Raw genomic sequence first — 221,202 nt, 5'->3', positions numbered from 1 at the left:
CAAATCAGCAGCACATCTCATTAATGGAAGTATTTATTAGCATTTGATTACAGACAGATTCTAAATCATTTTGAGATCCTATCAAAAGTTTTTTTCTAAGTAGAAACTAGATGAAGAAACCAAAGTCATAAACTTCCCATGCATGAAGACTCAAACTACCCTTTAAGAACCTGGAACTCACACCAAGTGGCAGACTGGAGTTTTCAGAGTAGTTCACTAGAGTAGACACTAGGAATCATGTCTCAGAGTATTTTTTTCTTGGCAGTCATCCAGTTTATTTATAGAATGACATAAAATAAAATAAATATCCTCAAACCAAGCTGGGTGTCATAAAGAGATATCACTTATTTTCCTCTAAATTAAAACACATGCACACACATACACATACACACACAGTCTTGTTTTGAAGATGAACAATCACACCCTCCCTTCCATACCCTTTACCTTCAACCCCACTGCCCTATGACACCTTGTTTCCAGAATAGGAGAAACACAGAATCTGGCCGGTGAAACAGCTTATTTTGTGTGAAAATCCACATATTTTTAAGAATGGGGATGAAAATGACTTCATTTTTTAGAAGAGCTGGAAATTGGTAGAGCTTTCCTTGTTTAAGAAAAAGTAACATTTGTATGACCAAGTTACTCACTTTATCCAAATATTAATAAACACCTGCAACAGCACTAAGGTCAGAAATATTGCAAAAAGGGAAAAAAGCGGGTGAGGGCTAGCCCTCTTCTTATTTTGGGGAAGGTAAGTAGGCATGTGACTCTTTTTGGTCCCCTCTTTCCCCTGCCTCTGCCAGCCTCCACATGGGCACAGAGCCAGAAGCAAGACTGGTAAGAGCACATGTCCAGTCTCTCCATCACCAGCTCTCACTCCCATGCTCACCTGGAGAAATCGTTGTCTGAGTCGTTTACTATCATTTCTCAAATCCCTGAAGAAATCCCCAACAGGTGATGAGTTATTTGGCTGGAGTTCCAGAGATGAGAGGAAGAAAGAAAAAGGGAAAAGAAGAGGAAGAAGAATCAACATTATTGAGCTCCTAGGAAGTACTGGATATGTTATATATTCTATTTAGCTCTAGAAATCAAATATGAGATAGCGGATTCATCTGAGACCTACGTCTAAATCCCAGCTCAGCCTCTTACTAGCTATGCAACACTGTCCTCTCTGGAAGTCAGTGGTCTCATTTGTAAAGTGGGGTTGCTAGTAATAATAATAATCTTCTAGGTTTACAGAGAAGAATACATGATGTCCTGAATATAACTACTTAATGTAAAAAACAGTAGCCACAATTTATCAAAGATTAGCTCCATTTTATACACAAAGTATATGATTCAGAAGTATAGGTAACTCTCCCAATAAGGTGATGAAACCAGAACATGGCACATTTCCTCCTGGGATGATGACTGACTAATTCAAAACATTATGCATGAATCATATGGTTTTTCAATGCATTCTCTATACATTTAAGCATTTGTTATTATTAAACTCCCGTCATAATAATGTGAAACAATGATCCTTGAAGGTGGCTTTCAGATTCTGCATGTCAGTCCCTGCTCCAGGCCATTCTAGTGGTTAGGAATGAGAAGTCAGCTAGCTGTGGGCTCCCTGGAGCTCCTTTGTGCCAGGCCCAGGCTCTCCTGATTCCTTCCTCCACCCCTCTTTTGGACGGGTTCCTCTGGACTTGCTTCCCCAAACTCCTGGCCTGTATGTCAGCATCCCTGTTCCTCTCCTTCGGGTGGGATCCTTACCCACAGATCTTGTGGTAGGGGCAGTAATTCTCTCCCAATATTGTACTCCCTCTCCTACATTTAAACCCCTTAAAGTTACAGGATCATCTGACTAGTTCTAGCCAGTAAAATGTGGCCAGAAGTGTATCACCTTTGCACCGAGGCAATGAAAAGCCCATGCTGGACTCTCCAATCTTATTTCTCCTGTTGTGGAGTGTTAAGTGCACATGACTTACATGATACAAATCCTAAAATGCTAGCCTTGGTTAGCATGGGTCCCTGAGGGACACTGGAGCAGATTATCACCCCATACCACACTGGATACTTTGTATGTATAAGAAGTAAACTTTCATTTTGTTATAACACTGATTCGGGGGCTGTGTGTTATTATAGCAAAACCTAGCATGTCCTAAGTTATACAAAATTCAATCTCTGCATATAAATTAGGAATGGGTCTCTTGCTCTTGACCACCTCTCCATGGTCCTACATTGGCTCTCATTTTGCCTTTGTGAACCCAGCATGCTCTGAAGCAAGTGCAGAACTTGAAGTTCTAGTCACCTCCCAGGGGTTAATTATCTGAATCTCTCCTTCCCTTTTCTCCCCAAAATGCTACCTCAACCTCAAGGAAGTCAGAGACTGAGCCAGCTGGAGATTAACCAAGTCAACAGAATAAAGTTGGGAATTCTCAGCCTGAGCAGGAGGAGTCACTGGAGCAAGGGAGGTGAAAGAAGAGAAAGAGTTGACATCCTAGATATCAGGAGTAAGTGTGCTAGTCCTGAAGGGGTTGGTCAGAAGTAGAACCAGAGTCAGTAGTAGGGTCCTGGTCAAAGTCTTGGAGCCAAGGGCTTGAAGATGGAAAGATGAGGCCAAAGGGAAAGTAAATCATGATCAAAGGTCCTGGCCAATTTCATCTATCCCTGGTTGATATGCACCATTTATCTCTCCGGGGCCAGTAGGTAGGTATGCAGACATAACTCTAGCTGGCTTCAAGAGCCAGGTGTCTACCAACATGGAAGCACTAGCCAACTCTACTGCTCTGAGAGATCTGTTAAATCCTATCATGTTTGTAAGTATACTGGACAACTTGATTTACCCCATGTTCCCTGGTGTGGGGTTTCTCCTTTCTCAAAAATCCAGCAACTCACACATCTCTCACCAGTAGAAATCAACCCAGCATGCTTAACAACTTGCCTCTTATTCTAAATGCTTACAATCTTATTCACTTGTGTAGCAACTTCCCCAGAATAAGCACAGAGCTAATTGAGGAACATGATGGCTCTTTTCTCAAACCAAACAAGATGTTCGCATTACCTTTAACGTTCAACTTTGTGACCAGATTGTCTGATTTGGTTATGGAAGCACTAATCACATCTTACACCCCAAATAACATACAAAATCAGTGTGCATGGAAAAGTTAATTAAGATTATGAAATATTAATTATCCTTTTTGATCTTTTCATTTAAAAATTCATTCTTCCTTCATTTGCTCCATATTCAAAGCTGAACTTTAGATAACGTATCTTTGAATTTACAAGGCTATACCCAGTGATATTTACAAGATAAATCTTCATATCATGCACTGAATGTTCAATGAGAAACAACACATTGCCGGGTAGCTACTCTATTATTGATACTCTGCATAATCTGGAATGATTGTAAATCTTTGCATATAGACCAAATTAAGTTTGTAATTAAATGTAAGGCTAAAAATCCCTTCTATTTCAAGCCTCAAGAAGGAGAGGAGATACTGTCACCAAAGATCTTTCTAAAATACAAACTAAGCCAAATGCTCTTACCGTGAAAGAACACCAAATTCACCTACAGAGAGACTTCCACACCGCTAAAATCCACCTCACTGTATTTAAGAACAGATTCCATTGTTCACTTCCTTTACTTTAAAAACCTGTTTTCTCACTCTGTGCACGTATATTCTATTCATCTGTAACAACATAATACAGCTTATTTTTGCCGATACTGGGGGAAGCAAGAGTTTACGAAAACGTATGTATTTAAAATCTAAAATTTTAAGATGTCTTTATATCCCAAGCTGCCTTTTTTTATACTGAGAAGGTGCTACTGTTAGGATCTGTGGTGGAGGTGATTTCTATTTGATTTTATTGTGTTTTTCAGATCACATACAAGTTGTGTTTGATGTCTTTGGTACATTGGATGGCCAATATATGACTAAACAGACAAACCGAGTTGAATACACTCACCAAAAAGGACGCCCGTCCCAGATTTAATAACTGTAGGAGATTCTACTCATAAGAAACTTCCAAGGATGCTATCCCTAGAATGGGGAGGTGTGAGAATCCCAGAACCAATTAAGGCAGCCGATTTTATAAAAGGATATATGAGTGTCCAGGACCCTTGAGCAGGCATCGTCACTCCCTGGCTCACCTCTCTACTCCAGTGACTTCTTGCTGCAAATGCCTGTAACTCTGCCTACTGGCTTTCCTCTGCCAGTGAGGCATACTTGACTGCCCCCAGTGCAAGCTGAAAGTGCTAGAGACTTAACGCTTTCAGGAGATCAGGAGAAGCCCTCGGACCACGAGAGATGGGGATGTGGTAAATAGATCATATCTTATTTGCCTCTCAGGGTAATACTAAAGCATGTTCTATACTCCCTCCTAGAGTTCCCCAGGAGGGCTGAGCTTCAGCTGCACAGTAGTAACTCGTTTGACTCATTATCCTTTATTGGTTTCCTTCACTTTTCTATTTTACTTCTCAACTCCCATGCTGATGTTTCCTGGGATCACCTCCCAAATAAACTACTTACAGTTTAATTCTCGCCTAGGGGTCGATTTCTGGAGGAATTCAAACAAAGGCAGATCTTTCGTGTTTTGGGGGGTTCGGAAGGAAAACCCATCTGACTCCTATTGATGGATACCTAGACAGAATGGAGGCAGTGATTCTGGGCCCATGAGATGGTGGACAGTAGAATCAGTTCTGACCCCGACACTGAGTTGCTGCAGAAGTCTGGGGTGGTAATTGTGTGTGGGAAAAGATGAATAATAAGACTTCCAGCCTCAGAGCCCAGGCATAAGCAGCAAGGCCAAGATTAACCTAAGAGAGTAGGATCATACTCCCCAAGAGTTGCAGTAGGAAGAGCAGGATTCTATCACCTTCCCTTCCCAGCAGGGGACCAGCACTGCACTTCCACCAGAAACATCCTTTGGTGATAGGAAGCATCAGCTATTGTTGTCACTTACCCCACTGATGCCTCAGGAAGGGGTAAAGGTTGGAGCAAATTCTTTGTTGGACTGTGGGAGCTCCTAGGGCTGTGCTATCCAATATAGTAGCCATAGCCAAACACGCACACGTGGCTATTTAAGTCTCAATTAAATAAAATTAAAAGTCCAGTTCCTAGCCACTAACCACATTTAAGGCCACATGTGCCTATGATCATGGCAGAAAGTCCTTTTGGACAGTGCCTCCTTGGAGTTGTGGGGCAGTTCAGGAAGAGAGGATCTCAAGAAAGAAGGACATACTAAACTCCTGATAATAAAGGATAAGAGGTCCTAAGACAGTCATTTTTAAAATAAAAATATATGCCTTTATTTATAGTGTAAGTTTGTAAAATCAGTTCATATTAGGGTTAGAATTACAGAGTTAGTGCAAGGGAGTTTAGAAATTATATAGGCCAATCTCCTGACCTGATGTTTTACAAGCTAACATGAAAATAAAATCATATACCTGTGAGCACTGGGAGAAGTAGTGCATAAATTCTAAGGGAATTATAAAAACTCTATTTTAATGACAAGCACAAAGGTTAATTTTAGCTGGAGCCAATAAAGGTAGGCTTCAGGAAGGAAGTAGCATCTTCAATAAACCTTGAAGTAGATGTAGTATTTCGAAAGGTATTAAAGTGTGAGGAGGAGGGACACTGAGGTTGAAGACAGAGGCAAGAAAACAGAAGTCATGCCCAAGGAAGGTTTATTAGTCCTGTCTCTGTAGAGAACAGTAAAGATGAGCCAACGGGCTGGGGCCATTTGAAGGAGAACCAAGATAGTTAAATAGAGTCTCCTTCCCAGAACAAAGCCGGACCTAAGACACTTTCTGGGGAGATCAGATCATTTTTCCCATTTATCCCCCCTTGGCAGTCTATTGGTAGGGCTACAAAAAGTGATTTCTCATCATGACACCCGCCTCCTCCAGCGTTCTGATTATCTATGCCCTCAGGGGCAGCCCCTGTCTAAAATTCTGCAAGTCTTGAGACTAACTCTGAGGAACTGCATGAAGGTGATGCTTCTGCTCCTATGCTCATACAGAGCAAAAAAAAGCAAGCCACTGTTTCTGTGGTGTGATTTCAGAAGAAGAATAATCTGTTATGATGCTCTGTTGCCATTCCTATTCCACACCTTATAAAATGGCAAATAAAAGAACCCCAACTCTAAACTGGCTTAAGCAAAAGGAAGATTGGTTGGTGAGATTCTGGGGTAGCTCCATAAAATCAAAGAAAGAGTTTGTCACCCAAACCCCGAGCAGGACAGGGAGGGCAGCACTGAAGATTTTAGGAGAAATGGGGACTTGTGCCCTCTCTGGGTGCTCTCTGCCCCATCTGCATTCTGTTCTCCCTGGGGTGTTCCTCATTATATGTGGACATAGCACCACGACCACAAACTGAACTTAAAAACTCACAGGGAAGAGCTCGTGGGCCATCTCTGGACCAGGCCATCACGGTGTCCAGGAAACTGGAAATGTGTAAAAGGATTATAGTCCTCATTAAGACCATATAAATAGGGTTGGAGGGAGAATAGCAATTTCCCCCAAAAGAAGGGGCAAGAAGGAAAAGACAGAATTTGGCTCCGATATCACCAGTAGGGGAAATCACTGTGGTCGGCCACCTGAATTGGAATACAGGGTACAGTGAGCACCATGAACAGACTTTTGAAGAAAAGGGGGCAAGAGATTTCCAAAAGGATTCCCATGCTAGATCTCACTGTGCCAGACTACCATTCCAAGAGGCACAGGAAGCCTGATGTTAGCCAAACCATGTCTTTCTCCTACTCAACTCCAGACACATAACCCCAAGGCTGCAGTGAAGACTACAGGACAACTGCCCCTAATTCACCAAACCTACCCATAACATCCAAAGCACAGAACTCTTCTGCAAGAACCATGCTGCTATCCAAAGCAAAACTACGCTCCAATTTTCATCTTGCCCTATATTAGTTTCAGGATATTTTTCAGGCATTCTTTTCATCTTTCATTAAACTAGTAAATTTTTTAGAATGTGAATAATAAAAAAAATGCAAAATGTATCAGTGTGATGGATGGCAATATATTTTAAAACACACATGTGCTAAAACTAAGAGTGACCCAAAAATGAAAAATCCACTCCAGGAGACAGTCTTTATTGCTGGAGACAGGCATTCAAATCACATGTGCTATCTGGTGACGGTTGTTCACAGCAGAGAGCTGGAGGCGTTACTGACCTTTCTGTGACATCCACAAGGGTTTACCACATTTTCTCAAACACAAATGCATCTCTGCACAGAGAATGAAACTTTCAAAGTGTTTTGGAGAAAAGAGCCTTTCTTAGCTGAATCTGCAGCTTAGGAGGGTGCTCATTAAATGAGAAAGGAGCAGGCATCTTGGAGTCCTCTTTTGGGGCAGATCAAATGAATCACCCTGGCCTTCGAATAGAGACGAGGGATCCATGTCCAGATTTCTCACAGCCTATATGAGCTTTGAATGTTATTGCCAACTGCCAGCCTTATGGATGTTTCTACACTGGCCAAATTCAGCTGAAAATTTGGTATTAAAAGCAAATGCATTATTTGCCCCCAAAACCAGCTTCTCTTCCTAGCTTCTTTAAAGTTCTCAAAAATACACTGTTCTCCCTGTTACCTGGACTTCAAATCTTGTCCTGATGTCTTCTTTCTCAGGCCCTGCATGTAGTCCCAAAGCCTAGCAATTCTTCCCCCTAAGTCTTTCTTGGCCTCACCTTTTTTCACAAGCACGCGCACTGGCATGTCTTTAATACCCAGAATGGGGACTAGCAAACTACAGCCTGAGAGCCAAACATGACCCACCACCTGTTCTGGGTAAATAAAATGTTTCTGGAACACAACCATACTCATTCATTTCTGTATTGTTTATGGCTGTTTTCACACTACAACAGCAAAGTTGAGTGGTTAAGCCAGACTGTTTGGCACTCAAAGCCTAAAATATGTGCTATCCGGCCCCTCACGGAAAATGTTGCCAATACCTGTCTGAAACTGTTGCAATAAGTCTGCTCAGCCTTAACTTCTTTCCAGTTCTGTCTACTTTTTAAAATATTCCCTACTCAAAACTCTATTCTGAATTATCAGTGGAGCTTATCAGTCACACACAGGCACACCCTGTTTAAAATGTGTAAAAAGCTCCTCACTGCAGTTAGAATAAATTCCCAATACTCTGGCTTTAGGTGGTTGGATGGCTTCAACTTCTCTCACTGCGTCCCTCCAAACTCACTATACTCCAGCCTCACTGGTCTTTCTCATTTCCTTCAGGCATCAGACCCTTCCCCTTCCAGGGCCTTACAACTACTGTTCTCTTTTCATGCAATGTTCTTCCCTACCCACCTGCATCTGGTCACCACCTCTCATCCTTCAGATCTCCATTTCAATGTCACCTCCTTAGAGATGAGTCTACCCTTTCTCAAGAAGACTGCTATCACTCTGTTCTTTTCTAACACCCTGTTCTTTTTAATTAAACACTTATTTGTTTGCTTCCTGGATTATTGTCTGTCTCATTGATCATAATCTTGATCATAATCACTCTAGGAGGTCAAGGTTTGTGTGTCCATCTTATTTGCCACTCCACATCCAGCACCTGTCAAATAGTAAGCACTTAAAACATATTTTTATGAATGAGTGATCTTCCATTCACTCCCAAATAATATTTATTCTTTGGCCCGACAATCAGGTTCTATCCTATTATCCAGTCCTAATTGTATGCCTCATTCCATGTAAACTGAGATAACCATCGTTTTGCAAATATACACTGTGCTTTTTCACTTCTGAACTTTTCTTGTCCCACCCCAATCCCACATCCTCTACCATTTTTGCTTAGGAAGATCTTTCCTTCCAAGCTTAATTCAAACAATTATTCTAGGAAACTGTGTTTTAGTGAAAATAGTTTGAATAGTGTAAAACCAAAGACATATTTTATAAGGATGCTTCTTAGAACAGTCTTCAATACAATTTGATGCCCTCATGTCCAAGTATTCCAATAAAAGCAATTTTATGTGGGCTAGCCTATGATGCATTCCAAGTCTGATTCTATAATAGGATTAATTTAGGGACGCATTTTAGAGTGTGGATGGATAGATTATCAGGGGTGTCCAATCTTTTGGCTTCCCTGGGCCACACTGGAACAATTGTCTTGGGCGACACATAAAATACACTAACACTAACAATAGCTGATGAGCTTTCAAAAAATCACAAAAACGCTCATGTTTTACAAAGTTTATGAATTTGTGTTGGGCTACATTTAAAATCATACTGGGCCACATGTGGCCCATGGACCATGGGTCGGAAAAGCTTGGATTACATAGTCTTCTGGTTGTTTTTTGCTAATATTGTTTGTCTCAACTCCAGTTTTGAAAGTAACTGGGTACAAATGAGTACTGAAAGGTACTCATATTCTATGTCTCAGCTAAATGGAGCGAGGAACAGGATTGATAACCAGGTGTGAAATCTGAGGAGCCTGACTGATACTCATGCTTGTAAGGAAGGCCATTCACTCCCTTTCAGTGGTCAGAGAGTATATCTTTATGTCAGTCATCATGAGGCGCTGTACCTAGGATAAACCAACCTATCTACTGAGAGCATTTTTAGCTCATAATAATAAAACATTATTCACACAAAAGAGACTGTTTCAGTGTTTATTGCCTGTTATTTGAGGGTCTAGATCCAGTTTATAAAAAGTTAAAGCAACATATTCCAAAAAAAGCTAAAAAGAAGTGAAGCCACCACACATCCGTTGTGTGTGCCTGTCCCCTCCTTTGTTTTATACATAATGAACGTAGCTTCAGATTTTAATTGCTTCTAAACTACTTACTCAGAATGAGTTTATTGTTGGTTAGAACTCCTAGGAGTTTTTTTACATTGCTGCTAATCCACATATTTCTGTTACTTACTTATGCAGTTGTTATATTAGGATCCAAGTATAGGAAGGAATATAAAGACACTAATACACACATACCCACATTTTGTTCTCCCTCCTTAGTTTTAGGTCAAGTGTGAATTTTATAGGTGTAGGCTCCATGGCTTTATTCAAGCCATTTATGACCCTGTTAAACCCAACAAGGGCCAAAGTAGCTTCGGTACACCTCTAACTGTTCCATTTAACATTCATTATCACCCAGTATTCTGAAGAAGTTGTTTGTCTTCACATCTAGTTTTTGACATGAAAACATTAAACAAACAATTCTGGGCTCCTATTAAGTACCAGGACACTTGTTAGGTACTAAAGATTCAACCATTTTAAAGGTGAAAAAAGCCCATTTCTAACCTCATGAAGTTTATAGTAAGGCCACAAGGATACCTAATAAGAGGTAACATTTATTGAATTTGGTACTGTATGTGTATTATGTTATTTAATCCTCAAAAACAAAAAGAAAAACCCTGAAGAAGGTACTATGGCTTATATAGATGGAAACTGAAGTTTAAGGAGATTAAGTAACTTGACCAAGGACACACCTCTAGGTAGTGGGGAGGTAGGATTCAAACCCAGATGGTCTGGCTCCAAAATCGATACACTTAATAGTTCTATTTAAGACCACCATGCTTATCTGCATAGGTTGTGTACCTGTGCAGGTACACAGTTCAAATACACTCCAACTTGCACAATCTCATATAGCAGTCTGAAACCCAGACACACTACCAGATTTTCTTGACCTGTGATTTTTCTTCTCTTGTCCAAGAAAAATCAAACACGAAGATGGAGGAAGATGAAATGGAAAAATTCCTAGAAAGACACAAACTACTAAAATCAACTCAAAAAGAAATAGAAAATCTAAATAGACTTTTATAATAAATAAATAAGGAGATGGACTTAGTCATTTTGACACTGCCCACAAAGAAAAGCTCAAGACCAGATGTCTTCACTGGTGAATTCTATGAAACATTTGAAGCATTAATACCAACTGTTCCAAAGGATAGAAGAGAACACTTTCCAAATTATTCTACAAGACCAAAAGCAGAAGCAATAAAAAAATAAACTGGACATCTTTTGTGTTGCAGAGAATACCATTAAGAAAGTGAAAAGACAACACACAGAATGGGAGAAAATATTTACAAATTGTAATAAAAAGATAAGTAACCCAATTCAAAAATGAGCACAGAATTTGAATAGATATTTTCCCAAAGAAGACATACAAATGGACAACAGGCTTGTAAAAAGATGCTCAATATCATTATCAACCAGGAAAATCCAAGTGAAAATCACAAATAAGATATTACTTCATACCCACTAGGATGTCTATATCAAAAAGACAAACAATAACAAGCATTGGTGAAGATGTGGAGTATCTGGAATCCTCACACACTGCTGTTGGGAATATCAAATCTCACTTTGGAAAACAGTCTGGCAGTTCCTGAAAGATTAAATATAAAATTACCCAGCAGTTCCAGTCCTAGGTACATACTCATGAGAAATGAAAGTATATGTCTACACTCACACATGTACACAAATGTTTATAGCAACATTATTCATAATAGCCTAAAAGTAAAAGCAACCCAAATACCTATCAATGCATGAATAAATAATATGTCTAGATGGTGGAATATTATTTATTAATCAAAGAAATGGGGGACTCGGTGCAGTGGCTCATACCTGTAATCTCAGCACTTTCAAAGGCCAAGGCAGGAGGCTTGCTTAAGGCCAGGAGTTTGAGACCAGCCTGGGCAATACTGCAAAACCCCATCTCTATCAAAAAAAAAAAAAAAAACAAAACACAGCAGATGTCCTATGCCAGATATTCAGGAGGGTGAGGTGGGAGGATTGCTTGAGTCCAGGAGTTCAAAGTTACAGTGAGCTATGATTGTGCCACAGCATTCCAGCCTAGATGGCAGAGCTAAGCCCTATCTCTTAAAAAAAAGGAAAGAAATGAAATAGTGATACATGATACATCATTGATGAACCTTAAAAACTTTATGCTAAGTGAGAAAAGCCAGCCATAAAGGACCACGTATTATACAAACTATATGATTCCATTTATATAAGATGCCTAGATTAGGCAAGTCCACAGAGACAGAACATAGATTGGTGGTTGCCTAGGGCTGGAGAAAGTAGGGGGAAATGGGCAATGATGGCCATTGAATCAGGTTTCTTTTGGAGTTGACAAAAATTTTCTAAACTTGTGATGATGATTGCACAACTACGTGAATAAACAAAAAACAAATTGTACACTGTAAATGGGTGAATTGTATGATATATGAATTATATCTTAATAAAGTTCTTACTAAAAATGATAGAGAGAAGGCGAGAGAGAGATCATTCTCTTTAAATATGGAATATTAATTAAACCACTCATTTATGTCTCTTGAAAATCTCAATAAAATGGTGATTAAAAAATTTTAAAAGGCATAATCCAACATGTACAAGTAATAGAGAAGAAGAAACTACAAATACAGCAAAGGGAAGATGTCAACACCATTTTGGAAGCTGGAAAGAAGATATGTAAGTAACACAGTGACCTAACACCTAACAGACCTGGGAAAGCTAAAGCCTGTGGGGGATGACAAGAGGGAGGCCTAATGGCACTGCAAAAAGCTCCAGAAAGTTTCCAAAATTAGGAGCATTAGTTACTTCTGAAGGCCAGGGTGTGGGGTGAGGCTGAAAATAGAAGTGTGGGTTGAAAGTGTACATGAGATGGAGTTAAATACCCCTTCTAAACCCACGGAGCTGGATTATGCATTCCACCCTCACCCCACTGCCTCAGCCAGGGACGAGTAGTTTTTTTGTTTGTTTCTTTTTGTTTTTGCTTTTCTGCAGAAGCCAGGCCTCAGACTCTGGGCTCAGGACTTGGGCTCTGGATTCAGGGACCAAAGGTCAACTGAAAACAAGGAAATTGAATCAAATCGTATGCATCAAAAGGTAACGTATTGGAAATCCCATAGAAAGTAAAACAAAATGACAAAAAGGTGGGAAATAAGAGAGCAAAAAGATCAAGAAAATTGGAGGATTGACCCAAATGGTCAAACGTCAGGATGGCAAGGGTTCCAGGGAAGGAGGAGGTGGTGTGGAAAATGAGATCAGAGAACATGCAGGGAAACTATTATAAAAGAAATTATGCAAAAAATTTCTCAGAACTTAGAAGAATGTGTTTCTAAAATAGAAAGGACCTACCAGATGTCCTGCAAAATGCCCATCATTGTGAAATTTCATAACACTCACGGGGCTTCTGGAAAACAGTTCCTTCAAGGTTCTGAGGGAAATTCTGTTGAACACAGAATTCTATACTTAGCAAAATCATTAGTCAAGTGTGAGGGTAGAATATAGACAAGAAACAGGAAGTCATGTAATCCAAGAAGCCAGGGACAAAACATAGAAGTGAACCAAATTCCCAGGATGACGGTGAGGGTAACAGCCAGGCTTCAGGCCCAGAGAAGGGTCAGAACTGATTGAAAGCAATGTAGGAGGATTCCAAAAGGTTCATCTCAAAGGTGGCAGGTGGGGGAATTGGCGTTGGGGAGTGCAAGAGATTACTCAACCTTACAGAGGGGTGTTTTCAGCCTTCAGGAGTTTACAGATGGGCTATTCAAATAAACAGAAACAGTTTATAGCTCTAGAAAAAAACAAAGAACACTACAGGAAAAGAAGGGTAAATTTAAAAGTATGTAATTATAACTGTCAGGTCCTTCCAAGGAACCTGGTAAATCATTGTCTTATTTCTCACCCAAGTTTTAAACAAATTGGCTTGTATAAACCAGAAAATTTAGATGAAGGACAAAACCTCACCCTTATTTCCCTCTAGTGATAAAGGCTTCACTAGCTTCCACCATGTGAGGTTAGAGTGAGAAGATGGCTGTCTGTTAGGAAGTGGACCCTCACCAGAACTCCAAATCTGCCAGCGCCTTGATTTTGGACTTCCCAACCTCTAGACCTGTGAGAAATAAATTTCTGTTGTCTATTAAAAAGCAAAAGGCATATCTGGCTAATGTAGTTTAGGTATGAGAACCAAATGAGTCTTGAATCTCAGAATTAAGCAGATTCCCACTCCTCCCTAAACTCCCTGCCCAAGCCAAGGCAAGGCTGGACCTTCACAGCCCAGATGGAGCAGCAAGGAACACTCTCCCCTTGCTGTTAAACAGCTTCCAGAGGCAGAACGAAAAAGGCCTGATCCAAATTCACTGACCACATTAAGCCACTCTTCCTTCCCTAGAGAGAAGTAAATGAATTAACGAGGAAAGGTGCAGAGAGATCACAGAAATGTTTAGCAGAAACCCCACCTCATGGAAGAAAATATCAGGTGTTCCCTCCTGACATTAATGATGCAAATATGAAGCGTGATCTCACTAGAAATTATAATGTAGTAAAGTAAGATAGGGCAGAGAATGCAGGCATTTATGATAGTGGTAGCATAAGCGTTAAATCCTCATCCTCAGAGCAGAAATTCACTAGAGAGTTAAAATGGAAAATCAAGAAATGACAGTAACATATATTATTTGGCAATATGTAGCCAAGGAAGAAGAGTTGAGAGTGGCAGCCTTTGGGGAGGAGTCTGAGGTGGGAAGATGCGAAGCAGGGACGTCCTGCCCGTTTCATATTAAAACTTGTTTGTAGTGCTGTTGTGTTGTTGGACTTTGAAAACTTTGGATTAGATTGGATCATATAAAATTGCCAATATTTGCCCATTTGTGGCCTAAAAAATGGCAATTTCATATGGTTCATATAGTTCAGCCTAAAAATTTAACAAAGTGAATTTTAAAAAAACTTTTTTTTTTTTTTCTTGAGACGGAGTCTGTCTCTGTCGCCCAGGCTGGAGTGTAGTGGCCAGATCTCAGCTCACCGCAAGCTCCGCCTCCCGGGTTTACGCCATTCTCCTGCCTCAGCCTCCCGAGTAGCTGGGACTACAGGCGCCTACCACCTCACCCGGCTAGTTTTTTGTGGTTTTTTTAGTAGAGACGGGGTAAAAAACCTTTTTAATGAAAGGAAAAGGAGCCCAACCCTTGGGATACCTTCTCTGCTTCCTTTCTCGCTAGTCTAGTTTGTGTGCCTCCCTGGGGCACATTATCTCTACTAACGAACCCGTACCTATCTGATGTTTCCACAGCATTGCAATCATTAGTCACCTCGTCTTCCCTCCACTGGTTGAGATTACGTTGAGGGGAGGCCCTGTTTATTATCCCAGGATGCCCACCACAGCAGTAGGCACAGAGTAGGCCATCAGCATTTTCTGAATGAGTAAATGATGGCATAGTTACGAACCCTCACTGGGTGCTTGGATTGGTTGCTTCCTTTCCCAGGTGTTTATTATACAATAACCTTTTAAGTCTTAGGACTGTTACCCTATTATCTTAGGATTTCACCCAGCATCTACACCAAGCTCACTAACTTGCAGTGTGTAGAATTTGCTTTATTCTCTCTCGCTCGCTCTCGCTTTCTCTTTTAGGAAAACTTTCAAAAGAGAAACATATTTTCCCATTCCTGGATTTGCAGCCCCTTGCCATGGCTCACAGTGCAAGTTCTCGCACAGGCTGGGGTGTTCTGTATCTGCACAAGGAGGACCAACCTCCCATAGGAACTCTGGAGACCCAGTAATTGAGCAGCTTGGCTCTCAAGCTCCAGATCAGATGGCCTGAGAATAAATTGTGTGCCGCCTTGCTTTCCCCTCATTACAGGGAACGTAAACAAATACTTTCACCTCTCTCTGTCTGAGGTTCTTATTATCTAAATAAGATAGTGCCTAAAACCGTAAAGTTGCCGTATAGATTAAATGAGATAATATAGGTAAAATATTGAATGTAGGAAGCATTCTAATGTGTAGCTGTTACTAGCTGACATGGCTTTTTTTCAGTCTGAACTTCCATTCGCTTTTATCAACATATGTTCTATGCTTTCAATTCAAAAATCATTCTTTGTTGCAAAAAATGAAGATGAACAGAAGTAGAGGAGCTCATTTATATTATCGGTCAGCATGCAAGAATCGCTCCAAGGAAGCAGGCCCGTTCCCCACCCCCTCTTGTGAGGATTACTCTAAAAATAATTTTCTGAGTTTTGTTGCCCTGAGCATTTCTTACAAGCTCATGGAAATGAGAGGCTATATAATACTGTTCTCATAAGCCTTCCTCTTATCTCTGGCCAAGCACTCCTTCCTGTTTCTTTTCTAAGTATTCACTGGAAATCAAAGTTCATCAGAGAGAAACCTATGTAGCCACCCTGGCTTCCCTAAGCACCCATCTAATTACTCCTTGCGTTAGGCCATTCTTGCATTGCTATAAAGGAACACAGGAGACTGGGTAATTTACAAAGAAAAGAGGTTTCATTGGCTCACAGTTCTGCAGACTGAACAGGAAGCATGGCAGATGCTTGGCTGCTGGGGAGGCCTCGGGGAGCTTACATTTATGGTAGAAGGCAAAGGAGGAGCCGACATATCACAGGGTGAGAGCAGGGGCAAGAGAGACAGTGGAAGGTGCCACACACTTTTTATTTATTTTATTATTTATTGAGACAGAGTCTCACTCTGTCACCCAGGCTCACACTTTTAAACAACTAGATCTCGGTTGAATTCACTTATCACCAAGGGGATGGCACTAAGTTATTCATGAGGGATACAACCCCCTGATTCAAACTCCTCCCACCAAGCCCCACCTCCAACACTGGGATTACATTTCAACCTGAGGTTTGGCAGGGACACAGTTCCAAACCATATCACTCCTTATTGGTGTATTTGCAATTGTGGAGTCAGAGCACTGTGGTTTTGAGAGCTCCCCATGCTTCCTGCACACTCTTCCCTCTAAGTGCCCGCTTTGCTCTGAATGCTAGAACCCAGGTCTGTGCCCCACCAGTCCTCACCAGTCCCAGCTTTCTTCCCTGGATATTACTGCCTTGGGATGCCATGGTCAATTCTCATAATATTCTTCCCACTCATCACCTTCTCTTTGTTAGAATTAGATCTAGGCCAGGGCTGGTGGCTCATGCCTGTAATCCCAGCACTTTGGGAGGCCAAGGCGAGTAGCTCATGAGGTCAGGAGATCGAGACCTCCCTAGCTAACACAGTGAAACCCCGTCTCTACTAAAAAAATACAAAAAATTAACTGGATGTGGTGGCACACACCTGTAGTCCCAGCTACTCAGGAGGCTGAGGCTGGAGAATCGCTTCAACCTGGGAGGTGGAGGCTGCAGTGAGCCGAGATCACACCACTGCACCCCAGCCTGGGCGACAGAGGGAGGATCCATCTCAACAACAAAAAAAGGAATTAGATCTAAAGCAGCAGTTCTGCTGGTTACTTTCTAAATAAGCAGGTAAATAGCAACTAATCAGAGAAAATCCTATTGGTGTGAAGGTGTCTGTGGGGACTTACAGTACAAACGAATAAGCATCACTTCCCATGCAAAGGAGCAACACTAATTATGTGGCTTTGTAACTGTCTGTCTAGTCAGCCAGAGAGGTGTTGTGTTTGGCCCTGGATAACTTCTTGGTGACCTTATATCATAATGTTTTGCCAAATGGTTACTTCATCTGAGTGAGAACCATCTTGGTGAGGAGAGGACATAAATGTCCACATTACCTAACAGGAGAGAGTTGATGATCCCCTTCTCCTCTCTGAGCCCCTGTTTCTCATCCATAACATGAGGGTGTTGTACTGGATGATCTCAAAGGTCTCAGTCATTTGAAGGTTTTAGGATTTTAAGTACAAACGGAGGGTTTCTTTTGATATCTAGTGTCTGTGCTAGTGTTAAAGTAGTAAATCAAAGCAGCATATTTGTGTTCAAATAAAATTTTTCTAGTCTTATGCAAAATGTAAACTTCCCATCTTTTTTCATGTTTTCTTTTACATCATATTCATCACATTCTTTTTTGCAGTGGGAACGCCTATCAATTCTGTTTTTTAATCTATTGTTCTATTTCCCCAGTAGATGGCACCCCATTACAACTTTCAATTACTTTCTGACTACAAACTCAGTGCAACCAGCCCAGAAAATCAATGCAGACTGAAGAGAATGTGGGAATATTTATCAAAAACAGATAAATAAAAAAATTTATATTGGGCACCTAAAATATGCATCGTTTTTTAAAAATTTAAACCTTTAATTTAAAATTAAAATTAAAATTTAGAAAAATCTTAGTTTAAAAAATTTTTCTAGTTTAAATTTTAGAAAAATGGATGCAAATTTTTGGTGCGTGTCTAATACAAAGTTTAGAAAATTTAAATTTAAATTAGGTTCTAAAATAATATATAAAAAAGTAATTAGAATGTTTTTATACAAACATGTCAGACTACCATGTGTTAGCCTGAGTGCTACCCTTCAAAATAATGAATGTTTGAGATTATGGATGATCAAGTTGATTCATTTACACTGCTATTTTTTAAAACATGTAGAAAACCATTTTCTGGAAAAGGGACTCCCAGGATCACTGTCCGGCCTATATGACAAAACCTGTCTCGATGCCTTCTTTCTGACAATTCCTCCCCTGTAGCATCCACTTCCCTTGATAATCCTTACATTCAAGAAACTTTTTCCTTTCTTGGAAAGGCAATTTCCAATCATTCTATACTCAATGAATTTTGCCCATCTACTTTTAAGTATTTTGGACAGAATAGAACTCAGTGACCTATAACCATCGTTTCAGTCCACGTGCTGTGTCTCTGCTGGCTTCCTTTGCCATGATGAGCAGAACGTGGCCCATGTTACAGGTAAATTAATGCTGGTACACTGGTAAGCAAAGAAGCCAGTAACTGAGATGGGAAAGGACTCTAGCATTGGGATTATGAGCCCTAACAAATTTGCATTTACCTTCTGAGAAAAGTAAGAAGGTAAGCAAATATCTTGCCAGTCTCTCATGAAGAACTAGCCCCTACTTCAAGCCTGGCAGTGAGTTAGGAACTCCAGTCCTACCTATATAGGGTCCAGGACTGGTCTTGCTGCCCTTAGCCCAGGTGCAGCATTCCTGGGAAAGAAGTACCCACCTGATATCCTTGGAGCAAGAAAGAATCACCCTCCAATCTTTACCTGAATGTGTTCTTTTTCCCTACTGGAAGGAAAGCCCTGCCCTGAACTGTTTCTCAGGTGAATCCACCCTCGTTCTTTAAATATTACCGGCACACCCTCCATCTACAGTGCACTGAGGGAATGCACAAATATGCAGCACCCAGCCCAAACAGTAGTCCCCATCTCAAATCTCATAACTTGTCCTTGACTGCTCTCATCTCGCATGTTGAGTTCCATGACCTTTATACTCCCACTCCTGATATCTACCTCAAGCCCTGCTTACTATGGTGACCTTCCTTCCCCACTGATGCTAGATTCCATACACTTCTGAGTTTGGGTACCCTGGCTTCTCCAGCTAAGAGACAGGCCTCCACAGCCCCTATCCCCACCTTTCCTAGCTCCCTGATCTCTGCTGGGAGAAAGGATTAACATCTGGTTCTGATCCCCTCATTTCTCACAGCTGAGATCTTGAATGGTCGAGCACTTCAATGAGTTTGGGATTATACTCTGAAGCCACTGGGCTGAATTAACTCTGAAGATCAGTTGCATGATCTTCTAAACTTCCAGTTACATGAGAAATTTAATTTCCTAGTTGCTTAATCCAGTTTGAATTGGGTCTTCAACTCCCTCTGGTGGTAGAATCCTCACCCACAGGCCACTACCCAAAGCTGGAGCTCTGAAGTTTGGCTGGTTTACAGGCACAGCTTAGTGGCTTCCCAAGCATCTGAGAATGCATGTTTTAACTGTGGGGGAACTATGCCATCTGACTCCCAGGTTGGGTTTCCTTGGGGAAGTCTTCACTTACTCTGAATGACTTTAATTTTAACCTATGTTTTCTCCACAGACTGAAAATCCTCTATCATGAGAATTTGCCAAATACAATGATAATGACAATTCAGTCAACAGCCTATATTTCTATAGCACTATTTTTTTCTTTTTCCTAATATTTATTGAATATTGATTATGTGCTTGTCCCTTTTCTAAGCACCTTTCTTATCTTACCTTTTTTAATACTAAAAACAACTCTATGAAGTTGATAATTATTATCCCCATTCTTCAGAAGAAAAGATTGTCATACGACATCTCTTATGCTCCAAGCCAGAGTGAACAACAGATATTCATCTCTCAGATTCATCTACACAAGTTTGTGAATCAAATGAGCCTGTTGGGCCCATAGAGAGGCATCAGGGTGACTTCAGTGGCTGAGGCAGGGTTTTTTTTTTTCCCAGAGATAAAGCACCCAAGAGGATTGTCAGACCTGTTGGGTGAAAAATATAACCCAAATTCACTCAGAAATCTCAAATCTGAACTTTTAGGAGTTTAACTGGTAACACATGGGTAAGAGCCAGCTTCCAAACACACTTAAGATTACAGAAGAGAGGCTGGGCGGGGTCTCTCACACCTGTAATTCCAGCACTTTGGGAGGCCGAGACGGGTGGATCACAAGGTCAGGAGATCGGGACCACGGTGAAACACCTTCTCTACTAAAAATATATAAAAAAAAAATTAGCCGGCCGCAGTGGCGGGCACCTGTAGTCCCAGCTACTCAGGAGGCTGGGGCAGGAGAATGGCATGAACCCGGGAGGCGGAGCTTGCAGTGAGCTGAAATCGTGCCACTGCACTCCAGCCTGGGTGACAGAGCAAGACTCCATCTCAAAAAAAAAAAAAAAAAAAAAGATTACAGAAAAGAAAGGATCTAGAGATGTATGTGACATCTGAGATAGGCCAACTGCGATCTTGCAATAGGGTGACCCACTGTCCCAGTTTGCCTATGATTGAGGGGTTTCCCAGGTCGTAGCACTTTCAGTGCTAATGATAGGAAGGCATTCGGCCTTAGCCTTGACCCCACACCTAATCCACTCCCCAGGTATTTAGCTGGGCAATATTGGCCTCTCCTACAGAGAGTCAGGCCTGAGATTTAGGAGATCTAGAAGTTGGTACTAACTGTTCAGCCCCATGAGCCTCAGTTTTTGCAGATTAAAATAGGAGTAATCCCTGCCCTTAACCACCTCCTAGGATATTTGGACTCCTCAAAACATTTTCATAAATCTATGAGGAAGACCGCTGTGATCCTAAGAACCTCTTTCTATACAACATTGCCCTTGACTATGTTTAAAAATAGTCCCCATGGTTTCAAATTTAAAATTTACAATTTTTAATTTAAAATGTTTTAAATTTAATTTTAAAATTTAAAATTTAAAAACAAGGCTGGGCATGGTGGCTCACACCTGCAATCCCTGCACTTTGGGAGGCCAAGGTAGGTGGATCACCTGAGGTCAGGAGTTCGAGACCAGCCTGGCTAACATGATAAAACTAAAAATACAAAAAATACAAAAACATAGCTGGGCATGGTGGCGGGCACCTGTAATCCCAGCTACTCAGGAGGCTGAGGCAGGAGAATAGCTTGAACCTGAGAGGCAGAGGTTGCAGTGAGTCAAGATCACGCCACTGCATTCCAGCCTGGACAACAAGAACAAAACTCTGTCTCAAAAGGAAAAAAAAAAAAACAAAAAAAAAAAAACCAAGCATGGTGGCTCACGCCTGTAATCCCAGCACTTTGGGAGGCCAAGGTCGGCAGATCACCTGAGGTCAGAAATTCGAGACCAGCCTAAACATCATGCTGAAACTCTGTCTCTACCAAAAATACAAAAATTAGTTGGGCGTGGTGGTGCATGCCTGTGATCCCAGCTACTTGGGAGGCTAAGGCACAAGAATTGCTTGAACCTGAGAGATGGAGGTTGCAGGGAGCTGAAATCGCACCACTGCACTCCAGCCTGGGTGACTGAATGAGATTAAATCTCAAAAAAAAAAAAAAAAAAAAAGTCGACAATGCTAACACAGACAAGCACAGACAAGCAAAGCAATTAGAAAGATTTAGGTAAACAGTTTGAGCTGTTTAAAAAAAAAAAAAGAAAAAAGTGCTTTTTAAAACTGCTTCCCAGACTTGAATTGTATTCACAACTCTAGTCTAGACCCAACCAGCGGTACACCATTAAGAAACCACACACACACACACACACAAACCCCCATCATTTGGTATTTTTTTAAATGATGATCATTGGAACTCTAAGAGACACAGGTAGTGGAGACATCACTGTGTAGGAAATTGCTAAAGAAGTCCAGGCAATTCCAGTTTTCCAGTATCAGTCAAAACAATTCTTGTCTCTTGCTCAGCATTTTCCCCAAAAGCATCTGAGTCAGCCCTTTGGTCCTCTAGAAGTCTGGTTTTGTTCTGGTGCTCACATTCTGAAGTTCAGAGACAGCTATCCCAATGGGAAGGGTCTGCATCCAAGCAATGAGACAAGCTTTCTAATTAAACACTCTTTATACCCTTCTGAAGCCTCTTTCATTTCCTCTGCCTCCCAAATTTTATCTCTCTAGGGTAAAATGCATTCAATCTTTTTAAATAAAGAACATCTGCTTAACCCTGCCCAAAAGAAACTTCTACTGCCCTATTTATTTTAATAGCCATGTGATCTACCAATGAACACTGAACAGCAGAAATTAAACAGAGGAAATCTCTCCCCAGTCATGCTTTATCCATTAAGCATGTGTGAATCTGTGATGATCTCGGCTTTCCTTGTGCGCAGTGACTAATTGAGTTTGAGACAGTGGCTGTCAAAAGCTGAAAAAGGCATGATTTATGCTATGGATATTTTTAGTTTCTGACATCTTCAGCTTTATAGGAAATAAAAGAAGTCATTACTGTATCAGGATTGTGACAACAGGCAGTTTCTAACAATGGAATTACCCTCCTACAACTAGCCAGTCTACAACTAGCCAGTCTATTAATTGAAAGCATCGAGTTTCTATCTTTGCTTTCACCTGCTGCTCCTGGGCAGATGATCCCGCAGATTTTCCATTTGCATTTATTTCAGCTGCAACATTTATTACATTCCCATTTATCCTTCCCTGAGATCTTATTGACACTGCCACTGGGAACCATGGCAATAAGTGATAGCTTCAGTGAAGAACCAGCTGCCAGACCTGGCCCACTGTTCAGATGATGTATGCCCCAGCCTGGCCCCTCTCTGAAGCAGCAACTCAGGAACATCCTGGTTACCCACAGAGGAATCGCATTTCCAGCCCATAACTTGATTACCATCGCTTTCACTTGAGACTGCAAAATGGCGGTAGGCGAAGGAAAATTTCTGGCTGATGTGTGTGAACTGGGTTCATAATATTGCCCTCTTGAAAAAATAAAACAAACAAAAAGGATAGAAGGACAGAGTTGGGGAGACAAGACAGACTTCATTGTTTTAATAAATGCAGGGTGCACAAGTCAGAACTGAATCTACGTCAACCTGTAAGCCTTAGAAATAGCAATAACATTTAAATGCTGAATTCTGGTGACTACACATTTGCTTGACTGCTTTATCACAGGGATGATGTAATCAACTAGCAAGGTCTGAGACCCTGGCATGGATCACAATGCAGAGACATCTGCCTTTTTGTGACATTGCTTCCTTGGATCTTCTGCTTCCCCTGGAAATTGTCTCTGATGGATCCAAGAATATCATCACAGTGTTTGCATTTGCAGTTTCCTCTAAGCTTCAGTGCTCTCCTGCAATCAGTCCTGCCTCAGGTAACACAGACAGAGCACCCTCTTGTCAGCTTACCCTCCTGCCCCTCCAATCCATCTCGTGGGCCTGTCCTTCTCCACTCCCTGCATGAGTTGTTGCTCACAGTCCAGAACACTGACTGGTGCAAGGTTTTCTGATAACACGCTGTGAGAAGGGTCTTCAGTGATATGCATGGAAATGAAGGTAAAATGCTCCCAAGGGTTTAGATCCCCAGGAGTGAGGAATTCAAAGGACAGGTATTCACATCTCAGGGGAACCATAGGAAATACAGCCGTTTTGATCTCACCTCCCATCTCTTTCATGTTCTAACCTGCCTGGCCCTCACTGGGGGTCCAGTATCTTCCAACTGCCTACACAATTCTGCAGCCCCTCTCAATATTGTTTGCTTCCCCATGAAGGGCCTCATTCTTTTCTCTTTCCCCAACAGCCTGGCTTAGGACATCCACCAGCAAGAATCATGCAGAGAGCAGGCTGTGGCTCTCAGCTATAAGAGACAGAAACTCAACTCAAACACAAAATAGATTTGCATAAATGAGAAGCTGAAGGGGCAAACTAACTCCAGGAATAGCTGGATCCAGGGGCTTAACGGTGTCTTCAGAAATCCCTCAATTTCTCAGCCCTGCCTTTCTGGTCTCGGCTTCATTTTAAGGTACACTCTCCTTATGTGATGGCAAAGAACCACCAGCAGCTCTAGGTTTACCTAATCCTTACAGCTTGTGGTTCTAGTGAAATAAGACGATCCATTTTCCCAATAATTCCAATAAAAATCTGAGGGCAGGCTCTGGTTGACCTGACTTAATCATGTATCATCTCTGAAACCTTTACTATAGCCAGGTGGACTATGTATTCTAATTAGTTAGCCTTGGGTCATATATCTACCCTAAAACACATGGAATGGGCTCCTTGCTGAAATAGGGGTTGTATGACTAGGAGAAGGAAGATGAAGGGGCATGCTGGACAAACACAACTATAGTTATAACAACAGCCCACTACACAGATTAAAATGCCTCTGCCAAGATTAATAGGTCTGAGAAATTTCTGGCATTAGTAACAAGAAAGTAGGAATCAGGATCATTCTTACCATGTTTCTTACATATGGCTATTGAACTCCCTCAAAATATAATGTGTGTAATATTCATATCAGAATTATCCCTGCTAAGGCATCATTCCCTAAAGCAATGGTGTTCAAATTTGATTTTAAGCACCACGACTTTCCTCAAATAAATTGTATGTTAAATTCCAATACATAAAATGGATAAAAGTGAGTGGTTCTATTGACAGCTGAGAGCTGGAGGTTATGAAGATAGAGGGGCAGACACAGACATGGGAGCTCAGCTCTGTCTCACTTGGTGGCCCCTCAGGTAACATCCCTGAAACCCCTGGGGCTCCTGAAAGTTAAGTTTCCACATAAGAATTTTGGAGGGACACAAACATTTAGTCCATAACATTAATCATGTACTTAGAGTTTTAATTAATAAGCAGTATAAAGTCCAAATAGTTCATTGTATACTGTGTTTGTTCTCAACTATTCTTTTTAATGTTTAAATAAGTTTTTGAGTCAAATGAATCCCTACAGAAAAAAAAAAGTATCTATAATACACAAGTGGTCCTAATAAAATTACCTTTAAAAAGACAACCCAATAGAAGAATGAGCAAAGGCTATGAATTGACAATTCACAAAAAAAGTAGTCAAAATTGCCATTGCAATGAAGGTATGCTCAGCCTTACTAGCAGTGAAGGAAATGCCAATGAAAGTCACAGTGGAAAGCCGATGGTGCCCATCATAAAGATATCCATCATAAAGAACTATGTAAAGGGCTGGGCACTGTGTTTCAGGCCTGTAATCCCAGCACTTTGGGAGGCCGAAGAGGGAGGATCACGAAGTCAGGAGATTGAGACCATCCTGGCTAACATGGTGAAACTCTGTCTGTACTAAAAATACAAAAATTTAGCTGGGCATGGTGGCAGGCGCCTGTAGTCCCAGCTATTTGGGAGGTTCAGGCAGAAGAATGGTGTGAACCCAGGAGGCGGAGCTTGCAGTGAACCAAGATTGCGCCACTGCACTCCATCCTGGGCGACAGAGCCAGACTCCGTCTCAAAAAAAAAAAAAAACTATGTAAAATATAAACACTTACAATGACAATACCAGTGCTGACAGGCATATGGAGAAAAAAGCACTTTTAATCATTGCTTGAACAATGTGAATTAAGACTTTTTAATAAAGAAATTCAGTAATGTCAAAATTTTAAATGTACGTATCCTTTGACCTAGCCATCTTATATCAGGGAATAAAATCACCAGTAGCTAAGGATATAGGTACAAAAATGTTTGTTGCTATATTGTTTGTAATAGTAAAACAAAGCAAACCAAAAAAAATAAATAATGGAACTAATCTGAACACCTATTGGTAGGAAATGGTTGGATACATTTTGGCATATCCATAGTATGGATATTATGTAGCTATATTAAAGAATTAATTAGTTATATAGTAGTTCAGCAGAGGGGTGGAGTTCTAATTAGGGAAAGGAAGTCAGGCTGGTGGGAGCAGGAGAAAGCAAAAAGAAAAAGCAGATAAGCTGTGAGTCTGCCTTTCCTCATGGTCCAGAACACATAGCTCTCCTGCGCAAATAACTCACGATCTTCCTGCGCCCAGCTATCACCAGAGCCTTCACTGATAGAAAAATGCAAGTTAACTCACCGCAACCTTGACATTACCAGTACTTCGCAAAGCCCTCTTTGGCACACAGCACAAGCACCATTCTATAAAATCCCCAGCAAGCCTTTGTCTCTTTGCAGTTAGCTCCTCTCTTGCTAACTTGCCCGTTGCTTCCTTGCAATGTATTTTCATACTTTCTGTAATAAATTTGCCTTTATTTACAACTGCTTGGTAAATTCTTCTTACCACCTTCATGATACCAGCTTAAGATAGTCACTGCTCACCCACAACAGGGCCTTTGGAAAGTACTTATGTCATGAGGATGAGGCTCTCATGAATGAGATTAGAGACCCCAGAGAACTCCCTCAAACTCCGGTTCCTTGTGAGGACGCAGTGAGAAGATGGCTGTCTGCAACCTGGAAGAGGGTCCTCACTACAACCTGACCGTGTTGGCACCCTGATTCTGGATTCCCAGCCTCCAGAACTGTGAGAAATAAGTTTCTGTTGCTTATAAGCCACCAGTCTCTGGTTACTTAACAGCCTTAACTGACTAAGGCGATTGTGAACTAACAATAATATTTAGACATCTCTGCTATGTGGTTCAGGAGATAACTACCAACTCCTTGTGGGAAGAGTCCTGATAAATCCTTAGGTAGAAGCACCACTGGGTGGTGGGTAGGGCATTGTTCCAGCACCAATCCCTGGGTAGCTGTGTTCATACCATGTCTCTAACTGACGTACTTTGATCCTTCTCTCAGGAATCACAGAAAACGTGTGAGGAAAAAGCTCAGAGGAGGCCAGGCATGGTGGCTCATATCTGTAATCTCTACACTATGGGAGGCTGAGGCGGGTGGATCACCTGAGGTCAGGAGTTCGAGACCAGCCTGGCCAACAGGGTGAAACCCCATCTCTATTAAAAAATGCAAAAACTAGCTGGGCATGGTGGCATGCGCTGGTAATCCCAGCTACTCGGGAGGGTGAGGCACGAGAATCACTTGAACCCAGGAGGCAGAGGTTGCAGTGAGCCAAGAAAAAAAAAAAAAAAAAAGCTTAAAGAAACTTCATGACTCAAGGTCCAGTGATCTGTAAGTTTATTCGGCGGCAAGTTGGCCAAGAGCTAGGGCACAGTACAAGAGAACATTTAACATACTTGTCTGTCACGCATAAAATGAACACTCCAACATGGCACTGATCTACCCACGGAAATGTTAAGATTTTTCAGTCACTAGAGACATACAACAGACTCTAACTCTGGAAGCTCAGAAATATTACTATACTTTTCCTATGACAAGGGAACTAACAATTGTTCAGTACTTACATCTTGCCAGGTCTCGACCTAGATCTTTAACTTTCCTTCTTATTAATTCTCCTCACAACCTTGTAAGTAGCAATTATCACACCAACTCAGTTGAGAAACTGAGTCTCAGAAGGGTTAAGTAGCCTTTCCCAAAGCCACACACCTGGGTATGTAAGTGGTAAAGTTAAATTCTAACTGAGGTCTGCTTATTCCTAAACCAATGCTCTTACCTGTGCTCCATTAGAAACTCCACACATAGGATACAGTATTAATTGAAAAGAAGTAGGACACAAAATTGCATATACCTAATATGATACTGCCTATTTTAAAATATAAATGCACAATTGAAAGTTTAAAAGGGAATATATGAAAGCATTAATAGATCATCTAGGTTGATGAGATTATAATGGTTATGATAATAATAGCTAAAATCTAAGTGCTTACTACATTCAGGCACTAAGGACATTACATAACTTCTCTCATTAAATCCTCAGAACAACCACTTGGGGGTAGCTATGATTATTTTTCTCCATTTTACAGAAGAGGAAACAGTAAATGACTTGTGCAAAGTCACACAGTTTATGAGTTCTGGGCTCAGACTCAATCTCCAAATACCTTGCTCCTAACAATACACTCTAGTACTTTTCACAAATAAATGGACATGCACTTATTTTTTAATCAGACAACAAATTAATGATTAAAATAAAATCAAACCCAAAACCAAGTTTTCTTCCATGTATGGTTGTTCAGCAAGACATGGGAGCCTCTTTGGCTGGCTCATTGTCCACCATAAAGGTTAATCTGGACCGTGAGGCTGTTCATCCTCCCCCTAGCCAGTGCCTTCAAGGACACATTGCCCTGCAGTCATTGTCCCCAGCCAGAAGAAGCACCCTCTTTCATTTCATGGTAGTTCAGCTCATGCCCACCCTGGGTACACTTGCTGCATGTTCTGCCTCAGAACCAGGTCTGTAAGAAAGGGACCCAACCACTGTTGGTTTGACCTAACCTTCCTATTTTCCAAGACTCTGACTTTTCCCTGCCTTTTTTCCATCCCCATCTTGCTACCAAGTCTCTGGTTTACCTAGAAGCAGAACCTACAATGCTCACTTTTAAGCAGACTTCTAAGGAAGGGCTGTGAAGGTGCACAAATCACAGCCACAGTTTAAAAAATTAGCAGAAAACAAGGCAAAGTTGACCAGCTACTCAGATCCTGCTTGCCTTCTGAACTCAAGACTATACCCTGACAAAGGCCCCAGCACCTCCTGGCTCTGTCAAGTTCCCTGTAATGTGTCTGCTCCAATAGCAGGTGGCGGGTAAGTGATCCACAGTAACTGCCTCCTCCCTTGTTCCATCCTTGACAACAGCAATCCTCAGTGTCTTCAACTGAACACCAAGCTGATTGTGCCTCCCTGACACACTCAGTGGTGTCCCTTAAGCTAAGCAACCCTGAGAACAGAGCCTCTGCATCCAAGGTGGAGTGGGGCTGACACCGACTCTGCCAGCTTGCTCAGTGGGCCCACAATTGTTTCTGGCCTGCAACTTCCTTCTGGGGAACTGGTCAGTCCATCTAGATCCTAGGTGTGGCCATCTGGGTGTCTGGATGTCAGAGATGGCCAGTCCAGAGAAGCCTACGTAAATTCAAAACCTATGAATTCTCATCTTCGGTGACTGTGAACTCTCTCTGGCTTGTTTTGGGGAAGCAGAGTGTACAATCCTCAAATGGTTTTCCTTACAACAATAGTGTCTGTTGGGATGCTAATATGTTAAAAAGTGGGGAAAAGTGTCTGTTATTAAATGAGTTTGGAAATCTCTGCCTCCATGACTTTTACTGAAGAGTCACAGTTCACATTAAAATCTCCAAGGTCTGTGAAGTCCTGCAGTGAAGAAACCTGCTTACCTGGGTTTCATCTAGTGATACCCAAACTTTCTTGGTTATACAGCTCACCCCTTTCTCCCCTAGAACATCTATGGACCTCATGTTGGACATGCTGTTGACAGAATCTAGTTGGGAAAATCTTGACGGCCTGAGAATGAGGAGGCCAGGGTGATCGTCCAGGTACGCCTCTGCCCAGCTTCTCATCAGTCCCTTCTCCGAGCCTCAGTTTCTTCATCTGTAAAATGGGAGTCAGATCGAGTTAATTTTCAAACTACTCCTGAAGAAACCCAACAGTGTCCATGGATCTGCCTTAGAAACTTCCTCAAGGATAAAGGGGAAAAGAGGATCAGCTTGGAGCTCTCCAGACCCCCTCACCTCCAACCAGCATAGCAAAGTTCCTTGTAAGAGGTCCTTTGAAAAATTTCTTTTGGAAGAGGAGGAGGAGGGAAAGAGATGGAAGAAAGGAAGAGGAATGTGTTCTCGCTGAGACTGTTCCCACACCTGTGCCTGACTCTCCCAGTTTGGACATTGACGTAACCACCCACCCACCCCTGCCCATGACTCCTGCCGTCCAAAGGCTGGATGTGACACTGACACTCTCACACCACAACCAAATCACTAATTCTCAAAGTGAAACATATGGACTCCCCAGCTACTTGTTAGAATTTTCAATCCTGGGCTCTTAGACCTACTGAATCAGAATTAGGGGCCAGCAGGACCTGACAATCATCTGTATTTTAACAAAGGCCCCAGGTGATTCTTAGGTACTCTGGAATTTGAGATCCACCACTCAGATTTTAGGAGCTGGGAAATTTCTGTCACACTAGGCAATTGACTCCGTCCTCCTCTGGAAAGGGTTACTCCTCTGTCAGAGTGGTAGAGTGCAGGGACATCCCCTACTACAGATGGTGCGTGGGCGCAAAGCAGATCTCACAAGCATGCCCACGAAAACTAGGATCTGGAGACAAGGGTCCAAAACTGATTGTTAGAAAAGGGAAGTCTGGGCCGGGCGCGGTGGCTCACGCCTGTAATCCCGGTACTTTGGGAGGCCGAGGCGGGCAGATCACGAGGTCAGGAGATTGAGACCATCCTGGCTAACACGGTGACACCCCGTCTCTACTAACAACACAAAAAATTATCCGGGCCTGAGGCAGGAGAATGGCGTGAACCCGGGAGGCGGAGCTTGCAGTGAGCCCAGATCGCGCCACTGCACTCCAGCCTGGGCGGCAGAGCAACAACACTCCGTATTAAAAAAAAAAAAAAAAAAAGTCTGCAGTGAACATAGGAAGCTAACGTGCTGCAGCAAAGAGAGCTGGAGCTGGAGAATGAAACGCAAACTATGGAGGGCCCCAATGGCCAAAACTAGAGAAAGTCTGTGCATAGTCCCAAGATACAGGTCAATGCTGGGCTGGGTGTTGTTTTTTTGTAACTTGCTCTGGCTGGGTATTAATGTGTTACTAGCTTATGTTTGCAGAGGCAGAACAAATCTGTTAGATGTCAGGAAGGCGGCAGATGCAGGTAACCCGTAGTTTCTAGAATTATAAATAAATGTTTTCCTTCTTTACACCTCCCCGAGAAAGGCAAATTACACCTTGGAAAACACAAGCGGTTTTTTGGGATGATTCCTCTGTCATCCCCAAGCCTCACCACAACGTTATGAGGTGGGCAGCCCCCAGAACACCCCACAGGGACACTGGGACTTAAAATCTGATTTTCAAGTCAGCACAGGGCTGCTAATTCCTCTCCTGTCTCTATGAGTACTAAAAAGTCTCCTCCTTAGCACTTGAAACAGTGTAGCATCTTAAAAGAAAATCTTGTCTCTGTCCTTCTGAAAGCGAAACAGCAGCAGTCCATCGGAATCCAGTCCCATGGAACAGTTTAAGAGCCTTTCTGGGTTCTTGATCTTGTGCCAGAGCTGAAGGAAAATCAAGATGAAATAACCAAGGCGAGGCTCTAAATCCTAGCCTCCGGTTTCTCTCCAAAAACCCTAAGCAGCAGATTCTGCCTTCACCTCCTTAGTGATGTCAGTGGCCTCAGATTTCCATCACTCCTTCTTCCTCTGTCACATAAAGCACGTTACTGAGACAGCCGGCAGTGGCATCTGACATACCTGGTGTTGGATCCTGGCCCTGCAGCTCACTCAGCAGATTAGGTCACTTTCAAAATGGAGGGTTGGTGAGCATTAGTGGGGCTTGATAAGTATCCTCATTTGCACTGGGGCCAATAATAAGTTACCGCATAAGATCGTTACCAAGATTCAATGAAGCAGTGACTAAGCAGTCCTCAGACCTGGGCTTTGTCCACATTCATCTTTTTGTTGTAATTTTTATTACATGCCGCAGTCCTCTAACAAGGCACTTCAAAATTCATATAGCAGACAGAGTGCAAAACCCTCCTAGATGGTCAGAATGTGCCGAACTGAATTGAAGGGCTAGGAGAAGACAAAGAACCTGCATGAAGTGAAATACAGGAACTCAGGTTGCCATATAAATTAAGGACAGTGTGGATTTGAAAGGAGATTCGGTTGTTGCTTCTTGTTTATTCTACTGGAACGTGTAACACAAAGTAAAGGAAAAAAAAAAATCAACCAATTTTCCTCATTAACAGGAAAAAGTACATACAGAATTCCAGGACAGATACTAGAAGGAAATACAGAAAGGAAGCAGAAACTTCCTAAAAAAGGCACTCACTCATATGTCCTTCCCAGGGATAAGCCGTTTTCGAACATCCTCAGGTCACAATCTCACTCCTTGTACTTCTCTTTGTCCTGCCAATCTCGTTTGTCTGAAAGCTTCTGGTTTTGAAAGTTTAATGTACCTCAAAATCACCTGGAGAGCTTGTTAAAACACAGGATTTCTGGGCCCCACCCACAGTTCTGACTCAGAGGTCAGGAGAGGAGCCTGAAAATTTGCATTTTTCCTAAATTCCTGGTGCTGCTGCTGGCCCAGGACCTCATTTTGAGCAGCACTGGTCTAACTCCACCCCTTATGAGTTACTTAACCTTTTTTTGAGCTTCAGGCACCTCATATATAAACTGGAGATAAGAACGCCTACCTCTTAGAATTCTTGTGAAGATTAAATGGGTTACTCCTCATAAAGTGATTAAAATGATCTCTTGTATTCATGAAGCCCTCAATAAATGTAGCCTATAAAAGTCACAATCCCAGAGAAGGGGCTGCAACAAGGATGCACTTTGCGGTAAATTCCTCCTTGCTTGCTTGTAGAACTCATAAGGCCCCTCATAAGATTGTTGAGAAAGACAGAAATAATGCACTTAAATTGTTTAGGATTCCTGGCAATAAAAGACTCCAAAAAAATTCTAGTTGTTTTTCTTGGTACAGCTTGGAAGGATCTGGTAATGAGCTCAAGAAGGTACTCTTGCTCTATATCCCATAACTCATAAGGAGTAAGACTGGGATTTGAACCTTCTAAGCCATTTGACGGCAAAGCCCATCCTCTTTACCACCCCAAACATAGCAAATATATTTCATCTTCCAGTCATCCCATCCAGTAACAGCTGCCTAGAGCACAGGCTTCTGACACATAAATATTCTGGCTCAAAGGGAAGGATTGTTGGAATTGATTAGAAATGTCTAGCTGCTAGAGTCAGGAGTGTCAAAACATAAAACAGATATTTGCTGCCCCTGCACTTTGCTATAGCAACACAGACGGTGGTAAGGGTATCCTAATTTTACTGAAGATTATATGTAAATATACACAAATCAGGTGAACACTCCCAGGAGTTGCTAATAATTTCAGATCTGCGGTAAGGCTTTCCTCCCCTGCTGTAATTTAATTTTGCATGGTATTTCAGTGTACACAAGTGAAGGCAAACAGTTATATGACTAAGCCACATCTGTAGGTGATCCAAAATCATTTCTCTTTGGTTTTAGAGTTCCAGCAGGACTACAATGCTTTAAAACTGTCACTAGACTATCTGGCATGATTGATAGATATTCTAGCAAGTTTCTGGACAGTATAGATTTAAAAAGGTAAGAGATATTCCATCTTCAAGTAAAACCTGAAAAAACAAAGCTTCATCCATCTGGAGAGTACTCCTGATTGTGTGAAGGTATTTTCTAATTCCCTTAAGCCAATAGTTCTCAAACTTCAATGCACAAGAAAATTGACATGAGAAAATGTGTTTTAAAAAGCAGATTACTAGGTCCCCACCTGAGAGATTCTAATCCAAAGAGTCAGAGATGGAGTCGGGTAATCTGCATTTTAAAAAGAAAACACTAGGGTTTCAGACTATACCTGGGAAGCCCTGCTTTAGGCAAAGCTATAGAATAGCTGTTCCTCCTGCTTTTCAATAGGAGGAAACCTCTTCTACAAATTTTTTCTACAAAAAAATTTGGCCCAACAATCCCATGACTGAGTATATGCCCAAAGGAATATAAATCATTCTGCCATAAAGACACATGCCCATGATGTTCATTGCAGCAGTATTCACAATAGCAAACGCATGGAATCAACCTAAATGCCCATCAGTGACAGATTGGATAAAGAAAATGTGGTACATATACATCATGGAATACTATGCAGCCATAAAAAAGAACAAAATCATGTTTTTTGTGGGAATGTGAATGGAGCTGGAGACTGTTATCCTTGGCAAACTAACAAAGGAACAGAAAATTAAATATCACTTGTTCTCACTTATAAGTGGGAGCTAAGTGATGAGAACTCACAGACACAGAGAGAATAGCAGACAAGGGGGCCTAGTTGAGGGTGAGGGTAAAAGCGGGGAGAGGATAAAAAAAAAGTAAGTATTGAGTACTAGGCTTGGTAACTGGGTGACAAAATAATCTGTACAACAAACCCCAGCGACATGAGTTTACCTGTGTAACAAACCTGCACATGTAACCCTGAACCTAAAATAAAAGATAAAAAATTTCTCAGACAGTGGTTGAGAAAACATAAGATAGCAAAAAACTACAATGAATGTTGTAATGGTTATAGATAAATGTGTATTTTACTTACCACAATAGTATACTTTTATCTGGGAAACCCATAGTGGAAACTCCCTGTAAGAGACAGTGTTTAATCTGTCTATATATAAAGCTCAGTGCACAAATGGATTCGAAATCTTTTTCAGATAATTCTGAAACCTTTCCTTCACACCATCATTTACCTGAGGGGCAGAGGAAAAGGAAAGTCATATCCATCAAACATTTACTATGTGGGAGCAGTGGACCCATTTTGACTGCTCTACATAGGATTATTCACTTGAAACCAGGAATGCAATGCTTTTGAGCTAGGAGGTGGAAATTCAACTCCAGAGGTGGGGCTCAGACATCAGACCAAATTGAGGACTAGCTAAAACACACATGGGGCAGAAGCAACTTTCTGTAAGATAGGCCCACCAGTGTGCCATGTCAGGTTACCATTGCCATGCCAACTGGGAGTTCCTGCCCCTTTCCATGGCAATGACCTGAGACCCAGAAGTTACAACACTTTGCCTAGAAATCTGCGCATAAACTGCCCCTTAATCTGCATGTAATTAAAAGTAGGTATAAATATGATTGTAGAATGGCCCTGAGCGGCTACCCTCTGCCAGCTAGGTAGGCCTGCTCTACAGTAGCAGTCATGGAGCTATCACACTGCTAGAGCTGTAACACTGCTGCTTCAATAAAGCTATTTTCTTCTACCTCTGGCTTGCCCTTGAATTTGTTTCCTGGGAAATGCCAAGAACCCTCATGGGCTAAGCCCATTTTGGGGCTCACCTGCCCTGCATCACTTTCTTCCGTCATCTGAACCAACGAAGTACAAATTCAAATTTGATTAATTCTCATTTCACTACAAATGAGATGTCTTATATTGTCATTCCAGTTTTAATGCTTTTGGTGGCTAAAACTTACATTTGTAAGTAACATTGAATCAAAAAATGTGTTCAGTATCTACTGTGAGCAAAGCATTTTGCTAAATACCACAAAGACCTCATCAAAATTAGTTTGGGTTTGAATGCAGGGGATTCTTATTAAAGAGGTATTTGCTTGGACACTTTTGGTTGGTGCCTATTCTATTTTCTAAATCCAAAACTTGTCCACTTTAGAAACAGAAACTGTTCTTCCTCAATAAAGAGTTACTGGGTTCTTTGATTTTTTTTGAGACACATTTTTACTCTGTTGCCCAGGCTGAAGTACAGTAGCACAATCTCGGCTCACTCCCCCTGGGTTCAAGCGATTTTCCTGTCTCAGCCTCGGAGTAGCTAGGATGACAGGCACATGCCACCACACCTGGCTAATTTTTGTATTTTTAGTAGAGACAGGGTTTCTCCATTTTGGCCTGGCTGTTCTCGAACTCCTGACCTTAAGTGATCTGCCCACCTGGGCCTTCCAAAGTGCTAGGATTACAGGCGTGAACCACTGTGCCTAGGCAAGAGTTACTGGGTTCTAACAGATGTGGATTAAATAAGATTATAAACCCAACTGCTTTTTGTGTAAACTCACATTCAAATTAGCTTGAGTTCCCTGAGAAACCCCTGAGTAGATGATGGGAAATGCTGGCCTAGAATTCAACATTTGCACCAAAAATCTACAAAGCACATGTGGACAATAAGGGAAAAAATGAATGTATGGAAAAGACAAAGGAAAAGACACCAAAATTATCAATAAACAGGGAGTGTTTGTTCAGCAACTCAGTCTTGCCTGGCACTGAAGAACTGGCTTGACTTTACCATGGATTTGATATTTTCATAGATAGTAACAATAAGGACTTGGACTGACAAAAGCCCCAACTTACCAATACAAGGACCAAAGCAATCAGAAAGTGGCTTAACCCACTCAGTTCTGATCGTTTCTAGCTGGGTAATGCTCAGCTTTAAAACCATCAGGCTCATAGATGATGGACTTGCAGTTCATTAAGAAATATTTGGAGGGGGATGAGAAAGGAGAAAATGAGAGCTGCTTCATTGGGAGAATTTTTTTTAATGCTATTTGTCTTCATGACACCAAGGAGAAGCACAAGGAGATTCAGCAGCTGCATTTAGTTTGTAATGACCTTTCACCTCTGTTGATCTCTGACCTTGCTGTTTTCAATCACACAGACAGGGAAGCTCACAGCTCCACCAGGAGATGTTTCAGGAGGCAGTTTTCCTTTGTAGTGTGGTGGGAGGGAAAGAGGTTGAAAATATCTCCAGCAAGACAAATTACTCCTGCGCTTTAGCTGACAAAGGGTTAACAGAACTTCAGGTCCAGTTTCCTGCTCAGCTGTTTAATTGCTGCAGGCCAGGGAAATATTTGAGAGAGAGGGCTGTTACCAGGGGCCTCATTTTTCAAAGACTTGTCAGAAAGCTAGTCCACTGAATGAGTTTATACAGAAACCAGGAATTGAGTCTGTTTCCCAAATTCAAATGACTTGGACCCTATTGACTTATCCCTCAACAGGAATTATCTAGTTGTTGGCTACCACGGTCCTCTCATCTGTTAAAGATTGTTTCCCAAAATAAGCACACCATATACAAGGGGTGTGTGGTGTGGAGAATGTGAGTACATTATTTTAAAGCAGGGCTTCCCCAACTTGAGCATGCATCCAAATCACCTGGAGCGTTTGTTAAACCATAGATTGCTAAACCCGCTGTTATATTCTGTTTCAGTAGATCTGAGTGGGGTCTGGGAATTTGCATTTCTAACAATTTCCAGGTGATGCTGAGCCTACTAGTCTGAACACTACTTTGTGAGAACTACTGTCCTAAAATATACTTTCCACTGTCATCTTTCTGCTTTAATAATTACACTCAAGCACGCACCAACACAATAAATGTTTTTTATGTTTTAAAAATGTCAATATATTACTGTTATTAACATGTACTTTGGGTGCCTATTGAGCACCAGTGCTATCAACCCTTTAAGGCAGGCATTATGCCCAATTAAAAGCTGGTCCAGCCCAAATCTGACTCCTATGCCCATGCTCTTACTACTTTACTACATTCTTAACACCTAATAAAACAACTAGTCAAAATTAACCAACCTACAGGTATTTTTAATCAATGTCTCATCTCTATCCTAATAAAATATATACTTGTACTAACTGTCAGTGGAAGAGTATAATCTTTCTCCTTATGGTACTTAGAACCAGAAAAAAAAAAAAAAAAAGGAATATTTAAGGAATATAGCAAAATCATCTAACCAACAAATGTATTCTGAGTTATCCCTGAGGACCACAGGACAAGCCAGCTCCCTGAAACAATCAAAGAATAGTCTAAGATCATTGCAAATGTCAAATATGAGTGCCATAAGATATTTTGTATGGTCTTGACAAATAGGAATAGGTGGAAGAGATAACATGGCATCAAAACAACAATCTAGAGCATTGGTTCTCAAGCTTTAGCAAGCACCAGAGTTACCTGGAGGCTTGCTGAAGCACACACAGCTGCCTCCCAGTTTCTGATTTAGGTGGTCTGGGGTGAAGCCCAAGAATGTGCATTTCCAACAATGTCTCCGGCAATGCTAAAACTGCTGGTCCAAGGACCAGGCTTTAAGAACCACTGTTTTAGAACCAGACTTCCCCAATTAACTCAGCATCTCTGATCCATCTGTCATTCACTGATTCAACAGACATTGCTTGAGTGCCTACTATGTGGGAAGCATCTTTCTAGCTCTGAGAATAAAACAGTAGCCCAACAAGACAAAACGTCGGCCCTAACATAACTCACTATTCAGGAGGGGCGATAGGCCAAAAAATTATAAATGTGTAATATAACAAGTGATCTACAGAAAGATGGAATAAAAGTGAGCAGATGGAAGGATGCTGTTTTAGATAGTGTGATTACCTCTCTGAGGAGCAGAGACCTAAACAGGGTAATGGAGCAAGCCAATGCAGATATCTGGGTGAAGGGAGTTACAAAGAGGAATTAGCAAGTGCAAAGACCCTGGGGAGGAAAAGTGCTCATTGCGTTCCACAAAAAGCAAGGAGACTGGTAGCAGGAGAGTATGCAAGACACCTCCTGGGAGGTGAGATTGAGATTTAAGAGTAATCTAAATCTTTTGAGACAGAGTTTCGCTCTTGTTGCCCAGGCTGAAGTGCAATGGCATCATCTCAGCTCACTGCAACCTCCACCTCGTGGGTTCAAGCAATTCTCCTCCCTCAGCCTCCCCAGTAGCTGGGATTACAGGCACCCGCCACCACACCAGTCTAGTTTTTTGTATTTTTAGTAGAGATGGGATTTCACCATGTTGGCCAGGCTGGTCTCAAACTCCACTTCAGGTGATCCACCCACTTCAACCTCCCAAAGTGGTGGGATTACAGGTGTGAGCCACCACGCCTGGCTGTAATCTGCATTTTTAAAAAACTCCCCAGGAGATTCCATTTGAGATTTGGGGCTGGGAATAACATCTCAGATGCTCTTGTTTCTATAGCTCATCCAACTTTTCTCAATTCTTATCAACACTGTTTAGGTGTATGATCTGTGAGTGAGACACATCCCTATAGTATACAACAAAGACTGCATCCTCATAGGTTAAAGTGTATTGGACAGGCCCAAAGACTGGGCTTGTCATGGTTCTTATTCAAAGAAATTGTTTCTCTCTCTTAAACAAGAGACTAAGCCAAGCTTATATATTGAGTGAGGAAATGAACAAGAAAGGCTGAATCCAGAAAGGAAGGGGCAGCTCTTGGTGACAGATGAGATATGGAAGGCAGGCCGGGCGCGGTGGCTCACGCCTATGATCCCAGCACTTTGGGAGGCAGAGGCGGGCAGATCACCTGAGTTCAGGAATTCGAGACCAGCCTGGCCAACCTGGCAAAACCCCCATCTGTACTAAAAATACAAAAAATTAGCCGGGCATGGTGGCCTGTGCCTGTAGCCCCAGCTTCTTGGAGGATAAGGCAGGAGAATCACTTGAACCTGGGAGGTGGAGGTTACAGTGAGCGGAGATCACACCACTGCCCTCCAACCTGGGAACAGAGAGACACTCCATCTAAAACAACAGCAACAACAAAAAAAGATATGGAAGGCAAAGGAAAGAAGAATGGATATGCATGGCCATGAACAGGTTTTTAGAGAAGCAATGAAATATACATGAGGCAAAATGAGTTGAGTTTCATATATGTCTATATGAATCTAATTGAAGTGTGTGTGTGTGCGCGTGTGTGTGTGTGTGTGTGTGTGTGTGTGTTGGAGAGTGAGAGATGGCAAGACATGGGGGAAAAGTCATGGCTGGAGGCAAACAGGATGCAAATGAAGCCCCTAAATTAAATAAGTTCCCTGAAACATAAGTGTGCAGAGTGGAGAATGGAAGACCAGGACTAAGCCCTGGTAAGGAGAGATGTTGAGGGGCCAAAAAAAAAAAAGATATAGAATCAACAGCAAAGTACCAGAAAAATATGAGACCCTACCAGCCTATTACCCCAAATTACTGCTTCTAACAGAGATTCAGCAAACAAAATGGGCAAAGGTCAGTTCTCCTGTCTTTCAAACGTATGGGTATGTAACTTTATAAAAAAGAATCTCTTAGTATGGGGAACACTTTATCCCATAAATAAGTCAGACTCAATTATTTTGTATCAAAACAATATCTTAGCTTTTAACTAGCACAACTGCCAATACTCCGAGTCACATATTATGAATCACTATTTGCTCCTTCCTACACTTTCTAATTTCCTGCTAAGGAGACAGTGCTGAATGGGGTCATTAATCTGAATTAGAAATACTGTGACCTGCTCTGCACTTTACTTGCTAACACTGTGTGGCAGAGCGGCATCTGTGGGGGTTTTGCTTTCTATACTGCTCTGAGAAAGAGATGAGGCAAGGGAAGATGCTGAACTAGTTTTAATTTTTAAGCCCTTTTTAATTCCAGGTGCCATTTGTGCATCTCATACTGGGCTTTCAAATTCTTGTTATCATTTCACTGTTTGTACTGGAGCTGTTGTCAAATGACAAGCTTTGCTCAGCCTCTGTCTGGAAGTCCAGAGGCTCACCTTAGAAGGCTAAAATAATGTGGCCCCCTTATTATAAGAAAAGGAAGACGTGTACTTTTCTGGCCTGATTGACATAACTTAATGGATGTTCACTGGTCATGCCATGGAGGGAAGAATCTGAATTCACAGGAGCACCTGCAAAGCAGTTAGTTCAGTAAGTCTCCCTTTTACCATTGTGTGCTGACTTCAGAGGAAATACAATGCATGACCCTTGGAAAAACATAACTGCAAAGCCTCACTTTATAACTTTCAGGCATTTATTTTGTGTACATTAATTACTTACTATGTGGACTGGGAAAATAAACAGAAAACAGGTTTATTAATTTACCTCCTTGTTTAGGACCTGATAAAAATTTTGATGGAATTGTTGGGGCTAATGGGAGTTGAGGATTATCTTCAGAGGTACACCAGCCTTGTTCTACCTTTGACCAAAAGAGGGCCTCTCTTGACCTTCCCTCCCCCACTCTGATCTCTGATTGATCACTGCCCTTACTGCTAACAGTGCTACTAGTAGAAACTAACTAGAAATAAAAGCAGGTCCCATGAAGGTTGGATAAATCCCCATTTGGCAGGTCTGTTAGGGTCTGTCTGCAGGTGCAGCCCCAGCCTTCTGAGGTTGTCATTCAAGGAAAACAACTACATTTCCTTAAGTTCATTCTGGAAGTCTCTCCCAGATTCAGAATGCAGAGGTGAAGGAACTGTAGGTCTAAGCTGAGGGTCATTTATTTGTCTGTCCTATCGGCTGGGCTCTGCTACACCATTCTGGAGCCCTCAGAAGCTGGGAGGATTGGGCACTCAAATTTTCTCTATGACTTGTGCATGAAAATTCTTCTCTTTCTGACTGATCTCCTGTCTCTCCGCACCCGCTTTCACGGTCCTGGGTGGTGTCCTTGAAACAGCTCCACCTACCTGCAGCTTTGCCCAGAACCTCCTGAGCTGGCCAGCATCCCACTGCCCCTTCCACATGCCCCACATCCTCCTGAGTGACCTAGAATTGACTATATGTAGCCAATCACTTTGGAGCATTGGGCTTTGGGGGTTTTATTGCTGCTCTAGGGCTCCTTGAGTAATTTTCAGCAGTCACAAACCCCAGGATCCCTAGTCAGTATAATTGTAAGTCAATCATTTCCTTCTAACTCTGCTTCCACTTCCCTTTGGGCTGGCAAAATCATTATCATGGTTTCTTTCTCTCCTCAGTCAGGTATTTGTATAGGCCATTTACCTTGCTTCTCATGAATCTTCTCAACTGAATATTATTTGGGAGTGATTTTACTTATTTATTTAACTCAGAACTGCAGAAGGCCCGTCATTGATTGTCCTCTCTTCAACAGCCTAGGGCTGCCTTTTGTTTTTCTACCTGTAAGTACATGGACAGATGATCCCCAGGAGAAACCTTCGTGTGGCACAGCCTCAAGGGTCCCCTAACATGTAGCCGTTAGCCCACCAGTAGCCTGGCTTGGAGACCCCCCGATCCAACAAGGTCAGAGGAAGCAGCACTCTCTCTTCTAAGGTGGCACTGAGGGGAGGGCCAGGAGATAGGGGGATTTGTATGTATGGGGAAATGTGAAGAATCCCTTCCAAAAAGGTGCAAGCCTGCCTCACTACACTAACAAGAAAAAAGAAATGAAAGTGCCCCTGGAGTCAGATACAGAAGTTCCATATATAGGATGGTTATTTATATATTTATTTATTTTACTTTTTGTAGAGATTTGGGTCTTTCTATGTAGCCCAGGCTGGTCTTGAACTCATGGCCTCAAGCAATCCTCCTGCCTCAGGTTCCCAAAATGCTAGGATTACAGGTATGAGCCACTGTACCCAGCCAGGATGGTTATTTATGATAGTAAGTTTTGTTGAGTCAGAATCAAGGAGGCTACTAAATTCCCCTAGGACACTCCCTAATCTCCCATCTTCTCCCTATTCCATCAGTGATCCCACCATCCAGCACAGCAGAGAGTGTTTGCATTAAGGCTTTTCATGTGGTGGTGCAGGGTTTCTGCCTCTGCTTAAATCCAGGCCACAAAGCTCAGAAGGTCTATCCCTGGAATGCCCCCTCTATGTCTGATACTTTAAAATTCCCGTAGTGACATGCATTTCCAATGTTCCAGGATTGCAGACTCCCTTACATGCAGGCACGGGTTAATTTGGAGCCAGGTTTACTGTCCATTCCTGAGCCTATGCACATACTTCTGAAGCCGCCTGCATTTTTAATTATGTAATTTAGCTGCTGTCAGCATTTCCACAACCATTTCTCATCCTCCTTTCTTTAGCATTTTATAACATAGCAGCAATTCCCTAAAGAGGACATCAATATAGTAGCATCACGTGGTGGAAGAGTGTGGTCACCGAGTCGATGGGGCCTGGGTTCAAATCCCTAGGCAGCAACTTACTGGTTGCATGGCCTTGGGCAAGTTATTCAATCTCCCTAAATTCTAGTGTCTTCTACTTCATATCATAGTTATGAAAATTAAATAAGATAATGAAGGGAAATACTTATCCTGGATCTAGAATAGCACTGTTCAATAGATATAGAATGTAAGCCACATGTGTGATTTTAAATTTCTATTAGCTACACTTTTTTAAAAAGGAAAAGAAACAGATGACATTAATTTTATTTATATGTTTTATATAACCCAACGTATCAAAATATTATTTTAACATGTCACCAATATAAAAATATAAATGAGATATTTTAAATTCCTTTTGTCATACTAAATCTTTGAAATCATATGTATTTTATACTTACAGCACATCTCAATGCAGACTAGGCACATGCCAAGTGTTCAATAGCCTCATGCAGATAGTGGCTAAAATACGGGACAGTGAAGGCATAAAACATGGTAGGTGTGAAGTAAAGGCAAGTTCCCTTCACTAAGATGCTGTCTTTCCATGCTTTGGAGTTTAGGTATATTTGAAAATGAAACACTGAAGTCAGATTTAGCCCCAGTGCTAAAAGGCTGCTTTTGAGAGTTTCTATGATGTTCTCTTTCTGCAGGAAAACCAACCATTTGGTGCCCAGCTACCTATGCTTAGGTAGACAGTTCTACGGATGTTCATCTATCCTGCTCTTAGCCAAACAGACAGATGCTGCTACATTCCTGATTTCTTAGAACCCTATACCTCAGAGTTGCAGGGCCCCTCAGTAGTCTAACCCAATCTCTCATCAAATGCTTGAGCACTTTAATACTCACGTTAATCCCTCAGCCTCTTCTCGAACGTTCCTAGGGATGGACAGCTCATCATGCTCCTGGGAATGCCTGCTCCACTTCAGATGCCTCTGGTCATAACAAAACTCTTCTTTAGATGAGATTCATCTTCTTTCCATCTTCTTTCCATTGGTTCTAATACCAACCTCTGGGGAGATATAGAACAAGTCAGAGCCATCATCTGTGTGACAATCCCAGCGGTATTTGAAGTAGGCTCTCAAGTACCCTCTAAGTCCCTTTGTGTCTAGGATAAATAGCCCCAGTTACTTCCATGTTTGCTCATATGACAGTTATTGAGTGGTTTCCTGTGTCACTTACAAAGAGCAGCCCCAGAATTAAGCATGGGGTGTGCAGTGTGGACCCTGAAGACAAATATTCCTGCTTAAAGGTGGCTCTGCCACCACTGTCACTTTCACCATAACCACACCACACATTCAGCACTGGTTGGCAAGGAGCCTCTCCGCCCAGATGAGGCTCTGGACATAGCAGCCCAGCTCAGAAGACAACTCGAGGGCTGTGCTCCACACTGGATGCTGCGCCTCCTCCACCTGCTAGCCGGGGCAGTCACCCTGGCATTTCTCCTCTGCCAGCTGATATGGTTTGGATCTGTCTCCCTGCCCGAATCTCATGTCAAATTGTAATCCCCAGTGTTGGAGGTGAAGTCTGGTGGGAGGTGATTGGATCATGGGGGCAGATTTTCCCCTTGGTACTGTGTTGCGAGAGTGAGTGAGTTCTCGTGAGATCTAGCTATTTTTAAAGTGTGTAGCACCTCCCCTGCTCTCTCTCCTTCTCGCTCTGGCCATGTAAGACGTATGTGCTTCCCTTTCATCTTACTCCATGATTGAAAGCTTCCTGAGGCCTCCCCGGAAGCCAAACAGATGCATCCATGCTTCCTGTATTGCCTGCAGAACCATGAGCCAATTAAACCTCTTTTCTTTAGAGATTACCCAGTCTCAGATATTTCTTTACAGCAAAGCAAGAATGACTAATACACCAGCTTGGGATCAAAGAGGACCCAGAGGTCCAGTACCACCTCTCCTCTCACATGGCATGGTCTATGAGCCACTCCCAGCCTCTTCATGGCTTGGTACATAGAGGCAGGGCCCTAGAGATGCTTTGGCTTGTTCTTTCTCTGGGGGATTAGTGTTGTTCCTTCTGTGCCCCTCTGGCAGTGGGAAAGTCATTGGCTAGCTTTCCTTGTATGTGATATGGAAACTCCTGGAGCTACAGATTTGGGCCCCTCTTTAGGGTCTCTAGATGTTTCTCTGCCAGTGGTTAACTTCATATCAAACTCCCAGTAAGACTTGGTTCAAAGGAGTAGGATAGGCTACTACACATGGTGATGTTGGGCAGGGCCAAACACAAGTCTCCAGAGATGTGCAAGGAAAGGAACAGCTGCAAGGGAAGATTAAGCTCAGCTTTGCTCCCATAGATCAATAAATCAGTCAATCTTTATTGAACTCCTCTGCCTACACATGCTCATTAGTCAGCTTGGACCCAGGAGAAGCAGCCTGAGATTTGAGGGGGAGGTGAAGGCCTCCGGCCAAAATATTTCACCTCACAAAGGTCAGTGGTTTCCCTGTAGGGTCATTAACTAATTCATGCTAAAGCGTTAATGACTTATCAGCTTTCATTCTTTCTAAAGGGACTCCAACCAGGGGTGAGCTCTGAGAACTGATCACGGGGCCTGGGTAGAGACCACCTAACAGGGTAAAGGGTGGAGAAATAGAAGCTAAATGCAATTTTCTCTATCTCACCATTTTCTCTAGGGATCAGGATGCTGAATATTAAATAGGGTGGGAACAGAAGGTAGGAGCAGGGGCTCTGGTGACAGCACCACTTTCATTTCATTTCTCAGCTCTTGCTTCACCAAATGTGATATGCAGCTGGTCACTCAGCTTCTCAAGACTCTGTCTTCTCACTAGGAAAGCAGGAGTGTCCACCAAATAGAGTTGGGAGGATAAAGCACTTCATACAGCTCTCAGTTTAAAGATAAAATGTGCTGGTTGCTTTTGTGCACAATGAATGCAACACAGAGACCAACAAAAGCTACGACACTCAAAAAAAAGAAAATGAATGGTAGCTCTTCCTCAGGCCTTCATCCATTCCTCATTTGGTAGCCTTATATGATACCAGCATTCGTAAAGTTGTCCAAACCCTTTTGATATTCATTCCTACTCATTTCTATAGCCTACTAAATTACCTCCTAATTAATGAGTGTGAGTTTACTGTTCTGAAATCACTTCCCTGAAATGTCAAGGTGACCTCCCCAGCCAAGAGATTTGGGATTTGGTGACCAAGCTGCATTTTTCTTTTCCTTTTTGTTCTTAATTATAGATTCAGCATATGTCTTAGCTCCAGCTTTTCCCTCAGCAGAACATGAAGTGTGTCTTTATGCCACAGTCTTGCCTCCTTCACACTAGTCCTTCCGTCCTTCTTTTCTTCCCTTCCTTCCTTCATTTGACAAACATTTACTGGGTTTCCTCTATGTGCTGCTGATAAGGGCAGAATGACAAAGACAGTCTCTGGACTCATAGTCATTACTTACTGGTGGGCAAAGGAAGACAAGAAATAGGTAAGCAAGGAAATGAATAAAGTAATTCCAGTATAATGTGAAGTGTAAATAGGTGTAATGGAGAAAACAAACAAGAGGCTGAGGTGATGACTACTAGAGAGAAGGTCATCCACATCAAGCAAGAGCTCCTCAGATGAGAAAGAGCTTAGAATGAGATGCTGAGGCACTGAGACAACTGGGGTGACTACAGCTAGTAAGCTGGGTTAGGGAGGGGAAGCAAGGAGGCAGAGAGTGGGGATGAAAAGGAGGCTGGGGCCAGATCATGCAGAGCTTTGTAGCCCATCATATGAAGTTTGAATCTTACTTTAAACTCTATTTTGCTGAGAAGCTGTTGAAAGGTTTTGATCATGGCAGCAACATAATCTGATATGTCTTTTGAGAGATGACCTTTGCCATCAAGTGGATAATAGGTTGAGTTTGGGAAGACAGATTATAAATTCAGAGACTGCTACTTTAATCTAAACGAGAGATGGTGATGGTCTAGAACAGTGGAATGAAGTAGAGAGATTCCAGACACATTATTGACAGGACTTGCTGATAGATTGGATATATGGAATAGGATAAGGGAAAGAATTATCACCAATGATTCCTGGGCTTCTCTATGGAGTAACTGGATCAACATACAGAGGTATCATTATTAAGACAGGAAAGACGCAAAGCAGGCAGTAGCAGAGAAGCAAGTGTCCTATTTTCAAACACATTAGTTTTGTGATTCTGTGAGTTGTGAGGTGTCAAATAGATGGATGGATTTGTGAGCCTAGAACTCACAAACCTAACCAAAGATAAATTTGGAAGTCATAGCAAAAAAAAGACCTTTAATCCATGGGGATCAGTTTGATTACCTCCTTTCTGCCAAGCATTCTAGTTCCTCTCCTGTAGACATAATCTAGTGCCATTACAGTTGTTGTGTGGCCACTAAGACTAGACTCACAGATTTCCAGGTCTGACCAGGCAGTCCCAGAAAACAACTGCTTATCTAAGGACAACTGAGAGAAACAGTAGCCACTGCTATTTCCTGTGGAACCTCACCCTCTGACTCAATTCTAAGGAACCCTGTTCATTGCCCTGTATTATTCTGGAAGGAGTTGTTTTCACCCAAAGCTCATTCCAAGTATTGCATGTACCATTTGGCAAAATGGCCATCTCAGTAGATACTCAAGCAGATATTTGTTCTGTTTTTTAAAGTGAAGGTAAATGACCATTTCTATCTTAACCCTGGAACCATTTCCTTTTTTGTGAATAAATTCATTTTCTATCACTGCTAGCTTTTCACGACAAACGTATTTTAGGTATTACATGTGCCTGCAGCTAGGACATCAAGTGATAGTGTTACAGGACAGGTGAGTCACCAAACTGGGGCTTAGCCTGGGAGCATTCTTGACTTTACCCAGGAAGGAATTTAAGGATGAGCTAATGGTGTTAAGCGGCAATCTTTTAGTGAACAGTATTGTTGCTAGTGGAACATTGCTAACTCATAAGCAGTGCACACAGAATCAGCAATGAAGGGGCTCTTGGCAACTGTATTTATACTCAGGTAAACCCACTTTCAATTACAAGCAAATTTAGGGGTGGGCCAATGCAAATCGAGGGGCAGGTTATTTAGAACTTTCTAGGAAAAGGGCAGTAACTTTCAGGTCCTTGCCATGGAAAGGGGCAGTAACTTTCAGGTCCTTGCCATGGAAAGGAATGATAACTTCAGGATCTTTGCCATGGCATTTGTAAACTGTCATGGTGCTGGTGGGAGTGTCTAGTGCTAATGAGCAATGAGGGAAGCTAGGGATCACTTTTGTCACCATCTGCTGGTTCCTGCCAGTTTCTTCATTTTATCCTGTCTGGACCAGATCTTGTTTTGGTCAGCACGGTTGTGACCAGAAAACAACTCCTGCTGACTTCCTACCTCAAAAGACAATATAAAGTGTGATAAACGTAAGAAAAGACAAAAAAAAAGAAATTAAGGCATCCTTTACCCTGAGAATACATCCCTAGAGGACCCAGATTTTCACGATGATTCTAGTGAGTGAAGGGCTCCAAAAATCATAAGCTACCAGAAAAGAGAAACATTGCTCATAATATCTAGGTTTTTCTAGATTTTACATTCCTCCCATTTTAGAGACTAAACAAAAGTTGGATTTTTCCCCTTCCTGTGTGTCTAGAATTGACTTTTAAGCAAGGTTAAATAAAATTCGTGTTTATACTTCGTTAAATATTTCTAGAAAGTAGGAGATTTTGGCGAACATGTACTTTGAACAAAAATCACTACACTATTAAACATTTGCATGGTGCTATAATGTTTTCCATATACAATTACAAAAATTATTTGCTAACTCCTACTCTCAGTCTAAGGAGAATCAAACAAAACCATCAGCATATGCCATGCCAGCAAGTTTTCCTCTTTTGAACTACTCTAGGGAGCTTGAATTTGCATGCTAAAGTAAATGAAACAACTTGATTATATTTGCTGAAACAGCCCATTACTGAGCATCATTTGAAAGGATCACTAAATTTAGCACATGTAATAGAAATGGATTACCTCCATCTAAATGTGAGAGCATTGAGGAGAAACTATAAAAACATTGAGTATTATGATAAATTGAGATCTCATAAATGAAGCTGGTTAATTTTCTTACCAATTATCTTGCTATCACTTGAATACAGTTTAAATACCATATAAGTCTTAAGTCTTTGCATCTTCCTTATGAATATGTTGCTGTTTGTCTTAGAAAGATTTGACTCTGCATTTGTTTCTTTGCACCGAATCTTCTCAATCAGTTCGATGTTTTATTTTTATTTTTAGCGTCAAAAGAAGTACTGTTGGATGTGGTAAATTGTTTATAGAGAAAATTCCCAGCATGTGATGATTTAAATTTTAATTAAAAAGTTTCTCATGTATTTGTATTCTAGTTAACATAGAAGATATAGGCTAAAGGGGGCTTAAACCTGCAAAAATTAAAAACAGTGACTTCACAGAAAGCACACAAAGCCCACAAGCCCAGGAATTGAAACACAGTAGGAACAGAAAACTTACAAGTCATAGTAAAGAAACACTTGATGAAATGGTGTCAGCTTTCTGTGTAGATGCCAATGTCCACCTTGATTATCTACAAATCCCTTTTGCTGTCTTGGCTTCTGTCAGAAATGTCAGTTAGGAAATCATAATCAAAACATGCAGGTGTCTCAACATAATTCTGGGCTTTTTGTTTCAATCCAACTGGGAAGATCGATTTTTCATAATCATTGAAGAAGGAAGCATACTGTCTGAAAGGTTTTTTTAACTTTTTTTAAAACTTGAAAAAACTTTTCTCACAAGTTCTTCTTGATTTCTTGACACAAAACATCTTAACAAGAATATAAATTCAATATTGGGCCAAAAATAAAATGACAAAAAAAGAGTGTTATGAAAAGGAAAACTGAAGACTTATGGAAACATTTTGAAAAATCAAAGCAGTATCATGAAAGAAATAGCAAATAAATTAGAAGAGGAAGGAACAGAATAAGCACCACTGATAATGAAATTACACATAGAAATAGTTTCAGCTACTTAGGATACAGGCAGATTTAAGAAGATAAAGCAATGAGAAAAAAGATAATTGATATGAAAGATACAGAAACACTTGTATTCTTGAAATAGCCTAATAGATAATATATTCTAATTATTAATAATGGTTATATATTAATAATAGTTAATATATTCAAAAATATAATGCAAGAAAATTTAGCTGAATTAAAGGAAATGTTTTTAAATTATATATAGTGGAAAAGAATATGTGCAATGAGAAAATTTATACAGGACTCTCTGTACCAAGACAGATCCTAACCAAGCTCCTGCATTTCAGGGATAAAATTATTTCAGGCATTTGGACAGAAAAAGCAAATAGCCCAACAGGGATTAAAATCAGGCTGCCCTAGACTTCTCCACAGCATTAGCCAATGCTATAAGACAATGGAACAATTGTTTTGAGGTGAAAATAGCATGACCCAATAATGTCATACCCAAGATGGCAATCAAGTATAAAAGCATTAGGCATTATGAACCAGGAGAGGACTAAAGGAACATACTACCATAAGCTTGTCTGAAAAAAACAGATGATAAAAACTTGCCAATTCATTTTAATCAAAATTAAAACAGAGAATGCATGTGTCTTTTAAAAAACCAGTGGTTCAATCCACTTAAATATTGCCTATTTAGGACATGAAAACTGTAATTACAGAACAAAATTCAATGTTATGAACCGAAACAATGTAAAAAAGTAATAAAACTTACAAAAGTTGGAGATGATGATAGAGAAAATGTGAAGATGTAGGAAAAAAGGCCATGGCCTTTTTACTTCCATAGCAGGAAGTAAATTTAAAATGGTGAAAATTAAAATATAGCCCTTTAAAAGTCTTGATTCCAACACCAATATTTATCATGTTTTCTTAACTTTAAAAAGTACTTTTACAAAACAATATTTTTTGTTAAAAGGCAGTATGAATTTGAAGTTTAATAATACCTTTAGCCTTGCTTCTGTAAGTTCAAGTAAAATCAAATTTAATACACTTTATTTCTAAATGTAAAAAATTATAATTTTATAAACATAACAATAAGCTACTTTTATTTTTAAAAAGACTGGAAGAAAATATACCAGTATATTAATAATGGTTCATTTTGAGTAAAGGAAATCGAGATTATTACAGTTTCATCTTTATTCTCTTCTATAATTTTTTAAATTTCTTTTAAAAAAGCAAGAATTAAAACTGGACCAGGTGTATCTGATAAGAAGTTTTTCTCAGTCTTTCCTGATTTTAGGTAGTTCTTTATGAATTTTTGTAGTGAGCAGGTAGGGAGTGGGAAGGCTTGCATAGCTGTGTATCTACTACATCATGCATATATTATAATAGTAGGTATGTTTGTATAAATGTTTTTACTGCTAGAAAAGGAAGTAGTAGCCACTTCCACTTTTCATGTTTTTGTCTATGCCTCCAACTCTCCCCTCTTCTGACCCAGGCTCTTTTCCATTTTTCAGTGGAAGCACAGCACAGAGTAATGAAAAGGTCTACTTCCTACTCCCACACTTAAGAGCCTCAGGTTAGTCACCTGTCTTTGACAGGTCTTGCTGCCTCATCTATAACACATTGTCACCTGCCTGATGATAGGACTTCAGTAAACTACTCTGAGAAAACCCTTGGATTTAGATTGGGAAGCACGAGGAGAACCACGGCCTGAACAACCACAGAGGTGTTCCCTGTGGGGCTACATTTCCAATCAACCACAGCAGGAGGTTCCAAGAGAGCTGTGGGTAGAGAACGGTGGCTGGCCCATGGCTGGACCAAGATGCTCAACCTCGGTAGATAATGGCCAACAGCACAAATATGCTGATTTTTTTTTTCAATTCGCAAATGTTCCTATTCTTTTTTTTTTTTTTTTTTTTTTTTTTGAGACAGAGTCTCACTCTGTCGCCCAGGCTGGAGTAAAGTGGCGCCATCTCGGCTCACTGCAACCTCTGCCTCCCAGGTTCAGGCAATTCTCCTGTCTCAGCCTCCCCAGTAGCTGGGACTATAGGCACACACCACCATGCTTGGCTAATTTTTGTATTTTTAGTAGAGACAGGGTTTCACCATATTGGTCAGGCTGGTCTTGAATTCCTGACCTAAGGTGATCCACCTGCCTCGGCGTCCCAAAGTGCTGGGATTATAAGCATGAGCCACCACACCCGGCTCCTATTCTTTTTCACAGATATAGGTGGGGAGGTTTGGAGGAAACAGTACATGAAGCAAGACAGTACATTCTATGAGTTCATTAGAAGGCAAAAAAAAAAAAAAAAAAAAAGGATTTGGGGAGGGACAAGGGTGCAGAGCAGTGGTAGGACAGACAGCTCTTCAGGAAAATATTTGCATAGCTTAGTACTTTACACCTTTACCTTCTTGGTCCTCATAGCAATCCTTAAAATTAAGGAGAAGAGGTAATACATATGGATATGGTCTCCACTTTACAGATGGCAGTGGCTCAGCCCAGTCAGGGGTTTCTTCAGGGTCCTTAGGCTAATAAGGAGGGACAGTGAGGATGGCACGCCAGCCTGCTCACCCTGAGGCAGTACTCTTTCTGATACCCCAGCCTTTCAAATATAAAGCCATCACAGCCTTAAATGTATTTGGCAAAAAAAAAAAAAAAAAAGCAGAGAACCTGAAAAAACAGTAAAAGATTTTAAACAAGTATCTCCAATTTCCCAGTCCCATGCAGTGAAACCTCTGTCTCCTGACTTGGGGCCTGTACCTCCTTCACCACAGACAACATGCTGTCCAAATGCCTCAGGGTTCTCCACAGGCAGCACAGAGGGCTCTACTAGAGCCCCTTACAGATGACGTGAAATGGTGCATGGGTTGGGGGAGTGTCTCACATAACCTGCTCATGAGTCCTTCATTCCCAATCCTTTCATGTTCATATGTATACACCTTTATTGTCCTTGCAGCTTTGTGGGACTAACTGGTGGGTGTCATGCTATTTCCTTTATATCTAAAGAAAAGAATAAAGTGTTTAGAAAATATTGATATGCTATAGAGATCTCAGCCCCTATGGAGACTGCAGTTCTGTCAGTCTTTCCAAGTATTCCTTTTACACAGGACTCCACTGACTAATTTCCTCATTTACCTTCATTGATGTCATCTGCGGGAGTGTTAAGCTGGCATGTAATTGTCATAATGGCAGATCACATTTCTTGAACACTTACAGGTGCTGTGCTTAGTGTTTTGTCAGCATTATCTCATTTAACAGAATTATGATCCTAATATTTTTGATAACGGAACTGAAGATAAGAAGGGTTAAGAAACTTACTCCTAATCAGACAGAATTTGTATGAGGGGAATCAGATTTAAGCCCTGGTCCAGGGGATTCTCAACCTTTATACTAGCACCCTACACATTTCCTCTGGTTTTCATCACAGGTAAAGAGCACAAACACCTGCTGAATGCCTGAATAGCCCCCTTGAGAATATCTATGGAAAAGCTTTATGGCAAGGTGCCATTGTGGCTAAAAGTTTGGAGTTAAGAAGCCTCAAGCTCAAATCACAGCTCTGATACCTAAAACCTGTTAATATATTGGAGCCTCCACTTCTCTGGTGAAACAAGGGTAATGATAGCACCAATATTATAGTTGTGATTACTAAATGAGAAAATATCTACAACACACTTAGCTTGATGGCTGTGGTGCTGCAGAGACTTGGTAATGTTCATTATTGTTCTATTAAGCCAAAATAAAAAAGACTACTCCTTTCTGGCCACCCCCATTAGCAACTTCTGGAGACAGAAACTAATAAGAGTTTACACATTTTAAAACTATTGGCTGAAATAGAGTCATCACTTTTCAGAGCTCCCACCTTTGTCTAGCACACTTAAATGTCTACACTAAAATGACACTGCAAAGACTGCCCAGTAGGTAAACTGAGGAGCTGATATTTATGAAGCACCTAATATTGGCAAAGCTCTTTGCGACACACAAACAAGTATAAATCTAAGCCATTTCCCTCATAGAGTTTTCGGGCCTCGTTATGTAACAATAGGATGTTCTGCAACAATAATAATAACTGCAATGCAAAAAGACAATTCAATACAGGAGATCTTGCAAAGCAGTGTCTGATAGATCCCATTTGGTGAGGTACAAATATCACTCTTAGTTTAAGGTAAGATCTTGCAAGCTAGAAAATATGTAAAGATTAAGAGGGAAGAAAGGAATTTAAGAAAAGGGTAAAGACTGTGAAAAATAAACCCACAGTACCCAGTGGTGCAAAATCAAGGAAAGGAGGGGAGAGAGGCGGAAAGGCAGATTGTACGTAAGTGGCCATAATGGAGCATGTGTGGGGATGTGGTGGAACAGGAGGAAAGAAGATAATGAGCTTCTTACACTCCTTCTGCTCTTTACTCAGGGACCCAGCTAAAGAGCAGGGGGAAAAGAGATCCCTATCATAAAGGGAAATAATTAAAAATCACTTTCTTTGGGAAATCTCAGCAGCACTGTATCTTGAAACAGACTTAGGGTGACAACTGCTCACCACCTTAAATCTGCTCTGAATTTGGAATTAATTAAGAGAACACATGAGGCAAATAGAGAAAAGCACAGTATCAGTTCATAAGACTGGCTAGAAAATTGGGCTAGATCTATGACCATATTTTGAAACTAATATCCCCTTCCCACAAATTAAAGTTATTGGCCAATTAGGGGTAAAATTGTACAACCACAGGTTCCCATCCCACCTCACCCCATTCTCCATCCAGGTCAGGTCACTGCATGCTACAGAGAAGACCATACACATAGCTTGTGCAGGTGGTTCTGAAAATAAGACAGAGGAAGAAGGTCTCGGTGCTCCTCTCCTCCTCCCAATCTCACCAGTCAGTTATGGAGCCAGGAGAGAAGGACAGATGTTTCCCTCCCAATATTGGCCCCTGTTAGGGAGTGAAAAGTATATTTTATAGGCCTGGTAGAAATCCAAGGAGGTAGAAAAATAAGTCTCTGTCTCTCTGTGCGTCGCTCTCTCTGTTTCCATCTCAATAAAAGTTTGAGATTGCAATAAATAACAACTAAAAGAAATACTACTTTCTGTATTTTCCCTAGGTGTTTATTATTGAGGTTTTCTTTGTATCCGTTAACTAGTATGTTTTTTAAATGCGCTTCTGTGTTCTATGGGGGTTGCATTCATTTCTGCTATTTTTCTTTGAGTCAATGTCTCACTCTGTCACCCAGGCTGGAGTGCAGTGGAGCGATCACAGCTCACTGCAGCCTTGGCCTCCCAGGCTCAAGCAATCCTCACACCTCAGCCTCCCAAGTAGCTGGGACCACAGGCACATGCTACCATGTACTTATTTGTGCTATTTTGAATAAGCATCACAATTTCACTTTCTGGAAAAACCAGAGTTAGTGGAATTGCAAGTGCTGTATTTTATGCCTCAGACTTGGCAGGTTTTAACACGTTGAAATTGGGGATAACATACAATTTTTGGACTTTATAAAGAGAGACTGGGAAAGAAATCATGATATATTTGAATACCAATGGTACTTGAGGATTAGTGGCTAAATTTGAACCAAATTTCAATATCCCTCCCAAAGATCAAAAGGAAATGAAATCTATCAGTGGGAACAAGCACATTGTTTTTGGTTTGTTTAGAAAATGTAACTAATGTCAAAAACCTACACATTCATCTCTTCTTTTCCCTGTTTTCTCCTCCCTGCCCAATTTGAAACTTCATTGTCTCAATTACCTCAGCTAAGCATTGATCTGATTCAAGCTAACATTATTGAGACAACTGGTCAACAGCCCCAAATAGCCCAATGTGCATTTACATTCCCATGATGCACTTGTTCACTCAGGTGACAATGATGGATGGAATGCTGATCACTGGACTTAGCTAAGCTCTCTCCCAGTGTAGGCCACAGTGACTCTTCTAGTCGCAAATCTTCCAGAAGCAATAATTTCCTTTTGATATTCCAGTTGCTCAGGTCGGTGCCAGGGTCCCCTAAAGGAAAGAGCATGGTCATGCCATTTCAGGCACAGGGACTTCAGCCTGAGACCCAGGTGGTCTAATCACTTGAGTTGGGGAACTTCTTATGGTCTGGCCCTCATGAGCTTCAAGCCTCTGAACCGGGAAATTCAAACATTTCAGGTGCCTGAGGGGCCAACCATTAAATGACATAGTTTGGAAAGAGACCCTTGCCCATTTGGCTTAGATTTATGAGTATCCTGAATTATCAATCTCATTAGTATTAATATTCCAACGATATGATAATATGATAAATTAACTTATTCCACAAATATTTATTAAATGCCTACAACAGTACCTGTTACATAGTAAGTATTCTGAAACGATTTATTGATATGCAAAATATTTCTGGATAACTCACTATATGCAGACTGAATACTATGTTCCCTGGATGAAATGATTCCTAAGTAGAAATGGGAGCCCTTACTGTGACTATAAAATCATTTGCATATCAAGAGCCTCTAGCCTCTTCCTTCCTCTACCCCTAACCATTCCCACCACTTCTAAAGAGACAAGTGATCTAAAAGCTTGAACAGTGTGCCCATAAATCTATCTCTAAAGCTCTGTTCAACAGTATGTCCTCCCCTGGGCCCATTACAGGAAAATATGCACCATTTGAAACCTGAACCATCCACTGTCATAGAGAAATACATGAATCAAAAGCAGCTGGCCCTCAGCAAAATATGATGCTTGCTGGCTCAGCCTCCACATAAGGCCAATCACTGTTGCCATATTGGTTTGCTGAAGACTAGAGTCATCAAAAGCTACTGCCCAAATAGCTCTTGTACTGCTAGGGAGCTTCAAGATTAAAATATTCCTAGTACTTCCCTCAAAAATCTTTTCAGCTGGGAACCTTCCCTGACACTCTCTTCCCACTTTTTTTCACCAAGAACCCCTTTGTTCTTTGCACCTTCCCCCCATATTTGAAAAACTATCAGTAATACTACTTATCATGTTCTACTAACATTACTAGTTTGCATGCTTACTTGAGCTTCCTAAGAGCAGTTACTCTGGTTTCTTCATCACTGAAGCCTTAGCATCTCACGTAATAATAGCTTAGCACATAGAAGGTGGTGAATAAATGGTTTTCAAGTAGAATTTCTTTGTTCTTAATGAGTCAATAAACAAAATATCACTTAGCCAGAGCCAGTAAACTATATAAGCATTGGAAGTCTCTATTCAACCTGCCGTGTACTCCCCAGACAGTCCGAAAATCCTTATCATAGTTCATCATTATATGCAAAACCTAGAAAATATTTTGCCAAATTTTTCTATAAAATAAAACCACATAATTTAAAAATAGGTGTGTGACCTTGATGATCTTATACAAATCCCCTAATTTCACAGATAAGAAATCTGAAGTCCTAAGTAGGTAAGTCAAGATCATACAGCTAATAAATGGCAGAAAAAATGATGAAATCCAAGGCTCCTTGCTCCTTTGCCCATGCTTGGTTACTAGTCCATGATCCAGATTCAGCTTGTTGAAGTCCCATTTCTTCAGGGGTTCATGAAGGGACTTGGGGGAGGCAGACAGTGATCGATGAGCTAGATTCAGAAATATCCACCAATTGTCTAGTTCTTTTTTCTTTCCAGGGGCATTAACACTGGACAAAAGCTGTCTTAGTACAAGGAGCAAGAAAGGGAAAATGTGATGGAAATCCAGCTAATGAGATATAAGGAGGCCTTTTAGGACAGGTTCAGATTTGTAACCTGGATTCAAGATAGACTACCCTTGGGTCAGATCTTCGGTGGTGACTGAGTTTCAGAAGAGAATTTCTGAATTTATCCTGGCCTGAATCTGTGTCCCTGAAAGGATCCAGTATACCCCCACCTACACACACAGACACATGTGCACATGCACACACATACACACACACACACACACAATGTATTAGAAACACACAAGCATCCCTAGCACTCTTGCACTCAGGATCTGGCACTCAGTACTAGCATGATGCCACTCAGAACCCTAAACTGTCAGTTGCATGACTAATACTGCTTAGGCATCTCCAGATGTCTTGCCCTGTGTCCTCAAAACAAAAAGAAACCATGTCCAACTGCTATGAAGCTCCGCAAAGGTCAAGATAAACACTGCTACAGAGCAGAGGAGAAATTGAGCAGCAAAAGCACTTAGGCAAGAGAAGAGACAAATTAATTTCCTTACCAAACTTTCTCCTCTTAGATAGAATGAGTGCGATAGATTCTCACAGAATTAAGAGTTACTGCTTCTCTGCAGGTACCAATCTGTGATTCTGGACGTGCTCACAAATTAGTACTGTATTTACAACAGTTTCAGAAGTTGAATATTTCATAATGTTAAACAATGCATATTACTCTTAAATTTATCTTTATTTAGCTCTAGACATAAAATATGTGGAGAATACAAAAGTTTTTTACAATGGTAACCAGATGAACTTTCAGTGTCAGAACTGTGAATAATTTTATATTTATAAAAATAGAATTTCAAAATAACTGGTGAGTGTCAGTTTTATTTAGAAATTTTATGAGCATAACAATTACAATTTGTATTTTGCCTATTATTTTTAATAATTCTTTGATATTTTAGGAGAAATATAACTTTTAAGACATATAGTATATGATTTTTTCATATTTATATGTACTCTATTTTTGAACACAATATAATCAAATTGTATAGTTTGCATACAGATACATTTTATTTTTAATGCTTTAGCTCATTTCTTAAACAGCACTTAAATATAAAAAATATTAAGTATAACAACAAAACTAAAGAGAAAAAAGATCTTATGGAATAAATGCATAATAATTGATTATTATGTAATAATTTTTATTACTCATCCAAATAATAATGACTTATCAACAGAATACCAAGGCATACATAATAATAATTAAACTTAGTCATCTTTAGTGTTTTTCCAACTTTCTATTATATAAAAACCATAGCTTCACCCACATTATTTTTATTTCTTCATTAGGAATGTATATCTGTCAAAGAGGAAAGTCAGAACATGTTTTATTGAACAGTTCGTTAGCTTGATTTAGAACCTTTATGTGTATAGACATATGGTTTGTGGGCCTCTGTTTGTCCTCTCATCCCAGCTGCTGAAATGTTAGGAGCGGCCAGTGTATGAGTCACCAAAAGTTAACATAAAGTGATTGAAGTCCCAAAGTAAGCCACCAAGGAAAGTAGGAAAATAAGTCTCTTCCCTTCTCTTGAAGTCAAGACTCTGTTTTATTTTGTTTTGGTTTGGTTTTTGCTTGTTTGTTTGAAAGCTCCTAGTCTCAGGTGGAAGCATACAAGCACATAGGCCATGGTGAGTCAGTGTTACCACCTAGGAAGTCAGTATCCGAGAAAGACCTACTGAGCTTTGCCACATGTTCCTAGTAGCACTGCTCTGTTTGGATGGATGTTGTTTGCATCTCTGTTTAAGGGCTCCAGAAAGTACAGGGAATACAAAAGCAACAATGACACTTTTCATGTTTACAAGCCCTCCCAATGGCTTCCATGTCTTGATCGTCATGGGGACTTGAATGTGCTCTGCCCAGCAAACTCCCTGCCTGCATGTGACCGGATGGTCTCAACGGTGTGACTCTGCAGTGTGTTCATAAGGCTGTGGTGAAACATGACTGTTCTACTTTTGGTTTTCATTTCAGAGCCCTCAAAGAGAAATGCATTAATCTTTCATCTGTAGATTCATGTCTTACTTTTTATTTATATTTTATAAATATTTTGCCATATCTTTTTGCTTCTTCAATCTCCCAAAACAACCTTAATCATAGATTTTACCTTATTCCTCAAAAACGTAAATTATTAAAATCTGATAAATGTTCTCTCTTTGATAATTTTTACAATTATTTTAAACAATTGGGGCTGCCTGTGTCTGTCTTCAAACCTTACCATCTTGTATTATTAGAAGAGAGTCTTGTATTACTAGAAATCCATTTACCTTAAGAAAACTTAAACAACAACACATGAAGAGAATGACAGCATGAGCAAGAAAGGAATCCTGTTTAAATAGTGCAGGTGACTCCCCCAACCCAGCCCCAAACCACCTCAACTCTGTCCCATTCACAAAGCACATGCCTCAGTGAACTTGAGTTGGGAGCCATGAATCTGCCATGTCCTGGGAACCAAATATGATTCCAGTATTTAAAGACATACCTTAGGACCGGCGCGGTGGCTCAAGTCTGTAATCCCAGCACTCTGGGAGGCCGAGGAGGTGGGCGGATCACGAGGTCAGGAGATCGAGACCATCCTGGCTAACATGGTGAAACCCCATCTCTACTAAAAATACAAAAAATCAGCCGGGCTTGGTGGCGGGCGCCTGTAGTCCCAGCTACTCCAGAGGCTGAGGCAGGAGAATGGCATGAACCCGGGACGCGGAGCTTGCAGTGAGCCGAGATCGCGCTGCTGCACTCCAGCCTGGGCAACAGAGCGAGATTCCGTCTCAAAAAAAAAAAAAAAAAAAAAAAAAAAAAGACATACCTTCTTCAGGCATTACCCTTAAATGTAAGCCAGCCACATCTGAGACTCAAACAGAGAGTCAGGATTCAGTCCCAAAGTTAGAGGAAAACAGCCAGTGCTGGGTGTTTGGAAGCATGTTGCTCTCCAAAATGCTACCCTGCTCTGCCATTTTCCAAAGGTAATTTTAGCTAGTTATGATTTTTACCACATACACCAACTTCAGAAGTAAACCTTTATATATGGTACAAATTATAGTTTTACATTCAGTCCTATTCTTAATATCACGTTCATGTTTGATTCATCTATTATATCCCTTGCAGCCCCCAGTGCAGTGCCTCGAACAAGAGGTGTTTGAGAAACTGTGAATGAATAAATAGGTTTCTAAGGATTGAGAAACACCTCTCTCTGATGGCCCCTGTAATCCGTGTAACAAAGAAGTCACCAAATGGCTACTATCATATTGATACTAGCTGGTTGCTCCAAGTGTGGTGCCCAGATCATCTGCTTCAGAATTCATCAGGATTAGTTAAAAGTATTAAAAGTAAATTTATGGGTCCCACCCTATGTCTCTTGATTCAGTACCTCTGGGAATAAGGCCTCAGAGCCAGGCCATCAGTGTATCTCTAAAGCTCCTGAGATGATCCTACGTGCTTGCAGGGCTCAGAACCATTGTGTCAGACACTCTTTCTCCCACTTTAGCCCATTTACAATCTGCAGTATCAGCTACGTTCAGCTAACAGTAGACGCTAGGGAAGAAGGGGAGAAGATCAAGGAAAGCAAAACAACATACAAATGTCAGGTCTGTGGGAAAGCTAAACCCTGGGCAAAGTGCTGCACAGCATGTGCTTTCAAAAGCAGTCAGCATCAACGTCAAAATAACTGGCTCTCACCAGGCTGGTAAGAGAATGACATTTGATGGAGGTGTCGGAAACAGGCTCTTTGCTACCTCATGAGTATTGCCTATTAGTAATTTAAATTGAATCCATGTTGCTATTCCTAGGACTGGCTCATGGTGCACCTCATTAAAATTAGAAGAAGATAAATTAATTCCTTGTTTTAGAGAACAAAACGTTTGACTATTCCCTGGAAGAAATAATACCTATTTTGAAGAAGTTACTTATATAAAACTATATCTACTATCTGTTATATGCTTCCCAATAACTATGTTCCATAAGCAGGAGACCTACTACTGTCATCATGTTAGACAGGGTAGAGCTGGGTGGAAAAGGTAAAGTAGCCTCCTCAAGCCATATACCCAGTAAGTGCAAGATCCCAGGTCTTCTAACCCAAATCCATTTTTTTTCCTCACTCAACTTGGTTTACTTTGCTGTGCAGAAGCTCCTTAGTTTAATTAGATCCCATTTGTCAATTGTGGCTTTTGTTGCAATTGCTTTTGGCATTTTTGTCATGAAGTCTTTGCCCATGCCTACATTCTGAATAATATCGCCTAGGTTTTCTTACAGGGTTTTTATGGTTGGGGTTTTACATTTAAGTCTTTAATCCATCTTGAGTTAATTTTTGAATAAGGTGTAAGGAAGGGGCCCAGTTTCGGTTTTCTGCATATGGCTAGCCAGTTTTCCCAGCACCATTTACTGAATAGGAGATCCTTTCCCCATTGCTTGCTTTTGTCAGGTTTGTCGAAGATCAGATGGTTATAAATGTGTGGTGTTATTTCTGACGTTTCTGTTCTGCTCCATTGGTCTATATGTCTGTTTTGGTACCAGTACCATGCTGTTTTGGTTACTGTAAACTCATAGTATAGTTTGAAGTCGGGTAGCATGATGTCTCCAACTTTGTTCTTTTTGCTTAGTATTGTCCTGGCTATCCATGCTCTTTTTTGGTTCCACATGAAATCTAAAATACTTTTTTCTAATTCTGTGAAGAATGTCAATGGTAATTTGATGGGAATAGCATTGAATCTATAAATTACTTTGGGCAGTATGGCCATTTTCATGATATTGATTCTTCCTATCCATGAGTGTAGAATGTTTTTCCATTTGTTTGTGTCCTCTTATTTCATTGAGCAGTGGTTTGTAGTTCTCCTTGAAGAGGTCCTTCACATCCCTTGTTAGCTGTATTCCTAGGTATTTTATTTACTTTGTAGTGATTGTGAATGAAAATTCATTCAGGATTTGGCTCCCTGCTTGCCAATAGTTGGTGTAAAGGAATGCTTGTGGTTTTTGCACATTGATTTTGTATCCTGAGACTTTGCCGAAGTTGTTTATCTGTTCAAGAAGTTTTGGGACTGAGATGATCAGGTTTTCTGTATATACAGTCATGTCGTCTACAAACAGAGACAACTTGACTTCCTCTCTTCCTATTTGAATACTCTTTATTGCTTTCTCTTTCCTGATTGCCCTGGCCAGAACTTCCAATACTGCGTTGAATAGGAGTAGTGAGAGAGGACATCCTTGTCTTGTACCGGTTTTCAAAGGGAAGGCTTCCAGCTTTTGCCCTTTCAATATGATATTGGCTGTGGGTTTGTCATAAATAACTCTTATTATTTTGAGATATGTTCCGACAATACCTAGTTTAGTGAGTGTTTTTAACATGAAGGGATGTTGAATTTTATCAAAGGCCTTTTCTGCATCTATTGAGATCATCACATCACGTGGTTTTTGTCTTTGGTTCTGTTTATGTGATGAATTACATTTATTGATTTGTGTATGTTGAACTAGCCTTGCATCCCAGGGATGAAGCTGACTTGATCGCGGTGGATAAGTTTTTTGATGTGCTGCTGTATTCAGTTTGTCAGTATTTTATTGAGGGTTTTCACATCAATTCATCAGGGATATTAGCCTGAAGTTGTCTTTTTTTGTTATATCTCTTCCCGGTTTTGGTATCAGGGTGATACTGACTTCATAAAATGAGTTAGGGAGGAGTCCCCCCTTTTCAATTGCTTGGAATATTTTCAGAAGGCATGGTACCAGCTCCTCTTTGTACTTCTGGTAGAATTCAGCTGTGTATCCATCTAGTTCTAGGCTTTTTTTCGGTTGGTAGGCTATTAATTACTGCCTCAATTTCAGAGCTTGTTACTGGTTTAATCAGGGATTCAACTTCTTCCTGGTTTAGTCTTGGTAGGGTGTATTGTCCAGGAATTTATCCATGTCTTCTAGATTTTCTAGTTTATTTGCATAGAGGTATTCTGATAACAACTGGCATGCCCTTTTCTTTAAAAGTACCCCTCTCTGTTCTTCTTACAGTGCCACTATAACCAAAATCATTAATAACCTTGTTGCCAGTCCAAATTTTAAACACAAATGGGAATTTTATACCAGGAATCAACTATGGCTTAAGAAATCAATGTTTCAATTCCAGACCAAAGTGTTCTTTCTTTTAAAGTAAAGGAACAAATAGACCACAGCTCTACCCTTAACAAAGAAAAAGGTTTAAAAAATTATTTCAGCCAGGCGCGGTGGCTCATGCCTGTAATCCCAGCACTTTGAGATAGTGAGGTGGGAGGATCACGAGGTCAGGAGATCAAGACCATCCTAGCTAACACAGTGAAACCCTGTCTCTAACAAAAATACAAAAAATTAGCCGGGCATGGTGGTGGGTGCCTGTAGTCCCAGCTACTCAGGAGGTTGAGGCAGAAGAATGGTGTGAACCCAGGAAGCGGAGCTTGCAGAGAGCCGAAGCCACTCCACTACAGCCTGGGTGACAGAGTGAGACTCCATCTCAAAAAAAAAAAAAAAAAAAAAAAAAAATCAATATATATTTTTTTCATTGGGAGGAGTGATGAGTAGGGCTATAAGGGGGAGTTGGAAATGATTAGTTTCCAGATTTGAATGCCAAGTACAGAGTGTACTCGCTTTGTAAAAATTCACTGAGCACTTCATACTGAACTTAAAGTAAAAGTTCACTCCTAAAAAGAAGTGAGACTCTTGGCACCATTTAACAAGTAGTACATTGATTCAAACAAGCTTCTACTGGGTATGATGTGGGGGATCATTTCTCTACAAATGGGAGATTTTAACAGCCATGTTTCACATCTGGTCAGAATTCAGGTGCTTGTGAGATGTTCCTTTGATTTGGAATTTTTCTACATTCACGTCTCACTTTCCTCAGGGTTTTTACCTCTTATAAAGAGTCTCTTGATGCTATATCCATACTCAGTCCTCTTACTATCTCACTCACTCATGCACCAAACACTCTTGGTTTTGTGATCTCTTCACCCAGCTTGGGGTAAGTCCAAATTAAGTATTTAATAAACATTAAGATTCTGAGATATTCAAGGGCATGGACAACATCCCTTTGTGTAGAGAGACTTGTTCCTCTGTACCTGGCCAGTCACAAGAGAGGCAGATATCAGAAAGCCTCCTTTAGCCTCTGGTGCCATTATCCTCTAAAACCATCAATGCCCACAGTTCATAAATAATTCTTTATGTTTCTTTCCAGAACCACAAAGCATTTTCAGAATTCATAAATGGAAAAGTTCTTTCAAGAACAAAATGAAGAATATTCCTAATCCAGTGGCTGCCACATGCAGACTTTGCCTCCTGACCACCCAAGGCATCATTTTAGTCAACTACCTCTCCTTCTGGAGCCTAACTTTAGAAAATGCTTCCCACATTGTCTCTTTTAGGAGACAATTTTGATGCATGACGTTAGAGGAAACAACTACCTCAACAAGTTTGAAACTCCTATAAATTGCTCAGCCCCAACACATGCTGCTTTTCCAGTAAAAGCCCCATTTGACAAAAGCGAAACTCCTTGGCCCCACCTGGTGGTTGCTGAATCCAGTAAATTCACCTGTTGCATTTAAGACCCTGTCAGAAGCTGTACTTTGTCCTTTGACATCTATGGGGTTATAGACATTGAATGTCCTTGGATGATGAAGTGAGGTCTCATTCCAAGTGCTTAAGATAATGAAACCAGTATGAGGACAGACAATGCAACATCAGAAATTTTTGCAATGCTATTAATTTCAGGTGGTGTCTTAATTCGAAGTAGGTTGTAAGATCAAATATATGAAAAAGATACTCCAAATTTAAAACAGGACTTCCATGCAATAAGCATAAATGCTTCCTCTCTAAGTTAAGATCTGGGGCACAGTCTGTAAATTCTAGATGCACATTTTCGTCTTTTGATATCAATTTCTGACTATAGTAAACCAATAATTTTGAGGGCTCTGATTGAACATATTGAATGTAGCAAATATTTGTACTTCCCTCTCTTAAACCCATTAAAATGACAGTAAAGATATGCAAAAGGATAGGATATGAATAGGTGAAACAGTTAGGAAATTCTCTTTAAAATGCATGGTATATGGGATTACACTAACAGATAAAATACAACAGAGAAAAATAACTATTCAGAGTACAAGAGAAGCTGCAGTGAAGGTGGAATCTGTTACTCTATGAAGAGACCACTGGCATTGGGAACCTGAAAGAGAGCAGACACCAATAATGCATCAGGCTAAAGAATCTGTTGGCTGGCTTTTGGGTGGTGCACAATGAAGAAGGTTTATGTTTCTGACATCAGTGAGAAAAATTAAGGGAAACTAGAAATTCCAGGAAAAAGAAAATGCTGTACAAAAATTCATGATGAAAATATGAAGCATTACTATAGGAAATTTATGGAGTCTAAGAAAAAAAAATCTTGACTTAGGACTTGAAATATTCTACTTTAAGTAGATCTGATTTAAGAACATAAATTATATCTCCTCTACAGTTGCCCTGTGGTTCTGCAGTGAATAATATTGAGCAAAATCATAATATTATAAATGATGTTTATCTACTTTTGCTTCTCTGCATCAATATACAGACAAAGCGATGAATACTTAATTAAAGTTTCCATTCAGAATGTAAATGTTTTAAACCTTGGCAATATAAAAGTAGTGGTAGAAATGATGAACAGGAGGAGCTAGAGGTGGGAAAGAGAGATGGGAGAGCGTGTAGGAGTGATCAACTCTGTATCATACACTGTGATATGTCTGAAGTTGACAGAACAAGAAATAAAAGTCAAATATATTATTTAAAGTATAACCAATAGAAGAACAAAAAGAAAAAATGGGAGCAGATACAGGGAAAAAGGAAGCAGAGTGGTTGCTATGAGCTGAAATAGTAATCTTTTACAGCAAAGAGTTAAAAGACAAGCTTAAGTTGATAAGACAAGAAATAGATATTAATGTTGTATGAAATAGATACTTCAAGTTATAGTGATTACCCCTGTAAGAGCTAAAGACAAAAAACATCATGGGTGGTAGACTCTTGGGAACCAGGCTATGGACAGTGGAACTAGACACACTTTTCAACTGGCACCCTTATTTTTTATTGAAATTTTATTTCCATGAGCATGTACTTCTAAAACTCTGATTAGCATGCTGACATTATAATATCCCAAGTTTTGAACCTTTTCAATTTTCTAATCCTCAACCAATGAGGCAGTGACTGTATATAATGATCGAAGCTTGACAGCAGGTTAAATTTCCATGGTCTTCAACTCTTGCCCCTCACTAGAGCTCTCCAAGTCTGACATATATTGTCTTCAGAACTGTAGAAGCAAACATTTCTGAACTATTTCCAACTACCTACTTGTTTGTCCTGCCAGGATTACCAGTTTTCTATGGATGTCATCTTCTCTTACAACCAAGCATCATAAATCTCTTATAGGTCTCTTTCATGAGGTGTGCTGGTCAAGTCTGAGAATGCCTCACTTTTAATGATCAGAAAAGAAAAAGCTGCCAGAACTGAAATCTTGACAATAGGAACTTTCAACTTTCAGCTCTAGCAGAAGGTGTTAATTACACTTCTGGAGCACTCACAATCTAAGAAACTTCTGGATCCTAATGACAAGGATGGAAAAAACAGTTGTTAAATCCCATAAATACTCCCTCTGCCTAATTTAAATAGCAAAGCCAAATGCTGAGGAACCACGGGATAAAATATAATGCTGGAAGGGGGTGCCCAAGATAGCTGAATAGGAACAGCTCCAGCCTCCAGCTCCCAGCATGAGCGACACAGAAGATGGGTGATTTCTGCATTTTCAATAGAGGTACCAGGTTCATCTCACTGGGACATGTCGGACAGTCAGTGCTGGTCAGCGGGTGCAGCCCGACCAGCGAGAGCTGAAGCAGGGCAAGGCATCACCTCACCTGGGAATCAAGAGAGGGAAGGGAATTCCTTTCCCTAGCCAAGGGAAACTGAGACACACAACACCTGGAAAATCCGGTAGCTCCCACCCTAATACTGTGCTTTACCAAGGGTCTTAGCAAACAGCACACCAGGAGATTATATCACACACCTGGCCCAGAGGGTCCCACGCCCACGGAGCCTCCATCATTGCTAGCACAGCAGTCTGAGATCTAACTGCAAGGCAGCAGTGAGGCTGGGGGAGGGGTGCCCGCCATTGCTGAGGCTTAAGTAGGTAAACAAAGCCACTGGGAAGCTCAAATTGGATGGAGCCCACCGCAGCTCAAGGAGGCCTGCCTGCCTCTGTAGACTGCACCTCTGGGGACAGGGCATAGCTAAACAAAAAGCAGCAGAAACCTCTGCAGATATGAATGCCCCTGTCTGACAGCTTTGAAGAGAGCAGTGGTTCTACCAGCACAGAGGCTGAGATCTGAGAACTGACAGACTGCCTGCTCAAGTGGGTCCCTGACCCCTAGGTAGCCTAACTAGGAGACATCCCCACTAGGTGCAGACTGACACCTCATACCTCACACGGCTGGGTACACCTCTAAGATGAAGCTTCCAGAGCAAGAATCGGACAGCAACACTTGCTGTTCAGCAATATTCCATCTTCTGCAGCCTCCGCTGCTGATATCCAGGCAAACAGGGTCTGGAGTGGACCTCAAGCAAACTCCAACAGACCTGCAGCTGAGGGTCCTGACTGTTAGAAGGAAAACTAACAAACAGAAAGGACACCCACACCAAAACCCCATCAGTACGTCACCAGCATCAAAGACCAAAGGCAGATAAAACCACAAAGATGCGGAAAAAGCAGTGTAGAAAAGCCGCAAATTCAGAAAATCGAGCACATCTCCACCTCCAAAGGAACGCAGCTCGTCGCCAGCAATGGAACAAAGTTGGACGGAGAATGACTTTGACGAGCTGAGAGAAGACAACTTCAGTCAATCAAACTTCTCAGAGCTAAAAAAGGAACAATATACCCAGTGCAAAGAAACTAAAAACCTTGAAAAAAGAATGGATGAATGCATAACTAGAATAATCAATGCAGAGAAGACCATAAAAGAACTGATAGAGATGAAAACCATGACACGAGAACTACGTGACAAATGCACAAGCTTCAGTAACCATTTCGATCAACTGGAAGAAAGAGTATCAGTGATTGAAGATCAAATGAATGAAATGAAGTGAGAAGAGAAGTGTAGCGAAAAAAGAGTAAAAAGAAATGAACAAAGCCTCCAAGAAATATGGGATTATGTGAAAAGACCAAATCTATGTCTGACTGGTGTGCCTGAAAGTGACAGGGAAAATGGAACCAAGTTGAAAAACACTCTTCAGGATATCATCCAGGAGAACTTCCACAACCTAGTAAGGCAGGCCAACAATCAAATTCAGGGAATACAGAGAACGCCACAAAGATACTCCTTGAGAAGAGCAACTCCAAGACACATAATTGTCAGATTCACCAAAGTTGAAGGAAAAAATGTTAAGAGCAGCCAGAGAGAAAGGTCAGGTTACCCACAAAGGGAAGCCCATCAGACTAACAGCAGATCTCTCGGCAGAAATGCTACAACCCAGAAGAGAGTGGGGGCCGATATTCAACATTCTTAAAGAAAATAATTTTAAACCCAAAATTTCATACCCAGCCAAACTAAGTTTCATAAGTGAAGGAGAAATAAAATCCTTTACAGACAAGCAAATGCTTAGAGATTTTGTCACCACCAGGCCTGCCCTACAAGAGATCCTGAAGGAAGCACTAAACATGGAAAGGAATAACAGGTACTAGCCACTGCAAAAAAAAAAAAAAATGCCAAAATGTAAAGTCCATCGATGCTAGGAAGAAACTGCATCAACTAATGAGCAAAATAACCAGCTAATATCATAATGACAGGATCAAGTTCACACATAACAATATTAACCTTAAATGTAAATGGACTAAATGGTCCAATTAAAAGACACAGACTGACAAATTGGATAAAGAGTCAAGACCCATCAGTTTGCTGTATTCTAGAGACCCATCTCACATGCAGAAACACACATAGGCTCAAAATAAAGGGATGGAGGAAGATCTACCAAGCAAATGGAAAACAAAGAAAAGCAGGGGTTGCAATCCTAGTCTCTGATAAAACAGACTTTAAACCATCAAAGATTGAAAGAGACAAAGAAGGCCATTACATAATGGTAAAGGGATCAATTCATCACAAAGAGCTAACTATCCTAAATAAATATGCACCCAATACAGGAGCACCCAGATTCATAAAGCAAGTCCTTAGAGACTTACAAAGAGACTTAGACTCCCATACAATAATAATGGGTGACTTTAACACCCCACTGTCAACATTAGACACATCAATGAGACAGAAAGTTAACAAGGATATCCAGGAATTGAATTCAACTCTGCACCAAGAGGACCTAATAGACATCTACAGAACTCTCCACCCCAAATCAACAGAATATACATTCTTCTCAGCATCACATCATACTTATTCCAAAACTGACCTAATAGTTGGAAGTAAAGTACTCCTCAGCAAATGTACTAGAACAGAAATTATAACAAACTGTCTCTCAGACCACAGTGCAATCAAACTAGAACTCAGGACTAAGAAACTCAATCAAAACTGCTCAACTACATGGAAACTGAACAACCTAGGTACATAACGAAATGAAGGCAGAAATAAAGATGTTCTTTGAAACCAATGAGAACAAAGATACAACATACCAGAATCTCTGGGACACATTTAAAGCAGTGTGTAGAAGGAAATTTATAGCATTAATGCCCACAAGAGAAAGAAGGAAAGATGTAAAATTTACAAACTAACGTCACAACTAAAAGAACTAGAGAAGCAAGAGCAAATACATTCAAAAGCTAGCAGAAGACAAGAAATAACTAAGATCAGAGCAGAACTGAAGGAGATAGAGACACAAAAAACCCTCCAAAAAATCAATGAATCCAGGAGTTGGTTTTTTCAAAAGATCAACAAAATTGATAGACCGCTAGCAAGACTAATAAAGAAGAAAAGAGAGAAGAATCAAATAGATGCAATAAAAAATGATAAAGGGGATATCACCACCAACCCCACAGAAATACAAACTACCATCAGAGAATACTATAAACAACCCTACACAAATAAACTAGAAAACCTAGAAGAAATGGATAATTTCCTGGACACTTACACTCTCCCAAGACTAAACCAGGAAGAAGTGGAATCCCTGAATAGACCTATAGCAGGCTCTGAAATTGAGGAAATAATTAATAGCCTACCAACCAAAAATGTCCAAGACCAGATGGATTCACAGCCGAATTCTATCAGAGGTACAAGGAGGAGCTGGTACCATTCCTTCTGAAACTATTCCAATCAATAGAAAAAGAGGGAATCCTCCCTAACTCATAATTTATGAGGCCGACATCATCCTGATACCAAAGCCTGGCAGAGACACAACAAAAAAAGAGAATTTTAGATCAATATCCCTGATGAACATTGATGCAAATATCCTCAATAAAATAGTAGCAAACTGAATCCAGCAGCACATCAAAAAGCTTATCTACCATGATCAAGTGGGCTTCATCCCTGGGATGCAATGCTGGTTCAACATGCATAAATCAATAAACATAATCCAGCATATAAACAGAACCAAAGACAAAAACCACATGATTATCTCAATAGATGCTGAAAAGGCCTTCGACAAAATTCAACAGCCCTTCATGCTAAAAACGCTCAATAAATTTGGTATTGATAGAATGTATCTCAAAATAATAAGAGTTATTTATGACAAACCCACAGCCAATATCATACTGAATGGGCAAAAACTGGAAGCATTCCCTTTGAAAACTGGCACAAGACAGGGATGCCTTCTCTCACCACTCCTATTCAACTTAGTGTTGGAAGTTCTGGTTAGAGCAATCAGGCAAGAGATAGAAATCAAGGGTATTCAGTTAGGAAAAAAGAAGTCAAATTGTCCCTGTTTGCAGATGACATGATTGTATATTTAGAAAACCCCATTGTCTCAACCCAAAATCTCCTTAAGCTGATAAGCAACTTCAGCAAAGTCTCAGGATACAAAATCAATCTGCAAAAATCACAAGCATTCTTATACACCAGTAACAGACAAACAGATAGCCAAATCATGAATGAACCCCCATTCACAATAGCTTCAAAGAGAATAAAATACCTAGGAATCCAACTTACAAGGGATGTAAAGGACCTCTTCAAGGAGAACTACAAACCACTGCTCAGTGAAATAAAAGAGGACACAAACAAATGGAAGAACATACCATGCTCATGGATAGGAAGAATCAATATTGTGAAAATGGCCATACTGCCCAAGGTAATTTATAGATTCAATGCCATCCCCATTAAGCTACCAATGACTTCCTTCACAGAATTGGAAAAAACTGCTTTAAAGTTCATATAGAACCAAAAAAGAGCCCGCATTGCCAAGCCAAAAGAACAAAGCTGGAGGCATCACGCTACCTGACTTCAAACTATACTACAAGGCTACAGTAACCAAAACAGCATGGTACTGGTACCAAAACAGAGATATAGACCAATGGAACAGAACAGAGCCCTCAGAAATAATCCCACATATCTATAGCCATCCGATCTTTGACAAACCTGACAAAAACAAGAAATGGGGAAAGGATTCCCTATGTAATAAATGGTGCTGGGAAAATTGGCTAGCCATAAGTAGAAAGCTGAAACTGGATTAGAGACTTAAACGTTAGACCTAAAACCATAAAAAACCCAAGAAGAAAACCTAGGTAATACCATTCAGGACATAGGCATGGGCAAGGACTTCATGTCTGAAACACCAAAAGCAACAGCAACAAAAGTCAAAATTGACAAATGGGACCTAATTAAACTAAAGAGCTTCTGCACAGCAAAAGAAACTACCATCAGAGTGAACAGGCAATCTACAGAATGGGAGAAAATTTTTGGAATCTACTCATCTGACAGAGGGCTAATATCCAGAACCTACAAAAAACTCAAACAAATTTACAAGAAAAAAACAAACAACCCCATCAAAAAGTGGGTAAAGGATATGAGAAGACACTTCTCAAAAGAAGACATTCATACAGCCAACAGACACATGAAAAAATGCTCATCATCAGTCGTCATCAGAGAAATGCAAATCAAAACCACAATGAGATACCATCTCACACCAGTTAGAATGGCAATCATTAAAAATTCAGGAAACAACAGGTGCTGGAGAGGATGTGGAGACATAGGAACACTTTTACACTGTTGGTGGGACTGTAAACTAGTTCAACCATTGTGGAAAACAGTGTGGCGACTCCTCAAGGATCTAGAACTAGAAATACCATTTGACCCAGCCATCCCATTACTGGGGATATGCTCAAAGGATTATAAGTCATGCTGCTATAAAGACACATGCACACGTATGTTTATTGCGGCACTATTCACAATAGCAAAGACTTGGAATCAACCCAAATGTCCATCAGTGACAGACTGGATTAAGAAAATGTGGCCCATATACACCATGGAATACTATGCAGCCATAAAAAAGGATGAGTTCGTGTCCTTTATAGGGACATGGATGCCGCTGGACACCATCATTTTCAGCAAACTATCGCAAAAACAGAAAACCAAACACTGCATGTTCTCACTCATAGGTGGGAATTGAACAATGAGATCAGTTGGAAACAGGAAGGGGAACACCATACACCAGGGCCTATTGTGGGTAGGGTTGGGGGTAGGGGGGAGGGATAGCATTAGGAGATATACCTAATGTAAATGACAAGTCGATGGGTGCAACACATCAACATGGCACATGTATACATATGTAACAAACCTGCACGTTGTGCACATGTACCCTAGAACTTAAAGTATAATAATAAAAAAAAGAAAAATATATATAATGCTATACATTCCACTTCCAGAGTTAATGAAGCTGCCATTTTTTCTTCACTCTCTGTCTTCGTCCAGCCTCCAAGCATATCCATATCTTCACTTGACCTTACTTGGTTGAACATATCCCCAGGATCACTTCACTTTGCTTGCTTTAACATGTTTTCATACCACGTCACCTTACTTGCTTTACCACATAATACTGAGAGAAGAATAAAATGAAAACTGCAACTGAAATGATCAAAACTGCTTAAAGGAAAAAAATACTGAAGTTTGCCATAGTAAGAAAAAAAAGAGCATAAATTTTGAAGTAATACAAAGCTGTCATAGGGTTTCAAACTAGGAAGTTCAAATACCCTGGGTAAGGTCACACACACTGCAAATATTAGAGTCCAGGACAGAGTGGTTTTCTTAACTAAATAATTATTAGACATAAGGGAGATGATCATCCTCGAACCTATAAATCTACTACAAACTTAATGAATATTGTCTGGCCTGAAAATTGATGATGGCACAAACTTTTTTCTACATATCGGCAAATTTCTACTGAGGTTTATTCTAAGCCTTGATGGGGTACTTAAGTTCAGGAAAATAAAAATATGAATTTTTTCCTCATATAAACCACAAAGAGATTGGGACAAAAATCATTCCGTCTACACCAATCACTGAGAAGAGTAAATAAAAGAGTGTTTTGTTTCTGAATAATTAGAATTATATTAAATGTAACCTATTTTGATTCCAACATTACAGAATTAACATAAAGTATATATTCCCTAAAACACATCAAACTTGTATCCAGTTGTCCTCTTCTTTATATAGCTAAATGTGAACACGTAAGATGTATTAATTACTAAGTGGTGCAGTAAAAAATTTTAAAACAATGCCTTAAATCTATACTAGCCACTTCTATAATATAGCTACACTATTTTACCTCTAACCTTGGGATTTATATTGCTTGCTAGAATTAATCTGCAAATTGGTTACATCCTATCAGGCAATACCAACTAGTACTAAGCTGATACTAGAGCTTCACTAATAGAGCTTGTTGTTTGGAGCACTATGTTTAGAAGGAGTCTGAAGTTGTCCATGTTTAGTGGTAGGGAAGACCCTAATCAATTAACAATATTTACTATGGAAGCAAAAAGAGAGAATGACAGTATGTGCTTATTGTCCTTGTCAGGCGCTCAAATCTAGCACATTTTAAAACTCTCAGTAGTTCTGTATTTTTCAAATTAAAGCAGTTTAACAAGTTGAAATTCTATAATATAAAAACTATCCTTAGACTCAAGAAATTACCAAAATTAGCAAACTTGCCAGGACTACTCAAGCCGGCCCAGGAAGAAGACGGATATATTCCGATATAAATACCAATGTGTCATTTGGAGTTCTGGAGGGAAAAATCAAAGGAATCAAATGACTTGGTAACCTGTGTTCTCTAACTTAGCACCATCCTTCTCTAAATCCAGTCAATATCTCTAGGAGTCATAATTATATATAGACTAGAAATATTTTCTTTAACATTTTCTTTTTAAATAATTGAGTAAACAGAATAGACAGCTCATTAACAAACCCATGTGAAACATATGTATATAAAGTTAACATGTAATCAAGGAGAGATCACAAATCAGTTGGAAAATGAAGCGTGATTCTGGGCCAGCTAATTAGCTATTTACATTTTATTTAAAAAAAGTTCAATTAGATCCTCATCTCACACATATATCAAAATAATTTTTAGGTAGATTAGAATCCATGGGTTCTATGGATTAGAACACATCTATTATACATTTAAATGTGAAATGTTATATCTTTTTTTGAAACCTACAGAAAAGATATAAAATTGTAGTGCTCTCTGACTAGATATTTAAGTTTAAATGCAATGCAAGTAATGACAAAGAAAAGATCCGAGCCATAACTACCAAAAAAATTTTAAACATATGTATATTTTAAAAAACACCAAAGCAAAAATTGGAAGAAAAAACTAAAGGAAACAAAACCCATTTAAGTAAACTGCTCCAATAGGAAATGTTTTGATTACCAGGAGCAGGCATCTATTCAAATGACTTCCCCGTGAAAAACTTACGGAGAATCTGACTGAGACAAAGTATAGCAAGTATAGCTGGATCTCATGAGAATAGGAAAATGGTTAGGCAGCTACTGTCTCCATCTCCATTCTTCTTTGGTCCACATGGTCTCTTTTCTCTGGCCCTGTGCACACTTCCTTCTTTCTTTCTCCTGAGGAGAGAAAGAAAACCATGCCTGATCCTCCTCCACAACTTTAGTTTGCATGTGACTTTGACTGGCTTTAGTGCCAAATCTGGCTCCAGAACCCAGCACCATCTTATTGACCCAGTCCTTCAGGGCCTTAGTCCCAAACTTCTGGGAATACAATACAATAGGCCCAACTTGGGTCAGGTATCTACATATGGTTCAGTTGGGTGTGACCACTGGGGAAGGGGTTGTCCTATGGACATAGAACTGGTAAGGCCTACCTGCTTCTCAGCAGATCTGGGCGCAAGGCATCTTCAGTAAATGGATGTAGAAGAAGCAGACAGCAAAGACACTACACATTTCACGGAATATAATGAAGTTCACATGGAACTCCATCATAAGAAGTTAAGTAAGAAAAGCCTGCTGTAAAGTCTTATGGTCAAAATTGTCTCTGATCTGTGGAGCCAAAGAGGCATGGATATGCTAGCCAAACTAAGCAAGAATGACTTTTGTTAATCTGATGTATTGCGTTCATTTGTACTTTCCAAAGTTTTTACCACAAACATGCAGAGCTCTGATAATCAGGAGAGAAATAAAGTAAAAGACCAGAAGAAGAAAAGTCAAAAGTATGAAAACTAAGTGCCAAATATATAATTTAGGTTAAGTTCTCAGGTCATTTTTTGTGACATGTTGCAACTTTCAATCCCATTACTCCTCTCTACACTTAATGGCTATACTCCAGACTCAGTTAATGACAGACAATTCCTTGAAGACCCTACCAATACTCACTCCACCATTCTTGTAGCCATGTTGACTAGATGTCCTTCCAGGTTTTCTCTGTTCAGCGGCTGCTCCTCATCCCTCATGGCACGAATGAAACAGCCTTCCTCAATCGCCATTACCCCAACCCAACTCCTTCTCTGTGTCTCTCAGCCCAGTCTTCCTTGGCTATTTATGCCTCTGTCCTTCCAGACATAGTTGAAGCTGATTTTAGGGAGATAGTCATATGAATGTTGCTTCATAAAGCAGCTAGCATAGGACATGAGCAAGAGTAGGTTCTCAATGAATGTTTTGCTGAATAAATGTTGAAAGTTTAAGGAATTATTTCTGTATTTCAGATATTTCAAATTGTCCTCATACTAAAAAAGCATTTTACCAAAAAAAGAATAAGTCTGTGGCACAACTGAAAAAAAATATGGACTTCAGAGCCCAGCAGATCAGTTTTGAATCCCAGCCTCAACTCACTAGTTGGGCAAATTAAGCTCTTCTGAGCTCTGTTTCCTCGTCTTTAAAATGCAGGTGACAGAGTGGCATCAGAAACATGATAGAAAAGGAAGCTCCTGACTCTCCCTCCACCCATGGATACACTAAATAAACATCTACCACAGATCAATTCCCTTTAAGAGAAGGTCTGGCCAGGTGCAGTGGCTCACGCCTATAATCCTAGTACTTTGGGAGGTCGAGGCGGACGGATCACGAGGTTAGGAGTTCAAAACCAGCCTGGCCAACATGGTGAAACCCTGTCTCTACTAAAAATACAAAAATTAGCCGGGTATAGTGGCACACGCCTGTAATCCCAGCTACTTGGGAGACTGAGGCAGGAGAATTGCTTGACCCTCGGAGGAAGAGGTTGCAGTGAGCCAGGATCGCTCCACTGTACTCCAGCCTGGGCAACAGAGCGAGATTCCGTCTCAAAAAAGAAAAAAAAGAGAGAGAGAGATAGAGAAGATCCAAGACCAACAGAGAAGCTCCTACCCACTGACAGCTGAGAAAACATCTACATTGAATGGGTAGGAAAAGCTGAGGCACACTTAGGCATGGGCCCCATCCCCGGCATTACACCATAAAATTTGGAAAGGAATCCCCAACACCCAGTCTCTCCCTGTGGAAAGGAGGATCTGGACCCCCAGAAATAGGGCTCTAACAGTAAGTGTTCCCATGGTTTGACTCTTAATTTACTAACTATGAGAGCAGAGGGGATTATACACACACATCCCTCTAGACTTTTAAAAAAAAAAAAAAGAGGCAATTTTGTACAAGTGCACACCAATTCCAAGGACTTCAAATATCCCTCCAGCAGCCACCTGTTGGCCCTGTTTCTAACTAACTTATGTTGGGCAGTTAAACGGACAGTCAATTATTAAACCACCACCAGCCTAAGATAAGTCTGCATTCACACGAAGTATCCTAACCTTTTTATTTATTTATTTATTTGAGACAGGTTATCACCCAGGCTAGAGTGCAGTGGTGCAATCTCAGCTTGCTGCAACTTCTGCCTCCCAGATTCAAGAGATCTTCCTGCCTCAACCCCTCAAGTAGCTGGGACAACAGGCACCCACCATCACGCCTGGTTAATGTTTCTATATTTTGTAGAGATGCAGTTTTGCCTTGTTGCCCAGGCGGGTCTTGAACTCCTGGACTCAAGCAATCTGCCAGCCTCAGCCTCCCAAAGTGCTAGGATTATAGGCGTGAGCCACTGTGCCTGGCCTAGCCACCCTAACTCTTATAACATCTACCTAAGGGATTGCATCCTAAATCTCCTAGCACTGGGAGCAGAAGAGACTGGCATATACATGCATCTCTAAACTATGGGAAAAGAGTTGTGTTTTTAAATGGGTACGCAAGCATCTCCAAGGATTTCATCTCCTTGGAGCAGTGCAGAGAAGCGGCTTAAGACATAATAAAACTCCCTGTTTCTCCCCAGAAGGGGTTTGGGATACATATCGAAAGCCCTAGTTTTTAAAGCTATCTCCCAAAGGACTCCATCCTAAACCTAGTAGCTCTGCCAACAGAAGGGACTATGCATACGTGAGTCTCCCTTGATCATGGAACAAATAGGTGGTTTTAAACAGGCATTCAAACACTTCTAGGGGCTATCCCCTCTTGGAACAGTGCAGAAAAGGGGCAGGAATATACAGCTGTCACTTTCTCTTCAATAAGGGTTTATAGCACACACTTTCAGTGGCTCCTTGAGGGCTTAGTTTCTAATCAACTTGCACTGAGAGCTAATGGAGCAAACAAGCAATGGCCTTTAGGTAGCCAGAGTCAGAGCACGGCACTTCACAAGACCTTCCTCTGGCTCATTCCAGAGACAAATCCAGGCCTATTCTTTCCTTCTGGAAAGAATTGGCCATGTGGCCAGCCCACAGCCTCCATAACACCCACCCAAGGGACTGTCTCCTTAATGATCTAGCTATGGACTTTGCAATCCTGAGTGACCTAAGACCACAGAAAACAAACACGTGGATGTATAATTATCCCAATATTAGCAACTTTCCCTCTAGGATCAGAAGCTAACACCTGACTGTGAGAATAGACATTTGCTGCAGATCCTCTCCCCATCTTACTGTACCTGCATCCAGTCACACCATGAAGATAGAACTGGGATATACATCTAACACCCTAAACTTTCCAGCTACATCTTAATAACCTGGCTCCTATCATACCCATCTCAGGTTACTATCAAGATGTGGCACATCCTAAGCTCCAGGGAGCCACCAAAAACAGAGATAACAGTCTGGACAAACACAGAGATTTGAGAGGCACCTTAAAATCTCTGGCCAGACAGATTGGTGAAAACCTACATACAAAGTCAGTCTAACAACACGAAGAGAGAGGCAGTTATCTGATGCTCAGAAACAAAAACAGAGAATCAAGGAAGTGAAGAAACAGGAATATATTTCAAACAAAAGAACAAAGTGAATCTCCAGAAACCAACTTGAATGAAGTAAAGTTTTATGATTTGCCTAATATGGATTCAAAATAATGGTTATAAAGATGCTCACAAGGTCAAGGCAGCAATAAAAGAGCAAGCTGAAAACTTTGAGAAAAGACAGAAAGTATACTTAATTACCAAATGGAAATCATAGATCTAAAGAGTGCTATAACTGAACTGAAAATGTAAATAGAGGAGTTCGAGAGGAGACTAGATCAAGCAGAAGAAAGGATGAGTAAACTTGAAGACAGATCACTGGAAATCATCCAATCTGAGGACCAAAATGAAAAAAGGAATGAACACGAGGGAATATAGCTTAAGAGGCTTCTAAGACACCATCAAACAGAACAACTTATACAATATTGGCAAGCCAGAAGGAAAATAAACAGAGAAAGGGAACGAAAACATATTCAAAATAACAATTGCAGAAACTTTGCCAAGTTTGGGGAGGGAATTAGAAAGCCAGATGCAGAAAGCCCATAGCACACCAAATCAGATAAACTCAAAGAGACCCATACCAGGACCCATCATGAATAAATTGTCAAAACTTAAAGACGAAAAGGGAGTGTTGAAAGCAGTAAAGGTAAAAGCAAATTGTCACATACAGAGGAGTCTCTATACAAATTGTTACATACAGGGGAGTCTCTATCAGAATATCAGCAGACTTCTCAGCAGAAATTTTGCAAGCCAGAAGGAAGTGGGGGTGATATATTCAAAATCCTAAAAGAAAAGGACTGTCAACGAAAAATATATGCCCAGCAATCCTGTCTTTCAGAAAAAAAAAAAAAAAAAAAAGAGAGAGAGAGGTGATAAGGACTTTCTCAAACAAAAGCTGAGAGAGCAGGGAGTTCAAAACCAGGAGTTCAAAACCAGCCTTTTTTAGTAGTGATATTATCACTACTAAATCTGCATTACCAAAAAATGCTAAAGGAAGTTCTTCAAGCTGAAGGAAGGGATGTTAATTAGTATCATAAAAATATATGAAATTATACAACTCACTAGTAAAAGTAAATACATTGTCAAATCCAAAACACCCTAATACTGTAATGGTGATGGGCAAATCAATTATATCTCTAGTATAAGTGACAAAAGGCAAGACTATTAAAAACAATGGAAGCTTCAATAATTTGCTAAGGGATATATATTACAAAAAGATGTGAAGTGTGACATCAAAAACATAAAACATGGGAGGAGGGGGAGTAAAAATGGAGAGTTTGTGTATATAATAAAAATTAAGCTGCTATCAGTCTAAATAAACTAGTTATACATATAAGATGTATTACGTAAGCCTCAGGGTAACTACAAGCAAAAGCCTATGATAGATACACAAAAGAGAAAAGGAAAAAAACCAAAGCACACCACTATAGAAAGTCATCAAATCACAAAGAAAGCAAGCAAAAGAGGAGGCAGGGAACAAATGACCTACCAAACAATTAGAAAACAACAAAATTGCAGGAGCAAGTCCTTTATCTATCAATAATAACCTTGAACGTAAATGTATTAAATTCCTCAGTTAAAAGAGATAGAGTGACTAAATGAATTTTTAAGAAGACTCAACGATATGCTACCTACAAGGATACTTGTTTCACATTGTAAGGACACCTAGACTAAAAGTAAAGGAATGGAAAAAGATATTCCATGCAAACGAAAACCAAAGAGAGTAGGAATACCTATATTTATATCAGATAAAATAAACCTTAAGGCTAAGACTGTTAAATGAGACAAAGAAGGTCATCATACAATGATAAAGAGGTCAATTCAGCAAAAGTATACAATAATTATAAATATATATGCACCGAACACTGGAGCACCCAACTCTATAAAGCAAATATAAAGAGACGAAAGGAAGAGATAGACACAATACAATGATAGTAGGGAACTTTAACACTCAACTTTCAAAAACAGACAGATCATCTAGCAGAAAATCCACAAAGAAATATCAAAGTTAAACTACACTCTAGAATAAATGGACTAAGTGACGTTTAAGGAACATTTAATCCAACAAATGAAGAATACACATTCTTCTCATCAGCACACAGAACACTCTTCAGGATAGTGTTCCATGTGCTGATGAGAAGAATGTGTATGACCACATGATAGGCCATAGCAAAAGTCTCAATATGTTTTTAAAAATTAAAATTATATCAAGTATCTTTTCTGACCACAATGGAATAAAACTAGAAATCATAACAAGATAGACTTTGGAAACTGTACAAATATATGGAAACTAAACAACATGCTCTTGGAAAACAAATGAGTTGAGTCAATGAAGAAATTAAGAAGAAAAGATAAAATTTATTAAAACAAATTAACAAATGGAGACACAACATACCAAAACCTATGTAATACAGCAAAAGTAGCAGTAAGAGAAAAGTTTATAGCAATAAATGTCCTCAAGTAAAAAGTAGAAAAATTTCAAATAAACAACTTAATGATGCACCTTAAGAAACTAGAAAATCAAGACCAAATGAAACTCAAAATCAGAAGAAAAAATAATGAAGATCAGAACAGAAATAAATGAAATTAAGACTCAGAAAATATAAAAGATTAACAAACAAAAATTTGTTTTACTGAAATAAAATTAGAGATGGAAAAGGAGACATTAAAACTGATACCACAGAAATAAAAAGGATGATTAAAGACTACTATGAACAATTATATGCCAACAAATTGGAAAACTTAGAAGAAATGAATAAATTCATGAACACATACAATCTACCAAGGTTGAACCATGAAGAAATAGAAAGCCTAAACAGGCCAATAACGAGCAATGAGATTGAATCAGTAATAAAAATTCCCCCAAGAAAGAAAACTCCAGGACCAGATGTCTTCAGTGTCTAACTCTACAAACCTTTTACAGAAGAACTAATACCATTTTTTCTCAAACTATTCCAAAAAATTGAAGCGGGGGAGTCCTTCCAAACCCATTTTATGAAGCCAGTATTACCCTGATAACAAAACTAAACAAGAACACAAAGAAAAATGAACACTACAGGCCAATATCCCCGATGAACATAGATGCAAAAATCCTTAACAAAATACCAGCAAACCAAATTCAATAGCACATCGAAAAGATTATACACGAAGATCAAGCGGATTTATCCCAAGGATGCAAACATGGATCAACATGTACAAAATCAATAAATATGATACATCAACAGAAAGAAAGACAAAAACCATATGATCAGCTCAATAGATACAGAAAAAGCATTTGATAAAATTCAACATCCCTTCACAATAAAATCTCTCAACAAGTTAGGAATAGAAGAAACAAACCTTAAAACAATAAAGGCCATATATGACAAATCCATAGGTAGCATCATAATGAACAGGGAAAAGTTGAAAGCCTTTCTTCTAAGATCCCAAACAAGACAAAGATGTCTACTTTCGCCATGTTTATTCAACATCCTACTGGAAGTCCTAGACAGAGCTATTAGGCAAGGGAAAGAAATAAAGGACATTCAAATTGAGAAGGCAATAGTCAAACTGTTTCTGCTCACAGATGACATGATTTTATATATAGAAAACCTAAAGACTCTACAAAAAAAAAAAAAAAAAAAACTACTAAAAGTAAAAACTAAATTGCAGGATACAAAATCAATACACAAAAGCAGTCCACATTTCTATGTGCCAATAGTAGACAATCTGAAAAAGAAATTAAGAGAGAAATCTATTTCCGGACAAGATGGCCGAATAGGAAGAGCTCCGGTCTGCAACTCCCAGCAAGGAAAACACAGAAGGCGGGTGACTTCTGCATTTCCAACTGAAGTACCTGGTTCATCTCACTGGGAATGGTTAGACAGTGGGTGCAGCCCATAGAGGGAGAGCAGAAGCAGGGTGGGGTGTCACCTCACCTGGAAAGCAAAGGGGTAGGGGAATTCCCTCCCCTAGCCAAGGGAGGCCCTAAAAGGCCATGCCATGACGGATAGTGTTATCAGGCCCAGATACTATGCTTTTCCCATGGTCTTTGCAACCTGAAGACCAGGAGATTTTCTCGGGTGCCTACACCACCAGGGCCCTGGGTTTCAAGCACAAAACTGGGCAGCTGTTTGGGCAGACACTGAGCTAGCTGCAATAATTTTTTTTTTTTCATACCCCAGTGGCTCCTAGAATGCCAGTGAGACAGAACCATTCACTCCGCTGGAAAGGGGCCTGAAGCCAGGGAGCCAAGTGATCTAGTTCAGCAGATTCCACGCCTATGGAGCCCTGCAAGCTAAGATCTACTGGCTTGAAATCCTTGCTGCCAGCACAGCAGTCTGAAGTTGACCTGGGACACTAGAGCTTGGTGGAGGGAGGGGCATCCACAGTTACTGAGGCTTGAGTAGGTGATTTTCCACTCACAATGTAAAAACCTCCAGGAAGTTCGGACTGGGTGGAGCCCACCACAGCACCACAAAGCCTCTCTAGCCATACTGCCTCTCTAGATTCCTCCTCTCTGGGCAGGGCATCTCTGAGAGAAAGGCAGCAGCCCCAGTCAGATAAAACTCCCATCTACCTTGGACACAGCACTTGGGGGAAGGGGTGGCTGCAGGTGCAGCTTCAGCAGACTTAAACTTTCTGCCTGCTGGCTCTGAAGAGAGCAGATCTCCAGCACAGCGTTTGAGCACTGCTAAGGGACAGACTGCCTCCTCAAGTGGGTCTCTGGTCCCCATGCTTTCTGATGGGGAGACACCTCCCAGCAGGGGTCAATGGACACCTCATACATGAGAGCTACAGCTGGCATCTGGTAGATGCCCCTTTGGGATGAAGCTTTCAGAGGTAGGAGCAGGCAGCAATCTTTGCTGTTCTGTAGCCTCTGCTGGTGATACGCAGGCAAACAGGGTCTGGAATGGACCCCCAGAAAACTCCAGCAGACCTGCAGAAGAGGGTCCTGACTGTTAGAAGGAAAACTAACTAACAGAAAACAAGAGCATCAACATCAACAAGAAGGACAACCATGCAAAAACTCCATCCGAAGGTCACCAACAGCAAAGAGACCAAAGGTAGATAAATCCACAAAGATGAGGAAAAACCAGTGCAAAAAAGCTGAAAATTCCAAAAACCAGAATGCCTCCAAAGGATCACAACTCCTCTTCAGCAAGGGAAGAAAATTGGATGGAGAATGAGTTTGACAAATTTACAGAAGTAGGCTTCAGAAGATGGGAATAAAAAACTCCTCCAAGCTGAAAGAGCATGTTCTAACCCAATGCAAGGAAGTTAAACCTTGACAAAAGGTTACAGGAGTTGCTAACTAGAATAACCAGTTTAGAGAAGAACATTGATGATCTGATGGAGCTGAAAAACACAGCACGAGAACTTTGTGAAGCATACACAAGTATCAATAGCCAAATCAATCAACTGGAAGAAAGGACATCAGAGATTGAAGATCAACTTAATGAAATAAAGCATGAAGACAAGATTAGAGAAAAAAGATTGAAAAGGAATGAACAAAGCCTACAAGAAATATGGGACTATGTGAAAAGACCAAACCTACATTTGATTGGTATACCTGAAAGTGATGGGGAGAATGCAACCAAGTTGGAACAGTTCAGGATATTATCCAGAAGAACTTCCCCAACCTAGCAAGACAGGCCAACATTCAAATTCATGAAATACAGAGAACACCACAAAGATACTCCTCGAGAAGAGCAACCCCAAGACACATAACCATCAGATTCACCAAGGTTGAAATGAAGGAAAAAATTTTAAGGGCAGCTAGAGAGAAAGATCGGGTTACTCACAAACGGAAGCCCATCAGACTAACAGCAGATCTCTAGGCAGAAACGCTACAAGCCTGAAGAGAGTGGGGGCCAATATTCAACATTCTTAAAGAATTTTCTTTTGAGAAATGTCTGTTCATATCCTTTGCCCACTTTTTGATGGGGTTGGTTTTTCCTTGTAAATTTGTTTGAGTTCTTTGTAGGTTCTGGATAGTAGCCCTTTGTCAGATGAGTAGATTGCAAACATTTTCTCCCATTCTGTAGGTTGCCTGTTCACTCTAATGGTAGTTTCTTTTGCTGTGCAGAAGCTCTTTAGTTTTTGTCCTTTGTAGGGACATGGATGCAGCTGGAAACCATCACTCTTAGCAAACTATCACAAGAACAGAAAACCAAACACCGCATGTTCTCACTTATAGGTGGGAACTGAACAATGAGATCACTTGGACTCGGGAAGGGGAACATCACATACCAGGGCCTATCATGGGGAGGGGGGAGGGGGGAGGGATGGCATTGGGAGTTATACCTGATGTAAATGACGAGTTGATGGGTGCTGACGAGTTGATGGGTGCAGCACACCAACATGGCACAAGTATACATATGTAACAAACCTGCACATTATGCACATGTACCCTAGAACTTAAAGTATAATAATAATAATAATAATAAAGAAAAGAATTTTCAACCCAGAATTTAATATCTGGTCAAACTAAGCTTCATAAGTGAAGGAGAAATAAAATCCTTTACAGACAAGCAAATGCTGAGGGATTTTGTCACCACCAGGCCTGCCTTATAAGAGCTCCTGAAGGAAGTACTAAACATGGAAAGGAAAAACTGCTACTAGCCACTGCAAAAACAAACCCAAATGTAAAGGCCATCGATATTGTGAAAAAACTGCATCAACTAATGGGCAAAATAACCAGCCAGCACCATAATGATGACAGTATCAAATTCACACATAACAATATTAACCTTAAATGTAAATGGGCTAAATGCCCCAATTAAAAGGCACAGACTGGCTTATTGGATAAAGAGTCAAGACCCACTGGTGTGCTATATTCAGGAGACCCATCTCACATGCAAAGACACACATAGGCTCAAAATAAAGGGATGGAGGAAGATTTACCAAGCAAATGGAAACCAAAAAAAGGGGGGGTTGCAATCCTAGTCTCTTATAAAATAGACTTTAAACCAACAAAAATAAAAAAAGACAAAGAAGGGCATTACATAATGGTAAAAGGATCAATGCAACAAGAAGAGCTAACTATCCTAAATATATATGCACCCAATACAAGAGCACCCGGATTCATAAAGCAAGTTCTCAGAGACCTACAAAGAGACTTAGACTCCCACACAATAATAATGGGAGACTTTAACACCCCACTGTCAATATTAGACAGATCAACAAGACAGAAAATTAACAAGGATATTCAGGACTTGAACTCAGCTCTGGACCAAGTGGACTTAATAGACCTCTACAAAACTCTCCACCCCAAATCAACAGAATATACATTCTTCTCAGCACTTCATCACACTTATTCTAAAATTGACCACATAATTGGAAGTAAAACACTCGTCACTAAATGCAAAAGAATGGAAATCATAACAGTCTCTCAGACCACAGTGCAATCAAATTAAAACTCAGGATTAAAATACTTACCAAAAATTGCACAAATACATAAAAGAAATACAGATGAACAACCTCCTCCTGAATGACTACTGGGTAAATAACTAAATGAAGGCAGAAATAAAGATGTTCTTTGAAACCAATGAGAACAAAGACACAACGTACCAGAATCTTTGGGATACATTTAAAGCAGTGTGTAAAGGGAAATTTATAGCACTAAATGCCCACAAGAGAAAGCACGAAAGATCTAAAATCGATACCCTAACATCACAATTAAAAGAACTAGAGAAGCAACAGCAAACAAATTCAAAAGCTAGCAGAAGACATGAAAAAACTAAGATCAGAGCAAAACTGAAGGAGATAGAGACATGAAAAATCCTTTTAAAAATCAATGAATCCAGGAGCTGGTTTCCTGAAAAAATCAACAAAATAGACCACTAGTTAGACTAATAAATAAGAAAAGAGAGAAGAATCAAATAGACGCAATAAAAAATGATATAGGGGATATCACCACTGATCCCACTGATCCCACAGAAATACAAACTACCATCAGAGAACACTATAAACACCTCTATGCAAATTAACTAGAAAATCTAGAAGAAATGAATAAATTCCTGGACACATACACCCTCCCAAGTCTAAGCCAGGAAGAAGTCGAATCCCAGAATAGACCAATAACAAGTTCTGAAATTGATGCAGTAATTAATAGCCTACCAACCAAAAGAAGTCTGCGTCCAGAAGGATTCACAGCTACGTTCTACCAGAGGTACAAAGAGAAGCTGGTACCATTCCTTCTGAAACTATTCCAATCAATAGCAAAAGAGGGAATCCTCCTTAACTCATTTTATGAGGCCAACATCATCCTGATATCAAAACCTAGCAGAGGCATAACACACACAAAAAAATTTCAGGCTACTATCCCTGATTAACATTGATGAAAAAATACTCAATAAAATACTGGCAAACTGAACACAGCAGCACATCAAAAAGCTTATCCACCACAATCAAGTTGGTTTCATCCCTGGGATGCAAGGCTGGTTCAACATATGCAAATCAATAAATGTAATCCATCACATAAACAGAATCAATGACAAAAACTACATGATTATCTCAATAGATGCAGAAAAGGCCTTCAATACAATTCAAAACCTCTTCATGCTACAAACTCTCAATAAACTAGGTATCCATGGAACATATCTCAAATTAATAAGAGCTATTTATGACAAATCCACAACCGACATCATACTGAATAGGCAAAAACTGAAAGAATTCCTTTTGAAAACCAGCACAAGCAAAGGATGCCTTCTCTCATCACTGCTGTTCAACATAGTATTGGAAGTTCTGGCCAGGGCAATCAGGCAAGAGAAAGCAATAAAGCATTCAAATAGGAAGAGAGGAAGTCACACTGTCTCTGTTTGCAGACGACATGATTGTATATTTAGAAAACCCCATCATCTCAGCCCAAAACCTCCTTAAACTGATAAGCAACTTCAGCAAAGTCTCAGGATACAAAATCAATGTGCAAAAATCACAAGCATTCCTATACACCAATAACAGACAAACAGTGAGCCAAATCATAAGTAAACTCCCATTCACAACTGCTACAAAGAGAATAAAATATCTAGGAATACAACTTACAAGGGATGTGGAGAAACTCTTCAAGGAGAACTACAAACCACTGCTCAAAGAAATAAGAAAGGACACAAACAAATGGAAAAACATTACATGCTCATGGATAGGAAGAATCAATACCATGAAAATGGCCATACTGCCCAAAGTAATTTATAGATTCAATGTTACTCCCATCAAGCTACCACTGAGTTTCTTCACAGAATTTAAAAAAACTACTTTAAATTTCATATGGAACCAAAAAAGAGCCCATAGAGCCAAGACAATTCTAAGCAAAAAGACCAAAGCTGGAGGTATCATACGACCTTACTTCAGACTATACTACAAGGCTATGGTAACCAAAACAGCATGGTACTGTTACCAGAACAGATATTTAGACTAATGGAACAGAACCGAGGCCTCAGAAATAATACCACACATCTACAACCATCTGATCTTTGACAAATCTGACAAAAAGAAGCAATGGGGAAAGGATTCCCTATTTAATAAATGGCATCGGGAAAACTGGCCAGCCATATGTAGAAAACTGAAACTGGACCTTATACAAAAATTATAAAGTGTACATACCTTATACAAAAATTAAGTCAAGATGCATTAAAGATTTAAATGTAAGACCTAAAACCATAAAAACCCTAGAAGAAAACCTAGGCAATACCATTCAAGACATAGGCATGGGCAAAGATTTCATGACTAAAACACCAAAAGCAATTGCAACAAAAGCCAAAATTGACAAATGGGATGTAATTAAACTAAAGAGCTTCTGCACAGCAAAATAAACTATCATCAGAGTGAACAGGCAACCTAGAGAATGGGAGAAATTTTTTGCAATCTATCTATCTGACAAAGGGCTGATATCTAGAATCTACTAGAAACTTAAACAAATTTACAAGAAAAAAACAAACAACCCCATCAAAAAGCAGGTGAAGGATATGAACAGACACTCAAGCATATGAAAAAAAGTGCATCATCACTGGTCATTAGAGAAACGCAAATCAAAACCACAATGAGATACCGTCTCATGCCAGTTAGAAAGGCGATCATTAAAAAGCCAGGAAACAACAGATGCTGGCGAGGATGTGGAGAAATAGGAACACTTTTACATTGTTGATGGGAGTGTAAATTATTTCAACCATTGTGGAAGACACTGTGGCAATTCCTCAAGGATCTAGAACTAGAAATACCATTTGACCCAGCAATCCCATTACTGTGTATATATCCAAAGGATTATAAATCATTCTACTATATAGACACATGCACACGTATGTTTATTGCACCACTATTCACAATAGCAAAGACTTGGAATCAACCCAAATGCCCATCAGTGTTAGAATGGATAAAGAAAATGTGGCACATATACATCATGGAACACTATGCAGCCATAAAAAAGAATGAGTTCGGCCAGGCACAGTGGCTCACGCCTGTAATCCCAGAACTTTGGGAGGCTGAGGCAGGCAGATCGCGAGGTCAGGAGATCGAAACCATCCCGGCTAACACAGTGAAACCCCGTCTCTACTAAAAATACAAAAAAATTAGCTGGGCGTGGTGGTGGGTGCCTGTAGTCCCAGCTACTCGGGAGGCTGAGGCAGGAGGATGGCGTGAACCCAGGAGACAGAGCTTGCAGTGAGCCGAGATCACACCACTGAACTCCAGCCTGGGCGACAGAGTAAGACTCCATCTCAAAAAAAAAAAAGAATGAGTTCATGTCCCTTGCAGGGACATGGATGAAGCTGGAAACCATCATTCTCAGCAAACTAACACAGGAACAGAAAGCCAAACACTGCATGTTCTCACTCATAAGTAGAAGTTGAACAATGAGAACATATGGGCATAGGGAGGGGAACATCATACACTGGTGTCTGTTGGGGGTGGGGGGCATGGGGATGGATAATATTATGAGAAATACCTAGTGTAGATGACAAGTTAATGGGTGCAACAAACCATCATGGCACACGTATACCTATGTAACAAATCTGCACAATTTGCACATGTATCCCAGAACTTAAAGTGTAACTTTAAAAAAGAAAGAAAGAAATCTAATTTACAATGGCTACAAAAACAAGATAAAATATCTAGGAATAAATTTAACCAAAGAGACAAAATATCTCTACAATGAAAACTGTAAAACATTGATTTAAAAATAATAGAAGAGGACACACACAAAAAATAAAAAGATACTTCACGTTTATGGATTGGAAGAATTGATATTTTTTAAAAGTCCATAATACCCAAGGTGATCTACAGATTCAATGTAATCCATATAAAAACATCAATGATATTCTTCTCAGAAATAGAAAAAACAATCCCAAAATTTGGTATAGTACCACAAAAGACTCCAAATAGCCAAAGCAATCCTGGGCAAAAAGAAAAAAGCTGGAGACATCCTACTACCCGACTTTAAAATATAATACAAAAGCTATAGTAACCAAACAGCATGGTACTGACACTAATAGATACATAGACCAATGGAACAGAATAGAGAACCCAGAAATAAATCCATGTATTTACAGTCAACTGATTTTCAATGAAGGCATCAAGAACAAAATTGCGGAAAGAACAATCTCTTCAATAAACGGTTTTGAGAAAACTGAATATCTACATGCAAAAGAATGAAACTAGACCCTTACCTCCCACCATGTACAAAAATCAACTCAAAATGCATTAAAGATTTAAACATATGACCCAAAACTATAAAACTACTAGACAAAAACATAGGGGAAATACTTCAGGACATTAGTCCAGGTAAAGACTTCTTGGATTCATCTCAAAGCACATGCAACAAAAAGAAAAATAGACAAATAGGATTATATCAAACTAAAAAGATCCTCACAGCAAAGGAAACAATCAACAGAGTGAAGAGACAACCTAAAGATTGGAAGAAAATATTTACAAACTATCGATCCAACAAGGGATTAATATCTAGTGTATATGAAGACTCAGACAGCAGCAGCAAAGACAAAAAATCCAATTAAAAAATGAGCAAACACTCTAAATACACATTTTCTTAAAAGAAGCCATCAGGTGTATGAAAAAAAATGCTCAACATTACTAATCATCAGGGAAACACAAATCAGAAACACAATGAGATATCATCTTACCAGTTAAAATGGCTATTATCAAAAAGACAAAAAATTCAAATGTTGGCAAGAATGTGGAGAAAGGGGAATTATTATGGACTGTTTATGTGAATGTGATTTAATACAGCCATTACAGAAAACAGTATGGCTGTTAGCCAAAAAACTAAAAATAGAAATATCATATGATCCAATCATCCCATTACTGGGTGTATATCCAGAGGAAAGGAAATCAGTATGTCAGAGCTACCTGCACTCCCCTGCTTACTGCAGCACTATTTACAGCAGCCAAAATATGAAATAAACCAGTATCCATCAATGGATAAATGGACACAGAAAGTGTGGTATATATGCACAATGGAATATCATTCAGCCATGGGAAAGAATGGAATTCTGTCATTTGTGACAACACAGATGAGCCTGGAGGACACTGTGTTAGTGAAATAAGCCAGGCACAGAAAGACAAATATCACATATTCTCATTTATATGTGGTAGCTAAAAAAGTGGATTTTATGGAGGCAGAAAATAGAACAGTGGTTACGAGAGACAGAATGGAAAGAGGAGAGAGGGATAAGAAAAGATTGGTTAACAGGTACAAAATTACAATTAGGTAGGAGGAATAGGTTCTAATGTTCTGTAAAACAGCAGGGTGACTGTAGTTAACAATAATTTACTGTATATTTCAAATTAGCTAGATGAGAGAATTTTGAATATTCCCAACACAAGGAAATAATAAATGTTTGAGGTGATGGATATACCAATTACCTTGATTTGATCATTATACATTGTATATAGGTATCAAAATATCACATGTACTCTATAAATATGTACAATTATTATGTGTCACATATTCTTTTATGGGATCTAAAAATCAAAACAAATTTTTTAATGCAGGTGACAAAATTTTGCAGAACTGGTTTAAGAATTATAGGTGAAATATACACAGGCAAAACTCATTTTATTGCTCTTTGTTTTATTGCACTTTGCAGATACTGTGTTTTTACAAAGAGGTTATTTACAAAGAGGTTTGGGGCAACCTTGCATTGAGAAAGTGTATTGGCACCATTTTTCCAATAGCATTTGCTCATTTCATGTCTCTGTGTCACATGTTGGTAATGCCTGTGATATTTAAAATGTGTTATTACTATTAGTGTTGTAATAAGTCTGCTTTGGTGATGTGTGATCAGCAATCTTTGATTTTACTATTATAATTTTGGGGGTGCCACAAACAGTGCTCATATTAAGTGCATCATATTAAGATGGAAAACTTAATAAATAAATGTTGTGTGTGTTCTGATGGCTTCACCAACTGGCCATTCCCCTGTCTCTCTTTCTTTCTTTGGGCTCCCTATTCCCTGAGACACAACCATATTGACATTAGGCCAATGAATAACCCTCAATGACCTCTAATTGTTCAAGCAAAAGGAAAAGTCACATGCTCCTCACTTTAAATCAAAAGCTAGAAATTATTAAGTTTGGTGAGTAAAGCATGCTGAAAGCCAAGATAGAGCAAAGCTAGGCATCTTGCACGAACAGTTAGTTTGGAATGGAAAGAAAAAGTTCTTGAAGGAAATGAAAAGTGCTTCTTCAGTGAACACACTAATAATAGGAGAGCAGAACAGCCTTATTGCTGATAGGGAGAAAGCTTGAGCGGTCTGGATAGAAGATCAAACCAGGTACAATATTCCTTTAAGCCAAAGCTTAATCCAGAGCAAGGTACTAACTCTCCTCAATTCTGTAAAGGTTGAGAGAAGTAAGGAAGGTGCAGAAGAAAAGTATGAAGGTGGCAGAGGTTAGTTCATGAAAGTTAAGGAAAGAAGTATCTCCATAATATAAAATACAAGGCAAAGCAGCAAGTGCTGATATAGAAGCTGCAGCAAATTTTAAAGAAAATCTAACTAAGATAATTGATGATGATGGCTACACTAAACAACAGATTATCAACACAGGTAAAACAGCCTTCTCTAGGAAGAAGGTGACATGTAGGATGTTCATAGCTAGAGATGAGAAATCAATGCCTGGCTTCAAATCTTCAAAGAACAAGCTGACTCTCTTTTCAGAGGGTAATACAGCTGGTGACTTTAAGTTTAAGCCAATTATCATGTGCCATTCAGAAAACCCTACAGCCCTTAGAAATTATGTTAAACCTACTCTGCCCATGCTCTATAAATGGAATAAAAAAACCTGGATGACATCACGTGTTTACGGCATAGTTCACTGAACGTTTTAAGCCCACTGTTGAGACCTACTGCTAGGGAAAAAAAAGATTCCTTTCAAAACATTACTCCTCATTGACAATGCACCTGGTCATCCAAGAGCTGTGATGGAGGTATATGAAGAAATGAATGCTGCTTTCATGCCTGCTCACACAACATCCGTTCTGTAGCCCATGGATCTAGAAGTCATTCTTACTTTCAAGTTTTATTACTTAAGATATTCATTTTGTAAGGCTACAACTGCCACAGATAGCAATTCCTCTGATAGATCTGGGCAAGGTACACTGAAAACTTTATGGAAAGGATTCCCCATTTTAGATGCTATTAAGAACATTCATGATTCATGAAAGGGAGTCATATCAACATTAACAGGAGTTTGGAAGAAGCTGACTCCAATCCTTATGGATGAGTTGGAGAGGTTCCAGATTTTACTACAGGAAAAACTGCAGATGTGGTGGAAATAATAATAAAATTAGAGTTAGAAGTGGAGCCTGAAGATGTGACTGAATTGCTGCAAGCTCATAACATTTTCACAGATGAGGAGTTGCTCCTTATGGATGAACAAAGAAAGTGGTTTCTTCTGATAGAATCTTCTCCTGGTGAAGATGCTATAAAAATTGTTGAAATGACGAAGGATTTAGACTATTATATAACTTATTTTTTTACATAAAATTAGTTAATAAAGCAAGAGCAGGGTCAGAGATGATTGACTCCAACTTTGAAAGAATTCTACTGTGGGTAAAATGCTATCAAATAGCATTCCACGCTACAGAGAAATCTTTCATGAAAGGCAGAGTCAACTGATGTTTCAAACTTATTGTGGCCTTATCTTCAGCAACTATCACACTGATCAGTCAGCAGCCATCAACATTAAGGCCAGGCCCTCCACCAGCAAAAAGATTATGACTCACCGAAGGCTCAGATGATCATTAGCATTTTTCAGCAATATTTTTAACTGAAGGTATGGTCATTATTTTTTAAGATATAATGCTATTATGCACTTAACAGACTACAGTTTAGTATAAACATTACTTTTATATGCAATTGGAAACCAAGAAATTCATGTGGCTCACTTTTTTATGGTGATCTGGATCCAAACCCACAATATTTCTGAGGTATGCCTGTAAAGCAACTAGTGCACAGTAGGCACTTAATAAATGGCAGCTATTATTCATATTGGACATACTAACTTAATTGATGAAATAGCTAGGGAATACCCAGTGAGTCACGTACTTGTAGAAAATGTGTGGTATTTGAATTACTTCTCAATGATGATTTTTAAAAATTTCATCACCAAAAATAACCAGTATATTTATGGATGTATAGAAAAGCTAGCACCTCTACAATGTGCAGGGCTAAAAATATTATGTGAAATCCTAGAAACACTAGGATCTACAAGGGCTGTCTGACTACATTTTAGCATTCAACACATCATTTCAGATTATCTTCTAAAGCCGAAAGGCCATTAATCCATTAAAACACATTATTTTAAACAATCATCAAACTGCACTACTACTGTGCCATTCTGATAAGCTGGGTTAGATTTTTTTCCTTTTTTATTGGCCTTTTTTCTCAGTTGCTCCAAAATGAAACATGACTAAAAAGTAAGATAACGGGCTTCCTTATGTGATGGTAAACAAGTTCCAAAGAGTTCCTAAGATGTCTCACTCAATAGCAGCACAATTGAAATGGAAGCAAAGCTTCCTAGAATGACAACTCATGACTTAGTTGTGGAGGCTGGAGGCTCTGGGATGTTCATTTTTAAAGACCAATTTCATTCCATTTAGAGAAATAGAGTCTCTCAGATGCCCCCAACCGGTCTTATGGAGGCAGGTGGGGCAGGGGATTGTAGTGAGACCTCCTCTAAGTTATTCTGGACAGTACATCATGCAATAGATTGACCTTCACATTAGCCTGCAAGTAGACCTTTTGAGGGTTCACAGATACAGAGGAAAGTACTGTCCAATGTTAGGAATTAAAAATCCTCAAGATATGCACGTGATTAATACATGCAGACAAATATATCTTGGTTTGATGGTGTTTTCTCAGAGTCCCAGAAAAGAAATTACTTAGTATGAAATCCTGGCTTATAATGTGGTCTTTTAGAATAAGAATATCTGAATCTAACCCTCCTAAAGTCAAAGTTGTGCTAAGCACTGTCTATATCTAACAATATTGTAAGTCTCTAATCTGTTGTATATGATATTCTATTGCCAGGCCAACTCAGTATTTATCAATTAGAAATTGGGAAGAAGCAAATTTTATTTTGCCTTTAAATGACTCTTTGCATCCAGTTCTTCCTCCTCAACAAAACTTTGCACTTTGGTGTTAGTTACAAGAAGTATTTCCTCCCTAAAGCTCCACCAGGTTGCCTTCTGGTAGAAACTGTTTTTTCATGTGCCACAGACCCTGGGGGGCAGGACATCCAAGTTACAACAGTTCAAGCCAAGTGGCTGCAGGACCCATACAGCTGTGACTTCTGTCAGCTCTTAAATAAAACATTAGATGTGTGTCTATTGTTTGTGAACTGTCCATGGTCCCTTTTCAGCTGGCTGGGGTTAAAGGGCATGTAGATTAGTAGGCCAGCTGTTTGGTAATTGTCACAGCCAGTTACTCGGTAACCTATAAGACAGCATTCTCTGGAGGTAATATATTTGTTGCTAAGCAATGAATTCAGGTAAAATACCTTTCCCTGGTTCTTTTTGGTCCAGTTTTAGAACACAGGGTATTGGTTACACTGTCTTCTCCCACAGCCTATTCACACCTCTTTTGTTTTTCTACCCAGGCCATGAAATGAGTGCCGATGAGTTGGGACAGCCCTGTTTACTGGGACTTATCAACTGCTAATGCAGTCCAGCAGTAAGCAAATGGCTGGGCAGCAGTATTTCTTGGGATGTGCTCTGAGGTAGCCACTGTCATAAAGTCCCTTCAAGATCTTAGCTTGGGAATTGGCCAATATATCCGTCAGATGGGCACGAAGAAGAGCAAAAACAATGGCAAGAATGTGATGAGAAGAAAGGTAAATGGATGCCTGGTGATGTGTGCCCACATCAGTTACAAACTTCATTATTATTATTATTATTATTATTATTATTATTATTATTATTATGTTTACAGTTTGAAATACATACTTGCCCTCAATACTTAAGCATAAATGCTTTTTAAGTAAACCACTCTGTTACAGAGACCAAGAGCACTGGGTAAGAGGGGACTCTGGCAGAAAACCTCAGTTTAGTCCTCTCAGAATAGGTTTGAGCCATCTTCCTCCTCTAAGGAGTTTGCTGCAGATAACATAAACAACCAGTTTCTCAACTACATTTCTTTCTACCTTAAAATTTTGAAGCCCTTATGGCCTGTTGTTACAGGAGACCATCTAAGGTAAGCCCCACTCACTTTGTTGTTTCCCCTGGCAGTGTTTCAGTAGAAGAGATAAAAGAAAGAGTGGTGTTTGGGTTCTCAGAAAAACCTATTAATTCAACTGAGCATTCTTACCACTTTCTGAAGAAAATCACGGTTCCTCAGAGCAGGGTGTGGGTTCTATCTGGGACTCTCATGTGCTGGGGCCCTGCCACTGTCACTTCTTCCATGTGTGAGCCTCACATTAGCTATACCACACCAGTTAGCAGGTAGACATTTTCCTCCCCAAAATGATATTCATGTTCAAAAACGTTCACAGAGAAATTCCTTTCAATGGCAATCGCCACTAGGAAATGCTAAAGATTTCTTTTTTTTATGGTGAACCAACATATACCCACAGAATATGAAAATCATGGGATACAATGTGCTTCAAGCCCAGCACAGAAGCCATGCTCTTGCTGAAGTTCTTGCTCAAGACTCCCAGCTGGCAAAAAGGGGCTCTGCCAGGCAGCCACGGCCCCACCTCACTGGGTGATGGTAACAGCAACAGGGTCTGAAACACAACTCCACCTTTGATTCGCGAGGTGGCCTTCAGCAAATTACCCAGCCTCTCTCAGCCTCAATGCCCTCATTTTTAAAATGAGCATAAAAATAAAGTTGGTTAAAAACAGGGTTGCTATGGGAATTACATGAAGTAATACATGTAACCTCCTAAGTGCATAATAATTGCTAGCCGTGGTTATAGTTACCTCTCCTTTGGAGCCCACACTGTACCAAACTAAACAAACAAATGCCTGTTGAGTGTCCACTGTGGGCAAGGCTCTGCTTGTCAGTTAAAATCTTGTTAGAGTGAATGAAAATAAAACATTGAAAAGAAAAGCACTTTTGGTATTCATTACTTAAGGTTCTTATATGATTTTCCTAGAGAAACAGACCTATAGAGAGTACAAGAGTTACACAGCAGAAACCCGTACCACGTGTGGGACACACACCTCTGCTTGTGCAGAAGTTTGTATGCCTGTGTTCGCCCAGTGAGCCCACTGCATTTGAAGGGGGCATGGGCATTTCGCTCTGCAGCTTCCCCTCGGCCCAGCAAACCACTGGCAACAACCAATGGTCAAAAATCATGTTCAAGTTGTTGAGTTAGGAAAGGATGAGGCAGAGAAAAGAAAAAAGGTCAGGTTCAAAGCATTGCCTGTAGTTTTTGTCATTTTCTTGTCTGTTTCCTTTTAAATTCAAAGTGTTCAAAGCCCTTTAGGAACTCTTTTGCCACCTAGGTAAGTTGGCAGGCAATCTTACTCTCTCCAATACATGGATATGAGATGATTGAGAAAATAAGTAGTGGGCTGGAACCCTAAACTATAACAAACACACAAAACAACGAAACATTAATACCTACAAAATTCCATGCAGGTTTCCTAAGGCCTTCTCCCATATCTTAATTCATGGTTTCCCTTGAAATGGCAATGTAGATAAACCAGTACTTAAATGTAAAAAGCAAAGCTCTGAGTGCTTCAATAAAAGGGATTGATAAAGACAAGAGAGATGAGTAGTATTCCGTGCATTGAGAGGCTAAACACCCAAAGGGCTGGCCACAGCTCTACCTGGGTAGACCTCACAGCTCAACTCTACAGAATCCTCTGTTGGGCAGACCTTATCATAAACATGGATTAAGGACCAAGGGCCACACAGTAAACTGACAAACCAAAAAGACAAAAAGAATCCTCCAGCACAACTTTTGTGGGGGAAAAAAAAAAAAAGGAGAAATCATAGTCTGACTTCTGAGGCTGGTGACAGTTTAATGGACTCTATTTATGTAAGGAATAAAGGCTTGGGTTTAAAAGAAATTTTTTAACTTCATAAAGTAGGTTAAAGAAGCCATTACACTTCTCACTTGCAATTTTTACATGGTAAATGTATCAGCTGACACCTCTAAGTAGAACACAAAAGAAAATACCCTGCCACCAGAGGCTGAAGCAGGCGGATCATGAGGTCAAGAGATCAAGACCATCCTGGCCAACATGGTAAAACCCTGCCTCTACCAAAAATACAAAAATTGGCTGGGTGCGGTGGATCACACCTGTAATTCCAGCACTTCGGGAGGCCGAGGTCAGGAGATCAAGACCATCCTGGCTAACACAGTAAAACCCCGTCTCTACTAAAAATACAAAAACAAAATTAGCCGGGCACGGCGGCAGGCGCCTGTCGTCCCAGCTACTCGGGAGGTTGAGGCGAGAGAATGTCGTGAACCTGGCGGAGGCTGCAGTGAGCCAAGATCGCGCCACTGCACTCCAGCCTGGCAACAGAGTGAGACTCATCTCAAAAAAATGAAAATAACAGAAATACCCTGCCACCTGTGTAACTCACTGAATTGTTTTGTTCTTAAACTTCACCCTTTGTTAGATTAATAATCAGTTGTAACATAGGCTCATAAAATGAAAGTGGGTTTTTACCATCTTTTCACATCTTACCTTAGCACTATCACCTTCTTCTAATGATTTCCTCGTTATAACAATTTCCTCATATATTGGGATGCTCCTTTGGACAGCATTACCTCATAAAGAAGTTATTTTGATATTTCAGGAATAAAACCCCTTCGGATAGAGTCCAAGAGCTGCTATCACTTTAAAACAAATGGCTCTTGGCAACAAATATTAAAACTCCCGTGCGTTTTAACTTAGGTTCTGAAGTATTAAATGTCAGAACCCTAAACTAAGACACACTTGCTTTTTTGCTATTTCCCACCTCTGAGTATTACAAGATACAATATATTGACAGTGTTTTATATTTATACTTCACACAAACAAGGCGTAATTGCACATTTTATCACCACACAAAATAAACGTAGGCAAACATCTCTTTCTTCCTGTCTTGTATGTTGTCATTTGGCCAGGAGGCATTATGTTTGCCCTTTATTCCTGTTTTGTGAGTGAGTTGTGTTTTAACTAAACTTTCTTTTTTTCCTGGAGTTAGCAGTGATCAATTAGTTGCCTCCTTACCCCGAACAATTAGCGAAGATCTCTCTCTGTGTGTATCCTTCCTAAGTCCTTAGCCCAGAGCTCTCCACCACTAGAAACAATTCTTTTTTTTTTTTTTAATTTTGAGACAGGAGATATTGGGAACATGCAAATAGACAGTAAAAGGCCTCTCAAAAGTATGCTGTTTTTAGAATGCACTTATCACCAGCATGGTACACATCTACCTGATTATTTCTTATCTAGACAAAACTCTGGTGAGGGTTTTTTTGTTTGCTTTGGTTTGGTTTGGTTTTTTCTTTTTCTGTCTCACAAAAACCAAGTGTTCTCCAGCAATGAGGCAACGGAAAAAATCAATACTTGCCATGTACCATGTAACCAATAGAATAAGGGGAATGATTTATGTATGGTTGGATGCAGCCTGAATCAGCTGGGGCCTCGTACAGAGAGCAAGAAAAAGAGAGAGGAAGAGACACAGAGAGAGAAAGAGAGAGAGAAGAAACAAGGGGAGATAGCAGGGAGCTCAATTGCAGTGATTATTTCTACAGTGTGGCCAGATTTTTTTTTTTTTCTGCAGTAATAATCCCCCTTTCCAGCACTACAGGACATAGGGAAAGCCTGCAATTTGCGGAATATCTGATGGCTCAGCTTTCCCCTCCTTTCCTCGGAGTCATGATGCCATGTTCATATTAAGGTGCACTGAGAAGGGGAGAATGATGTATGGCTTGCAGTCCTTCAACCTTCCAGTCATCTCCACCCTAAGAAAGACTAGTGATGAGTCGGCGAGCATTAGTTGACAGTCAAATTATCAACAGGATTAAAAATAAATAAATAAAGTGCTCCAGCAACGCTTCCTAAGAAGACCAGCGGGAAGAGCCTACAGACGAGAACTACTCTATACCCCAGGAGTTTCTGCTGGAAATATAGTTTGGTTAACTGGAAATCCAGGGCGCTGCAGCATTTAAAGGTATTTCATCCTGAAGGCAACTTTTAAGGTAGCTGATATTCTTACTCAAAGCTTAGATATGAACTGTAGTTATGTGCTTGTGGTGGGGAGGTGGAAATAGAAAGCCCCAAGCCCAGCTACTTCACAGCTGGATACCTGGTACTATTGTATATTGAATTCTAGTAGTTGTGACTTTAAACTGGGTTAATCATTTGCTTCAGGATGACATAATATATGGAGATATATATATATATGTTTATTAAATAACATAATCGTTTATAAAATTCCCTGCTTCAATCCAGGATGAACCTTGCAGGACTTGATGAGAGGCATATTTGACTATTTCTTTGGAATATCTTTGTTTTCTGCGGTGTATTTAAATGGATCTAAATTTGTTTTCATGAGTTACCTTCTTTATATGTTGTGCTTGAAAATGTAGAAAGGTTGACAGCATTTCATTTCCATCAGTCTGTTGAACAAGACTGAATTATGTCCTTTTATGAGGAACACTGATGCCATATAATTTTTTATGATGTTTTCACGTTCTTTAACCCAGATACAGTATTAACACCACAGTTTGATATTCCACTAAAATATCCTATATTCTGTATATGATTCATTACACCACACGTAATCCATGGAAAGATATTTTAAATACTGAGTATGTCAGAATAATGTCACGTTGTTAATGTTTGCTTAATTGGGAGCTGGTAGTGTTAACACCCAAAAACTGTTAAAATAGCTTTTCCCCCTTCAGTTGAAAGTGTCTATTCAACCCAATATTATCATAAACTCTCTTGACAAAATGCCATGTAATTTTAAAAATTTGTATGTTTACCTTATATAAATTATCTTCAACTCTATTGACTAAATATCATACTGTTTAAAATATGTAATGTTAACCCTATAAAAATTATCTTGAACTCTTTTCACAAAATTCCATGTTGGTTTTTCCATACGTACATTCAAAGTGTCCTGGATGGCAATTTTTGGCATTTTTCCACACATATATTTATCATCTAATTTTTGCTTTCATTTATGACATAATTATTTTTGTGATTCTTACATACCGTATTTAGCTCCTCATTTACACTGCAGAGTTTGTGGATTTATTTCATAGTTAAGTTTGTACACATAGAATAAAAGATTAAAAATAAAGTGCAGATAGCTACAAACTATAAAAAACTCTTCTCAGTAGTCCTTGTCTTTTAAATTGCTCATCACACTTTAATACCATTTTTATAGGTGTCGTTGAAGAGCAGTTAAGCTGAAGCTTTATTAGTTATAAATCAGTAAATACTCTCATGTCTGCACTTAAATATCTAGTCATTGAGAGATTTGATCTACCCTATTCCTTACAGAATTCTTTTGGGAAGATTTCTAAGTAAACTTCACTAAACATATATAATTTTCTTCCTCTGAACAAAATTGAGAACAATAAAAATGTAGTCCATAAGCAAACTGTACATAATGAAATATCTTTCCGTAATTACAATACAGAACTGATTATCCAAACCAGCAGAAATTATGCATAATCGTTTTAAATGGGGAAGACCAGGTAGGTATCTGCTGCCTCTCTCTACGTAAGGCAAGATTAGCACTGTTTTTTACATTTTGATCTTGCTCCTCATTCTCCTTTTCAATCTTCTATTGGCCCAGACAGGTGAAACAACAGAAACCCATTACCATCTTTACTTTTGGTTCCGCTGTCTCAGCCACGCCGTCCAGGTGAGGGTTAATAAACAGAGAAAACCTGGAGAGGGTCCAAATAAACTGAGAACTGTAAAGACGAAGCCCAACGCTGCAAACATCTTAGCCAGAAAGAACACTCTTAGCACCCTACAAGCAGGTATGTGCTTACCAGCAAACTAAAGCAAATGGAAATTACGAAGCATGATCGCCACCAGCGAGGTGCTGCTGAACTATAAGGTAAGTACAACTAGGACCTTATTGTAGATGTATTTTTAGAGCTATGTTGCTGCCACTTCAGAAAAACTGTTATCTATAGCAGAGAAAAAGCTTAAAAGCCTGCCAAAGGCCACGGAGAGTGTTCAATGAGTTTGGCCAAGTCTATTATATTATTTGAGATGGGCCTTCCAACCACAGGTACCTGAGGGGTTAGCAAACAGAATCCTGGCCCTAACAATACCAGAATCGCACCAAACGAGTACTAAACTAACTGCAGGGAGCAGATGGGTAAATAAGAAGTCCAAGAGCTGGATTTCATTGTTAGTTAATAGACTTCCAACACATGTCCTGTCGTTTAAAAAGTTTATTTCTACCAAATGTAAACTTCCCAAGTTCTAATGAAAGCTGACAATGCTCCCCAGTATGAGATTAATTTCTTATCAACATCTGGAGTTAAAATTCATAGGTTCATAAATTCATGGCTGAAACTCATGTTGGCATCTTACACTGTGACAGAAAAACATATCTTCTCACTGTAAGCAAGAGTCTTCAGTGAACACCTACTATGGTTTATATTCTCCTTCATCGGTGGTTAAAATTTCACTGATGAAATACCCATTAAAGAGAAAATCAATGTCTGAGCTTAACCACCTGCTTTGTTTCAGCACCACAAATTATTTTAAAAACTGATTAACACGAGTAACTCACTATTTAGGAAATACAGCAAATAGTGTTTCATATTGCTATCTGTCATGCGAAAAAGAAGTTAAGTTGACATACAGTCCTTTGCTCAATAATTAATTAATCCATTTAATACAAATAAATGAAAGAACTGATCAAAAATCCACATTTTTAAAGTCTAATTTCATCTTTGTATGATGAATACAAATGAAAACATTCTCACGTTAAAAATAAAAATATTATTACTTTTAAATACATCTGCTTCTACCTAAGAGATAACTTGTAGGCTCTCCATAAAAGAACTATTTCTCACTCTATTTCTTTTTTCTGCAATTAGTCTATAGCACCCAGAGCATCATGGATTAGTCTAGTTTAATCTGAACATAATTGGATAGCAAGTTTCTATTTTCTAATCTAAACAAGCTCATGTTAAAAATACATAGAACTTGGATTCTATTTAACAGAAAGGCTAAATAAGCAGAATAAAATATGACAACTCATTTCTGTACTGTTAAAATATCATTACCTGTATTTTGCAGACCTTGCCAAGGCATGAAAGCGCAGGCAACAGTCTACTGAAAATATTAAAAAGACGTATGTCCAGACCCACACTTCAGCTGATTCCCCTGATAGAATGAGGTTCTTTGGCCCTCGTCCTGGCTGTTTGCATTTGCATCTTTATAGATTATGAGGAGATATAGATCCTTCCGTCTCTCACAAATCTGTCCAATTCTCGCCACTACTTAGAATGGTTTTACTATATGGGCTGCCTCATTTATGCAAGCAGAATTTTCTCTCATAAGATCTAAATGAGAACACATCTTCCATCCCTACCCCCAGAGAATAATCCAAAAGATGGGAGGTTCTTAATAGAACAATTAATTGTGATAAATTTCTGATTTTTGCTCCTTCGTCCAGGCCTATTTCCATGGCAACATCCTCTCATCCTATTGTTGGGTTGTTCTTCATTCACACAGCAGGTTAAGCCCAGGGCAGCCAGGGCAGGCTGATGGTCAGCTTTTATTTTCTCTGGCCCTTCAACAAAGGTTAGTTGAGGTCACCAGAAGCCAAAGGGTAATTACTTTTCCTCCTCAGGGTTAAAGGTACACAGATTGCTATTGGGACAACTGTATGGATGACCTTCAGCTTTTAATGTTCAATCTTCTTTTCTTTCATCAGAGAACAAATAAGTATAACAATCATGATGCAACTCTCATGCCTAAAATTCCAAGTAGAAAGCCAATTTTTTATTGTGTAAAATTACCACATATTAGCATAGTACACTCTTGAAATCAATTTGGAAAACCCAATGCATAAAATGGTTTCCTATCACTTAAATTAAAAACCAAAAAATTCCATGGCAGAAAATTGCAGCTGTTCACTGGTTTTCCTGTTCAATTAATCTGATATTCATAATTTCCCAGGCTTCAATCATTTGCTGAGGGTGTGTTAAGGCCGAGAAGAAAATGGAAGCTTTCCTGGCTCCACTTGGGGCTCTATAATTTTCCCTTCAAACACCAGTTGTGGCCTCAGCCCCCTAAACTGACTAAGAGTACATTAGATCAAAATGAGTTTCCTCTCTTTGCTTCTCTATTCTCAGAGAAAGTCAGCCTCTAAAATAATCGGAGGAGGTGAGTGGAGTCTTTTGAGATTAAATGCTTAAAACACATTGCCCCACTCATTTGAAGAGCCACTTTCAGATTTCAGTTCTCCATTTCAACCTGGAATTTTAAAGGAATAATTGTTATGGGTTCCAAAAATGGAGCCAGACATCAGCCAGAATGCATGTGTCATTGTTCTACCACCAGGCAAAAGACTCAGCTCCCTGAACACGATGGGTTTCCTAATAGTTCATCTCAAAAAATGATGCACAGAAGGGAGCCTGAGCCCCTTCTGCGGGGAGGGGCAAGGACCATCTGAAAAGGACCACCTGACCCACTCTGCAGCCTTACCTAGAGGGAACCATCCCTCCGAGTCTCTTCATCTATATGCAAGAAATTGCCTAGATGAGGGAAATGAGAGCAGATCCTCCACACCCACCCTGAAAGAGATGGAGACATTATTTCTGCCCACTTCGTCAGACTCACCTGTGTATGGCTGGAGATCAACCAGACACTTTATTTCCCTCTAGTCCCCTGTCTCCCTCAATAGCCCTGACCCAGCTGTCTGTCCAGTGCCACCTTCACAGTCTTCATATGGAGTCATCCTTCTGCCCAGGAGCTTACTGGGAACCCTCCAGATCCACACCAAGGCTGCCCCTACAGATTGCTTCATCAGCTGCTCCCTCCACCTGGCTTGAACTTCACACCTCCAGCCTCGCCCCTTTGGCCACTCTGCCTCGTTCAAGCAGCCTGTAGCCCCCTTATGTGTGGTTCCCCCTCCATGAGCTTATGCTATCTCCTCTAAATGGCAATTTTCTCCTTCAATACCTGCTTCTTCAAATTGGTTTACAATCTAGTTCCTTCAGAAATTCCTCCATTTTTGTCCTCTGCTATATCTAAATTAAACAAATACATGTAATAAATAGACATATTATATGTCATATACCTGTTACATATAACATATGTAATATACACTGAAGCTACAGAAAATGCATCTAAATATCTGAATCCTATTAAATAGCAACTTTAAAGAAAAAACTCAATGCCCTAAATGACTCCCATTTACAAATTCTGGGGCCTCTTACAACTCTTTCACATATTTTACATATAAGAACAACTTGTTATTTATCTTGGTAAATTATATTTTTTTCACTTTATTTTTTATTGTCGTTTCTACATCTCTACAAAGTCCTCCTCTGTGCAAAATATTTTGGCATCATCATATCATAATCTTCCCAAATTGTCTCCTTTTTGCTCTCAATGACCATCAATTAGTATCTGCTGAATTAAGTCATGTTTAAAGAGATAACAGAAAACAAAGTATGATCACACCCAGCTATATTTCATGTTAGAAGGGATTTCTGAAGTCTTCAAGACCCAAAGAGTACAATTACAGATGTGGATGGGAGGTGATGGAGATATCTGGAAAAGGAGATCAGAAAGTGAAGGAGGCATATGTTAGGGTCTGGCATGTGACCTGACTGCATATTACCAGGTGAAGGGAGGAAGATCTAGCACTGCCCACAGCTGGCTGGCAGCAGTGGCCCACTGGCAAAAGAAATTGCCCTTTCTTCAATCACAGACCAATGTCAAAGGGACCAACTGTGTCTCTGCTCAGGGTTCTCTGACCAGGGGTATTTGATGAAGGCAGGGCTGTCAGCTCTTAAAGTTGGCTCTAGGCTGGTTAGCTGGAGCTTCACAAAGTGTTAGAAAGAGTGATGGATTCACACAAGGTAAACCTTAAGAAAGTTATTATTTTCCTTTCTGCAAAGTTTCCTCCTTTTCCAATCTCCACCCCAATATCCCCACATGCTCCAGTTCTCCATAGTCCCATCTCATAATGGGATTTTAATGTCAACAGGCCATATTTCCCCAGATCTGTTAGGAAAGATGCCTGGATGAAATATTTAGCCATAAGCAACACATCTCTAACAATGGCATTTCAGGCATTTTGATGAGAGAGATATCTATAAGCAACTATTAACATTACGTTGGTACAAAAGTAATTGCTGTTTTTGCCATTAAAAGCAATAGCAAAAATCGTCTTCATGGATTCTGCCAGATCACCCTATGAGTGCCTTTGAGTCACCAACAAATTAAAAATATAGTACCTGGGATGTGTTAGGTCAAACCATCTGGTAACACAACAGGTTGTATATGTTCACTCATTTCAAAGTGGACACAAACATTCTTCCTCTTTAGGCGAGAGATTTGACCATTTGCCCTTGGCTGCTTCTGTTTTTTTAAAGCTCCTTTATTTTCCCTTGAAATCCAGAGACATTGATTTCTGTGTCCATAGTAAGCTTCTCTCTTTCCTATTTTGTAGTAAAAGTGTTACCGGAAGGTTTAACATAGAGGTATTTTCACAATTACAATTGATTCTTCCTCATATTCCAGAAATAGACGTGACTTGTCATCCCTTCTGATCACTGTCTTCGCATGCAGAATGTAAGGCTCTTTCCTAAAGAGCCTGAGAACTTTCTTCAGCAGTTGTTGCGTAGTTACAGAAAGTGATAGGGAAGTGTGTGGCCCACAGTATCGGGCCCCAGTGCCAAATAAGCGATGAGCGCTCAGTTCCTGGCATCTCTGTCCTAAAGCTTGGGCACTTGCAGGGCTAACGTAGAATGGGACTTGGGAAGAAGGCTGGTAGCACAGTGCTGCTCAAATTTTTGCATGCAGAAGAAATACAGATTTATTGACCTCACCACTAGAGATGTTGAGTCAGTAGCTGGGACTGCAGGCACATGCCACCATGCCTGGCTAATCTGTAAAACTTTTTTGTTGAGACAGGGCCTCACTACTTTGCCCAAGCTTGTCTCAAACTCCTGGCCTCAAGCGATTCTCCTGCCTCAGCCTCCCAAAGTGCTAGGATTATAGGTGTGAACCACCTCACCCAGCCTTCATTTTTAAATAAACATAATTCATCCAACCTCCAGGATTGTTATGAGGCATAAAAATAAAAATATATAAATTTAGCCAATGACTACTACAAATAATATTATTATTTGAAATATTGCTTTTTATCCAGCTGTGATCTGGAAAGTCTACATTTGTTCCAAGTTAGGATGCTATGAAGGCTACTTGAGAGATGTTGTCAGTGAAAGACCAGACGTTCTCTCCTCAGTGGCCCCTGTGCAAGTCAAAGGACAGATTTTACAGAAGTCTTTCTGAGAGACCCTTCCTTCTCCCTGAAGTTCCGTGATTTTTTTCCCCATTGAAAATACCTGAAAGATTTTGGCATGCTTTTCTTCATTTAAACATTTTTACCAAAAGCAAACTTTGCTGACTCAACCAACAGAGGACACTGAGAGGAAGTAGAAAGATACTGACTCGGGAGTCAGGAAACACATTCTAATGTCCTGGCCCTGCCACAGGGCAAATAAGTGCCTTGAGCAAGTCAGTTCACCTGGCTAGATTTCTGTTTCCTCACGTGAAAAACCAGTCGAACTAGCTATCACAGTTCATATGGTACTTAATTACACACAGGTGCTGTTCTCAGGGCATGACACATACAAACTCAAGCTCACAACAATTCTATGACCTAGAGAGCATTTTTCACCCCCACTTTATAGATGAAGAGACTGAGGCACAGAGAGGTTAAAATAGTCTTGTTCAAAATCATGTAACTAGTAAGTAGTGGAGATGAAATTTGCATCGAATCTATTCCAGCATCTACATTCTTAACCATGATGGTGTGCTGCCTTTCACGAAGGGGAGTTTAGATGGTACTAAAGTCCCTTTCAATGTTTACAGTCTATGGATCTGTGAGTTTAAAATAACCCCTAGAGTCTCAGATTCTACATTTTAGACCAGGGGAGCAAAGAGCTTATTAAAAAACCTGTAATTTATGACTCACACTACCATCTTATACCAGTACCAAAAAAAAAAACAAAAAAAAAAGTTCCAAGTGCTTTCACAGATGTGAGCATCTTAGGTTGTAATTGGATCTTGTGTATGTAGGGAAGGTAATAGTACCATGCACAAGGCCAGAAAAATGAGGCCCAGATTGGTCAGGACTTGACTATGTCACCCATTAAAACTAGAGATGAGTCTTACTTCTCTAGTAAGACCAGAGGTCTGTAGGCTGGTGCTCTGGGGTCCATCCAACCTGAGTCACACATTTTCCCTAGGACTTCCTCTTGGATTCTGCATAGACTTACTAAATTTTCAGGTGTGACAGAGAAAGGAGCCTTCCCCTCTAAGGTTCTCCTCTGTTTCCCCCTAGTCTAACCTCTCACACAGACACCAAGATGTCTGGCCTGATATTAAGGGAGTCAGCTCACACAACCCTTGAAAATTCAGATGAAAATATATGGGGTTTGCTGCAGAATGAGCTGCCCTGTCCTTCAACTCCATTTCAGGCCTTCTGAAGAGCCATCTGACCTTGCAGCCTCTGCCAGCTCTTTTCCTCCTCCTTCCTTCACTCTTACAGGTGACTTCTGCCCTACACTGGGAGAAAAAAAAAAAAAAACAAAACTGCTCTCTCAAACATCACCTGGAACTTCCAGTTCCAAGAACCAGCTGCTTGTTCCCTGGACACACCTGGTGCTTTCCCACCCAAGCTTCTGCTCACATACTTTCCTCCCTCTGGAATAGGCTTCTCACCATCTTGCCTTCAAATCGTATGCTTATTTACAGGCTTATCTCATATGTCACCTCTTCCAGGAAGCCTCTCCTACTCCTTCCAATCAGATGTTATCTACGTTTCTTTGACCACTCACAGTACCTTTCTTGTACCTTTCTCATGGCATGCTCAAGTTCTGCTTTTTCCTGCTGTTGAGCTTATACTTTCTTATCTCCCATCAGCTTCTTCACACTCAGACTGCTTTTTACTCTTCGGCAGTGCTGAGAGCAGTGCCTGGCACTGACAAATATCTCCTTGACCTTCAATTAATCTTCAATGAATCTTTTACTCTGTCAGATTCACTTTGTGAGAATATATAGCAAAGAAACAAGATCATTAGACTCTAGTATCTTTCCCAAATTTCACCAATTGTTGCAGGAGGTGGGGGGGGTAACTGTTTTAAATAAATTTCTGACTGACAGAGCTCATCCCAGAGGCAAGAACATCTTTTCTGTAACTGCCATGTAGCCTGTCTCCAAAGAGGTTTCCAAGTGTGAACACGTCAGTCCGAGACTCTGTTAATTGGATCTTCAGCTGCTCAGGGTCCTCACTGCACAGCTGCTGTTTTATTCCAGAAATGGAGAGCTGGGGATGAGGAAGCACAGGAGACGGCCTTAGGAAAATCCTCGCTCTTCCAGAGCGCTCCATTTTCACTTCTGCTGGTCCTCACCAAGGGAGTGTGGGATCAAGAGACCAAGGAAAGGCCAACTGATGTGTTTCATTCTTTTTCCCCTTCCGCTTTAACATATTAGAGGAGTGTTATTTGGGATTTTGACATTTACCAAGAGTTTAAGGTTAAATTATTCTGGTGGAAAAGAAAAATGCCAATCCTTTTCTCTCTAAAGACAGCAAAACTGGTTAGCATGAAAATGCTCCCAGGATGTTCAAGTCTTTTGGCGTTTCTCCTTGGCAATAACTCTTTATGAACACCCCTCTGTGAAGTAGCTCAAAACACTGCAACTGGTGTCTGAGTGTTTTTCAAATAGGCATATGGATCTGGAGAACTGGAGCTAGAAGACGCCATCTACGAACCAGTGCTTTAGAGATGAGGTTCAGTGGAGAAGACAGCCTGGGTTGCCCAAGCTTCCCCCATTGCCCGCAACAAGGCAAACACGGGCACCTTTGGGACTTAAGACGTGATCTGCCAGCACAAGGGTGTCCATTGTTCACTTGGCCAAATCAGGGGCTTTGGAATGGTTAAGAAAAAAGGCAAAGGGGCCCTCCTTCTCCATCACACAGCAGTATATCTGAACTTTTTAAAAAGTATATCCCCCCACCTTGGAGTCTTTTTAGCCTTTTTTCTAATTGCTCCCCCTTGACGTTGTAACGCCACAGATATATTGTTTAAATATCTGTTTATGTACTGTGACCCTTTGAAAGGCTACAAGCCATTGTCATGCCTCAGAGTTTTGGTTCCTCAAACACTGATATTTGTACCCCTTCCCAACTCAGAGGTGGGAGGGGCGATATCCCTCCATGAAGAATGTATGTTGCCGGCCCACCCAGAGGGTTGACAGGACACTTCCTGACCACCACCCAGGGTTTATTTTCATCTTTTCTCTCACTCCCCTTCAGATTTGGTAGGAGCCTGTACCTTGTAGAGCACAGAGCTAGAAGGCCCAGGGTGAGCAGGTGGCTGCTCTATGGAATGCCATGGCAACATGAGAGAATCAGGGCAGAGAGACTGACAAAAGTCTCAGAGAAACGGTGTGTTTCATGCAGTGAAATATTAGGTTTTACAGTAGTAAGTGTTGAGCTAATAATTATTATAAGACATAGATTTAATAGGTAAAATTTTCAGCAATAAGCTTATCCAAGGAACAGCATTACAAGAGTTCAGAAATTAGATATTCCATTGCCCCTTTTACCAGCAAAAGGGTATGAAATTGGATTTTTCCTTCAATCTAATTCGCTTTTCCAATATTATAATTAACTTGACAAATAGATCTCAACTTCTGCACCTTCCCTTTTGCCTGAACACTTTATAGGCACAACATAATGATTCTAGTTATTAGCTCACTTTAGGCTAAAAATAAGAGGACTAACAATACATTAACATTTCCATTATCAATCAGAAACTGGTAGGTCAGCTCCTTGAATGATATGTTGCTCAGCACATTAAATCCTTGAACTCAGCAAAAATATATAAATACTTTTGCTCCTGAAGTTATGGTTTAAGAGAGTCATGGGGCAGGATAAATTGGAAATGAGGAGGACAATCAATTTGGATTGGTCTAAATGGAAGAATAATGGATTGCCATTTTTTTCCTTTACCTAGTATAGAAACTGAGTGCCCGTGCTATCGGTTTGGTATCAAAGAGGAAGCAAAGAGTAACCAATCAAAAACAAACTTCTACTTGCTTTTGTGCTGGTACCATCTGCTGTACACACATCACCTTGTGACAGGGCCAGTGGACATCTACCAACTGATACCATTAAAGCAGAGTGAAGAACAAAGTATTCTCCTTTCACTTGGGCACCAGAGGACCTGGTTTTTGTGCTTAAAGCTAGTGCCAATGCTGAGTTTCAGTCACTGCAGATTCCACAGATTGATCATCCATCTCCTCCCACACATTCATTACTGCCAACATTTTGAAACTTCAATAGTGCCTCCAGGTAAATCTTCTCCATAACACTAGCTTAATAGTGTCTATAACAGGAGAGAGAATCTAAGAACTACAGGCTAAATCCAATCATGCCCATTTGTCTCCATCTTGTCTCTGGCTGTTTTCCCTACAAGGGCAGTGCTGAGTAGTTGCAACAAAAGCTGACTTTTTGAACTGCCAAACTGAAAAATAATTACTGTCTGGCTCTTTACAGAAAAAGTTTTCTGACTTTGGTAACATGGATTTTAAAAATAAATAAATAAAAAGAAAAAACAAAAATTAAAACCCTTTCCTTCTACAGTTTTCAGAGTTTTCTTAGATAGAATTGAGAGTTTAACATTATTTTAGAGCAAAATAATATATAATTGCTTTTCAACTCCTAGGAATGAAATTTGGAAAAATAAACTCAGAAATGTAGTAAAAGATTATTGATAATGATATGGATTGTATATTGGCCATCTGCTACTTTTATGAAAAAGTCATATTAAATTTTCTCTTCAAACAATGACTATGGATGTTCATTACAGAAGAAGCTGGCATTTCTCCAAAGCACAGTTTTCTTAAGCAAGGAAGCATATATTCAAGAAATTAACTTAGGCCAGGCGTGGTGGCTCACGCCGGTAATCCCAGCACTTTGGAAGGCCAAGGCGGGCAGATCACGAGGTCAGGAGATCGAGACCATCCTGGCTAACACGGTGAAACCCCGTCTCTACTAAAAATACAAAAAAATTAGCCGGGCATGATGGCAGGCGCCTGTAGTCCCAGCTACTTGGGAGACTGAGGCAGGAGAATGGTGTGAACCCAGGAGGCAGAGCTTGCAGTGAGCTGAGATCGCATCACTGCACTCCAGCCTGGGTGACAAGAGCGAGACTCCATCTCAAAAAAAAAAAACTAAGAAATGGACATAAAATAGAATTTTCTTACATGTATATAAATTTAACACTAATATCTCAAATGACCTCTTAAAGAATATTAAGACAAAAAATGTAATTAGTGCTATGTAGTGCCTGAATATGATATTAGTTAAGGAGAATAAGGAGAACCAGAAAACAGAGAACATGAATATGGCAATTAGTGATTGCTCTCACCCATATAATAGTATGTTTGTATCTAAATTTTTAAAATATATCTGGCCAGGTGCTGTGGCTCACGCCTATAATCCCAGCACTTTGGGAGGCCGAGACGGGTGGATTGCTTGAGGCCAGGAGTTCGAGACCAGCCTGGCCATCATGGCAAAACCCCGTCTCTACTAAAAACACAAAAATTAGCCATGCCAAAGTGGCACATGCCTGTAATCCCAACTACTCAGGAGGCTGAGGCACGAGAATCGCTTGAATACAGGAGGCAGAGATTGCAGTAAGCCATGATCACGCCATGCACTCCAGCCTGGGCAACAGAGTCAGACTCTGCCTCAAAACAAACTAAATTTTAGAAATACATCAACATATCCAATCTACTAATCTTTATTAAATATCTACTATCAAATATGTTAATGATATTAACTATAAGTAAGTATATAAAATTTCTACTATATAGTACTGAGAAATAAAGCTGTAAAAGGCATAGCCTCTGCTCTCAGAGAACTTAAAATCTATTAGGGATACTAAGATTTGCAAATAGACTCCTTAAATTCTGTTTTACATAAATTTTTAAATTTCAATACATTATTGAACATATAGAAGTAAGAAAACCTTCATGCTCAATTTAGACAATTATTTGATTATTATAACTCAAACAGCATGAAAAAAGCCAACTGCGTGCACCTCCCAAAAAAATTATTTTCCCTTCCCAGGTATCACAGTGACTGAAATTCTACTGATGCTAGTCATCCCTTTAGGTTAAACACTGCCCCAATTTCCTTCTAATACCAATGGGTCATTATTTAGATTTTCCTAGGCATATTTAACTGCTGGTATTTTAAATATAAGAATAACTTAAATAAATTGCTATAATACATTACTTCTATTTTTCTAGTAATTTTAGACCAGCCTGCCCAACACGGAGAAACTCTGTCTTTACTAAAAATACAAAATTACCTGGGCGTGGTGGCGCATGCCTGTAATCCCAGCTACTCAGGAGGCTGAGGCAGGAGAATTGCTTGAACCAGGGAGACAGAGGGTGCGGTGAGCTGAGATCACGCCATTGCACTCCAGCCTGGGCAACAAGAGCGAAACTCTATCTCAAAAGAAAAAAAAAAAAAGAATTACTCCAAGATGATTTAACATGTTGTCATATTATTTACCTGTTAGATCACTTTCCACCATAAGAAATAGTACCCCTCCCCCATGAAGGCATGAGGAATTTGGTGTGAGGGAACACTGATTGGGAACCATTAAACAAAGAAGGGGGGAAATCCCACAAGATAAGCTTAAACCCGTCACAATCTATCAAGACTGGGCATGTGTAAGGAGTTAACGTTTCCAAGAAAATCAAGAGTCAACAACACAGAGAAGGTGGTCTTCTCAATTACAGTCACACTCCTAAAAATCAATCACAGTCAATAGTCACATCGAAGTGAGATGATGGTAATAAAGGGAAAGAGAAAAAAGAGATATTTCCCATAAATTCTGCGTTATTGATGATTGACCACACAGAGGCTAATGTTCACAATAAGAATGAGCATTTATAAACTCATGTGTTAAAGCCCCGTTACATTCTAATGCAAAAATAACCTTTTGTTAACTTGAGATTTTTATGTCTTGATCACAGGGAAAGCCACATGCAATTATTTACTTTCTATTTTGTTTGGTATAGTTATGCATAGTTGACCTAATACATGTCATAATACATAAATATCTTGCTGTGATTGCTTTTCTTTTCTGTCTTTCTTTGTGTGTGTTTGTGTTTTGTTGTATGAAATTTGGTCACATGTAAAGATTCATGTAACTATCATGTAGCTATCATGTAGCTACCACAATCAAGATACAGAACTAATCCATCACTACAAATAATTACCCATTTACCCCTTTATAGTCACACCATGTCCCTAACACCTGACAACCACTGATCTTGTCTCCATTTCTATAATTTTGTCATTTTGAGAATGTTCTATAAATGGAATCAAGAAGTACATAAATTGGAATCATACAGTATGTATCTTTTGAAGTCATCTTTTTTTTAAATACATATGTGGCTCATATACATACAATAACATACATATGTTTAATTGGTATATTCTTGCCTCAAATTTTATAAACATGTTTTAAGTTTAATTTGATCCAATCTGTAAGACATTAGAGACAGCCCTGGGGGTAAGTTTGCCAGAATGCAAACTGAAGGGTGAATCATTTCATGACGACAGCATAGCTCTGTGTGTTTAAAAGGGCTCAATAGTTCTTAGACCTGAATTCCATCTTGAAGCTCAAAAGTAGTTAACATTAGAGTATTCTGGAGCAAATCTCTGCAGCTTCAAACTCTGTCTTTGGGAGGTGTCACTGAAGAGAACACACAATGGGAAGAAAGGCAGCTTTGCTCTCCAGCTGCCACGTCCACCTTGCCTTCACTCTGGTTCTCTAGCAACAGAGAAACCCCAGGAGGGATTTTGCTAGGCAAGATGAAGTTAAAGAGTTAATGACTCCTATCCAGACCATAAATTAACCTGTATTTTTAAAAATCCGAAGGAAGAGGTGTTCCACAGGACTAATGAACACGTATATCTAAAAATAACTCCTTGTTTAATTAACAGCACACTTCACAGTCACTCTAATTAAAACTGCTGGCCAGACTGAGGATAATCATCCACATCTTTCACAGGCATCATAAAGTTCAATGAAATCATTTGAGCTTTATGGGGAAATAACATGTAGGCTACTGTGGAGAAGGGTATCAGAGGGGGATATTAACTTCATTTAAGCAAGGAAGAAGCAGTAGACAGGAAGTCAAGCTGTGCAAAAGGTCAGGTGAGAAAGGGAGGGACCAAGGACAGAACCAGAGTGGCAAAAAGCTAATCTCCAGTTCCAAGTAATTTCTACAGTTGATCTATGAAGTGAGGAGGGCCCCCACCCCCTACCCACAACAGACAGTAACCACCTCTGCCTTTGGTAGGCTAAGCCTGGAGGAAGAGCAGTCAGCTGTCTGAAATGGAAGGATTTCAGGACCTTACTGTAAATAACAACAGCCAACACACACTGACCACTAATTTTGTGCCAGGAATTGCTAACACTTATTATTTTATGTATTACCATAAACTATCTTACAGATGATAAAACTAAAGCTTATAAAAGTTTAGTTACGGCCAGGCGCGATGGCTCACGCCTGTAATCCCAGCACTTTGGAAGGCCAAGGTGGGCGGATCACATGAGGCCAGGAGTTCGAGATCAGCCTGGTCAACAGGGGGAAAGCCCGTCTCTACTAAAAATACAAAAATCAGCAAGGCGTGGTGGTGCACGCTTGTAATCTCAGCTACTTGGGAGACTGAGGCATGGGATTCACCTGAACTCGGTAGGTGGAGGTTGCAGTGAGCCAAGATCGTGTCAATGCACTCCAGCCTGGGTGACAGAGCGAGACCCTGGCTCAAAAAAAACAAAAACAAAAACAAAAGTTAAGTTACCTGCCCAAGGCCCCAGAGCAAGTCAGCAGAGAAGTCAAAAAAACAGACCTAGGCAGACTGAGACACCATGCTGTCTCACTGAACAGGGTCAAAACCTACTTCACAGGACTGCTGTGACAGCTCAAGAGAACCTGACACCTGCTAGGTGCTTAGTATATATTCCCCAACAATCTCCCCCAATGGCCTGTATCAGACCTAACGAAATCTACCAGTGAAATCTTTTCTCTTTGAGTAAGCTTTGTGTCTCTAGGAGTACTCTGAAAAATAAATAAGCCAACAAAAATACAGGCAGAGCATTTTGTATGCATATAATATTCCTGGAAAATTCTATCAGATTTGAAGATTGAAAAATGGAACAATAGGCTGATACATTCTAAGAGTAGTTCCATTCTGAGAAAGCTAAAATGTTAGAAAATATACCTCCTCTCATGGACCTGGCCTTTGATGATTTGTTTCCTGCATTTGACATATACTCTTTAAGTTTCCAGTTTAAATCTCAGTGAACGACTGAACGAGACTAACAAATATTGCACTGAGTGACATCAAACTTTATAACATTGATATTAGCTCCTTTCTCACCTCCATTCATTTTTATAACATTTGAAGTAGAAAAAGCAAAAGTCAGATACAGATGCAAACATTACCCAAATACTGACATACGAAAAGATGGTAATACTCCCAAGTCTACACTAGCAAATAGTACTACTGTGCGTCGGCTTGAAATGTCTGTTCGTCACCTTAACCCAGCATGAAAAAGGTAGTTAATGTACACTAATGCTTAATATATGGGGAATGTAAGAAAGTCACAGGCTACATTAAGCCACTCCACCAATTACTACCTTTTGGGATTTAAATTTGTTAGGTCACAAAAGTAAATGATTATAGGGTCCAGACAGGAATGCAAATAATATGGCAGCCTGGTACAAGGCGTGATGGGTGAGGATTGTGGTGAACGGGAGCAGCACATGCCTGTCTGGAGAGGACAGCTGCTATTCAGCTAGTGACTGCCATTAGGAAAGGTAGGACCCAAAGACACACACCATTTCTCGGCTTTTACATGAAATTTCCCAAGTAACTAATAATTTTTTAAAAAAAATTAAACATTGTGCCATTCAAAGAAAACACTTCTGAGGTTGAATCCAACCTGCAATCCAGGAATCTATACCCTCTGGGTAAAAGGCAGCAAAGAGTAAATTCTGATTGGCTGGAAAGAAAGTAAAGGGTCCAGGGAGTGGGAGCCTGAATAGGCAGAGTGGGCAGCGTCAGACACACAAGCACGAATGTGAGGATCTCCTCACTCAGTGTCTCCAAAGAGGGGCAGAGAAGGTGAGAGAAATAGAAGGTGAAGAGACAAAGGAAAGGGGCTTTGCTTTCTTCACATTGTGTAAATTGTTAGCAATAGCTGGGGATGTGGAAAGGAAAACACAGAGGGAAAAGGCCTGAGATGTGCGTGAGCATGTTCAATATTGTGAGACACAAGTAAAACGAGTGTGAGTAAGCACTCATTTTTACCACCCTTGGGTGGTGAGCTGACAGCAACCACAGTGGCCGATGCTTCTAGACATTATGTGCTGCGTGGTTTACAGGGATGATCACACATTTAATCTTGACAACAAAATCAAATAGTAATATTGTCCCCACTTTTAGATAAATAAACTGAGTGTTAGAGACATTAAGTATCTTGCCCAAGGCCATAAAACTGGTAGGTGGCAAAGAAGGCATTTAACCCTGGACTATCTCACTCCGGTGCTGAGTTCTTAACCAGTGTCCACTGTTGTGTCTCCGCTGAGCTTGATATGGGGCCACAAGTCTGAAAAGTGAAGGCCTTCTGAAATGTCATGGGTGCTCAACCTCCAGGAGTTTCAACTCTAGAGAGAGCTAAGGAAGCTCATGTTCTCCTTTTGCTGACAATGGCCTTCTATTATGGATGGCAGAGTAAGGTGGTGGTGAGAATGGTGGGCCAACATTTGTGTTCCATTAGCCTCCACTGCATTTTCTGTGCTGCATGTTAGCCAAGTCACCAAAGCTCTCTCTGAAGCTCTCCAGGATTCAGTTCCTTGGCTGTACAATGAGGACAATACTGCTTCAGCTGCCAAAGAAAGGAAGCCCCAAGAGGATTTCTCAAAGCCCCTCCCAGCACATTTGTTTTCAAAAAAGGTTTTCTATACAATGCCAGCATTGCTAGATTCTTTCAGCATTTTTCTCTTATTCTTGAATGTCCCAGAGAGTTCACTGAAGTGTTCCTGATTCTCAGGCTTATGATCAAGAGCCCCTAACCCAGTCTGTACACACCTCTAAATATGTGGGTTTTAGCTTTTCCCTCTTTTAATCAGAGCGATGGTAGAAAGTTTTACAGAGAAAATAAAATCCCAAGGTCCATGCCCTAAAGATGAAGGCTAACGATAAAGACACATATGTAAAACTGATTTTTAAAAGTTCCTTTTAAAATTTTTTGCTATCACACTAACCAACAGCAAAATATTCACTTAGCCATGCAATGTTTGGTGTAAGGGAATGAAATTTTCAGAGAAAATCACTCTTAAACCCTCACAACTAAAGACTTCAACGGTAACCAAGAATAGTGACAAACCTAAGTAAACCCCAAAATAGGGGAATTCTGATAAATGTATGTTGATGACAATTAGGATAACTAACTCTATCGTTTAATTAATATTAATTTATTGTGTTGTATTTAAGCTTGAGTTGAGTGAAAGGTGTTGAAGGCAATTGCACAAACCACTCTGAGTGCCTCATGCCAGCCCCATACGTGAAATGACTCAGGCTCACCTAATCTGCTTTGCATTTGGGAGACTTCATCCTGCAGGCACCTTTTTTCTACATACTTTGTTATAATACAAAGTTGTGCTGCTGAGTTTGGGAATGCATTACCCTGATTCTTGCTCTTCAAAAATCTGAGACATCTGGTATATTCAACCACATCAGCAGTTTTGGGGAGACAGATGTATTCAGCACTGCAATTTTAAAAGTGGCTTTAAGGAGCAGAGCCTCCCTTTGAGCCTCCATGCTCCTATGCCTGACAGATGCTAAGCTGCAGATGCTCATTCACAACAGCCCACACGTGCATCTCCACCTGAAGGATGATCTGAAGGCAGAGCCAACTCACCTCCAAAACTGGACTTACCATTTTTCCAACCAAACCTACTTCCCATTCTTTATCTTAGTGATCTCCAGCCCTAGCCACCCACTGGCCCAATCTGTAAACCTGAGAGTTATGTTCAAAGTCCCCCATCTCCCTCAATCCTCACATCCACCTACTTGTCATGACCAGTCAATTCTAGGCCAGAAAGCCCCCACCTGCCAGTGCATCAACAATGAACTGGCCTAGACTCTGAGCGCTTCAGAGGAGAAAGGGAGGAGCAAAGGGCCTGCTGTTCCCTCAGCCACATCTAAACAACCCAACCCAGTGCAGTAAGGTGCAAGGACAAGAAACTACAGAGGAGAGCATATAATGTGAAGCATGCCACTTCGAGTGAAGGTATCTCTAGCCTCTCTGAGGGCCATGACACTATAAGAGTAGGTTGAGCATAAGCCTAATACCCATCCATCAGGGAGCCCAAGCCCATGATGAGAAAGTCTGTCAGCCAGAGACGAAAAAACCTATCCCACAATAGGACCAAACCACAACCTGCAGACTCCCAAAAAGAAAGAGAAATGCTGAGCTGTTCTAATGGCAAAAGGAGACATTGACAAAATGTAAAAATAACAAGGAGAATAATAGTCGTAACTTAATTCCTGCCCACAAACAGCATCTGAATCTATGTGGCAATGCTACTCATGACTCATTCCCACAAGTCAAAGTTGGAGCCAAATGGGCAAAAGAAAAAAAAAAAATGACATCTGACGGGAAAGATGCTTGCAACGCAATTAATTTTGCGTAAAGAATGTATAATTTTCCAAGGATTTGACCTAAAGCATTAAGCCAGACCATAGATTGTTCTAATCAATTAGGCCTTCCTGCATCAGCACTTTTGCCTTGCAAACAACTGAAGCCATCATGCCCTCTAATCAGGAGGAAAAAGTCATACAGATTCATTTATTACCATTTGTGTTTATTATTTTTCCAGGGAAAAAAAACAGAACAACTCTAAAACAGATTTGAAGGTCTCTGTAGCTGAAAAGGATGTTGTCAGAAAATTATACCCATTTGAAGGGAGAAATAGTTAGATGCTACTTAGTGTTTGTCTTGGGGCTTTTTACCATTTTGAGATTTTAAAAAGTGAATTTTCCTATATGAGAAATGCCATTCAGAATTATCCAAGTCAAAAATGGAGTCTTCAATACTGTTCTACTATCTTAGATTTATCAAAACTACAGAAGTGTAAATGGTATAGCTAGAATGAGCTTGGATATAATATGTTCCATCCTTTTCAATCTCCCTATGGAAATGTAGCAACTTCTGTGATAGGATCTTTATAAATAATGATAATACTATTAATTGACTATTTACTGAATACTTAGTTTGTGCCAGGCACTATGCAAAGCTCCTTATATACTTTGTCTCATCCAATCATCACCAAATCCTATGATATCATCACAATTACTAAACCAGTTTCACGGATGACAAGACTAAGGCTACCAGTTAATGCATCTTCTATTGACTGCTTCGGTGGATGTGAAAATATAAGGGCCTGAAATAAAGACCCCAGCACAAAATCTTTAGAGAATTGCCTTAGTGCTATACCGAATGTAATAACAACCTTCAAGTTGCCATCTCTTAAGCCTGCAGAAAATATCTTTATTTCTAAAAAAGCTGGCCAGGTGCGGTGGCTCACGCCTGTAATCCCAGCACTTTGGGAGGCTGAGGCGGGTGGATTACGAGGTCAGGAGATCGAGACCATTCTGCCTAACATGGTGAAACCCCGTCTCTACTAAAAAGTACAAAAAAAAAAATTAGCCGGGCGTGGCGGTGCGCGCCTGTAGTCCCAGCTACTCGGGAGGCTGAAGCACAAGAATGGTGTGAACCCGGGAGGGGAGTTTGCAGTGAGCCGAGATGGTGCCCCTGCACTCCAGCCTGGGCAGCAAAGCAAGACTCCATCCCCCCAAAAAAATAAAAATAAAAATAAAAAATAAATTAAAAAAAAAACTGGCATCCAAATACTTTCGTAAGAAAATTATAATTCAGCATCTTATTCAGCATTTAGGTTACTTCATTACTTTTTAGACTCTTCAGAATGTAAAGATACAAATTTGACTAATGTTGTTTAATGTGTAGTATCAATTACGCTAGATATTTTGTGAGTTATTTTATTTATTTTTCACAAGATGATCATGAGATGCTTAGCATCTTTCATATTCCATAGGTATAAACCCAGAACAAAGAGATAGACAGCTGATAAGGGTTGCAACTGAGATTCAGAAGCAGGTTATCTAATTCCTAAAGGAGGGTAAGGGACTATGAGTCCAGTCAATTGGTTTGCAACTTTGGAAAAAATATTTTGTGACAAAAATATATTGAAACAAAGAGCCAAAGGGTAGACAGTTTATTGAAGGCTTTTAACTATTTGCTTGATTCCTGGATCCAGATGACAACACATAGTATGTTGTCATGGTCCCACATTTCTTTTGAAAATTTCAACATGGACCATATGAGAAGTAAACCCCTATAACTGGAAACCCAGTGCTCTTGCCTTCTGCAACATGGAGTCATCTGCTCCTTGTTTCCATCCAAATCAGCATCGGAAGCCATAGAAAATGGGCCTCACATTTAAAGCAAAGAAAAAAGAAAAGTGGGAAATCACACAAATGGGAACACTCACAATTCTGCTGATCGTTTTTTAATCTGTGATTGTGCCCAACACTATTACCGTGTATTTATAATTGAGCCAATGAAGTCAGTAATGCTGGATGACTTACATTCTTGACTATTTGTGGCAACTATATTCAGCATTCTGCACTTCTAATGGCAGTAGCAGCAAATACTCAGAAATGTATGGCATGAATGTATTCACTAGTATCTTCCCATTCTGAATCCCCTGAATTGCTCTCCCAGTTTCAAAAAAGTGTCCCTGAACCCTAAATAATAGGCGAACCATGCAATGCAAATCAATAGATTTTTCATGTGAAATAATTGTTTCTCTCTGGGAGATTCCCATTAGTCCCAGAAGGAAAAATATTTTGATTGACCTCAAGGAACACAGCAGATGTGGATAAGCTGTGTGTGCTTCTGACCTTATCAGAAGAAAACCAGGCCTTGAAAACCACAGAGGAACACCCTGGACATGTGCATATTGGCTGTGGGAAACCAAATGGCTGGTCAAGTGTGTGTTCTCCTTCAAAACCAACCAAACCAATACATGCAGACTGTGCAAGGGAAAGAAGAAAAAAGGGTGTGAAAGGGTGTGCGAATTAACAACATTTATTTATGTTTAAAGCAGTCTCAGGAAATAATAATATCAAGGGAAAAAATGGAATGTTGTGAGCATCTGGGAATCTTTGACCCATTAGTAAAAAGATTTTCTACATAAAATTCTGGAAACCGAGTTGCTTAAGCCCCTGGGTACAGAGGAGAAGTTTACTCTGTTACCTTTGAATGCCACATTTCCTGCTCAGTTTGGGAGTTATATGGCCAAATAAGATCACAAGAAGAGGGTGAAAAATCAGCAAAATTCATTTTTCATGGAGAGTTCTAACCCAGGGGAACAGGTTAAAATTACTTGAGAGAGAGAAGGAAGAAAGGGAGGAAGAATTTAGGGGATACTCGGAGAAGTCTTTACTTTGAAATGGGAGGAGTTCTTAGTTCCACTAAAATCACTTTCTAGCATCAATAAGGCCAGATCAGCCTGGGGTGGGAGCAATTCCTTGTCCCCCGCCATGAACTAGAAGAAATAGAGCACATTACTAGTATAAAGGAATCTCAGGTCACTGCTCCCTGACATTTCTGAGAAAGCAGCACACTACTGGGCAAAGCACAGTAAGGAGTATTTGTGAGGTAAGTTTTTACAATCTAAGGTTTAAATTATACCTATTGTGCATCAAAACCAGTGCGCTATTGGACAAATGGAACAGACGCAGGAAACTAAAGACAAGCCTCAATTCATATGCAAGGAGAGGACTCAGAGGAAACCCAGGGATGCCACCCAAAAACCCACAGCAGTTGTGGCCTAGGGGGAAATTTTAATAATCAATGTTCCTCTTATAAACTTCTCATAAATTGGTTAAAGGCCTAGAATAATTTTCATTTATTCATTTATTCAACCAGTATTTAAGTCAAGCCTCCAATGTGCTGAGTCAGTGTAGCTAAATCATTGCATACGAAGTGGAGAGTGGATAGGTGGGCTGGACTGATAGACAGGAGCCAGATTAGGGTGGAAGCCTGATGGCTGGGGAGCCAAATTTGGCAGAAAGGAGAATTTTGCTGACCAGCACAGTGTTTATTACAACTTTGCTCTTGAACGCCTCCAAACAAATCGTGCACATTTTTCCAGCAAGCACAGGGCATACCATTCCGAATTCCCTTACATTGAGGCAGTTAACAAATGTATGTTATCTGGCTGGCCTTTGGCATCATAAGCATTTGTGTTTATGATCTCTGAGCCAGGTAATGGCCAAGGGAAATACTACCTTCCCTTACAGGTCTATTGCAAACACATGAGGATGTTTTGAGTCATCCAATGACTGGCAGGTACTACTGGAAGTTGTGACCCAGAACCAAGGAAGCTCAACATCCTGCAACATCTGGGAAAGCTCCTCATAGGGAAGATTTGCCTGTCCCCCAAATGCTTGAAGCACCTCCTTTGAGAAACACTGGGCCAAGTAATGTCATGGTACAAAATTTGCACTTTAAATCTTAATATTTATTGTCCGATTGATAATACTAGTATTATCAATTCAAGTAGAGTCCTACTTCAATTGTTAACATTTCTAAATTATGAACAAGAGAACACAGATTTAAAAAAGAATTCAGAAGAGAATCTTGATTTGTAACCGATGCTGAGAGAGAGACAACATGTTTTACTATATTTTATAAGGAGGCAATATTTTCTTCCCTGAAATAGTAGCAGTATCTGGCTTCAAAATAGAGTCTCTGTAAAAACAAGATGTTCCCTCCACTGTGATTTCATACAAGCACCTAATTAGAGAAACCACAGGGAAAGCTAACCAAAACCATCTTAAAGGGGTTTAACTTTTAAATGTGAAATTTCTGGTATTACCTTCCTTTGGATGGTAGGAAATGCTATAGGGATGCAAGGGGCTGCTTATTGCACACATCAAGAACCAGAACTATGCCATGGAAATGTTTCTGGCTGGCCTCGCAGGACACAGACCACAATGGGGTGGTTCAGCACCACACATGTTGACACACTTACTCTTTCTTTCTGTTTTCTATTCTGGTGTAATGTCCAGGAAAAGAACTTATAAAGCTATAGGCAACTTCAAAGAGTGTGTAGAAAAGGACAGAGGATGTGTTTCCCGGGATTCAATGCCAATTTGCTGGTACTTTATAGGGTTTTGACTCCACAGATATTGATGAGGAAAGGCCTGCTCCCCCAAGGATGATCCTGGGAAATTACTACCCAGGAGTGCACCCCGGGTGAAATGCATAATGGCAGATGATAATTCTGTGGTCAAACCATTACTTCGGTGTTTAAGCAGATCAAATCGATGAGAAAATGAGCCAGAGATGGGTCTTCACATAATAACAATCATTAAAGAGGGGCAAGGGGGCATTCTTCCATTGCAAAAGAGGAAGGTTCCTGTTAGGTTTTCTGATGAAAGCAAAAAAACCTTAATTGCTATTTCGCCTGCCTCTGCTTTCCTTACTGTCAACCTTCTTGAAAACTGAGCCCACTCTTGATGCCCCCATTCCCTTACTCCCACTCTCATCAGTTAGGCTGGTAAGAGGATTCTCCCATCACATTCACTAGGGAGCCATCCTCCAACCCAACAGCCTCTTCCATTCTCACTGTCCCTACTGCATTTTCTCAAAATCATTCATTCCTTCACTGATTTTTTATTAAGAAACCACTGCATGCACCATTACTCCAGACCTGAGTGGAAATGGCAGTGAGCAAGAGTCCCTGCTCTCCTGGACCTTAGAGTCTAATGTGGCAGAGGGAGTGAGGGGAAAAAATGAGTTGGATCATTTCAACTAGCAAAAAAATGCTACAAAGAAAATCAAATTGGCACAGTAACCAGGAAGCAGGGTATGAAGGAAAAAGGAGACTGCCTACTGGGGACAGACCACCTGGGTTCATTTCCTTACTCTGACACTTATTAGCTATAGGGAATTGCATCACCTCCTTGTGCCTCAATTTCCTTGTCTATGAAAGAAAGGGAAATTGAAATAATAATAAACTGTACATGCCTCATAAGGTTGCTCTAAGGGTTAAACAAATTAATAAGTGCTTTCTATACGTGCATAGAACAGAGTCTGGCATTAATTAAGAGTTTCTTCTGCATCTGTTGATATGATAATATGATCTTTAAGGCCCTTTCCAGTCCTGCAATTTTATATCTCTATTGAACTGAATTTCCACTAGAAGCGAAAAATGGATCTAGGCAAGTGGAGCTACAATATACTTTATATAAAGCCATATCCTTTCTTTATTCTGTTAATGAATCTGCTAATTAGAAAATAGTAACCATCTCAAGCTACATTGCTATGTTAAAGTAAAAACAACAACCCAAACCTGTCTCCTCTTAAGACTCAGATTTTACCAAAAAAAGAAATCTCATCTTCTGGTAAACATAAGATTCAACTGGGAGGCTTTTCACTCCTTCCTGCGTGCAATTAACAGCAAACACCTTGTCACAAACATTTTTGAAAGGTCAGAGACAGCAACAATTTTGCTAAAGAGACAAATAGTCAGATAAAACACTATCCTGGTAATTCCCAGGGTTCAAAGAACAGCATAACTGTGATCAATAATGAGACACACAAAAGGGATTGTGGGATAAAGGGCGGGTCCAATTGGAAGTATTAAAAACGTGTGTAAGTCCTTTTTACTCCCAGCATACCATGTGTTACACAGCAGATACTGAAGCTGTTAACAGTAAATTCATACTTACAATGTTAGAAAAATAAGATTCTGATTATGAAACAAAAGGTTGTTTACAGTTGAAGAAGTAAATAATAGTAAGAATAAGGAATTTTGCAAAAGCTAAGGTAAGAATGTTTTGCCTCTGTAGTAAGTCAATTATTAAGTTCAAATTTTGAATGTATTTTAACCATGTTTTTATTATTGCTTTTTACCCCATCCTAATGCAAACTATTATTGCCTTTTACCCCTATCCTAATGCAAACTGTAAGTGTTCAAAGAACACTTACTTATTTCTAAATAAATATGTTTATATCTTAAATGTGCCTTAGAAATAGCATTTTTCATATATTTGCTATCTATTGTCATTGTCTTGAGAGTAAATTTAACTTTTCATACATTGAAGAGACAGGTTTCCTTTCTAAAATGTTCATTGTATGTTTTAATTTTTTTTAATGCAGGCATTTCCAGTCCTTATGGCAGATTGTATCTTCCTGGCAAAAGTATTTTATCACTTAAGTTGCATTACACATTGATTATCTATTATCTGCTCATATTAAGAAGCCTCCATCATCAGTTAATGTTTACTAAACAATCAATACAATCTAAGTGAAACAAGAATAAACTCAAATAAGTGGGCTGAAATTCAGAGAAAATTGAGACCGTGTGCACTTTAGAAGAGCAGTCTTTGTGAGAACTCATTTCTGCTTAAAAGATCTAATTTATCTGTTTTAATGCCATCAAAGTTAATAATGGATGACAGGTCTTATAGCTTCAATGATGCAGCAACTTGTCAATAACACAGAGAATTTAGAAAGCAATTCATCAATTCATGATTTTTAATTGGACCGTGGATGGTTAATTTTAAGTCATTAGACTCTCCAATAATAAAACCCTAGAAAGGGAGAGTTAATTAATACAGAAGTGAGTAACTGCTTCCTGTCTCTTCAGTGAAGAACTGAGTTCCTGTTCCACCCCAATAACAAGTGGCACTTTTTAGTTTAAGCACCTTTGCGTGGGATGAGGATTAGGTGCGTGGGATGAGGAGTAGGTGTGTGGAATGGGAAGGAGTAAAGTAGAGAAAGAGAGTGGCCTATGTGTTGTGTGTGTGTGTGTGTGTGTGAGCATACTTCCCAAATACCTTTCTCCCAGAGACCCAGAATAAGTCCAACATACTCTATGCAAATAGGAAAGAATATAAATTTCCCTTAAATCTTTCTCTGAAGTGGGGGGTAAAGTGGTCAAAAGATTTCCCCACTTCTCAGTCTTGCACTTACTGGTAGAGCTGCATATTGCTCGTGTGTTTGTCTATTGATATTCCATTATCCATTGAGTGTCCAAGCTGAAAGGGATCTTGGTGATTATCTGGTCCACCTGACCACCTTTTACAACTGGGGAACCAGAGTTTCAGGAATACTTAGAGACCTGTCCAAGGTCACACAGTTAGAGACAGCACCAATCATTCTTCCCATGTCCACACCTAGCAATTATTCCACTCCACCACACTTCTCTGATCTCTCCTGCCTAAGAACACAACTTCTCATGCTCACAATGGAGAAATTAATCAGTCTGCAAGTTAAAGATTCGTTTTAAACAAATTGGTTCATTATTATTTAATGGAGGAGGCTTTGGAGCAATAAAAGCCTTGCTCACCAAAACTGAATAAGCAGCTCATGAAACACTGAGCTCAAGAAATGCAAAAACTGTCACGAGTCAATATGTGCTGCCTTTCTGTTTGATAAATGCCACCCAATACTTCAGAAGTATCAGAAACTAATGGCGTCCCAGCATTCCATAGGCATACATTAATGGGATCAGGAGCATAAAATATAAACAATAATGTACATATTGATTGTTCTGGACACTTGAAGCCCAACAAACATTTGAAAGGTCAGTCATTTCACTTGCATCAAATTACAGATAAGTCATTTGCTTGAAGCTGGAAACTTGCCTCTCCGTGTAAATTTATCTCATGACCTATAAACTTAATCGTGCCATACTTATACTAGCTTCCGTAGGTTGTCTGATGTGAAAAATGTACCAGAAGTGCTTAACCCCATAAAGCATATACAAATAAACAACATGCAGGAAGGATATAGTGTAAGAGAAGTCCATTCTATAAGCTGAATAAATACAATGAAACAGCATTTTACTCTGACAGAACATGTTTCAAGATTTCTGTAAGTCAAATACTACATGAGCTTACAAATGAATATGTATGCTTTCAGAATGTTAAAAACTGCAAGTTTATGAAATGCAATGTTATAGTTATTTTTACCTTTTTTTTTTTTTTTTTTTTTTTTTTTTTTTTTTGAGATGAATTCTTGCTCTGTTGCCCAGGCTGGAGTGCAGTGGTGCGATCTTGGCTCACTGCAAGCTCTGCCTCCCGGGTTCACGCCACTCTCCTGCCTCAGCCTCCTGAGTAGCTGGGACTACAGGCGCCCACCACCACACCCAGCTAATTTTTTGTATTTTTAGTAGAAACGGGGTTTCACCGTGTTAGCCAGAATGATCTCGATCTCCTGACCTCGTGATTACCCCGCCTCAGCCTCCCAAAGTGCTAGTATTACAGGCGTGAGCCACCGTGCCCAGCCAGTTATTTTTACTTTTACCTAAAAAAACTAAATTTGGTTTGACCAGTTTGCACTGGAGTTTATCTTTGGGCAATTTTTTTCTCCAGAGAAAGATTTATTTCTTTTCAGAGCCCCTCCAAAATAGAATTTAAAAGCTCATTTGAAAGTTGTCTGGATATCCATATAGAGGTATTTCTTTACTAACATTCAACACCAAAGGTACCTCTCCCTTAGAGGTGGGCTTCTATTTAGTAGTCTCTCTGATGCTGCTACATATGGACAAACTGGATATCAGGGGATAGTTCACAATCCCACAGCTCTGGTTCCTTCCCTGAAGTGATAGTGTTCCTCTTTGGAGTCAGTGTCCCACTACTGAGATTGAAAAGGGTGAGTAGGACATTGAGGGGTTGAAAGAAAGGCTTGCAATTTATGCCCCCTTTATGAGAACAGCAATTTTACCTTTCCTCTGACAATGCCTCTAACCATCCTAAGCTTGGAGAGTTCCTCCATTCACTACTAAGTAAGAATATCACAGTAAGAACCAAGCTTGCAGAGATGTCACCCACTAAATAGCCAAAGCAAGCAATGTCCTTCATTAACAGGGCTTATAAAACACTCAGAAGGCATTCTGGCAGAAGGCATTCCTCTAGGTGTAAGTGAATGAAAATACATCTGCTTTTAGGTTGACAGCTTTAATCCTAAGCATTTTCAGCTGTCTTGGTGAGAGAAGGTGACTAGATACCCTTTTTCTGAATTTTGCACTATAGATCTTATCCAAGATTCTACAACAGCTAAAACTAGACATTTTGAAAATCAGATTTCTTTACTTGTGAATCATAGTGTTTTCAAAAACACTTTTTAAACTCTTGTTCCACTAGTTTAACTATTGGTAGCCATTGTAAATTCATATAGTTGCAATTTACATTAAAAGACCATAATTGTAACAAGGAATACAACAGAATTAACAACTACAAAGGAAAATAATGATGTATTTGGTAGCCAAATGACCTAAAGTTAACGTTAAAAACATCATTTTATCGTTTTCTAAAAAACTTATCTATCGAAGAGATTATTCTATGTTACGCTATACATAGAACCTTAAATGGATTAAAATAATAAGTATCATTTAAGACAAAACCTAATTATTATACTTGGTCAAAAGAGGAAGACCATTTCAAAGACATACAGCTTGGATTATTGTTTTTCTGCAATTTAAATTTTTAAGAGCTTCAAAAAGTGGCTCAGACATTTTTTATCACAATCAAAACTCAATTTGGTCAATAATATTAATATTTTGAATGAAGAAAACTCAGGACCAGAATAGTGATTATGTCTTTGAGAAATAAGTTTATTCTGAAACCCAGACTGTAATTTCATTTTGTGCTAAAGCTACTAGGAAGAAGGAATGTTCATGCTAAAGAAAGACAGAGATTTTTAATTGTAAACACTATCTTTCTGGCATATTAATAATGCACCTTTTATTGCATTAAGTTTTATTAACTTTATTGCATTAAGTTTTAGTCACATAAGATCTGCAGGCTAAACATTCCCTGAAAGTAGTTCTCTGTATTTCAGAAGCTATTTTCGGACTTTTAAATTTTAAACTGAGACTTTGGTGACCAATAAACAAGAGACAAAAGAATTCTCTTCTCTTTTGCTTATAATAAGACAATACCAAAAAAATGTTAAAAACCATGTCTTTGTTATATTAAAAACTGTTTAAGCATCCTAAAATGCAAGCTTATGGTGACAATTAAGGGCAGAACCACTTGTCCTATCAAGCTGAAGTAACTGTATGCAGCAATTCTATCAAGGATATCTTCAGAGCAAAAATAAAAGGACATTTATCATATTCTCCCTTTGACTATTTCCTTGAAAGCTAGGCTTTCAAAGCTGAGGCCTAACACACAAACTACTTTTATTCTACTCCTAACCTAGGATTCTTTCTTTCTTAAAATGCACCATCCACCTCTCTAGACAATAACTCCAGAAGACCTAATGATTGTGTTCCAAATCCCACTCGTGGCATTTCAGTTTTAGAATAATGAAACTAGGCTATCGATATCACCTGAGTTTCAAAAGACTGTTCTCTGCCATAGTTCCTAAACTCAAAAGATTTACTTTTGACATTAGGTACATGGTGATGTGAAATGGGAAATGAGAGTCCCTACTGGGATGGTGTACATCCTCACATTTGTGAGACCAACCGCCACACTCCCAGCTTTTCTTGTTCCCTGACAAGACTTGTCCCGACCCTCTCCTGGGACGCTTTTGACAGCAATTGCAGACAACAGAAGCCAGCAGGAATATGTAAGAACAGGTGCTGGGGCCTCCGGGGGACGCCTGTGCTCAGAGAAAGGGTGTCCACAGAGCTATGCCAAGACATTCCACTTCCAAGTTGCCCTCTTGCCCTTAGCCATTGCAGGATTTTTGCTCCTTTTCACGCAGCAGATGTTTGGAAAGATTTGCCACAAAGCATTATGGCTTCTAAAGTGCTTCTGGCAAATTTTCTTGGTCAGCTTTTAAGGGACCTTGGTTGGAAACTCTGATAATATAAAATAAGAATGAGTTTGTGTTCGGATAAGGGAAATGATAATAAAAGGCCAGTGCTTTTCCATATTACTCTATTATTCCAGGTGGCTGCTTTCCACTTCCTCCCACATCTCAGGAAAAGGGACATTCCTGGGTTCAGAGGATCTCTAGCATCAAAGAGGAAACAGATCACATAATACTTCCTCCACATACAGGTCACAATATTCACATACTCCTGCATGTTAGACACCACTTCGGGAGCATCTGGCTGACTACTGTTAATCCCCATCCTTTATCCAGTGATTAAAATTGCTCTGTGATTAAGGGTGCTCTGTACCATGGGGACAGTCATCCATGAAACTCAACAACCACTCAGGGTGGCTACTTCTAAAAGTGTGGTCCCTGGGCCAGCATCATCATCAGGATTACTTGGGAGCTTTTTAATAATGCAAAATTTCAGGCCCACCCCAAACCTATTGAAACAGAATTTAATGAGATCCAGAATGTAACAAGATCATGTCTAAGAAGCCCTATGCTACAGCTTCTTAGAGCAACTCAGTGCTCAGGATTCAGAGAGTGAGACACTGCCTTTCTCCAATGCAGAGATTTACACAGCTTCAAGAGCACTCCAGAGCATTCTCTAAATCTCAGACTCACTAGGAAATATGGTCAAGAATCAATGAATCTATGTTACAATTCATTATTAGTGGTAGTAGGACTCGAACTCAGAATTCCCAACTCCTAGATTTCTGCACTTTCTGCTACCTCAGCTAGTACCTAAGGAATGGATGATTCCTCCACATCTTAACATTGGGAAGTTATTCCCGTTCGCATTATTATTATGGTATAGTAAAAAGAGGGCTTCAAGTCTTGGTTCTGCCATTACTCATCCCTATGACTTTGAAAACAACTGCATCTTTAAAAAAACAGATTAGAAGCCCAAAGACATTAGGCCAGACACTGTAACTCACACCTATAATCCCAACATTTGGGAGGCTGAGGTGGGAGAATTGCCTGAGGTCAAGAGTTTAAGACAAGTCTGGTCTATATAGCCAGATCCTGTAACTACAAAATAATAATAATTTTTAAAAGGACATTTATAAAATAAGGTTAATAAAATAAAAATAGAAAAGTGGGGCCATGATTTAGCAGTAAGTAGCAAATACTACAAAAAATATACAAGTTCTAATCTAATTTGTAATCTAATTTCTGAAAATGTAACCTAAAAAAATACATCCGAAGAAGAAAATGTTATATGTACTAAAATGGTCACCGGAATATTATTTATAACAGAAAAACTGAAAGCAACCAACAAACTCTGTCATCAAGATATGGCTAATTAAATTATGGGACATTTACTCATTTAAAATGATATTCACCAAGAATTGGTAGCCACATGAAAAATTCTGTTATGATGTCAACAGGAGAAGCAGGATATAAAATTGTAGTACATTATGATTCCAACTATGTAAACAAATGTACATAGCTAGAAAAAAAGAAAAATATTTGCAAACTGCATCATATTTTATCAAGATAAGTAGAATATAGGTAATTGTTTTATAAATTTTCAGTAGTTGTTAATTGTTTCTATTAGCTCCCTACAAGAATAAATTTATGAACAGGAAATGAAAACAAATTAGTAACCACAAGACCTAATACAGTTACTATAAACTGTCACTAAATCTGGCTCTGAACTCCATGGATGATAACAAAAATGAACAATTATTGAGCACTTGCTCTGTGCTCAGGACTTGTACTAAAGGCTTCAATATTGCTCATTCAATCCTCTGATGTCTGTAATATGATCACCCCTATTTTACAGACAAAAAGACGGGGCTTTAAAAAAAAAATCAGGGTTTGGATAAACCATGGGGTAGCCTTACATGAAGAAACCATGGGTCTGTTTCTTCATCTCTGTAAGGAGGGATTGGGACTAACTGACCCTTAACATTCCCCCAACTCTGAGATTCTGAGATTATGAAAATCAAAAGCATGACAATGACAATCAAGAAAGTCTACACAGGCATTATCCAAAGCAAGGCTACGCATGGACACTCCAAGCAGCCCTTCTTAGGTAAAACCTTAAGGAAGACCAAGTTTGCCTCCCCATCTTTGCCCCTTCTCCATCTGGAGGTGCCTCCCCTCCTGCTCTCCTTTGCTTCTCTTTGCTTTCAGAGTAACTGTCAGCAAGATTAATTTAGATCCACGTGTTCCCTCTCCCTGGGGCATTTGCCTTTGAATCTTCTCTCAATGCAGTGAAAGTTGTGTCCTGCCCCCTTAAGAAAGGATTTCAGGCATAAGCACAGTGGTGGAAGAAGTGTTTACCAATCAGGGACCCTGTCTGCCAGCAAAGGCAGCTTCCTTTCTCAGCCTCTCCTGGGCTGAAGGGCAGATGAGGAAAACTAGGAGAAGGGGCAAAGCCTCAAATAGTACCTATTGAGACTTCTTTCAGATGCATTCATGCATATATATAACTGAAGTTGTCTTGCAAAACTGATGGACAAAATTCAACCTTGTGATATCAGAAACTATTACTTATGAGTTAGCTAGTTTTCACATTGCAAATAAATCACCACCTGGTCATTTTAAAAAGCAAAATCACCTTCTGGATGTGCGATTTATAAAAACTATTTCACATAAAGCATTTCAGGTGTTTATACACAAGGTCTCTCAAATCTCTACAAAATCTGCACACATGGAACATTCAGTAAAATGTAAAAAAAAAAAAAGTACACACTTGTATGAATACAATAATTGATTAATAATACTTCCTCACAGTATCTTCTTGACAATGTTATTAACTACTAAACAATAAATAATTACTTGCTATAGTATAGTTATATCTAGTACGTATATATAGTATTCTCATGAAGTAATATTTTATAACTATTTTCAGCATTTGGAAGAATTGTGAAAAAGATTAGAAAAAAACGAAACATTACTATTTCAAGTAGAATAACTAAAAATTAAAATTAGGAATAATTCTGCTAAAAAGAGCTCAGCTTTTTTCAGCGTTTTAATTCTAAGCTACTTTTTTTAAATTTGCATTTATGGAAATGTTCTCTACATTTTTTAAGGAACTGTGTGCCTAAAATGGTATTCCAAATTAAGGATTTTTAAATTGATATCTAATTTTTTCATTAAATATATAAAAATTTTAAATGCAAGCATAATAAATTTGTACTTTAAAAAATATGTAGCATTTTGGTAGTGCTTAGTGGAAAGGAATGCCTTTGTGAGCTCCTTTATGTTTCAATTGATATACTGTCTTCTACACAAGTGAAGCATGAGCCATACCACACTTGATTTAATTGATTTTATTATTATTAGGCCTGTTAATGTTTTAGAATTGATTATGCCAGAGAGAGGGAGTGTTTGTTCTGAATGAGATTTATTTTATAAAACACAAGTTCAACGCATCAAAATCTCTATTTTTTAGAAAGAAATTAATTTGTTATTCTTGCACATGTTTAATTAAATCACATTAAGAAAAAAAAAAAAGGCCTTAGAGTTGAGAACTTTCCAAACCATTTATTTTAGCTACAGAATTTGGCAAAAACATACAAGATGATGTGCAATTTCCTTATTTTGGAGCATTAGTTGTTTGGAGTGTGGTTATGGAGTTTCTCAACCCACATTTTTCCAACATTGATAACCATTAAGAAAAGACATAGAATACTAATTCTGTTCACTCAAATTTGGTAGATTCAGGGGGTGAGTTTCTTACCCCAACATTAGCGTTACAATGCACATAAGTTTAACTGTAGTTAGCTACTTTCATTCAGGGCTCTTGTTAGCATCTTATAGTAAAGGCGTGGATGAGGAGGGGGAAAAATAAAGCTTTGACAGATGGTACTCAGCGTTTGACTCCTGCTGAGCTCAGCAGGACCTGTGGTTTCCAAGGTTAGAGCTGTCAAAATGGCTCTGTCTATCAAGTGAATAACAAAGTGTAGACTGCCTGCCTGTTTCCTATACAAAACTTAGATTTCATTTGCCATTATTGTCGGTCTTTCTGCTGATTTAATAACTTCTAAGGAGAAGAACTGGGGGTTCTGATGCAGCCTCACTATTTAAGAAACTACTTGGAAAGGGAATTCTCAAGGGCTGAAAGAGGTAGGCCGCGATCTGATCTCTTTCTCTTTGGTTTCTCTCTAAGGTTTCAAGACTTAAAAAGGATTCAAAAGACACCAAAGGTTCACTTTTGGCTGAAAGCTAAATGTGAACCTTTCAAAATGAACTCATTGCTGCCTTCCTCTCAAAAGGGTAAAATGTTTTTTATTAAGAATCCTTGGGGTAGTGGATAATTATTCAACTAGAAATATTGAGAATGATAAGAGAACTGTTCCTATTATGAAATACATGGATCTGTTTAGATGTGTTTGTCAAGGCCTGTTTTTCACCTTTCATAGCTCTTAATATTAAAAACTCACCCCTTTTTTTCACCTATTTCTAAAGGCTTCAGATGGTCAGATAAAGTACCTGATGCTGAAAAACAGGAAATTGAATCATGTCTCCAAAATGTGCCTTTTGTCATGCACTGTTACAGCTATATTTCTTGGTAAGTCTGATGTTCTCCTTTATGCATATTTTGTGATTACAAGATTGTTATTGACCTCTTGGGATTTTAATCAAAAGCCTGTGGATTCATAAACCCAGGCTTTCTATTAAGATGATGCTGAAATTAGGATTGGGGTTTTGCTTCTGAATAAACTAATAATTATATTTCAATATTTATACTAAATATTGATATACGTAAATTTAATACACTTAAAGTGAAACACCTGATTGTTATTTCAAAAATGTGGCATTTAAAAAATGACAGACTTAGACTTGTGTCCTGTCCCAATACTAAGAATTTCAGTTGTCATTTTTGAGAAGCTGATAAAGGGAAATCTCTTGTCTCTTTTCGATGCTGGCTTGAGCAAACATTTCCACTAGTGTAGTGATTATTCCCAACCAGCATATCTGAAAAGATGACATTCTACCTACAATATAGTTGAAGAAACTTCTTCTGCAAATATTTAGTTTATAGAAATCCCACAATCATAAAGGGAAGAATGATTTATTTGGAAGAATGACCATTTATTATGATTTTCAGTATAGTTCAGTATTTTGAACATTAAACTTAAAAAAAAATTTAAGCTTTAAAATATTTATCTTCTTTTAAAACTTATTTTAAAAACCCTACCCCAGTGTTTTTTTCTGAGACACAGGGCCTGTACTACATATTAGATATTCAGTAAATGTTATTGAATTGAAATAAAAAGGATATTGACTATTGAGTAAAAGATGAAAGGAATTCTTGAGTTGAAATAAAAGGAAGACACCTCTTACATCAGATTATTGTAAGAAATTATCAAATGCCAATTTAGCATAAATCCTTTTCCATTTGTGCTTGGGTTTTATCCTGGAAATGTTTGATGCTTCTAATCATCTCTATAGATAATAATGATAATTAAACAGAAATTTCAAAAAATACTCTAAACTAAAATGCAGTTTTCTTCTCTCATTTTCTCTGTCTGCCTTTAGCTTGCTTTGTTCAACAGGGCAGTTTCTAAGCTTCTTTCTAACAGCCTGTACTATCACTACACCACCCCTGCCCCCAAAGGAGGTTTTGTTAATGACAAACTTGCTGAATCAAATTTGCTTTTTATGTGTTTGCATTTTTTGAAGAGTCTCTGAAGGGTTTCTTCATGTGTCTATGGGGAAAGTGTGCTTCTGTATTTTCATCCAAGTTCATAAACTATAAGGCTCTGGAAATTAAGTCCATCTCTGGCAGGAAATCAGCAATCTTAGAGGAAGGAAATAGAACTAAAACAGATACAATGTTTGAGTACTATGACCACATACCATACTTAGTCTCCAACCAAATCCTTTCTGGTTCTAACCCACAGCACTGGCCCAGAGCTCTGGGACCAAGAAGTCAAAATATCCAGGGCTAACTAATGTAACTAGTATGTTCTAAGTGCACTAAGCCTTTCAGTCATTTTGTTGTTGTTGTTTTTAACTGTAGTAAAATACACGTAACATAAAATTTATCATCTTAATAATTTTTAAAAGTACAGTTCAGTAGTGTTAAGTACATTCACATTATTGTGCAGCTAATCTTCAGAACTGTTTTGATCTTACAAAACAAAAACTCTATACTCATAAACAACACCTCCCCCATTCCCGTCTCTTCCAGGCCCATGGCAAACACCATTCTACTTTCTGTCTTTATGAATTTGTGTAGTCTAGGTACCTTACATATAAATGGAATCATTATAGTATCTGTCTTTCTGTGCGGCTTATTTCATGTAGCATAATGTTTTCAAAGTTCATCAGTGTTGTAGCGTGTGTCAGAATTTCCTTCCTTTTTAGGGCTGAGTAATATTTCATTTTATGTATATGCACCACATTCTGCTTATCCATTCATCTGCCATTTGACACTTGGCTTGCTTTTACCTTTTGGTTACTGTCAATAAGGCTGCTATGCACATGGGTGTACAACCTTCAGTCATTTCAGAATGTGATTATTACATGCTGCAGAATAAATTAAGACACACTGGAGAAAATACTTGAGAAAAATAGGCAGAAAATTACAATAATAAAAATAATAGATAACACTTATTGAGAGCTTTCTATGTACCAGGCACTGTGCCACACACAACACTGATCTTAACTTTCTGAGAGATGCACTATTATTACCCTCATTATGTAGAAGTGAAAACAAGCACAGAGAGTTTGGTTAACTAGTCCAAAGTCACTCACGAAGTAAGTCACTAGAATGCAAATCTGGGAAATGGGGCCAGAGTTTATTCATTTGGAGGAAGGAAGAAAGTACAGAATCCATATTCATGGAGCCACAGCCAAGTACCCTTAGGGAAGAACTCTTTGACCACTGCACAGAGCATGGCCTGAGCAAAAGGGCACTTTTGAATAACAGCCAGAGAAAACAGCTCTGTCACCTGCTAGCTGCAGGACCCTGAACAAGACAACTGCCCTTCTGGGCTTAATTTTTCATCTGTGAAAGGAGAGACTGAACTGAGTGTTCTACAGCCTGTGATGTCTAGCATCCCTCATTCCACATGAATTGTTATCTAATACTTTATGACTTGGTTATTTTACCTACTTGAAGATAAGAAAGTAATTTAAAATTTTCAAACATATGCTTAAGTCTACAAATTTTGATAATGACTAATTTTCTGATTCTCATTTTACTATATTCAAATTATTCCTTGATATAAAAAATATCATTTGTACTCCTCTAATGAATCTAAAAAGAACGAATACAATGACATGGTACCAACAGGAGTGTGTGAGGTAAAATGTTTCTCCTTCAGAGGGCCCTGAGCTATGCCTACCTCAACAAAAGCAGAGAGTTGCAAACAGTGCTCATTTAATATATATTCAAATAATTAGGGTTATGTGACACCGCCCCCTTTCACCCTGCCACTGAGAGAAACAAGAAGGGTGAGTCTGAATTAATGTTTTCCTCTTCACAGTAAAAATGCATCATGTCATTGTATCTCTAGAAACACGGACTGTACATAAGTATCCTTATTATCATAAATAATTTTACTAGCTCTTTTGGTTCTATGGTTATGAGCTTAGGTTATGATTTTATTGTGTTCACTTTCAGAGCATAACCCTAATTCTGGGTGTAGTGATTGAATTGGATCCAAGGAAACAAAGGAAAAATATTTTTTTAAGAAATGTTTTAAATTTTTTTAAATTCTGAGTTCCTGGAGAAGAGTATTTGAATGCCACTGATCTAATTTATAAGTAGGTGCACGTTTGCAATCCCATGAAGAACACTTACCAGAAACAACCTTGCAGATCAGGCTCAAGAGAAGACTTGAGTTGGACGTTTGTTGGAATGCTGTACAAATCAAGTGGCAAATGCTTATTTGACCAAAGTCCAAGTGTTTCAAGTAGAGTTCAGTCAAGTGATTGATCAGGCCTGCATTTTTTTCAGGGATGTCTGCAGATAAAGTTCAATATTAACTTGAGGAAATGTTTTCATTTTCTTTTAGCCAGCATTTACAGCAAGATAGACAATTTTATTTTAAACCAAATTATTACAAAGGAAGCACTTTCCATATTCCAATACATGAATTTGTTATTCTTCATATAGTAACTACATTCAGCCTGCAGCCAAGATAAAGAATTTTGTGATACACACTTCATCTTCCATCTCTGCTTTCAAAAGATGTGAATTCTACAAACCAGACAGAAGAGGGAGCTATGCATCTGGAAATTAACCAAGCCTTTCAAAAACGTCAAATAAATATAGAAGAAAATTCTAATATAATCAAGTCTTATTTAGTCTTTTATTTTATAAAAACACTATAATTTTTCTGGTACATTAAAAATGACAAAGAAAACGACCGGTAAAGGCAAAAACATTGAATTAATTAATGAAGAGGCAAAATGTACAAATGAGTAAAAGGCCAATTAAAAATACACTCACATTTTATGGTTTGATCTCACATTTTATGGCAAAATGTAGAACCAGAACACACCTCCAAAAAGGGCAAAATAGTACTCTACTGATTACATATCACCTTCCTATAGATCCTGTTCTTAAAATGGAACGCTGACTTTAAAATTGATAACATCTGGAAATAATGGCAAAAAGGAAAAACCGTTGGGCTGCATCTGTCTTGAAAATGCTATGTAATAAGATTTACTTAATATATTTGAAAAAGGAAAAATGTTTTGTTCCCCAATTTGTTGCAACATCTGAAAGTTCATGAGGTTATGACCCCTCTTTAAGAAAGCATCTCCCACCACCTGCAAATACCCCAGGAAAAGCAGTTGGAAACAATAAAACACGTGCTAGTTAACTGTTACCAGGGAAACGGTTCTGGTTCACCAATCAGAGCGCCTGTGCTTCCCAGTGGCTTTGTCCGAGGGAGACATGCGCCAGCTGTTAGTGAATAACCATTGTTATAGATCATCAGGAAATCACAGTCAGCAGGCAACCCAGCCCCACTGGAAGTTTATTTCTCATATTTGTTCATCACCAGGGCAATTCTCCATCTTTAAAACATCCCCTTAGGCTGGGTTAACTAAATAACACCCTACACGAGTAAGGTCATTTTAAAAAGGCAAGTTGCAAAATGGTCTTTTTGCCAGCAAACAGATTTCTAACTTTGATTCCAACTGCATCACCCTTCTGCCCCCTTCACTTTCCAGTGGCAATTTTAAGACTGATATCTAAAGTCTGTGCTCCTTTGAGTGCTGTTCCTCCTTCACTTGACTGGCACTCCAGGCACCAAGAGATTTCACACCATACCTTCCAAAACCTGTCAGAGATCATTTGGTAGTTCTCATGCTGGAAAGACCAGTGTGATTTGCAAACCGGGAGCTCTGAAGAGGCTATTTGGGTTGTCATAAGGAGAGGGGCTGAGAGGACAAACCCTGGTTCCCTCCCTCACTAACACACACAATTCAACCAGAACAACCCCCCTTTATCAATTTTATTACTTTTATAAATTTATAAATTCATAGTTTTTTTTTAGATAAGGTGGCATGACTTTTTAAAGTTTAAAAACCAACTCTCAACCTATCCAATCATCAGACTCATCTTAAAAAGTAAAGTCATCAAGAGTTTTAGTTTCAGGTCCAGCATGTTAGGCTCTTAAGAAGTCACCACTCTAACAACAAGTAAAAAGCCAAACAAACTGAAAAATCAACAACTCTTCTTAGATCTGTCAGAGAAGTGAGGTCACAGGACAAATCACTGTCCCCCAAATTGGAGAGACAGACAAATAGAGAGAATCACAACTTACTGGAGCAGAAGTCTATGAGCAGTCTCTTTCTCCGGAGCCAGTGCCAGAGTTAGAAAACCAGAACTGCAATTGCTAGAAGATCAGTGTGGACAAGTTTGAGAATTAAAAACTTAGGAGGACCCAGACATAGTGGGTCCATCACGTTACCTATAGAGAAGCAAAAATAAGAATTACACCTGACTGTTCCTCAGAACATGCAAGCAAGAAGAGAGTAGTGTAAAATATTTAAACTATGGAGATAAAAACTACCAGCCTAGAACTCTTTACACTGTGAAATTATCCTTCAAAAGTAAACAAGAAATAAAGACTTTCTCAGGAAAAAATTGAGAGTATTTGTTGGCAAGTAGTCCTGCCTTGCAAGAAACTCTTCAGAGAAGTTCTTCAGAACAAAAGAAAATTATATAGGTTAGAAACTCAGATCTACATAAAGAAAGGGGCAATGGAGAATGAATCAGTAAAAGTAAATTAACACTTTTATTTTTCTTATTCTTAATTGATTTAACACAAAACTGTTCAAAATAATAGCAATGATATATTCAATTATGTACACTTATATGTTTTATATATATGTGCACACACATAAACATACATATATATGCTAATGTATGTTTATATGTAAGTGAATGAATGATGGCAATGATACAAAAGACAGAACAGAAGAGTTAGGAATATTTTGTTATTATAATGTACCTGCACTGCTCATAAAGCAGTACATTGTTAATTGGACTTGAATTCATTGTAAATGTCTACTGTAAAGGTTGGGGAAAAACTACTAAATTTTTTTTTAATGTGACATGTCCTAAGAAAGAACAGAAAATGAAATCATATAAAATGCTCAATTAAAACTACAAAAGCAGAACAAGTGTAGAAGACAAAATAGGAATGAAGAGCAAGAAGAACAAATAGAATACAATAAAAAATATATTACATAATAATCCAACTATAATAATAATCACTTTAACCTTCAATGGTCTATATATGCCTATTAACTGACAGAGATTGTCAGAGTGGATTAAAAAACAAGACCCAACTACATGTTGTATACAAGAAGCCCACTTTAAATATAAAGACACATAAAGATTAAAAGTAAGCCAGGCGCGGTGGCTCACACCTGTAATCCCAGCACTTTGGGAGGCTGAGGTGAGTGGATCGCCTGAGGTCAGGAGTTTGAGACTAGCCTGGCCAATGTAGTGAAACCCCATCTCTACTAAAAATACAAAATATTAGCTGGGTGTGGTGGCGGGCACCTGTAATCCCAACTACTCAGGAGGCTGAGGCAGGAGAATCGCTTGAATGTGGGAGGCGGAGCTTGCATTGAGCTGAGATGGCACCATTGCACTCCAGCCTGAGCAACAACAGCAAAACTCTGCCTCAAAAAAAAAAAAAAAAGTTTAGAAGTAAGGGTATGAAGAAAAAAATACCATGTAATATTCATCAAAAGAAAGCAGAAAATCTGCTTTTAAAAAAGGAAGAGTAGCTATATTAATTTCAGAGAGAGCCAACTTCAGAACAAGGAAAGTTAGGAGGGATAAAGAGAGATATTCCATAATGATGGAGGGGTCAATCCTCTAAAACAACCTAACAATTGTTAACATGTATGCACCCAACAGAGCACCAAAGTAAGTGAAGCAAAAACTGATAGAAATGCAAGGAGAAACAGATATATCCACTATTATAATTGGAGACTTTACCACTGTCAGAAATGGACAGATCCAATAGGCAGAAAATCAGTAAAGACATAGTTGAACTCAACAACACCATCTATCAATGGGATATAATTGACATCCATAGATTATTTCATCCAACAACATATTACACATCCATCTCAAGCTCACATGGAATAATTGCCAGGACAGAATACTCTCTGGGCCATAAAATACATCTTAAAATATGTAAAAGGATAGAAATCATACAAGGTATGCTGTTAGAACATAATGGAATTAAACTAAATATCAATAACAGAATGATAATTGGAAAAGCTCAAAAAACTTAAGAGACTAACCAACTTTTAAATAACATATGGGTCAAAAAATAAATCTCAAGAGAAATTTAAAATATACAGTTTATCAAAATTTGTGGAATGCAGTGAAAGTACCATTTAGAGGGAAGCTTATAGCATTGAATGCATATATTATGAAAGATGAAAGGTCTGAAATAAATAATCTAAGCTTCTACTTTAGGAAACTAGGAAAAAAAACAAATTAAATCCAAGGAAAGCAGAAAAAAATAAAAATTAAAGCAGAAACCAATGAAATTGAAAACAGGAAATCAATAGAAACATTCGACAAAACCAAATGCTGGTTCTCTGAAAAGATAGTAAAAGCGATAAATCTCTAGCCAGGCTAAATAAGAAAAAAAATATAAGACTAATATCTTAATGATAAGTACTAATATCAGAAATGAAGTAGAGGACATCATACGGATACCATGGGCATTAAAAGGATAATAAAAGAATATTATGAACAACTCTATGACCACAGATTTGATAATCTGGATTAAACGGACCAATTCCTAGACACAACTTGCCAAAAGTCACACAAACAGAAATGGACAATGTGAATGGCCTATATCTATTAGTTAAATTAGATCAACAATTAATAACCTTCCAACACAGAAAGCACAAGCCCCAGATAAGCTTGCTCATGAATTCTACCAAACATTTAAAGAAGAAATTATATTAGTTTTCTACAATCTCTTTTAGAAAATAAAAACAGAGGGAATACTTCCTAACTCATTCCATGAGGCCAGCATTACCCTAATACCAAAATCAGACAAAGGCTTTACAAAAAAGACTTCAGACCAATGCCTCTCATGAACAGAGATGCAGAAATCCTCCACAAAATATTAGCAAGTCAAATTCAACAATGTATAAAAACAATTATACACCATGACTAAATGTGATTTATCCCAGGTATGCAAGGATGGTTCAACATTTGAAAATTAATGTAATCTAGCGTATCAAAAAACTAAATAAGAAAAATCACATTATCATACCAATGGATGCAGAAAAAGTATTTGACAAATGCAATGCCTATTTATGGTTTAAAAAAAAAAAAACTCAGCAAACTAGGAATAGAAAGGAACTTCCTCGGAGAACGGCCCTTGCTGCCACCAACATGGAGACCTTGTACCGTGTCCCATTCTTAGTGCTCGAATGTCCCAACCTGAAGCTGAAGAAGCCGCCCTGGTTGCACATGCCGTCGGCCATGACTGTGTATGCTCTGGTGGTGGTGTCTTACTTCCTCATTACCGGAGGAATAATTTATGATGTTATTGTTGAACCTCCAAGTGTTGGCTCTATGACTGATGAACATGGGCATCAGAGGCCAGTAGCTTTCTTGGCCTACAGGGGCTATCTGATGGGTTAGAGTGCCTTTGAGAAGAAATCAGTGGATACTGGATTTGCTCCTGTCAATGAAGTTTTAAAGGCTGTACCAATCCTCCAGTATGACATGTGGAAAAGAATGAAGAGCAGCAGTAAAAGAAATATCTAGTGAAAAAACAGGAAGCGTATTGAAGCTTGCACTAGAATTTCTTCTTGGTATTAAAGAGACAAGTTTATCGCAGTATTTTTTTTTTCTGCTGACCTATTGCTATACCAACAATGTTGAGTGGCATTTTCTTTTTAGTTTTTCATTTCTTAAAGAAAATATACTCAATATCTACAACTATAATATCAAATAAAGTGATTGTTTTTTACAACCCCCTTAACATTTTTTGGAGATGACATTTCTGATTTTCAGAAATTAACATAAAATCCAGAAGCAAGATTCCATAAGCTGAGAACTGTGGACAGCTGATCAGCTTTACCTGTGGTGCTTTGCCTTTAACTAGAGTGTGTGATGGTAGATTATTTCAGATATGTATGTAAGACTGTTTCCTGAACAATAAGAGGAATGAAAGGAGCAGAAATAAATACTTTTTCTAATTAAAAAAAAAAAAAAGAAAGGAACTTCCTCAACTTATAAAGAATATCTACCAAAAAAACTACAGCAAACATCATACTTAATGGTGAGAAACTCAAAGCTTTCCCACTAAGATCAAGAATAAGACAAGAATGTCTATTCTCTCCACTAATTTTTAATGCCATACTGGCAGTTACAGCTAATGCAATAAAACAAGAAAAGAAAATAGAAAATATACAGATTGGGAAAGAAGAAATAAAACTCTTTGTTCACAAATGACATGATCATATATATAGAAAGCCCAAAATAATCAACAAAAAAACTCCTGGAAATAAGCAATTACAGCACAAGTTGCAAGATATAAGGTTAATATACAAAAGTCAATCACTTTCCTGTATACCAGCAATGAACAATGAAATTTGAAATTAACAACACATTGCCATTTATATTAACACCCCAAAAATGAAATACTCAACCATAAATCTAACGAAAGATGTACAAGATCTATATGAAAAACTACAAAACTCTGATGAAAGATATCAAGGAAGAATTAAATAGAGAGATAGTCCATGTTCCTGGGTAAGAAAACTATTTTGTCAAGATGTCAGTTCTTCTCAACTTGAACTATAGATTCAAAGAAGTCCCAATCAAAATCCCAGAAAGTGATTTTGTGTATATTGACAAACCAATTTATGTGCAGAGGCAAAAGATCCAGAATACCAACTCATTATTCAAGGAGAATAAAATTGGAGGACTGACACAACCTGACTTCAAGACTTACTATATCACTACAGTAATCAAGCCAGTGTAGTATTGATGAAAGAACAGATAAATAGAATAATGGAACATAATAGAGGGCCTAGATATAGACCCACACAAACATGGTTAGCTGATCTTTGACAAAGGAGCAAAGGCAACACAATGGAGCAAAGAGTCTTTTCAAGAAATAGTGCTAGAGCAACTGGACATCCACATGCAAAAAATAATAATAATAATCTAGACACAAATCTTATATCCTTCACAAAAGTAACTCAGTGGTTCACAGGCCTAAATACAAAATGCAAAACTATAAAACTCCTAGAAGATAACACAAGGGAAAACTTAGATGACCTTTGGTATGGCATTGACTTTTTAGATATAACACCAAAGGCATGACCTATGGAAGAAATAATTGATAAGGTGGGCTTCATTAAAATTTAAAACTTCTGCTCTGGAAAAGATTATGTTAAGAGATTGTGAGTAGATAAGCCATAGACTGGGAGAAAATATTTGCAAAAAAAACACATCTGATAAAGGATTGTTATCTAAAATATACAAAGAACATTTAAAACTCAACAATAACAAAATGAACCCAAAAAATGGGCAAAATACCCGAATAGACATCTCACCAAACAAGATATAGTAAGTAGCATATGAAAGATTTTCAATATTGTATGTCATTAGGGAACTGAAAATTAAAATGAGGTACCACTAAACACTTAAGAGAGTGGCTAAAATCCAGAACACTGACAACACCAAATGCTGATGAGGATGTGGAGCAACAGGAACTCTCAGTAGTCATTGCTGAAGGGAATGTAAAATGGTACAGCCACTGTGGAAGACCGTTCATCAGTTTCTTTAAAAACTAAACATACTTTTACCATACAATCCAGCAATCATGCTCCTAGGTATTTACCCAAAGGAGTTGAAAACATGCCCTCACAAAAAGCTGCACATGGATGTTTACAGCAGCTTTATTCATAATTGCCAACACTTGGAAGAAACCAAAATGTCTTTCAGTAGGTGAATGGATAAATAAACTGTGATACATCCAGACAAAGGAATATTATTCAGCACTAAAAAGAAATGAGCCAGCAAGCCATGAAAAGACATAGAGGAAATGTAAATGTATATTACCAAGTTAATAAGTCAATCTGAAAAGGCTAAATGCTATATGATTCCAACAATATGGCATTTAGGAGAAGGCAAAAACTATGGAAACAATAAAAACCTCAGTGGGTACCATGGGTTAGAGGAGAGGAAGAGATGGATAGGCAGAAGATTTTTAGGGCACTGAAGCTATTCTGCATGATACTACAGTGGTGGGTACATATCATTATACATTTGTCAAAACACAGAGAACACCAAGAATGAACTCTAATGTAAACTCCGAATCTGGGGGTGATAATGATGTGTCAATGTAGGTTCATCCATCATAACAAATGTTATCACTATGGTGGGGGATGTCATTAGTAGGGGAGATTGTACATGGATGGGGATAGGGTATATGGGAACTCTCTATACTTTCAACTCAATCTTGAGTGAATCTAAAACTGCCCTAAAAAATAAAGTTTAGTATTTTTTTTTTTTTAAAGAGACTTTTCAAGTCCACATCTTGTAAGTTCAGGTTCAGGAGGTCTTGGTTGGGGCTTGGAAATCTGTCTTCTCCATAAATCCAAAATGTTTCTGATGTACAGCCAGGGTTAAGGATCACTGGGTAGATCTTGGCCTCTGATCTTTTAAAATGTAACTGTACTGTTCAATTTTTTTTTTCAGATCTTTACTGTCTGCTAGAAATAATCTTATAAATTCATCTGTACTAATGTTAAGGGCAGATAACGCTTAGATATTAAAAATTTGCATTTATAGAGGGATCTTTTTCTACCTAAGTGCTTAAACTAACAAGAGCCCTATATTAATAGGCTGGCTGCCTCTAAACAGCCTACTCATAGAGGCAACTAAAATGAGGATTCTATCTCAAAGCTCTGCTCCATTCATGCCTTCCAGTGGAGCAAAGAAACAAACAAGATATCAACAACTGTGGAACGGTCTTCCACAGTGGCTGTACATTTTACATTCCCTTTGGCAATGACTACTGAGAGTTCCTGTTGCTCCACATCCTCATCAGCATTTGGTGTTGTCGGTGTTCTGGATTTTAGCCACTCTCTTAGGTGTTCAGTGGTACCTCATTTTAATTTTCAGTTCCCTAATGACATACAATATTGAAAACCTTTCATATGCTACTTACTATATCTTCTTTGGTGAGATGTTTTTCAACATTAAAGAAATGGCAACCATAATTCCATCATTCACAAATTCAATTTTCCTTCAAGAGAACAAGTGACACTGTTAATCAGGCCCTACAAGCACATATAAACAAAAATAATAATTTGAGAAAAGAAAATGAATGATGGCATAAGAAGCCTAGTGTTTCTTCCATAACCAAGGTATACTAGTCTCATCCTTTGGAGCTTTAGATGAACAGACTGAGGATCATAGAGTTTCTAACACAAGACCATTCTTTCTATGCAACCCAGAATGATGTAGTTCTCTATTTTTAAAAGCAGCAAAAAGGATGGAAATGTTCTCCCTTGAAGCCCAGATGTTTTCTATCTTTCTAAGCTACAATTATTTCAACACATTATTTTAGCTACACTTACATCAGATCAGGGCCACCTGTTATATCCTCTGCACACTTATGAGAGACTTAATGTTAAGTTTCTATTTATGGTTTATTTAGGAAAGTCAGAATGCAATTGAGAGGATGCTTTTAAAGTCATCTTGAGGTCCAAGGATGTGTATATAGCAGATTAACAGATAATCAAGACACTGTGTTGTGTAGTATAAACATAATCAACCCTAATTTTGTGATTCATTATTACATAAATTTGGATGTAACCCAGGACTAAAAAACTCATCATCTGAAATTCAACTACATGCCTGAAAAAGATAATATAACATTGTTATACTTGAAGGAAGTTATTAATCTACTCCTAAACCAAGTATTACAAAAAACATTTTATTATAATGCATTTTACTGTAGGATTCTTTATTACCAAGATTTACATATTTAAATATTCTCTCATTTTATCTTGTCTGAAATTAAATGTCACTCTAACATCAATACACTATGTGAATATATATATTTCCTTTCTAATGGTAAACAAGCATTTGCAAAAAACATCCTAAGTAATAGCCAATCATTAATAAATGTTTATTGAGTACCTACTATAGGCCAGGAATTATTCTATGTGCTGGGATATAGAAGATAACAAAATATATAAAGTCCCTGTTCTAGGAAAATGATGAAATAAATTTATAGTTGACATTGTCCCAAAACCCGACATTGTAGTGTTAATAATATCACAATATTCACAAGTTAGATTTTTGAGCTCTAAAGTAAATATTGCATATTATGCATTATTCCAGCACTTTAAAGATTAGCAGCAGGTGATGGTATTACCATAAGACCATTATTAGGCAGAAGAAAGATGGAGACAATAAAAGTAAAAAGCACATCTCCTCATTCTACTCATCTAATCTTGTTATTACTTAGGCATAACTAAATTACAAAAGACTGAGAAACTCAACTGCAAAGTCTAACATGAGATAAAGTTGCTTGAAATGAAAGGATATTTACCTGGATTGACCATAAGGCTTTTAGTGTAACTAAAACACTGGTAAAAATAAGCACATATGAAACAAACAGCATAATTTGAGGGAAAAAAAAAATGAATGATGGCATAAGAAGCCTAGTCTTTCTTCCATGACCAAGGTATACTAGTCTCATCCACTGGTTGTGGCTTGGGAAACTTCACTTTTCATCTTTTCCTTCATTCTCTATGGATATGTGCGGCAAAATTAGGGAGTATCCATTCTCATTTATGCACCTATCTGAATCCCAACTATAACTCCTACTTACCATCCAATTTTAACCTTGAATAAATATAGTTTTAAAATTTAGCAAGACAAGAAAGATCACTGTAGAATGACAACAACTTTTTTCCATCTTAAATACAACTTCAAAGTGGCAGACTGGAAAATCTCTGCAGGCAAATGTGATGTCACTGAAGAAATCACACACTTACCCGTAGAGATTCTACAGTCTGACATCTTCGAGCACCGAATCATTTCATCAGCTATGCTTTTTTTATAAGCAGTTCTTTGACCTGGAATAAATCTAGCATGGCCAAAAAGCTAAGCTACAGCCCACTTACTGAACTTTGACTTCTTCTAAACCAAGGGAACTACATGCCTCATGATGGTTGAATCCCACTAAATTAAATTTGTAAAATAAGAAGGTTGTTCCTAACATGGCTTAAAGCAGTTGTTGTCAAAGTTTGATTCCCAGACTAGCGTCAGCAGCATCACCTAGGAACCTGTTAGAAATGCAAATTCTTGCACCCCACTAGAGGCCTCCTGAATCAGAAACTCAGAATGGGCCCTGCAATCTGTGTTTCAATAAGCTTTCCAGGTAATTCTGACTCATGCTCAAGTTTGAGAACCACTGGCTTAGAGAAAACAAAAGATTATAACTGGAACACTAAAATAATCAGACAAAATAATATGTATTCATAAAAATATTGTCTAAAATACATTTCTTTTCTAAAGTAGTGGTCTTAGGAAGTATAAGCATTAATAATAATGGAAAGAAACATTTTCATTTAACTCTTGCTTTGCCAATAGAATTGCTGAGATCTACTTATTTCCTTAGAAATAAGGAGTTAAGAAATCTTATTTAAGAGGAGAAAACGTTTTCATGTTTGGGAGGATTAAAAGGGTACTGACATCATTCAAGTCATGAGCCATAATTCTTATTAGATTTTATTGCTACATTCTTCACACAGCTTTGGAAAGTTATTCCTAAGAGCACAAAATATGCACTTAGACTGCACACAGAGAGGGAAAATGCTCTCACAATGAAATTATTTTAGCCTGGCCCAATAATATTTGAAAGACTCAAGACTTGTTCTCTCTGAAACATATCCTGTCAAAATAAGAGATGTTTGTTTAAATTTATATTTTTCAACATCCTTTATAATTTTCCCCCTTAACAGTTTGTCTATAAGCAATCCAATTTCTATATACTAAAAAAAATTATTTTCCCTTCTCCTCTGATAGTATAAAAATTTCATGACTAAAGGGTAAAAAAAAGTATTAAAAATTATTATTGAAATTGATCTTTAATGACAATGAATAAAAGTCATAATTTGATTTTTATATATTCATAATATAGTATCTGAAACATTGGTATGCCTGTTAATCAGTAACTTCTGGTAGCATGTTAAAAATTCATCTTCAGTTTCATTCTTAGTGAATTCATTTGGATTATTTCTGGACCACACCAATTTCCCATGATGTGATGGAAAAAATTGTAACATTCAAAAATTGAATTAGATCACACACAAAATGTCAACTCACTCAGATTATAATAATAAGGTTTGGCTTGTTCATTGAAAAGTGAGAGCCCAACTATGTCCAGAGTCTGTAGAGTCAGTGCTGGACATCAGCAAGATGTTTTAGACACTTCAGCACTTCAAGTGACCTGAAAGAAGTACATTTCCTTAGATGAGGATAAGAAGGCTCTCCAAATATCAGCTTTCTTTACTTTCATTGTATTTAAATCAACTCAATATTGATGCAATTGCTAATCAGACGCTCCAACTAACAGTCTAAAATGCCTTTGATAGTAACAAAAGAAAAAAATTATTAACCATATATACAATTTGATACACAAAATATTTCAAAACATGAGGTTTCATTAAAGGAAACAATAAAAACATTGCTAGTAATTTAGCATCCTCCCAGGCAGTAGGGATGTTTTAACTCTTTGATAGCAACGACTAATAGTCACTATTGCATGAAGCACTCTATACACATTGTTTAATTTAGTTTTCTCACAAACCCAGCGAAGAAGGTATTATTGGCAGCCCTATTTTATAGTCCTTTTTTTGTCCTAACAAAGAAACTGAAGTTCAAAAAGACATACGTTGGAAGGAAATAAATTATCTAAATGTGCATAATTCTATATCTCAGATAAAATAGCACACAGGAACAAGCATGGAACTACAAGTCAGGAAACTTAGGTTTTATTTTGTTTGTTTTTGTTTTTTCAAATTTTTATCTTGAAAAAAGTATAGACTTACAAGCAGTTAAAAAATAATAATACAGAGGTTCTACGTACCTTCACTCAATTTCCCCCAATGGAACATTTGATATAACTATAGTAAAATATCTAAACCAGGAAATTGACATTTGTACAACCCATAGATCTTATTCAGATTTCACTAGTGTACAGGCACTCATGTGTGTATGTGTGTATATTTCTATGCAACTTGCCACATGTAGATTTGTGTAACACCTGCCATAATCAAGATACACAATTATTTCATCACCACAAACATCCCTGGCGTTACCCCTCTCTAGTTATGCCTATCTCTTTGCCCTCTTGATGCCCCATCCCTAACTCCTGGCAACCACTAATCTGTTTACTGTCTCCATAATTTTGTCATCTGTAGAATGTTTATAAATTTAATCATATAGTAGTAACCTTTTGAGACTGACTTTTTTTACTCAGCTTAATTCTTTTGACATCCATCCAAGCTGTTGCATGTATCAATAATTTGTTCCTTTTTACTATTGAGTAGTATTTCATGATATGGATGCAGCACAGTTTGTTTAATGATTTACCCATTGAAGGACATTTAGTTTGTGTCTGTCTTTTGGCATTACAAACAAAACTAATACAAACAATATAGTCTAAGATTTTTGTGTGAGCATAAATTTTCATTTTTCTGGGACAAATGTCAAGAGATGTGATTGTTGGGTCATATGATAAATGTATGTTTACTTTTTTAAGAAGCTGTTTTCTTTTTAATTGTTATTACTTTTTTTAAAAATTATTTTAAATTCAGGGGTACACATCCAGGTTTATTACATGGATATATTGTGTAATGCTGAGGTTTGGGACTTCTATTGACTCTGTCACCCACACAGTGAACATAGTACCCAATAGGTAGTTTTTCAACTCTTGCCTCTCCACGCCTTTTGGGGTCCCCAGTGTCTATTGAGGAAATGTAGGTTTTCAGTATCTGATTCCCCTACTTAAATAAGACCTCTCTGATTTTCCTAATCTTTACAATAAGCAAGGTATTCACTTTCCTGCTTACTTCTCATGGCTGGTAAAATATTTGTCAATAATAAAGAACTGGAAAGATGTAGGATATGGTCATTATGCTCAGAGTGAATGAGCAAGCTTTGAGGATGGCCTAGTCTCCTGCTGCTGTTTCTCACCACCACAGTCTTCTCCCATTGCTGTGTAAACTGCAAGAGACAGGTTGCCGGTGGGAGGACTATGTTGCCTCCTAATCAGCCCCTCCTAAGGACACTGTCCATGTATCTTTTATCATTTTCCTTCCTGGGCACAGCCATGCCTCTTTGCCCTAGCCTTAGTAATACTAAAGACACAACCCTTAATTAAGGCAAGCAAACAGCTTCTCTTGAAGGACTGTGCTAGATGAGTCCACACGGTCTTTCCTCCTCTGACGGAGTAACGGTTCCCTCGGTTTTCTTTCAAAGGATGTCAGGGTTTTCAATAAATGTGTAACTAAAATACACCAGTGCCCAATGGCCTATGAAGTAAAGCTTGGCTACAATGTGCCATCTCTCAAGGACCTGAAATTCCTATCTGGATACAATCTTGACAGACATTTCAGAAGCTCCACCATTCACAGAAATCAAATCTTTGGATTTGGAAAGGAAAATAGTGGCCACTTATTCCAGCTCTCTTATATATTGAGCACTGACTGTACACTGGGCATTTGACATACACGGTCCCATTTAGTCCCCATAACAACGTTATATGAAGTCAGACTATTACTGGTCTCATTTTGCAGGTGAAAAAAAAAAGCTGAAACTCCTAGAGGCTTAATAAGGGCCTTGAACGAGGTCTACTTGACTCCAACACCCACAATTTTAACCACTAGCTGATTTTAAGGCCCCAAAATTAAGTGGTCCCAGGACATCTAGCTGGTTACTGGTAAACCTGAAACTAGAGTCCAGTTTACTTTGTACCACATAACACTTATCTCTAAAGAATTAACTTGAATATCTACATTCTAATAAAAGTGCCTGAAAGAGTTACTCAATTTTTCATATAAGTCAAATGGTTGACTCAAAATCAAAGCTACTAAATTATAACCCACTGGCTAAAGTAGACACCAAGGAAGAAAGATTTGTATAAATTTGACATCGATTTATACTTTAACCTCAATGGGTAAATGCTAAATGCTATTGCTGAGAACACAAAAACAACATAAAGTGCACATAGTCCTTGAAATAGATGCTTCATCTCTTCCTGATTGTTACTGCCAACCTAAAAATCAAGATAGAACAAGTAATTAATATCTTTTCAGCACAGCAGGGATCATTTGGGGAGTTCCTAAGACAGAGCTTGAGTTTGAATTCACAAACAGGTAAATGTTACCATACTCATTATTCATCATCAAATTTACATATCCTGTCAACTCTATATCCTGTAAAGTTTCAACTAAAGAATCCATTAAGGATATTATAGTCTGTAAAAGTTAGATAACCCTCCTATTTAACAAATGGCTTTTTATTTTCTTCTTATCATCACCCACTATGGTGGTTGCCATGGAGAACCTTCTTCAGCTCACAAATAACTATCCACTAAAGTACAAGTATGCACATAATGGAATCTGATATAATAAAAGGTGTGGTTAATTGCTATACTAAGTTGTAATATTGACTCCTTGAAGCAAAGGGCATGGTTTTAACTCAGAATTTGTTTTCCTCTGTGATACTTCTGTTCATCTTCTTCCTTCTTTTGAGACAGGGTCTTGCTATTGACCAAGCTGGAGTGCAGTGATTGATCGTAGCTCACTACAGCTTCAAACTCCTGAGCTCAAGCAAGCCTCCTGCCTCCTAAGTAGCTGGGACTACAAGCATGTGCCACCACAACCAGCTAACTTGTTAAATTTTTTGGAGAGACGGAGTCTTAATATGTTGCCCAAGCTTGTCTGCAACTCCAGGTCTCAAGTTATCCTCCCATCTTGGCCTCCCGAAGTGCTAGGATTACAGACGTGAGCGACTTACACCCAGTTTCGCCACTTATTTTCTTTCCTTATTTATATCTCTGCAAAACCCAGAGCCTGTGTTTGGTTGTGGAGAAGGATAGAGGTAAAGGGCAAATAATTTCAATCGGTGTATAAAACACACCACTAATACACAAAGACTATTGTCTTTCCTGAGGTTCCAAGCAACAACTGCAGAGAACTAAAAGTCACATGTCATTGCACAGATTTTTGCTTTAGGGAGACAAAGATCACCATGTATCATATAAAAAAGGTAACATCACCATTGTCATTACCAGGAAATATTTGCTGAGCACACAGTGTGCTTGCGACAGTGCCAAAAGCTATCATTTCTTGAAGGCTTTAAGCAGCATAGTCCTTTTAAAACACAAAATGAAAAAACAGGGATTCCTCCTTGAACCTCAATTTTTCAGTACCCTGTTGTATTTGGAAGGTGTATAAAACTGCCCCTTATTTCAGGTTTTAATTATAATTTATGCAGATTTCAACAGATCGCTTTTATAGAATTGTACGGATTTCAAGTGTTTTCTCCAACTCATTTTTCAAATGAGCCGCTTTTCTCACTTTATGCATAAAACATCCTAACTGGCCACATTTTACTTTAAATGTCTATGTTAGAAAGACACAAATTTATTTAAGAAACTAAGCTTGTGAAAACTCTTGAGTAGTAAATATTTATAAAGATGGTAATGTTCCCTTTCTTGACCTGGGTGGTGGTTACATGGGTGTGTTTACTTTGTGATAATTTATCAGATTGCACACTTACGATTTGAGCATTTTTCTCTAAGTGTATTTACCTCAATATAGTAACTGAAAAATAAGTATTTATGAGGACTCCTGGCATTCACTCCCTAAACATATGCAAGTCAATCAGAATAGTCTGAGTATGTATTGTCCCTGCCCAAGGGATGTGCATTCTTCAATCTCCATCCTAAAAGATTGTTTTTTGGACCTCAGGCATTAGGCACCAGGTAATCCCCTTAGCCTTTTTCCCCTATGGGCTTTCTTCCCTAAACTGAGCCCCTGTCTTCTCTAACTGGTCCTGAGTTACTTACTAGCTCCCTTACTAGCTCCAAAGTAGTGGAGAAAATGTTTCATTCATCCTTTTCCTCACAGTACTATCTCTGTCTAGCCACCCTTGCTGTTGCCCCATAAAGATCCAGGTGTCCTTTTACTTTTACAGGTACTTCCTAGGTGGCTTTCTTAGGCTTCTCTCCAAAATGAACTCTTAAAATTAAGAGAATGACATTGCCTCCTGGTATCTGTCTCTTTCACTCTCCTTTTCTCACTGTATTGCTGGAACTCATGATTCTGAAAAATGAGTTCCATGTTGCTTTGTAACTCCATGGAAAGATATTGCTATTGGTTATTCTCCCATTTTCAGTTTGATTTCTGTAACAGCCTTCCTGATAGGGTCATTGTCAAGATCAAATGAGATAATCTACATAAAATGCTTAGTACAAGGCTAAGAACATGGTCATCCCTAATTAAATAACAGCTTTTGACACTGCTACTAGTACTGTACGGTTCCATGTCAGGCATTGTTAGGCATTTTATGTAAATATTTTTATTTAAACTCCTAGCAAGCCTATGAGATAGATACTGGGATCCTATTTTTAAGTGAGAAAACTGAGATTTTATAGGGGTTATGCCTTTTTTCTAGGTCACTAGCCAGTTAAATTGACAATGGGGATGCATTTGCTTCTAGAATAAACACGTTCTTGTAGGATGTGAATCTTGCCAGATTGTGGCATGGCACTGAACTCCTCAAAGAAGCCAGTGAGTCCGGTCTGGCACTGTGAGAATTGCAGAAGAAATCGCAAACTTGGCCCCTGCCTCCAAGAAGCTGACAATGGGTAAGTCAACCCTTTTGCAATCTTGCCCAACACTCTGTCATGGAGACTTACAGGCTTACAGGCTGCAAGTATCTAATCATCTTCCATGCTTTCATGTTTGTTGCCTTTAGCATCACTTCCATCTTCCCAAATCAAGTATCCTCTTAGAAAACTGACAAACGGCCGGGTGCGGTGGCTCATTCCTGTAATCCTAGCACTTTGGGAGGTAGAGGCAGGCAGATTGCCTGAGCTCAGGAGTTTGAAACCGGCCTAGGCAACATGGTGAAACCCTGTCTCTACTAAAAATACAAAAAAAAAGTAGCCAGGTATGGTGGTGGGCGCCTGTAGTCCCAGCTACTCAGGAGGCTGAGGCAGGAGAATTGCTTGAACCTGGGAGGTGGAGGTTGCAGTGAGCCAAGATTGCATCAGTGCACTCCAGACTGGGCAACAGAGCGAGATTCTGTCTCCAAAAAAAAAAAGAAAAAAGAAAAAAAAAGAAAACTCTGACAGACTTAGACTGACATTTCTTCTCTGTTGCAAGAATCTTCAGAGATCTGGATTCTAAACGCTGTCTCCTAAATATTTCCAGGATAAACTTTTCTCCTTCTTTTACTGTGGATGTACTCTACCAAAGAAGGTAGGTCCAAGCTGATTCGGCCATTACAACTTCAATTCTATGGAGCAGATCAGTGTCACTGAAGTTAATTATTATTATGTCTCTGGTCTCCAGAAAGAGCACCTCCAAAATTTTCTTTTTTTATGAAAGAGAAGGTGGCATAAGTTTAGTCTTAAGGGTTGCAACCCAATTACATATAGGCAACCCCCGATGACTATTCTAACAGAAACTACTTTATTTCTCTCCAATTACTCATGTTATTATCATTATCCAACCTACTAATAATGGCTTTTCTCTGAGGAGATTATTTATCTGCTTAGGTCACAGGGATGGAGAATGCACCATATCTCTTGAAGTGGAACTGGCTTCTTTTTAAGGCTTTGCAGAAGCTTGAACTAGAGAAGGATAAAGCCTTTTTATGGGAACCATCCTTTGTATCAGTAACACTTATGTTCTGTTGTTAGTTGTGACTACCTATTCAAGAATGTCTCCACCATTCAGAATGTGGAAAACATGCCAGTGGGAAGCTCAGCTCAATGGCAGTTCCGGCTTTGGCTTTGGACTCAACACCCACTTATGCACACTATGACTCAAATTCCCTTCTCGTAATGCTTTATCTCTAGACACCATTCTCCATGAATCCCTTTCCCCATTCGTAATCACTTCTAATCCTCATGTTCCTCTGTCTGACCTTCTCTTCCCACAAAAATCCAGAAAGTATGCACTTAATAAACAAACAAATCCATTGACAAAGATAGATGTATTCAGGGCAGCTTTACCAAAATTCAAACTGGTATTTAACACAATTCCAGCCAAAATGCTCATTTGTAACTCCAGCCAACTATTTCATTGAAATCAATTTGAAGCCAAACATTTTCCAAATGCCTACAGGACTACAAAAAAAATAAATAATGTTTGGCTATTTTTCAAACCTTGGAGGATACGGAGTCCCAGTCCCAGAAATAACAAAAAGACAAGGTAAAAGGAAGCAGACTTGAAAAGGTTATTGCTTGGATAGTGACTCTCAACCAGAAATCAAAGAGCAGAAGTTCATTTAGGGAACCTTTAGGTAGTCATCTTAACTGCTAGGAAATTAGGATATAGAAGAGAGTAACACTGAGTGGGTTCTTATGGGTCCTCTCATCCACCAGCACTTTTTCAGTTGATTTATATAGATGTTCTACCTTTGTTTTGAGTTAATTTCCAAAAAGTAGGATGCAAAAGGTACTCAAATATAACAAAATTAATACTACTTCAGCACTAGCTTGAGTTTGAGTATCCAAAGACCTGAGATGTTTCAGAATTTAGGCCCGAAGTTTGACAGAGGACATGTCTCAGATGATGGAGAGAAAGAAAGGAAAGAAGAGAAAACTGAATTGCAAGTACAGCTTGTATCAACTCTAGATACCATAAGGTTCTGAGAAATCAATAACAGCATGTAAACTCAGAAGCCCTTCAACTTAGAGATTGAGACACCTCTTGACCTATATACTAATACACCCTAGTACATTGACAATAAATCAGTAACTCAAGCAAGATACAGAAATGGATATGAAAAATTCTAGGAAGGAGGAAAATAACAAAAAAGATAAAAGCATAAAAAATGAGTGGGATTTGGGTAACTCTTGTAACCTCTGGAGGTTGAAGATTTGTAAAACTAACAGAAAAAGTAATTGAGTTAACCAAAGGACATAGGAATAAAATTAAAACAAAATAAAATTAGCATTTATGGAGAATTTATGTATCAGATTCTGTACTAGTTAGACATTTTCACAAATACCGTATTTAGTTCTTAATATCATGCACAAGTATTACCAACACAGAAACTGAGGCTCCAGGAAATAAAACAATTTGCCTTAAAGCCCACAGGTAGTAAGTAATAGAACCAGCAGTCACACCAAGGTCCACCTTACTCCAAAGCTCATGTGCTTCTGACACCCCACACACCATTCCACAGCCAAGATAGCTGCAGGAAGCGTAGTCCTCCAGGTTTTCAGAAGATATCTAAATAATTACAGCTTTGAATAAATAACACTAGTTTTCAGGGAAATAGGAAAATTGCCACCATCTGAACGGACCCAATGACCAAACTGAAATTTGTTACTCTCAAATACAAATCTATAGAGAGCCTCCAATAGAACTAAGATCACAAATGCATACATTGCAGCGCACCCAAAAGATGCATATAGAGACATCTTACCATGGATATGATAATATCCCCAGAATACTTGAATAGAATGTATAGATAAGTGTTAGAAACAGCTTACGCCTTGATACTTTGCTACTATATTTCAGTTTATCTGGCCTGTGGACTATCTATTCACATTAATATAGCAATGTTGCCAAAACAACTTTGTATCAGTTTCTTCCTTTTTCTTTTTTAACTGCCCATCACAGCAACCCAGTAAGGTAGGCAAGGCAGAAAAGTATGTGTCTTTGCTTCTGTTGAGAGCCTACCTCCCTGTGCAGATGTGGGCATGACAACTTAAGATTAATACAAAGCAGTCTCATCTTCCACATCAACATACGATGTTTCCATTTATGATCTTCTCTTAATGTTTTCTAGCAGAGGGAAGAACTACATACTTCTGTCACCTCTCTATAGTAACTTTTCAGTATTAAACTTTCTGGAGAGAAAGGAAAATCAAATCTAAGATTAAGAGAAAAGAAAAAACTGAACATCATTCATGTTGCTCTGAGAAGCCCTTGTTTTTTGATTAGGATAAAATCTGCTTATTTTTAATCCTGAGCAATTTGACTCCAGAAAATAAACTTAGAACAATATTTTAAAAGTTAAATCCTAATGATCAGACATTCTTATTTTACAAAAGTAGCCTTGTACTTAGGAGTTCGTATGAGGCACAAGATTATATTCAATTGTTCTTTCTCAATTATTTTGTAACTTTATATTTACCTGACTTTTAAAATGAAAAGCCACTTTTCTAACTCAGTTAACCATCACTCTCTTAATTGTGTCAAGTCTCAATTATTTAAGGACAAGTTATGAGCTGAAATCCATAATTATTTGGTTCAACAAACATTTGATTTAGTTTGACGAAATTTTATTGAGCACTTATTAAACATCATATGCTAAACTGAGAATAGTATAGTTGAGGATATAAAGATGAATAAGCATAGTGCCAACACTTAGAAGTCTACAGTCAATGAAGGAGAAAGCATGTGAGAAAACACCATTGTGTATTACAGGTGCCAAAAAAGGGAGACTGGGGAGAGAAGGCAGTGTGATAGTTTTCTAAGATTCAATGTGTGACTGTCACACAAGGGGTGTGTGTGTGTGTGTGTGTGTGTGTGTGTGTGTGTGTGAAAGAGAGAGAGAGGAGGGGGAGAGAAAGAAGAAATGATTCCAAGTATGGGCAAATACAGCTCACTGGATTTTCAGAACTTGTTAGAGCTGGAGTCTACAATGTAGAGGAAGAAATGGTTTAGTATGAAATGAGGCCGGAGAAAGGCAGCGGAAAATCTCTACCAAAGTGCAAATCCCAGCCAACAAAACCAGACCTACTGAATCAAAATCTAGAGGTGGGTCCTGGGGTTCTACATTTGTAACAAGTTCCCTGTGTGCTTCTTACACTCACCCAGGTTGAGATGCCATCCACGGCGGATGGTGGGGAAACTCTGAAGGCGTTTCCTCTTCCCTCTGTTCTTAATCATTATTCCTACCATTGATTAGCCCCACCCAATGGACTGAGGGGCTTAGATCATGGCTCAGTCTTACTAAGCCATGACAAAGTGACATGGACAAGAGGGGAGGACATGAACATCCCCATCTATGAAAGGTAACAGCCACCACTATTGACACATCTGCCCATTTGGTGAGTATACGGTTATTACTTTTTCAATGTAATTGCTGGTTTTCTTGTCTGAGGACAAATTTTAGAGTGTTTGGCTTTGATATTTCCAAGTTCTCTATAAAGCTTGTTGAAAAAACCGTTTTTAGTGATTGGTTTTACATCCACCTGTACTCCTACTTGACTGTTTCTTACTGTATATGGATTAAATAGAGTAAATCCTTTCTAAATGCAAAGATTATATTTTTATGACATTACATGCAGTATAGCATATGCCAGAAATCTGTGAAAATGAGTTTTCAATTCAGCAAGAGGAGTAGCTTGATAATGTCTCATCAAGAAAAACGCAGAGGGGTACATCAGGGCTTCTGCTGCTGCACTCGGTGAATGAAGATGTGCTTCCACCTAACGCAGCCACGTGCCTGTGCTCATACGCTTTCTCCTGCAGGTCTAACGCGGATGGCTGTGAGTTGGCTTAATCTCAGCTGGCAACTGTGAGATGTTCATACAATCCCTCACAGTGGTCTCTGGGATTACGCTAAACAGAGCAATTTCCTTGCCCTCATGAAGCAAAAGACTTGCATGGCAACCAAAACTAAAATACCAAATTTCTATTTCATGACCAAGGCGGGGGAAAAGGTTTCAATGGTTACTGTTTCATGCTCAACCACTTTTAATCTTACTAAAGTCTTTTTCTAAAGTGTTGTTGTATCAGAAAGGAAACCAGCCTTGGGAATTAATTTGCCTTTATTGGATTCACTTGCTACTTACTGCGCTCCTTCGGTGCTACTTGGTTTTTTAAAAAATTGCAGCCAAGGAGTTTGGGTGTTAGAAACTGAACCCAAAATGTTTTCCCTCTGAAAGCTCCTCCCACTCTCTTTGTGGGTGCTACTCCATCAAATTCCAAACAGTCTAAAAGAGGACGATCTCCTGCCAGGCCCTCCTCAAACTTCAACTCCCCAGATTATCACATTTAATCACCCTTCCTCATTCCTTCTGTGTTTCACATTCATCTGCCCTAAATAATATTGAAATTTAGAATCAACTATGGCTTAGGCTGAGGTTTCCACGAAACTTTGGAGCTGTACCCAACTCTAATTATCGGCGATCCCTGGAAACAGATAATCCTTTTCTGCAAAAAGAATAAGAACAAATGTAATTCTTCAGGGTGAAAAATCAAGGCCAGTTATCCTTCTCATTCGCCCAGTAACACAAAACAAATCATGTGAACCAAATTTATAATTAAAAGTTGGATTAACTTTAACAACAAAAATTATTAAAATGCTATTTCCAAAGTCTTGACTGGCACATATCCTCTCAGGTATTCTCAGGAAGAGAAGTCTGTATATCTCAGTTTGATTAAATTACATTTCTGGGCCTGGCACAGTGGTTCACGCCTGTAATCCCATCACTTTGGGAGGCCGAGGTGCGTGGATCATGAGGTCAGGAGATTGAGACCATCCTGGCTAACACGGTGAAACCCCGTCTCTACTAAAAATACAAAAGCTAGGTGGGTGTGGTGGCAGGTGCCTGTAGTCCCAGCTACGAGGGAGGCTGAGGCAGGAGAATGGCCTGAACCCGGGAGGAGGAGGTTGCAGTGAGCCGAGATCGCACCACTGCACTCCAGCCTGGGCAACAGAGCGAGACTCCATTTCCAAAAAAAAAAAAAAAAATTAAAAAAAAATTACATTTCGGTATCAAGGCACATTAGTATGACCTATTAGATTTCCTTGCCAGAAATTGATGTTGAGCAGTAGGAGGTAAGTTTGAAAACTAGTTATTCACATACTAACAGCACAAATACTGAACCATAAGCCAGGAAATAACTTACCTCTGGTAAGGAGAGGACTTCGTATTAATTTTTAGGACTCATTAAGGGCTGTTTTAAGCTGCTGAAACTTTCTAAATGTTGTCTGTATCCTCCTGCTAGTTGAAATAACCATTTTTCCAAACAGGAAAAAATTCCCAATTCCAATTTTTGGTGACCATTTTTCAAAAAGGGAAGAAGATACATGTAATTAAACAGAGTAGGAAACATTTTTTGAATAGCCGAGTACATATGATGCATCAGGAACCGTGCTTGTTGCCTTGCTTGTGTGTACACTCAGTGCACTCTTGCAGTCTCCAGATGTTCTCAGTGCTCTCTGCACATAGAGGCACAGGGAGCTTTTGAAAATGTCAATATCAAGGGCTGTGCCACTGATAAATGAAATCAGAATGTCTGGGATGGTGTCTGGGCATCACTGTTTAAGAGGTACCCAGGGGATTATAATGTGCAGCCAAAGGTGAGAATCACTGTATTTGAGCTCAACAGGGAAGCTGTGGTTGGAGTGCAGTGAGAAAATCTGGAAGGAGAGGATTGGAGGGTAGAGCTGGGTAGACTATGGTAAGAATTTGGGGTTTTAATGTGAGGGACTTCAGAAGCAATTGGAGAGTTTTAATTAGAGAAGTGGCATGACTTATTTACCAGTAACATAGTTTAATAGACTTTTCTTAGAATCTAACCATGTATAAACTTTAAAGAAAAATGGTTATTGTGAACTGCAAATAACTTCCTTGTCATTTAACTTTAGGAATGTAAGGCCACAGGATAGGCAGATTCCAACCAAGAGGAAAGCTAGTATGAAAGAACAAAAAGGAAACTAGCTCAGGAATCAGGAGCCACAACTCCTTTAGGCAACAGCTTGAGTCACTGTTTCAAGAAAAAAAGAAGATCACTTATCCTTTCAACACATAGACTCTGACTTTTCTTTTAAAGCTTAATAACTTTAGAATTACAGCCTGGTAGTAATTAGCATCAAAATAAGTGAAGGATTTGGCATCTCTATCAATGAGACATTCAAAATATCATTTGTTAGACTGGGGTTATGCCAGTCTTCAGTAAAAATAGAGTGCAACAGGATTCCCAGCCTTTTAGTAAAGAGGCTCTGTCTTGCTCATGACCCAAGACCTTGTTAGGGCTCCTGGGAACTAAGTCCTCAGCATTCTCAGCGCATCATCTCATTCACCAGCACCTACGGCATGGCACTTATTATCCCTTTTCCACCTATACCATGAAGACTATGAAAGCCAAGGTAGAGGCAGCCAGCCTCTTAATCAGAGCAAACAAGCAGAACCTACTGCCAGTCTGCAGGACTAGACCTTAGATGTCTGCTGAATCTGTGATCTTGAGCTTTTGTTGAAAACCTGAATTCTATTTCTGCCTGGTAAAGATGGCCCCAGGCTCAAAATGTTTGTCTTCTGTGGAAATCCAAATTAGAGTTTTCTGTGGCCCTCCCCCATGCTATACCACCAAATGATGAACAGTTCTTGAACGCTCAGAAAGTCCCACCTTTGCCCTCCTTTGGCAGCCTGCCCTCAGCCCAACGAAAACAATAGCAAAATAAAATAAACAAAAATGGCTTGTTTTTAATGATCACTGCAAGATTCACCATTAAACTCCTAAAGATGAGTCTCTATAACCATCTTATTCAAGCCAGAGATGTCTATCATTAAAGTAGAGCAGGACAGAAAGAACTTTTCTGGTTACAGACTTAATTCTATATCAGACAAGCCCCTCAGGATCAGTAACCCTGCAAGGTACTCAATTTGGGCTTGTCACCTGGCATGGACATACCAGGAGGATCTCTCTGGAAAAACTCTAGAAATACCTGGAAAGGGTCACCCTCTGCTTTTTAGTTCTATTATAGACACCTCAATTACTGGGGAAATACTCTTCAGCTTATACAATGCTCTAAACTGTGACCTGAATTTTAGGATTCTGTTTTATAGTGGCCAATCTCAGTTGTATTGTTTACTATCATTTTGCATTGTCTACAGGCATATTAGTTATATTTCCAAACTCGAGTAATGATTAGTTGGCCAGAGAAAAGCAGAGTTTCTGTTCTGTGATTTCTCTGTGGTGAAAGGAAATGAAAACAGGAAGTTACAAATGTACTCCTTAAAGACCTATAATAATACAGTGACATTCAACAAGCAACATTCTTGAACTACAATAATTACTAGGACTTGAACTTCTATAGGTGCTCAATTCTGGCCTTTTTCCTTCTAGATCATCACATTCACTTACCAAGGTCCTGTTTAATTAAGATCACCTGTTTCCAATAACCCAAATAGTCTCTGACTAGGGTAGGGCACTGGTTCTAAAATTATGGTCCCTGGACCACATCACTAGAGAACTTGTTAAAGATGCCAATTCTTGGGCCCCATCCCAGATTTACTAAATCAGAGACTCTAGGTGTGGGTCTCAGCAATCTATATTTTAACAAGCCTCTGGATTATTGCTCAACTTTGAGAACCACTGGCCTAGAGGACCTTTTCACCCACCCTGATGAATCTCTCCTTCCCCATCTGATTCCCTGCAGTAGTTTGTAATGAAAGATGACATTTTAATATCCAATCATCCCAGCCAACTGTATCCCAGTCTTTGGGGCTTTTAAAACTTGCAGTCTTACACTGGACACTCCAGATAACAGCCAAAAGAAGCCTAAAATTATGACGAGGCTGCGCCCTATTATTTTTAATTAATGACACTACCTGAGGAAGATCACATAAAGCATATTTGCAACAATCAAATCTTCCTAAAGCCTATTCTTCACCTACTTTCACTTATCACAGTTCATCCCAGCACACAAATGACACAATACCAACTGGTTTCCCAACCACCACAAGAGTTGTTAACCCAAGTCCCTAATCTGTCAAATCTTGCTGCAAAACCCAGAAACTATACCTACAGACAGACAAAACTAGCTAGAGGAGAACATCATGATGAACTGGCTTCTCAGGTCCTCCTCCTGGGGCTCCGTCTTCAGGAAGGAGTTTTTAGGGTTTCCAAGACCACTCTGCTTACAAGACCTTTGGCTTCATTTGCATACCCTTTAGAAAAGACACACAGATCTTAGGGAAATGTCTGGTAAAAAATTGAGATACTATATTTGATCATAGATAATACCTCTAGAGAGAGAAACAATAAGCCAGAAAATATGCCCCTAAGATACTTTAATGTACTCCAAATTTTCACTATCCGTAAAATGAAAATATTATTAACCTTAATTCTCAAGCCTATTTGGAATCCAAATAAATGAGACAGAAAGCCAAAAGTGGATTCTTCAGTCTCCATTTCTATGATCTTCACCTCTCAGCTCCACCTCTATTCTACTTCTGAATTCCCTACCCAATTATTTCCTACCCCTTATGTCTAAAACAGCCCATGTAAACTAGAAGTCCCACCGGACAGAATGATGGATTTGCTAAGTAATATTAGACTCCTTCATTCATTCTATATTTGGAGGCATTCTAGAGGATCAACTAGAATTTTCTAAAGAGAGATTCTCCAAAAGATGGCCCGCAAAATTATTAATAAGGTAGAAAACCAGTAACGCTCTCAGAATTATAGATTTGGCCACCACATTCTTCAAGTTGTTACGTGCCTCCCATAGTACTAATTCTAATTCTAACTTTATCATTTCAGTGAGCTAGAATTCTAGTGTGGTTAAAGTAACATAATAAACAAGAAAACTTTTGGAAGTGATGAATATGTTTATTACCTTGATTGTAATAATGCTAGTATCAGTGTATATATATGTCCAAACTTACCAGATTATATGCATGAAGATTCTGTATACCAATTGTACCTCAATAAAGCTGGCAGGGGGAAAACATAATAAAGTTATCTTGAAAATGAAATACAGTTCATCCTAATCAATGAATCTAAAATTAAACAATTCATCAGAATTTTCTCATTTAAATCCACTTGAGGGCTTTAATATTTTTTAAATTATCATTTAAAAACAGACTGAGTGGCTTAAGAAAAGCTATTTTTAGGTTGGGTGCAGTGGCTCATGCCTGTAATCCCAATACTTTGGGAGGCCAAAGTGGGTGGATCACTTGAGGTCAGGAGTTCGAGACCAGCCTGGCCAACATGGTGAAACTCCATCTCTACTAAAAATATAAAAATTAGCCGGGCATGGTGGCAGGTGCCTGTAATCTCAGATACTCAGAAGGCTGAGGTGGGAGAATTACTTGAACCCAGGAGGCAGAGGTTGCAGTGAGCTGAGATCGTGCCATTGCACTCCAGCCTGGACAACACAGCAAGACTCCATCTCAAAAAAAAAAAAAAAAAAGCTAGTTTTAAAAAACCCTTTATAAATGCTTATTCACACTACAACAATAGTTTGCCATGAAATAAGTGTTTATGCTAAGTTAGTCATACACATTATATTGTAATATATCTGTCTTGGTAAATTGGGGAAATTACTTGTTAGTATGACTTTGGATTGCTTTATTAACTGACATTAAAAAAGAGTTTTTTAAATTGCAAATTTCATATGAAGGAACAAAAGAGAATACAGTTGCTGCATTTGGAAACAAATGATACTTAATATAATTATTACATAGTTTTTGATGTCGCAGATACTGCATCAGGAACTGATTGGATAAGAATCAGTCACCATCAGTTCCTAATGCATTGCCTTCAGCATCTAAACAAGCACCAGTAAATACCTCAAGTTAGATTTGCTGTGATGTGTTCATGGTCATCCAATAAAATACTCAGTCTTAATTTTACCCTGAAGAGAAATGTTTCTACAAGGGAGGTGATCCCAAGATGCTGAAACACCTATCATTTACCACCATTCTTGTGGACTTATCACTGAAACCAGAAGTACAAATCTAATTGCATGTTTATGCCTATGATACATTTGTACCTTCTTTGCTAAATACATTACCAGTAAAACAACCTAAAAGTTGCTGGTCATTTTTCTATTTTGGGAGAAAAATGAATAACTTTTTATTGGTTTATCTTTGTTATTTTTTTTAACTTAAGTATTCATGGAGATTAAATAGGTATTGCTATTGGAATAAGGATTATTTCCCACTTGTAGCACTAAAATAAATGTTACTATAAGAAAAAGTGCTACAAAGTTCATTATTATTAAAAAATACCATAGTAACTGGGCATGGCAGCTTACTCCTGTAATCCTAGGACTTTAGAAGGCCAAGGCAGGAGGATTGCTTGAGCCCAGAAGTTTGAGACCAGACCAGCCTGGGCAACATAGCAAGACCCCATCTGTAAAAACATAATAATAACCAGGAATGGTGGTGCATGCCTATAGTCCCAGCTATTTGGGAGGCTGAGGTGGGAGGATTGCTTGAGCCCAGGAGTTAGAGGTGTCAGTGAGCTATGATCATGACACTGCACTCCAGCCTGGGCAACAGAGTGAGACCCTGTCTCTAAAAAATAATAACAATAACACGTTAAATTCTACTTTCAACGAGTCTAAATTCACATGTATTTCCAGAATTTTCTGGTTGGACGGTCAAGGTGGCTTGACTAGTAAGTTCATTATACTTCACACACTAATTCATTTATCGAACACCTATTTTGTGCTAGGTACTATTCTAAGCACTTGCGATAAAGCAGTGAGCAAAACAAAACAGGCATGGTGGCTCACGTCTGTAATTCCAGCACTTTTGGGAGGCCGAGGCAGGCAGATCACCTGAGGTCAGGATTTTGAGACCAGCCTGGCCAACATGGTGAAACCCTGTCTCTACTAAAAATATAAAAATTAGCTAGGCATGGTGGTGCACGCCTGTAATCTCAGCTACTTGGGAGGCTGAGGCACAAGAATTGCTTGAACCCAGAGAGCAGAGTTTGCAGTGAGCTGAGATCATGCCACTACACTGCAGCCTGGGCAACAGAGTGAGACTCTGTCTCAAAAAAAACAAACAAACCAAAAAAAACCAAAGTCACTTCCTAAGGAACTTTACACACTGTAAAAAGGGAAGTAAACAACTAAAAACCTAATTTATATTATTCTTCTTCATAAAATCAAGAGTTTTCAGAAGAGCAACAGTCTTGAAATAAATATGCTTTGATATGGATTGAACATTATTGGATACAAGTAATTATGTAAATTTTGTGGATACTTACCATATAGTATTGTTTACCTACATAACAGGAGGGCTCTCTGAAAGAAAATGATATTTATTCAGAAATAGAGCATTGCAATGGAAATACATGTGCCATTGTAAACTATGTGCATATTCAGGGAGGTAAAGGAAGACAAAGGTTTGTAAAGGAAAATTGAGGAGGATTAGATAATTGTTTTAAGATAATTATCCTTGGCCACAAGGATCAGTAACAATGGTGGCACTAGTCCAAGGTTGGGCAGGCACTTATTTGGCAAATGTCTTTAAAGAATTATTTTTTTGTGCAAGGGTCTGGTTTTTGCAAAGTCTTTCGTGATAGTTTTTTTATCAGGCATTTATGAATGAGAACCTTCTCTTCATATTTTTTTCCCAGTTCTGTTTGTCAGGGTAGTTTTTTTAACACGAGTTACTCTATTTTTATTCTGACAACTTTTACATTTCCCCCTTTTTGATCAATATCTTTCTCCAAAAACATCACTGATCAATTATCCTATATTTAAATTTTGATATCCCTCAATGCCTGGCCTGGATGGATCTGGCCCAGGTTGCTGGTCTGGTCTCATATAGGAGGGTGTGAATAGCAGCTGGGAATCAGTGTTAAAGCCCTTTTAAAGCCACATTTGAGCAACAAAGAAGGTTTGAAGGGAGAGGCTCTCAGGCTAAGTCTACCAGCAGTTCATTATTAAGTTCAGTTTTGTCTGTTTTGTAACCTTTGGCTATCACTTCAAAGTGCCAGGACAGCATTATTCTGTTAGAAGTTGTATTTCTGAAAAAATGTAATGGGTAACAGATAGCAAATTCAAGAAAGGGAAATTCAAAGTAAGATTAACAGTAATATGATAATCCCAGTTTGCATGTAGTTTAAAGCCATAAAACCTATGCTTACAGACAACCAATGGAATAAATCAAAGGACCATTATCCTGCCAAAAGAAAAAGGTAGACGTTAAGAGGGGTAAGAGTCTCATCATAATATGGAATCTTGTTCTGACATCTTCGGAAAAGCTCTCTACGGTGTAACAACTTCAACTTCTTGTCCTGGTTTTCAGTTTAAATATCTCTGGTTAAGGAATTGGAGAGTTTGGTGAACTTTTTCTGGGACCCTTACATCAGGCATGAGACTTGTTTCTTAAAATTCGTCTAGTTTCAACTTATGAAGCTTCAGGAAGAGAAGTTCAATTTTTAATAATTTCAAGAAAAAAAAAAAGTTGAATTGGAGGGATCTGGAGAATTCATGATCTAGTCTAGTTTATAGGCTGATAACAAGGACTTGAAATAATTCATTACATAACAGGTGTATTATAACTTCTTTAGAAACATAACTTTTTCTTTCTAAATTGGTCACTTAGGAATCTCAAATTTAAAAACCTCTTGAGGCTAGGAAGCCAAGCCAAAGCAGACTTTAGTTTTATCTACAGTCTTAAGGTTCCTGGACCTGTCAGGAAGTGACATCTTTAATCTATTCACTTTAAAGTTGAAAACCAGCTTTGAAGCCAGGCATTCTATGTGCATTTTCAAATATGATATTCCAGTCAAAGCCTTGGTAATACAACTAACGTTCCCAGCTATAAAGAGAAAGCAGATTTTTATTTGTTTAATTTATTTGGAAATTTTCATCCAGACATGTAATTTATATCTATTAATTCCACAAAACATAACTTTAAAATCTCAAATTACATGAAAATTTAGTTACAAACAGTTATCTCTTTCACATTACCTAATTTATTTATCTTTTAAAAATTTATGAAAATTACTTATGAAAACAGATATTAGAAAAAGTTCTAGTCATCATTTCAGGTTATTTTCTCGTTAACCATTTTTTAACCTGTGAATATCAGGTGCTCACCTAAATAAGAATCTTAAAGTTAAATATAGGTGTATTTTGCTGATAAATACAGCTGTTTGTATTAAGCCAACAATATTAAAATAGTCTTATCGAGCAATTACACAAACAAAGATCATTCTTTTTTAGGCTGGGTTTAGTCTTATAACCTTTGTGTCAAACCTGGACACCTTAAAACATCCAGCAGAGACAAATATGAAACTGTCTGACCAGCAGACCCTGGGAAAAATGTATACAGACAATTTTGAAGACATTTTTATTTTTATTTTACCAATGATTTTAAAACTAGCCTATTTAAAGATTTGCTTAAGTCACATGAACTAAAAGGCATTTGGGTTAATTACCATATATTTTATATGAGTGCTCCATTTATCTAAGCCAATCTGAATAGAATTTCCTAAGGGATTTCTGTCCGACTATACTAGATTTTAAAATATAGATACAACATATAACATGATACATACACATATGTGTAAACATACCTAAACACATATGTACACAAAGATCTTATAGCTTTCATTTTAGAATTTTAGTCACAAGACAGTGAAAGATACAAACTCACTGGCTTATAAAAGACGATTGGATCCATATTACATTCCTGACAAAATATAATCCATTTATGTGGCTAAAACTATTATTTCTCCTGATACATAATCTAATGAAGTTTATGGACCAAAATTTTGGGTAAAGCAGTTTCTGTAGTAGTTTGATTTTTAAAAAAAATCTTTTTATCCCTTTTTTAGTTTCAAATAAGTTTAGAGTTAAATTTTCAATGTTTACATTTTAGCTAGAACTGGCTGAATTGTACAAGAAAAATGGATTTCCAAGTGGCCTTGAATTTTCAATAACAAATCGCTCTTTTCATTTGCGCTTCTGGTTTGCTTGACTAGTTAATGTGGGTAGGGAAGCATTTTAGCAAGCTTTTTTTTTTTTTTTTTGGCTTTTTCTTTTTGGCCCCTGCATGTCAGGCAACGAAATATTTATGACAGACAGAGACACCTTATATTATTACTCTGAGCTTGAGATTTTGACCTGTTTGATCTGAGAGCCTAAGTTTTATGTACATTCATGTAGTTACAGACTATCAATCCTTCAATTAACTGCTCCATTGCCCTGAGCAATTGTTAGACACACCTAAATGTACATTAAAAGGCATTACTCTTTGGTTTAGATTGTTGGTTACCATGAAGCTGTTGTAATTTGTAAAGTCATTAATTTGAAAGTCCTCTAGGGGTTTCTTTTCTTTTTTTTCTTTCTTTCTTTTTTTTTTTTTTTTTTTAGTGTTGTCTAGAATGCCACAATCACTAAGTTTTATCTCAGCACCTGTAGAAAAATCAGCATATTCAAAATAGGCAGAAAAAAAAATAGAGATAGATAACTTGGAAAGCTCTACATGTTACCCATATCATTCTAGAGGTTTTTAGACAGTTTGAACAATGACCATCTGGGCTCTGAATCTTCCCTGATGTAATTTGCTCATCAGTTTAGAAATGTGCACATGTATAGGCCATTTAGAAACATGCACAATTATGGGCCTTAATATAGCTGTCTGGGGTCCCAGAAGACCTCGTATACCTTAATGTTTAAGGATTCCATTCTGATTCTTATTAATCTCTGATGAGCAAAGAACATCCTATAAATCCTGTTACACAATGTCATGAGTTTGTACTGATGTTTTAGATGGTGGCAACAGCACTAGTGGCTTTTAATTAACCATCCAGCACACACCATTTAGGATGTTTATTTTTACTCTTGGAAGATTTTTAGAAGCAAGCAAGGGAAAGGAGTGAAATAATTTACAGATGCACATAACCAAGCTAAAATGAAATTAAGATAAGAGTATTCACAAAACTGTTAACCCAGGCGTGCGGATGAAAAAAAATATTCAATTAGGCACACGGAAAGAACCAAAAGTAAATTCACCAGGTAACATGTGCCTCAAAGACAGAACGCAAACTCTACAGAAACAAGATTACTCAAACCAAAAGGACACCTGTCTTTTATACCAAAAATGACTTGTCAGAAACATATATACACACACACACACACACACACACACACACATCTTATCATCATAAAAGGGATGTAAGGTCTTTTATGTAAGGTGGCCTTGTAACCAAACCAAATCCTGAATAAAGTCAAGAATTTCTACCAAAAGAGGGAGGCTCAACCTGAGAAAAGACTTACGAGGGCAGAAGTGAGCCATGGAAGCAGAAAGCTCAAAAGTCTCAAATGAGAACTGCATACCAGTCCCAGAAATCACCTGTTCCTTCTGATAGTGATCCTTTCTCAAGTCCCACTTCAGGATGCCATTTATATCAACTTAAATGACAATCAGAGAGAAGCTTTCTTAAAAATATGATACGTATTTGGGAATAAGTAATTGCATTCCAATGGGAATACATGTGCCATAGTAAACTATTGCATGTTCAGAAAGGTAAACGAAAACAAAGATTTTTAAAGAAAAAATGAGGAGGATTACCTAATTGTTTTGAGATAATTATCTTTGGCTACAAGGATCAATAAAAAGAGTGACACCAGTCCAAGGTTGGACAGGCAGCTGCTGAGCAGAGGTCCTAGCAGAAGCTTGTGCAAGGTTGCAGTTTTTGCAGTCTTTTGTGATAGTTTCTGTTTTCTGGCATTTATGAATGAGAATCCTCTCTTCATGTCCTTTCCCAGCTCAATTTGGCAGAGGGCTTTTTTTTTTTGGCACAGCAACTCCATTTTGATTCTGACAACTATCACACTATATACTGTACAGATGTTATGTATATCTATTTTATGGACTTAGCTGAATATGTTCCCTGAAGAGAGAAAAGGCTACTATGCAGGATCTCTGAATTCACTTTCCTGCAGGTAATGTGAAACATAAATTTAATGTTTATTAAATATAACTCAAATATAAACCATATGGCCCAGTTTCAGTGGAGTGTTGCATTAAAAAGAAATACAGGCCAATGGCCATAAGTCATTCAAAAAATAGTTTCCACTTCTATTTATATCTGAAAAAGAGCATAAAAACAATTTATAACTTTCAGCACTACTTCTAGGAATATCTTCTGGTTCTTAATGCCCCCGTAGTTGCTCCTGAGCCTCTCAATGTCTATTTTCTAACTCTTAAAAGCCCCAGCCCATTTGGCTTATCTATATCTCTTTTCCTCCTCCTTTCCTCCCACCTCGCCAGTTTCCTCTCTCCCTGGCTCTTTTTTTCTCTCCCTACCCACCCTTACAGATCAGACTCTTAGCTTTTCATTCTATTGGTTCCTTCCATTCTTCCTTGCCTGCCATACCCAACCAACTCTGTTTCATTCTCCAGACATTTAAATAGCTAGATCTTACTTTGTCTCCACAGTTTTTAAGAAAGACCTTCCCCAACTGCCCTATTTAAAACAGCCCCTCCAGTCCATCACTTGCTACCCCTTATCTGGCTTTATTTTTCTTAATAGTGTCTATCACTGCCTGACATTTGGTTATATATTTGTTTGTTTGGAGTTTTTTATTGTCTGTAATTTCTACCAGAGTAGAGGTACCTGAGAGCTGGAACTATATAGTGTTCACTGTGTGATCCCTACTACCATTTCCTGGCACATAGTGGGCTCCAGAAATTATTTGGATAACAAGTAGATTAATGAGAAATGAGTGGTTTGTATCAGAAATCATCATTTTAACTCTCCTTTCCAGAGAAATAGTTATATCTGAATATGAAAGTTTAGAAACCCTTCTAGTTAGGTCTTGAGGCCTTTTCTCCACCTAGTCTCTTCTGAAGGAAAGTAGGGATTAGGTATTTAGTTTCATATCTTTAAATACTATCTATATGTTAATGAATCACAAATTTATATCTCTAGCCTGACTATTCCTTGCATTCTAGACCAATATATGCAATTCTTGGATTGGATTGATGGAGAAGGAAGGGGATCCTGAATGTTAGAACAGTCATATGTAAGAAGACAGTGACAAAGCGGGGGACATTAAGCCTCTAAGTTTTGATGAGTTTTTGTCCTCTCCACTCCTATCTGAGGAGATTAACCCTGCAGTGCCTGAGGAAAGTATAATGACCTCCCCTGAGGCAGTTACCATGCAAGACAATGCTGAGTCTCCTCGCCACTCACCCCCACACTCCTCTTTGCTTCTAGACCTATAATTAGACTCAAGTCCCAGCAGGCATCTACAGGTGAGGCAGAAAGTGTGGCCCATGACAAGGTGTGCTGTACTTCAAAAGAACTACAGTACTTAGGTTTTCTAACTTATACAGAAATCCATGGAACATGTGTGGAATGGAATATTAAGTGTGTGGAATAATGGTGGAAGGAACATGAAATAAGATCAGGTCAAATTTGTTGATATGGGCTCACTAACCAGAGATTCTGTGTTTAAGGTTTCAGCTTGGGGAATTAGAAAGGGCTATAATTGTTTGACTGGTTGGTTGGTTGATTGGTTGGCTAAAACATGGATCAAAAGATAGCCCACCATTAGCAAATTTGAAATGCCCCATATCCCTAAGTTTAATGTAGAGGAAGGGGTTGAAAGGCTTAGGACAATTGGAATGTTAGAGTGGATTTTTCATTTAAGACCTACTAACCCATCCTAGAATGGTCCAGTAAACATATCTTTCATCGTAATTATAAGAAATAAATTTGTGAACGGAGCCCCAGCATCCTTGAAGAGCTCTGTGATTGCTCTTTTCTATAGGCCAGACTTCACAATGGGAACTGCAGTTACTGAACTGGAAAACCTAAATGCAATGTGAATAATTAGATTCTGGGATGGGAGGGGCCAAGTGGCAGCATTCAACCCCCAAAGGCATGGTAAGCATGATTACCAGAATGAACAGCAGAATCGAAGCAGCAGTTAAAATAACCTGGCTCACACAGACCTATGGCATTGGCTATTTGATCATGGTGTTTATAGAAGTGAATAGTTAGGATGCCTACTAAGTTATTACTTGATCTGTATAAGCAGAAAAGTTCTACGTCAAATGAATAAAAGTCAAACCTGAACCATAAAGAGCATCACAGCCACTCAGTCGATTCCCAGACGTAAGCTGGTTTACAGACCCAGAACCCCTTGAATGAAGGGGAAGCCAGGTACTCTTGAAGAAAGACCTTGATACACTGCCAAAAATTAATAATATTTCTCTCAGCCTACCCCAAAGGGATCCATGGCCTTTTACTAAGGGAACTGTGAGTTTGGGAAAAGGAAATAATCAGACCTTTTGGAGATTACCAGACATAGGCTCCGAACTGACATTAATTCCAGGAGATCCAAAAGTCACTATAGCCCACTAGTCAGAGTAGGTGCTTAGGAGAAATCAGTTTAATTCAGGCCTATGTCACAGTGTGTCCAGTGGGTCCCCAAAGCCATCCTGTGGTTTTTTTTCTCCATTTTGCAATGCATATTTGGAATAGACATACTCAGTAACTGGCAGAATCCCCACACTGGTTCCCTGAACTCTGGAGTAAGGGCTATTAAGGTGGAAAAGGTCAAACAGAAGCCACTAGAACTACCCATACATAGGAAAGTAGTAAACCAAAAGCAATACCACATCCCTAGAGGGATTTCAGAGATTAGCACCACCATTCAAGACTTGAAAGATGCAGAGGTAATGACTCCTACCACATCCCCATTCATTTTTCCTATTTGTCCTATACAGAAGACAGATGGATCCTGGAGAATGACAGCAGATAATCATAAACTTGACCAAGTGATGACTCTAACTGTAGCTGTTGTACTAGGTATGGTTTCATTGCTTGAGCAAGGTAACACATTCCCTGGTATGTGTCATGCAGCTATTGGCCTGTCAAACACATTGTTCTCAACGCCTATTAGTAAAGACCCCCAGAAGCAGTTTGCTTTCAGCTGGCAAAGATAGCAATATACCTTCACTGTTCTACCTCACAGGTAGATATCACACTAGTTCATTACATTATACCATTATGCTGATTGGACCTAGTAAGCAAGAAGTAGCAACTACTCTACCACTTATTGATAAGACGTTTGCATATAAGAGGGTAGAAAATAAACTGACGAAAATTCAGGGGCCTTCTACCTCAGTGAAATTTCTAGGGGTCCAGTGTTGTGGGGCATGTTGTGATATCCCTTCCAAGGTGCATCTGACCCCACCTACAACCAAGAAAGAGGCATAATGCCTGTTGGGCCTCTTTGGATTTTGAAGGCAATGTATTTCTTATTTGGGCGTGTTATTCTCACTCATTTACTGAGTGCTTTTTGTGAGATATCCCTGAAGGACAGTGGTGAAGGGAAATCTGCCCAGTGAGAAGAATACCTGGTTGTGCACTTTGCCTAGCAAGAAACATGGCCAGATGTACAACTATGTACAATGTGAATGGCTATAGCTAATGGTTTATCTGGATGCTCAAGACCTTAAAAGGAACATGATTGGAAAATTGGTAACAAATTTGGAGAGAGGTATATGAATAGATCTCTCTCAGTGGGCAAAAATATGTAAAAATATTTGTGTTTCATATGAATGCTCATCAAAGCGTGACCTCAGCAGAAGAGGATTTTGATAATCAAGTGGATAAGATGACCTGTTCTACAGATACCAGTCACCCTCTTTCCCCAAGCACCCCTGTCATCACCCAGTGGGCTCATGAACAAAGTGACCATGATGGCAATATGGGGGTATGCATGGGCCCAGCAACAAGCATTTCTACTTCCCAAGGGCAAGCCAACCATGGTCACTACTGAGTGCCCAATCTGCCAGCAGAGACCAACACCGATTCCCCTATATGACACCATTCCCAAGTAATCAGTCAGCTACCTGGTAGCAGGTTGGTTACACTGGACCTCTTTCTTCATGGAATGAGCAGTGTTTGGTCCTTACTGCAGTTATCACTTGCTCTGGATCTGGATTTTCCTCCTCTGCATGCATTCCTTCCATCAAAACGATCATCTTACAGAATGCCTTATCCACCATCATGGTATCCCACATAGTACTGCTTCTGATCAAAGAAATCTCTCCACAGCAAATGAAGTTAGTCACCACTGATGCCTTTCAAATGAAGTAGCAGAAAAAGGGAAAGAAAGAAAACAGTTAATATCCAAACATTGTTCTGTTCAATTGGAAGCTGAGACTCCTTGGGGCTCCTAATACCACTAGCAGGCAAGGTGTACCCTCAGTTACCAAGGGTAAATCAGGTTGCTGTAGCACAGCAGGGGCAAGGAAGACTGTGTCTGGGAGCCAGGGGATTTCGTGGTACACAGCTCAGTAGTCCTATGCCCAAAAATACTCATCAATGGGAAATTGTGGTAACCTAATAAAGATAAGATCACTAAGAACTTGTATCCCATAGGCATAAGGTTAGATTAACCCCACCAAGTAAAAAATTCTGACCAGCCAAGATTCTGGCAGAGGGCAAGGGAACATGGAATAGGTGGAACATAGAATTAATGTAATGATGATCAAGATAGGACTTATGACCAGCTACAGAAGCAGGGACTACAGTAGTCCCCAAGTTAACAGAATTGTGACGTATGTTCCCTGGTAGAAGTAATCCTGTCTTAGACACCAGGACCTTCAAACCCACCCAGCCCAGGGTTTTAAGGAGAGGGAACAGTTAATTAATTGTTTATTATTATTAGGTATTTATTGCTATGATGATTATTAGGTACAATAGTGAGACCTCCACCCCTCAAACATGAAAACTGCCTGTACTGCCTGATGCATAAACAGCCTCCTCCTCTATGATGTTCTTTCCTCAGTCTTTGCATTGGCTTGTTTCTGGACTCAGCTCAAATGTGACCTCTTCAAAGTAGCCTTCCATGACCACCTGTCATCTCAAATAATGCGCTTTCTCCACCCCTACAATCACTATCTTACTGCATATTTTATTTCCTTCCCAGTATTTCACAGGCTCTGAAATTATCTTTTTATTTCCTTGTCTATCCCCTTTCTTCTCCCACTCCACAAAGCCTGTGACTTTGTCTTATTTCTTCAGTACTTAGAACAGTTCCTGGTACATAGAAGAAGCTCACAAAATATTTCTCTATAACATAAGGACTTCTGGCCTCCAGAAATATAAGGCAAGAGAAAACCACGTACTAAAGTTCAAGTATGAGCCCTTCAAGTATGATTCCTGCAGAGGGGACAATTCTTTTGCTACAAGGAGAAACTCAAGACGATAGGTGTAGAACTGACAACTATTCTAAAATATTCTGTAATTATCTGTACTTTCTATCTTAAAGTGACTATGATGGAATAGGATTCAGAAGGGAATCATTTAAGCCTGCTGCTTTGAAATTATGGGCACAAAATGAAAATTTGGATTTTTGAGAAAAAGAACACTGTAAGTGGCCCATAGTGGCTCTAGGATAGCCCCTCTTTGAAAGAGGCAAAATGAAATTCGAAATGTGTAGTTTCAGAGTGCTGTGTTGGAAGGACTGTAAAGAAATTTGTGAGGGCTGTGAAGTCAACTGTGTCTTATTCTCTATATCATGCCATCACCCAGCAAATCTCACAGCATTAAGGATGAGAGGTGGAAGCATATGAGGAACTTTATAAAATGCTTTTGCATCCACATCACAGAAGTGAAGCTGGGCTACACCCAGAAACTAATTTCCACAGTGGAAAATGCACCATCTGAGGTGCCTTTCATTTCCTGGGAGACAAATGACAAACCACACTGTAACTTCTCACACATTTGACCAAACAATCCCAATCCTGTTGTATTTATCTGGACCAGAGGTACAGGATGGGCATGTCTGTTCCCCATTACTACCTCACTGAACCAGACAGAGGAACAACTCGGGAATGGGGACCATGGCCCATGTCATGTCAATTACAGATAGCAAACCACCCACACAAGTACCCTAGTTTATACATAATAGGCCCTCTGAGAACCCACATGACATCCTAAGTGCTGGATGGTACATCTGAAAGCACTGAGAGAGCTGAAAAATCACAGACAGCCAAGTAAGTCCCTGCTGAATACATATCTAAGGAGCTTTGCATGCATTGTTTATTCCAGCAACTTTATGGAATAAATTACGTACAACAAATTAGTTTCAGATGGTAGGATATGAAGAGCTGATGTGCTGCATAAAGGAAGGTGAACTCCCACTTTTGACCCAACCACTTCCCATCTCGGGCATCTTAGACTCAGAATCCAGATGCAATTCATTTCTGAAATGCAGTGGAGATCAGAAAGTTAATAAGTGATGAGGTTTAGAGATTTCAAGAAGAAATTTATGAGTATTGTTAACTCATTATATTATCCTATGATTTCTGGTTGTTATATGTGAAACCAAAGGTAAAATTGAACCCATCCTTCCTTCATTCCTTCATTATGCACAGCAAGCAAAAATAAATGTCTTCCTGACATTTCCAACCTGCACAGAAATTCCATAATAGATTCAACTCAACACACGTTTAAAACCTCACTGCCTACCATACTGGGATGTCATTAAATTCCTGAAAGAGACATCATGTCTTTCTCTATTCCCCCTGAAATCATAAATTATTCGTTAAATTAACACAGTAAAATTGACTTATTTTGGTGTATAGTTTTATGAATCTTACTACAGGTATAGACTCATGGAACCAACCCTGCAGTCAGGGTAATAATTCTAGCACCCCAAAAATTGTCTGACATTACTACTTTACAGTCCCTCTCCTGCTTTAAGCCCTAGCAAACCACTGGTCTGTTCTCTGTCACTGTAGTTTTGTCTTGTCAAGAATGTCACATAACTTTTGTCATGTAACTTTTCACTCAGCAAAATACCTTTGAGATCCATCTAAGTTGCTCCATGTCTCAATAATCTGTCCTTTTTATTGCTAGGTGATACTCTGTTATATGGATATACCACAGTTTGTTTATCCATTCACCCATTGAAGGACACGGAGTTATTTTCAGTTTTTAGCAATTACAAATGAGCTGCTATAAACATTTATGTACAAGTTATGTTGTGAGTATAACTTTTCATTCTCCTGGGTAAATACCTAGAAGTGGGATTGCTGGGTCACATCCTACACGTATGTCTATAAGAAATTGCCAAACTTTTTACAGAGTGGCTGTACATAATGTCTTTTTGATAAGTAAAAAATACAAAAATTATTAAAATGACCCCCAACAGCTTGTTTACTTGTGTTGAGGGGATTCCAATAGTTATTCACCATGATAAAATATTGTTCTTAAAATAATCAGAGGCATTTGACTTCATTTCTTTCTTTTTACTTTTAAAGCTTCAATTAAGTCTTTCATATTTTAATGTGATTTTTAAAACAAAATTAAGTGCTTAACAGTGTAGAAGCATAAGGCCTTGAGGAATCTACTTATACATGAAGAGATTTTAGTGAGAGAGAGAGAACTAGGAGAAAATCTCATCATAGCTAGTTTAAGCAATATAACCCAGTGTCATATGCATCAAGTCCAATTTTCAATTCATAAATAAGCCTCCCCCTCCCTTCCTCCAAAAAGGTCCACCCCAAGCTAGTTACAGAAGAAAAGGGAACATAAACACCAGCCAGAAAAGATTCACAGTTGCCACTCTTTAGTTGCTACTTTAATGGGAAACACATGTGCAAGATACCACCCAGGAGACGACTGACCAATGTGCTCTGAAAAATGGAATGTCACAAAAATGAGCCATACAAGATGGCTTACTCTCTTGAACAGGCTGAACACATAAAAATGTTTGATACCATTTTGTTCTTACATAAATATGGGGAGGTCTCAAGATGAGATGCTGAGACGGAAATTAATTTGTAGCAACAAAGTTAAAAGGCAATGACTTAAATTAGCCCTCACTTCTTATCTCATCCACATGCCCCACAATAGTTGACCATCAGATTTGGAAAGTACTTAGCAAAGTTTACATGAGGAGAAATCCTGCAAAGAAATTGGAAGAAAGGACAGAATGGCGATTGTTCTTATTAAATAACAACACTAACACTCATTAGCTACCATCACTACAAGAAGCCAGTTCTGTTCTGAGTGCTGTATGCACAGTATCTCATTATATCCATAATTTACAGGGTAGAATTATCTCCACTGTATTAGTCAGCTAGAATTGCCATAACAAAATACCATAGACTGAGTGGCTTAAACAACAGAAATTTATTTCTCACAGTTTTGGAAGCCAGAAAGTATGAGATCAAGGTGCCAGCTGATTTGGTTCCTGGTGAGGGTTTTCTTCCTGGCTTGCAAACAACAACCTCCTCACTGTGTCCTCACATGGTGGAGGGGTGGGGGTGGTACGGAGAGACAGAGGGTGAAAGGGAGAGCGAGAGAGCTCGAAGGTATTTCTTCTTATAAGGGCACTAATCCCATCATGAGGTCCCCATCCTCATGACTTCGTTTAACCCCAATTATCTCCTAAAGGCCTCATTGCAAAATACCAATACAGTAGGCTTTAGGGCTTCCACACATGAATTGTCAGGGAGAGTCAGGGAGGAACAGTTCAGTCAATAGCATCCACTTTACAAATAAATGATGTTTCAAGAGAACAAGGAGTTCACAACAGCTCACTCAGTTGGCAAGCAGCAGAGTTTGAACTTGAACCCAAGGGTATCAGACTCTAAGAGAAAAGTATCTACTACTTATTGACTGCCCACTAAGTGTTAGGTGTATCTATACAATATCTCTATTCTCTATGGGAAGCCAAGTTTTTCCAATTATTCTTCCCAGTTATAGATACGGAAACTGGCCCCAAATAGTTAACCAGCTATTCACAACCTACCATCTAAGCCGAACCAGTAGTATAACATTTATCCTACTAGTCATCAAAGTGAGGCCCCCATCATCACCTGGGAACTAATTAGAAATGCACATTTTGGGACCAAACAGCAGACCTACCGAATCAGGAACTCTATGGTGGTGTCCACAATCTGTGTGTTAACATACCTTCTAGGTAAATCTGTTCCATGATAAATTTTGAGAACCACTTGTTTGTTCCATAAATTTATTAAAATAACTAATGCATTGAAAACTCAGTAATAAGTGGTATATCCAGAATTCATATACAGATCTGTTTGGTTCTAAAGCCTGTGGCTTTCTGCTATACTCGGTTCTAAAGCCTGTGGCTTTCTGCTATACTGTACTCTTCCATCCCAACTTTACGAAGGGAAGATCTGTGATTGCAGAGCCCAGTTCTGAATTCTGCTTTGCCGCTATAATTCCGATCAGTTCTCCTACCTACAAAAATGTGATACAGGAAAATGTCAAAAGATAATCCCTGAGAATTAATAATGCTGCTTAATACTAATCAGGAAACACCTTTGGTATGAACTAGAAACGAAGCTTTGTGAAATTTTTATTTGGGCCTGACAATTTTGTGTTCCATTTAGTGTAAATGAGAAACAGTCCAGTATATGGAAACAGTAAGTATGGAACAAAGTTATTTCTTTTAAAAAGAAAAAAAAATGATTTTACCCTCTTTGACTTTTTTTAATCATGTTTAATCCATCTAATTGATCATTGCTTTACCTACATGTTATCGCTGTATAATTACCCCATGTCCCCCCTGCAAGGAACAAGATTATATTATATCCCTTTATAAAATCTTGATAATTTACACAAAGGAATAAAAATCTGCTTATAATAGAAATGGAGATTTCTATTTCTCATTTTTGGAGTGGTAAATGAAGGTACCTGATCTCACATCAAATGCCTTTTAAAATCATTCACAAAATAAAAGCACTTTGAAAAGGGTTATTTCCAGTGCAAATATAGTCACCTGCTCTTGTGATCAATACACCTCTAAAACATTATATTAATATTTACAATATTAATGAACATGTGTTAGTCACTGCACAAAGCCTTTTACATATGGTAAAACTCATTTAATTATCACACACATGAGGTAGCTTTTAGGATTATTCCCATTTCACAGATGAGGAAATTGAGAATCAGGGAGGGTAAGTAATTTGCTAGAGCTCCTTCAGCCAGGAAGTACAGGACTCTAGATATTAAGCTTATTAAAGAGCTCTTGCTGAAAATTGATTCAGACACTGACACTTGGCTCTGGATGGATGGGCTCAGCGTTGCTCTGCATCTGGATTACTTCCAAAGGCCCATCTGTGAGCCTGCCTGACCCCCGGGATGGGGCGGCGCAGCCTTGGCGGCCTTGGCACTCCATCTGGAGAGACTGAAAGGGAACAGCAAGGTGGTGACTCAGCGGCCTTGACTGTCCCTCAGTCTCCTGGGAGACAGAGAGCAAAGTGATAAAGGGACAGAGTGGGAACTGTAGTTCTCGTTTCTCTGTTTGTTTTCCACTTGATTCTTAAAAACAGACCTATTAATCATTTAGTTCATGACTTTGGTCATTCCACTGACTCCTAACACATTTGAGTCAATGAAGCAAAAACTAGAAAGTTGTGTGTTCAAACTTCTCAGATGGAAGAATTAAAATCCTTTGAAAACATTTCATCAGCCAGCAGAAAGAGTCACATGTTTTTCTGCTTCAGAGTTGTAGATGGATGTGACTTAAGCCCTAACTGGGAAAAACTTTGTGTGATTTACAACAGCAGATAGATATTCTGAGTAACCTTCTCATACTTTTATTCCACCTACCAAAAACAAAAGCTGTTTTCAGCAGAGCCCAATTAGGTGAAAAGGGCTTTCCAAGGAAACTGTTGCGTGTGCTTCTTGATTCTGTCCTGATTTGGGAAGTTCATCCAGGCTGAAATTACTTTGTGGAGCTGACAGGAAGTTTGTTCAATGACTTTTGCCTTTCACAGCCCTGCTCTCCTTATCTCTACAGACACGCTTCCCACTTTCTTTTCTAGCTCCCTTCCTCCTTTCCTTCACACACACCTCACACCTCCCATCTACTTTGACTGTATTAATTGATACCATAAAGAACACCGTTAGAAGGGGAGGCACAAGTGTTGTAGCATTTGAGGGGCTTTTAGTGCAGGAATTAAAGGCTAATACTTGGCCTGGCCAGATCTATCATTGCATGCTATGTCCAGACTCTCCAAAACTGTGAGAGTCTATTTTGAGTCCCTCTTTCATATCTTTGTCAGTATTTGAGTTCACTGAATATGCTGAGAGCTTCAGATAGAAAAAGACCCTACCCCTCCTCTCAAGGAGCTGACGCTTGCCCAGCAGGGACAGTAGGTTAATGAGTAGCAAAGCTCTCCCTAGTTAATCCGGCTCCAAGTGTAGTGTGATGGGTCCTCTACCAGGTTACTTAAGGGTGTATGTCCACTGCCTGAACCTTAAAGGTCAGGTAGTGAGCCAAGGCCGTCATGCCCAGCCGAGGAGCAGGTGTCTCTGAGAACCCAAACGTACCAAGGAAAACAGTCCCATCACACAGGCACAGTATGCAAAGAGCCAAATAATTAGCTTAAATGAGAGATAGGAAGCAGAATGAATCTCTAGAGCTGTCCTGCTACCGCCCAGGAGTGCTTTGTATGTAAGTCTTAATAAACTCATCTACTCACCAAGCTGGACTTGTCCAAGTCATTTTGGTCTCTTGATACCTTCCCAGTTTGCAGGGGGTGGGGAGGAAACATTACAGTCCTAAGTTTTTCTCATAACACCAAGTGGATTCATTTAGAAGGCAATTTCCTAGCAAGCATCAAATTCACAGCAGATCTCCCTGGATCAAGGGTGGTAAGCTTTCTAGTAAAATGATCGGTTTGGAATCAGATCTACTTAAGCCTAAATCCCTGTTCTACCTTGGACAAGTCATTGAATCTCATTAAGCCTCAATTCTCTCTACTATAAAATGCAAATGACATCTACCTCAAGACTCTACATGAGGATTAAATGAGGAAATGTCATACAAAGCATATGGCATAATTATTGGCAAACAGGAAGTACTCAATAAAGGGTAGTTTCCCTTCTTCCTCCTCCTCTCTTCCCAGGCCTCACAAGAGGACTGTGGCTTCTTAGTGAGATGATATAAAAGAGACTCTAACAATATTAAACACTTCAGGAGCACCTACTACATCCCAGGCACTATCCTAAGCACTTTATATATTTCAGCTCATTTAGGTCTTCCCTAAAACCCAGTAAGATAAGAGCTATTATCATCTCTACTTCATAAATGAGATATCGGGTAACTTTCCAAAGTCACACAGTCAGTATGTATGTGATGGGGCTATGATTTGATCCCAGTTTATCTAGCTCTTAACTATCACATTATTAGGAAACAGATAGTGAAAGAGGTGCTAACTGTATCTGGAATGCAAGTACACAAAACAAGCAGTCCTCAGACAATGGGCTCTGTTTGATTTGCACAGTGTTTTAAAAATCAAGTCTGTATTTCTGACTGCTTTCAAAAAAGTTGGAAGATCTGGCACTAGGCAGTTCACATAGTGATGTAGCAACAAGCCATTGACTGGTGGCTGCTGTCTGGACTGAGGTCCCTAGTTCACCAGTCTCCAGTGCTCACAGCTGTATTATAGGGCCTGCTTCACTTTTAATCTGCACGTACATTTGAGCTTGGCATCCAAAATTAGGCAATGCTGCTAAACATGGTCTTAGCCATAAAGACACAAGAATTGTGTTCAGTAATGTGCACCCAATGGTTAAAATGTCTGAATTAAATGAAGGAAAAAAATGAATGTAGGAAAGAGGTCTGCGTGAAAAGCAATCAACAACCAGGTTCAAACACAACCACGCAGAAAATGCCTGGATAAGCCTTTGAGCCCTGTGTGCAGAAATTGTAAACTCCTGCTATTCTCCACATCTCCACACCTAAACAAAACCTGAAAATGCAAGTTTCCTTACAGTCCATGGAGCAAAGACTCTTTTGCCTTCAATGTTAAATGCATTCCTCTTTGTTTGGCATAGCTAAAAGAGGGAGTTTAAATTTTCATGTACTACTTAACACAAACAATAACATTTAAAGTGGTTCTCTCTCTCTCTCTCTTTTTTTTTTTTTTTTTTTTTTTTTTAGCTCTTTAGGCCTTAATGATTGACATGATCTTGGAGATCAGTTAGGTATGTAGCAAACCTCTCCTAGAAACCTGGAAGATGTGGCAAGAAGAAAACATGGAGCCTTTTCTGAACAAGCCTATGAGAGAAGAAGAATCACTTCAATTTATAAGTGTGAATCCTGGGACTAAAGAACTTACCTAACACCACACAACCAGCAAATTACTGACCCTGCATATTCTGAACCAGGTCTTTATTCTTCCCAGGACTTCACAGTGCCTTCCTCAGAGCATCTCTACATGAAAATCTGTATAAAGAAGTGATCTGTGGTGTCGCCATTTGTATCAAAATGATATCACCAACTTATTTAAAAGACTTTATCTAAAAGTCTTCAGATAGTTTTGGCCAGGGAAGAGCTCTAATATCACATATTAATAGCCCTACCTTTGTAATATGTAAATTGTTTTTTTTTTAACATCTCAGTTTCATTAAACTGAGGCCAGAAAGAGCCATCATCTTTTTACCAATTTGTAATCATTTCATTGTGTTATGGACCTGCAGCAATGTTGACTATATTTACAAATCTGTGAGTGAAATCTTAAAACCATTTTCCTCTTCTAATCTCTCCCATCCTGCCTTCTTAGAAGCACACAAAGCATCTCAACCACTCCCAAATTCCCTGTTGGAATACCCTTAATGATTCTGAAATATTTTGTTATTCCCCAAACACCGCCCTAAAGACGAATCACTGGACTCCAGGCTCTTCACATTGCCAAGTTGAATAGAGTTCAAATGTTCTATCTAACCAAACTCTAACTTACAACAAAGCCACATATAGTAGATGATGTGTAAGATATTCCGAAAATACCAAGGCAACAGGGAAAAAAGTCTGTGTCATCAAGAGGTCCTCCCAGAACTTCTTGTAATCTAGAATAATCATTTTTATCAAGCTCCTGTAACCTAATCATAGCACACATGTGTATATATGTATGACTAATAACATAAATCAACTTTCATTTTAATAATGTATAGCTTAAATTTTCTCACATCCAAAACAATTAGTGTTGCCAAATTTAAGATTATTTCTCTTTAGACATCAGAACATGCACGAAGACTTGAGGAATAAACAAACCCAAGAAAACAATCTTAGCCTGATAAAGTAAAAATTTTGAATAAATTCATAAATCATTTAAAACACAATCTTATTAAATTAGCCATTTCATAGTATGCTATGAATGTAAAAGCAGAACACAGAAAAGGCATTTTCCAAAAAGATATAGGACTTACTAGAATTTCCTTTTATGTTAAAAAATGGCCCATGGAAGAGCAGTTTCCAGAATGACCAGGGCATAGGCGGACACCTCTTTCATTGGAAGCTTCACCAAAGAGCACACTTCTCCTGAACTCAGAATTTTGAGTCCAGACCCTGCTTGCCAAAGTTCACTGGGAGTTTTGCTAAGCTTCAATGCGATCCCACCTCAAAGCTCTTTGGAGACAAAGTTAAGGTAAGTTCCCCTTAATATTTCCAGAACCGTATGAACATATAAGCAAACTGTGTAAGGCTACATAGAAATGATTGAATTTTGATTTCTTCAAACTACAAACACTTTAAAGACAAGGATTCTCCTCTCCATTTATTTTGTATTACTGGCACCAAGAATAATGCATAGCACATAGTTGATACTTAATAAAGTCAATACTTGTATAAATAAACTGAAAAATTCTCACAAGACCATTGGGGGCAGTTTTACGAATCTCCCTGTAGCCCTGCAATTTTCAAAGGTTTCATCACGTAATTCCCCTCACGACTTTTTGGTTCACTAATCATAAAGCCACACAGGCAGAAAGGAAAGAAATTTCAGAGACCAAAAAGCCGTTTGTTTTGTCCATCCGGTCACATATGTATAGAGTTTTAGAGCTAAAAGTGGTATTAGAAGTTGCCTTTGAGCAATCTCATTTTACATGTGAGAAAACTAAAGTCTAAGCTCTTGGGTTAAGTGACTGAGCCTTGATCACCCAGCTGACAGGCACCAAAGCACTTCCCGTTATTATTTCCTACATGTTCCTCTGCAGTTAGCCCCCACCACCTCCACCAGAAAGTATTTGTAGACTCAGGTATTTCCTTTAAAAGTCTCAGATGACTTTACTTGGGGTGTGGTGGAAGGGACCACGATTTTATTATAATTTACCAATAGCCGGGAGTTTTGCTCCATTAAAAAGTATGTATTGACTGACCTACTGAATCCTGCTTTGGGGGGAAGCTTTTTTTTTTTTTTTTTTTGAGCCCATTTGAAAATGTTAAACGTTTCATTTCTCTTAGATTATTAAATGAATAACTCCAGGGAAAAAATGTATCGTCGTTTCTTAAGAGTATCAAGACAAAGAGGTAAAACTTTCAATTTGGCCACAAGAGGGCAGCTACAACATTTCCTCCTAGGTCTGCGGTTCTAAACAATGACAAACTGAGTATTTGGGGACTCAGCTTGCCATCGACTTCCTAATAATACCTTTCAACTGAATTCCCAATATGTCACAAAACATTCTCTCATGGTGTTTCCTGGGACGTTTTTTGTTTTGTTTTTAAAGAAATTATTTTCCAACTTCTTTCCAGATCTAGAGAGTACTCTGCTTTAGAACTCTGTGCCAAAGTCACCATCTACAAAGATCTTTGGAGACCAGTAAATTGTTAGGCTAATTAGAAAACCCACAGAAAATGTTTTATTTTAATTAAGTTTGACTCCAGATAAAAATAAAAACAGTAATGATTATCTGATTCCACCACACTTAATAAAGCTTGCTCTAAGTGCTTCACAGGATTTGCCAAATATTTGCCTCATCTCAGCCTTCATTCGTCATTCCCATTTTCATGATATCCTAAAATCTTTCAAGTCAAAATTTATTGTGGAATTTTATCACTGAGCTAAACGGTGGGAGGTCTGCAAACAAAAAAGCAGAGATTAGTAATAGCTACATTCCATATTCTTATAGCTGCACAAAAACATAAATTAAAACTTATTTCATCTTTTAGGTGCATAAAGAGTGGGGAATTAATTTGAAAAGTAAGTGCTAGATTTTATATGTACATATGTGTATGCATCTGTGTGTACATGTGGCTGTGTTTGCATACTCATTAATTTTTTTTTTTTTTTGGTTTTTTGCTAGTAATTATAGATAAGTACTTTGGAAATTTAATATTGATGTTTGTAGATTTTGAAGATGTACATAGTGATGTATTTCCTTCAAATTTACCGTGGAGCCTTTCCCCTAACCATCTTATTTAAAATTGCAATCCCTGTCCCCCTTACCCCCACATATCCTGTCCCAATTCCCTGTTGTATTTTTTCTCTTATCAACATTTAACATACTTTATATTTTACTTGGTTTTTGTTCTCCTCCTTCACAAGCACCCCCTCCCCAACTAGAATAAAAGCCCTATGACGAAGACAGAATTTTTTCTATTTTGTTTATTGCCATGTCTTCAACTCTTACAATAGTGCCTGACACATCAGGGGAACTCAGTAATGCAGCAACATAATAAAGTCATAAAAACTGAAGCATTTTTACTAGAAACTGAAATTTTAAAATATCTGGCATTGCTAATTGAGTACACTTAAGGAGACCTCCTAAAAAGAGATAATAGCCCACTATCAGAACTCAAGCACATTTCCTAAAGCAAGTATCTGAAACAATACTTGGGCTCATGATTATGGCTGAGCATATATCCTTGAATGCTCAGACTCAGCAGGTCCTGTTTCCCAAAAGTCAATCAGACCTGGACTGAATTATCAGCAAAGGTGGCCTCCAAGAGTTGTCACAGTATCACATAAGCAAAGCAGTGAGATAAAGGAAAGAGCAGTGACCTATCAATAAGGAGCCCATAGTTCTAGTTCTGCCTCTGCCACTAGCTAGCCAGGAGTTAAACCATCTTTTTAAATTGTTAGTGCTTCGGTGTCCTCTAAAAAATAATGGATATAACACCCTGTTTATATCAAAGAATTTTGGAATCTAGTGAAATGTGAAAGTATTTTGGTAAGTATGGACTATTTTTCAAGTAGAAGATGTTATGAAAATCAGTGTTTCCTGTACCACATGTGCGATGTAATGCCACCATTTGGTGTGGCCAATCAACAATTTAATGGTTTAATGAACAATTCTAGGTTGGATCCAGTTCTATCAGTCAAGTGATGGTTTGTCAGGCCCTTCTTGGTACTGTAACCCCTAGGCCTTCTTCTTTCCACTGTTGGGTTTATTTGACCCCAGAAGCTCTGCCCCATCCTGCCTCTATGATCAATCCTAAGTAGAAACAAAAGACACTAAGGGAGTTCTATCCCCATAAGGACGAATTCACATCATGTCACCATACTTACTTAGTCCAGCCCTGATCGTAAATCCCAATGCTGGTAACTGGGCATCTTCTTTCTTCTCCTTCTGATAATTACATCAAGAATTCGCCTCCTCTTGGAAGCATTTTCACAGTAGGTATAAATATTTGCTAAAGGAATGACAAAAAGGCTTTATGCCAGTGTCCCTCTTGGTTTAGAGCTCTGCCAGGTCCTAGTCAGTACATCCTTTAATCCCTTACCTCTTCACTCCTGGCAGCCTTCCCTGATGCTGGCTGACCATTAGTAGCCTATATTTGAGAGCATCAGAAGTACAAGATATCTTCCTTGATTCCTACTGCTATGTTCAACCACCTTTAGGACTTCTCACTTATTCCATTAGACTCTGTAAAGCCAACTGCTTTTCTGATCCATGCTTGGTTGCCATACCCAGTGGATACCACCTTCTATTTGCCAACTGTCCTCTCTCACGGTCTAAAACAGGTCTCTATCCTCAGGGCCTGCCTCACTTTATTCCTGTTCCAGCTCATGGCTTAGCCATACCACAGGACTGTCACTGGGTTAACTGGAAGGATGCTGTCGAGTCATGCCTACCCTGGCAGAACCCTGACGGCACACAAAGCAGTGCAAGTAATGCTCAGCTTCAAAAAATGTTATACTCTAAAAATATGCTTGCAAATAGATTCTCCAGCACTTGAGAACGCATATCTCTACACCAACAACTCATACACTTCAGTAGTCATTCCTTCAAAGACATTCACCAAGTACCTTCTTACTTGGCACTGTTCTTGGCACAGTAGAAGAGAAAGTGAGACACAATCTCATTCCTCCAGAAGTTCACAGAAGAACAAAGGAGACAGTGATAGAAATGATACATATGAAAGGCAGCATGTGGAAAAATAGAGGACTATCCACAGTACAGTGAGAACAAGAAAAAAGAGGTGAGCCCTCTGCCTGGGCGGATCAGGAAGGTTCCACAAAGAGACATTCCACTGAGGCCTAAAGAATGAGGAAGTATGCACCAGGCAGATGAGTGGAGAAGGGTGTTCCTGGTATGTGGTTGTCAGGTTGCCAGGCCAACACCCAAGTGTCAATTTAACCCCAACTGTAGCTCCTCCAGTGCTGCAGGCTTATGTCAGAAACAGAAATGGAATAGGTTTTTGTAGGCCAGCCTGGAAATACTTGTTTCTGTTGGGAGATTAGTTCTAAGACCCTCAATAAAAGAGAGTTGGCCCTGGGCTTATGCCAACACACATGTACCCACTGCCACTACCACCAATCATCACCTGGGGCAAACAAGAAAAGCAGTTAAGTGTCAGGAGGAACAATTCTTGCACTTCCACTTTCTTTCACTAGCTGATCTTGTGAATGCAAGGTCATGAGTAAGGCCTGTTGGGGACTGCACATACAAGACAGGTCCACACTCCAAGGAGCTTAACAACAGGCTATGCTAGGACAGGCGTGGTGACCCACACTTGTAATCCCAGCACTTTGGGAGGTTGAGGCAGGAGGATCATGAGGTCAGGAGTTCGAAACCAGCCTGGCTAACATAGTGAAACCCCATCTCTACTAAAAATACAAAAATTAGCTGGGTGTGGTGGCGCACGCCTGTAGTCCCAGCTACTCAGGAGGCTGAGGTGGGAGAACTGCTTGAACCCGGGAGACAGAGGTTGCAGTGAGCTGAGACCACACCATTGCACTCCAGCCTGGGTGACAGAGTGAGACTCCGTCTCAAAAATAAATAAATAAATAAAATAAAATAAAAACAACAACAGGCTATGCAGGCAAGACCTGTGCATATAAAATAACTGAGAGTCCAAGGCAGTAGCTGCCAAAATAATGATGAATTCTGTAAGTACTATACTCCTAGCCATCACTGCTTTATGGAGAGAATAATTCAGCTTAGTTCAACAAGTGTTTTACATTAAATGCCCACTAAAGATCTGTTGATTATGTAAGGCTGCATTCTGAATTTCACAAGGCAGGATCCACCAAGTTCCATAAATGCAAATCAGTTTTCCTCCCAAAAGTAACAGGGTAAGTCAACTCTGGAAAGACTGTGGGGAGTTTAATTAATAGGAATTCTGGTTTACTCAATACAAGAAACACATAAAACTGAAGAGGTATGAAAAAGAATTTCCCACCAGTTGAAGCTGTCTGAATTGAAATGAACCACCTTGGGAGGTAATAAGTTTCCCATCAGGCTAAATAATTACTTGGCAGTGATTTGGTAGGGGTGATGCAAGCATTCAATGACCAGTAGGCTCCCTTCCAGTCCTGCGATTGTGTGAATTTCTGCAGCTCCCCCTTAATAACACAATAAACAAACCTGGGAACCCACACTACAAGGTTGTCAATGTTGAAGATTAGCCATGGGTTAGGCTTACTCAGGGTACCAGAGCCCATTCTGAATGGTGGTGAGGAAACAGAGAATGGGAAGGTCGAACTTCTACCAAGAACTTGACCAAACTCCCAGGGTGCTAGTCAGTATCTGAGAGAGCTTCAGAATGCCAAAACTCATTAGTGCTCAAAAAGGGTCAAAGTTATTAGACAAGGGCACTCCAAGATGAAGACATAACTAAAGAAATAAAAAAAACAGCTCCTTGAAGAAGAGATGTGTAGGATTCTAGAGTATTTTGAAAGGCTCTTCCGATGCTGACTCCTGAGGGGCCCTCATGAATGTTAGGACATTCAGATTCTTGGGAAGCTCCAAGCAAAGCTATTGTCAAAGATGTGCCCAAGAAGAGTACCTCCAAAAGTAAACAAGCAGGGGGTAGACAAGACAGTTATAGAGGTCTCCTGAGTAAAGTATACAGGACTGAGATGGTGAATGCAGAAGAGGAGTAACAGCCTGGGGGGTCCTGGACAACCAAGAAACAGGTTGTTTAAAATCCTGGCATCAGGCAGTACCTCAAAGCAAATTGCAAACGATGTCATTGGCTGAGCCCTGGGTATCCTGCCTCTGAAACAATGCCACTGTGTAGGAAAAACAGCCCATGTTTGGATCCATATTCAACCAATGCTGGGCTCTGTAACTGATACAGTTTTTAAACTCCCATGGGCTTCAAAAATCAGGGGACTGAATTAAAAATTTTTCACAAAGTCCCTATAAGTCCCTTATAGATCTAACTCTAGGATCTATAATCCCCATACACAAAAGAGAACATGTTATAGGAGAAGAAAACAGTTATCAGCAGGTCATTCCAAAACATGCTGGAAGAAACTAAATAAAGCAAAAAGTCTTGATTTCTGATCTTGTATCTATGACTTCTCATTTTTTTCCATTTTGGGACTAAATTGTGGTTTAAGTAGTTAAGCCAAATGAATAGAAGCGAAACCAATACACTACACACCAGCAGCATTCTTATTTTTGTGGAGAAAGAAAACAAATATGTGCTATTTGATCGTGCAAGGAAGATAAATCTACAAAGCTTCCACAGACAAAGCCCATTAAATCAATAGAGGTTCTGCCCAGTGCCCAGGGAAACCCATCAAGAGAAGCCAAATTATTTCTTTAAAAAAAAAAAAAAAGCTATCAACTTAACATTACAAATCATTTGCTGTTCTCAAGAGAATTGCCTAGTATTGCAAAACTTGATAATTACTGATTCATGACTGATTTAGGAAAAACATCGGCTTAAGTAATCAGGCCAGAGTACTGCTGCTGACCGCAAGGCTGGCAGGAAACCTAGCCTTTCTTTCATCATTTCTTTCATGAATGTTTAACATTTAACAAAATTTAGCTTTTAGCATATCACCAGTGGTTTGATTTTTTCAAAAACCTGGGAATACAGAACATACCAGTTATGTATTATCAAGCACCTAGCTTTTCTCTAACTTTTCTTCAAGTATCATTAACCAGAAATGCAGTGAATTATGAGAAAGTGATTCAGAAATCAGACTTGACATGGACTCTTTGCTCTAAGATGGTAGATCTCAGGCTCTTTGAAAGAACTCTACAAACACCATAAACTGACAGTACATTCTGTATAAAATAGCAGGAAAAATTTAATTAATGTTCTGAGCCAATCCTACATGCCACAGGCTACACATGCCTACATTAGGACAATACACAAAACTCTCATGTAAGCTTTGCTAAACAGTCACTTCATGTGGCCAGCAGAAAACAAGTATATCAGAAAATGTTCATCTGTACATGCCCCTGGGAAGATATTTTCTATAAGGATACGTGAATATCGTATCTGCATAAAGAAAACTATTCCCTCTCTGTTGGAACTGTTTTTCTGCTTAAAATTAAGACATTAAGAATATTTTCTTATTCTGGAGAGGAATTACAGAGAAATATTATCCTACAGATTCAGAAACTGCCTCTAATACCATAACAAATTTTCTTTTCAGATCTTTTCTTTTTTCTCTAAGATTCTGCTTTCAAGTAAACATGCTTTTGTTAGTAAAAGCCAGATTCTTGTCGACTTAGTTTCTACTAACAGTCCTCTCTTTCTCTCTCTCTCTATATATATACACACAATAATTTTATGTATTTTGTAATATATCTCTATTTTGTAATATATAGATAGATATACATGACAAAAATATCCAAATTGTAGGTCTCTTCACTAAGAAGACCTATATCATCAATGTTCTTGCAGGAAAAAAGTCAAGTATTTAAAGAACAGAAAATTTAAGTAAGCATTTAAGGGCAGTGGTAAAACAAGTACTTATAAACTGCTGATGTGCAATTTGATATAGAACACCATATAAGCAAATTGACAATATATATGAAGGTGTAAAATGATTATACCCCAGATCCAAAAATTCCACTTTGAAGGAGATATTATTTTAAATACAACTACAATAGGAAAAATTTTATGCACAAAGATATTTACTGCAGCATTACTTTTAATAGAAAAACAGAGAAACAGCATTTATGTTGAACAGTAGGAAAATGATTAAGGAAAAAAATTATATAATCTCTCAACAGATTACTATGTAGCCATGAGAAACACCTATGAACATTGGTAATAACATAAAAATGCTTACAATATTAAAAAAACAGAAAACAAGCCAATATTATAGATACACATACATATATAAAAATGTTTGCTTATAAAAATAAACAAAAGAAAATCCTTCATGTAAAAAATAGATGAAAGGAAATATTGGATGCTTTTTTTCTCCTCTTTCTTCTTCCGTATTTTCTAAATTTTCTTCAATAAGCTCCTTAAGGAAACATTTTGAGTAAAACAAGAGGAATTCCAAACAGACATGGATTAGAATTGATGCTTAATATTCCTGACCAAAATTATACTAGGTCTGAGAGAGGGCAAATTTGAAGACATTTCTGTGGCATTACTGTTTATTGAATTAATTCATAATTAATTCATTCAATGAATAGTTATATAAATTGTCTGAGGGAGAACGGGAGGGAATCATAGAAGTCATTGTTAACCCAAGAAAATCATCTCGTCTGCATTATTCAGCAGCGGGAAGAATGAACCCTAGGGGGACTGAAATGTAATTTAAGAATTGAAATAATATAGCAGCAGAGAAGTCATACAAAGAGAAACTTCGAACAAGGCAGAGAAGATCAGAAATGTTAGTGCTGCAGAGATGCACTGAGGTCAAGGAAAACAAGGAGAAACAAAAAGGCACAGGAGTTAACAAGTTAAAGACTACTTGGGAAATTAAAGCTAGAAATCAAGTCCTGGAGGGTGACTGGTGAGGAACTGGAGGCAGTGGGTGCAGAGGGAGATGAGAAGGCAGCAGATTAGACCCAGGATCATTTGCTTCATCCTTTGCAGAATAGGGGATATGGGCCTGAGTTTGGAAGCAAGAGTGGGGAAGAGACAGAAGATTGGAGATGTGGAAACAGCCCAGAACCATCCTGTCCCCTGCACGCCCCCAACCATCAGAGGCTGCCCATGTACCATATATGACTGTGCCTGGCACAGAAGTACACCTCAGCTGGCTCTAAACATCTTTGAGACTTTATCTCTAAACCATGCCTCACCACAAGTCATCTCTCCTAATCAAGCCATTCTTGTGCTACTCCCCACCTGCACACACATAGCCTTCTCTAACTGGGAATGTTCCTCCTCTGCCCCTTTCTCACGTCCTCATTTCCTGCTATCCTTAACTGTCAGATTCCAGGGCTCATCCGTGGTCCTTGTATTAATCTTCTAGGGCTGCCATAACAAAATACCACAACCTGGGTGGCCTAAAACAACAGACATATTCTCTCACAATTCTGGAGGCTAAAAGTCTAAAATCAAGGTGTGGCAGAGCCATGCTGTCTCAGAAGGCCATAAGGAGGGTCCTTCCTTGCTTCCTCTTACCTTTTTGGAGGTCCTGGAAATCCTTTGTGTTCCTTAGTTTATACATGCATTACTTCAATCTCTGCCTCTATCTTCACATGGCTTTTTCCATTGTGTGTCTGTGTCACTGTTTTCTCTTCTCACAAGGACATTAGGCATTGGATTAGGGCCCACCCTAATCCAGTATGACCTAATTTTAACTTAACTAATTACAACTGCAGAGACCCAATTCCAAATAAGGTGACAGGATATGAGGGCGATCTGGCCGCAACATCTGTCACCCCATTGATCACCAGGGTTGATTCGGCTGATCTGGCTGGTTAGGCAGGTGTCCCCTTCCTCCCGCAACTGCATGTGCATCCCTCCAGAAGCTGCGCACTCGGGGGAAGAGGACGACCATCTGGATAGAGGAGGACCGGTCTTTGGTCAAGGATATACAAGTAGCTGCATTCCCCTGCTAGAACCTCCAAACGACCCTAGATAAGGTAAGAATCTTAGGTTCTGGGTAGACATAAAATCAGGGGTCGACGGGGGCGGGGGGAGTCTTCAACTCAGTACAGTCCTCATCCAGCCCCAGAGAATGGCCATTCCCCTGTGGTCTCATCTGCTCCCAGTCCATCTATTCTCTGCTTGTTACTATGAAATCTGAATCCCTGGCCTCAAGCTCAATGCCACTCTTTAGAGCTATGTTTCCCACTGCCCGCTGGACATAGTTGATTTAGAAATCCACAGGCCCTTTAAACAAAACAGCCACTTCCAAAAGAGAGTCCAAATCCCATCATGGCTCCTGTGTTTTCTATTTTAATTCATAACAAATCTATCTGGCCTCCCAAGTTAAGAAGTCTTGGCATTATCTTCAACTTTCTCTTCTTCCTATTCCCCTCCCACCACATCTGATCAGAAAAATAGTCCCTGTGGATTCTATCTCACAAACCTCACTCAAATGTGACCTCTTCTTTCCACTTCCATTGCTAAGGCTTTAGTTTGCTCTCAACCTTTCCTGGTTTGCTTTCCAACCTTCTAAGGAAAGGTTGCCTATATAGGCAACACAAAGGCTCAATTCAGTAAAATATAGCACACCTATGTGGCTAGGTGCTGGACATACCAAGAGGAAATCAACACAATCTTGCCCTTGTGTAGCCCTCAGCCTCTTATCTGGTCTCCCTGCCACTAGGCTTAAATGCATTTTCTTGTCAGAAACAAATCTTATAATGTCATGCTGTGGCTTCCAATTCTCTTTTCACTCTCTTTTTCCTACAAGGTGAAATGCAAATCCTTCTACAGTCATGGAAGATGTTTCACAGTCTGCTTCCCCCTGTGCCACACCCTTCTCATCCAGCACTTCATCTCTGCCATGGTGGGCTTCTTGTTCTTTCCAGATTTGTTCCTGGGAGCAGTGTTTTCATTTATCCAAAGAGCCTTTTCTCCCTTCATGCCCTGGGAAGCTCCTATCTACCTTTAAAGTGCTGCCCAAATGACCCGTCCTTTCTTACCTCTTATCAGAATCCCACAGAGTTCCTCCACACTCCGTGCCCCTATAAGACTTTGTTCAAATCACTGTATAATCACATTTGCCAGATTGTTGAAATTTATCTTTTTCACTGTGTGTCTCCATCACTAGACCAGGAGCTCACAGAGGATCAGTACCAGGCAGCATTCATGTATCTCAGTCTGAATGAATGAAATTATGAATGCACCCTGCTCTCCGTGTCTTAATCCTACCCAAGGTTCCAGGCCTGGCTCAATCCCAAGCCCCTTCCCTGGACTTTCTCAGTCACTCACTCCAGGCTATGAGTGTCTCCCTTCTCTGAAATGGCCACAGTACTTACTCTATGTATCACCAGCTTGATGCTTACAACATGGTACTTTGTGTGATTGAATGTCCCAGTCTTCCCTTTTGATACACTTTAAAGTTTCTTTTCCAAACTTAGTCCAATAATTTGCACCATAGTAGATGCTCTGTGAATATCTGTTAATTGGTTTTTCAGTTTGGCAATGAGGGGGTGGAGTCCTAAAGAAAATGAGAAAGGGTGAGTCCCAGAACAGGTGGTAGTATGGGCTATAGAACAGGTAGAGTATATTTTCTCCCATGAAACTAAAAGGAAGGGAAGAAAATTATAGGAGAATTATAGAGGAGAATACAAAAGTCCTAATTAGGACAGCCTTGGTTTTTTTTAAAAATAAGCATGGAAAAATAATATGCCGATTTAAGTATGCTACATAAATCTTAAATACAGCCAAATAAAAACAAATCAACATTTACCATCTACAGCTAGGTAAAGAGAGGGCAAGAGTGTGTGTAGTTTATATAAAATGGAACACATCATGTACACACTTTATGTAAACTTGCCTCTACACGCTTATTGGAAAAGATGTGAGTAAAAGAACTGTAAAGTGTAGGCAATTCTGCCCTCCAGTCCACTGAAGGAGCATTCACTGCCCATGTGCCCCTCGTAGTCTAAGCAGCTCCTGATGCTGATAAAGCCAAGCCCCCTTCTTTAGTGATCTGTGTCTACAGCAAAGGAAAAACTAACTGTACAGCACTTGCAGAGAGAGTGTGTTAGTATCTAATGTAGCACATATTAGTGATGGAATATACTAAAATTTATGAGCACTTTAATAGTCTTTCAAGGATATTGACTTTGCATAATTTTCATATTGTATATTGACTTTAGTACCAAACCCCTAAGTAAGATGTGACTCCACTGTGTAAGTAAACTGGCCTCTACTGATACATAACCCCCATTAGGAACTCTTATAGTATTTGCTATTTATACTACTCATTTTGGCATATAGTTGTATGTTGAACTGCTGGAAGTTCAGGTGTAAATATGATCTTGTTATCTAGACTATAAGTTCACATTATCTAGACTGTAAGTTGGTGACTATAACCACATCTTAAGCTTTTATACCCCACAGTGTGTATGGCACAATGCCAAGGACCAAACAAAAGTTCTTAATTACTGAAAGGCCATTTTATCAATGTCACTTTCTCTCTAATCAAACTCTGAATCTAAAACATTACTAAACATGTCTTATATTCTCTGTTATGCTTTCTAGGGTCCATTTTTAAGGAAGAGGCCCTTGTTTAACTCAAAGTTACTCCTTAAATATTAAATAATTGGCTGTTATCATATTCAATTAGGGAGGCATGCAGAGGTTCAGTACAAAGAGTAATTTTAAAAGTTATTGTCATCAGCATTTTTCTAGAAAGATAATAAAAATCACTTGGGAAACAAGCCTGCCTTTATTGGTGGCCTGGGAAGAAACATCAAATCAAGCTAAGACCCACCCACTCCTTTAGAGAAAATATAAAACATGAGAGTAAAATCTCCATGGAATAATCAACGAAATACAGATATTTGAGAAGATGAATCAGGATTTCTTCAGGTTTAAATAAATTATCATGTATCATCTCTAATTTAAAAACAACATTTTTAAAGTAAAATGAGCCTTTCATTGCTGATTCCTAGCATACTATTTCCTTAAATCCTTTCATTTCATTAATATAACTCAGTTCACAGTGCAGTGGGGATCAGATGAAGATTGAGCAATTACTGAATGTCATGGGACTATAAAGATAAGCTATTTGGATAATTTAAGCTAAAAAAAAAAAAACTCTCCTTTATCTCCAGGGTGGGTTTGGGAACTTTGGTTATTCACTGAATTTGGCCAGCCTACATTTTATATTACCAGGAAAAACATTCTAAATGTGCTTCCAACATTAGAAAATTATTTCTGTTTTCAACATGTTCTGTGATGAAGAGATGTAAGATTAAATATCCCAGTTAAAAGTAAGTTTGCTGCCATTTTTACTTTATTGGTCAGCTAGCTCCTTTTAACTCTTGAGTCAAAGTTTGGGGAATTAAAACAAATAAATTCACTGTTTTTTCAAGCATAAATGATATGCAATAAGCCTCAGAGAACAGAGGTTACTCACTCTGGTTATGTTTTACTTTCTTGCAAACACATACTCATGCTCAATTGAACTGCCTCCAAGTGATTTTTAAGCATTAAAGGTGAACACAGCCCTCATTTTTCAGGGATATTCTGGGCAGCTGTTGTAAAACAAAATGCAAATCATTAAAAAAAAAAAACCTGATGTTAAATTAAAAAGCACTAATCAAGAAATTACCCAAAGTTTAAGCTCACATAAAAACCACCTAAAATGAATGATGGGTAAATGCCTTGTAACATTGAACAGGAAAAACATTTAGAACTCTTGACAACGGGTTCAAATGTCCTGACCTGCTGGACAAACTCCCCTTTCCACATCTTTCCTAGATTCCATCAGATCCTGTTTTTCTCTCTATAATAAACTGTCATTTATCTAGAATGCAATCAAGCAGAAAGTTAAAATAAACAGGGTGGTGTTTTCCTATGCTCCCTTTTCCATTAATTTGCAGGTGTTTATTGAATGCCTACTATGTTCCCAACACTGTGTTGGACACTGGGCATATGAAAGATGTTGCAACTGTTGCTTAGAATTCTAGAATTCTCAGAATTCTGAGAATTCTTAGAATTCTCTTTAATGACGAAAGAATAACAAGCAAACAAGCTTTCAGAAATGTAGTCCATAAAGCAACTTCTAATACGTCTGTAAAAGCAATCCTGTTTCCATCCAACCTCTAACTGCCTTGTTCACCTGTAATTACCAGGCTAAGCAGTAACAGTCAAAGCTCTCTGACTGTAAGTAGAAAACACTGTAAAATCCAGAAGTTCCAAATAGGGTTGAGTCTCCTCCATACAGTTTTAGTTTCAAATGTATTTCTATTTTTTGACTTTGTTAATGTGATTAATCATTCATATGTTCTATTAATAAAACTAACCTGTTCTCCCACATTATACATAAATGAGGACTGAAGTCTCTTCCTATTCAATGCAAGGCCCAGCATGGAGTTTCAAAGGATCAACAAATAATTTTTGAATGATAGAGATTATGTCCATAATGCAAAACCCACATTATTCTTACATGGATCTGTGGCAATGTAAGCTACAAGTTTCAATTAGAAGTTAAATTTTACTTCTCAGTACAGTGAATTTCTATTTTGCATGGAAATAATTCCATAGGAAAAGGGAAACTTGACAAAAAAGCACAAATTTAATCTATGAGGAAGGGCATAATAATATCCCATAGGGGTTATCCATGCACCTCTGTCTCCATCTTCATAGCCCTCATTCCTGGGAAAATAAGAAAGTCCAATTTTCCCCATCCAAATTAATACATATCTGTTTCTAATTCTCTACTAGACCACCAATAATTATGTCACATGGGTAAATTCAATATATACAAGGTTCCGATTTTAGGAAAACAAAAAACATGGAGTCAGCAAAAAATCTTTTGCTCTCCAGAGTCTCCTATTTTAATGTTCCATTTTATAGTATACTGGACATACTTTAGAAAAAAAAATTTCTGTTGGAGACACTGGTGAATAAACCAAGGAATTGAAAGTCCACCCTCTTTCAAAGAGTACAAAGGAAATCAACGTACTTTTAAAAAACACAAAATCATTCATTTTCACAATTGGTTTTCTATGTTATGCATCTAACAAGTATGCTTGTAACTTCGATTGAAACACAATCCTTTTCATTACTAGTTATACCTTTAGCCATTATTATTTTATATTTCTATTTTTTAACAAATTACCTAGATGTTGGGACAACAAGTTAACTATCTGAGAAAAAAAAATAAAATTAGATTCCTACTTTTCACGTTTCATCAAGATTAACTCCAAATGAACTAAATATTTAAACACTTAAAACGTAAAACCATGCAACTACAATAGGAAAATACATGTGAACATTTGGATATTCTTGAAGTAGAGTAGGACCTCACAAGCTTAACAATGAAAACAAAATTCATGGGGCGGAGCAGGATGGCCGAATAGGAACAGCTCCAGTCTCCACTCCCAGCGCGAGCGACACAGAAGACCAGTGATTTCTGCATTTTCAACTGAGGTATTGGGTTCATCTCACTGGGGAGTGCAAGATGATCGGTGCTGGTCAGCTGCTGCAGCCCGACCAGCGAGAGCTGAAGCAGGGTGAGGCATTGCCTCACCTGGAAAGCGCAAGGGGGAAGGGAATCCCTTTTCCTAGCCAGGGGAACTGAGACACACAACACCTGGAAAATCGGGTAACTCCCACCCCAATACTGTGCTTTAAGCAAACAGGCACACCAGGAGATCATATCCCACACCTGGCCGGGAGGGTCCCACACCCACGGAGCCTCCCTCATTGCTAGCACAGCAGTCTGTGATCTACCGGCAAGGCAGCAGCGAGGCTGGGGGAGGGGCGCCCGCCATTGCTGAGGTTTAAGTAGGTAAACAAAGCTGCTGGGAAGCTCGAACTGGGTGGAGCTCACAGCAGCTCAAGGAAACCTGCCTGTCTCTGTAGACTCCACCTCTGGGGACAGGGCACAGTAAACAATAACAACAGAAAGCTCTGCAGACGCAAACGACTCTGTCTGACAGCTTTGAAGAGAGCAGTGGATCTCCCAACATGGAGGTTGAGATCTGAGAAGGGACAGACTCCCTGCTCAAGTGGGTCCCTGACCCCTGAGTAGCCTAACTGGGAGACATCCCCCACTAGGGGCAGTCTGACACCTCACACCTCACAGGGTGGAGTACACCCCTGAGAGGAAGCTTCCAAAGCAAGAATCAGACAGGTACACTCGCTGTTCAGAAATATTCTATCTTCTGCAACCTCTGCTGCTGATACCCAGGCAAACAGGGTCTGGAGTGGACCTCAAGCAATCTCCAACAGACCTACAGCTGAGGGTCCTGACTGTTAGAAGGAAAACTATCAAACAGGAAGGACACCTACACCAAAACCCCATCAGTACATCACCATCATCAAAGACCAGAGGCAGATAAAACCACAAAGATGGGGAAAAAGCAGGGCAGAAAAGCTGGTAATTCAAAAAATAAGACCGCATCTCCCCCGGCAAAGGAGCGCAGCTCATCGCCAGCAACGGATCAAAGCTGGACGGAGAATGACTTCGACAAGATGAGAGAAGAAGGCTTCAGTCCATCAAATTTCTCAGAGCTAAAGGAGGAATTACGTACCCAGCGCAAAGAAACTAAAAATCTTGAAAAAAAAGTGGAAGAATTGATGGCTAGAGTAATTAATGCAGAGAAGCTCATAAACGAAATGAAAGAGATGAAAACCATGACACGAGAAATACGTGACAAATGCACAAGCTTCAGTAACCGACTCAATCAACTGGAAGAAAGAATGTCAGCGATTGAGGATCAAATGAATGAAATGAAGCGAGAAGAGAAACCAAAAGAAAAAAGAAGAAAAAGAAATGAACAAAGCCTGCAAGAAGTATGGGATTATGTAAAAAGACCAAATCTACGTCTGATTGGGGTGCCTGAAAGTGAGGGGGAAAATGGAACCAAGTTGGAAAACACTCTTCAGGATATCATCCAGGAGAACTTCCCCAACCTAGTAGGGCAGGCCAACATTCAGATCCAGGAAATACAGAGAACGCCACAAAGATACTCCTCGAGAAGAGCAACTCCAAGACACATAATTGCCAGATTCACCAAAGTTGAAATGAAGGAAAAAATCTTAAGGGCAGCCAGAGAGAAAGGTCGGGTTACCCACAAAGGGAAGCCCATCAGACTAACAGCAGATCTCTCGGCAGAAACTCTTCAAGCCAGAAGAGAGTGGGGGCCAATATTCAACATTCTTAAAGAAAAGAATTTTCAACCCAGAATTTTATATCCAGCCAAACTAAGTTTCATAAGTGAAGGAGAAATAAAATCCTTTACAGATAAGCAAATGCTTAGAGATTTTGTCACCACTAGGCCTGCCTTACAAGAGACCCTGAAGGAAGCACTAAACATGGAAAGGAACAACCGGTACCAGCCATTGCAAAAACATGCCAAAATGTAAAGACCATCAAGGCTAGGAAGAAACTGCATCAACTAACGAGCAAAATAACCAGTTAATATCATAATGGCAGGATCAAGTTCACACATAACAATCTTAACCTTAAATGTAAATGGACTAAATGCTCCAATTAAAAGACACAGACTGGCAAACTGGATAAAGAGTCAAGACCCATCAGTCTGCTGTATTCAGGAGACCCATCTCACACGCAGAGACATACATAGGCTCAAAATAAAGGGATGGAGGAAGATTTACCAAGCAAATGGAGAACAAAAAAAAGCAGGGGTTGCAATACTAGTCTCTGATAAAACAGACTTTAAACCATCAAAGATCAAAAGAGACAAAGAAGGCCATTACATAATGGTAAAGGGATCAATTCAAGAGGAAGAGCTAACTATCCTAAATATATATGGCCCTAATACAGGAGCACCCAGATTCATAAAGCAAGTCCTTAGAGACTTACAAAGAGACTTAGACTCCCATACAATAATCATGGGAGACTTCAACACTCCACTGTCAACATTAGACAGATCAACGAGACAGAAAGTTAACAAGGATATCCAGGAATTGAACTCATCTCTGCAGCAAGCAGACCTAATAGACATCTATAGAACTCTCCACCCCAAATCAACAGAATATACATTCTTCTCAGCACCACATCGTACTTACTCCAAAATTGACCACGTAATTGGAAGTAAAGCACTCCTCAGCAAATGTACAAGAACAGAAATTATAACAAACTGTCTCTCAGACCACAGTGCAATCAAATTAGAACTCAGGACTAAGAAACTCAATCAAAACCGCTCAACTACATGGAAACTGAACAACCTGCTCCTGAATGACTACTGGGTACATAACGAAATGAAGGCAGAAATAAAGATGTTCTTTGAAACCAATGAGAACAAAGATACAACATACCAGAATCTCTGGGACACATTTAAAGCAGTGTGTAGAGGGAAATTTATAGCACTAAATGCCCACAAGAGAAAGCAGGAAAGATCTAAAATTGACACTCTAACATCGCAATTAAAAGAACTAGAGAAGCAAGAGCAAACACATTCGAAAGCTAGCAGAAGGCAAGAAATAACTAAGATCAGAGCAGAACTGAAGGAGATAGAGACACAAAAAACCCTCCAAAAAATCAATGAATCCAGGAGTTGGTTTTTTGAAAAGATCAACAAAATTGACAGACCACTAGCAAGACTAATAAAGAAGAAAAGAGAGAAGAATCAAATCGACGCAATTAAAAATGATAAAGGGGATATCACCACCGACCCCACAGAAATACAAACTACCATCAGAGAATACTATAAACACCTCTACGCAAATAAACTGGAAAATCTAGAAGAAATGGATAATTTCCTGGACACTTACACTCTTCCAAGACTAAACCAGGAAGAAGTTGAATCCCTGAATAGACCAATAGCAGGCTCTGAAATTGAGGCAATAATTAATAGCCTACCAACCAAAAAAAGTCCAGGACCAGATGGATTCACAGCTGAATTCTACCAGAGGTACAAGGAGGAGTTGGTACCATTCCTTCTGAAACTATTCCAATCAATAGAAAAAGAGGGAATCCTCCCTAACTCATTTCATGAGGCCAACATCATCCTGATACCAAAGCCTGGCAGAGACACAACAAAAAAAGAGAATTTTAGACCAATATCCCTGATGAACATCGATGCAAAAATCCTCAATAAAATACTGGCAAACCGGATTCAGCAACACATCAAAAAGCTTATCCACCATGATCAAGTGGGCTTCATCCCTGGGATGCAAGGCTGGTTCAACATTCGCAAATCAATAAACATAATCCAGCATATAAACAGAACCAAAGACAAGAACCACATCATTATCTCAATAGATGCAGAAAAGGCTTTTGACAAAATTCAACAGCCCTTCATGCTAAAAACGCTCAATAAATTCGGTATTGATGGAACGTACCTCAAAATAATAAGAGCTATTTATGACAAACCCACAGCCCATATCATACTGAATGGGCAAAAACTGGAAAAATTCCCTTTGAAAACTGGCCCAAGACAGGGATGCCCTCTCTCACCACTCCTATTCAACATAGTGTTGGAAGTTCTGGCTAGGGCTATCAGGCAACAGAAAGAAATCAAGGGGATTCAGTTAAGAAAAGAAGAAGTCAAATTGTCCCTGTTTGCAGATGACATGATTGTATATTTAGAAAACCCCATTGTCTCAGCCCAAAATCTCCTTAAGCTGATAAGCAACTTCAGCAAAGTCTCAGGATACAAAATTAATGTGCAAAAATCACAAGCATTCTTATACACCAGTAACAGACAGAGAGCCAAATCAGGAATGAACTTCCACTCACAATTGCTTCAAAGAGAATAAGATACCTAGGAATCCAACTTACAAGGGATGTAAAGGACCTCTTCAAGGAGAACTACAAACCACTGCTCAGTGAAATAAAAGAGGACACAAACAAATGGAAGAACATACCATGCTCATGGATAGGAAGAATCAATATCGTGAAAATGGCCATACTGCCCAAGGTAATTTATAGATTCAATGCCATCCCCATCAAGCTAGCAATGACGTTCTTCACAGAATTGGAAAAAACTGCTTTAAAGTTCATATGGAACCAAAAAAGAGCCCGCATCTCCAAGACAATCCTAAGTCAAAAGAACAAAGCTGGAGGCATCACGCTACCTGACTTCAAACTATACTACAAGGCTACAGTAACCAAAACAGCATGGTACTGGTACCAAAACAGAGATATAGACCAATGGAACAGAACAGAGTCCTCAGAAATAATACCACACATCTACAGCCATCTGATCTTTGACAAACCTGAGAGAAACAAGAAATGGGGAAAGGATTCCCTATTTAATAAATGGTGCTGGGAAAATTGGCTAGCCATAAGTAGAAAGCTGAAACTGGATCCTTTCCTTACTCCTTATATGAAAATTAATTCAAGATGGATTAGATACTTAAATGTTAGACCTAATACCATAAAAATCCTAGAGGAAAACCTAGGTAGTACCATTCAGGACATAGGCATGGGCAAAGACTTCATGTCTAAAACACCAAAAGCAACGGCAGCAAAAGCCAAAATTGACAAATGGGATCTCATTAAACTGAAGAGCTTCTGCACAGCAAAAGAAACTACCATCAGAGTGAACAGGCAACCTACAGAATGGGAGAAAATTTTTGGAATCTACTCATCTGACAAAGGGCTAATATCCAGAACCTACAAAGAACTCAAACAAATTTACAAGAAAAAAACAAACAACCCCATCAAAAAGTGGGCAAAGGATATGAACAGACATTTCTCAAAAGAAGACATTCATACAGCCAACAGACACATGAAAAAATGCTCATCATCACTGGCCATCAGAGAAATGCAAATCAAAACCACAATGAGATACCATCTCACACCAGTTAGAATGGCGATCATTCAAAAGTCAGGAAACAACAGGTGCTGGAGAGGATGTGGAGAAATAGGAACACTTTTACACTGTTGGTGGGATTGTAAACTAGTTCAACCATTATGGAAAACAGTATGGCGATTCCTCAAGGATCTAGAACTAGATGTACCATATGACCCAGCCATCCCATTACTGGGTATATACCCAAAGGATTATAAATTATGCTGCTATAAAGACACATGCACACGTATGTTTATTGCAGCACTATTCACAATAGCAAAGACTTGGAATCAACCCAAATGTCCATCAGTGACAGATTGGATTAAGAAAATGTGGCACATATACACCATGGAATACTATGCAGCCATACAAAAGGATGAGTTCGTGTCCTTTGTAGGGACATGGATGCAGCTGGAAACCATCATTCTTAGCAAACTATCACAAGAACAGAAAACCAAACACCGCATGTTCTCACTCATAGGTGGGAACTGAACCATGAGATCACTTGGACTCGGGAAGGGGAACATCACACACCGGGGCCTATCATGGGGAGGGGGGAGGGGGGAGGGATTGCATTGGGAGTTATACCTGATGTAAATGACGAGTTGATGGGTGCAGCACACCAACATGGCACAAGTATACATATGTAACAAACCTGCACGTTGTGCACATGTACCCTACAACTTAAAGTATAATAATAATACATAAATTTAAAAAAAAAAGAAAAAAGAAAACAAAATTCATAAAAGAAAATACTGATACACCTGACTACCTCAAAATTTTAAATTTCTAGGTTTATAATTCTAACAATATGGTGTATCCCAAAGAATTTTTCTGTACAGGATACCTAAAAATTCTGAACAAAACATTTTTTAAAACATTTTAGAAGCATAGCTTAGATGGCAAGAAAATAAAGGAATTTGCAGAACCAAAAATGATTTGAAAGCTAGAATCCAAAAAGGTAACCAAGCACTCAACAGCACAGTTGCCTGGAGGCATTTGCAGAAATTTGTGATTTCTTACAGTTTGGAGATTTCAATTCTAATGAGGAATAGGAAACAGGACCAACCTAAAACAGAAATTAAGATCAAGACATTTCCACAAAGCTGAAATAATGAAAGGAGATATTCTCAATGGAAAAGGTAAACTAAACAAACAAAACAAAACTATCCCACTTACTCACAAAGCAAGGGCTCTGGATTCTGGTTTCTGCATAAAGGAAAAAAAAGAAGAGAATTCCTAAGAACTTACAGTCTCAGGCAAACTTTCATTTTGGTTTGGTAACAAGACTCAAATTATCTATGCAGAGGAAAATAAAAGATTACAGACTAAAGTAGCTCTTGATTTCATTTCCATTTGGCTTGCAGAAGCAAATTTAAATTTTTTCTATAGAAGATAACTTTAACCCAGGCCTCAGATTTCCCACAGATAGAGTTCCAGTGATTATGAGCTCACAAATAAAAATCACAAAACAAATAAGGAAACAAGCCACTATGAACAAGAGTCAGCAGAATAATTACACAATTCAATCAGACTCACAAAAATTTCTGGTATTGGAATTATCAGGTATTATATTTAAAAATACATGAGTTTAATGTGTTTACAGAAAACAATACTGAAAATGATGAAGAAACAAGGGAGTATAAAAAAATAGAGAGTCGTGAAAAAGACAAAATGTTAAACTGGAAACTATCGTAATATTAGAAACTTAATTGTCAAGCTAATCTTCAAGTTAGAGCTGAAGAGAGAACCCATGAGTTAGTAGATATATCTGAGTACCCATATGCAGCAACAAGAATCAAAGATTGACATATAAAAGAGAGGTCAAGAGACTTGGAGAAGAGAGTCAGAAGAGAGAGACATATTTAATAGGATAGTCAAAGATAACAAAGCAAATGAGGAGAAGCAAGAGAGTGGAAAGGCGTAAATCTTCAGATTCAGAATTATAACAATGCCAAGAAGGAAAAATGAAAATAAATCCACACCTAGAGACATCACGAGAAATTACAACATACCTGAGTTCTTCAAGAGATCTTAAAAGAAGCCAGAGAGAAAAGAGAGATTATCTACAAATGAACAATTATTAATAAAATGATTGCTGACATCTTAGATCAACCATGAAAGCCAGAAGATTGTGGAATAACACCTTCAACATGCCAAATCACAATAACTCTCAATTTGGAATCTTATATCCAACAAAAGTATCTTTCAAGATAAGCATGATGAAGACATTTTCAGACAAGCAAAAAGGGAGAGTTTACCACCCACATATCCTTTCTAAAGGAACTTCTAATGGAAACACTATAGAACAAAGAAAGATCTGAAATTCAGAAAGAAATACCAAGAGAGAATATACTAAACATGTGGATGAAGTTAATAAACATTAACTGCAAGGACAACAATGTCTAAATTGTGGGATTTTAGAAAGAACAAATATAAAACAACAGTAAAGGAGATGGTTATCAAAGTTAAACTGTTCTAAGGCCCTGAAGATAGTGATGTCCTTTGAACATTTTTAAGCTAAATATGCATAATAAAAATTTTAAGATAACCACAAAATTAATAGAAATAGTAGGTACAACTAAAAACGAGAAGAGGAAAAAGTAGAATGTAAAAAACAGCATAACAACAAACCAATCTGAAAGAACGAAAAAAAAAAAAAGTAAAGAGAAAATGAAAATTAAGATGGTAGCAATGAATTCAAAAGCAACAATAATCACTATAAATGAAAATGACTGAACACTCTCCTTCAAAGAACATACCAGACATGAGGGATAAAAGACTACAAATTGGCCAGGTGCGGTGGCTGATGCCTGTAATCCCAGCACTTTGGGAGGCCAAGGCCAGCAGATCACCAGGTCAGGAGATCGAGACCATCCTGGCTAACATGGTGAAACCCCATCTCTACTATAAAAAAACACAAAGTTAGCTGGGCACGGTGGCAGGCGCCTGTAGTCTCAGCTACTTGGGAGGATGAGGCAGGAGAATGGCGTGAACCCAGGAGGCAGAGCTTGCAGTGAGCCGAGATCATGCCACTGCACTCCAGCCTGGGCAACAGAGCAAGACTCCATCTCAAAAAAAAAAAAAAGAAAGACTACAAATTGAGTTCACTGTATACTGCTCAGGTGATGGGTGCACCAAAATCTCACAAATCACCAGTGAAGAACTTACTCATGTAACCAAATACCACCTGTTCCCCCCAAAAACCTATGGAAATAAAACAGGTTTTTAAAAAAGAACATATCAGACAAATACTAACCAAAGAAAACTAAAAGACTTGAGTCATTGCTATATAATAAGAGAGACAATTGGTTTTTATACAGGAAAAAATGAAATTGGATCAATACCTGTATCAGATAACTATTGTTACAAAACAAAACCACCTCAAACTCAGTGGTTTAAAGCAGCAATGGTTTATTATCACAGAAAACTCTACAAGTGACCTGGTATTCAGTTGAAATCAACTGGGCTTAGCTTAGGCTGTGTGGCCGGTATAGCTCACCTCCTGGGCCTAGTGGAGTAGCTCAGACATATTCTTCTCTGAGCAATAGAAGAAGCAGAAACACACAAGGCCTCTTAAGGCCTGGGCTTGGAACTCGTCTTTCTTCTCATTCTCTTAGCCAAAAAAAGCCATGTGACTAAAGCCAAGAGCTAGGGAAGTATCATCTAACTTTACAGGAGAAATTTGAAACCACATGCCAGAGGATATGGTTACAGGGAGGGGTGAAAAATTGGGATCAGTAATACAACTACCACAGCGTGTGAAACCATGTACAAAAAATGCAGATGTGTAACTGCAATTGAATAATACAAAATAAATAAATGTGAAAGACAAATTTTTACATCTTTCAGGAACAAACAGAAGAATATCTTTATATCCTCAGGGTGGAAAAAGGCTTTAAACAAGAAATCAAAAGCACAACTCATGAAGTAAAGCTTGATAAATTAAAGAACGACATCAAAAGATATCAAAGGAAATGGAAAAAATAAGTCATAAACTGAGAGATGGCATTTTCTGTGTTTTGGGGGGTGGTGTGTGTATGTGTGTGTGTGTGTGAGAGAGAGAGAGAGAGACAGAAAGAGAGAGAGAGAGAATCTTGCTCTGTTGCCCAGTCTGAAGTGTAGTGGGAGTGATCACAGCTCATTGCAGCTTCAACCTCCCAGGCTCAAGTGATTCTCTGACTTCAGCCTCTCGAGTAGCAGGGACCACACCCAGTTAATTTTTACATTTTTTTGTAGAGATATTTTTATGTTGCCCAGACTGGTCTCAATCTCCTGGGCTCAAGTGATCCTCCTACTTTGGTCTCCCAAAATGCTGGGATTACAGGTATGAGCCACTATGCCTGGTCAGATGGCATTTTCACACATAAAACTGACTTAGGATTAGTGTCCAGAATTTATGAAGAATACTTTGGAATCAGAAAAGCAAAGGAAAAACAAACAACCCAATAACAAAGTGGTCCAAAGACATGAAAAGACATTTATCAGAGGACCAATAAATAGATGAAAAAGATGCTTGCCTAATCAGTAATCAGAAAAACACAAAGTAAAACCACCATGAGTTAGCATTTTACAGCCACCACTGATTTTAAAGTCCGAAAATATCAAACATTAATAATAACGTGAAACAACAAGAACTCTTGAACACTGCTGGTGTGAGTATAAAATGATACAAGCCCTTTGGAAAACAATTTGGCTATATTTAAAGAAGAAAATATGCATCTCTTATGAGCCAGCAATTCTAATCCAGGAATACATCTTTTGCACATATGTACAAGAAAGTTTATTGTCGCATTTTTGTAATAAAAGAAACTGGAAACAACAGAATGAAAAGTGATATGACCATAGAGCATAATAACATGCATGCATTAAAAGGATGCATCAACATGGATGATACTGAAAGGGTAATGAATTTCCAAAAAAAAAAAGGAAGTCACAAAAGAATTTGTAAGATATGATTTTAATTATATATAGTTCAAAAATGAATAAAATTAAATAAGACATTGTTTAGGAATTATCTATATGTGGTTTCTAAAACTACAAAGAAAATAAGAACAAAATTCAAAACATCCATTATCTCTGGAGAGAAGAGGAAATGTGATATAATAGGAGTTCATACAGGCTTCAAAGTTTTGAAAATGTACTCTTCCTAAACTGGAATGTGAGTATAGGGTTACTTGTGTTATTATTATTCAAAGAGTACATGTATGTTATTTATATAGTCTTTTGTATAATTTATATATTTAATTTTAAAGTAAATGTTAAAAGTTTAAGCTGTATATAAAAATATTACAAAGTTTAAAACTAATGAAAAACTGAAAAATTTTTGTATAATGTCTAATAAAGAGTTGCTACTTTTTAAAATTCTACAAATAGATTCAATAGAAAAATAGGCTAAACACTGAAAAAGATAATCCTTCACAATTACAGATATACAAATAAATATATGAAAAGGCATTCAACCTAGTGACTAATAGAAATCAGAGCAACCATGTACATGAGTGAGTATGAGTGATGAGTATGAGTGAAAATGACTCTTGCCATTTTCAACTGTGAGAATATCTTAAAAAGAAGAGTATGGAATGAATGATCACTCATACTCAGGAGGAGGGATTATCCATGGGTGCAGTATTTCTGGGGAACAATTTGGTGAGATCGCTAACCTCCTGCCTTGGCCTCCCAAAGTGCCGAGATTACAAACGTGAGCCACCATGCCTGGCCTCCACTTTAAAAATGTATATATGTATATGGATAAATAGAAAGATATTAAAGGATGTATTTCAGAAGGTTCACACTTGTTACCTTTGGATGGTGAGATTTGAGATAATTCTAACTTATATCTTTTGGCTTGTCATCATCTTCGGCATAATCACATATAAAGAATAACTTTTATGATGTTAAATGTAGTACTTAGGAAAATAATATTGTGTGTAAAAAGCACCAGAAAACACAACTTTTTAAAACTTCACACTTGTCTTTATGGTGAATCTGGCACTTTTCAAAGGGAAGACCTTCAGGCTCAAGAAGGATTGTGGAATTTCAGAATAACTACAAAACATAATGAAAGTTACCAATGAAATGATTTTTAAATGCCTTAGCATCGTATGGCCACAGATTGAATATAAAGGAGCCAAGAAGTCATAAAAATTAAAATTCACTATCAGGGAAACAATTCGAAACTCTGCAGAAATTTAGCAAATTAAGAAAAAGTTATCTAGAGTTCAATGATAGCATGTATTAAATATGAGCACCCTAAATATAGAATGAGGAATAATTCTAAGTTATAAATTGGTTATGCCTTGTGCTTCCATAATGGGAGTCTGATGTATCCCTTGATAAGACACTGTTAATCGTGTAATGAGAAGAAAAACAGAAGGAACCTAAGAGGCAAGGGAGATTAGTAATAGGACCTATGGACTTTCACTACCAGTTTATTGTTTGGAATTTAGCCTAGATCAACAATGACTTAGAATTATAGCCTGCACTTCATTCCCAGCAGTTGCATGGCCCCCTGCTCAGAGAAAAAATATTCAATCCAAAGAGCTACCTACCAAGGTGGTTATTCTACCAGTACCCCACAAACACTGTAGAAATAAAAAGGTCAATCCTGACTTTTGCCCATTCTCTAAATAACTACACATATGCGAAAAGAGGAAATGAGGACATGAAAAGTTTGGTGTGGGTAGCATAAATTCCAAGCAATACAATCATCCAGTTTTAACTTTTTACACAAGTGTTGGTAACTTTTCATAAAACCATTCAATGAAAATGAAACAATTTTCATTCTAAACAACGCTGTAATTAGAAGACAAGCCTGGTCAGTTCAAATTCTTTTTTTAGATGTCATTTCAAATTTGATGCCCTATTATAAAAAGTCCAAGATTTATATTGCATTTAAAGCATGGCATAAACTCCCCAATCATTAACTCCCAATAAGTATTCCCACTCACGTATTTTATATTTTCATAGCAAACATTTTCCCAATTGAATTAAAAGTTTTTTTAATCAGATAATGAACAATCACACTGCAACTTGCTAAAAAACATTCCTTAAAGTAAAAACCCAATTAGTTGAGTCCATTTGACTCATGCTGGTTTTTTATTCAGAGACTGAATTTATGTGGTTGACACCTGTTCTTTCCTACAGATATGACTTTGAATGGTGATTGAATAATGCAAAGTACATATGCTAGGATCCCAAAATCTGACAAATTGAGATTATTGCTTATAGAAATTTAAATTCCAGTTGAGAGCATCTCACAGTTCCCAAAGGCCATCACAAACTGTTATTTATCCATGACTAACTAAGGCAAAATTAGAAAGTAGGGGGTTAGGGGGCAGGGATGGGAGGTTATTGGAGGGATAAATCTGTCAGCTATTTAGGGTAAATATAACATTCAGAAGCCATTCTTACAGCTATAAAATGATTTGGTAAATTTCTAACAGAAAACTTTTTTTCTGGCTATTTACCAAATACAAAGACCTAAAAAAGTATCATAGAATAACATTATAGAGTGCCCTCAAAAATTCACTGCTTTCAAACCAATATCCTACCAAACGTCTCAAGAAAACTGTATAATCAGAAAAGAAAAGGAAAAAAGACAAAATCAACTAAACCTACTTAAAAGAAAGATGTTACTAAAACTAAGTAGATTTTGCCTGACCCCAAATGTTGACTTTTAATGTTTTTCCAAAAATCAGACCTCAAATTTGAAATGTAAAAATGAACTATGCTTGGAGTATGCAGTGCTCTTTAAAAATAAAGTATTGCTGGGAGAAATTGGGAGTGGGGAGTTTAACAGTCTTGAAAAGGCCTGTAACAAATAACTAAACCCTTTCCAGGCTTCTAGAAAGCATTCTGAAGACCAGGGACCAGCCTGAATATACAATCACCAACAAGGATTCAATTAAACATACCCTTGGTTCTATAGAATAACATGACTCCATTTGGGCAATATAAATATGTTGATGGCTAGGCAAAAAATGGGATGAGCTGTTCTTCAGATACTCATGGATGGCTTTAGAATAAATGAGATTCCTACTCTGGTTATGTCTATCACAAGCCCTCCTGACACTGAGTATTTCAGTGACAAAATCAGTCTTAGGCTGTTTGTGTGACAACAGGTATCTGGGTCATATAAAAAACTACTCAAGGGGATTTTTATTGAACGTTTTGTGTTTCTTTTTTCCCATTACCGTAGGTAATTTGGCCCCATTTCTTTCATTTTATTTTCCCTGTACCCTTCCTTTCTTAAAAAGTTCATTTCTTGGTAATCATTCAAATCTACTAACGAGATTCTGATTATGGACAACCAGTGGATTTTGGGGTTGTCTGATGCCCTCTTGGGTAGAAAACAACAAAACCCCTCTGGTATAAAAAAGTAATCTAAAATTTGCCAATGTAATAAGTTGTCTTTCATATATGCCAATAATGCCACAGATGGCTCACTCTTAAAGAGAAGTATGCCTGGAGTCCCTTTTCCTGTGTGGTCCTGGATACACCCTGAGTCAGCCATGGCCTCTAATAGTTCCCTCTGACCAGAGGCACTTGACTTTAGGTCCATTCTCTGTGAAGTTAAGTTTCTTCAGGTATCAAACAGACAACGCTGACCATTTTAACAGTGTATATTGACCATTTGAATAATATTGTACACAGCAAAGTTAAGCACATTCTTAATAGGCAGGCTCAGAGTCTCAGTCTACAGGCCTCAGCTTCCTTGCCTGTATAATGCAGGTAGTAGAAGGCCCCACCTCATAGCATTGCTGTGATTAACTGATGCCTAGTGAACAGTGAGCCTCAAAAATTGTGGGCTCTTCCCAGATAACAAAGCTATGCAACAATAAAATAAATTAGTTGTAGGAATTTCTTCCTTTGTTGGTTTTCAAGAATATTCTCTACTGATTAGCACCTGTTGAAAACTTAAATATGTTTCCCTCTTCAGCAGTCTATGTCTGTGTTCTTAATAAAGTTCAAAGTAGAAGCATTAAATAATTACATAAGATTCTCTATCCAGGCATTGTCTATTATAAAGAAATCAGGGCAGACCTAGATTTTTACGGGTTTGAAGCATATGCAATTTGGAGGCCCTCTTTACAAAAAAGAATAAGAGATTATAAATACAAAATTAGATACAAGGACTTAGAAATTAGAAATACAAAATTAGGTACATACAAGTAAGGGGCCCTGAAGTTTCATTAACTTCATGGTAAATCTACCCCAAAAGCAGTTTTCACATTAGAAGCATCATCTATTAGTTGCATTTTTTTAATGCTTATAACCTGAATAAAAGATAATTTGTATTGAAAGGTAGGCAACATAGAACCTGCAGCATAGGTAGGCTGTTTTGCATAATATTGTGAAAGTGGAATCGTTGTTAATCAAATAATTTTACATGTATAAAAGAGCCAAAGAAATTCTACAGCCAGTATCTTTTATAATGTCAAAAATTCTTGCATGAAATGAGTTGTCTACTTTCAACAATTAGATTCTATGACTTGTTTTGTTTATTCCTGTGACTATAATCTACTTTTGAGTTCTCTCAATTAGTCACTATGAGACAGAACTTCATGGAAACTTATTTAATCTCATATGCATCATAATTCTTAAATAAAAGACATTAGCCTTGATCATAAAAAGATACTTGATTTTGGAAGAAACATTTTTTATCACCTAATTTTTTTAATAATGGTCTTGGAAAATAAAAGTGGCATACATTAAGAGAGACATTTACATCTTCTTCAGAAGCGGTCCATAAACTCTGATTCTGAGCTTATTTATTTCAGGACAGCATCCTCCATTCTCATGCAGTTAGAAAAATGATTAAAATTAACAAATGACAAGAAACTAATACAAACTATTGTGTATGATAGCAGACCTATCATTTGTCATTATAGTCAACCTGTAGTTCCATACCTAATTCTGAATATTTCATGACATACCAACCTTAAATATTTCATAAATCAAATAATTTCTGGACTTGACAACAACCACTGTCTATACTCCATCAATTTTTATTCACTCTTCAACCTGATACAGTCTTGTTTCCACTGCCAATCCTCCATACACACAAACTGTTCTCTTCAAGGTCAACAGTGATCACTGTTTCTAAACCTAGTCTACACTTTTCAACTGAAAAAAAAAATCTCCCTGAAACCCACAATATCACCCTTTCCTGGATCTTCAACTTCATCCTCCACTATTCTCCTTATCTTGCGCCTACATTTAAACAAAACCCAATACAGCACCTATACAGAACCATGCAGGCCAGCTTGCCTAGTTTAACAAACAAGGGCCTTCATGACCAACCCCAGTTTACTTCTCTGGCCTTAATTCCCGTTTTCCCTTCTTCAATCTCTCTCCTCCTTTCATGATGAACTGCTTATGGATCTCCTGAAGGGTCTCTGCATCTTCATGAAGTCTTTTCCTCCCTTGGCCTGGTTGATGGTTAATATTGAGAGTCAACTTGATTGGATTGAAGGATGCAAAATACTGTCCCTGGGTGTGTTGGTGAGGGCGTTGCCAAAGGAGACTGACATTTGAGTCAGTGGACTAGGAGAGGCAGAGCCACACTCAATCAGCTGCCAGCACCATCTGATCAGCTGCCATCATGGCTAGGATAAAAGCAGGCAGAGGAACGTGGAAGGACTATACTGGCTAAGTCTTCCGGTCTCCATCTTTCTACCGTGCTAGATGCTTCCTGCCCTCAAACATTGGACTCCATGTTCTTCAGGTTTTGGACTCTTGGACCTACACCAGTGGTTTGCCAGGGGCTCTTGGGCCTTCAGCCACAGACTGAAAGCTGCACTGTCAGCTTCCATACTTTTGAGGTTTTGAGACTCAAACTGGCTTGCTTGCTCCTCAGCTTGCAGAAGGCCTATTGTGGAACTTCACCTTGTGATCGTGTGAGTCAATGCTTCTTAATAAACTCCCTTTCATGTATACGTCTATCCTATTAGTCCTGTCCCTCTAGAGAACTCTGACTAATACGCCTGGATAACTTGTCCCCAGGACTCCTCTTAGATGTTCCTCCTTATGGGAAGCAAGCATTCCCTGGACTCCCAACATTGAGTTGATTGCCTCTTCCTTGCATTCTCTGTTTGCCCCATCAAATTGAGTTATAATTGCCTGCTCAGATGTTTGATAACCCCTCCAGACTGTAATATCATTAAGAACAAGGTGGTAAACCCTGTGTTTTCCAAATATCTGTAGGAAACTAAAGGCCCAAAAAATTTTTAAAAAACAATTGTAAGTATAAGTAAATAACACAAATCCACACACACAAATCATCCAGATGATTTTACACAGAAATTTGACTAAGTTTTAATTTCCTTTTTTTTTTTTTTTTGAGACTGAGTCTCGCTCTGTCGCCTAGGCTGGAGGGCAGTGGTGCGATCTCGGCTCACTGCAAGCTCCGCCTCCCAGGTTCACGCCATTCTCCTGCCTCAGCCTCCCCAGTAGCTGGGACTACAGGCGCCCGCCACCATGCCCAGCTAATTTTTTTGTATTTTTTTATAGTAGAGATGGGGTTTCACCATGTCAGCCAGGATGGTCTCGATCTCCTGACCTCGTGATCCGCCCGCCTCGGCCTCCCAAAGTACTGAGATTACAGGCCTGAGCCACCGCGCCCGGCCCTAAGTTTTAATTCCTACTCATAAAATTCAATTACAAAAACCAAAATATATTTAACAATTTCAAATAAAATGCATTAGCAGTTAGCCAGCACATAATCACCTAATTAATTCTGATTATCAAATTAAAAAGTATCTCTGCATAGCAGTAAAACCAATAGTTTAATCTACATGACTGCCCATAAATAGTTTGACTATTAGGTTTTCTTTTTCACAGAATTTACTGACTTAATAAGCTACTTGAAGGTCATACAGTCATTGGCTTTAGAATGATTTTATAATTTAGGAACAGCCTATTAATCAGTTTCAAATCTATAATTCAGAGCTTTCTCATGTAAACCTTACTTCCACAAATTGGAGGCTAGTCAGACTTAATGCATTACTGCTTACAAATAATATTGGAAATACGAGTTCATTTTAGTTTGCAAAGGACTTTTGCATATGGGTGTGTCTTAAACATTCTATGTGTTTTAAAATCTCACCATTGTCCGAATGAAATAGGGACTCAAAAGAATAAGACACATTTGGAAATATGCACTTTAAGAAATCTAACTGGAAAGACTAGGCCGGGCATGGTGGCCCATGCCTACAATCCCAGCCCTTTGGGAGGCCAACGTGGGCAAATCACCTGAGGTCAGGAGTTCAAGACCAGCCTGGCCAACATGGTGAAACCCTATCTCTACTAAAAATTCAAATATAAGCCAGGCATGGTGGCAGGTGCCTGTAGTCCCAGCTACTTGGGAGGCTGAGGCAGGAGAATCACTTGAACCGGGGAGGCGGAGGTTGC

The 221,202-nt window shown here is 39.0% G+C and overlaps 3 long non-coding RNA genes and 1 pseudogene across 5 annotated transcripts; 2 read left to right on the top strand and 2 right to left on the bottom strand.

Moving 5' to 3' along the window:
- Window positions 1-28,449: 28,449 nt before the first annotated feature.
- Window positions 28,450-32,445, bottom strand: LOC140713330 (uncharacterized). The gene is made up of 2 exons (XR_012095292.1): window positions 31,986-32,445; window positions 28,450-29,530 (listed from the first exon to the last, which is right to left on the bottom strand). It is a non-coding gene; the product is annotated as an uncharacterized lncRNA (long non-coding RNA).
- Window positions 32,446-43,293: 10,848 nt separating this feature from the next.
- Window positions 43,294-141,437, bottom strand: LOC103220231 (uncharacterized). 2 transcript variants are annotated; one of them, XR_005243336.2, is made up of 4 exons: window positions 141,225-141,437; window positions 139,250-139,411; window positions 113,833-113,971; window positions 43,294-43,563 (listed from the first exon to the last, which is right to left on the bottom strand). It is a non-coding gene; the product is annotated as an uncharacterized lncRNA (long non-coding RNA). The 2 variants fall into 2 exon arrangements; XR_492304.3 differs by lacking the exon at window positions 141,225-141,437 and adding an exon at window positions 139,901-140,197.
- On the top strand, window positions 102,201-187,381 carry LOC119627238 (uncharacterized). Its single transcript, XR_005243337.2, has 3 exons — window positions 102,201-102,305; window positions 135,904-136,006; window positions 186,902-187,381. It is a non-coding gene; the product is annotated as an uncharacterized lncRNA (long non-coding RNA).
- LOC103220230 (oligosaccharyltransferase complex subunit OSTC pseudogene) lies at window positions 144,314-145,172 on the top strand (annotated as a pseudogene). Its single transcript, XR_012095507.1, has one exon. The product of XR_012095507.1 is annotated as an oligosaccharyltransferase complex subunit OSTC pseudogene (transcript).
- Window positions 187,382-221,202: the final 33,821 nt, after the last annotated feature.

This window comes from Chlorocebus sabaeus, chromosome 14, assembly GCF_047675955.1.
Source record: "Chlorocebus sabaeus isolate Y175 chromosome 14, mChlSab1.0.hap1, whole genome shotgun sequence".
In the NCBI taxonomy this organism is placed as follows: domain Eukaryota; kingdom Metazoa; phylum Chordata; class Mammalia; order Primates; family Cercopithecidae; genus Chlorocebus; species Chlorocebus sabaeus.
The sequence above is the reverse complement of the archived record's forward strand: the minus strand, read 5'-3'. Positions and strand labels throughout refer to the sequence as shown.